At 39.6% G+C, this 231,516-nt stretch overlaps 3 protein-coding genes, 1 long non-coding RNA gene, 1 other non-coding gene and 1 pseudogene across 10 annotated transcripts; 3 read left to right on the forward strand and 3 right to left on the reverse strand.

The window, feature by feature from the left end:
* The first annotated feature begins 324 nt into the window (after positions 1 to 324).
* On the forward strand, positions 325 to 146,483 carry LOC109027303 (uncharacterized). Its single transcript, XR_010134246.1, has 5 exons — positions 325 to 926; positions 105,073 to 105,132; positions 144,759 to 145,298; positions 145,925 to 146,022; positions 146,147 to 146,483. It is a non-coding gene; the product is annotated as an uncharacterized lncRNA (long non-coding RNA).
* On the reverse strand, positions 31,581 to 111,170 carry TSBP1 (testis expressed basic protein 1). 6 transcript variants are annotated; one of them, XR_008680591.2, is made up of 24 exons: positions 110,965 to 111,170; positions 109,190 to 109,276; positions 108,070 to 108,102; positions 107,214 to 107,246; positions 105,569 to 105,598; positions 105,463 to 105,483; positions 94,975 to 94,995; positions 94,449 to 94,469; positions 89,059 to 89,148; positions 82,897 to 82,917; positions 78,348 to 78,386; positions 77,727 to 77,747; positions 74,639 to 74,659; positions 74,164 to 74,184; positions 70,757 to 70,777; positions 69,321 to 69,341; positions 62,297 to 62,320; positions 61,823 to 61,843; positions 61,192 to 61,212; positions 48,057 to 48,077; positions 46,177 to 46,197; positions 38,786 to 39,522; positions 36,068 to 36,218; positions 34,367 to 34,420 (listed from the first exon to the last, which is right to left on the reverse strand). XR_008680591.2 is itself a non-coding variant. In XM_055390108.2 (23 exons), exons 1-23 carry the CDS (start codon positions 110,975 to 110,977, stop codon positions 31,704 to 31,706), a joined length of 1,401 nt encoding a protein of 466 aa, XP_055246083.1. In that variant the 5' UTR covers positions 110,978 to 111,170; the 3' UTR covers positions 31,581 to 31,703. The 6 variants fall into 6 exon arrangements, 5 of the variants coding, with proteins under 5 accessions (XP_055246083.1, XP_055246084.1, XP_055246082.1 ...); XM_055390108.2 differs by lacking the exons at positions 34,367 to 34,420; positions 36,068 to 36,218 and adding an exon at positions 31,581 to 31,745; XM_055390109.2 differs by lacking the exon at positions 36,068 to 36,218 and having other exon boundaries at positions 34,306 to 34,420.
* Positions 92,204 to 92,308, forward strand: LOC115935120 (U6 spliceosomal RNA). The gene has a single exon (XR_004070826.1). It is a non-coding gene; the product is annotated as a U6 spliceosomal RNA (small nuclear RNA).
* Positions 146,484 to 149,265: 2,782 nt separating the features above from the next.
* BTNL2 (butyrophilin like 2) lies at positions 149,266 to 161,678 on the reverse strand. Its single transcript, XM_004043768.3, is given in 6 exon segments — positions 149,266 to 149,552; positions 150,566 to 150,913; positions 156,313 to 156,333; positions 157,462 to 157,743; positions 159,469 to 159,816; positions 161,600 to 161,678. Coding segments are annotated over 6 exon segments (1,365 nt in total).
* Positions 161,679 to 193,616: 31,938 nt separating this feature from the next.
* On the forward strand, positions 193,617 to 198,765 carry LOC101128237 (HLA class II histocompatibility antigen, DR alpha chain). The gene is made up of 5 exons (XM_063707493.1): positions 193,617 to 193,774; positions 196,184 to 196,429; positions 196,920 to 197,201; positions 197,487 to 197,652; positions 198,383 to 198,765. Exons 1-4 carry the CDS (start codon positions 193,693 to 193,695, stop codon positions 197,639 to 197,641), a joined length of 765 nt encoding a protein of 254 aa, XP_063563563.1. The 5' UTR covers positions 193,617 to 193,692; the 3' UTR covers positions 197,642 to 197,652; positions 198,383 to 198,765.
* Positions 198,766 to 210,317: 11,552 nt separating this feature from the next.
* LOC101130017 (HLA class II histocompatibility antigen, DRB1 beta chain-like) lies at positions 210,318 to 227,327 on the reverse strand (annotated as a pseudogene).
* Positions 227,328 to 231,516: the final 4,189 nt, after the last annotated feature.

Consider the following 231,516-nt stretch of genomic DNA (forward strand, 5'->3'; position numbering starts at 1 on the left):
TTCTTTGGATGCACAATAGGTTCCACTTTCATCAGCTCCGCTTTTCACCAGTTTTCCAGAAAAGCATTACAGTCTGTTGCTGTTCCCTGTTCCCCTTGTCTGCCTGATTATTTATTTTCAGAGTCATTTTAGCAGTGTTTGGGGAGGGAGTTATACCTTTTATTCCTCAGGTATAACCACTCTTCTCTTCCTACCGCGAAACAGCACAGTGAAAGAGGGAGGAGATGGAGTGAAGAGACCGAGGGCAGGGAGAGGGAGGGGGGTGTGACGGGGTGGGGAAGTGAGGAGGAAGAGGGGGAAGAGCTACTGGGGAGGAGGAAGATGGGGGAGGAAGAGGATGATGGGGTGGGGTGGTTCAGGGAGTGAATAGGCCGGGTTGGGTGAGATGAGGCTGGGTGTATGTGCTTGAGAAGTCCGGGAGTGCGGAGGGGCAGAAAGGTAGACAGTGAGTGCGGGAAGAGGGGATGGGGGTGGGGAGGCGAGGGCGGTCAGTGGGTTGAGAGGAGTGGGGAGAAGATTTAGGGCGAGAGAGGTGCCATCGTGCTGGGGAAGGCGGGACTAGGAGAGGTAAAAGAATGGGGAGAGAAATGGGAGGGAGAGAAGGAAGCTGAGGGAGATTTGAGGGGAGAAGGCGCTTGAGGGGGAACCAGGAGGGGAGAAGGCTTGTGAGGGGGAAATGTGAGAGGAGAAGGGGCGCGAGGGGGAACCGCGAGGGGAGAAGGGGCGCGAGGGGGAACAGCGAGGGGAGAAGGGGTCCCGCCTCCTGGCCGCGCCGCCCTAGGTGTCGCCGCCTGGCGGTTACGAGGAGGCCGCCTCCTGCTTGCCGGCCTGGCGGTCCTACTCAACACCGCAAGATTTCAAAAGGGAAATTCCTCCAGGGCTGAGTCACAGGGAAGAAAGCGATTTCCTCCGCCTCTTCCAAAGCGGTAGGTTTCCTTCCTCCGCCCGCCTCTTAAATAACGTGGTATCTCGCAGTTTGGCTGAAACCTGAACTAAATGCAATGCTTTTTTGACATTTACTTTCTCCCAGAATAACAGTTGTGATATGATCTGTTTTGGGGCCCTTCCTGTGCTCCGCCCTGGGCCAGAGTATGTAAAGCTCGTGGGTCTCTGTGTGTGTCTGAGCAGCTGCTCTGCCAAGACTCCACACAGCTGTGTGTGTGTCGGACCCAAGGCCTTGGTGGCATGGGCTCATGAGGGAATCTCCTGATCCACCAGTCGCAAAGATCCATGGGAGAAGCATGGTTTCCTGAGGTCGCACAATCACTCACTTCTTCCCTTGGCTGGGAGTGGGGGTTCCTTTGGCTCTGTGTCGCTCCCAGGGGGGCTGTCGCCCCATCCAGCTTTTCTTTGTTCTCTGTGGGTCGAGTTGTTTTCCTGATGAGTCCCAATGCAAGTACCTGGATATTTCAGTTGAAGATGCTGTATTCACTTGCCTCTTTTGTTCCTCTCTGTGAGTGCTGTGGACCATAGCTGTTTCTAATCAGCCATCTTGGCCTGGCAATCTACGGTAGTAAATCTTAACATTGGATAGTGTGATTCTTCCTACTTTACTATTCTTTTTTAATATTGTTTTAGCAATTTTTGTTCTTTTGACTTTCCATACAGATTTTAGGACCAGTTTGTCTATATCTACAAAAGGAAGCTTTTGATAGGACATGTGTTAAACCTATAGACCGATTTGAAGAGAATTGACATCTTTGTTGTCTTCCAGTTAAATGACACTGCATGCCTCTCCGTTTGTTTAGATCTATTTTTATTTTTTCATCAGCATTTTGTAGTTTTCAGCCTGCTGATTCTGTACATATTTTGTTAGATTTATACTTAAATATTTAATTTTCTTTGGAGTGGTTGTAAATAGTACTGTGCTTCAATTTTGGCTTCCTACTTTTTATTGCTAGCATAGAGGAATACAATTGATTACTATTCTGTAACATTGCTAAAAATGTGTTTGAAGTTTCCTCGGAGTATTATCTCTGGATATAAGCTTCTGGGCTGATAGGTCTTATTTTTTAGCAGTTGAAAAATGTTTTGCTACTTTCTTCCTGTTTTGTGTTTTTTGGTGAGAAATCCACTGTAATTCTAATTGTTGTTCTCCTATAAATAATGCTTTTTCTTTCAGAATGTTTTCAAGATTTTTTTAAGTTTTCAGAAATTTGGTTATGATGTATCTGAGCATGGATTTCTTTGCATTTATTATATTAGAAGTTGCTTTAGCTTTTTGAATTACACATTTATGTCTTTCATTAAGTTTGAGAAGTCTTCAATCATTATTTTGTTAAGAAGTTTTTTCAGACCAGCCTGGGCAACATGACAAAACACTGTCTCTACAAAAAAAATAAAAAAAATTAGCTGGTCATTGTGGCATGTGTCAGTGGTCCCAGCTACTCAGGAGGCTAAGGCAGGAGGATCACCTAAGCCTGGGAGTTTGAGGCTGCAGTGAGCTGTGATCATGCCACTGCACTCCAGCCTGTGTAACAGAGTGAGAGCCTATCTCAAATTTTTTTTTTTTTTTTAGCACCCTATGCCGTCTCCTTATGTAATTCCAGTCACAGGAATGTTAGAGACTTTGTTATTGTCCCACAGATATTTGTTGCTCTGTTCGTTTTTTCTTTTCTTTCTTTTTTTTTTTTTTATTATACTTTTAAGTTCTGGGTTACATGTGCAGAATGTGCATTTTTCTTACATAGGTATACATGTGCCCTGGTGGTTTGTTGCACCCATCAACCTGTCACCTATATTAGGTATTTCTGCTAATGTTATCCCTCCCCTAACTCCCCACTCTCCGACAGGCCCCGGTGTGTGATGTTCCCCTTCCTGTGTCCGTCTGTTCTCATTGTTCAACTCCCACTTATAAGCAAGAACATGCGGTGTTTGGTTTTCTGATCTTGTGATAGTTTGCTGAAAATGATGGTTTCCAGCTTTATCCATGTCCCTGCAAAGGACACGAACTCATCCTTTTTTATGGCTGCATAGTATTCCATGATATATATGTGCCACATTTTCTCAATCCAGTCTATCATTGATGGACATTTGGGTTGGTTCCAAGTCTTTGCTACTGTGAATAGTGCCACAATAAACATATGTGTGCATGTGTCTTTACTATAGAATGATTATTCATTTGGGTATATGCCCAGTATTGGGATTCCTGGGTCAAATGGTATTTCCAGTTCTAGATCCTTGAGGAATCGCCACACTGTCTTCCACAATGGTTGAACTAATTTACACTCCCACCAACAGTGTAAAAGCATTCCTATTTTTCCACAATCTCTCCAGCACCTGTTGTTTCCTGACTTTTTAATGATCGCCATTCTAACTGGTGTGAGATGGAATCTCATTGTGGTTTTGATTTGCATTTCTCTAGCGACCAGTGATGATGAGCATTTTTTTCATATGTCTGTTGGCTGCATAAATGTCTTCTTTTAAGAAGTGTCTGTTCATATCCTTTGCCCACTTTTTGATGGGTTTTTTCTTGTAAATTTAAGTTCTTTGTAGATTCTGGATATTAGCCCTTTGTCACATGGATAGACTGCAAAAATTTTCTTCCATTCTGTAGGTTGCCTGTTCACTCTGATGATAGTTTCTTTTGCTGTGCAGAAGCTCTTTAGTTTAATTAGATCCCGTTTGTCAATTTTGGCTTTTGTTGCCATTGCTTTTAGTGTTTTGGACATGAAGTCTTTGCCCATGCTTCTGTCCTGAATGGTATTGCCCAGGTTTTCTTCTAGGAGTTTTATGGTCCTAAGTCTTATGTTGAAGTTTTTGATCCATTTTGAGTTGATTTTTGTAAAAGGTGTAAGGAAGGGGCCCAGTTTCAGTTTTCTGCATATGGCTAGCCAGTTTTCCCAACACCATTTACTAAATCAGGAATCTTTTCTCCATTGCTTGTGTGTGTCAGGTTTGTCAAAGATCAGATGGTTGTAGCTGTGTGGTGTTATTTCTGACGCCTCCGTTCTGTTCCATTGGTCTATATATCTGTTTTGGTACCAGTACCATGCTGTTTTGGGTACTGTAGTCTTGTAGTATAGTTTGAAATCAGGTAGCATGATACCCCTAGCTTTGTTCTTCTTGCCCAGGATTGTCTTGGCTATGCAGGCTCTTTTTTGATTCCATATGAAGTTTAAAGTAGTTTTTTCTAATTCTGTGAAGAAAGCCAGTGGTAGCTTCATGGGAATAGCATTGAATCTATAAATTACTTTGGGCCGTGTGGCCATTTTCATGACATTGATTCTTCCTATCCACGAGCATGGAATGTTTTTCCATTTGTTTGTGTCCTCTCTTATTTCCTTGAGCAGTGGTTTGTAGTTCTACTTGAAGAGGTCCTTCACATCCCTTGTAAGTTGTATTCCTATGTATTTTATTCTCTTAGTAGCAATTGTGAATGGGAGTTCACTCATGATTTGGCTCTCTGTCTATTATTGGTGTACAGGAAAGCTTGTGATTTTTGCACATTGATTTTGTATCCTGAGACTTTGCTGAAGTTGCTTGTCAGCTTAAGGAGGTTTTGGGCTGAGACGATGGGGTTTTCTAAACATACAATCATGTCTTCTGCAAACAGAGACAGTTTGATTTCCTCTCTTCCTATTTGAATACCCTTTATTGCTTTCTCTTGCCTGATTGCCCTGGCCAGAACTTCCAGTACTATGTTGAATAGGAGTGGTGAGAGAGGGCATCTTTGTCTTGTGCCGGTTTTCAAAGGGAATGCTTCCAGTTTTTGCCCATTCAGTATGATATTGGCTGTGGGTTTGTCATAAATAGCTCTTGTTATTTTGAGATATGTTCCATCGATACCTAGTTTATTGAGAGTTTTTGGCATGAAGGGGTGTTGAATTTTATCAAAGGCCTTTTCTGTGTCTATTGAGATAATCATGTGGTTTTTGTTATTGGTTCTGTTTATGTGATGGATTACATTTATTGATGTGCGAATGTTGAACCAGCCTCGCATCCCAGGGATGAAGCCAACTTGATCATGGTACATAAGCTTTTTTATGTGCTGCTGGATTCGGTTTGCCAGTATTTTATTGAGGATTTTCACATTGATGTTCATCAGGGATATTGGCCTGAAATTTTCCTTTTTTGTTGTGTCTCTGCCAGGGTTTGGTATCAGGATGATGCTGGCCTCATAAAATGAGTTAGGGAGGAGTCCCTATTTTTCTATTGTTTGGAATAGTTTCAGAAGGTATGGTACCAGTTCCTCTTTGTACCTCTGGTAGAATTCGCCTGTGAATCCATCTGCTCCTGGGCTTTTTTTTGGGGTAGTAGGCTATTAATTACTGCCTCAATTTCAGAAATTGTTATTGCTTTATTCAGGGATTTGACTTCTTCCTGGCTTAGACTTGGGAGGGTGTATGTGTCCAGGAATTTATCCATTTCTTCTAGATTTTCTAGTTTATTTGCATAGAGGTGTTTATAGTATTCTCTGATGGTAGTTTGTATTTCTATGGGATCAGTGGTGATATCCCCATATCATTTTTTATTGCATCTATTTGATTCTTCTCTCTTTTCTTCTTTATTAGTCTGGCTAGTGGTCTATTTTGTTGATTTTTTCAAAAAATCAGCTCCTGGATTCATTGATTTTTTGAAGGGTTTTTTGTGTCTCTATCTCCTTCAGTTCTGCTCTGATCTTAGTTATTTCATGTCTTCTGCTAGCTTTTGAATTTATTTGCTGTTGCTTCTCTAGTTCTTTTAATTTCGATGTTAGGGCATCAATTTTAGAACTTTCCTGATTTCTCTTGTGGGCATTTAGTGCTATAAATTTCCCTCTAAACACCGCTTTAAATGTGTCCCAGAGATTCTGGTACATTGTGTCTTCATTTTCATTGGTTTCAAAGAACATTTTTAGTTCTGCCTTCATTTCATTATTTACCCAGTAGTCATTCAGGAACAGGTTGTTCAGTTTCCATTTATTTGTGCAGTTTTGAGTGAGTTTGTTAATCCTGAGTTCTAATTTGAGAGACTGTTTGTTATGGTTTCCATTCTTTCGCATTTGCTGAGGAGTGTTTTACTTCTGATTATGTGGTCAATTTTAGAATAAGTGCAATGAGGTGCTGAGAAGAATGTATAGTCTGTTGATTTGAGGTGGAGAGTTCTGTAGATGTCTGTTAGGTCTGCTTGGTCCAGAGCTGAGTTCAAGTGCTGAATATCTTTATTTTCTGTCTCAATGATCTGTCTAATATTGACAGTGGGGTGTTAAAGTCTCCCACTATTATTGTTTGGGAGTCTAGGTCTCTAAGAACTTGCTTTATGAATCTGGGTGCTCCTGTATTGGGTGCATATATATTTAGGATAGTTAGCTCTTCTTGCTGCATTGTTCCCTTTATCATTATGCAATGCCCTTCTTTGTCTCTTTTGATTTTTATTGATTTAAAGTCTGTTTTATCAGAGATTAGGATTGCAACTTCTGCTTTTTTTTTGCTTTCCATTTGCTTGGTAAATATTCCTCCATCCCTTTATTTTGAGCCTATGTTTGTCTTTGCACATGAGATGGGTCTCCTGAATACAGCATACTGATGGGTCTTGACTCTTTATCCAATTTGCCAGTCTGTGTCTTTTAATTGGGGCATTTAGCCCATTTACATTAAGGTTAATATTGTTATGTGTGAATTTGATCCTGTCATTATGATGCTAGCTGGTTGTTTTGCCCATTAGTTAATGCAGTTTCTTCATTGTGTCAATGTTCTTTACAATTTGGTATGTTTTTGCAGTGGCTGGTACCAGTTGTTCCTTTCCATGTTTAGTGCTTCCCTCAGGAGCTCTCGTAAGGCAGGTCTGGTGGTGAAAAAATCCCTCAGCATTTGCTTGTCTGTAAAGGATTTTATTTCTCCTTCCCTTATGAAGCTTAGTTTGGCTGGATATGAAATTCTGGGTTGAAAATTCTTTTCTTTCAGAACGTTGGATATTGGCCTCCACTCTCTTCTGTCTTATAGGGTTTCTGCAGAGAGATCGGCTGATAGTCTGATGAGCTTCTCTTTGTGGGTAACCTGACCTTTCTCTCTGGCTTCCCTTAACATTTTCTCTTTCATTTCAACCTTGGTGAATCCGATGATTATGTGTCTTGGGGTTGCTCGTCTTGAGGATTATCTTTGTGGTGTTCTCTGTATTTCCTGAATTTGAATGTTGGCCTGTGTTGCTAAGTTGGAGAAGTTCTCCTGGATAATATCCTGAAGAGTGTTTTCCAACTTGATTCCATTCTCCCCGTCACTTTGAGGTACACCAATCAAACGTAGATTTGGTCTTTTCACATAGTCCCATATTTCTTTTTTTTTTTTTTTTGAGATGGAGTCTCGCTCTGTCACCGAGGCTGGAGTGCAGTGGTGTGATCTCGGCTCACTGCAAGCTCCACCTTCCGGGTTCACGCCATTCTCCTGCCTCAGCCTCCCAAATAGCTGGGACTACAGGTGCCCACCCCCACGCCCAGCTAATTTTTTGTATTTTTAGTAGAGACAGGGTTTCACCATGTTAGCCAGGATGGTCTTGATCTCCTGACCTCGTGATCCACCCACCTCGGCCTCCCAAAGTGCTGGGATTACAGGTGTGACCCACCGCGCCCTGGCAAGTGCCATATTTCTTGGAGGCTTTGTTCATTCCTTTTTATTCTTTTTTATCTAATCTTGTCTTCTCTCTTTATTTCATTAAGTTGATCATTAAGTTGATCTTCAATCACTGCTTCATCAGTTTGGCTATTGATACTTGTGTATTCTTCATGAAGTTTTTGTGCTTTGTTTTTCAGCTCCATCAGGTCATTTATGTTCTTCTCTACATTGGTTATTCTAGTTAATTCGATTAACCTTTTTTTAAGGGTTCTAGCTTCTTTGCATTGGGTTAGAACATGCTTCTTGAGCTTGTAGTTTTTTGTTATTACCCACCTTCTGAAACCTACTTCTGTCAGTTCATCAAACTCATTCTCTGTCCAGTTTTGTTCCCTTGCTGGCGAAGAGTTGTGATCATTTGGAGGAGGAGAGGCATTCTGGTTTTTGGAATTTTCAACCTTTTCATGCTAGTTTTTCCCCATCTTTGTGGATTTATTTACCTTTGGTCTTTGATGTTGGTGACCTTCAGATGGGGTCTTTGAGTGGACGTGCTGATCCTTTCTGTTTCTTTTCCTTCTAACAGGCCCCTTTGGTGCCAGTCTGCTGGAGTTTGCTGGAGGTCCACTCCTGACCCTGTTTGCCTGGGTATCACCAGCAGAGGCTGCAGAGCAGCAAAGATTGCTGCCTGTTCTTTCCTCTAGAAGCTTCGACCCAGTGGGGCACCTGTCAGATGCTAGCCAGAGCTCTCCTGTATCAGGTGTCTGTCAGTCCAAGCTAGAAGGTGTCTCCCAGTCAGTATACACGGGGATCAGGGACCCACTTGAGGAGACAGACTGACCCTTAGCAGAGCTTGAATACTGTGCTGGGAGGTCCACTGCTCTCTTCAGAGCCATCAGGCAGGGATGTTTAAGTCTGCTACAAGCCCCTGACTGGGGTTGCTGCCTTTTTTACAGAGATGCCCTGTCCAGAGAGGAACAATCTGGCAGTCTGGCCACAGCAGCCTTGCTGAGCTGCAGTGGGCTCTGCCCAGTTTGAACTTCCCAGCAGCTTCGTTTATACTGTGGCCATAAAACCATCTACTCAAGCCTCAGCAATGATGGACGTCTCTTCCACCACCAAGCTCAACCATCCCAGGTGAATCTCAGATTGCTGCTGTGCTGGCAGCAAGAATTTCAAGCCAGTGGATCTTAGTTTCCTGGGCTCCATGGGCGTGGGACCAGCCAAGCCAGACCACTTGGCTCCCTGGCTTCAGCCCCTCTTTCCAGGGGAGTGAACGGTTCTGTCTCGCTGGTGTTCCAGGCGCCACTGGGGTATGGAAAAAGAAAAAAGCTCCTACAGCTAGTTCAGTGTCTGCCCAATTGGCCACGCAGTTTTGTGCTTGAAACCCAGGGTCCTGGTGGGGTAGTCACTGGAGGGAATCTCCTGGTTTGTGGGTTGCGAAGACTGTGGGACAAGTGCAGTATCTGTGCTGGAGTTCCTCAGGCTCAGACCCTCATGGCTTCCCTTGGGTAGAGGGGAAAATTCCCCGACCCCTTGCACTTCCCAGGTGAGGTGATGCCCCACCCTGCTTCGGCTTGCCCTCCGTGGGCTGCACCCACTGTCCAACCAGTCCCAGTGAGATGAACCGTGTGCCTCAGTTGGAAATGCAGAAATCACCCACCTTCTGCCTCAATCTCGCTGGGAGCTGCAGACTGGTGCTGTTCCTATTCGGCCATCTTGAATCTTGCCTGTTCCTTTTTTATTTTTTCTTTCAGTGTATTTTCCTCTCAGTTCAGGCTGAAAAATTTCAATTGCTCTATCTTTGAGCTCACTGATTCTTTCTTTTGTCATCTTCATTCTGTTATTGAATCCATCCAGTGAGTTTTCATTTTGGTTATTTTATTTTCCAGCTATAAAATTTCCATTTGCTTCTTTCTTTCTTTTTTTTTTAGAAATGTTCATCTTTTTATTTTAAGTTCCGGGGTACATGTACAGGATGTGCAAGTTTGTTACATAGGTAAACATGTGCCATGGGTAGTGTTCATCTATAGCTCTATCAGTGCTTCTTGTCTTTAAGTCTACCTTGTTTGAGAGCTATGTCAGCATTCTTTTTTTTTTTAATTATACTTTAAGTTCTAGGATATATATGCACAATGTGCAGGTTAGTTACATGTCTATACATGTGCCATGTTGGTGTGCTGCACCCATTAACTTGTCATTTAACATTAGGTATATCTCCTAATGCTATCCCTCCCCACTCCGCCAACCCCACAACAGGCCCTGGTGTGTGATGTTCCCTTTCCTGTGTCCATGTGTTCTCATTGTTCAATTCCCACCTATGAGTGAGAACATGTGGTGTTTGGTTTTTTGTCCTTGCGATAGTTTGCTGAGAATGATGGTTTCCAGCTTCATCCATGTCCCTACAAAGGACATGAACTCATCATTTTTTATGGCTGCATAGTATTCCATGGTGTATATGTGCCACATTTTCTTAATCCAGTCTATCATTGTTGGACATTTGGGTTGGTTCCAAGTCTTTGCTATTGTGAATAGTGCCACAATAAACATACGTGTGCATGTGTCTTTATAGCAGCATGATTTATAATCCTTTGGGTATATAGCCAGTAATGGGATGGCTGAGTCAAATGGTATTTCTAGTTCTAGATCCCTGAGGAACCGCCACACTGACTTCCACAATGGTTGAGCTAGTTTACGCTCCCACCAACAGTGTGAAAGTGTTCCTATTTCTCCACATCCTCTCCAGCACCTGTTGTTTCCTGACTTTTTAATGATTGCCATTCTAACTGGTGTGAGATGGAATCTCATTGTGGTTTTGATTTGCATTTCTCTGATGGCCAGTGATGATGAGCATTTTTTCATGTGTCTTTTGGCTGTGTAAATGTCTTCTTTTGAGAAGTGTCTGTTCATATCCTTCGCCCACTTGTTGATGGGGTTGTTTGTTTTTTTCTTGTAAATTTGTTTGAGTTCATTGTAGATTCTGGATATTAGCCCTTTGTCAGATGAGTAGATGCAAAAATTTTCTCCCATTCTGTAGGTTGCCTGTTCACTCTGATGGTAGTTTCTTTTGCTGTGCAGAAGCTCTTTAGTTTAATTAGATCCCATTTGTCAATTTTGGCATTTGTTGCCATTGCTTTTGGTGTTTTAGACATGAAGTCCTTGCCCATGCCTATGTCCTGAATGGTATTGCCTATGTTTTCTTCTAGGGTTTTTATGGTTTTAGGTCTAACATTTAAGAGGATACAAACAAATGGAAGAACATTCCATGCTCATGGGTAGGAAGAATCAATATCGTGAAAATGGCCATACTGCCCAAGGTAATTTATAGATTCAATGCCATCCCCATCAAGCTACCAATGACTTTCTTCACAGAATTGGAAAAAACTACTTTAAAGTTCATATGGAACCAAAAAAGAGCCCACGTCGCCAAGTCAATCCTAAGCCAAAAGAACAAAGCTGGAGGCATCACGCTACCTGACTTCAAACTATACTACAAGGCTACAGTAACCAAAACAGCATGGTACTGGTACCAAAACAGAGATATAGACCAATGGAACAGAACAGAGCCCTCAGAAATAATGCCACATATCTACAACTATCTGATCTTTGGCAAACCTGACAAAAACAAGCAATGGGGAAAGGATTCCCTATTTAATAAATGGTGCTGGGAAAACTGGCTAGCCATATGTAGAAAGCTAAAATGGATCCCTTCCTTACACCTTATACAAAGATTAATTCAAGATGGATTAAAGACTTAAATGCTTCTTTCTTATATTTTTTATTTGTTGCTAAGATGTTCCATTAAAAATAATTTCAAAGTTATTCATAATTGCTTGTTGGAACATTTTTTATGATAGCTGCTGCAAAATACTTGTGAGATAATTGCAATACCTGTGTCATCTTGGTGTTGACACTGTTTGAATTTTCTTATTTAGATTTTTGTGGTTCTTGATAATGACAGGTGATTTTTTGTTTATATGTTGGACATTTTGAATGTGGTGCATTGAGGCCTGGTTTCTATTTAACGTTTCTGTTTTAGTAGGCAGTCAACTTGTTTAGGTTCGGAACACATGTCTTGACCCATGTTTATGGGCCATGATGCAAATGTTAATTTAGTGTTCACAGTCTTTATGGTGCTATTCTGGCTTGTCCTACTTGTGTGCTACTTAGAGGTCAATCTGAAGCCTGGTGATATTTCACATCACTGTTAAGTTCTCAGGTTTTGTAGATGTCATTTCTGATCAGTTTTTAAAAAATTTTTTAAATTATTTATTTATTTTTGAGACAGAGTCTTGCTCTGTTGCCCAGGCTGGAGTGCAGTGGCATGATCTTGGCTCACTGCAACCTCTGCCTCCTGGATTCAAGTGATTTTGCTTCCTCAGCCTCCCGAGTAGCTGCGACTACAGGTGCGCACCACCACACCTGGCTAATTTTTGTATTTTTAGTAGAGATGGGGTTTCACCATGTTAGCCAGGATGGTCTTGATCTCCTGACCTCGTGATCCACCTGCCTTGGCCTCCCAAAGTGCTGGGATTACAGGCATGAGCCACCATGCCCGGCCTATTTATTTATTTATTTATTTTGAGACTGAGTGCAAAAGTGTGTCGCCCAGGTTGGAGTGCAATGGCGCTATATTGGCTCACTGCAACCTCCACCTTCTGGATTCAAGTGATTCTCATGCCTCAGCCTCCCAAGTAGCTGGGACTACAGGTGTGTGCCACCACACCCAGCCTCTGATTAGTTTCTTACATGTACTGCTCACAAGAATTTCATACACAGATTCAGAATATTCCTTTCTCTTTTTTCTGTAATCTTACCAGCCCCACATTCTTTAGTTGGGATAGAGAAGAAACTGCCTTGTGATTGCAGGGCAGGGGTTCTGCACCCTGTCTCTACAGCTGCTGCACCAGATACCTTTTGGTTCAGAAATTACTTTTTTGGAAATTTAACTTCAGGAAAAATTTAGATAAATATGTAAAGAGACATACATTTACTGTAGTGTTGGTTTAAATGAAAAGATAAAGTCCACCTACAGGAGAGTGTTTAAATAAATTATGCACTGATTAAATATTATATAGATACATATTATTATGGAAAAATTTTCATGGTATATTGAGTGAAAAGATGCAGGTATGTAAGTTTGAAATCTACTTGGAAAAATGAAGTATCTATCTGTATGTATACTCAGGCATTGAAGAAAGTTAATGATTTAACTTAAATGTTAATAGCAGAGTCATTTCAAGGGATGAGGATGGTTATAGTAATTTTCACTTCCCTCTTTTTTTTTTTTACATTTTTTAGTATTGTCTGTTTTTAAATGACCATGCCTTGCTTTGTATTCAAAATAAATTACAAACTCTAATTTGAACAAATCAGATCTAGTCACTTGTCTGATGACCAGTACAGTTTTAATCTTAAATAAGTCTTCTATTGCCAGTCAGTTGATTCTTGTATCTTATGCTGTCCTGCCTGAGAGTAGTCCTACCAAAACCAGTTTTATCTGAGGTTTTTCTTTTCCTTTTTTTTTTTTTTTTTTTTAGAATTGCTTTCCTGTAGAGGAGAAGGATTGAGACATGACCTTTGGTGAAACTGAAGCTATAACTTGAATAATATTCGTTAATCTGGGGAGAATAAAATTTTGAAAGAAGAAATTTAATTTTGATTCTCTTCTTTAAAACCAAGGGCTCCACATTGTAAGATAAATAATTAAAGCCTTATTTACTATGGCATTCAAGGGACTTCTCAATTGGGCCCCCGTCTACTTTTCTGATATCATTTCTGATACTACTTTTCACTTATAGTCCAGCAAGGCCTGTCCACTCACTCTCGTTAGACCCTTCATGCTGTCCTACCTCTGGGCATTGGCTCATATTCACTCCTTGGAATGGACTTGATTTCACCTTTTAAAATCCACTTTTATTTGCTTCATCTAACTTATGACTTCTTCAAAGCAGATCAAATATCATCTTTTTGTGAAGTATCCCAGCACTCTATTAGGGTGAAATTATCATTCCTCCTGTAATATTTTGTTCCTAAGCTGTTTGTTACTGTATATGATAGTTGTTTACTTTTTTCCTCTTAAGACTGAGATTCTTTCAGTAATTTTTGAATGATTTTCATGAACCAGCTAAGTTTAACTCTGGAGAAACAAAGATGAAAAACATCTGGTTTCTCACCTCCAGGTGCACAGAATCTAGTAAAGGGGGTAAACGTATAAACAGAGAATAATTGAGGTATATAAAAGTGGTTTGGGAACTGTGTGGAGGGCAGTCTCCCTTAGTAGGTGTTTAGGAAGACTTTACAAATGAGATGACATTTGAGCTGAATCGCAAATAAATAGGAGCTTGTCAGATGGACAAAAGGTAGAATGTGAGTCCTTTTAACACCTAGTCAAAAGTGATTGGATGATGGTTAGTTTTAATGTAATTTTTCTTATTTAGTGTATGAAGATGTCCATAAGTTACAAAGCAGTGTGGTTTCATCAGAATTGCCACTGGACCATAGGGTACTTCATATGATAAAGAAGATGTTTCTTTCCACAGTCATTCAGTCCACCATTGAATAGATCTGAAAGGTGTAAAGTTCACTGATATGCATCTGTTTTCTTTTTTTCTTTTTTTTTTTTTTGAGACAGAGTCTTGCTCTGTCACCCAGGCTGGAGTGCAGTGGTATGGTCTCGGCTCACTGCAAGCTCCACCTCCCAGGCTCACGCCATTCTCCTGCCTCAGCCTGTCATGTAGATGGGACTACAGGTGCCTGCCACCATGCCTGGCTAATTTTTTTTTTTTTTTTTGTATTTTTAGTAGAGACGGGGTTTCACTGTGTTAGTCAGGATGGTCTCGATCTCCTGACCTCGTGATCTGCCTGCCTTGGCCTCCCAAAGTGCTGGGATTCCAGGCGTGAGCCACCCCGCCCGGCCCATTTTTTTCTTTTCAACTTTTCTTAGGTTGGACAGACACATTTCAGTGATTGGCAAAGCACCTCATTAAACTTGGCTGCTATAATTTTTCTTCTTTTTTCATCTCATTTTCTATTCTCTCATTTTATTTTTGCCTTTGTTTAATCTACTCTTTGTTGGTTTGGAAGTTCCTTCTGTTTTTAGCTGATAAAAATCTACGACTAATCTTAGATAATTTTATTATTTTTCGTTAGTCATTTTGCTATTCAGGGGTGTTTTCTTTTTTAAAAAAAATAGACTTAATAGACTTAAATAGATAGTTATTATTTGGAATGGACTACATCCAAACAATTATGAGGAACAATTGTGAGGAACTCAGTTCCAGAAACTTTTGTATCCAATAACTGATAAATAGATAAGTAATGTACTAATGGAAAAAACTCGATCAAATAATGAACCAAAGTCAATCTTTTTTTTTTTTCCCCCTAAGATGGAGTCTTGCTCTGTTGCCCAGGCTGGAGTGCAATGGCATGATCTCGGCTCACTGCAACCTCTGCCTCCTGGGTTCAAACAATTCTTCTGCCTCAGCCTCCCAAGTAGCTGGGATTACAGGCGTGCACCACCACCACACCCGGCTAATTTTTGTATTTTAGTAGAGATGGGGTTTCACCATGTTGGCCAGGCTGGTCTCGAACTCCTGATCTTGTGATCTGCCCACCTTGGCCTCCCAAAGTGCTGGGATTACAGGCGTGAGACACTGTGCCCTGCCAAAATTTTTTTTTTTTGAGATGGAGTCTCGCTCTGTCATCCAGGCTGGAGTGCAGTGGTGCGATCTCAGCTCACTGCAAGCTCAACCTCCCAGGTTCACGCCATTCTCCTGCTTCAGCCTCCTGAGTAGCTGGGACCAAAGACCCCTGCCACCATGCCTGGCTAATTTTTTTGTATGTTTGTAGAGACAAGGTTTCACCGTGTTAGCCAGGATGATCTCAATCTCTTGACCTTGTGATCTGCCCATCTCGGCCTCCCAAAGTGCTGGGATTACAGGCATGAGCCACTGCGCCCAGCCCAAAGTCAATGTTTTGACCAAGAGCAAGGCTACCACTTGTTATTATTAATTAATTAATTAATTAATTATTTTTTGAGACAGGGTCTTACTATATTGCCTAGGCTGGCTTCAAACTCCCAGGCTCAAGTGATCCTCCTGCCCTGCCTCCTGAGTAGCTGGAATTACAGGTGCGTGGCACCATGCCTTACTATTTATTTCTAAACACATTGCAGAACATGGAATTTAGGGAGGACAAATTTTGATGAATCAAATAGGTACAGTGATATAGGTAGAAGATTGGTTTACTTTATCATAATTCCTTAAATACATATTGTGTACTTGATTAATGAAATGTTAAAAATAAATGCTTAGATATCATTTGACATTAAATAACTCAATCACTAAGCATGAACTCCATATTTAAAAACTTTATAAAATTTTCAGAGCTCACGCAGACGAAATTCCTTATTGTCATGATCACTACATATAAGTTTGAGTTCTTTCTTACTTTTTTTTTTTGAGACAGAGTTTCGCTCTTGTCGCCCAGGCTGGAGTGCAATGGCATGACTTCGACTCACTGCAACCTCTGCCCCCTGAGTTCAAGCGATTCTCCTGCCTCAGCCTCCCGAAGTAGCTGGGATTACAGGTGCCCACCATCACACCCAGCTAATTTTTTTGTATTTTTAGTTGAGACGGGTTTTTACCATATTGGCCAGACTGGTCTGAACTCCTTATCTCAGGTGATCCACCTTATCTCAGGCGCCCCCCGTGATGCGGGGAGTAAGAGCCAGCCCCTCTTCCCTCGGGCCTCCCAAAGTGCTGGGACTACAGGCATGAGCCACAAAGCCCAGCCCTTTCTTACTCTTCATTACATTGTTGAGTATAATATTAACTATCCTATCAACTGACATTTATATTGCCATTTAATCCAGTTTGATAATTTTTGTTTTTAAAATGTGGCATTTCTTGTCCAACAGGAAAATATCACAATCCTAAATATATATGCACCTAACACTGGAGCTCCCAAATTTATAAAACAATTACTACTAGACCTAAGAAATGATATATACAGCAACACAATACTAGTGGGGGACTTTAATACGCCACTGACAGCACTAGACAGATCATTAAGACAGAAGGCCAACAAAAAAACAACGAATTTAAACTATGCCCTGGAACAAATAGACTTAACAGATATATACAGAACATTTTACCCAACAACTGCAGAATATACGTTCAATTCTTCAGCACATGGAACTTTCTCCAGGATAGACCACATGATAGAGCACAAAACAAGTCTCAATAAATTTAAGAAAACTGAAATTATGTTAAGCACTGTCTCAGACCACAGTGAAATAAAACTGGAAATCAGCTCCAAAAGGAACCTTTAAAACCACGCAAATACATGGAAATTAAATAACCTGCTCCTGAATGATCATTGGGTCAACAATGAAATCAAGATGAAAATTACAAAATTATTCAAGCTGAATAACAATAGTGACATGACCTACAAAAACCTCTGGGATACAGCAAAGGCGGTGCTAAGAGAAAAGTTCTTAGCCCTATATGCCTACAGCAGAAAGTCTGAAAGAGCACAAATAGACAATCTAAGGTCACACCTCAAGGAACTAGAGAAACAAGAACCAAGCCCAAAGCCAGCAGAAGAAAGGAAATAACCCAGATCAGAGCAGAACTAAATGAAATTGAAACAAAAAAATATAGAAGTGAAACAAAAAGCTGGTTCTTTGAAAAGATAAATAAACTTGATAGACCATTGGCAAGATTAACCAAGAAGAGAGAAAATCCAAAGAAGCTCAAGTAGAAATGAAATGGGAGATAGTACAACTGACACCACAGAAATACAAAAGATCATTTGAGGCTACTATGAACACCTTTATGTGCATAAACTAGAAAACCTAGAGGAGATCAATACATTCCTGGGAAGAGAAAACCCTCCTACCTTAAATCAGGAAGAATTAGATACCCTGAACAGACCAATAACAAGCAGCAAGATTGAAATGGTAATAAAAAAATTACAAAAAAAAAAGTCCAGGGCCAGATGGATTCACAACTGAGTTCTACCAGACATTCAAAGAAGAATTGGTACCAATCCTATTGACACTATTCCATAAGATAGAGAAAGAAGGAATCCTCCCTAAATCATTTTATGAAGCCAGTATCATCCTAATACCAAAGCCAGTAAAGAACAAAAGAACATAACAACAACAAAAAAGAAAACTACAGACCAATATCCCTGATGAACATAGATGCAAAAATCCTTAACAAGATACCAGCTAACCAAATCCAACAACATATCAAAAAGATAATCCACCATGATCAAGTGGGTTTCATAGCAGGGATGCAGGGATGGTCTAACATATGCATGTCAATAAATGTAATACACCACATAAACAATTAAAAACAAAAATCACATGATCATCTCAATAGACACAGAAAAAGCATTTGACAAAATGCAGCATCCTTTTATGATTAAAACTCTCAGCAAAATCAGCCTACAAGGGACATACCTCAATGTAATAAAAACCATGTATGATAAACGCACAGCCAACATAATACTGAATGGGGAAAAGTTGAAAGCATTCCCTCTGAGAATTGGAACAAGACAAGGATGCCCACTTTCACCACTTCAACATAGTACTGGAAGTCCTAGCCAGAGCAATCAGACAAGAGAAAGAATAAAGGCATCCAAATCGGTAAAGAGGAAGTCAAACTGTCACTGTTTGCTGATGATATGATATGATTGTATACCTGGAAGACCCAGAAGACTCCTCCAAGAAGCTCCTAGAACTGATAAAATAATTCAGCAAATTTTCTGGATACAAAATTAATGTACACAAATCAGTAGCTCTCCTGTACACCAACAGTGACCAAGCTGAGAATCAAATCAAGAACTCAACCACTTTTTACAATAGCTGCAACAAACAAACAAACAAACAAATCACACAACCAAAAAAACTTAGGAATATACCTAACCAAGGAGGTGAAAGACCTCTGCAAGGAAAACTACAAAACACTGCTGAAAACAATCATAGATGACACAAACAAATGGAAACACACCCCATGCTCGTGGATGGGTAGAATCAATATTGTGAAAATGACCATACTGCCAAAAGCAATCTACAAATTCAATGCAATTCCCATAAAAATACCAGCATCATTCTTCACAGAACTAGAAAAAAAAATCCTAAAATTCATATGGAACCAAAGAAGAGCCCAAATAGCCAAAGCAAGGCTAAGGGAAAAGAACAAATCTGGAGGCATCACATTACCTGATTTCAAACTATACTGTAAGGCCATAGTCACCAAAACAGGATAGTACTGGTATAAAAATAGGGACAAAGACCAATGGAACAGAATAGAGAACCCAGAAATAAACCCAAATACTTACAGCCAGCTGATCTTTGACAAAGCAAACAAAAACATAAAGTGGGTAAAGGACACCCTATTCAACAAATGGTGCTAGGATAATTGGCAAGCCACATGTAGGAGAATGAAACTGGATCCTCATCTCTCACCTTATACAAAAATCAACTCAAGAAGGACTAAGGACTTAAATCTAAGACCTGAAACTATAAAAATTCTAGAAGGTAACATTGGAAAAACCCTTGTAGACATTGGCTTAGGCAAGGATTTCATGACCAAGAACCAAAAGCAAATACAATAAAAACAAAGATAAATAGCTGGGACTTAATTAAAGAGCTTTTGCATGGCAAAGGGAATAGTCAGCAGAGTAAACAGACAACCCACAGAGTGGGAGAAAATCTTCACAATCTATACATCTGACAAAGGACTAATATCCAGAATCTACAACAAACTCAAGCAAATTAGCAAGCAAGAAAGAAACAATCTCATCAAAAATTGAGCTAAGGACATGAACAGACAGTTCTCAAAAGAAGATATACAAATGGCCAACAAACATATGAAGAAATGCTCAGCATCACTAAGGATCAGGGAAATGCAAATCAAAACCACAATGTGATACCACCTTACTCCTGCTTCTCTGAATCAGGGTTTTTCTAAAGAAATCTTTCAGAATCAGCGAAAGTGGGGATGACCCAGCATCTTGATTTGCAAAGTCACAAAACTAAGTTGTCAATTATCACTGTAGATGAGCAACTCATCTTTTTAAAGTATAGTTACTGAACTGATTCTGAGAAATCTTTAGAGAGAAAAAACTCAACAGTACAAATTAACTAATTGGGAAAGTTAGAATGTCCTTTCTGAATTTTTCATTAAAAAATTACATTATCTAAAATAACATACAGCTACTAAACTGCTTTGTATTCTATTAAGAAATAGCTCCTAAAGATGTAGTCTTGTTTCATAGTTGTAAGCCCAATTCTTCTCTGTATAGAAAGGAAACATTGTGTACTTAATGAATTATTTATACAGAGCATTTGTTGCCAACTGTTGTTCCAGCCATCTACACAGGAGTCTGTTCTGAGGTGGCAGTAGCACATGGGAAGATGAACTTTCCCTGTTTGTTTACCCGTTTTTCTTTGACTGTATCTGATGACAGTATAAGATGTTCTTAATAAAGTTTTATGTTCTTTGTGAAAAAAAATCAGAAAATAATAGAGGTTTGGCATAGATGCGGTGAACAGGGAACACTTTTACACTGCTGGTGGGAATGTAAACTAGTACAACCACTATAGAAAACAGTTTGGAGATTCCTTAAAGAACTAGAAGTAGAACTACCATTCAATCGAGCAATGCCACTAGTGGGTATCTACCCAGAGCAAAAGAAGTCATTATACAAAAAAGATACTTGCACATGCACGTTTATAGCAGCACAAGTTACAACTGCAAAAATGTGGAACCAACCCAAATACCCATCAGTCAATGAGTAGACAAGGAAACTGTGGCATATATATATGGTGGAACACTACTCAGCCATAAAAAGGAATGAATTAATGGCATTTGCAGCAATCTGGATGGGATTGGACGCTATTCTAAGTGAAGTAACTCAGGAATGGAAAACCAAACATCATATGTTCTCACTCATAAGTGGGAGCTAAACTATGAGGATGCAAAGCCATAAGAATGACATTGGGGACTCAGTGGGAAAGGGTGGGAAGGGAGTGAGGGATAAAAGACTACAAATTGGGTTCACTGTATACTGCTTGGGTGATGGGTGCATCAAAGTCTCACAAATCACCGCTAAAGAACTTACTAGTGTAACCAAATACCACCTGTCCCCCTAAAACCTATGGAAATAATAAATAAATAAATAAAAACTTAAGTAAAAACAAATAAAATGTGGCCATTTAGTCCATTTATAATTAATGGAATTATTGATTGATATATATGGGTCTAAGATTATTTTATTGCTTGTTTTCTATTTTTTCACCTGTTTTGTATTCTATGTTTTCTTATGTTTTTGGCCTCCTATTTATTTATTGAGATCGCATCTGGCTTTGTTGCCCAGCCTGGTGTGCAGTGGTGTGGTCTCTCTTGCAACCTCCACCTCCCAGGCTCAAGTCATCCTGCCACCTCAGTCTCCCGAGTAGCTGGGGCTACAGGTGCACACCAACATGCTCAGCTAATTTTTGTGTTTTTTGTAGAGATGGGGTTTTGCCATGTTGCTTGGGCTGGCCTTGAGCTCTTGGGCTCAAGGAATCCACTCGTCTCTGCCTCCCAAAGTGCCAGGATTATAGGCATGAGCCACTGCATCTGGCCTCTTGGCCTCCTTTTGGAATGATTTTTATAAATTATTCTATGATCAGCCTTTGTTAGTTTTGTATTATGCATTTTAAATTGTTATTGTTGTTACTTAGAAAATACAAATATATCCCTGATGTGAGTACTTTATTTTAAAATTTATATATTTAAACTGACAAATAAAAATTGTATACAATTATCATGTATAACATGATGTCTTGAAATACATATACATCACAGAATGCTAAATCATGCTAATTAACATATATCAGCTCATATACTTATCTTTTTTTATGATGAGAACACTTAAAATCTACTCAGTGATTTTTCAAGAATACAATAATGTTGTTTTAACTATAGTCTCCATGTTATAAAATAGATATTCTGACTTCCTTATTTATTCTATGAAACTAAATTTTGTATCCTTTGACAAACAACTCCCCAATTCCCCCATTTTCTGTCCCCCATTTCCCTGCTCCCAGTACCTGGTAACCACCATTCTACTCTCTGCTTCTTCGTTCAGCTTTTTAAGATTCCACATATAAGTGAGATCATGTGGTATTTATCTTTCTGTGCCTTACATTTCACTTAATGTCCTCCAGGTTCATCCATGTTGTCACAAATGACAGAATTTCCTTGTTTTTTAAAAGCTGAATAGTATTCCACTACATATATATATATGTATCACATTTTCTTTATCCATTTGATGCAAGACAGACATGCCCCAAAATTAGAGCTTAGCCCAGGAAAGTTCTTGACTTTGCCCAGGAATGAATTCAAGGGCAAGCCAGTGGTTTTAGACAGCAATCTTTTATTGAACTTTATTGCTCCTTGCAGAGCAGGGCTAACTCATAGATAATGTGCCAAGTTGGCAATGAATGGACTGTTGGCAACTCTATACCCACTTATACCCACTTTCAATCATATGCCAATCAGTGGTGGGTTAATGCAAATTGAGGAGTAGTTTATTTAAAGCTTTCTAGGAAAGGGGTGGTAACTTCTCGGTCATTGTCATGGGAAGGGACAATAACTTCTGGGTCCTTACCATGGCATTTGAAAACTGTCATGGTGCTGGTGTCTTATACTAATGAGTAGTGAGGGCAACTAGGGATTGCTTTTGTTACCATCTGCTAGTTTCTGCTGTTTTTTTCACTTATCCTGTCAGTACCAGGAAATAAGTCCTGCCAGTCTTCTACCTCATTCCCCCCTCAGATATTAGATACTCCTCCTTAATCTTAAGGGGGCTGAAGAAGGGTGGAGGTCCATCTTCTGTAACTGCTTCCTGCTGATTTTATGGGCATAGGCCTTGATATGGTTTGGATTTGTGTCCCTGCCCAAATCTTATGTCAAATTTTAATCCCCAATGTTGGAGGAGGGGCCTGGTGGGAGGTGACTGGATCAAGGGGGTGGAGTTCCCCTTTGCCATTCTTATGACAGTGAGTTCTCATGAGATCTGGTTGTTTAAAAGTGTGCAGCACCTCCCCCTTCTCTCTCTTCCTCCTGCTCCAGCCATGTAAGATATTGCCTGATTCCCCTTCACATTCCGTCATGATTGTAAGTTTCCTGAGGCCTCCCCAGAACATGTACAGCCTGCAGAACTGTGAGCCAATTAAACGTCTTTTCTTTATAAATTACCCAGTTTCAGGCATTTCTTTATAGCAATGTGAGAGCGGACTAACACAGAAAATTGGTACTGGGAAGTGGGGCATTGCTATAAAGATACCTGGAAATATAAATCTTAAACTATGAACTTTGGGTGATAATAACACATACACATAGATGAGACTATGAACAAATATTAGGAGAAGCAAATCGTAATTTTAGAAACAGTAAATATTAGTAATTGGCTAAAACTCAATAGGCTAATCAGGACATTAGACAATGAAAAGAAAATCAGTGAATTGGAAGGTAGACCTGAGGAAGTTGTCTATACTGCATTGCAGACAGACTTAAAAATACATAAAAACAAAGTTAACAGAAATAGAGACTAGAATGAGAAGATCCAAAATACATTTGAATTCCAGAAAGAGAATATAGAAAGCATGGAGGAGAAGCAAAGTTCAAAGAAAGAATGCTTAAGAATTTTTCAAAATTGATGAAAGACATTACTGTAAAGTTTTAAGATGCACCCTCCTAAAGCAGGAATAATGAAAATGGACTGGACACATAGTAGTGAAACTGTGTAACACCAAGACAAAGACAAAATTCTAAATATTACCAGACAGAAAAAGACAAAATAACCTGCAAACTAACTAGGTATTAAGCAGACTTCTTAAGAGCAAAAACAAAGGCCAAAAGGCAATGGATAACATCTTCAATTAGCTGAGAAAATACATTGAGTTCCTTATTCAGCAAAACTGTTATTTTATAATGAAGGCGAAGTTAATTTTTCTGGCAAAAGTCCAAGAATTTATTATTCACAGATCCTCATTTAAAAATGAAACCACAGGCGGGGTGCGATGGCTCACACTGGTAATCTCAGCACTTTGGGAGGCCAAGGCAGGTGGATCACTTGAGGTCAGGAGTTCGAGACCAGCCTGGCCAACATGGTGAAACCCTGTTTCTATTAAAAATAGAAAAATTAGCTGGGTGTGGTGGCACATATCTGTAGTCCCAGATACTCGGGAGGCTGAGGTGGGAGAATTGCTTGAACCCGGGAGGTGGAGGTTGCAGTGAGCTGAGATTGCACTACTGCGCTCTATCTTGGGTGACAGAATGAGAGAGCCTGTCTCACACAAAAAAACTAAAAACCAAAAAACAAAAAAAATCAAACCACAAAGCAAGGATTAAGATACAAAGAGAAATAGTGAGCAATATTGGTAAATATATGAATATATCTGAAAAACACAGACTATAAAAATAATTTTATCATGACTAATTTTGGGGTGCATAAATGTAGCAGAATGAAAATATCAGACAACAATAGCAAAGACAGTGGAATAGTACTGTAAAATTATGCAATATGGAAAGCACTAGGTAAGGTGTCATAAAGAAAACTGAATAAATCAGTAATCATCATACATACAAGTGGTTTAAACTTGCCACTTAAAAGACCTATACTCTAAGACAGGGAAAAAGGATCCAGTTATTTTCTATTCACAAGACGTATTGGAATCTGAAAAGTAAAATAATAGAGAAAGACAAAGCAGAGGAAAATATTAACCAAAAAGCTATTATTTAAAATAGAATTTAAATCAGAAATTACTATTTGAAATAAAGAATATTGGAAGTTCCTGGGAAAGATGGCTGAATAGGAACAGCTCTGGTCTGCAGCTCCCAGTGAGACCAATGCAGAAGGCGGGTGATTTCTGCATTTCCAACTGAGGTATCCGGTTCATCTCATTGGGACTGGTTAGAAAGTAGGTGCAGCTCATGGAGGGTGAGCAGAAGTGGGGTGGGTTGTTGCTTCACCTGGGAAGTGCAAGGAGCTGGGGACCTCCCTCCTCTAGCCAAGGGAAGCCATGAGGGACTGTGCTATCCGGACCAGGGACTGTGCTATCTGGACCAGATACTATGCTTTTCCCATGGTTTTTGCAACCCACAGACCAGGAGATTCCCTTGTGTGCCTACACCACTAGGGTGCTGGGTTTCAAGCACAAAACTGGGCAGCTGTTTGGGCAGACACCGAGCTAGCTGCAATTTTTTTTTCGTATGCCAGTGGCACCTGGAACCCCAGCAAGACAGAACCATTCACTCCCCTGGAAAGGGGGCTGAAGCCAGGGAGCCAAGTGGTCTCGCTCAGTGGGTCCCACTCCCCCAGCGCCCAGCAAGCTAATAACCACTGGCTTGAAATTCTCACTGCCAGCATAGCAGTCTGAAGTCAACCTGGGACGATCCAGGTTGGTGTGGGGAGGGGTGCCCGCCATTTCTGAGGCTTGTGTGGGTGGTTTTCCCCTCACAGTGTTAAGGAAGCCACTGGGAAGTTCGGACTTTGCAGAATTCACTGCAGTGCAGCAAAGCAGCTGTGGCCAGACTGCCTCTCTAGATTCCTCCTCACTGGGCAGGGCATCTCTGAAAGAAAGGCAGCCCCAGTCAGGGGCTTATATATAAAACTCCCATCTTCCTGGGACAGAGCACCTGGGGGAAGGGGCGGCTGTGGGAGCAGCTTCAGCAGACTTAAACATTCCTGCCTGCCAGCTCTGAAGAGAACAGCAGATCTCCCAACACAGTGCTTGAGCTCTGCTAACGGATAGACTGCCTCCTCAAGTGGGTCCCTGACCCCCATGCCTCCTAACTGGAAGACACCTCCCAGCAGTGGTTGACAGACACCTCATACAGGAGAGCTCTGGCTGGCATCAGACTGGTGCCTTCTGAGATGAAGCTTCCAGAGGAAGGAACAGGCAGCAATCTTTGCTGTTCTGCAGGCTCCACTGGTGATACCCGGGCAAATAGGGTGTATAGTGGACCTCCAGCAAACTCCAGCAGGCCTGCAGAAGAGGGTCCTGACTGTTAGAAGGAAAACCAAAAAACAGAGAGCAATAACATCAGCTGGGCATGGTGGTTTACTCCCAGAACTTTGGGAAGCTGAGGTGGACAAATCACAAGGTCAGGAGTTTGAGACCAGCCTAGCCAATATGGTGAAACCCTGTTTCTACTAAAAATACAAAAAGTAGCTGGGCATGGTGGCGTGCACTTGTAGTCCCAGCTACTTGGGAGGCTGAGGTGGGAGAATCACTCGAACCTGGAAGGTGGAGGTTGCAGTGAGCCAAGATCACGCCGCTGCACTCCAGGTTGGGCAACAGAACGAGACTTTGCCTCAAAAAAAAAAAAAAAAAAAAAAAGCGATAACATCAACATCAACGAAAAAAAGGATGCCCACACAAAAACCGCATCCAAGGTCATCAACATCAAAGATGAAAAGTAGATAAATCCACAAAGATGAGGAAAAACCAGTGCAAAAATGCCGAAAATTCCAAAAACCAGAATGCCTCTTCTCCTTCAAATGATTGCAATGCCTCTCCAGCAAGGGCACAAAACTGGACAGAGAATGAGTTTGACGAACTGACAGAAGTAGGCTTCAGAAAGTGGGTAATAACAAACTCCTCTGAGCTAAAGGAGCATGTTCAAACCCAATGCAAGGAAACTAAGAACCTTGATAAAAGGTTACAGGAACTGCTAACTAGAATAACTAGTTTAGAGAAGAACATAAATGACCTAATGGAGGTGAAAAAACACAGCACAAGAACTTCGTGAAGTGTACACAAGTATCAATAGCCAAATTGATCAAGTGGAAGAAAGGATATCAGAAATTGAAGATCAATTTAATGAAATAAAGTGTGAAGACAAGATTAGAGAAAAAAAATGAAAAGGAATGAACAAAGCCTCCAAGAAATATGGGACTATGTGGAAAGACCAAACCTACGATTGATCGGTGTACCTGAAAGTGACAGGAAGAATGGAACCAAGTTGGAAAACAAGCTTCAGGATGTTATCCAGGAAAACTTCCCCAGCTTAGCAAGACAGGCCAGCATTCAAATTCAGGAAATATAGAGAACACCACAAAGATATTCCTTGAGAAGAGCAACCCCAAGACACAAAATCTTCAGATTCTCCAAGGTTGAAATGAAGGAGAAAATGTTAAGGGCAGCCAGAGAGAAAGGTCAGGTTACCTATAAAGGGAAGCCCACTAGACTAACAGTGGCTCTCTCTGCAGAAACCCTATAAGCCAGAAAAGAGTGGGGGCCAATACTCAGTATTCTTAAAGAAAATAATTTTCAACTCAGAATTTCATATCCAGCCACACTAAGCTTCATAAGGGAAGGAGAAATAAAATCCTTTACAGACAAACAAGTGTTGAGGGATTTTTGTCACCACCAGGCCTACCTTAAAAGAGCTCCTGAAGGAAGCACTAAATATGGAAAGGAAAAACCAGTACCAGCCACTGCAAAAACACACCAAAATATAAAGACCAATGACACTATGAAGAAACTGCATCAACTAATATGCAAAATAACCAACTAGCACCAGGAGGACAGGATCAAATTCACACATAACAATATTAACCTTAAATGTAAATGGGCTAAATGCCCCAGTTAAAAGACACAGACTGGCAAATTGGATAAATAGTCAAGACCCATCAGTGTGCTGTATTCAGGAGACCCATCTCATGTGCAAAGATACACATAGGTTCAAAATAAAGGGATGGAGGAATATTTACCAAGCAAATGGAAAAAAAAAAAAGCAGGGGTTGCAATCCTAGTCTCTGATAAAACAGACTTTAAACAAACAAAGATCAAAAAGACAAAGAAGGGCATCACATAATGGTAAAGGGATCAATGTAACAAGAACAGCTAACTATCCTAAATATATATGCACCCAATATGGGAGCACCCAGATTCATAAAGCAAGTTCCTAGAGACCTATAAAGAGACTTAGACTCCCACACAATAATAATAATTCCTGGACACATACACTCTCCCAAGACTAAACCTGGAAGAAGTTGAATCCCTAAATAGACCAGTAACAAGTTCTGAAATTGAGGCAATAATTAATAGCCTACTACCCCCCAAAAAAGCCCAGGAGCAGATGGATTCACAGGCGAATTCTACCAGAGGTACAAAGAGGAGCTGGTACCATTCCTTCTGAAACTATTCCAAACAATAAAAAAAAGAGGGACTCCTCCCTAACTCATTTTATGAGGCCAGTGTCATCCTGATACCAAAACCTGGCAGAGACACAACAAAAAAAGAAAGTTTCAGGCCAATATCTCTGAAGAAGATTGATGCAAAAATCCTTAGTAAAATACATGCAAACTGAATCCAGCAGCACATCAAAAAGCTTATCCACCATGATCAAGTCGACTTCATCCCTGGGATGCAAGGCTGGTTCAACATACGCAAATCAATAAACGTAATCCATCACATGAACAGAACCAATGACAAAACCCACATGATTATCTCAATAGATACAGAAAAGGCCTTCGATTAAATTTGATACCCCTTCATGCTAAAAACACTCAATAAACTAGGTATTGATGAAACATATCTCAAACTAATAAGAGCTATTCGTGACAAACCCATAGCTAATATACTGAATGAGCAAAAGCTGGAAGCATTCCATTTGAAAACTAGCACGAGACAAAGATGCCCTCTCTCACCACTCCTGTTCAACATAGTATTGGAAATTCTGGCCAGGGCAATCAAGCAAGAGAAAGCAATAAAGAGTATTCAAATAGGAAGAGAGGAAGTCAAATTGTCTCTGTCTGCAGATGACATGATTGTATATTTAGAAAACTCCATCGTCTCAGCCCCAAAACTTCTTAAGCTGATAAGCAACTTCAGCAAAGTCTCAGGATACAAAATTAATGTGCAAAAATCACAAGCATTCTATATACCAATAATAGACAAAGAGAGCCAAATCATGAGTGAGCTCACAATTGCTACAAAGAGAATAAAACACCTAGAAATACAACTTACAAGGGACGTGAAGGACCTTTTCAAGGAGAACTACACACCACTGCTCAAGGAAATAAGAGAGGACACAAACAAATGGAAAAACATTCCATGCTCGTGGATAGGAAGAATCAATATTGTGAAAATGGCCATATGGCCCAAAGTAATTTATAGATTCAATGCTATTCCCATCAGGCTACCATTGACTTTCTTCACGGAATTAGAAAAAACGACTTCAAATTTCATATGGAACCAACAAAAGGGCCCATATAGCTAAGACAATCCTAAGCAAAAAGAACAAAGCTGGAGGCATCATGCTACCTGACTTCAAACTATACTATAAGGCTACAGTAACTAAAAGAGCATGAGACTGGTACCAAAACTGATATATAGACCAATAGAACAGAAGAGAGTCTTCAGAAATAACACCACATGTCTACAACCATCTGATCTTTGACAAACCTGACAAAAACAAGCAATGGGGAAAGGATTCCCCAATTAATAAATGGTGTTGGGAAAACTGGCTAGCCATATGCAGAAAACTGAAATTGGACACCTTCCTTACACCTTATACAAAATTACCTGAATAAAGACTTAAACAGAAAACCTAAAACCATAAAAACTCTAGAAAAAAACCTAGGCAATACCATTCAGGACATAGGCATGGGCAAAAAAGATTTCATGACTAAAACACCAAAAGCAATGGCAACAAAAGCCAAAATTGACAAATGGGATCTAATTAAACCAAAGAGCTTCTGTGCAGCAAAAGAAACTTGTCATCAGAGTGAACAGGCAACCTACAGAATGGGAGAAAATTTTTGCAATCTATCCATCTGATGAAGGTCTAATATCCAGAACCTACAGGGAACTTAAACAAATTTACAAGCAAACAAAACAACCTCATCAAAAAGTGGGCAAAGGATATGAACAGACACTTCTCAAAAGAAGACATTTATGTGGCCAAGAAACATGAAAAAAGCTCATTATCACTGGTCGTTAGAGAAATGCAAATCAAAACCACGAGATTCCATCTTATGCCAGTTAGAATGGCGATCATTAAAAAGTCAGGAAACAACAGATGCTGGAGAGGCTGTGGAGAAATAGGAACACTTTTACACTGTTGATGGGAGTGTAAATTAGTTCAACCATTGTGGAAGACAGTGTGGTGATTCCTCAAGGATCTAGAACCAGAAATACCATTTGACCCAGCAATCCCATTACTGGGTATATCCCCAAAGGATTATAAATCATTCTACTATAAAGACACATGCACACGTATGTTTACTGCAGCACTATTTACAATAGCAAAGACTTGGAACCAACCCAAATGCCCATCAATGATAGACTGGATAAAGAAAATGTGGCACATATATACTATGCAGTCACAAAAAAGAATGAGTTCATGTTCTTTGCAGGAACATGGATGAAGCTATAAACCATCATTCTCAGCAAACTAACACAGGAACAGAAAACTAAACACTGCATGTTCTTGCTCATAAGTGGTAGTTGAACAATGACAACACATGGACACGGGGACGGGGATATCACACACCAGGGCCTGTCAGGGTGTGGGGGGCAAGAGGAGGGAGAGCATTAGGACAAATACCTAATGCATGTGGGGCTTAAAACCTAGATGACAAATTGATGGGTGCAGCAAACCGCCATGGCACATGAATACTTATGTAACAAACCTGCACGTTCTGTACATGTATCCCAGAACTTAAAGTATAATAATAAAGAAAGAAAGAAAGAATATCATTAAAATTAATAAAAGAAATTATTCTCCTGGAAAAAGCTGGATTCTATACACACAGAACAAATACTAAAAATGCATAAATGTAAATTGTATGAAGCAAAATTGTATCTCTTTACACAGTATACTAAGAAATCCAAGAAATGGCCAGAAAATTATTAGTAATGATATGAGAGTCTGATGTCACATTAATCAAGATAAATACAAAGATTAATTACTTTTCTCTACACTTGTTAAAATTAATTAAAAAATAAATGTAAAAATCACACTTACAATGACAACAAAACATTATAGGTACCTAGGAGTAAATATAACAAGAACTAATATGAAGAAGTCTGTAAACTTTTCAGAAAGCACCAATTGTAAAGTCTTGTGAAAGCACCAATATGAAGACCTAAACCAATGAAGACTCATACAACATTTCTGGGTTAAGTGACTTCAATAATAACAGTAATGTCAAATATCTCCAAATAGTTAACTCATTTTCAGCCAGAATGCTATTTTTTTTCGAGGGGAGTCAGGTAAAATTAAAGTTCATGTGGCAGAACATATTCCAAAAGAGCCAAGAAAACAATGAACAAAGAGCAGAATGAGACATGCTTAATAGATACTCAAACTTTCTATATACCCTGTATAATCAAAGCAGTATGATATGACGTTTTTATCCTAATTGCCTCACTTTACAAAATTGTAATATTACCAATATACTGTATATCTGCTTGTGTATTTTATTGTCTATCTATCTGCTTATGTACTTTACACATAAGCTGATAAGCAACTTCAGCAAAATCTTAGGATACTGAACATCTGTGATTTATACCTGAAAAGAATAAATCGCAATAAATCATTGGATTTCTTGATCCACCCAGAACTTGTTTTTGACCCTTGGAGGGCAATGTGGCCCCTGTTGAGAATGCATGATTTAGGGGAAAAAGAATAATTGATTCTACAAATGCTACTGACATAATTTGATATCTGTCAAGAAGGAAAAAAAGTGAAACCTCTGTTCACACCATAAACAAAATGGATTAAATATTTAATTGAAGAGAAATAGAAAATAAAAACTGTAAAAGAGAAAAAAATTAAGTGACTATAAATATGTGTACCATAGTAGTCAAGAAGACCATTTATTTATTTATTTATTTTTTCAACTTTATTTTAGATTCAGCAAGTACATGTGCAGGTTTGTTACCTGTGAATATTGTATAATGCTGAGGTTTGGAATATGAACGATCCTGTCACTCAGGTAGTGAGCATAGTAGCCAATAGGTAGATTTTTAACCCTCATCCTCCTCTCTTCTTCCCCTCTCTTCTTGTCTCCAGTATCTATTGTTCCCATCTTTATGTTCATGTGTACCCAATGTTTAGCTCCCACTTGTGAGAACAAGCCGTATTTGGTTTTGTTTCTGTGTTAATTAGCATAGGATAATGGCCTCCAGCTGCATCTGTGTGGCTGCAAAGGACATTACATTCTTGTTAATGGCTGGGTAGTATTCCATGGTATATATGTACCACATTTCTTTATCCAGTCCACTACTGATGGGCACCTAAGTTGATTCCATGTCTTTGCTATTGTGAATAGCACTGCGATGAACATATGAACGCACGTGTCTTTTTGGTAGAATAATTTTTCTTTGAGTGTTATATATATATATATATATATATATATATATATATATATACACACATATATACATGTAATGGGATTGCTGGGCCAGATGGTAGTTCTTTTAGTTCTTTGAGAAATATCCAAACTGCTTTCCACAGTGGCTGAACTAACTTACATTCTCACTAATCGTGTATATGCATTCCAAAGAGACCCTTTAGAAAGCCCAGAAGTTTCCGAGGATAAGGCAGACATATTTGACTAGATGAAATATATTTTTGTATAGTAAAATGTACCTTCATTTAGTCTACTTCATGTCAGTTAACAAATCTTTGATGAGCATCTACTATGTGCGAGGCACTTTTCTAAGCATGGAGATTCAGCGGTGAACAAAGTCCCTTAGAGTTTACATTCTTGTGGGGCAGAAAGTCAATAAACAAAAATAAATATATGATGTCAGGTGATAAATGCTAGTAATAAAGATACATCAGGGCAAAGAGATAGAGAATGGGGGGTACTGTTTTAGTTAGGGTAGTCAAATTTAAGCATATTTCTTAAAATAATTGAGTAGTGCATATGTTTGAGGGGGAGTGTTCAGGCTGATTCTGAAGCAAGAACATGCTTGGCAGGCATGAGGAGAAATGAGGAGGCCAGTGTGGCTGCAGCAATGGAAGGGAGATGGAGAGTGGGTGATGAGGCTAGAGGAGAAGCTAGAAGCTAGATACTGTAAGGCCTTGAAGGCCAGGATAAGAACTTTCATGAAGCTGGACCTGGTGGCTCAGCCTAATCCCAGCACTTTGGGAGGCTGAGGCGGGAGGGTTGCTTGAGCCCAGGAGTTTGAGACCAGCCTGGGCAACATAAGACCTCATCTCTAGCAAACCTAAAAAATAAAAAATTAGTCGGGTATGGTGGCGTGCATTTGTAGTCCCAACTACTCAGGAGGCCAAATGGAAGGATTGCTTGAGCCTGGGAGGTTGAGGTTGCAGTGAGCTGTGATCATGCCAGTGCACTCCAGCCTGGGCAACAGCTCGAGACCCTATCTCAAACTAACAAACAAACAAACAAAAAACAACTTTGCAATTTTTACACTGATGGGGGTTGGTCTTTGGAGAGTTTTGAGTAGAGAAGTGACTTCATCTGATTTATATTTTGAAAGCACGGTTCTGTTGGGAGTGGGGAGTGGGATTGGGAAGCTCAGTTTGGAAGCAGGCACAGCAATGCAGGTGAGATATGGCGATGGTTTGGACTTCTTGATGAAGGAGATGAGTAGTAGTCAGATTCAAGATATAATTTTAGGGTACAGGTTGATGAATTGGATGTAGAGAAAGAATGAGTAGATTGGGAAAACATTTTCAACACAAATGGCAGATAAAAACTTAATATGCAAAAACACATAAAACTGAGTAAGACAAAGGGCAAACCACCAGTTTGAAAAGCAATTAAATCACAGGAGAGAAAATTCAAAATACGATTAAACTTATGAAAAAATGTTCAGTCTCACTAGTAGTCAGGAAAATACAATTAAAGAAACAGTTAGATATCACTTTTCTCAATAGACAAAGATTAAAAATAGCTACCGCTTCCAGCACCAGTGCAAGTATGGGGAAGATAGGACTCTCATATATTCCTGTAGGAATATGAATTATTACGAATTTGGGGAAAAGGAATTAGGTAATATCTATTAATATTAAAATACACATTTCTTTTGATCTGGCAGTTCTACTTCTGGAAATCTATCCTAGAGAAATAAAATCCTGATCATATATAGAGATGTGTATTGCAGTATCATTTGGCAATGGCAGAATCATTTAGCCAAAGGCAAAAGGTTGGAAACAAGCTAAATGTCTATCTTTAAGGAAATGGTTGAATAAGCAGTAATTCATTCACACTACTGGATGCTATTCTATTAAAATGTTAGATTGATGTGTTGCCCACGATGTATTGTTAGGCGAAGAAGACAAGTTGCAGAATTATGTATATAGTTTGACCCCATTTTTAGAAAAAAATTCCTACATATACTCATATTTGCATATATTTTTATATAAACATGGATTAAGATGTGGAGAGATTCATAGAAAGTTAACACTGTGAGTTTTTAATTTTTGAAGAGAGAAACTTAATAAAGATTTGAATAGAAAATTTATTGAGACCTAGCTTACAATGTGTATAATCTGTAGTGTGGCATCTCAGGTTTGACTTCCCGGTCTTGGCAAGTGCTCAAGCTTCTGGATGATGATAGATAAGAGTGTCTTTATTCCTGAAACACTAAGATTACAGGCTTACATTTCTTCGAAACCACAATTGGAACTTCTCAAGTAGAGTGTAGGAACACTAGTTGTTTTTTTCCTATTCCTGATCGTTTTTAAGGGGGAGAGTAAAGGAATCTCATCAAATATAAAACTGAATATTTTGATCAATTTTTCAGCTTATTCTTTTATTCCTTTGGATCCTGTTTTTTCCTTCTATATCTTGTCCCCTTTCTCGGTTCCCTGTATTCACTTCCTTGATATGTCAGTTATAACCTAGGGTGAGAGATATTTAGGGGAAAATGGGAAATTGCATTTTTTTATTTTTATTTTTTGAGACAGAGTCTCACTCTGTCGCCCAGGCTGAAGTGCAGTGGCACGATCTCGGCTCACTGTAACCTCTGCCTCCCGGGTTCAAGCAATTCTCCTGCCTCAGCCTCCTGAGTAGCTGGGACTACAGGTGTGCACCACCACGCCTGGCTAATTTTTGTATTTTTAGTAGAGATGGGGTTTCCCCATGTTGGCCAGGCTGGTCTTGAACTTCTGATCTCATGATCTACCCGCCTCGGCCTCCCAAAGTGCTGGAATTACAGACATGAGCCCATACCCAGCCAGGAAATTGCATTTTTAATGCACTACTAACTCAGGGAGTCTTTAATTGGGATAGGAGCGGCATTAACTGATTTTACATAAATTGTTTGTTTCCTAATATTTTGTGTTTCTCATTCAGCTTCATTATCTCTAAACTCACCTTTCTGCTTTTCTTTCCTATGTTCTGCTCCTAAATGAAAAATGACTAATTGAATTGACTTCTATTCCATTCTTGTGAACAGGACATTTGACATTTGTATTAGTTTATTTGCAAAACAAAATTTACTATTGATTTCTTAAGGTAAGTTTCACATTCCTACTGTTATATTGCCACTATCTTAGAAGTACATATTTATGTATTTTCTTAAAATTTTCATCATTTTGTTAAACATGGTGTCATTTTGATAGCTTGTCCTTTCTCCCTTCCTTTGTTTGGGGTCCTTTAAGATTTCCACATGTGTATCTTTACAGGAGGGTTAACAATTGCTTTAAATTTGTCAGTTTTTCAGTGGCCTTTAGAAAATGGTCCACAGAATTTTTATAGTTGGAGTATTCTATTGTATGATTTACTTGCCTTCAAAGACCTAGTGGGAGTGCAAATGTTTTGACCCCAAGTTAGAAGTTATGGAGAAGATACAGGGAGGTTTCTATAGATTATCTCTTCTGAATTCTTGCTTCAGTGAGACATACACACAGATATGGAGTCAGCTGAGCTGGGTTGCTGAAGCCTATCTACTGTTTTTTAGTAATTGCCTTGACAAGGTCCCTGCTTTTTACCAGAAATCTGAGAGAAGTTGAATTAGTCATACCCTTCTAAAACCTAGTAGTGGCTGGGCACAGTGGCTCACGCCTGTAATCCCAGCACTTTGGGAGGCTGAGGCGGTGGATCACCTGAGGTCAGGAGTTTGAGACCAGCCTGGACAACATGGTGAAACCCCATCTCTACTAAAAATACACTAATTAGCTGGGCTTGGTGGTGCACTCCTGTAATCCCAGCTACTTAGGAGGCTGAGGCATGAGAATCGCTTGAACCCAGGAGGAGGAGGTTGCAGTGAGCCAAGATCATGCCACTGCACTCCAGCCTGGGTGAAGAGTGAGGAAAAACAAACAAACAAGCAAACAAACAACCTACTAGTTAGCTGTCACATGGACCAGAGGGGCTATAGGAAAAATGACATGAGAATGATGAAAATCTAATACTTTTAACTATGTGAAAATCTTTCTGGTCAAAAATGTTCCCTGATAACAGCATAATGTATGTAAAAGACATGCCAACAAAGGCTGGTAAAATCTCTAAATGTGTATTTTCCACAGATGACAAAAGCAACTTACAATATTAAAATCCATGTTTAATATCTGTCTTCTTCTCTCTCACTCTCTCTCTCTCTGGCAACTCAGTTTTGCTAAACCTGTGCAGCTCATCAAAGACCTGAGGATTCTGTGACTTCTAAAATCAACATAGGCTTCCATACCTGCGGCAGGGCTGTGAGAACACAGTAGACAGCCATACAGTGGATTAGATTGTGCTAGAAGTTATGGAGATACTCTTTTAAGGTTGTGATTGGGTAGCCTGAAACATTTATGAAACATTTTATACTTTGGGCAGAGACTAATGTCTGGTTTCTCTCCTTTTTTCATCAAACGGCCTCCAAAGAATAGCATATCAGTATGAAAAGCTTCCTTGGAAGACATCTAGTTAGTCCAAAGAATTTGATAACTAGAATTATAGACTCTCAGGAAGTCTATTTGGAAGGGACCATAAAGATAACTTATTCCAATTACTCAGCTGTTTCCTGAGTCTCCTCTATGGCATTCTCACTGAATGAGCCTTAAACTCTTGCTTAAACTCTTTGGACCTCCACTTCTCTTTATTACTAAGATAAAATTTGTTACTTTGTACCTTCCATTCACTGATCTCATTTCTTTGGGGCTATACAAAATATTCTAATCCCTTATGAACTTTCACTATTTGAAAGTAATTCTCATTGTTTCCTCATATTTGTCTTCCCAGGGGAATTCTGCACCTTCCTGCACACTTGAGTCTTTCTCTCCTGAAGGCATTTAGTTTATCCACATCCCATGATTGAACTAAATGTATATTCAGGGTGTGGGCTAACCAGCACAGTATTGAACAGTATAAAAATAAAATTTCTAAAAATGATTATTTTAAAATAGACTAAAATAAGTTAACTCTGTTGGATGTTTGAAAGGCACATCCCACAACTACTTACTTGTATCTCTATATTCTTCCTGCTTACCTTCCTTCTCCTAGCTTCCTTTGTTTGGAAAGTGCTCTTTAGAAGTTCATTAGTCAGCTCCAAATAGCAACTACAGTGTTCTTTCAGTCCTTATTTTCCTTGAAGTCTCAGTCATTTTTTTCTCAAAACTCTCATCTTCCTTAATTATTGGAACATTCCACTATACAGGTTTTCCTTCTATCTTCCTATCCCTTAGTTAAATTTCTTCAATATATTACATATAACAAACTCAGTCCTTGGACTTCTGCTTTCATTAGTCCTGTACTTTCTCCTTTGAAGAACTCACTCTTATTGCTTCAATTGTTACCTGTACTCATCTAATTCCAGATATCTCTTGAATGACAAATGTTATTGCTTATCCCCTTAAAACAATTTGTTGTTCCCTCCCTGTCCCCCAAATTAGTTCCTAGTTTGTTTGTTACCTAGTTTCAAAAGTTTTGAAACCATTGTTTTTTTCACTTTTCCTTACTCCTATGCAGTCAGTCATCATGAAGTAATGATTCTTCTTTGATTTTTTTTCTATTTATTCTCTTTCCATTACTTACTCCAAGTACTTCTTAATTAGATTTACTATCTATAATGTTTCTTTTTCTATCTTATTTTTCACAATCACATGATACAACCTTATTTTTAAAATAATACAACCTTATTCATTTCACTCTGTGTCTCAAACATTGTAGAATGCTTCCAGCTGCCTGAAGAGTAAAATATAAATTCCTGGCTTGTTTTTCAAATCCTTTTATATTCTCCTTTTCAAAATTATACCCCAGGATGCCTCCCATGAATCTGCCGTAACAGCAAAATTGCCTACTGCACCTGGAGCATGGCATGACAGCCTTTAACCCTTTACCTTTCTTCTACTCTTTGCAATTCACTCAGCATATCAACACCTTACCCATCTGCTGTGACATATTGTATACCACTACTCCCTTCCCCATGAAGTTACCACCTCTACTTTCTCATCCCATGATGGATTATGTTGTCCATCTAAACTTTTTGTAACTTAGATTTTACTTAAAAAATTGCCATGTATACATATATCACTATATATGTTATAAGCTACTTGATTGCATGAGCTCTGACTTGTGTTTTTCTGTACACCCCTTATTGCTAGACCAGCGCCTTGCAAACATTAGGCCTGCCATGAGGAGTTACTGGTTGATTGGTTGGAAAGGCTATCATAGACATACTTCTCAAAGGAAATTACTATATATTTCTTTAATTAAAATGTTTTACTTCAGAAAGTATCCAGTCTTTCTTGACGGAATCATGTACGTCTTAACTTATAAAACAAATATTTGGAAACTGAGGTTTGTGGCTGAGAGATTAAAAAGGGTGAAACTTCTGAAGAGCAGAAACTGTGATATGAAGATGAAAGGGATTTTATAATTATAATCTGTTTAGGCAATGGCTGGGATATGGTTTGTATCTGGAGTATGGGAATCATAATAATCACTTGTCTTATGGGCCTTTAAAAAATTTATCCTTACTCTTCCACTTTTTTGTTGTACTTCCTTCCTTTATTTGCCTTTGCCCTTTTTGAGCCTTTTGATTTTTCACCATTGATTTCTGATTCTCTCTTTCCTTTAACTTTGTCCTTTCCTTTGTCACCTTTTGTGTTTTTGTCACCTTTTTCTTTTTTATTTGGATCTTTCTCTGCATCTCTCTCCTTTTCTTTATCATTATTTCCTTTATCCTCAAAACTCTCCTTCTTTTCTTGGGCTTCCTGCCCTTTTAGTACACCTGACTCACTCCTCTTTACTTGGGATTCCAGTGTTTCTGGTACACTCACCTCAGTGTTCTTTACTTGGGATTCTGGTCCTTTCAGTACACCTGCCTCACTCTTCTTTTCTTGGACCTCTTGTTCCTTTGGCACATCTGCCTCACTCTTCTCTACTTGGCCTTCTTGTCCTTTTGGTACCTTCAACTCATTCTTCTCTACCTGGGCTTCCTGTCCTTTCAGTACAACTGACTCCCTCTTCTTTACCTGGGCTTCCTGTCCCTTTGAGACACCAGACTCACTCTTCTTTACTTGGGATTCCTGTCTTCTTGGCACACCCATCTCACTCTTCTCTACCTGGGCTTCCTGTCCTTTCAGTGCAACCAATCCACTCTTCGTTACTTGGGCTTCTTGTCCTTTTGGGACACCTGACTCACTCTTCTTTACTTGGGACTCCTGTCCTCTTGGTACATCTGACACACTTTTCTTTATTTGGGCTCCCTGTCCTTGTGGTACACTCATCTCACTGATTTTTAGTTGGGTTTCCTGTCTTTTTGGTATTCCAGCGTCACTGTCTACCTTGACCTCCATTCCTATTTTGTCTTTCTCTAAATCAGTGCCTTTTCCTTCTCTTTCTGGCTCCTTTATGTGTGCTGATTTCAAGGATTCTACAGAATTCGTAAATATGATGTCATTCTTCAGTGCTTCCTTGTTTTCTTCTCGGCTATTCTGAGACCTTGCAGTGCCTCCACATTTTAGAATCCGGATTTTGGAACAAGATTTTTTTGCAAGTTCTTCATCCATGTAACCTGTTAATATAACTGAGCATACAACAAAAGGGCATGATTTAGATATCAAGTATTTTCTCTTTATTTCTATTTTTTTCCCCTTGATACTGGTTCCTCTTTTGTCTTAAAACTGACAAACTAAAATTTTTCTGAATCTCAAGTTATCTAAAATGATGGTTCTCTGTACATAAAATTATAAAAGTATCGATAAAATTCTGGACTATTTTCAATAATTTGGAAGATTAATGAGAGAAAAGGTAAGATGTACTGTAAATGAACTGACATTTGTTCAGTGGATTATGGCTAATGAATAATGCTTAGTGGCTAACAGAGGATGTATTCTGAAAAGAAATAGAATTTGTTTTAAGGAAAAATTGTGGGAGGAAGCAATAATTATATTTCTCAAGACAGAAAAAGGAAACTCAAAAATGCTTTCCATATTGAATAAAAGCATATCTTATTATGCAAAAGTAATAACAGTACTAGCTGATAATTATTAAGTGCTTACCACATACCAAGTACTCACTGCTCTAAGCACTTTATGTATTAAATCATTTGATACTCACAACAACCAGGTAGGGTATTATTAACCTCATTTTACAGATGAAGAAACTGAGGCACAGAATGCTTAAATGAATATGAATAAGGTTATGTAATCAGTAGGTGGTGGAGCTGGGATTTGAATCTGAGTAGTCAGACTCCAGTGCTCAGTTTTGATAATTACTGTAGACTACTTCTTGCAATATCTGCAAACTCTGCAAAAATTTCAGGTCGTTTGATCATGTTCAGGTAAATCAGCTGTTACGTCTCAGTTCCTGTGTGATTTAACAAACCTGAATTTATTGGCTTCTGCTAGGTATTTTTTATTTGCTTTTTTTTTTTTTTTAAGTAATATGGTTCCCTGAATTAAGTAAAAGAAATATCTGAGCCACCAAGGAATTGTGTGGGTTCTTGCCATGGAGCAGACGGATGTCTTGCTTTGAGAAAATCTAATATTTAATATTTACTATAGTAGAAAGAATACTGAATATAAAAGCTGAATCAGAAGACTTGGGCTGGGGGCAGTGGCTCACACTTGTAATCCCAGCACCTTGGGAGGCCAAAGTGGGCGGATCACTTGAGGTTGGGAGTTGGAGACCAGCCTGGCCAACATGGTGAAACCTGATCTCTACTAAAAATACAAAAATTAGCCAGGCATGGTGGCACACACCTGTAACCCCAGCTACTCGTGAGGCTGAGGCAGGAGAATCGCTTGAACCCGGGAGGCAGGGGTTGCAGTGGGCTGGGATTGCACCACTGCACTCCAGTCTAGGTGACAGAGCGATACTCCATCTCACACACACACACACAAAAAAAAAAAAAAAAAAAGAAGACCTAGGTTTATTATTCCTGCTAGCTGGGTTTAATGGGTTTATTAAGGTAAATCAGTTAATCCTCAACGATTCACTGTTTTTATACTTAGTTTGATCTGCTCACTTTGTAGAGTTACTAAATATTGTAGACAAATGTTAAAGTAACATAGCCTTTGGAGACAGACTGGTTCAAATCCTGCCTCCGCACCTGCCTAGCTGGGTGACCTTTGGCAAACTTTACTTTCTGTCTGTAAAATGGGGGCAATAGTAGTAGCTACCTCAAAGAGGTGTTATGAGATTAAATAATGTTATCTAAATAAAAACACTTGGTACAGTGCATGGGACATAAGTAGTCAATAAATATTGGCCATTACTACTTCCCAATGAGATAGTACAGGAAAAAACTCTCTAATTCAATCAAGACAAGGCATTCTTAGTTTCCAACAAATAATTTACAGGAGTGGTTAATTGTATTACAGGAAAATTTCTTTTTTTTTTTTTTTTTGAGATGGAGTTTCGCTCTTGTTGCCCAGGCTGGAGTGCAATGGCACGATCTCGGCTCACCGCAACCTTCACCTCCTGAGTTCGAGGGATTCTCCTGCCTCAGCCTCCCAAGTAGCTGGGATTACAGGCATGCGCCACCACACCCGGCTAATTTTGTATTTTTAGTAGAGATGGGGTTTCTCCATGTTGGTCAGGCTGGTCTTGAACTCCTGACCTCAGGTGATCCACCTGCCTCGGCCTCCCAAAGTGCTGGGATTACAGGCATGAGCCACCACACCCAGCCAATTACAGGAAAATTTCTTGCTTAAAAATGAATTATTGGACTTTTCGTTTTTTACATTTAGGGTTTGATGTTTGAAAAATTGGCATACACATAACTTCAGAATTTTATCAATTATAAAACGAGGCACACCTGTATTAGATAATAAACTAATTATAAATCAAAAGAGTTATTGTAGTTCAGTGTTTTCTTTTATTATTTTCAGCTGTTGACATCCAAATAAAAATAACGTTAGGAAAATTACAGTAATGTTTTCTGAACCTTTTTGTATATGTCCCCACCTAGAGTTCTTCATTAAAATATAGTTACTGACATTTTATTCTAGACCATCAATTTTCAGTTTCCTAATGAAAATCAGTGGTAATATATTTCAAGCATTGCTAAATTGAGAAAAATAGTTCAGAATATTTTGATCTTCGACAGTGCTACCAGTGGACACTGTTTTGTTTTGTTTTGTTTAGGGGTATGGTGGTGTGGAATGGTAAGATCATGCTCCACTGAAGTTTCTAACCTTAAGAATTTCATGGAATGTACTCCTCACATAAGCTGATTTTCCTTAAGCTATGAATATTTTTAGTTTTACTATCCCTTGGGGGTAATTATTTGCTACTGTGTGTAATACTTCATGACTCATTTTAACCTAAATTTACCTTCTAAATTATATAGGCTTTGTAAACCAAAATTAAGTACTATAGGATTTCCTGAAGCACCCAGTGTTTATTCTAGCTACACCTTTCCTAATTTCACAGAATTAAAAAACTTTTTATTCTTTCTCCCACTACACTGAAAAATACCTCTAGTTACTTCTAATAGAATCTTCATACCCTTATTTTAATATATTTGCTGTCATCTTTTAAATCTTGAATTTAATTAACATAGATTAGATTTACAGGATTTATTTTTGAGGAATCTAGCTATCCCATAAAGTGAGGTTCACTTTTATTTCAACTTTGCATTGCAGAAGTAAGCCACAAATCATGATTCCACCACATTCTAAGTTCTTTTCTTCCTTCTCCCAGATTTCAAGATAGTTCATACATCTTTTCCTTCTCTTGGACCTCATAATCATCCAACACGTACAGTGTAAATCTTCATAATATAAAGACTTGGAAGCCCTGGCTGCAAGTACATTTATTGCAGGCAGTAGCCCATACTACAAAATTTTAATACAATCAAAAGATCTAATCAAGACTTTGGGGATCATCATAATATATTCAAGCTGATTAAAAAGTAATTATTAAAATTTTTAAATTGGATTAATTTTTGTTAAAGCTAAAAGATATCATGAAATAGCTATCACATTAACAATTCTATCTAAATGATACTTAACATAGAAAATAGAATGTGGGCTTTATTAGGAAACTAATCTTAGGTTCTTAATCCAGTGGTTGTCAGGGAGAGCACAATTGGATCTAGACTGTAAAAGATCTATTCAGTATCAGAGGGATAAATCATTATAGTTCTCAGGCTATGAATTACATTTTAAAAGATCATATACTTATTAGGTGAATGAGGAGGTGAGAAATAAGAGACTCAGTTTGCTGGGATGATGATGTTGGTTGGTTTAATCTATCTTAAACCTTTCTTTGAACATTGACTTAAACCTTAACCTCCTTTTTCTAAAAATATCAACTGGGGCCGATGCAGTGGCTCACACCTGTAATCCTAGCACTTTGGGAGGCTAAGATGGGAGGATCGCTTGAGGCCAGGAGTTCGAGGCCAGCCTGGGCAACATAGTGAGACCCCATCTCTATTTTTTAAAAGAAATAGAAAAACAATCAATTGGGAAAAATGTGTTTGAAAGATTATATCAATAAGAATATGTCTTTTACAAAAATTTTTTTAAAAGATTAAACAGATTTTTCTCTGGCAACTTAAAAAATTAGTATTCATTAAAAATTTATTACCTCTGGGAAGAGACTTGGCCTGTGATCCCTTCTCAGAGCCCTTGTATTAGTCAGGGTTCTTCTGAGTCAAGTTGACATACAACATCAATCATCAGAGCCCACCTTTTTTTTTTGTAAGAGAAACTCACAAGATCACAGTCCTATCACTTTTTCTATGTGAGGAGAGCATTTGAGGGATGTTGGCGCATTATAATTATTCTGAATGCATACTGTTTCTTGTACCATGAATCAAAAGAAATTAATTTCCCCGGCTGGGCGCGGTGGCTCACGCCTGTAATCCCAGCACTTTGGGATGCTGAGGTGGGCGGATCACCTGAGGTCAGGAGTTTGAGACCAGCCTGACCAACATAGTGAAACCCTGTCTCTATTAAAAATACAAAATTAGCTGGGCATGGTGGCACATGCCTGTAATCCCAGCTACTTGGGAGGCTGAGGCAGGAGAATCACTTGAACCCGTGAGGCAGAGGTTGCAGTGAGGCAAGATCGCGCCATTGCACTCCAGCTTGGGTGACAAGAACGAAACTTTGTCCAAAAAAAAAAAAAATTTAATTAATTGCCCCTTTCAACTTCATCTCCCTGCCTTCCTTTCCCTCCAAACCCACTCTCTTTCTAGTGTGAACTGAGAAAGAAGAATGAGGCTTAAACACGATTAAATATAAGGACATATTTTGTGTTTGTGTCACTGTTTGGAATGTTTGAAATGCTTGAAACGTGTCTCACTAGGTTTAAGTCTTATTTGCTTCTTTTGATCATATATTTACAGAATTAAACAAAAGTTATTATTCTACTTTGTTTTGTATGGTTTCCTTGCTTGAAGAGCTAAGTCATATATTAAGTAATCCCAGTAGAGATAAATCTGAATCCAGAAAACAGTTAAAAAACTCAAACATTGATTTAAATGCGGTCTTCTATTTTTAAAAGGATCCTTTTGTGTACATTTAGTTATCCAGCTTTTCTGTAGATGTATATTTGTATTTACAAACATTCCATAAAGTTTCCTGACTAATCACAAAAAATGCATTTGTGATTCAGTATAGGAGGCAATGTGTTAGTATGGGAAGAGTGGGAAGATTGTGTATTTTGGAGATAGGACATCCTGGGTTTAAATCCTGACACCGATGTTTACCAACTCTTTAACCTTGGGTAAATACCTGAGTTAGTTTCCTAATCTGTAAAATGGGGAATAATAATATCTACCAGGCAGGCATATGGTAAGAATAAGAGATGCTACTTTTGTAAGTGCCTAGCACAGTGCACAAATACATAGTCAATGCTCAATACCTACTGTCTTTCAAAGGTAGTTATTTAGAAGGCAATAGAAAGGAGATGGTATTTTGTTTTTAACTAGTTTTTTTCCCCCATTAATATGATTCAGAGGGACTTCACCTATAACTAAAAAAGAGTTCTAAATTCCCAGCAAATAACTAATGGAATTCAGAAACCAATCTTCCTTTCATTATGTTTTCCTGAGAATCAGGGAGGAGATTCTTTTTCAGAGCCTAGAAGATGGCCAGAGATTGTGGCACCCTTTCATATGAGCTTCATCTTCTCTACAGCAATCTCTTAAATTGTAGTTATTTAAAAACTTGGGGCCTGGCACTGTTGCTCACACCTGCAATCCCAGAACTTTGGGAGGCTGAGGCAGGAGGATCACTTGAGCCCAGGAATTCAAGACCAACCTGGGCAACGTAGTGAGATCCTGTCTCAAAAAGAAAAGTGGAGGGCGGGGGGGACCTTGGAAGTTTCTGGAAGATAGGAACATTCAAATTGGCCTTAGAAGCACAGGCCTCTATTTTGGGAGTAGAAACAGACAGGTCACAAAAGAATTAAAAGCAATGTAAAATATCAGAGTTGAGAATAGATATGGAACTTACCCACAGGAGTCAGTGCTAAAAACAAAACACAAAAGAAAGATCAGTGAGGATTTTCTAACTCAAGAGAAACCCACCTTCCAATAGTATCCTTCCTAGGTGAATTTAGAAACAGGACTTGGAGGGAGCACAAAACTCTGTTTCATCCTCAGGAGTGTTGCTGGCCAATGCTCCACATCCCACTCCACACAGAGGGTTATCTTTAGGATGCCATTTAATTAATATAGGCATTTGAAATCTTGGGTAGGTAATATCAATTCTACTGAAATTCAAACTATTGCATTTCCTGCCTTTCTTTGTTATTTGATAAGTTTTTCATATGTCTTCTGCAAAACAGTTTTTTGCTCACTGTTCTGGTCAGTTTGAAAAATGTATATTGTTGGTCAATTACCAAAATCACATCTAGTCCTGACACATATTCTTTTTGTCAATCTTAGAGGATTTTCTTTTTTAGTAAAAATTATTAGTTGCCAGATTATAGCACAGAGGAAATAGGCTCTGTTGTGATAGATTAGCTGGGAATATATGCTACCAATAATCTTTGGTAGTAAATAACTAGAATCAAACACAAGACCATTATACTTTGTTACAAAAGGAAAATAGATAAGAAGAATTAAAATTGAAATATGAGGAAGTCACTTATTGAAGAAATATTGACTGCTGTAAGGTAGAGGAACTCGTAACACAAGAACATTTGGGAAAAAGAACTTAAATGTCCTAGGCACAGAAATAGGTAAGGCAAGGAAATGATCCAAACTTACTGATTTTTCCAGAACTGTCCACTGAAAGAGACAAAGGCAAACACATCAGTAGGTACTGGGCATTCCCTTCTTCCCAGTCCCCAAGCCTCTGCATTGAGTGGGATCTGTGTCATTAACAACTAAATTTCATTTATTTAAATGTGAAGAAACTTCATTTCCCTTCCCCCTTCTCTTTGCCCAGTGTAGTTTACAAAGACCTTGTGATAAGCTACTTTAAATCACCTTTACTTATCATTGATCATTAGCAATTTTGTCTAGAATGTCAAGATTACAATTTATAAAATATAGGACATATAATGGTCTTGCTTAGAAGATGTGTGCTAACATTATTTTTTGACATTGTTTGATACGAATTTTTTTTTAATATATTTTTTTGAGACAGGGTCTCAGTCTCCCAGGCTGCAGTGCAGTGGCATGAACATGGCTCACTGCAGCTTCCACTTCCAGGGTTCAAGTGATCCTCCAGTTTCAGCCTCCTGAGTAGCTGGGACTACAGGTGCGTGCTACCACACCCAGCTAATTTTTGTGTTTTTTTGTAGAGACGGAGTTTCATCATGTTGCCCAGGCTGGTCTGGAACCCTGAGCTCCAGCGATCCACCTGCTTTGGCTTCCCAAAGTGCTGGGATTACAGGTGTAAGCCACCATGCCTGGCCTGGTACGAAATATTTAAGATACAGTTGTTACCAAGTACTGAAATATAGGTATATCTCTTGTGTTGATGTTACTTGATAAACCTAACATAGAAAGCACAAAATAGGCTGGCGCGGTGGCTCATGCCTGTAATCCCAGCACTTTGGAAGGCTGTGAGGCAGGCGGATGGCTTGAGCCTAGGAGTTCAAGACCAGCCTGGGCAACATAATGAGATCCCCATCTCTGCAAAAAAAAAAAAAAGAAAAAATTAGCTGGGTATGGTGGCAAGCGCCTGTAGTCCCAGCTGCTCAGAAAGCTGAGGTGGGAGGATTGCTTAGGAAGTCAAGGCTGCAGTGGGCCATGATCACACCAGTGCACTCTAGCCTGGGTGAGTGAAACGCTGTCTTAAAAAAAAAAAAAGCACAGAATAATAAGAAAGCATGAAATTGTAAGAAACATACACCAGGATTGTTTACCAGAGATACATATGTGGAGTTAGGGTATTTAAACCATAGAATGGGAGTTGGCAAAATACAGCCCATGGAATAAATCTAGTATGTTGGCTATTTTTGCATGTCCTGTGAGGTAAGAATGGATTTTACATATTTAAATAGTTGAAATAATAATAATAATAATATTTTGTGGCACATGAAAATTGTATGAAATTCAAATTTCAATGTCTAAAATAGTATTTTATTGGGACATATCCATGCTCATTCTTTTATATATTGTCTATGACTGTTTTTGTGCTACAACAGCAGGGTTGAGTAGTTGTGACAGAGATTTTAAGGCTTATAAAATTTAAAATATTTAGCTGGGCACGGTGGCTTATACCTGTAATCCCAGCACTTTAGGAGGCTAAGGCAAGGGGATCGTTTGAGGCCAGGACTTTGAGACCAGCCTGGGCAACATAGCAAGACTCAGTTTCTACAAAAAGTAAAAAAAAGTAAGCCAAGCATGGTGGCACACATCTGTAGTTCCAGCTACTCAGGAGGCTGAGGCAGGAGAATTGCTTGAGCCCAGGAGTGGAGGTTGTAGTGAACTACGATCACACCACTGCACTCCAGGCTAGGTGACAGAGCAAGACCCTGTCTCAGAACAAAACAAAACCAAAAACACCAAACAAACCAAAAAACACAAAAACCCAACAAACAAGAACAAACATAAAACATTAAAAATATTTGTAGAAAAAATTTGCTCACCCCAGCCCTACAAGAAACTAATGTATTAAAAATATATTAGGAACTTACTAGTGTGAACTCGAGGTATTCCTGAAAATCAAAACAAGAAAATAGGTTAATGGCAGCATTTTTGGAACAGAAGTACAGTTCTTTCCTACTCCCAATTCCCTGGTTGTTTTTTCTAGGGTACCATGAAGACTTCTAGCAGAATACAATGAAATATGATGAGACAACAGATCCCTTAGTGTGTTATAAGAACCTGACAGTTTTTACCACCTTTATGTGGTCCAACTTATTGTTGTCTCTCTAATTGAGCTCTCTGCTTTCACCCTTGCCTCCCAGTCAGTTCCCAGTACAGCAGTTAGCGGGACCCTTTTAAAGTGTCAGCAAGACTCCTGCTTAAGAGCCACCAATGGTTCCCCATCTTGGTTTAACAAAAGTCAAAATCACAACAGTGGCTTTCAAAGATGGCCCTGGAAGATCTGTCCCTCCAAATCTCTCTTATAGCTTCTTTTTATGTCACTTTTCATTCTGTTCCAGCTATATGGTACTTGCTGTTTGCTTTTCCTCAAATAGTCTGGAAATGTTCCTACCCTAGGGTGGTTTACTTGTTGTCTTCTCTGATTGAAATATTCCCCCCTCAGATATTGCCTGGCTAATTCTCTCACCTATTTCATGTTCCATCTAGTAGTTATAGCAATTGCTGAGAATGAGGCATTAAACTTTCCAACTGTAGTTGTGGGTTTTTCTGTTTCTCTTCAGTTCTAGTAGGTGTTTTTTTTTTCCAGTGTGTTTTGAAGCACTGTTGTTTGGTTCATTCATATGTAGGATTTCTATGTCTTCTTGATGCATTGATATTTTTATCATGATATAGTGTCCCTCTTTTGTCCCTAGTAAATTTCTTTGCATTTAGGTCCACTTTACGTGATATTAATGTAGCCACTTCTGCCTTTTTTTTGAAAAAATTAATGTTTCATGGCATATATTTTTCATTCTTTTTACTTTTATTGTTAAATTTGAGGTGACTTTCTTGTAGATAGGATATAGTTAGGTCATGTTTTTAATGTACTCTGGTAATCTTTTAAAAAAATTGGTGTATTTAGACCTACACAAAATAAATTTGTGTGATTTGCCTGATTGTTATGAGAGGCAAGTCCCAATTCTTTCAAGGACGGGAAGTCAGAAAAGGCTTAATCTCTGCAGCACTAGTGGTCCAAGTTTAGATGTAATAAACTTTATGGAGGAAAAGGCAAAGATCAATCTTTCTTTTTTATCTTGAATTCTATTTTAGTGTTTTCTCTGTTTGCATTTTGCAGTCTGTCCCTTCTTCTACTCCCATTTGCTACATCTTCTTGTTTTTATTATTTCTACCTTTTATCTTTTGGAGTTTCATCTTGTGACCCTGTGGCTTCAGACTGTGATACAAACTTCTTAGTGTATTATTTCCATAGTCTTCCCATATTTTCCCAGCATTATTTCCTCTTGCTTCTCTTTTGCAACTTAACTCTCTAACCAGAAGAACAACTTGATTTTGGTCCTTTCTATGTGGTTTCTTGTTTCTGTGGGCCTTTGACTTATTTAAAAGACAAAGACAGGAAGAAGAAAGAAAGAAAGGAAGGAAGAAGAAAGAAAGAGCGAATGAACAAAAGAAAGAAAGAAAGAAAGACCCAAACTAAACCAAAATAGAAACCAAAAACAACAAAAGTGTCAGTGCAAATAAAGGAATCGAGATGCTACAAAAGACCAGAGGAAACTGAGAAAAACAGTAGGAGCTTACTGGTTGCTATTGGACCAATTGCTAAAAATAAAATAAAACAAATCAGTTTTTTTTTTAAATTATGTATTGAGTTCCTATTGAAAATCCACTTGGAACACCAGAAAACAGACCTTTGGGAAACATTAAATCTTCTAGGAATATGCTATCTCTTATTAAGTCAATTTTAACTCCACTTTAATAACTTAAATATCCAGGCCATTTTGAATGGCACGCATGATGGGTTATATGAGTGAAGGCCACTTTTTCTAATGAGAGAAAATATTTTTTTAAACATTCTTAAACTAGGTCACAGTCTTTCAGGAGACTGGCTAATAGTTAAAGGTTACTAATTTACGTTATCTCTTCATCGTCTTTTTTGTCTTTTCATGTTTTCTCTTCCTTTCAAATCTCTACCATTATACCAGCTCTCGTTGTATTTTTTTTTACAGTACAGAAAGTTTATTTGTAATTAAAATGTAGTTGAGTTTAGCACCTTTTCTTTTTCTTTTCAGTTTTTATGAGAATTTAAAACTCTTCAAGAGTTAGTAATACTTATTTTAAGTTTTGCTTATTTTACTTTTTTTCCTGTTTCAGTCTCTAATCTCAAAATATCTGTTCTCTTCTTCACCGTTCATTGTATTCTCCTTCTAGATTTCCATTACTAAGTTTACTTACTCTTTGCCTTACTGTGGCAGGGCAGGTCTCACTAATGCAGGCCTCCATAACAACTGTTTCAGCACTGACTGAGTGGTTAAGTTAAATGTTGAAAGCTGATAGAGCCAGGCTAGAATGTAACAAGCCCATCAAGAGTTTGCCTAGGCCTTTCCTGGGCCTTGAACATGACAAGATTACGAAGGAATTCTTAACAGGACCCGTTTAGGATTAAAACAAGTTTATTGGGGGGTCTGAAGAAACTCCCCAGGCCTTCACAAACAAGTTTATTGGGGGTCTTCTGAAGGAACTCCATATTTAGCAGGAGACAAGATAAGGGTAATCACCCCAGCACCTGGACCCATTTAGATTAAGTAAATTTACTGAAGCTCTAGAGGAAAGCCTTCAGGACTCACATCTTAGTCATAGATTAGAAGAAGTTAATCACTTATGTCTTTAGATGAATGCACACTTACACATAGACATATAGCTTAGAAGGTATATTGGCTCTGGAAAACTTTGTAATTTTCAGTTGGTCTGGCAAAAATTTCCAGGCCTTCTCTCTGTACCTACTTATATAAATAAAAACTGTCTTCTTTCTCAGTTCATCTGCATCTCGTTATTGGGCCATGAAGAAAAGCAGCCCGATTCTCCTACCTCAGCCTCCCAAGTAGCTGGGATTACAGGTGTGTGCCACCACACCCAGCTAATTTTTGTATTTTTACTAGAGACGGGGTTTTGCCATATTGGCCAGGCTGGTCTCGAACTCCTGACCTCAGGCAATCCTCCTGTCTTGGCCTTCCAAAGTGCTGGGATTACAGGCATGAGCCACCACGCCTGGCCAGGTCATATGTTTTTTAAAGGTCTGTATTGTCAATAAAAACTGGAGGCAAATTGGAACTGAGAAACATTTTTCTTTTCTTGCAGTGCTTGCAAGCAAGTCCTGTCTTCAGAAGAACTGGCTCACTTAATAAGAGACATAGCAGGAGTTTAAGGGGCATAATCTATAAAGTTAGTCAGTTTGCCGATTATTCTCATTGGTGGAAAAATAATTCTCCATCATAATTATATATTGGCAAGGGTCATAACACATTTGTATGACAGTGAAACAGCAAAATAACTAACATGAACTCTTTTTTTGTTTAAAGGACCTTCACCCATTCCTGCATGTAAGTTAGGACAATTTCAGAACACTAAGATAAAATGCAAAAACAGCAATCATGGAATTTTTGAAACTAACTGTACGACTAAGGGGGAATTATGTAAACAACTAATTATGTTTTGTTAAAGATTTACGGGAGCATTGTGACCTGACCAAGGACAAAGACGTTCCCAACCTCCTCTGACTCTTGCTGGCATCCAGATCTCTGTGTTCCTCAGTCATCTCTTGATTCTAACTCCTGCACATAATTTCCCCATATCCCCCCTCCCATAGAAACCCTCCAGCCAGCCTGAAAGACATTAGAAGGGTGGTACTTTAGAATGCTGGTTCTCCATCTTCTCGGTTTGCTGACTCTCCAATATAATCTGCTTTTCATCCCACCAACCCTTGTCTCTCATGTCTGGCTTTTCAGCTGCAAGCAGCCAAACCTGGGTTTGGTTACTTACATTTATGTGTATCAATATTGTAAAAATCAGCACTAAAATTGTTTCCATTAGGAAGCCAGCAATGTAAAGCATATGAACTTAAGCCTTTATTTTAGGTTGCAGTGCTAAATGGAACTATTATTCAATTTAAGAACATATAAAGCAAGTTGTCTGTCCCTCCCTCCCTCCTTCTCTCCTTCCCTTCCTTCTGGTTTTCTTTCCTTCTTTTTTCACCTCCTGCCATCCTCAGTTTATCTCATGATACAAGGTTTTTCTGACTGTCATGTTTAATGTCAAGTGCTCAGGCAAAATAGATGATTTGGCTAGGCTAACAAAGTATTCATTTTGCAGTATTTCCATTTTTTTAGTGCATTTTCTTATGATTTTGAGGAAATTTTGCTTTCTCTCTACATTTCTATTTTGTTCCTTGTATTGTTAGTGCTTTTCCTTTTCTTTAATTTTGTTTCAAAATAATCAAAAGTATTCTGTTGATTATTTTTAAATACTTTTCATTTCATTAATTTTTGCCTAATAAAAGTAGGACATTTTTATTATTGTGTCCTACTTTTGAGATTTTTCCTTTTTTAATCATCTTGAGCTCATGTTTAGTTCATCAATTTTTATTAATGAATAATTTATATTAAAACCATTTACCATAATAATTTCTCTTTAAATGATATTTTGGCTGTATCCTAAGTGTTTTGATAAGTAATGATTTTATACTCACTTATTTCTATATATTCTGTAATTTCTCTCACAATTTTGTTTGTAACCTGTGGATTATTTGGATGTATGCTTTTTTATTTCTAAATATGTATATGTTAATATTTTTTGTTATTTATTTCTGTTTTGTTGCCTTGTGCTCAGAAAATGTGATTTATATTATGTTGAAGTGTACTTTGAAATTAGTTGAGGCTTGCTCTAGTTGAAGGAATTGGTGGTCAAGTTAATCTTTTCCATCTGTGCTTGCTTGGTGGAATGTTCAGTGTACATTACTAGATAAAGCTTTCTAAAATTATGTCAAAGCCTCTCTAGCCTTACTAATTTTTGTCTGTTTTATTTATTTATTTTATGAGAGAAATATTATTAAAATATCTTTATTTAGTTACAGATGTCTTTGCTATTTTGTCAGTTTTTGTTTTATGTATTTCAAAGGCTATGCTATAAGCTCACAACTTTCACTTATATTTTATCTGATATTTGCACAATTATATCAAGTTTTGTTTTGTTGTTAAGTGCCTGGTTTTTTTTTTTTTTTTTGAGACAGAATTTCGCTCTTGTCACTTAGGCTGGAGTGCAATGGTGCAATCTCGGCTCACCGCAACCTCTGCCTCCTAGGTTCAAGTGACTCTCCAGCCTCAGCCTCTCAAGTAGCTGGGATGATAAGCATGTGCCACCATGCCTGGCTAATTTTGTATTTTTAGTAGAGACAGGGTTTCACCATGTTGGCCAGGTGGGTCTCGAACTCCTGACCTCAAGTGATCTACCTGCTTTGGCCTCCCAAAGCGCTGGAATTACAGGCATGAGCCACCGCACCTGGCCAATTGCCTGGTATGTTTTAAAATTCCTTCATTTAAATTTTTCTGTGTGTCAACTTATTTTAGGTATATTTCTTAATAGAGTTTAGCTATTTTTCTTATTTTTTTTACAGGAAAATAGAAAAATTAAAAAATTTAATTCTTTTAATTACATCTGAGAGTTTCTAGCTTTTAATCTGTGAGTTTAATCTACTATTGTATAATATTGTGCTAAGCAACATATTTCGACTTTTTTAACCCTCATTTAAAAAAATTTGCTTTTTATTTGCTTTCTCTTTTTCTTTTTTCTTGCTTTCTTGTGGACTAATATAGTTTTCTTTCTTCTTTTTATTTTCCCTATGGGTTCAGAAGATGTATGTCACATTTCTATTATATTAATAGTTGTCTTTTATTTTTGCCATAAATATCCAAATGTATATATTTAATAAGATGAAAAGTTAATCAGTACATCTGACCTTTTGTCAAATTATCTTAGTTCATAATCATTAGCCTTGTCTCTAAGGTTTTTTTCCCTAATGCTTTAGGTCTACTCATTTTAAAGCACACTAATATATTTCTCCTTCACTCTCTCTCTCCTTCTCCTTCTTTTCTTCCTGCTTTTTTTTTTTTTTTTTCTTTTTTTTTTTGACAGGGTCTTGCTCCTAGGCTGGAGTGCAGTGGCATGATCACGGCTTACTGCCGCTTTGACCTCACAGGCTCGAGCAATCCTCCCACCTCAGCCTACTGAGTAGCTGTTGACTACAGGCATGCACCACCACACTCACCTGATGTTTGTATTTTTTGTAGAGACAGGATTTCACCATGGTGCCCAGCCTGGTCTCCAACTCCTGAGCTCAAGCAATCCACCTGCCCTGGCCTCCCAAAGTGCAGGGCTTATAGGTGTGAACCACTGTGCTCAGCCTCTTTCTGCTTTTCCTTCTCCTTCTTCTCTTCCTTCTCTTTTTTTTCTTTATAGTCAACATTTTAGATTTACTATCATGTTTTGTTGATTTGTTTTCTTACATATGTTTCTTGGTTCTAACTTCTTTTTGAGTTTTTACTCAAAAGTAAACTCCCTGAAGTATGTCCCTTTGATAATTCTTTCATTGGGGACCTGTGTTTAATGAGTTTCTATGTTCTTGAATATACAAAATGACTTCATTTCAGTCTCACTCATAAATGATAATTTTGCTGATTGTATCTTATGGGTTTATAGTAATTTTCCTTCAGTCTTTTGATGATATTGTTCTGTTGTATTCTTTTTAAAATTTTTTTATTTTTAATTTTTATGGGTATATAGTAGGTGCAAGTAGGTACATGAAATATTTTGGTACACTCATACAATGTGTAATAATGTGTAGTAATCACATCAGGGTTAACTGAATATCACCTTAAGCATTTATCATTTCTTTGTGTTACAAACATTGCAATTATATTCTTTTAGTTGTTTCAAAATGTACAATAAATTTCCTTTGACTATAGTCACCCTGTTGTGCCATCAAATATTAGATCTTATCCATTCTATCTAACTATATTTTTACCTATTAACCATTCCCAATTTTTCTCTCTCCTGACTACCCTCCCCAGGCTCTGGTAACTATCATTCTACTCTCTATCTCCATGAGTTCAATGTTTTAATTTTTAGTTCCCACAAATGAGTATGGACATGTGAAGTCTGTGGTTCTATGCCTGGCTTATTTCACTGAACATAATGACCTTCATTTCCATCCAGGTTGTTGCAAATGATAGGATCTCATTCTTGTTTGGATTTCATTCTTGTTCTGTTGTATTCTGGCACATATTATTGCTAATGAGATGTCTAGTGTTAACATGATTTTTTGCAGGTGATCTGCTTCTCTGGTTGTCTTTGTGATTTGCTTTTTAATGTCTGTTTGTCAGCTTACTACGATGAGTTTTGGCACATGTAAGTGTGTGTGTGTGTGTGTGTGTATATATCTGTCTGTGTGTTTTAAAGTTATCTAATTTCAGCTTTCAGTGGACCATTTTGATCTGAGGATTTATGTCTCTTTTCTTCTGGAATGTTATTAATTATTATGTTTAAAATTATTACCTGACATTTATTCTTTTAATTCTCTCTTATCAAATTCCATTACACCTGACCTCATTCTATTTACAGCTCTTCTTTTTCATATTTTCAATATCTTCTGTGTATTATTTTGAGCTGAGATTTTCAATATTTTCCATGTACTGTTTTGAACTGAGATTTCCTCAGTTCTATCTTCCAGTTTACTCTTTTAAACTGTGATTAATAATATTTAAATATTATTTACATATAGTTACATTAGAATTTATATATTATCTAATCATTGTTTCAATTTTAATAACTTTCTTATTTTCAAGATTTCAGCTTGGTTCTTTTTTAAATCTGCCTGTTCTTTCTTCAAACTATCTCTCAAATATATATACATATATATATATATATATATATATATATATAATCTTTTTAGAAAGGATAGTCTTTCTTTTATTCCCCAATAGGTAAGCCACAACCTATCAGAACTCCAGCCTTTCATGGCCTTTTCATGCTATACTAGCTGTCATATGCCGTATCAGCTGCCTTACCGTTTAAAATTTTATTATCTCCTTCACCTCCTCCATTTAGGCATTTCTTCCCTCCTATCTTATCAAGGTTACTTATGACATTCATTTTGCAAAATTCCTTGTCAGTTCTTACTCCAAAAATTTATTGCTTAGCTGTTTTTGATGCTGTTGTTTATTTTTTCCATATTGAAATACTATCTTCTCTTGAGTGCTGCGAGACCCCCCCTTTACTGGTTCTCCTTCTTTCTCCCTGCTCACTACTTCTCTATATGCATAGTTAGATTTTTCTCATTCTAAACTTCTAAGACTGGTTAATCCTTACCCCTTCATTTTTACATATACCTTTGATTATCTAATTTAGTCCAATCGTCTTAAATGTTACCTATATGCTGATTACTGTCTAATTTATTTCCCACCCAATCTCTCCCTAAATCTTCAGACTCAAATATTTAATTGCCTTTTGATATAGAGTATATGCTTGGATAGGGGCAGAATGTTTAGTGGGATTTTTCTTGTTACTCCCAAATTGACAAGTAGGATCACAAAGCTGAGGAAAAAGAGGTTATAACTTCCCATTACCCTCCTCAGCAAACTGAGGTGAGACAAGCCCTCAGGAAGGATTGCAGCATTGCCAACTCCATAATTAAAAGGGAAAGGATTCTTGAGGCTGTGCAGTGCAGAGGTGCTGCTCGCCGGCCTTGACAGATGATGGCCAAATTAGCTCTCCTATCCCAAGTGTCACCCTTTTTCCAAGACAACGTAAGCAAACAACTGTAAAGGGCAGGAGATTTAAGAGTATTTAGAGTTGTGAGTAGTTAACAAAGGAATGTTGTAGGGGAGGAAGGAATAGTGCTTTCTTTTTCTGAAGGCAAGTGAGTAGCACTTTGAGATTTGCTTACAGTGACTGGGGGTATCTGTGAGAAAGGATGTGTGGCAACCCATCTCCTGGTTGAATAGTGGATTTGTTGATTTGTTTTGTGCCTATCTGAATGAAGGAAAATAAAATTGGAGAGAGACAGTAGTGCAGAGTGTCCTTGTTCTGTGATAAGGATTCTTGAGCCTCCTGAGGGTTCAGTGGGCAGTGCAAAATACATCCTGGCTTGAGCCTTCTTGCTAGTATGTCACTCAAGTGGGTGGCCTACTTGGTAAGGGCATCTCTGCAGTACGAGCAATGAAGTGTATTGCTGGAGAGGGAGTTGAGGGGCTCTGGAATAGTCAAGACTAGAGTCAGTACTCCCACATCAGGGACTATGCATGGTCGAGTTCTTGTGTGTTCCTCCAAAGAACTGGAATATGTATTCTGCAAGACATTTGGGTGTCTGCTCTAGATGACATCAAAGGACAGTCAGTCTCAGGTTCTCAGAGAAAAGAACCTGCAACTAACAGAGGAAGGAGATTGCATGCCCCAAATCCATCCTCTCAGCCTCAACAGTGGGAATTATAATAACAGTGGGAATTATAGCAACAAGGAGAGTGGACAGGAAGGGGAAGCACATTGTATTTCTCCTCCCCATTCTGAGTCAGTGTGCCTGAGACTGGCCATTAGGAGAGGAGAGGGTTTTAAAGGGGGTGGCTTGAGCATTTTAAATAATTTAGCATAACTGGAAAATTATGGGTTCTAAGACATCATTAAATGATAGGAAGGAGACACATGGCAGAGAACATGCTTGAAGCTTGCTAAGGTCAGATTATTTAATTAATTAGTCCTAAATGTTCCAGGCATCTAGAACCAAGCATACACAAAACTGAACTCACAATAGCATCCTATAAATCTGCTCTTCTCCACTACCAAAATCAATAAATAGTTTCATTCGTCAAGTTTCTTAGACCCCAAATCTAGGAGTAACCCTTGGTGTCTTCTTTTTCCCTTAAAATCACATTCAGTCGAACAGCAGGCCCTGTTGGCTTTGCCCCCAAAATAAATAAAATCTGAAGACCTTCTTCCCACTTCCATTCTGATCACTCTCTCCTTGCCACACTCACCTTTAGTTTCAGGCCTCTTAACTGGTCTTCCTGCTTGCTCTCTTGAGCCCTCACTCTCACCCCAGTTAATCCTCCACAATAATAGAGTGATCTTTTAAAATTATAAAGTAGACCCTATCATTTCCCTATTCAAGCCCTTCAGTTACTTCTCATGATGCCTAGAATGAAATCTGCAATTTTTTATTAAGGACTGCAGGGCCCGACGTAATCTGGCTCTTGTCGCTCTGGCCCTACCTCCTGCTCTGCCTCCTTCTTTCTAGCCTGGCTGGCTGTTTTGCACCTCCATAGCAGGCCTGTGCATGTTGTACTTGTTCCTTTTGCCTGAAGCACACTCCCCCTTCTATACCATCTTTCTTTAGTCTGTTACTCTTCTTACTTTTCTACATGAATTGATCTGCCTGACATTTACTACATGTTTACTTGGCATTATTTGCCTGTTTTATCTCAACATATAAACTCCTTAAGTGCAAGGACTTTGTCTTGCTCATGGCTATATTTCCAGTGCTTAGGATAATGCCTGGCCTACAATAGGCCAATATATATTTGTTGAATACATATATTTTTAAAATGCATTAATATCTTTGAAGACTTTTTCTTTTTTTTCCTTTAGTGTTTGACTTGTTCAGTGCTGTTAGGTTTCTTATTTTAGTCTTCTTCAGATTGCTCTAGTTATATTTCTCTGGGTTGGAATTCTCCAATTTGTTGGGGCTTGTGAGGTATCACTCACCACTCACATGGTGCTGGATTTCCTCATAGATTTCATAACTTTTAGTAGTTTCTTATTCCTTAGGGGCTATCTTTCATGGATATTCTATGATATAAATGCCCTGGGTTGTGGCTCTCTTTTTGGTGGCTATTGTCCTAGCTTCCTGGGTACACTGCCACTTAACCAGATCTCAGCTGTTTTGACTTGGAATATTATGCACATTGCATGGGTAGCACACCTCCAGCAGGGCTCTGCACCCTGGACAGATCTAACTCTGGACCTGTGTGGGTGGCTTTGTTTTCATGCCTGGGGCAGATGGGTGAAGATATTTTGGCTTCTCTGCATGGGGAGGCAGTATATTTTCTGCTACTGGCTCTACTCAGAGGGGCCTAATTTCAGTTTTCCGCAGGTTGTATCTTGAGGCTTTTGCTGTCATTTGGGAGCAGATGTTGAAACCCTACCTTTGTTCCTGAGGCAAAGCTGCCATCTCTATTTTTTCATCCCCTCACCATTCCCACCAAGAGCTTAACTTTAGCTTCTTCTTACAATGTGTTCCTATATTCAGTTTCTGCTCCTTGGAAATCTTACCCACCTTTTTTATGCTTAAGCTTGGCTGTATATTTTTCATTTATAGATATTGCCAGGTAACACTTTTTAAACTTTTATTTTAAATTCAGGGACACATGTGCAAGTTTGTTATATAGGTAAACTTGTGTCATGGGGGTTTGTTGTACAGATTATTTTGCTACCCAGATATTAAATCTAGTTATTTTTCCTGATCCTCTCCCGCTCCCACCCTCCACCCTCTGACAGGCCCCAGTGTCTATTTTTTCCCTCTGTGTGTCCATGAGTTCTCATCATTTAGCTCCCGTTTATAAATAAGAACATGTGGTATCTGGTTTTCTGTTCCTGCATTAGTTTGCTAAGGGTAATGGCCTCTAGCTCCATCCGTGTTCCAGCAAAGGACATGATCTCATTCTTTTTTTGGCTGCATAGTATTCCATGGTGTACATGTATCACATTTTCTTTATTCAGTCTACCATTGATGGGCATTTAGGTTGATTCCATGTATTTGCTATTGTGAATAGTTCTGTGTTTAACATAACTGTGCATGTGTCTTTATGATAGAATGGTTTATATTCCTTTGAGTCTATACCCAGTAATGGGATTGGCCAGCCAACACTTAGCTATCCAAAAAGCAGGTGGTATAATCCCTAGTTACTTTTGCATGCTTTTTTTCATCCCTCTACTAGGATGATATATAGGATCCAAGACCCTATATATCTATTGGGTCTTGGATTTTTACATCTTTTTCCTGCCCATACTCCCTGATGACTTCTGTGAAAAGGACACTATGCCTTCAGTTTGGATTTTGGCTTGTAATTTCTAGCTGTGAGACCAGTAATCCCTTCTCCTGACTTCAGGTGGGCATTGGTCCCTGTGCCCAATTATAGGGCCTATGCCCAAACATGGGCATATGGATTTTGCAGCCTCATCCCTGGGTCGGAACCATTGTCTCTGTATTTTTATCTGTGCCGTGAGAATACTTAGCTGATCAGCCTCTTTGCTCAGGCTTCAGAAAGATGTGTGGATGAGGACTTTGGAGAGACACTGGCTAATTCTGTGTTAATAGCTCCAATTCTCTTCTCTCAAATACCAATGCCTTTGTCCTAACATTATTGAAATGAGTAAAATGTTATTATGAAAACTGTATCCAGAGTGTGTTTAGATGGAACTAGAGGGGAGTATGTAAGTATGTTTGCAATCTGTTAGAGTAACCCAGATGTCTGTCATGTTTAAAACTTGGAAAATTTTACCTACTATCTGGATTAAGTGAGATGCTTTGGCAACTCTGAATCTGAATTCTTGCATGAAGAGGTTGGCTGGAGCAGGCAGCAGCTACCCTCTTCAGACTATATGTGTCCTCTCAGTTTTACACAGTTCCTAGGAGATTCACCTCATCTCAGTCATTTACTGACCTGCCTGGGCTCTTTTGGCATCTGCATTTTTAACCTTGACAGGAACTTTGGGTTTTAATATTAGTGTGATTTAATTTCAGGCTGAGGAATCCCAGCGATGTTAGGTTTGCTTAAATCATTTGTAACTGAGATATGAGAACCAAATTTGCATTTTGGAAAGGTAGGACATAGTGTGAAAGGCGGTTTCACAAATTCTATATTAAATATCATCATTGTCAGTGCTTGACCTGGTTTAAATATTGAGTCACTGTTGGTATGTGTTACCTTGGAAGCTGAGTTTAGAACTAAAATAATGGGAAATACTACAGTTACGAATCAAAAAGGTTGACTTGCAGTCCTAATCTTGAAGACTTTGGGTAATGTAGAAGCAAATGAATATGAGAAATATGAGGCACTTAGAAATAGAAACAACTAAGATAAGAAAAGTCCCCACATATGACCAGCTGAGAAGTAGAGTACTTACTTGCGGTTCTCTGTGAAATTACTGAAAAATAAGCAAACAGAAATCCATTTAATTTTTCTCAAATAGAAAACACATAGTATTATCTAATATATTTTGCTGGAGTCTGTGAGGGGAGGACTTGGGTGGGCAGTGAAGGAGGTATTCCAAACCACCCTATAGATTATTTGGTTTTAGATTAGTTTTATAATGCAAAACTAGATGTAAGATTTAGCAGTGATGATGTAATGACGAAGTCAAAGGTAGAGTTTCCTTAAAGGCCCTCTCCACTTATTGGACCTGAACAGCTTTGGGCATAGTGTTGGGAAAAGACCACTGGATCCTTGCACTATAATGTTTGAAAGAACACTGAAGGTCTCTCTCCATTTAGACATCATTTTGGATTTCATCTCTCTCTCTCTTTCTCTCTCCATCCCCCTGAAAATTCCTCCTACTTGTTATTTCATAGTATTGTTCAGTTTATTGTTGATGAATGCTAGCTTAGTCCCGCTTTTAATTAGTATTTTAAAAAAATTATAGGGCAAGCAGGGTAATAAGGAAGCAAGAGAAGAATGGGAAACTCAAATCACTTTGACAGAAGTGAAATGAAGGGGACCATAGAGAACCAAAGAAGGAAAAGAGATGTTATACTTACTTATGGGTGCCATGGGTGGACCTAAAAACCAAATTAGATATTGGTGAAGATTTCTTTGAAAGAAACAAGGTTCCCTCTAGGGAGGTATATTTGTGTAGGGGAGAAACTTGGACACCTTTCTGGGTCTAAATTATGATTCTATGACTATGTATTCTTGAGTAAGTATTTGGCTCAGTTTCTTATCTCTTACAAAGGGATTGGTGGAATTATTCTAAGGATTAAATGAGATAATGTAATTAAAGCACTTAAATAGTTCTAGAGGAGATACAAAGTAAATATATGTTTGAAATTATGTAAATATAACTTCTTTCTCAGGGAGAAGCTGGATGAGCAGAAGGCAGAGGAAACTGGAAGCTTTGAGTCAGGTAGCTGCACACAGAGTTAGAAATGAGCAGGGTAGAGACAGGTCTCTAAGCCTTGCAGGGAACAACAAGAACAACAATAGAAAACAGTAGAAAAAGAAATTGAACTTACCGCAGGGTGCTGAAGGTGGACCAGCTGAAAAACAGAGAGGTATCTTAGCAACTGTTTTTTCTCCCATGATATTTTCCTTTCTGTGTAGAGAGTTTCTTCTTGGTAGGTCATTATAACAATAGGGAAAACTTTCCCTTTGGTATTCATTTATTTTTAATATGAATCAGCAGAATGTGAAGTTTCAAAAAATCATTAATAACTTCATGGAATTTTGATGATGGGAAAGTAAATAGTTAAAGTAGTATGCACCCCAAGCCTGGAAATCTTAGCTGTACCAGGGAAAGGAGAGATTCCAGAATCCTACAGTGGTGAAAACATGGACATACTGATGGCAAGTGAAATGAATCCAGCTTGCAACTAGACCAGAGACAATTATCTCCTTTTTCTTTCCCCTTTGCTCAAATTGTCTTTCAGTTTGTTAAGTCCCTTGTAATATATCATTTTGACCTGCTGATAAACTTTCTCCCCTGCCCTTTATTTTTTAATAAAATAGTAAGTTTGATTTTTTCCATAGAGTTATTTAAAATGTGAGAGAATGATGTGTCACGTGAAAGCAAAACATGGAGGAAATAACAACTTAAAGTTGTTGTTTAAAGTTTAGGCTTAAATCCTCTAAAGTCTCTAAAAGGTGATACAAATTTTTCTTAGATGTTTTGGAATTTAAATGTGGAAAAAAGAGACCAGATATGGCAGGAGGTTCAAATGAAAAAGGGTTATAGAAACTTCTCATCTACTCCTTTCTCTCCTACCATTTTTTCCCTTTTTAAGATAGTCTCTTGTTGATGGGCTTTGAAATTTTGTAAAATTTTTTTCTCTGCTCTGACTTATCTCTTCCCTTTTTGCAGCGACTGGTAACTGCTTGAAATCCTGCAGGGGATTGTAAATTGATAGTCTTAAAACTTTCCAGTACATCATTAATAATGCAGAGAGGTTTTGATAATGAGACAGCAAGAGGCCAAGATGTATCTGAAGCCGTTTGTATCCCAATATGGGCAGATAAAGACTCTTGGACTCCACTAGAGACCAACTGAGTCCTAAAGGAGAGAATTCAATGAACACATAGACTTACTGATTGTGTGAGGATGCGATCTGACTGAAAAACCAGCAAAGATACTTTTTGTTACCCCTTTCTTGTGTCTTTTCCTACTCATTTTTTTTTCTATTGGTAAATTTACTAGTGATATACTTGCTTGAACATTTTTTTTTTAATCAAAGGCACTAGAAATTTCCAGAAAACTAATTATCAGCTAGTTGAATTCTGGATAATGGAAAAACAAAAGGCTGAGAAAATAGAACTTCAAGTTCCATGTTGCAACTCAAGTTCCAATAGACATCAGTGGACTTTGATAAGTGCACCACAGAGAAACAAATAAATAACTGACTAATTGCCTGTATAGATGACTTATCTAGAAAGCAGAAATGGATCTATATCATTTTTCTCTCATTTTTTTTCCTTCTGCATGGAAAGTTCCTAACATTCTTTAGAGTCATGTAAAAACTTTTTTCTCAGGTCTTTATTTTTTATGCGAGTCAGTGAATGTTCTAGAAACTTATTAATAATTTATTTATGCCTTTCTGCCCATGGATGCCACGGAAGAAGCATCATTAAAGTCTCTCTTCTCCTGGCCGTCTTGTCTAAGTCAGAGTCTCCTAAAGAGCCAGAACAACTGAGGAAGCTCTTCATTGGAGGGTTGAGCTTTGAAACAACTGATGAGAGCCTGAGGAGCCATTTTGAGCAGTGAGGGACACTCCCGGACAGTGTGGTCATGAGAGATCCAAACCCAAGCACTCCAGGGGCTTTGGATTTGTCACATATGCCACTGTGGAGGAGGTGGATGCAGCCGTGGATGCAAGGCCTCACAAGGTGGATGGAAGAGCTGTGGAACCAAAGAGAGCTGTCTCAAGAGAAGATTCTCAAATATGAGGTGCCCACTTAACTGTGAAGAAGATATATGCTGGTGGCATTAAAGAAGACACTGAAGAAATCACCTAAGAAATTATTTTGAGTAGTATGGAAAAATTGAAATGATTGAAAACATGACTGACCGAGGCAGTTGCAAGAAAAGGGGCTTTGCCTTTGTAACCTTTGATGACCATGACTCCGTGGATAAGACTGTCATTCAGAAATACCACAATGTGAATGGCCACAACTGTCAAGTTAGGAAAGCCTGTCAAAGCAAGAGATGGCTAGTGCTCCATCCAGCCAAAGAGGTCGAAGTGGTTCTGGAAACTTTGGTGGTGGTCATGGAGGTGGTTTCGGTGGGAATGACAACTTTGATCATGGAGGAAACTTCAGTGGTTGTGGTGGCTTTGGTGGCAGCTGTGGTGGTGGTGGATATGGTGGCAGTGAGGATGGCTATAATGGATTTGGTAATGATGGAAGCAATTTTGGAGGTGGTGGAAGCTACAATGATTTTGGCAATTACAACAATCAGTCTTCAAATTTTGGACCCATGAAGGGAGGAAACTTTGGAGGCAGAAGCTCTGGCCTCTATGGTGGTGGAGGCCAATACTTTGCCAAACCATGAAACCAAAGTGGCTATTGTGGTTCCAGTAGCAGCAGTAGCTATGGCAGTGGCAGAAGATTTTAATTAGGAAGCAAAGCTTAGCAGGAGAGGAGAGCCAGAGAAGTGACCGGGAAGCTACAGGTTACAACAGATTTGTGAACTCAGCCAAGCACAGTGGTGGCAGGGCCTAGCTGGTACAAAGAAGACATGTTTTAGACACATACTCATGTGTATGGGCAAAAAACTCGAGGACTGTATTTGTGACTAATTGTATAACAGGTTATTTTAGTTTCTGTTCTATGGAAAGTGTAAAGCATTCCAACAAAGGGTTTTAATGTAGATTTTTTTTGCACCCATGCTGTTTATTGCTAAATGTAATAGTCTGATCGTGACACTGAAAAAAATATATATTTGTGTTCTGAGTAATGGAAAAATAAGGGACCAAGGAAATTGGAACATTATCATATCACAATGTGGATGCATACATTTTGGCTTAAGATATGTTAGACACTGCTGGAGATAACTGAGTTTCAGTCATGAAGGGAAATGGTCAAACTTACAAGAGGATCCTGTAGCTGAAAAACAAAGATAAATCAACGTGTACAGCCTGCTGAAGAAGGAGCTAGTTTTCGTACTACTTTCCTGAAAGGAAATATCAGAAATGGCAATGGAAGAAACATCCTTCTTAGGGCAGGGGCATAGAGCGCTGTGCTGGGGAATATACCTGCCATCATGCCTTGTGAGGATTCTGCCTTCTGCTTAGTATAGGAGGCTGCAGGAAAGGGAGATGATTGATCTCTTCCCTTTTTGCAGTGAGTGGTTACTGCTGGAAATGCTGCAGGGGATTGGTAATTTCTTTAAACTGTGCTGCCTTTACCTTTCTTCTCCCTATTTCTGCCATCCTGTGAAAGCTTTCATTTATTCATACAAATATCCTTCCCTTCCCTTGTTGACAAATCACTATAAACTTCGGGTAGTTTCCGAACTTTATCTCTCTATTTTGGGTTTGGTATTCTTTATTTATTCCTTATAGGAGTGGAGCAGCAGCTAAATAGAGGAATAAGCAAAAGAAATGAAGAAATGTGAGTTTCTACACACACAAGACAGAAATGAGCAGAGAGGAAAAGTATGCCAGGCCCTATAGGAAGCCAAAGGCAGCTATCATACAATAGACATGGAACTTAACCAGTCATTTCTGAAGTTTCATCTGGTGGTAAAAAACGGAAGGAACACAAAATGGAGAAATCAACGTGTAGAACAAAGTGAATTCAGTTCTCCCTTGATAGGCTTAAAGAGGGTAACTGCAGAGAGGATATGGGGGGCTCTAAAATCTGACAGCTCAGTGCATGTCCGGCCTTACGTGCCTTACTTTGTGCTTTGTAGCCTCAGACCTGTTTCTGCTGGTCTGAGGCAGGAGATTGGCTATAAAGTGATAAAGTGAGGCTTTGTTCTTCCTTCTCATTTCATTTAGGGACAGTAAATGCTTGAAACACTTCTAGAGGTTCATAATGTCTTAAACTTATATGTACTTTTGTCAGTCTCATATTCTTTTTCTTTTATTTTCTTTCTTTCTTTTCTTTTTGAGACAGAGTCTTGCTCTGTTGCCCAGGCTGGAGTGCAGTGGCATGACCTCAGCTCACTGCAACCTCTGCCTCCCAGGTTCAAGCGATTACAGGTACCTGCCACCAAGTCTGGCTCATTTTTGTAGGTTTTTTTTTTTTTTTTTTTTTTTTTTTTGAGACAGAGTCTTGCTCTGTCACCCAGGCTGGAGTGCGGTGGCGTGATCTCGGCTTACTGCAAGCTCTGGCTCCTGGGTTCATGCCATCTCCTGCCTCAGCCTCCCGAGTAGCTGGAACTACAGGCACCCGCCACCATGCCCGACTTATTTTTATTTATTTATTTTTTTTGTATTTTTAGTAGAGACAGGGTTTCACTGTGTTAGCCAGGATGGTCTCCATCTCCTGACTTCGTGGTCTGCCCGCCTTGGCCTCCCAAAGTGCTGGATTACAGGCGTGAGCCACCAGTGCGCCGGGCCTAATTTTTGTATTTTTAATAGAGGCGCGGTTTCATCATGTTGGCCAGGCTGGTCTTGAACTACTGACCTTAAGTGATCTGGCCCACGGGGCCTCCCAGAGTGCTGGGATTATAGGCGTGAGCCACTGTGCCCGGCCTCATTTTTTTTTTTTTTTTTTGAGACAGAGTCTCGCTCTGTCGCCCAGGCTGAAGGGCAGTGACACGATCTCGGCTCACTGCAACCTCCACCTCCCGGGTTCAAGCGATTCTCCTGCCTCAGCCTCCTGAGTAGCTGAGATTACAGGCATGCACCACCACGTCCGGCTAACTTTTGTATTTTTTTTTTTTTTTTAGACAGTCTCACTCTGTCACCCAGGCTGGAGTGCAGTGGTGAGATCTCAGCTCACTGCAATCTCCACCTCCCAAGTTCAAGTGATTCTCCTGCCTCAGCCTCCCAAGTAGCTGGGACTACAGGCATGCGCTACCATGCCTGGCCAATTTTTTGTATTTTTAGTAGAGACGAAGTTTCACCATGTTGGCCAGGCTGGTCTTGAACTTCTGACCTCAAGTGATCCACCCACCTTGGCCTCCCAAAGTGCTAGGATTACAGGCATGAGCCACCTTGCCTGGCCAAATTTTTGTATTTTTAGTAGAGATGGGGTTTCACCATGTTTGTCAGGCTGGCCTCGAACTCCTGACCTCGTGATCCACCTGCCTCGGGCTCCCAAAGTGCTGGGATTACAGGCATGAGCCACCGTGCCTGGCCCCAGCCTCATTTTCTTTAGTCACTCTTGTTCACTAACCTTTTAATTAATTAATTATATTTAAGAGGTACAAGTACAGATTTCTTATGTCATATATGGCATGGTGGTGAAGTCTGGGCTTTTAGTGTACCCATTACCCAAATAGTGAATATTCTACCCAATAATTTTTATTGACTTGAAAAGCTTTCTTCCTACTCTTCTTTACTAGGGCTGTTGGGAGCCACTAATTTTTGTTAAAGTCATTTAAATTTTAATCAGTTCATTTTGCACTTTCTCCAAATCGCTTATAACTTAGGGGAAAGCTAGAAAGGAATAAAATAGCAATATATTTTTCATTTATACACTATCATATTTTTAAATTGTTTACACATAAGGGAGAGGGAGTCAAGCAGGGGAGAAAAGGGAAAGGGAATTCATGTATCCATGTAGATTCTCTGGCACATGGTGGCTATTAGGGAACTGTGGACCAGATGTGACCCTTCCTTTAGCCCCAGTGAGATCCTCTGAGGTGAGCTGGCTTATGTTTATCCTCCCTGTAATAATTATGAGAACTTCCAAGGCTATAAGTCTTGGCAATCTGTGAGTACTGAGAAAAGCAGTCTTGATTCAGGGGAATAGTCAATAACAAATGGCTCTTATTCATTCACAAAAAGGATAGTTAGAACCAGAATTCAGGGCAGTAAATATCCAGTTTTAATGGTCGTAGTGTGGTTGTGTGGGATGCTGCCTGCCCTCTACACATTTTGGGTTTGTTTTCCCAAGTTATCTTATAGGACTGTAAACTCCATGGCATCAGTGACCAACCATATCTTTCTCTCCCTTATTCGTGACTTTATCCTCAGTGCTCAGCTTAGTATCAGATACATGGTAGGAGCTCAGCTAGATGAAGGAATGTTTGTTTGAATATATGTGACTTGCCCTCTGATAATTCTTCCTGCTTGACTTAAACTTTCTAATGCTATCCCTTAATTTCTAGATTCAGAATTTCCCATGTCCTGGGGTTGGTTCGATGCCCTAGATTTTAACAACAGTTTCTCCCTAGCTCGTCACAATATGAACTTTCACTTTATTCTCTTCCATATGTGATGCTTCTGCCAGTTCCTGTAAATTACAGCCCAATTACTGTTATATCCTGTTCCATGAGGTGCTCTGTCCTATCTTTCTTTTCCTCTCTCTTTGTCGTGCGTGTGTGTGCGCGCGCGCACGTGTGTTGGGGATGTTTGGAGATAGTGAGCTGGATAGGACATGAGGAAAGAGAAAGGCCTTTGGAGAGAAGACTGGAGAACTCAGGTTAGACTAGACCCTGCATAGTATTTCCTGTTAAATTTTATTGTCTTTTCTCCCTTTTGTATTTATTCTTAAAATTTGATTTTCTTTTCTCATTTCCTCCTCATTGTCTCCTCCATTATCTTTGAGTAGGCCCTTTAGAAACTACAAAGCACTTCAGAACTGGAAAGCTGCCCTTACTATTCTCTCTCTGCTACTTTAGAAAATTCTTGTATATTGTTATAGAAGACATTATGACTATTTCTGGGGACATTTTCTTACTCTTTTTCTTTTAAAAAAAATAGCCCTGGAGAATTCTCAGTAGGTTGAAATCAGGAAGCATAAAAACATGTGTAAAATAACTGCTCTTATGGCAGTGAGACACATCTAGGGCATTTGAGACAGGGAACAGGCCCTCTAGACACTGTAGAAGATCAAGGAACCTGGAGGGAGAAGGATAGATAAGGTACTTACCATTGGGTCCAGGATATTGTACTGAAAAATAGAAACAAACAAATTAAACACACACACACACACACACACACACACACACTTCTATTTTTTGAGACAGTCTCTCACTCTGTCGCCCAGGCTGGAGTGTGGTAGGGTGATCTTGGCTCACTGCAACCTCCACCTTCTGGGTTCAAGTGATTCTCGTGCCTCAGCCTCCTGAGTAGCAGGGATTACAGGTGCCTGCCACCATGCCTGGCTATTTTTTGTATTTTTAGTAGAGATGGGGTTTCACCATGTTGGCCAGGCTGGTCTCGAGCTCCTGACCTCAGGTGATCCTTGGCCTCCCAAAGTGCTGGGATTACAGGTGTGAACCACTGCGCCTGGCCCCAAAACACCTCTATTAGTGATATTTTCCAAAGGCAAGCAGTGAAAATGATTTTCTCAGGAATTACTAAATCTCAGTATTCAGGATTAAATATTTTTCACTGCACTGCTGCTGTACTCTAGCCTCTCCATAAGAACCAGATCTTCTTTTAGGAGATTATTAACCCTGTTTTAGCATAACCACTTCATTCTTGCTTTTCATTATAGGTGTTGGAGATGAGATCCTTAATTGTATTCCTTTCCCCATATTCCCCCAGTGTTTTTCCTCAGATCACTCTGTTTCACTCTCAGCTATCTTTATGTTCTTGTTCATTTCTTATATTCTTTTCCGGATTCGATTACACCTTTGCCTTAGGAAGTTATTCTAATGATTACTGACAAGCCACTATAATCATTATTAGAACAATGCCTATCTATTATGAATTTTAAGGTAATGGAATTTCCATTTTCTAAAATATAATTGGTTGCCCAGAGAGATGGTTAGTGTTAATCCAAACTGCACCATTTTGTAAGCCTCCAGCAATTTGAAGACCTTGGTAAAAGTGAAACATTCCACGGGGGTTCGGGCTGTGAGAAACATTCTGCCTAACCACCTGAACACAAGGTGGACAAAGGGCCAACTAAAGAAACATCCCTATCATATTCAGCTGGGAGAAAGTGCAAGGAACACTACATTCTGCAGGAACAAGGGCCAGAACCCCCTCATCATGGGAACATCTTATCAATATCCTGCCGGCCAGCAAGCCATACTACCCAGACCCCTCCCGCCTATACCTATAAGTACCCCCAGCCTGTAAGCAGCAGTGGGCACTGGCATTAGGCTGGTTCCCCACTTCTGTAGGTCTTATGCTGGACGTAAAGCCTACATTTGCTGTACAGCCGCCACTCTCTCTGCGTCTTTCTTTAACCCTCGCCTTCCCTCCAAAACCTAACAGTTACGATATGGGGAAATGAAAGTCTAAGAAATATGATTTTCAGCTTCTTTAACCCAGATACCTAAACAGTTGGAGCCAGTCTCCTTCAGACATAGTAAGAAGCAAGTAGAGATAAGTTGATATATACAGGCAGCTTACCAATAGGTCCTGGAGTTTGCACTAAAAAGAAATTCAAATTGGCATATTAGTACAGTTATTTGACTGGAGAGTGTATTTTTCACTAATTTTATCCTAGAAGTGAGGCTTTGAGAGGTAGAGTAGGGGAGAGGAAGTGATATCAGTTATGAGATCATTAGGGAGACTTAATCCAACTATATTAACTATAGAAAAAAGGAAAAAGGATATTTAGCATTTACTGTAATATTTCAGCCCAAGGTGAAGGTTTTTATAGGATCCTTGCCAACCTAAGAGATACTAGGGAAAGGCAAAACTTTGTTATTAGGTATTAACATTACTGATGGTAGGGAAAGGTGAAACACTTCCTGTCAGTAAGAGTAGAAGATATTTCTTTCTCAAGGGACTGTTCTTTCACTAAAATCTTTATTTCTGATCAACTAATATGTTCCAGAGGTAGACATTAGAATAGGAGGTAAGAATCTAGTTTCTTCTTCTCACAGCTTCCAGCTTATTGGAGAGTGATAGAGCAGTGACTGCTGCTTTGATTAGCTTTAGAGTCTGTGAGCAAAGAGTCAACAAAACCTTCTGTTTTTTTTTGTTTTGTTTTGTTTTGTTTTTTGAGATAAGGTCTCACTCTGTCACCCAGGCTGGAATGCAGTGGTGCAATCCTAGCTCACTACAGTCTCGACCTCCTGGGCTCAAGTGATCTTCCCACTTCAGCCTCTTGAGTAGCTGGGACTACAGCTGCATGCCACTATTCCTGGCTAATTAAAAAAATTTTTGTAGAGATGGGGTCTTGCTCTGTTGTTGCTCAGGCTGATCTTGAACTCCTGGTCTCAAGTGATCCTCCTGCCTTAGCCTCCCAAAGTGCAGAAATTACAGGTGTGAGCCCATGCCTGGCCAAAACCTTCAGTTTTTAATGAGAATTTGGCCTTCAGTTGATTTTCTAGCTCTGATCGCCTGGTGACCTGATAAATATCGAAAGCCTGTTATGTTTTTTTTTTTGTTGTTGTTTTTTTAGACGGAGTCTCACTCTGTCGCCCAGGCTGGAGTGCAGTGGCACGATCTCGGCTCACTGCAACCTCTGCCTCCTAGGTTCAAGCGATTCTCCTGCCTTAGCCTCCTGAGTAGCTGGGACTGCAGGCGCACGACACCACACCCAGCTAATTTTTGTATTTTTTTAAGTAGAAATGGAGTTTCACCATATTGGCCAGGCTGGTCTCAAACTTCTGACCTTGTGATCCGCTGGTTTTAGCCTCCCAAAGTGCTGGGATTACTGCACCCAGCCAAAAGCCTGTTATGTTATTTAGCAACACTGCTTACATAAGAATGATCCTTGATGTTAGACTGCATCTGAACTGGGAGAATTGTAAATATGTATTAAGAAGCCATAACTTTGGGCTTCCCTGAGTGTAGTGACCCATGTATTTGGTCATATTCCTTACGGGATCCCTGCAGGTAATGTGTATGGGGTTCTTATAGGAGATTTTAGTTCCTGGTGGACCTGTGGGGTTTCTAAGCTAGGTCAGCTCCCAACTCAACTGACAGAAGGCCAAACAGAATAGGTCCTAGGTGGCTATGTGGACACCTGCATAGATCATGGCGAGTACTACTCCCACAGCAGAGGGATACCTGTTAATGCCCTTGCTGGCAAACTGTGCTTCCTGCCTTAGGTCCTACTGAGTAGACTGTTCCCAGATGAGAGCTATGGTAATCTTCTAAGTCTGCATGGTTAGTTGAATCTAAAAAGACCATATCCTCACCCAGTGGGCATTGCAGTTAGTAATCCTTCACTTCAGTGTCACTCAGAATGAGAAATATCCACATTTCAATCAATAATCCTCGAACTTTTCACTCTGAATTTTTTTTTTCCTGTGTAAAACACCTGGAAGATGGCTTTCCAGATCTGGATACCCTTGGCTATGAGCAGTAAACCAGTTACACATTTAGATATTATGCTAACTTAATAGTTGCTTTGCCTGTATCTACAAATATGTATCTTTGATTCTGAAGTAGAACTCTTATGATACCTGCCCTCTTGACATAAGTTACTAAATCCTTGGCTAGGTGATCACTTCAAAATTTTGTTTCTTCAGTTTTTCTATATTTTCTTCCTTCCTTTCCGGTTTCAATTTGTGACTTTTTGTACCTTTATTTTTATTCTCTTTCTCAACATACTCATTTCCCTTCTTTATTCTCTTATGTGCCAATTCACTTACTCTTTCTGCTTCCAATTTTCTTCCTACTTTTGTTCTTTTTAAATTTTCTCCTATTTATCTCTCTCTAAACTGCATCTTCATTCTGTATCTGTTACTATTTGTGTTACTCATTCTCTCACTTTTTCTCCTCTAGGCCTTTACTACCCTTTAATCTCAATATTAGAAGTTCATTTTATTCATTGTTAATAACCTGTTATAACACCCAAAAATGATAGTGGAAAGAATGAAGAGTTAGTAAAACTTCCGTCTTAATTTTATTAACTAACCCATCCTCTTATTTTTTTGAGAAATGACTCCTGACCCTCAGTTTCCTCATCTCTAAATATGGGGATAATAACTGCCTTACTCATTGCCATTTGCATGTTGTTTAGATGCAACAAAGTAATGTACGCGAGGGTTAAAAAAACAGTAGTAAGACATTATAGGGATCACTCAAAGAATGTGACTAGGTTGCTAAAAGTTGCTGAAAATAGAGCCTAACCCTTCTGGAGAAAACTTTTCAGGGCAATTAGAAAGAAAAGGAAGGCCAGGCGCGGTGGCTCACGCCTGTAATCCCAACACTTTGGGAGGCTGAGGCGGGCGGATCACGAGGTCAGGAGATCGAGACCATTCTGGCTAACAGAGTGAAACCCCATCTCTACTAAAAGTACAAAAAAATTAGCTGGGCGTGGTGGTGGGTGCCCGTAGTCCCAGCTACTCGGTAGGCTAAGACAGGAGAATGGCGTGAACCCGCGAGGCGGAGCTTGCAGTGAGTGGAGATCATGCCACTGCACTCCAGCCCGGATGACAGAGCGAGACTCCATCTCAAAAAAAATAAAGAAAGGAAACTTAAAATTTGCATTATTTTACAAAGTGAAGATAATCTAATAATGGAAAAATTATTTGCATGGAAAGCAAAGCAGGAAGTTTAGGTGCTGGGTTCTAAGTCTTTATTAAGTATTGGCTCTACAGAGCTAGATTATATGCTGAAGTGGAAACAGCTTAGGACCATCTCTAGCAAGATATTTTTCACTTTGCATTTCAGCTTCATAGTTAATATATTTTTATTGCAGAACCTGGATGAGTCCAATCTGGAGTACTGGGTGAGATTATGAGGTGGCAGAAGGACTTGATCCTTGAGTCCTTGGGCATGAATAATTGAAATAAAAATAGATTGATGTTCTAAGTAAAGTACCAAAAGGCATTATAATTGAGAATCAGATGACTTACCAATGGTTTTTTGAGAGAGCTCTAAAAAAAAAAGAGAAAAGAAATCAGTAGCTATATATATATTTTATATATACTTTTTATTTATATACTTTAGTTTGTATACTTTCCCTAGTAGGAATCTGCATCACTATTGTCAAGTTCAGCTGCAGTTGAGTAGTAGAAATGGTGACTTTCTTGCTATGGCAAACTAGTACATATAAGGGCCTCCTCATCTAAAAATCCCTTGTGTGATGCTGAGAAGCCATTGGAAATCTGCAAGGGTTCATTCTCCACTTTGTAGTTTGTTTTTATTGGTGAAGTGTACATTCACACAGCTAATCATGACTTACTGAAATGCTAGGTTGAAGAAAAATAAGGGTTGAAGAAAATGTGAACTCCAAACCCTTGAAATCCCAACATGGAAACCAGGTAGCGATCCCTAAGATACTGCAGGAAAGTAAAATGCTCACTGTGGAGAATCAGAGAGCAAACTTACTGATAGGTCCTGTAGCTCTGGCTGTGAGAGAGAAAGAGGGAGAAAGAAAAAGATATCAGTATGCTTCACCACTGTGAAGGAAATTCCCATTTCCCAACACTCGCTCTAGGGAGTATCATAAATAGAAACAACGGGAAGATCAAGAGTTGCTTGTATGGCGAGCCTCAGGCAGGCTCCCTGTTGCACAATATAAGGGACCTACAGGAATGGAGGCCTCCTCCTGCTTTCAGTGATGGTTGAAAATCTTCAGAGGGTTGGGAAAGACTCACTCCATATTAATCTGTTATGCCTCTATTTTTCTTCTTACATTTTCTTGCCCCTTGCCCCTAGTTTCCTTAGAGACATGGTTTATTTGAAAGGTGTACCTTCCCTTGCTGATGGATCATTATGACTATTTCTAAGAGGGCTGTTTTGGTTTATATTTTTAAATGTTAGCCTGTGAGATTTCTTAACACTTCATGCATGGCCTCTTTGGAAACTATGTAATAGGAATGCCAGGGGAGTTGAGAAAGACCGTGTTAAAAAAGCAAGTCACCCCTAAACCTCAGCATCACACAATATACCCATTAGCAAACCTGCATATGCACCACCTGAATCTAAAATAAAAGTTGAAATTATTTTAAAAAATGCAGGGCAGATCAGGCCCCAAGACCTTGTAGGTCAGATATCAACGGGACCAGAGTGGAAAAACAAACTTGATACTTATGAATAGGGGCTGTGAATTGCACTGAAATACAAAAAGGAGGAAAGTGTGGTTTGACATTAATAGAATTTTCATTTTACCAGTATTGTTTCTAAAGAATCTATGAAGCAATTCAACCAGAGGAGAACAACTACTGTGGGACTGCAGATAATCTTAGCCTGGAAGCTGCATAACCCTCCTACCAGATCAAATCATTCAGCATCCATCTTAAATGAGAAATTTAAGTAACTAAAAATAATAAATATAAATAATTAAAATAAACTACAGTTTTAAACATGAATTATTTGGCTTTCCCTTGTCCTAAACTCAGTAACAATTCAGGATATTGTGTCTGATTGCTTGGGCATCAGAAGGTGTCAGAAGATTTGAATACAATTAAGAAGTATGAGTGAGAAATCCTGCAGGGGTAGAAATGGTAACAGTTAGGATGTGGAGAGGACCCCATATCCTACAGAAGGCCAAAGAACATTAGAGGAAACAGAAAAGGAACTCACTTATAGGTCTAATAGTTCCAGTTAAAATATGGAAAAAACAAAATAGAACTAATGAGAAAATACTGTTTGCATTAAAATTCTTCCTGGGAAAACATCACAAATGTAGACACCAGGAGCAAAATTTCCACTTCAGTGGAGGAACAAATAAAGTTTATAAATGCTTCTTTCCTCATCTTGGAGGATCCCGGTTACTGGTGGAATCTGCCAGCTGGAACTGTGGAGACGCACATTTGGTCAGGCAGCGTTCCTTCCCCTTTCCCGACGGGTGTCCTGCTTGTATCTCAGGAGATTACACAGGCCATTGCCTGTCTTCCAGCTGGCTAATTTGAACTTGCTTAGCTAGAATCTATAGCCTCTTCTGAAGGAGACAGTGTGAATTGCTGTCTCTGTAGTGATTTTGGCCCTTATTCAACAGAGTAACTTGGCCTGCCATGTAAAAGGGAATAGAAACTGCTAGGTTGACTTAAGACATTTATAGGTATGAGTAGTGGGCAAAGGAATTGAGACACTAGACCCACATACTTGTTAATAATGCAGTAACAGTCTTCTTCTTTATGACCACACACACACATACACACACACACACACACCCCACCACACCTCTCTACACCTCATAGGCTATAAGTGATCCTCTCACCTTGGCCTCCCAAAGTGCTGGGATTACATGTATGAGCCACTGTGCTTGGCCTAATATGTGCTTTTATGATACCTACCCAGTATTTGCTCTCAAAGTTTGACTTGATTATTTTAATAATGTTTCATTTGTGTAAATACTCCAAGAGGAGTAGACACAGGATGTGATATACCATGAGCTTTAATTATCAAATCACTTTTTTTCTCCTTCCTTCAGAGTTAGTCCTGTCTCAGGGGCTCAAGCTCTGAACATCCTCAAAAATGAAGGATAGAGATGTGTTAAGAAGTGAATTAAACCCTGATGAGTTTCATCTTTCTTATCTTTGGCTTTAAGGTCACTCTTGGTGTGGGGAATCTGCAGGGCTGGAAAAGCTGGTTAAATTTGGACCAAGTGCATTCATCTTTTTATTTCCTCTCTCAGGGCAGAGAATTAAAATCCTGTAGAGCAATGGTTCTTAAACTTTGGTATGCACGCAAATCACCTGGGGATCTTATTAAAATGCAAAGTCTGATTTAGTAGGTCGGGGTGGGCAATAGGCTGAGATTCTGCATATCTAAAACTCCAGGGTGACGTTGATGCAGGCCCTTGGACCCACTTTAAGCATCAAGGCCATAAAGGGCTGGCAAAATCTCAGATCAAATAAAAGTCATTGTTTCCATTTACCATTTTTTTTCCTTTTTAAATCAACTTCCTCTCACTTATTCCTTATTCTCTATTCCCAATTCTCTATTCTCTATTCTCTATTCTGCTTCTTCCAGAGATATATGCTACAGTTTCATTTAAAATTCTATCTGGATACTTATTTCAGATTTATTCTTTGTTCATAACAGGGGATATACATCCCACACAAACATCAGTGACAGTCTGGGATCCTCGGTCAGTGAGCTGGGACTCACTGCATGTCACTGAAATTTTCTTGGTGGGTCTTAAGTAGAATGGCCACCATCAAGCCTCTTTCTTTGAGTGTTACTGGGTTTTCTCACAGGGGAATCTTTCTTCCTTTCACTTGACCATTTTTTGTTCTTCACTCTTTTCCCTTTGCTGTTGAATCTCAAGATTTCGGAAAAGTTAAAGGCAATAGTACTTTCTTACAGATGCACCCCAGTTTATTAAGATAAGAATAGGGAATAAAGAAGGGGAAAGGAATGGACAATTTGTGAAAGAAATAAAAAAATATAGGAATATGAGTGTCTTACATATTCTAACAGTTTAGTAAAGCAAAGCACATGAGAATTAAAGGGCAGAAAAAGAACTTACTCATGGCTCCTGCAGTTCTGGCTAAAATACAAACAAAAAAGGTGAGTTTGAAGAGAGCATGACTCAAGGGTGTTTATCTCAGGGAGTTTCAGATCAAGCATTTACTACATATTTGATTTACATGGAAAGGCAGCAAGAAGGTAAGTAGGCATTTTCCTTTTTTCCTTAGGAGACTGTTAAAATCATACTCCCTGCAGTTATTTTTCTTATTCTTAATTTTCATTATCTTCCTGCTGTCAAATCCTTCTAAAGGTTATAGATAATTTTCCCTGGCCCCAGAATCTTTTTCACAATTTCATTAATTAATCTAGTTTTTATTATAAGAATTTCTACTTTGTTAAATGAAAAAATTAATCAGTCACTTAGAGGATCTTGAAATCAGCCTAAATTCCTCACACTGGTAAAAGAGAGAACAGTAAAATTGCAAGTTTTTCTCCTTTCCTCCATCTTTATGTGCTTTCTCACCACCTTCCCCATTCCTCTGGTAGCAGGCACATTATAGAAGATCAAAATCATTACACATGGTATGCATGTATCAAAATATCACATGTATCCCATAAATTTGTACAATTATTAGGTGTCAGTAAAAAAAGGACTGAGTTGTATATATGGGAAACTTACAAGGAGGTTCTTCAGTTGTTTGTAAACATTTTATACTACCTATAATAAAAATTGAAAAGTGTAACATTACTTAGATTTAGACTTTCAGAAGGCATGGAGATAGACAATCCCATTCCCTCCTCCCCCTCCTCAGGTGTGGTACAAACAGTCTTGAGGTTAAAAAGCTGAGTCCGACTTTTGCTATTCTCTAGCTCTGTGATTTTGGGCAAGTCACTAAATGTTTTGAACATTAATTTCCTCATCTCTAAAACAGAAGTTGTGTCCTCTGTCTTACCTATATTGTGAAGTTGCAGTGAAAAATCAGGAATAATAACAGAAGGGAAAGATGAAAAGTTGTATTAGAAATGTTATGGAAAGAAATATTCAGTAACTATAAATGAATGAAACACTTCGGCAAAGTTGTAAGCTACTTTATATTTTACTTTTTTCTGCTTTAATTTTTCCTCTTATTTCTGACTGTCCTTTGGGAAGTTCTGAGTCCTGACAGCAGAGCATTATAATGTGCACTTAATTGTGTTTTTATTTTTGATTTATTAATTTCTGTTATTTTAATCTTTAAAACAACATCTTCTTGTGTACCTTAGTACCTTAATTATGTCATTTTAATCTCTGTTGCTTCCGTTTTGAGAAATAACCAATCATATTTTAAGATGTTGAAAATTTTGCAATTTTTTTCTTAAAATAATTGAATAATTTGTTTCCTTCTTTGTGTATAATTATTTTTCGCTTATTTGTTACTTTGCTGTTTTGGGGAGGGAAATAGTAGCTTCCCCCAGAAATGACAGGATCTACCCTCAGCATTTGGGAAGAGATGTCTGTTTTTCTATGTGGTATTTTAGGCCGTCAATCACTGAACTGTCAGTTTTTTGAGAAGGTGAAGCCACTCCTACCACCAAATAAAGATAATTTTAAAAGGACAGTTTTCATATACTTAATTTTTTAAGATTTAAGATATTAACCTATGTTAGGAGTGACAAGTATACTTGAGTTACGCATATTTAATTTTGATCAATTATTAATGACTATCTGGAGATGAGAAGAATTTTAGGATACATGTGGGCTGAGCAGGAAAGAGAATCATGATCAATTACTGATTTCTGCCACAGGCAAAGGCATGAGCAGAAATGTAACACAGGTCATATATATTCCATTCCTGACCTAAAGTAATATGGAATAATGAGGAGAAAGGAATTTTTCTTTCTTTCTTTTTTTTTGAGACAATCTCTCTCTGTCACCCAGACTGGAGTGCAGTGGCACAGTCTCGGCTCACTGCAACCTTCACCTCCTGGGTTGAAGTCATTCTTGTGCCTCAGCCTCCTGAGTAGCTGGGATTACAGGCATGTGCCACCACGCCCGGCTAATTTTTGTATTTTTAGTAGAGATGGGGTTTCGCCATGTTGGCCAGGCTGGTCTCAAACTCCTGGCCTTGAGTGATCCCCTCACCTCAGCCTCCCAAAGTGCTGGGATTACAGGTGTGAGCCTCCATACTGGGCCAAGAAAGGAAATTCTTGAACTGAGTATTTTGTGGCGTTTCCCAGCTGAAGACAAATAAGCAGGGCAGTGGAAGGTATTTACTTGTTGCCTTACAGAGTAAAGAAGAAGATAAAAAAAACTTACGATGTACATATCCTGCCAAAATACTGAATATTGTGTGTTTTGGATTAAGGACATTGTCTCTGTGGATATTCTTCCTAATGGGAGCATCAGAGTTAGTTCTTTTAGAGAGTACCACATTTTCCATACCAGACAGAATTCCTGATTATCTCTGTGGGGATCGATCACAAACTCAGTTGCATTAAGGGGCCCAGCAGGTCTCATGATTGTGAATCTGCTAGTTATAAGGGATAGAGATGGTGAAAAGTCCATGCCCTACCCAGAGGCATTCAAATTCAGAATTTAAAATAATACCGTCCTGACCAAACAAAACACATTTATAGGTGGCACCGGGCTAGTGGTGGCTAATTTGGGAGCTCTATTTTCAGATGAGAAGAGATGATTTAAGTGAGCACCATCTATACTTCAAGAACAGTGAACTTTGAAATCAGTATCATATGGTTGTGGCCTGAGTTGGGATAGGGCAAGTGAATCCCTTCCTTTTCGTTACTTTAAGGATAGGTATTGGTTGGATCACATTTAATTAAAACCTGTGAGTAATACACTTGTTCAGATTGTGAAGCATCTGGAAGTTTTGATACCTTTTAGAAAAAATAATGAAATATGATATATTTAATTCCATCTTTGAACAAGAAACAACTTTGCTAGTAGGAAATGTGACCCTAATATGCAACCACAAATGTAACAGTCAGTATGAAAACTTTTGTAGGAAAAGCACATAGATCAGAAAGAAAACCCTGTCCAGCCAGGATTATCTGTTTTTGATTTTTTGCCGATTTCCTCACTTCCCTGCTCCTCATTCCTGTCACAGTCTTCCCTTCATTTAGAAAATGTGTTCATTTTTTTTTTTTTTTTTTGACAATCAGTTGAAATCACTTCCAGAAGGTTTATTTAAACTTTACCTCTTTGGTTTTCCTCCCTTCTCCATTCATTTTTTCCAGCTTCCCTCACTTCTCTGTTCTTTTTTTTTTTTTTTTTATACTTTAAGTTTTAGGGCACATGTGCACATTGTGCAGGTTAGTTACATATGTATACATGTGCCATGCTGGTGCGCTGCACCCACTAACTCGTCATCTAGCATTAGGTATATCTCCCAATGCTATCCCTCCCCCCTCCCCCCACCCCACCACAGTCCCCAGAGTGTGATATTCCCCTTCCTGTGTCCATGTGATCTCATTGTTCAATTCCCACCTATGAGTGAGAATATGCGGTGTTTGGTTTTTTGTTCTTGCGATAGTTTACTGAGAATGATGATTTCCAATTTCATCCATGTCCCTACAAAGGACATGAACTCATCATTTTTTATGGCTGCATAGTATTCCATGGTGTATATGTGCCACATTTTCTTAATCCAGTCTATCATTGTTGGACATTTGGGTTGGTTCCAAGTCTTTGCTATTGTGAATAATGCCGCAATAAACATACGTGTGCATGTGTCTTTATAGCAGCATGATTTATAGTCATTTGGGTATATACCCAGTAATGGGATGGCTGGGTCAAATGGTATTTCTAGTTCTAGATCCCTGAGGAATCGCCACACTGACTTCCACAATGGTTGAACTAGTTTACAGTCCCACCAACAGTGTAAAAGTGTTCCTATTTCTCCACATCCTCTCCAGCACCTGTTGTTTCCTGACTTTTTAATGTTTGCCATTCTAACTGGTGTGAGATGGTATCTCATAGTGGTTTTGATTTGCATTTCTCTGATGGCCAGTGATGGTGAGCATTTTTTCATGTGTTTTTTGGCTGCATAAGTGTCTTCTTTTGAGAAGTGTCTGTTCATGTCCTTCGCCCACTTTTTGATGGGGTTGTTTTTTTTTTCTTGTAAATTTGTTTGAGTTGATTGTAGATTCTGGATATTAGCCCTTTTTTTTTTTTTTTTTTGAGATGGAGTCTCACTCTGTCACCCAGGTTGGATGGCAGTGTTGCGATCCCGGCTCACTGCAACCTCCTCTCCCAGGTTCAAGCAATTCTCCTGCCTCAGCCTCCCGAGTAGCTGGAATTACAGGAGCACACCACCACTCCCAGCTAATTTTGTATTTTTGGTAGAGACGGGGTTTCACCAGGCTGGTCTCAAACTCCTGACCTCAGGTGATCCACCTGCCTCAGCCTCCTAAAGTGTCATGATTACGGGCGTGAGCCATGGTGCCCAGCCTCTTCTCTGTTCTTTTATTTCATTAATTTTCAACTGGTTGTTGAAATTAGTTATGTAACTGACTTGAAATTTTAATGAGAGATTAAATAACTTGCCTATGTTAAAACAAATAGTAAGTAGGGAGCTGGGATACAACTCCAGTTAGCCTGGCTCTAGAGTCTGCATGCTTAACTGCTAGGCAATAGTCCTCTGTAAATTGAAAATAATTAACAAGCAAATTTATTTTAAAAGTGATTTTTTAGTAGGTCTTATTATATTATTCTCAATTCATGGAGAAATAGTGTATAGTTCAGATAGGAAGTGAGCAATAACTTTTTCCTAAGCCTACAGTCAGAGTGTACAGCATAATTTCCTCCCTTGAAGGTAGGCTGTGATTAGAGAGGGACATAGTCAAGGATCTGTTTAAGATGGAAGAAAATCAAACCTGTTCTATACCTTAAGGAGAAGCAGTTAAAGGAAGGAAAATATTTAAAGATGTAGAAGAGAGAAGCAATGACTTCTGAAGAAATAAGGGGGTGAGAGGATGTGGTCAAAGGCAAGAATAAAATAATTTGCTTAAGCAAGGTGGGAGGTCTCATTGTCTTAGAGAGGGGGAAAGGTGAGAAAGGTGGGCATGATCCAGTTAAGACGGCTAATGAAGGACAAGGTGAAGAATTATGAGTCTTAAGCCCTTTCACCCTGACATAGCAGGAAACAGGAAATAGTTAAGACAGGGAGAAGTCCTCTGCCTATTATAGGAGCCCAACAACACCAGAGTTTGAAACAAGAAGATAAACTTACTCATGGATCCTTGAGGTAAAGCTAAAGAACAATAACAATTATTCAAGTCAGTCTAAAGTTTCAATAATCCATCAATTTCCCAAAAGTCTTCCCAGAAATAGTGTCCTCCCTCAGGTTATTAGACTTTCCATTCCCCTGTAGGTAGGCTCATAAAGTGGCCACACTTGCAAGTGGTCCCATGTCTTTTCCCCCTTAGACACTATGCAGGAGTGAAAGTTTCAGGGGAATATTCAGCTTTACTATATTTCCAATAATCTGATTTCATTCACCACCTTTCTCCTGTCTTTTCCGTTTCTCCCTCCCTCTTTCTTTCATCTTTTCAGTTTGGAGAGTCTTCTTTCCCTAATGTGATAGCCTCAAGAACCAAAGAAAGGCAATGTTACAAAGGTTCTAGTTTTATAAGAAAAGAAAACCGAGATTGAGAAAGGGAAGGGCTGTGCCTGAGTATGCAAAAAATTAAAGGCAGTTTTAGCTTCCAGTTTGCTTGACTTTAAGTTCAGCACGTTTTCCTTCATATTCTTTACAATTTTCTCTTCTTTCTGAATATTCCTTAAACATTTTTTTTCTTTAACCTACTAACCATCTTCCCTCTCCAACATTTTGTTTCTGTTCTTTTTGTTCAGCTCTAAAATGTTTCTCTTGTAAAATAACCTAAATTCTAGGGCAAGACTTGTAGAAGGTTTAATGATATTAACTTTGATAGTAATTTGTACAAGCTACCATAGAATGAACCCTCACTATATTCAGTGGAGAAAGTCTGGGCATTAGTCTTATTTGTCTTACGTTGACTGTTAAATGACTATGCAAAGTTTGATAATTCTTACCATCTTTTGGAACTGCATTTATTTAATTAATAAATTTATTTATTTTTAATTTTATTATTATTATACTTTAAGTTTTAGGGTACATGTGCACAATGTGCAGGTTAGTTACATATGTATACATGTGCCATGCTGGTGTGCTGCACCCATGAACTCGCCATTTAGCATTAGGTATATTTCCTAATGCTATCCCTCCCCCCACCCCCCACCCCCCACCCCACAACAGTTGATCAATGACAGGGTTTAATAATTTTTCTTCTGCTCAACTTTTATGATTCAATGAGGCTAAATTCACAAACTAAAGCCCTGTGTTCTTGGGCCTTTTAGCCTTAGGGTAAGTTTTGGTAGGAGAAGCAAAAAGGCTGACTTTCTAGAAATAGGGCCTGCCTAGAAAGAGGTAAATAAGAAGGACAAGGTCCCCAGACAAACAAGCGTTTATGGCACTGAAACAACCAAGAACTTGCTCAATTCCCTTGTAAATTGTGCTAGATACCCACATCTCTAAGTGCACGTCAATTGCTTAAAAGCATCATCGTTAATCCCCCTTTGAAAAGAAGATCAGAAAAAAAATCCCTCACACTACCCTCCCCAGGGAGCATCAAATCCTCTATGCCAGCTGTAGTGTGATTTTTTCATGGATTGTTTAGGCATCTTATATTTTGGTGGTGTGGCCGAGGCCCAGAATGACATGTAGGACTGACGATGAGTAGAGAAAGTGATTCCCTTTTCCTTTTCTTCTCAGCCTTTGTAAAGACTGAAACTGTTAAGGGAACTTGGAAGACCTTAGGTTTTTTTTGGGGGGGGGTGGGGGGGACAGGGTTTCACTCTGTTGCCCAGGTTGAAGTTCAGTGGTTGCATAGCTCACTATAACCTCTCACTACTGGGCTCAAGTGATCCTCCCAACTCAGCCTCCCATGTAGCTAGGACTACAGGCATGCCACCATGCCCTACTAATTCTTTCAATTGTTTTATAGAGACAGAGCCTCACTATGTTGTCCAGGCTGGTCTTGAGTTCCTGGCCTCCAGGATCCTCCTACTTCGGCCTCCCAAAGTGCTGGGATTACAGGTGTAAGCCACCATGCTTGGCCCTTAGTCTTTTTTTTTTTTCTTTTTCCTCCACTTGCTTTTAGGAGGTGGAGGACCTTAGTCTTGATTAAACTTTCCTTAGTTTCCCTATGTACTCCCTTCTTATTACCTGTTTGCTCTCATTTCTCTTTCCTAAATTGAGAAATAGAAAATAAACTGAAATATGGTTCCTGGAGTTGGCACTGAGGAATAATAATAAAAATCCACATCAGTCTGAGTTAATTGGTTTATAAAGTATATAATTCTCACCGAAATCATTTTAGAAAGGGGACCCTTGATTAGGTCTAATAAGTACAATGGGCCATCAACTACTAGAATGCTTGGGTTTGAATTCTGGTTCCTCTACTTACTAGCTGTGTTACTCGCCTGTTTTTTTTTTTTAATGCCTAAGTTTATTCATTTTAAAAATAGGATTTATAACATCTACTTTCTAGGATTATTATGAAGAAAAAATGTTTAGGACAGAGCCTGGAGCATAATGCTCAACACATATTATTATATCATCATTTCAGATTGCAGTCGTTATCTGTTTATACATGTATGGGTAATGGACCATAGTCTCCTCTATCTTGGGCACTACGCTAGTTCAAGATTTTCAAGGAAATAATAGGATCAAGTCCTTTGAGGTCCTGGTTTGAGAGGCCCTTTCTCGAGTTATCACAGTCCAGTGAATTGCCTATGAGAATTATCTCTCAAGAGGGCCTCATCCATTCTGTAGGACCACACATCATCTTGAGCTTCAGGGATGAATAGCTTCCTGTGGCCCTACGCATCTTTCAGCTAAATACTCTACATAAGTAATTACTCATCATCCTTTGAGATTAATCCCAAAATGTGTCATATCCTCATTTAATTTACTCACCATCCAAAGACAATCCTCATCTTAAGGATGCTTATTATCATAATGCTTTTTATAATTCCTAATCGGACGTTCCTTCCACCTCTCCTTACTCCCTAAAACACACCATGCTGTCTGAAATTCATATCAGCAAATTTTCCTGTATCTTTAACTTCTCCAAACGTTTTCTTCACCGTCTTGCTTTAATATTCCTGTCTTTTAAAATACTGTATCTCAAGCCTGGGTGCGGTGTCTCATGCCTGTAACCCCAGCAATTTGGGAAGCTGGGGAGGGCAAATCACTTGAGGCCAGCAGTTCAAGACCAGCCTGGGCAAGATGGCAAAACCCTGTCTCTACTAAAAATACAAAAATTAGCTGGGTATTGTGGCGCACGCCTGTAATCCCAACTGCTTGGGTGGCTGAGGCACAAGAATCGCTTGAACCCGGGAGGTGGAGTTGCAGTGAGCCGAGGTTGCACCCTGCACTCCAGCCTGGGTAACGGAGTGAGATTCTATCTCAATTTTTTTAAAAATACTGTATCTCAGATGTTGCTCAGAGCATACAAAATTGCAGTTAGATGGGAGGAATACTTTCAGGAGATCTATTGTATAACATGGTGATCATAGTTAATAATGTGTTATACTTGACATTTGCTAAGAGAGTAGATTTTAAGTGTTCTTACCACAAAAAGTATGTGAGGAAATGGATATGTTAACAGCTTGATTTAGTCATTCTACAATGTATACATATATCAACACATTATGTTGTATACCATAAATATATACAATTTTGTCAATTAAAAATGATAACATTTTTAAAAAACCATGTCTCTTACAGCCCTCTTAGATTTTTTTTTTTTTTGGAGACAGGGTCTCACTCTGTCACCCAGGCTGGAGTGCAGTGGCGTAATCACAATTCACTGTAGCCTTGACCTCTTGGGCTCAAGTGATCCTCCCACCTCAGCCTTCCAAGTAGCTGGGACCACAGGTGCACACCACCATGCCGGCTAATTTTTTATTCATTGTAGAGACAGGGTCTCACTCTGTTGTTGAGGCTGTGATGTCTGGTTTTTTGTTTGTTTGTTTTAGAAAAAATCCATACCCATATACATGCCTGAATGTAGGTAAATGTCATTTTTGCTCCCCGTTGCTGTTTCCAAACAGTCTTCTCCAGTAGAAACTCCTGTTGTCTTTGAAGCACATATGAGACTTTACTCTGTACCTCTCTCCTTCTTGCCATCATAAATAAATATGACGGTCATTCTCTCCCATTTCATTCTCTACCAGAAGCCAGGGTTGCCTTTTTAAAGCATAAATGTGGCTTTATCCCTTCCCTGATGAAAACAATGGCTTATTGTGGTGCTCAGAATTGTTCTCCATATTTTATTCTAAAAGACTTTTTGTGATCTGGCCTCTCCCTACCTTTCAAACTCCTCCACGATCTTTCACAACTGGCCTTCCTGCAATCTCTCATACATGCTACTCTTCTTCCCCCTCTCAGGAGCTTGGTGTTCTTTCTGCCTGAGATACTCTTCCCTAAGATCCTCATGTGGCTGCCACCTTTTCGCCATTCAGAGTCAGTTCAGATATCTCCTCAGGGAAATTTCTTCTAATCTCCTAGCTAAAGGCCCTCACTTCTTGGTCTTGCTCTATCATATTATCTTAATTTGTTTTCTCCGTAGAATTTACTATGATAGTCTAGTAATCATAGTAGGAATTATCTAGAAAGGGAAATCATTGTATTTGTTTGCTTATGTGTTTATTTTCTGTCTTACCTCACTAGAATCTATGCTGTCTATGAAATACTTATGTTGTCTTAGGTATAGCAGCTGCAGTGCTCTAAATGATTTCCCCTTTGGAGGGTTTTTATGGCAAGCCTGTCTCACATGGGTCCTCTGCAGATTTTGCTGAAGAAACTGAAGATTTGAGTTTATTGTTTAGCATGTTTCAACTCCCAAATATTTTACCCTTTCCATAAGTTAGATGCAAACAAAGTAAAACTAGATAAAACATGTTTTAATTATAAAAGTAATAAAATATTGAGCTTGATAGCTTTCTAAGGGCACCTGTTAACAGTTGTATATACAACAAAACAGCCTTATTCATGGGATAAGGTTATGGCACAGTATTGGATTAGCACACTAATTCTGATATTTTATATTAATTTACATTTTAAGATTTTCAAATTACATTTTAAAAATTGAAGTAATATATTTTTAACATATGCATGATTTTCTAAATTCCTTGGAACAAACATTTTATTTCCAAAGAATACTTTGGATTGGAAGAGTAAATACATTTAATGATGTCCTGGGGGTAGTTGGACAACCTCAGGACTTGGAGTCCAAAGGCCAGTGTTTAGAACCTCAGTTTTACTCTTTTGCTAGCTATATACCTTTGGTCAAGTTAAATAATATCTTTAAATTTCATTTTTTCCTCATGTGTAATATCTGTAAATAGTCAAGAAAGATGACTTGCTTTAATTACAAACCTCTCCTTGTCCCCTACTCCCATTCCCTGGTCTCTTCACAAGCCTCTCTCTTCTTCCCTCCTATTCCTAAGTTAATGAATTTATTACTGTTTTTCTGAAACTATGATTGCCAGCTAAAGCCATTTTAATCCTCTCTTTATTCTTTAATCGGTGGACTTCTCATTCTTCGAAGGTCTCATTAATTTTAGACAAAATGCTCAATGATGGGGAAGGAAAAGGAGGTGAGGGACGAAAGCTCAGCAGGGTTAGGGAATGTTCCTTAGTTCTGTGACACACTAAAGAGACTTAGAATTTGGAAATATGAAATTTCCCCCCTTGCGCTCCTAAAAGTAAATATAAACAAAAAATTCATGTGGTTGTCTGGCTCAAAAACTATCCATTTCTTTCTTTTTTTTTTTTTGCAGGGGACAGGGCAGGAATGAGTATCAGAACCAGGAACGCCTGGGAGCACCAAACCCTTAGTGTCAGTTGCAGCTCAGGGAGATAGGGAATTAGCCATCTCTTCCACTGCTGCCAGCCTGACTTGGGGATGCCTCAGGGAAGGCTGCCCTTTCGTGCTAGCCATGTAAAGCTTTAAAATTCTGAGGACACAGCTAGTATCATTTATCCCTCATTCTATATTATCTTCATCCTCATCTTATTTTTCTTACTAACTTTTTGCTCTTATCCTTTATTTACTCTGTTTTTCCAACACTTCAGGTTTGGAAATTGCTCTCTTCATGTCATCATAATAAACCACTAGAAACTTGCATTTACTTTTGACTGATTATTGAAGTGTCTGGTTATGGAGAACAAAGAAATTGGAGAAATGTGAAGCTTAAGCTTCTGCTGTGCTGCAGCGAAGAAGTCTGGGAAGTTTAGGAAGATATCCTCTTGATTAAATGGGGCTAAATGTCAGCAGAATTGAAGAAAAGTAAAGGAACTTACCAATACTTGATCGAGACAGTGCTAAAATAAAACACATCAAAAGAAGAATGAGTTCTGTTTGTCCCAGGGAGAACTTAGATGCCATAGACACTACATTGCAGAAAGTTTGTGGAAAAGAGGATAGAAATGAGTCACAACTCATTTCCTGGTATCAATTGCAATGCAATGTGGTGAGCAGCTGGATATCTACATATGGATTCCAATACTTTTGTGGTAAGGTGGTACTACAAGATCTATGCAACCTGTCTTTCAATTTTGGTATGAGAATAAAAATATTTTTGGAGATTGCTAGTTTCTCAATCTGAGGACATTTTTCTGTCCCTATAAGTCTTCTTTCATTGGTGATTCTGCTGCTCTGTTCTTTCCTTCTCTACCTTTCCTCCACCTTTTCCTCTCTCTCCTTAATTTTCTTTCTGTTTTCCCTTTGTTTGAAAAGATTTTTTGTTACACCAAACAATTACCACCTAACTGCTTCAACAGGGGTTTCCACTTTCCAGAATTCACTTGTGCCCTATGGAGATGAAGAATAGCAAGAGACCAAATCAGGAAGTTCTTGAATAATATTAGAAGCTAAAGAGTCAAAGTAGTGAAAGTATTTAGAACCTCGGGGCTTACTGAAAGGGTGCTTGCTATTGAGGGGAATATTTCATCCTCTACTTTAAGTGATTACTTTGAACATGGTATTTTTTAAAGTTTATAAAGTAGAGCTGAGCTTGAAAACTAAAAAGAGAAGTAATATATTCAAGAAAAATATATCAAGAAGGAACCCATATTCTTGGTAATGAATGAGAAGTTTCACCACCCATGTGATACCTTATTGGGGGATTGAGGCTTAAACACCTGATCACCAGCAGAAATCAAGGCCATAGTCCTCATGCATTGTAAGAACCTGGGATTATCTTCCTGTTTAATATGTTAGGTTACATGGAAAAGGGGAATTAATATTGCAGATGAAGTTAAAGTTGCTAATCAGCTGACCTTAAAATAGGATGATGATTTTGGTATATCTGAGTGGGCCTAATATAATCACAAAGATTTTTAAGAGTGGAAGAGGGAGGTAAAAGAGAGTAAGAGAAAGAGGTACTACAGTGGAAGAAGGGCAGGATGGTGTGATGTGAGGACTTGATTCATTTTTGTTCACTTTGAAGATAGAAGAAGGGAGCCATGAACCAAGGAATGTGGCCAGCCTCTAGAAGCTGAAAAAGCAAGGAAACAGATTTGTTCCTAGAACCTCCAGAAAGAATGCAGTCTAGCTGACAACCTGATTGTTGTCCAGGGAGACATATATGACAGATTTATAACCTATGGAACTGATAGATAATGAATTTGTGTTGTTTTAAGCCATTAAGTTTGTGGTAATTTGTTAGAGCAGCTATAGAAAACTAATACAACATGGTTATTTCCCCAAAATTCCCTTGTAGTTAGGTGTGGCTATATGCTTGAGTTCTAGCCAATCTAATGTTGTTAGAAGTGATATGAAAGTCATCCAGGCTTGTTTGTAAAGTCATCCACTCATGATCCTCAAGCTTTTTTCTTTCTGTTCACTTAAGGTGGACTAACATGATGAACTTAGGAGCCATTATTTGAAGATGGTGTAGTCATTAGTTAAGATGAATTTGAGTGCCTAAGACATTGCTGAGAGAAGGGCCATCCGCCAATCTGGAATTCCTGTTTTGGACTTCTCATAAGTAAGAAATAAAATTCTATTAGGGAAAACCACTGAGATTTTAAGATCCGGGGCTAACTTAATCAGTGTAGATAAGAAATATAAAAGAGAAGTTGCAAGATCTGAAAGATGGAAGGAAAATCTTTACATACATAGTAATTTTAGAAGTAGAGACTACAGTTTGTTGTTAGATAGATATAGATATAAATATGGGCAAAATTCATAGCAATTAAAGTTAAATTTTTCTGTAATTAAAGAAAGATTGAGTCCACAGAATGGAAACTCTTGAATGTTTATGAGTGTGAGATTAACTTCATTTATCCTGCTCAGAATAAATGGAAGCATTCAGGATTTTCCATTGTGGGTATGAGATTCACTTCATTTATCCTGCTCAGGATAATCTCACACTCATAAAAAGTTAATCTCACACATATAAACATTATAATTAAATGCAGAGCACAAAAATAAAGAGAATCTTGAAAATATATTTACTTAGGAACAAACATCAAACTAGTGATAGATTCTTATCAACAATAATAAATAATAAACAACAAGCAAATGGAATAAATCTTCAAAGTACTGAGGGAAAATAGTGTTCAATTCTATACCTAGCTAAATTTTCATTTAAGGCTGAAGGTGAAATAAAGCTATTTTCAGCCATATGAAGGCTTAGAAAATTTTTCACATATATGTAGAGTTTAAAGAACCAGTAAAGGATTGTATTTGGGCAAGAAATAGAAGAGAAAAGACACAGGATGTAGCAAATAATGTTAAGCAAAAACAATGCTGAAATATTGTTGTAAGTCTAAGTAATAATTAATAATTAAAGACAAAATTATTATTTTGTCTTTCAAAAGAATACCACAAACAAGATGGAGAATTTGGAAAGAATAGTTTGGAGGGAAGATGGTCAAATAAAAGTTATTATCTAGTCTTGGAAGAAGATACCAATTATCTTTAATTTTTAAAGAAAAATTAAATAGTACGCATGTTACAAATATCAGGATACATAAAACAAAATCCAGAAAAACACTAAGTAAAACAAAAGAAACAAGGGAATCTAATATACCAGCAGAAGGTAGGAAAGAAGATTTAAAAATGAAAGAACAGAGCATAGTACTGTAAGTTGAAAACACAATATAAATTGGAAACATTTAGATAAACATATAACAATTCACAATACAAAATGAATTAAATTCATCTATTAGGAAACAGAAAATTTTACATTGTTAATATGAACAAAGTCAAGCAATATGCCATTTAAAAAAGACACAAGACAAAAACAAACTTTTAAGGTTCAAAATAAAAGGATGAAAAATAGGCAAATACTAATTAAAACAAAGGTGTTAGAACAATGCTAATAACAGACAGTGTAGAATTGAAGTAAAAAAATAGTCATGAGGATATGAGTGGATATGAGGATATGAGTTTCAGCAGCATTTAGAAGTTACTTAGATACTTATATTAGAAAATAAGAGCACCCACTTCGGCAGCATATATACTAAAATTGGAATGATACAGAGAAGATTAGCGTGGCCCATATGTAAGGATGGCATGAAAATTCATGGTGTCCCATATAAAAATAAAATAAAAAAAGAAGATGAGAAAGTCTGGAAATTGATTAAGAGTTTCATATAGCAAGCTAGAAAAAGGAACAAAAATAAAGCAAAAGTAAAGAGAAGGAATTTTACCCATAGATATACATAGCCCAAGCTATGACAAGAAAATGGTTTTAAGAATTGGAAAAGGAAACTCAAGATTATCAGATTTTGCAGATGACATGATTTTTTACATATAGAATTCAAGAGAATCTGAAAATTATTAGAACTCTAAGAGCACAGCAGGGTGGCTAGATACAAAATCTACTCTCAAATATACAACATATAACTTATATTCCAACAATAATTATTTGTAAAATCCATATAGAGAGATAGTATTCACATCCGAAACAAAAAACAAGTATGTGTATAAGAATTAATGCAACAAAAGACATGCAAGACCTTTCTGAAGAAAATTATATTACATTATTGAAGGGTATATGAGAAAATTTGAATAGTAGGCAACCATGTTAATGCATGGGAATAATTGATTTTACAAATTAATCTACAGGCTCAATGAAATTTCAATGAAATCCTAATATGACTCATGGATTTTGAGAAATTATGAAATTCTTGTGTAAGAGAAAAGGTCAAAGAATAGCCAACACATTTCTGAAAAAGAACAAAGATAATGTGCTATTTTTTATAATAAATGTTATAAAGTTTTAGTAGTGAAAGCAATGGAGTATTGGTTCAGTAAAAGACAAAAGATCACTGGAACAGAAAATAAAATCCACGGAAAAACGAAATATATAAGATGAAGATGGCATTACAAATCAGCAGAGAAAGAATGCACCAGTCAATAAATCTAGTTGGAACAAGATGAGAAGAAATTCCTCTAGTTGGTTTTCCAGATGAAAGGAAAATTAGATCTCACCTGTATTATTACTAAAATCACTCATCAAAACCAAAAAACAGTTAACAAAGCCCCATTTGGATTAAAGTTCTATATGTAGAAAGGGAAATTTCAAAACTATTAAGAGAAAGTATTAGATAAAATCTTTGTGATACTCAGATAAGGCCAAAGAAACTAAAAAGCAGAAACTCTAAAAGAAAACAGGAGATTGACAAATTTTATTACAATAAATTGTGTGGTGTTGGGGGAGAGTGAGTAGAGGCCTTCTAAAAGTCAAGAGACAGCATAAAAATTTAAAGCTAAGGGACAGAATTGGATGAGATAATTGCAAATATTTAACATAACATATAAAAGTTGATCTTTCATAATAATAAAGAATTACTACAGATCAATAACTAATAGATAAATGAGTAAAGTAAATGAACAAGCAATTTATATAGGGTGAAGCCTAACTAGCTAGTAAGCCTATGAGAAGATACTCAATTTCAGGAGTGAGCAGGGAATGCAGATTTTAAAAATTGTATATGTGTTCAAGTGGCAATAATAGAAAAATATGACAAAATCTGGGATTGTTACTAATGCAGAGAAATTGGAAACATTTATTTATTTTTGTATGCCTCTATGTAACTACCAAGGAGCTTAATTAATAGCTAGTAAAATTTAAAATATGCATAAATTACATAAATGCTCATATACAATGTGAACACTAATCCTACTTCAGGGTATGTACCCCGGATAAACTCTTTTCCATCTACTTAAGGACTATCTTTGCAGCATTATTTCTGATAGCAGAAATTGGAAACATTGAGAATGCATCGGTAGTAGAAATAATAGAAAAATATTGTATATTCATAAGGTGGAATATTATTCAACAAAGTGTATAACCTGGATTTCAAAACTACATTTTGAGAGAAAAATGCAAATCGTAATGATACTATCAGACAGATGCCATTTTTGTAAAATTAAACATTAAAAAAGATACTATATTTTGTTCAGTGATAGGTAGAGACTATAAATATATGTAAATAGACTTAAATATTTAAAATATATTAATAAGCCTTTGGGAAGAAGGGAGTGGAATATGTCTATGATAACTTGAGAAATATGACAAGAATATTATCAATTTGTCACATCTAAGGTTTGGATATACAAGTGTTAATTATTTTTATACTTAATTTAAAAAACTTTCTTAAAAGAGAAAAAATACAGAAAAAATAGGGCTTGCAAACCAGATGACAGTAGAATTGAAAGAAAACCACAAAGCACTTACCTAGAGAGTTGGTTGATGGTGCTAAAATACACACACAGAAAACATGAGGTGAATCATGAGAATTTGGATCCCTAATCTTTACTTATCAGCTTCAGCTGCTGTCACCCCCTTCTCAGGAGTTAAAGTCTAGGCCCGGGAGTCATCACTGATCTGGTGATGGGTACTGATGGCCACTCCCACCAGCTACTGCATATGCTTTCCATCTCTAAAAATGGGTTCAATTTTTAGTAGGCAGATGCCATTCCTACTGCCCTAATTCCTCCCTCCCTTTTTTCCCTCTCTATTTTCTTCTCTCTCTCTCCCTTTTATCTTTATTACTTTCCTTTTCTCTTGCTCATCACTTCTATTGTTTTCCTTTTCTCCCAGCCAGATCATTCTAAACCAGCACTAGAAAACTTTATCTATTGCTTAGTATTCATATGACTTGACATATGACGGGATTTCTCTTTCCTCCAAAGCATTTACAATCTAGGGAAATGTTACTAATAGGAAGCAAATTTTTGTTAAGAAGCAAGATAATACTTACTGTAATCTCTTTTGGATCCCTCTGAAAACATAAACAAAAGAAAGAAAAATCAGTTTGGATATTCTATTTCTGTAGTTTTGATATCACTACAGAGGATTACCCAATCAACACCCTCAAATATCCAATTAGGCAAGAAACTGGAGACAAAATCTCCTCATGGCTTAATTTATAAGTTTAATGACATTAAAAAAACAGGCAGAGTTTAATTAAGGTAAATACAAGTAGTGAGAAGAAATAATAAACTATACATGCAAACATTGAAACAGAAGAATGTATAGTTATAAGGTAAGTTGAGGTCAAATAAAAGAAGGAATGGCAAAGTATTTACTCAGCTGACTGGGAATTCAAGTTCAGTGACAATATGGCAAATTATAATGAATGCAAATGTGTATATTGATTGCGATTGAATGTGCATCCTATGATCTAAAACTTGTTTCTTAGTGATGTCATGGAAACAGACTTTCTAAAAGATCTGGAGACAATGCAAATTACATGGAAAACTAGTCATGTTATCACTGTTGTTTTCATAAAAGTGTAAAAGTAAATAGTAATATTGATACTTTGTAGTTGATTTAAATTATGTTGAATCATAATATCATTTGCTATTTCACTAAAGTATAGTTAAAGATCTACTCAGAAATGTAAAGACAATAGTAGTTTTTTTTCAGCTTCTTTTCTGAAAATGAGTGCTCTTCTTCCATACTTGGCAGTCATTGTGATGGGAATTAAGTACAAAACACATTCTCTGTTTTATAATAATGTTTCTTGTTTCTCATGGTTCTACGGGGATTTTAAAAACGGTGTCTCAAGCCTGTAGTCCCAGCACTTTGGGAGGCCGAAGTGGGTGTGTTACCTGAGGTCAGGAGTTCGAGACCAGCCTGGCCAACATGGTGAAACCCTGTCTCTAGTAAAAATACAAAAATTCGCTGGGCGTGGTGGTGCACGCCTGTAATCCCAGCTACTCAGGAGGCTGAGGCAGGAGAATTGCCTGTGCCCGGGAGACGGAGATTGCAGTAAGCCGAGACAGTGCCACTGCACTCCAGCCTGGCCCACAGAGCAAGACTCTGTCTCAATGAAAAAAAAAAGGGAAAATACATCAAGATGTTAATAGAGTTGCCACAAAAATGGAAAATACCACTGAAATGCCGAACATTTTAATATGCTGCACTTGAAATTTGTTATAAAAACTTTCATGTGCTGCACTTACATTTGCTAGAAAAATACTAAGAATAAATTTAATTTCAAAAAAATTTTGGAATAACCATGGCAGCTTTTATATGTGATATATTTAAGTTAAACTAAACTTTGAGTACTAAATTTCATGTACCTAAACTAACATAATGACCTTACCTAATATTAATATCTTCCTGCCAGAAGATTTCTATAGTCTCAAGTTGACCAGTACATTTATATTCCTATGTCTAGAAATAATGGAGGGAAGACTAGTAGGGCGTGGGAACCTAGAAACTTAGGATGACTGAGATTTAAAGGTTATGTTAGGGGGACTGGAAAGTCAGAGAAATAGCCATTTGGGTTTATGAATTTTAAAGTATGACTTATTAAAACAACAATAAAATGTTTACTGATTCAAGTTTTTCCTTAAGAATGCAAGGGAGCCCAGATTAGAAAGATACTAAGATTGTAGGCTTGTACACTAAAGATCTGTAAACAGGAAATTAAAAATTAAGATATTACTAAATTACATAAGAATAAACTCTCTGACTGCCTAAAATTTGGAATTAGACAATTCTAAATTCCTATCCAGGTTGTCACTTCCAAGTCCTGTGGCCTTGGGCAAGTCATTAATGTTTTTAAGCATAAGTTTCTCTTCTGTAAATTAGGGATAACAATAGTAAATTACTTTATTCATTTAAGAGCTACTTATTAAGGATCTCCCTCGCTGTGGTGAGGTGAATAGACTATAAGAAGGCAAGAGGAGTATCAAGGAAACAAGGTAGGAGGCAAGAGATATTGGTGTTTGGGCAAGGATTGTCATGGTGGTGGAAGGTGGTTTGATTTGGAGTATAATTTGAAAGCATCAGAGATGGGATTTGATGGTGGATTGGATGAAGAGAGTAGGAAAGGAGTTAAATATCATTCCAAGGTAGATAGTCTGAGCAATTAGGTGAATACAGGTGCTAGCACCAGTGTGTAGAAGGGATTAGGGCTTGGGTTTTAGACATGCTAAGAGTGAGATGCCTTTCATACATCTTCAGGACACGTGTGTTATGATTATATAGGTTGGTTTACTGCACAAAGGGTTAAGGGAACTGAAATCCCCAGCAGTGTCTCTGGGGTGGGGCTGCATTCACTTGCAGGAAGGAACACCTTTTCCTAATATGCACCAAAGCAACCTGTAGGCTACTGGAGGCCTTGGACAGCCAGGGAGGGATTTTTGGGTAGCTCATCTTTGTGTGGTTGACAGGGTTGTTTGTAGATATTAAATATTAATAAAATGAAAAAATGCTCACCAGAATGACTAACATATAGTAGGTGCTAAGTACATGTTAATTCTCCTCTCTTCTTACAGTGTGTAGTTTTATTTTGCTTATCTGTGTACCCTTAAATTCCTAACATTGAGGTAGCTTCTTGCACTGGTTAAATCTGGTATTCTGGTGGACTGTTACTGGAGAGGTTTTTTCCCAAGAAATATGAGATGTAAATGACAACAGTAGACAACAGCAGTATTTCTTTGCACCCTTGGAATTTTATTGCACAAGTCATATCTTACTGTGATGAACTTTTAAGAATTTATTCCTTGATTTCTTTTTATTATTATTATACTTTAAGTTCTAGGGTATATGTGCACAACGTGCAGGTTTGTTACATATGTATACATGTGCCATATTGGTATGCTGCACCCATTAACTCGTCATTTACATTAGGTATATCTCCTAATGCTATCCCTCCCCACTCCCCTCACCTCACAACAGGCCCCGGTGTGTGATGTTCCCCTTCCTGTGTCCAAGTGTTCTCATTGTTCAATTCCCACCTGTGAGTGAGAACATGAGGTGTTTGGTTTTTTGTCCTTGCGATAGTTTGCCGAGAATGATGGTTTCCAGCTTCATCCATGTCCCTACAAAGGACACGAACTCATCCTTTTTTATTGCTGCATAGTATTCCATGGTGTATATATGCCACATTTTCTTAATCCGGTGTATCATTGATGGACTTTTGGGTTGGATCCAAGTCTTTGCTGTTGTGAATAGTGCCGCAATAAACATACGTGTGCGTGTGTCTTTATAGCAGCATGATTTGTTTTATTATTATTATTATTATTATACTTTAAGTTTTAGGGTACATGTGCACAATGTGCAGGTTAGTTACATATGTATACATGTGCCATGCTGGTGCGCTGCACCCACTAACTCGTCATCTAGCATTAGGTATATCTCCCAATGCTATCCCCCCCCCTCCCCCCACCCCACAACAGTCCCCAGAGTGTGATGTTCCCCTTCCTGTGTCCATGTGTTCTCATTGTTCAATTCTCCTTTGGGTATATACCCAGTAATGGGATGGCTGGGTCAAATAGTATTTCTAGTTCTAGATCCCTGAGGAATAGCCACACTGACTTCCACAATGGTTGAACTAGTTTACAGCCCCACCAACAGTGTAAAAGTGTTCCTGTTTCTCCACATCCTCTCTAGCACCTGTTGTTTCCTGACTTTTTAATGATCGCCATTCTAACTGGTGTGAGATGGTATCTCATAGTGGTTTTGATTTGCATTTCTCTGATGGCCAGTGATGATGAGCATTTTTTCATGTGTCTTTTGGCTGCATAAATGTCTTCTTTTGAGAAGTCTCTGTTCATATCCTTCACCCACTTGTTGATGGGGTTGTTTGTTTTTTTCTTGTAAATTTGTTTGAGTTCTTTGTAGATTCTGGATATTAGCCCTTTGTCAGATGAGTAGATTGCAAAAATTTTCTCCCATTCTGTAGTTTGCCTGTTCACTCTGATGGTAGTTTCTTTTGCTGTGCAGAAGCTCTTTAGTTTAATTAGATCCCATTTGTCCATTTTGGCTTTTGTTGCCATTGCTTTTGGTGTTTTAAACATGAAGTCCTTGCCCATGCCTATGTCCTGAATGGTATTGCCTAGGTTTTCTTCTAGGGTTTTTATGGTTTTAGGTGTAACATTTAAGTCTTTAATCCATCTTGAATTAATTCAATGAGTAGTTAGCATTTGTGAGATCTGGGATGTTGAATTTCTCTTGACCACTCAGATTATTTTTTTCTTTTCTTTAGCTTTATTGAGGTATAATTATAAAAATTATATATATTTAAGGTATTACAGTGTGCGATTCTAATATATGTATACATTGTGAAATGATTGCCACAATCAAGCTAATTAACATATCTACCACTTCAAATACTTACTTCTATTTTTCATTTTGTGATGAGAATATGTAAGACCTACTCTCTTAGTAAATTTCAAGTATATAATACATTATAGTCACCATGCTGTACATTGGGTCTACATAACGTATTTGTCATAAAACTGCAAGTTTGTACCCTTTGGCCAACTTCTGCCCATTTCTTCCACCCCCTAACCTCTGGTAATCACCTTTCTGCTCTCTGAGTTCAACTTTTTAAGGTTCCATATATACATGAGATCATGTAGTATTTGTCTTTCTATGCCTGGCTAATTATACTTAGCCTAAGGTCTTCCAGGTTCATCCATGTTGTCACAAATGGCAAGATTTCTTTCTTTTCCTAAGGCTGTATAATATTTCATTGTGTGTGTGTGTGTATGTGTGTGTGTCTGTGTATCACATTTTCTTTATCCATTCATCCACTGATGGACACCTAGTTTATTCCTCTATCCCGGGTATTGTAAATAATGCTGCAATGAATATGGGAGTGCAAATATCTCTTCAGGATAATGATTTTTATTTCCTTTGAATATATGCCCAGAAGTAGCATTCCTGAATCATATGGTAGTTCTATTTTTAATTTATTGGAGGAACCACAATACTGTTTTCCATAATGGCTGTGTTACTTTACATTCCTAACAACAGTGTACAAGGGTTCCCTTTTCTCCATATCCTTGCCAACACTTGTTATCCCTTGACATTTTGAATGCATCCTATCTGGTGCGAGGTGCATTTCCTTGATGATTAGTGATATTGTGCACCTTTATTTATTAGTTGGCTGTATGTCTTCTCTGAAAAAATGTCTATTTAGGTCCTTAGTCCATTTTATTTTATTTTATTTTTTTTCTCTCTCTCTTTCTTTTTTTTAATTATACTTTAAGTTCTAGGGTACATGTGCACAACGTGCAGGTTTGTTACATATATATACATGTGCCATGTTGGTGTGCTGCACCCATTAACTCGTCATTTACATTAGGTATTTCTCCTAATGCTATCCCTCCCTGCTTCCCCCACCCCGCAACAGGCCCCAGTGTGTGATGTTCCCCACCCTGTGTCCAAGTGTTCTCATTGTTCAATTCCCACCTATGAGTGAGAACATGCAGTGTTTGGTTTTCTGTCCTTGCAATAGTTTGCTGAGAATGATGGTTTCCAGCTTCATCCATGTCCCTACAAAGGACATGAACTCTTCATGTTTTATTGCTGCATAGTATTCCATGGTGTATATGTGCCACATTTTCTTAATCTGGTGTATCATTGATGGACTTTTGGGTTGGTTCCAAGTCTTTGCTATTGTGAATAGTGCCACAATAAACACACGTGTGCATGTGTCTTTATAGTAGCATGATTTATAATCCTTTGGGTATATACCCAATAATGGGATGGCTGGGTCAAATGGTATTTCTAGTTCTGGATCCTTGAGGAATCACCACACTGTCTTCCTCAATGGTTGAACTAGTTTACGCTCCCACCAACATTGTAAAAACATTCCTATTTCTCCATATCCTCTCCAGCACCTGTTTCCTGACTTTTTAATGATTGCCATTCTAACTGGTGTGAGATGGTATCTCACTGTGGTTTTGATTTGCATTTCTCTGATGGCCAGTGATGATGAGCATTTTTTCATATGTCTGTTGGCTGCATAAATGTCTTCTTTTAAGAATTGTCTGTTCATGGACTAAGGTTCATGAACAGATATGAACCTTAGTCCATTTTAAAATCAGCTTATTTGTTTCAGCTGTATTTTGAGCTGTATCTTGCTTTTGAGTTGTATGAGTTCCTTATATATTTTGGATATTGCTGTGGTTTTAATGTCCTCTCCAAAACTCATATGAAACTTAATCCTCAATGTGACAGCATTGAGAAGTGAGGCCTTAAAGAGGTGATTATATCATGAGGGTTCTACCCACATAAATGGATTAATCCACTAATGGATTAATGAGTTGTCAGGCAAGTGGAACTGGTGGCTTCATAAGAAGAGGAACGGGCCGGGCGTGGTGGCTCAAGCCTGTAATCCCAGCACTTTGGGAGGCCGAGGTGGGCGGATCACGAGGTCAGGAGATCAAGACCATCCTGGCTAACACGGTGAAACCCCGTCTCTACTAAAAATACAAAAATTAGCCTGGCGTAGTGGCGGGCGCCTGTAGTCCCAGCAACTCGGGAGGCTGAGGCAGGAGAATGGCGTGAACCCGGGAGGCAGAGATTGCAGTGAGCCGAGATCACGCCACTGCACTCCAGCCTGGGCAACAGAGCCAGACTCCGTCTCAAAAAAAAAGAAGGGGAACGACCTAAGCATAGCATGTTAGCCACCTTGCCATGTTATGCCCTGTACCACTTCAGGAATCTGCAGAGAGTCCCCACTAGCAAGAAGGCTCTCTTGCGCCACATGCGCCCCCTCAGCCTTGGACTTTCCATCCTCCATAACTGTAAGAAATAATAATACATTTCTTTTGTTTATAAATTACCCAGTTTCAGATATTCTGTTATAAGCAACAGAAACAGATTAAGACAAATATTAACCACCTATCAGATACATGGTTTGCAAATATTTTCTCCTATTCTGTGAGTTGGCTTTCATTTTGTTGATTGTTTCCTTTGTTGTCCAGAAACAATTTTGTTTGATGAGATACCACTTATTTTTGCTTTTGTTACTGTGTTTTTGGTGTCATATAAAACAACTTGCAAAGACCAATGTCATGGAACTTTTCACTGTTTTATTATAGGAGTTTTATAGTGGCAAGTCTTACATTAAAGTCTTTAATCCATTTTGAATTGATCTTTGTGTATGGTATATGATAAGGGCCAATTTCTTTTTTTTTTTTTTGCATATGGATATCCAGTTTTCCCAATAACATTTATCCTTTCCCTATTGGGTATTCTTGGTAACTTTATTTTCTCCCTTGTTAATTTTCTGTGTGGATGCTCTATTCATTGTCAATAATGGGTTACTGAAGTCTGCTATGATTATTATATTGCTGTTTCTCCCTGCAGTTATGTAAATATTATATATTTAGGTGCTCTGACATTATGTGCATATGTACTTATAATTTTTATATCCTCTTGATGAATTGGCCCCTTTATAATTATATAATGAGCTTCTTTGTCTCTTGTTATAATTTTTGACTAAAAGTCTATTTTGCCTGATATAAGTATAGCCACCCCTACCGTCTTTTGTTTTCCATTTGCATGGAGCATCTTTTTTTCATCCCTTTACTTTCATTCTATATGTATCCTTAGAGCTGGAGTGTGTCTGCTACAGGCAGCATAGATAGTTGCAACTTGTTTTTAAATACATTTAGCTACTCTGTGTCTTTTCATTAGAAAATTTAATCCATTTACGTTCAAGTAATTATTGATAGTTAAGGACTTAATATAGTTATTTTCTTGGTTGTTTTTTGGCTGTTTTGTATATCCTTTCTTCCTTTCTTCTTGTCTTTCTTTGTGATTTGCTGATTTTCTGTAGTGGTATGCTTTAATATCTTTCTGTTTTGTGTATCTAGTATAGGTTTTTGGTTTGTGGTTACCATAAGCTTACATAAAATATGGTTTCAACAGTCTATTTGAAGCTAATAATAACTTAGATTATTAAAATAGATTACATACAAAAACTCTACATATTATTCTCCCTACTTTTTACATTCTCAGTGTCAAAATTTACATTTAAAAAAATTGTATATCATTAACAAATTATATACTTTTAATATTTTGTCTTTTAACTTTTATATTAGCATTAAAAGTTATTTATACACCATCATTACAGTATTAGAATATTCTGAATTGACTGTATATTTACCTTACCAGTGAATTTTATACTTGGATATGTTTTCATTTTACTAATTATTGGCCTTTCATTTCAGCTTGAAGAACATTCTCTAGCATTTCTTGTAAGGCAGATCTGTTGGTGATAAACTCCCTCAGCTTTTGTTTGTCTGATAAAGACTATCTCTCAGATCTGAAAAACAGCTTTACGGGTAAAGAGTTGTTGGTTGGCAGTTTTTTTCTTTCAGCAAATTGAATATATCATCCCACTATGTACTGGCCTAGAAAATGTCTGCATAGAAGTGCTAATATCCTCCTGATGTACCTTTAAATGTGATATGCTTCTTTCAAGATTCTCTCTTTAACTTTGATTATTGACAATTTGACATAATGTCTTGGAGAAGTCTTCTTTGGGTTAAATACGATTGGAGAGTTTTGAGTTTCATATATCGAGATGTCTATATCTCTTCACAGATTTGGAAAGTTTTTAGCAATTATGCCTTAAATAAGCATTTATTCTATTTTATTTCTCTTTTCCTCTGAGACTCCAATAATGCAAAAAGTTAGCTCCCTTGATGGTGTCCCATAAATCTTGTACATATTTCTTCATTTCTTTTCTTTGTGATTTTTTTTTTTTTGTACTCTGACTAGATAATTTTAAATGATTGGTCTTTGACTTCTCTTATTCTTTCTTGTACTTGATCCATCATCTTGGAAGCTCTCTATTTCCTTTTTGTTTTAGTTTAGTCATTGCACCCTTCAGCTCCAAAATTTGTATGGCTCTGTTTTGTTTTTTTTTCTCTTTGTTGAACTTCTACTTTTGTTCTTGTGTTGTTTTCCTGATGTCATTATATTGTTTGTGTTGTCTTGTAGCTCACTGAGCTTTCTTATAACAATTGTTTTGGATTTTTTTGTCAGGCAACTGGTGGATTGATTTTTAGGCAAACCTTCATTTTTGGGGGTTAGTTACTGAAATATTGTGTTCTTTTAGTGGTGTCATGTTTCCTTGATTTTTATGACCTTGAAGTCTTGTCTTGTGTTTTCACATTTGAAGAAACAGTCACCCTGTTCAGTATTTGTTTGTGCCTCCTTCACAGATGGGATTTTTTCCCTTTTTTTGAGAGAAAATCTCACTCTGCTACCCAGAGTGGAGCAGTGGCATGATCGTGGCTCACTGCAGCATCAAACTCCTGGGCTCAAGCAATCCTCCCACCTCAGCCTCCTGAGTAGCTGGGACTGCAGGTGTGCACCACCACATCCAACTGATTTTTTTTTTTCTTAGAGACGGGGTCTCACTATGTTGCCCAGGCCAGTCTCGAACTCCTAGGCTCAAGAAGTCCTCCTGCCTCGGCCTCCCAAAGTGCTGGGATTTCAGGCATGAACTACCACACCCAGGCTAGATGGGATTTCTAAGATTGTGCTTTCTCTCAATCCTGCAAAGCCAGTCCAGGTTCTGAGAGCCTTCCCTTTGTTTTCCCTAGGGTGGTGCTCTGGAATTCTCAAGTTTGTGTCCTTTTTTCCGATCCCACAAAGTCAAACTGACTGTGAGATGTTTCCTTTTGTTGTCCATGGTGGCTCATTTGGGGACTCAGCCTAGATGGGAGAGTGAAATGTGTGAAAGGCGTGCCTGTGGGTCAGTAGTGCAAAGAGCATAGGTCACGCATCTCAAATGGCAGGCTTTCTGATGAGTGGGTTCTGCAGTCTCTTTTCCCTGCTCCCAGCCTCTCCTAACCATTCAACTATGCTGATCATCTCAGTGTTCTGGGTGGAGTGAGAAATAAGTGGGCTTATCGGACAGCATCCTGAATGGCTGGGGGATGTGGGCACTCATTAAGTTCTGCACATTTTTTCTGTGGGAGAAATTGTGGGCCAAGTGGGTCTGTCTCAGCATTGAGTTGTGCCACCTTGGGGGAGGAGTGATGTGGGTAAAGTGAAACTGTTCTTCTTACCCTCTTTAATACATCTGTTCTAGGATTTTATAACCTGACAGCGTGCTGGAACTTCTCTGCTGGACTCCTGGACTCCCACAACGGTATTGTCTCATCTGTGGATAGTTGTCTAAATTGATGCTTCTGTGTGGGAAGAAAGCTCCTATTCTACTATTTTGCTGATGCCTTTCTCTCATATTACTTTTGTTAAATAATTAGGAGTTGGATAGGAGAGGAATTGCATAGCTTTGGGGAAAATGGTGCCTCATAGCGTGATGGTGAACATTTGTGAACATTTCTCAGAATATTCTGTAACTACTTTGACTTCTTCTTCTTCTTTTTTAAATTTTGGTCAGTTTTTATAGCGTTTTATGTTGTGGCAGGAAGAAGCCTGATTTTCCTTTAATTTTACAAAAATCTCTACATATACTTACCTCGGTTATCATATGAAGTGTCTAGAGAATTGAAGAAAAATTATAAGATTCTTAATTTCTCATAAACAGACTCCTATATTAATTTCTTAGCAATACAATAATTTACCACTTTGTGTTGAATATGCATGTCGGGATCCTAAAAGAGAAGATAAAAACATAATGAGATTTTACTTCAACAAGTAAGTCTATATTATTTTTTGTTAGATAAAAATCTGTTTACCTCTTCCTCTTTTAGATCTCTGAGAAGAAAAATCTTTTAGGAAAGAAAAAAACATATTAACTTTACCAACAGTTCATTAAAAAATAAGTTTATCAGGCCGGGCGTGGTGGCTCACGCCTATGTTCCCAGCACTTTGGGAGGCCGAGGCGGGTGGATCACGAGGTCAGGAGATCGAGACCATCCTGGCTAACACGGTGAAACCCCGTCTCTACTAAAAATACAAAAAAAAAAATTGTCCGGGCGTGGTGGCAGGTGCCTGTGGTCACTGCTCAGAAGGCTGAGAGAGGAGAATGGCATGAACCCGGGAGGCGGAGCTTGCAGTGAGCCGAGATTGCGCCACTGCACTCCAGCCTGGGCGACAGTGCGAGACTCCGTCTCAAAAAAAAAAAAAAAAAAAAAAAAAAAAGTTTATCATTAGTCTCAATCCAACTACTAAAAGATTTGCTAGTTTCCCGGATATTCCCATTTTCTTTAGATTCCATTTCAGAAAATAAAGAGGGAATGCCATGGCACTGTGCTCTTCACTCTTGTTCATGATAGATGAATCATAGAGGTAAGAAGGAGAAGGATGGACCAAGAGTCCAAGTGTGGGGCATGGACAGCAAGCGAAGTGACTGAGTTACTTTCTCTTTTCTTTCCTCAACTCTCAGGGATCTATATGCTTGTAGCATGTGTGTGTGTGTGTGCGTGTAATTATTTCCACATCCACAATCTCATAACCTTATAGTTCTGGTGTAGCTGGTGGGCCTGGTGTGGACAACTTTAGTGGCTTCCAGCAAGAATGAGTCGTAGCTCTAGTGGTTCTTGTTGAGTTCTGGAGATAGGACTAGTCAGAAAGAGAGAAAGAGGGAAGGAAAGAGAGAGAGAGAGAGAGAAAGAGAGAGAGAGACAGCCGAGGGAACGTCTATAGGCAGCCCTGGTGAGTGGATATTGAAAGAGAACATTGAGTGTTGGGGCGTGAGGGTTAGGGATAGCCATGGTACATTGAAATTAGTGGTACTGGTGTGTCCCTTCAAAAAAGTAGACAGCGCATTGCCGTCTTCTCATAACTATCACGTTTCAAAACCTGAATTTGATATCCAGCTCCCTCCTCAGCTAGGTGAACTTGAGTAAGTCTCAATCTTTTGAGCATAAATTTCATCTTCTTAAATGGGGATAAGCTTTGTTTACCTCTTATACTGTATGGCTTTCAAAGTGTATTTTCACATATACTATTCCATTTCATATTCATTTTAGCCACATTTTAAACATCCAGGAAATTGTTTCGGAGCGGTTCCTTAACCTTTCTAATATCTTGGAAGTAGACAGAAGATGGAAATGAATTCTTTTGATGGTCTTAAGAAGGAGAATTATTTACCTTTTCTGAGAAAAATGCACAATTTTTCTTGAGAGAGGAGTGATAAGCATTTGAATATTATAAAAACAAAAGATATGCTGACTCAACAAATCATGCTCAAATGGAGATGAGTTGATTCACACTCTAAAGAGTATATTCCTTCATTAACTGTCTAGTAGTTCCTAATCTATTTACCTCTACCATCCTCATAGTCCAGAAGTCTAGCACCTAGAAAAAAAGGGAGAGCACATGATTTTGCTTCTTGATTATTAATGAGGCTTTATTTAAGACTCTGAGAACTAATGTAAACATGAACTCCTAATGGTGAATAATGATGTAAATTAATTTACTTTGCAGGAACTAGGAATTGTGCATAAGCTACAAGAGCTGATGATGATAAGTGACTGTGTCAATCACCAATTTTATAATATTAGCCAGGCTAAATGATAGTCAGAAGGAGTTTCAGAGTTTCTTTTACCTCTTGGTAATTCAGCAGCTAGTCTCCTAGTTTTTGCCTTATACCAATCCTGTGCTATCTTTCTTAACAACTTTGGCATCTCTCCAGACCTTTCCATGGAAAGTCTTCTTCAATTCTTCACATCCTGAAGTTGGTACTCTTCTCAATCATAATTACCCTAACTGTGTTCACTCTCGTTATTCTAGGATACATTATATTTTTCGGTCCGGCCACTTCACTAAGGCCGTCTTCATGAATGGATTTAGGCTTTTTACTGAACCATCTGTTCCAGTGCCTAAACTGGAACAGTTCTCTGTTGCTGCTCTCAGACCACAGGAAGCATCTGTAGAGAGCCTCAGAATTATGCAGGCCTACCCAGTATTAATTAATTCTCCCCAACTCCAGTTTGGCATTCAGTACTGCTCAGAAATCTCTGGTAGATTTCTCCCACTCACTTAGAAGCAGTTCAGTTCATGCAATGGTGCACTATGCAAGGTTCTGGAAACACAACTGTAAACAAGACAGATTTCATTCCTGACTTGTGAAAATTCTATAAATACTATATTTATTTTTCTCATGAGTATAAGTACTTACTTTGTTCTGAACTGTATCTGGAGATATACATTTCTGTGGAAGAATTAGGCAAAATGTTTTTATTAGTTACTTAGGAGAAGTGTTCTTCCTCTGATCAAACTCTTCTCACTCTAAGCTATGCTTCTTGCTTACCAAGGTGGTCCTCCTGATATAATGCATTGTTGTTCTCACCCATTTTCCACATCTCCCATCAGCCCTGTTTTACCTATCTTTTCACACTACTTATGCTTTGAGGGCTCACAGGCATTGAGGATGGGAAACAGGGAGGGAATATAGCTGATTAGAAAGTTGTGGGAGAGAAACAGAAAAATCCAGGAAAGAGAGATCTTATGGCATAGAAATAGGTCTTAGCTTTTATGAGCTCCATCTCTATTTCATCGACAAGTACTACTCTGTATTTGTCTCTTCTTATCATCTCCCCAAATTAAGTCACTAAAAGTCTCCAATTCTTTTTATATAATACTAGATACTGGTGTTTAGCAACATACTGTCTTCTCACTTCTATTTTTTTTTTAAAACTCAGGTAATTTCCCTTGGAGCTCAGGTAATTTTCTTTTAAAATATTCTTATTACTTTTGCTAAACTCTGTGATTTTTTTTTTTTTTTTTGAGATGGAGTCTTGCACTGTCACCCAGGCTGGAGTGCAATGGCGTGATCTTGGCTCACTGCAACCTCCGTCTCCTGGGTTCAAACAATTCTCCTGCCTCAGTCTCCCGAGCGGCTGGGCTTACAGTTACCTGCCACCATGCCCAGCTAATTTTTGTATTTTTAGAAGAGACAGGGTTTCACCATTTTGGTCAGGCTGGTCTCGAACTCCTGACCTTGTGATCCGCCCGTCTCGGCCTCCCAAACTGCTGGGATTACAGGCGTGAGCCACCGCTCCCGGCCTATCTGTGACTTTTTGTTTGACATTATTGATAATGTAAACCTTGGGAGTTAAAAGTGCAGGGACAATCACTAATAGGTCAGAGATTCTTTGACTTAAGTATTGAAACAGATTCCCAGAATATTGGCAAAGTCTCTAGCTGTTTGATGAGTGAGATGAACTCAGACTGAATCTTGGCATCCCTCCCTCCGTGGTTTTCTTAGGAAATCTTCATTTTGACTCATTATTACTCACCACTTTGCTTACGTCGTGCCCATCTTGTTAACAAAATAGCCAGGATGGCAAGTCCCAGTAGAGTCAGGATGACAGCCAAAGTTATTTCTGAAAACAAAAACTCACCTGTAAACATGCTTATTTAGACCAGGAAATTACCAGAAACAACTTCTGATCACCTCTTACTATCCACCAGATAGACTTTTTTTTCTTTCCCCTTTCTGCTACTTCAACTCCTTTATTCTTTTATTTGCCGCATATTACTGCCCTCACATTCCCGCCCCTGCCCATTTTTAGCTCTTACATTGGTTCTTTGGTTGTATACTAAGAACCTCAGATGCTGTGTACCCTTGGTTTAGAGTTGGAAATCTGACAGATTTCCTCCTCAGTTGAACCCTTTACTCCCCAGGCAGGAAGAATGTTAAAGGGAATCAGTGGTCTACGAAGCTATCCACCGGGGTATGGGGAAAATATTAGAACTTCTATTTTCTGTGTAATTTTAACTCATACCTTTAAAGTTGCAAGATTTTCTGTATATATATATATATATATAGCTATAAATAAGATTTATAAATATACTTTTATAGGCAATGCATACTCAAAACATTTTTATGAGTGAGTGATCAAAAAACTTTCAGCACCATGACTGAAGGGTGCTGACTGAAGGTGGTTTTATTAATGAAAGCCACAGCAAAGGACAGAAATTTCTTGTCACAGAAAAACCTTTCAGTCATCACTCGCCAACCTCCTGATGATAAGATGGATATTTGCGAGGTTTGGTATTGTGGTTAGTAGGATAAAACGTGCTGGGATTGCTTAACTTGTGTTTGTTTATGTGTCATTGATCTGCATTCAATTGATGTAAGATAGAGTCTTGCAGTCATAGGAGAGAAAAATCTTAGACAATATCATATGGTTATAAAGGGCAGTGGCTGTGAAGGATCGGGGGAGAAAAAAAAAGAAAAGAGAGAGAGAGAAAGGAAAGAAGAAAAAAACAACCATAAAACTGCCTGTGAAAGTAAAAACTCTGAAGAATATTGAGCTCTGAAAGACTAGGAAAGTAGATTACACCCACATTAAGACTACTTCAAACGAACAATAGGTGAATCCATCTCAAGATATAATAACACACCTCCAACCAGGGCAGATTAGGCATTTGTCTACTGAGTCTTCTAGGTGTTTGGTCCTGTGAGAAAATTCTCCTGCCAAATCAACTTTTGGAGATTTTCTTCTAACGTACCTCTAAAATGAACAGCAAGTAGTCAATATGCCCTCTATTATGTGAATTTTTTTCTAGTGTTAAATAACTCATCGGGGAGGAAAGGATAACTAGATGGTGTACTCAGTACTACTGTATATTCCTTTTCTTCCTTTAGTGTCTGAAATGCCCTGTCTATAGGGCAGTTAGAAGATGGTCCACCCTATTAATAGGGAAAATGAGAGGAAATAATTATTTCTGAGTTGAGGCAGATTATATAGAGTGACCATGCTACAGGAAGTGAGATAATGGGCTAAGGAATTTTCCTAGTGCTACGGAGGATGGTTATTTTCTTTGTTCAGTTTAAACTCTAGAAACCAAAGGAGAAACCAGCACTATCAGCCTAGAGCTTAGTTAACTGTGTGTTGTTTCCCCCAGGCTTCCAGAGGAATCAATAAGAGTGAAAGAAAAAATATTGAATTTGAAAAGGAAGCAGGCAAGGAAGATAAAGCAGTTGTGTTAAAGTCCCTAAGTCCCTAAGAGGAGACTCCTGAACTATTAGAGTTGAGGAAGCCTCAAAGAGGGAGTTAGTCCATACCCAAGACTGTCATTTTCCATGTATTGTCTTCGTCAGGTCTCGCATCATCTGGATTTCTTTGTCAGAGAGAGATCAAGATAAAACGAAAAACTCAAGTTCACTGTTTCTGAGCAATATGAACTTGGGTGTCAGGGAGGCCCTTGTAGGCAGAGATGCAGAGGATCACTGAGAAATTGTGTGGAGCAGATTGATCAGACCTAAGCAAATGATGGGAGTGTGGCCTGTGAAGGTTCTAGAATCTGTGTCATAACAGAGACTTAGAACATTAGTGAGGCAGGAGAAAAGGCGGAGGAGGATCAAAAGGCTAGGAAGATTTAATAATGCTTTGGAGGACCTTGAACTTGTATAGGATACTGGAAGGGAACTCACTCTATCTGGGCTTTAGAATTATTTCTAGTTTTTCAGAGATTTTTAAGGCCAGAGGTTGTATATCATTAATCTTTGTAACTCTTTTTTTAAAATTTTTTTTGAAGATGGAGTTTCAACTCTTGTTGCCCAGGCTGGAGAGCAGTGGTGCCACTTCGGCTCACTGCAACCTCCACTTCCTGGGTTTAAGCAATTCTCCTGCCTCAGCCTCCCAAGTAGCTGGGATTACAGGCATGCGCCACCACACCCAGCTAATTTTGTATTTTTAGTAGAGATGGGGTTTTTCCATGTCGGTCAGGCTGGTGTCAAACTCCCTACCTCAGGTGATCCACCCACCTTGGCCTCCCAGAGTGCTGGGATTACAGGCATGAGCCACCGTGCCCAGCCTAATGTTTGTAACTCTTGAGGCAGAGAACCTTCCACAGAATAAGCATTTTATAAATGTTTGATAACTAAAAATGAGAAAAATGACTATATTTAAAAAGAGGCAGACTGGATAAAGAAAAAGTGGTAAATATACACCGTGGAATACTACACAACCATAAAAAATAATGAGATGATGTCCTTTGCAGCAACATGGATGGAGCTGGAGACTACTATTCTAAGCAAACTAAACAGGAACAGAAAACCAAATACCATATGTTCTCACTTATAAGTGGGAGCTAAACAACAAGAACACATGGACACTAAGAGGGGAACAACAGACACTGGGGCCTACTTAAGGGTGGAGGCTAGGAGGAGGGAGACAGCATATCTCTTGGGTATTATGCTTATTACCCAGGTGACTAAAGAATCTGTACACCAATCCCCCACAACACACAATTTACCCATATAACAAACAATTACATACATGTACCCTTAAAACTAAAAGTTGAAAAAAGAAGAGGCTTGAAACAAATGAAGGTGAACAAAGGAAGTCAAGTTGTTGGAGTTAGATAGCAAGAACAAATCCAGTCCAGAGGTCTATGGTGCTAGGAAGAGTGAGCCAGTAAATGGGATCTCATAAGCCACTGTGGAGAACAAGGAAGAGTAATAAACACCTTTTACTGAGTGTCTATTGACTACAAAGTTCTATAGTGGGTACCTTATAAGCACAAACTTGTTTAATCCCTAATAAAGTGTATGAAATTCTTTGAGATGGAGAGAGACACTAGAAGTTACCCAGCCAACAAATGGCAGAGTTCCTGACTCCAAAGCCCACACTGTATTCACAAAGCCACATTTTGTTTCAGTCTTCTATGCATCCTGTGGTGGTGATTTCTAAGTTAAGAAGTCAGTCACTTGAAGAGGAAGGTGATGACTTCTAGTTTTAGGATGCTCCACCTGCCAAAAATAATCTCAAAATTGTTGAGATTATTTTTCCATAAGTGTTTTATGCATACTTATGGAACACCATCAAACATACAAATATATGAATTATGGAAGTACCAAAAGAAGAAAAAGAGGAAGGGGCAGTAAGCTTAATCAATGGAATATTATCTGAAAATTTTCCAAATCTTGAGAGGGATATGAACATCCAGATTGAAGACGATCAAAGCATCCCAAGCAAGTTCAATTCAAAAAAGACATACTCCAAGATATATTATCATCAAATTGTCAAAGGTCAAACACAAAGAGAGAATTCTGAAAGAAACATCACATGTAAGAGATCTCCCATAAGTCCATTACCAGACTTCTCAACGGAAACCTTGCAAGTCAGTATTTTTAACCTGCAGAATTGCTATTTATTTCTATAATTTCTCCTTCTGATATTCTCAAATTGCTGAGACATCATTCTTATACTTTATTTTTAAGACATGTCTTATTCTGCTAATTACAATGTCTGGGCTTCTTCAGAAACAGTTTCTTTTTATTATTTTCTGTGCATGGGTCATGATTTCTTTTTTCTTTACATGCTTCATTATTTTTTGCTGAAATCTAGACATTTTGAATATTATAATGTTGCAATTTAGAAACCAGATTTCCTCCCTCTACAGAGTTTGCTGTTGTTGCATTTGTTGTATTACTACTTGTTTGTTTGTTTGTTTAAAGATTTTTCTGATCTAATTTTATAAAGTCTCCATTCTTTCCTGAATGTAACGTTTGATGTTTCTGCCCGGTTAGCTTAGTCATTAGCTAGTGATTGAACAGAGACAATGCCTAGAACCAAAGCAAACACCATGCTAGTCTGTGCCAAGGAACTCTGTGTGTGTGTGTGTGTGTGTGTGTGTGTTGAGGTACACCTTCAACATTCAACCAGTCTCACTTTTGCCCCTCCAACAAATGCCCAGTGAATTTGCGCCCAGTAAGGTCCAGGTCACCTTCTTCCTACAGGACTTAAAGCAAACCAAGGGGGATCTTGGCAAGCTTTCAGATGACCCTTATAGATATATAGAGGTTTTCCAGACTTTCACCCATATATTTAAACTCTCCTGGAGAGATGTTATGCTACTTTTGAATCAGACCCTGATGGACACTGAGAAGCAGGCCGCTCTGCAAGCAGTAAAGAGATTTGGGGATGAGCTTTGTATCACATATGGCATCAGGGAAGGGAGCGAACATTTTCCAACTGGAAGAGAAGCAGTAAAAGTGAATGACCCTAAGTGGGATCCCAATGACAGGTGGAAGACTGGAAGAGGAGACACTTTCAGATGTGCATAATGGAAGGCTTTTGTAGGACTAAGACCAAGCCTCTCAATTATACTAAGTTGCCCATGACCGACGAGGTATTTGATGAAAATCCTGCTGCCTTCCTGGAGAGACTAAGAGAGGCCTTGGTAAAGCATACCTGTCTATCTCCTGATTCAGTCGAGGGACAGCTAACCATAAAGGATAAATTTATTACTCAGGCAGCTCCTGACATCAGGAGGAAGTTGCAGAAACAGGCCCTGGGACCGGATAGTACATTAGAGGACCTTCTGAAAGTGGCCACCTTGGTCTTTTACAATACAGACAGGGAGGCCCAGGAAAGAGAGAGGAAATACAGGAAAGAGACAGAAGCTTTAATGGCCACCAGGCAAGCCCACAAACCCCAGAATTCCCAGGGTACACCTGTTAACTACTAAAGATATGGCCAGAACAGTTATCTCATTCTAAAAGTTTATCCACTCCCATACAAGGTTTAATTTCTTTCACCAGGGTGAAACATCTCAGGGTACAATGTTGTTGTTAGTATATTTCACTTCTTATCTCTGTAATCTTTGGCACTAATTTTTTTTCCTTGTATAATACATGTATTTATTATAGTATGTATAGTATGTATGTACGTAGTTACAGTGTGTATAACTTGGGTATACATACCCAAGTATATATAATCCATGCATACTTAACCTTATAAAACTTGTTTTTTCTCTCACACCTGGAAGCCATCAACCTCCAAATGGTCAGGGAACCGGAGCCTTGGATGATGGCTCCCCTTTGCTAGGAACCCTTATATAGAACTCTGGGAAGAATCTGACTGCCGTTTTCCCCAAAACGATGCCCCTATCAGCAGGAAGCAGCTAAGACCCATCATCATCCATATTCGAACAGCAGTTAGATGTACCTCTTCAGACGGGGGAGGTGATATAGAAGAGGGGCAGGGAAGTGCTGGTAAGGGAAGGGCGTGGTCCCTGGCTAAGGCTCCACCCCTGGGCCTGTGCCCACAGACCTAGGTAAGGACAGACACTCCTGCCTTCATGCCCAAATGTTGCATTTCCCAAGACCACCCTGGCCTGCCATGCTCCCATCCTGTGCCTGTAAAAATCCTGAGACCCTAGCAGGCAGAGACAGAAGTGGCTGGACGTCGAAAGGAACACATCAGTGGAAGAACACACAAGTGGCTGGATGTCAAGAGGGACACATCGGTTAAAGATCACGCCAACACGAACCAGCAGACGCTGGCATGCTGGCAGGCCATTGACCAGCGGAACAACATGGAGTTTGGCCGGGGCAGTTGGAGGGGAACCCAGCTGCTGAGCAGCCTGACTCCAGGGGAAGACCACCTTCCCACTCCATCTCCCTTCTGGCTCCCCCATCTGCTGAGAGCCACTTCCACTCAATAAAACCTTGCTTTCATTCTTCAAGCCCACATGTGATCTGATTTTTCTGGTACACTGAGGTAAGAACCTGAGATACAGAAAGCCCTCTGTCCTTGCAATAAGGCAGAGGGTCTAACTGAGCTAGTTAACACTAGCTGCCTATACATGGCAAAACTAAAAGAGCACACAGTAACACATGCCCACTGGGGCTTCAGGAACTGTAAACATACACCCCTAAATGCTGCCGTGGGGCCAGAGCCCCACATCCTGTCCGTCTGTATGCTCTCCCTAGAGGTTTGAGCAGCAGGGCACTGAAGAAGTGAGCCACTCCCGCTGTTGCAAGCCCTGTGAGGGGGACAAGAAGACCTTTCCCATTTCAGTATCTTAGAAGGTGGTAACTGCTGTGAAAAGTGAAAAAGCAAGTCAGTGAAAGAGAACTACTGGCAGCTGCAGTGGGATTTCGATTTAAATAGATTATCCTGGATATACCTCTATGAGAAGGCAATACTTGGGGGAAGTAGGGTAGATATCTAAGTGGATTTCTGAGTGAAGAGTTTTCCAGGCAGAGAAGACAACTACAGCAAAGACCATAAGATAGGAATGTGTCTGGTGTTTTCAAGGAATATGAAGTGGCCAGTGTCACTGGTATGAACTGATCCAGGAAAACAACAGTAGGAAAATAAATTAGAAAGATAATGGATCAGCCAGGCATGGTGGCTCATGCCTGTGATCCCAGCACTTTGGGAGGCCAAGATGGGAAGACCCCTTGAACCTAGGAATTCAAGACCAGCTGGGGAAAGATGGCAAGACCCCATCTCTACAAAATAATAAAAAAATTAGCCAGGCATGGTGGCATGCACCTGTAGTCCAGTTACTCAGAAGGCTGAGGCAGGGGAAGACCCTTTGATCCCAGGAGGTTGAGGCTGCAGTGAGCTATGATTGTTCCACTGTACTCCAGCCTGGGCAACAGAGCAAGACCCCACCTCAAAAAAAATTGTAACATCTAGTGAGCTACTGACAGGACTTTGATTTTAACTTGAATGAAATAAAGAAATAAGATGGGTCATTATGTAGGCAAATGACATGTTTTTACCTATGTCTGCATAAAGACGTAAAACAATTTTGCTGTTGTGTTAAGAAAAGACAGTAGTGGGAGGAAAAGAAGAAGCAAGGAGACTACTGTTAGAGTTATCCAGGCAATCGTTGACAGTACCTTTGTCTAGTTTGTGAACTACTAAAGTGGTGAAATGCATTTAAATTTGTAGCAGTATTTTCCCCACTGGGGATAAGGGAATGACTGCCAAGGATTGCCAATACCTAGGCATTAAGGAGAGCATAAATATAAGTATGGAATTTCATGCAGACCAGGGTTAAAGGGTCTAAGGATACACCTGAGACAATGTCTGAAAACTAAGGAAGGGAAGAAAAGTGAACAGAAATAGAGTTAAGTGGGAGTAGTTGTCAGAAAAGAAAGTAATGTCTAATTATACAGCTGTTTATTGATTAACAGAGGGCTTCTAAAGGGCAGTTATTTAGATAAGAACTTCTTAGATGAGAGTGCAACTTCGCTGAGTGTAGTAGATTCTAATCTTAGGCCCTTTGCCATAGACATTTTCTTTCCCTGATGATTTTTTTAAATCCATATTTTACATCTGCAAATACGTTTTTCTTTCCCTCAGGTTCCAGAATCTGTGTCTCAAGCCTACATGGCTTAGATGGGATCTAACAAGAAAAGTCTGTCCCCTGTATGGGTTACTGGGTCCAACCAGTTGGCAAGTTTTAGCTCTGATTTTGTTTCTTAACTTCTAGAATAACAGGAATATAGGGTATCTTAGTATTTCAATGAGAAACTCTGACAAAAGGATATATATCAGAGGTGGGGACTTTCAACAAATATTGGACTAGAGCAAATAAAACTGTCATATGCAGTTGGCATTATTGTATATTTAGAAATTGCAAGAAATACTACAGCTAAATTTTTGGAATTAATAAGTTTACCAAGGTTATTAAATACAAGAATAATATCCAAGAACCAACACATTTTTATAAGACAGAAATGAAGAGAACATACAATTTGAAAAGAAAATACAATTCACATTATCATCAAAATTACACACTACCTAGGAATAAATCTTTTTAAAAAGTTCAAAATATGTGGATTAAATGTAAAAAAACTTTGTCTTATAGATATCCAGATATAGCTATAGCTCTCTATAAATAAAGAGGCATGTATAGTTTTTAGAGTAAAAATAAATACGTATTTTATTTTATTTTATTTGCTTGCTGCAAAACTTTTGTGACATATTGGCTCCTTAAGCAATATTTGGAAACAGGGTAATACTGTTGAGAAAACAAACATATTACATTTAGAGATTCGAAATGAGAATACATACTTTACAAATTAAACCACATACTTTGACATTTTCTTTAAAAACTACATTTATAAATTGTATGGTAACACCAATGTTTATCTATTCCCTGGGCCAATCTACTAAATTATCATGATATGGATAATAATCCTCCATGGCAATGTCAAAGATGGTATTTAAATAGACATTTGATAGATAGATAGATAGATAGATAGATAGATGATAGACACACACATATAATTTGTTTGATTTTGTGTTTTTATTATTTCTATACCTAGAGTCAAGGGGTAAACTGAGCTAGGTGCAATCTGATTCTTTTTATTCTAAGTAAAATAGCCAGGCACAGGAAGACAAATACTGTGATCTCTCTTATACATGGAATCTAAAAAGTCAGACTCATAGGAGTGGAGAGCAGAATGGTGGTTACAGGCTGGGGAAGTGGGGCGATGATGGGGAGGATGAGAAGATGTTGGTCAAAGAGTACAAAGTTTCAGTTACACAAGAGCAATATGTTTTTGAAATATATTGCTAATAATAATGTATATTTTACAAATTACGAAGAGGAAATTTCAGTCTGTTCACCAAAAAAAATTGATAAGCATGTGAAGTGATGATTATGTTAATCAGTTTAATTCAATCATTCACTGTATAGCTTAATTTAATAATTCCACTATATATAATATATAGATTTATTTTTATACTTTTATATATTTGTATATAGTTATATGTATCTATGAATATGTAGTTATATATTATTTATATATAGTTACATATTAGTATATATATTTATAGTCTATAAATGTATGTAATATATAATATACATTATGTTGTACATAATATATATGCTGTGTATGAAATATATATATAAATAGTTTTGAGGTACATATATCTGTCAAAACTTGACATTATGCCTCATAAATATATATAATTATTGTCTATTATAAAAGAAAATATTAAATATAAATCAAATTTATTTATATACCAGTAAAGCATATAAAAGTATATAAATATTGGAAACAAACCTATGTAAATATAGATATACCTCTTTATTTAAAAGACTTCCTACAGTCATGGATTGGAAAACTTAATATTACTAAGGTGACAATATTATCCAATGTGATAGGGAGATTCAATGTAATTCCTTACCAAAATCTTAATGGCATTATTTTTTGGATAGAAATAGAAAAATCTCTTTTAAAATTCATGTGGAACATAAAAGGACCTCAAGTAACCAAAACAGTCTTGAAAAACAAGAAACAAATTTGCAGGACTCTCACTCCCCAGTTTCAAAACTTAATACAAAGTTACAGTAATCAAGAGTGCATGCAGCACTGGTATAAAGAAAAATACAGAGACAAATGGAGAAGCATTGAGAGGCCAGAAGTGAACTCTCAATTCATTTACCACGGGTGCCAAGACCATTCAATGGGGAAACGGTGGTCTTTGACAAATGGTGTTGGGAAAATTAGACACCCACATGCAGGAAGAATGAAGTTGGATTCTTACTTTAAGCCATGTGCAAATTCAATCAAATTGAACCAAAGACCTAAATTTAAGTGATAAAACTGTAAAACTCTTAAAAGAGAACAAGGGAAAAATCTTCATGACTTTGGATTAGGCAATGGCTTCTTTAAAATGACACCAAAAGCACAGACCACAAAAGAAAAATTACATAAATTGGGCTTCGTAAAAATTAAAAACTTTTGTGCATCAAAATACACTTATCAAGAGAGTGAAAAGAAAACCTACAGAATTGTTTGCACAGATGCAAAGATTCTAATTAAAACAGTAAGATAAATCTAGTAAAAAATACATATAATTAAGTGTAGTTTAATCTTAAAAATATAAATTTTGTAATACATTAATACCATTATGAAATTATATACATAATATAAAGCAAAAACAAAATTAAAAACAAGAAAATAAAAACTGTATAATCTTAGATGGCACAAACATTTTAAAATAAAAGTTAATATCCACTCATGATTTTAAAAATAAAACAACAGCAGCAACAATATCCTCTAGCAATGTAAGAATAGAAGAAAATTTTCTGAGTCTACTAAATAGTGCCAGGGAAAAATCAAAAGCTAACATCAAAAACAGTAGTGTTGTATTGCTCACTTTACCCCTAAAATCAAGAACAAGAAAAGAATGTCCTCTATTAGTACTTCCAGTAGTGAGGAGGACCTGGCCAGAAGAATAAAGCAAATTAATTAATTAATTAATTAATTAAAAGTAATAAAGATTGGAAAGAAAGAAGACAGTATTGTCATTCACACATAATGTGCTTAAGTACTTAGATAATCGAATGGAATCTATAAAACCACCAAACTTCTAGAATAATTAATCAGGGATTTTAGCAAGGTCTCAGTGTACAAAATTAATAATGAAAATAAATTTTATTTCCATACATTAGTAATTAACATTTGAATGAATATATCACTTACAATAGAATCAAATAATATAAAATTCTTAAGAATATAGTTAACAAAGTATATGCAAGATACCTACACTGAAAACTGCAAAACCCTTCAGATAAAAATTTAAAAATACCTACATAAAGGAAGAGACCTAACAAAAGTGTTGTATCTAGACTATTTGAAGAATTTCTTCAACTTCATAAAAATGTTAAATAATGCAACAAAATAGAACAAAGATTTGAATGAATATTTCATAAATGAAGATAGATGACTAAAGAATTCAACATAATCATCAGGAAAATGCAAACCAAAATGAGTTATTACTTTACACTCACTGACCTGGATATAACTTAAAAGGCTGAAAATATCAATTATTGGTTATGTGGAGTCACTGAAACTCTCATACATTGCTTATTTGAATGTAAAATAGTGCAGCCACTTTGGAAAACTGATTTGTAGTATTTTATAAAATTAAACACATACCTACTCTTTGACCCAGACATTGTATATGGAATGAAAAGTATAAAAGAAATGAAATATGTGTCCACAATAGACTTGAAAGAGAATGTTCATAGCAATTTTATTAATAATAGCCCAATCCAGGTATCCATCAGCAGAAAAATGAGTGGAAAAAACTGAAGCATATTCATAAAGTGAAATTCAACTTAAAATATTAAAAGAACATACACAGCAATATACATGATCTCAACATTATATTGAATGAAAAAAATTAGATACAACAGAGCAAATAGTGTATTATTACCATATGAAGTTAATGAAAAGGCAAAACTAAACTTTGATGATGGGAATCAGACTATTGGTTGCCTGTGAAAAATTAATGTTCTTTGTTTGGATTGAGGTATGAATTACTTGGGTGTATTCAACTGTTAATACTTATAATCTGTGCTTGTAAAAATACATGTCTGTAAATTACACTTCAATCGTTTAAAAAAGAGAGATTACAAAATTTTGAGTTTGAGAGTAGAAATTCAAGCCTAATCTTCTTGAGCCTTTTAAGACTACTGGGTTGAAAGGGAGACAGACCCTAGCTTACTTTATAACACTGATGATATGGATTTGAGGTGAGAGAAAAAAAATATTTTTCATCATCCTAATGAAATTTATGTCTTCTCACATCCACAATTTTTTTCAATCTCATGTCTTTGGAAAATCCTGCTTCGCAAATATGGAAGAGAAAGCTATACCCTCCCCTCTAGGAATCAGAGGTTGTCCTAACGTCCTCTTTCACATCATTCTCTTCTATAAACCCAGCGTCCTTAAAATTAGTTAGGCCTATAGTCAAGTAAGACTGTAATAATAAATATAATAAGTGGAACTGCCAACCGTGTCTTTCCTAATCTTTTGAATTAGCAAAATATCCTTTATCCAAAGGGAAGAGAAGAAATCCTGTGTCAGGAGGACATAATTGCTATCTCTCCAGAAAAGAATGCCAATCCATGTATCTCTCTTTTTGTTTTTTTAGAGAGAGAGACAGGGTCTCTCTCTGTCACCCAGGCTGGAGTGCAGTGGTACAGACATGGCTAACTGCAGCCTCTATCTCCCAGGCTCAAGCAATCCTTGTCCTCCTGCTTCAGCCTCCTGAGTAGCTGGGACTACAGGCATGTGCCACCAAACTCAGCTAATTTTTTGATGTGTGTAGAAATGGGGCCTCACTATGTTGCCCAGGCTGGTCTCAAATTCCTGTCCTTAAGCTACCCTCCCATCTTGGCCTTCGAAAGTGCTCGGATGTTGGGATTACAGGCTTGAGTCACCACACCAGCCTCCCTCTATCTAGAAACAGAATAAAGGTGAGGGGGTAGGTAGGCAGGATTAAACAAACAAAAAACACTGTCCTCTGTGAATGATCGATTCAACCAAATTAAAGACTATGTATCAAAACCCTGCACCATTCTCTCTACTGACAATCACACTCTTGCATAGTCCCTCACACTATAGCAGGAGTGGTCTGTATGACCAGTTGACAACAGCAGAAATTATGGTATGTTACTTCCTATATTAGGTCATGAAAACATTAAAGTCTTCCTTCTTCTCCCCCACTTCCCTCCCCTCTTCTCTCTCTCTCATCATCTGTTCTGGGGGAAGTCAGCTGCCAAATCTTAAAGACACTCAGGTGGCTCAGTGGAGAGGCCTGTTGGTGAGGAACTGAAGCCTTCAGTCAACAGCCATGTAATGAGCCTTCTTGTAAAGAGACCTCCAACCCCAGTCAAGGCTTCAGATGGCTGCAGCCCCAGCCAGTGGCTTCACTGCAACCTATGAGAGACTGAGCCAGAGCTACCCAGCTAAGCTGCTCCAAAATTCCTGACCTGTAAGATAATATGCAATTGTTGTTTTAAGCCACTAAGTTTCCAGGTAATTTGTTACCAGTAATAAATAATTAATTCACTAAGAATCTGTCATAAGTGTGGCTTCTCTCTGGATTATGATTACTCACTTACTACAGTGGTTCCCAAAATGCAAGCCTAAGCTGAATCCTAGTAGTTCTTTGAATGCAGCAGCTTTGCCCTTGATACATGACTTTCTCTCAGTTCAATTGTATTAAATATTTGAAACACAGAAATGCCTCCCTGGACCATCACCATGAATCCCCATCCCTTCTGATACCGGAATCTGGTTGCTATTTCCAGAACATTTCTCATCTAGACATTATCCTAACTTATGGTTTCATTGCTAATTCATAGACACTTGTCCCATTATAGAGATCTAGTGATTTCCATGTGAGATTTTTGCCCTCACACATGCCAATTCCCCTTGTTCTACCTGTCTACCTAACATCAATCAGATGTCAATAATGGAAAAGAAAAAAATCAAGAAGTAGGAGCTTAAGACACTGTGTACTGGCAGGGCTATTGCTTATTTCTGCCGTACCCCTCTTTCTTGTCATCTCTTAGTTCAGATGCCTTGGCCCTGTGCATAGTGTGCTCTATCTCATGAATCTGAAGTAAAGAGAATCAAAAGGATGAAGAGCTTTAAATCTTTTGACAACATTTAAGAGAGAACAGGAAATTTTCCTCCCTTTTCCTGGAAGTCTTTGCTGATGAATGAAAAATTGGGTTTCCTTTATGTAACCTGTCGATGGGGAGGCAAAACTTGTCCAGAAAAAATAAAAATGTTCTCACTGTGCTATGTTACTAGAATTGTGATCTGAAGCCTGGAGCAGAACTTACCTATGCTACTCATCTCAATCCTTTTAGGCAGTGGCACTAGGAGCCTTACTCTGTTCAAATTTGGTGCCTTCCTACCGTTATGGAAGGAAGCTCTGTATTCTCCTTACTTTCTCAACCTTTGATCCTAACAGAGGCAGTTTCTTTTTTTTTTTTTTTTAATTGATCATTCTTGGGTGTTTCTCGCAGAGGGGGATTTGGCAGGGTCACAGGACAATAGTGGAGGGAAGGTCAGCAGATAAACAAGTGAACAAAGTCTCTGGTTTTCCTAGGCAGAGGACCCTGCGGCCTTCCGCAGTGTTTGTGTCACTGGGTACTTGAGATTAAGGAGTGGTGATGACTCTTAATGAGCATGCTGCCTTCAAGCATCTGTTTAACAAAGCACATCTTGCACAGCCCTTAATCCATTTAACCCTGAGTGGACACAGCACATGTTTCAGAGAGCACAGGGTTGAGGGTAAGGTCACAGATCAACAGGATCCCAAGGCAGAATTTTTCTTAGTACAGAACAAAATGAAAAGTCTCCCATGTCTACTTCTTTCTACACAGACACGGCAACCATCTGATTTCTCAATCTTTTCCCCACCTTTCCCCCCGTTCTATTCCACAAAACCGCCATTGTCATCATGGCCCGTTCTCAATGAGCTGTTGGGTACACCTCCCAGACGGGGTGGTGGCCGGGCAGAGGGGCTCCTCACTTCCCAGTAGGGGCGACCGGGCAGAGGTGCCCCTCACCTCCCGGACGGGGCGGCTGGCCGGGCGGGGGGCTGACCCCCCCACCTCCCTCCTGGACGGGGCGACTGGCCGGGCGGGGGGCTGACCCCCCCACCTCCCTCCCGGACGTGGCAGCTGGCTGGGCGGGGGGCTGACCCCCCCACCTCCCTCCCGGACGGGGTGGCTGCTGGGCAGAGACGCTCCTCACTTCCCAGACGGGGTGGCTGCCGGGCGGAGGGGCTCCTCACTTCTCAGACGGGGTGGCTGGGCAGAGGCGCTCCTCATATCCCAGACGGGGCAGCGGGGCAGAGGCACTCCCCACATCTCAGACGATGGGCGGCCGGGCAGAGACGCTCCTCACTTCCTAGATGGGATGGCGGCGGGGAAGAGGCGCTCCTCACTTCCTAGATGGGATGGCGGCCGGGCAGAGACGCTCCTCGCTTTCCAGACTGGGCAGCCAGGCAGAGGGGCTCCTCACGTCCCAGACGATGGGCGGCCAGGCAGAGACGCTCCTCACTTCCCAGACGGGGTGGCGGCCGGGCAGAGGCTGCACTCTCGGCACTTTGGGAGGCCAAGGCAGGCGGCTGGGAGGTGGAGGTTGTAGCCAGCCAAGATCACGCCACTGCACTCCAGCCTGGGCACCATTGAGCACTGAGTTAACGAGACTCCGTCTGCAGTCCCAGCACCTCGGGAGGCCGAGGCTGGCAGATCAGTCGCGGTTAGGAGCTGGAGACCAGCCCGGCCAACACAGTGAAACCCTGTCTCCACCAAAAAAATACGAAAACCAGTCAAGCGTGGCGGCGCGCGCCTGCGATCGCAGGCACTCGGCAGGCTGAGGCAGGAGAATCAGGCAGGGAGGTTGCAGTGAGCCGAGATGGCAGCAGTACAGTCCAGCTTCGGCTTGGCATCAGAGGGAGACCGTGGAAAGAGAGGGAGAGGGAGACCGTGGGGAGAGGGAGAGGGAGGGGGGAGGGGGAGGGGGAGAGGGGGAGAGAGGGAGAGAGGGAGAGAGGGAGAGAGCAACAGAGGCAGTTTCTATTGTGTCCCTATTATTCCTGAATTAGGCCAATTCACAGCATCTGTCATCCACTTTGGGTGGATTGTGAGGTCAGGCAGAGGGAATGGAGTTAGGGAACAAACTGCAGCCTTCTATGTCACAACCATCAAAAAATATAAAACTAGTCCCAAATGCTTATTAGTGAGGATACAAAAATCTTCATATTTTTGGTCAGTCAATCAGCCATACCAATTCTCTTTGTCCTTGCTGAAAAATACAAGTTCTGAGGGATACAGAACAATGAAGTGTGGCATCAAAATCCATTTGGCTACTCAACTAGTTTGAAACATTAACCCTGCTGCTAGATCAGCAGTTCTCAACCTGAAGAACTTTGTAAAAAGTGTCATTGCTCATCTCAGATTAATCAAATAGAAATTTCTCAACGGTTAGGGTAGAGAGAAAAGTAGGACTATAAATCAGTGATTTAAAAACTATTCCCAAGTGATTGTACTGTGCACCCGGGATCAAGTTGCACAGGCCTAGGCTGACAGCTCCATGCCCCCATCCCTCATCTATTCTGCTGACACTGAGACTTCCAAGGCAGGGTGAAGAGGGAGGCAGTGCATCGCTCAAGATCTGTCTTATTGCACCAGGAAATGTTTGAACTCTGTTCTCATTAAGAGTTTCACCAAAAACTAATTGAGTGTTCTTGATCTGTATCATTATTTTCATGGGTGTCATCATACTGTGGTGCCTCACCCATCCAATTTAGCGTATGCCACTAAAAACCACGAGGGTCTTTGAGTAAAGCTATGGCAGTGTCCTTTGATGCCATCTTTAATGCGTTATTTCATTTTCCTTATTTTTTAAACACTCTCATTTCAAAGAATATATTATAAGAGTGGTCATTGAAATGAGATGACAAGAATAAAACCTTTCCTGTGAAGAAGGTAAACATCTTTACTCTGTGATTACACCAAATAAAATTTATAGCCATCTTATAAATGTAGAGAAATCAGTCTAGAGTTCCTTATGTCTATTATACTAATTACTTTTTTATGTGTTAATTTTAGATGAAGCCAGAGGGTGGCAAGCTCCGTATGACACTTTAGCATGTTAGTTTATGAATCATTTCTGGAGGAATCTTTTGTTCAGAGCCTTCTCTCTCAACTGATTTTTAAAAATATTTCCTGCTACCTGTGTTGCTTCTAACTTGAGATATTTTGTAAAGCTCAGTATATTGGGATATCTAGTTTTTCATCTCTATTGTATTCTTTAAGAAAACCTCACGATCTCAGATTTATTGCTAACCATTAAAATTTCATCTCTATGTTAAAACTGTGGGATTTTAAAGGTGGGGCTCCTTATCCTCTGCTGTTGGGCCAGCCATAGCTGAGCAGGTCTGTTGTGGGATGAAGTACAGGCTGCTGAACATTTTAGTGTCCTTTCCTTTTTTTGTATCTGCCTGTGAGCTGGAAGAGACATTTATATCCAAAAAAAAGAAAAAAGAAAAAGGAGAAATTATCTCAACTCCAGTCAGGCTAGTTAAGTCTTAGATAGCCTCAGTTACTAGTCACTTAACAAAAAGTGATTTTTTAGTTTGGTAGTTGTTGTTGGTTTTTTTTTTTTTTAAATAGTCCCCAGTGAATGTCTGAGTATGGGAGGGGAGCAGTGCAGTAGATGGTCATAAGGTAAATGTTCCCAATGGAGAAAACCACAATGAAAGGAGGCTTGCTAAGAAGTGGCCAAGCAATGTTTATCTGCATTGCACCCTCACATTAAAATCACAGGTGTGAGGACAAGTGCATATTTACGACGCGTATTTTCTTAACCCCTCTCTATAGTGGATAGTGAGCACTGGCACTACTGCGTGGTTGGAATGTGAAGTCTAGATCATTTTCTAGTTTAGTTATTTTAAGCCTCCCTTTTCTCATCTATAAAATGGGAATAATACCAAATTTCCAAGGCATTGTAAAGACATAATAGCATATCATACATGACTCTTTCAGCATCCAGTAGTGTCAATTTGACATTGTAAAAACACTCGGCCAGGCACAGTGGCTCACGCCTGTAATCCTAGCAGTTTGGGAAGCCGAGGCGGGCGGATCACAAAGCCAGGAGTTAGAGACCAGCTTGACCAACATGATGAAACTCTGTTTCTACTAAAAATACAAAAATTAGCCGGGCGTGGTGCCATGTGCCTATAATCCCAGCTACTCAGGACGCTGAGGCAGGAGAATCACTTGAACCCAGGAGGCGGAGGTTGCAGTGAGCTGAGATCACACCACTGCACTCCAACCTGGGTGACAGAGCAAGACTCTGTCTCAAAAAACAAACACACAAAAAAACTCAGTAAATCTTAATTTTGAGTATGATTATTATCAAAAGGATACTTGTTAAATAGATACACCATTTACATTGCCTGCAAATAAAGTGAGTTGTCTATTTATGTTTCCTTGAATATTCTTTCTTCTATTATTTCTCCATAGTCTTATCTGGCCCCTTTCCAACTTCCCCTGTGTAGCCAGAGACGTGCCTTCAAAGCTGACAAACCACTGGTGAAGGGGGCAACCCAATTTCAATTTTGGGTCCCATCAGCTCCTACAACCTTCCACGTAAAAATCTTTTAAAAATAATTTCCACAGATATTGATTTAACATTCAAAATGATTTCATGGCCACATCTTTCTCTCCCACCTCATGCTGATTGGTTGCTTGCATAATTAAGGAAGGGGAAGATAAATTAGCAATTGGATAGCACTTGGGCCAATGAGGAAACCTGGGATTGACTGCAAATGGACAACTAATGGAATTTGCCAAATTTTTCTAATACACTTGAAACAGACCTTCTGGATCCCTACATACATTATTCAATGGATTTAACGAATCTTCCCCCAGTCATGCCCCTAAACCATATTTCAAACATATTTCATAATTCTAGTAACATATTTCTCACATTGATGTTCAACCACCACGCACTACTGACACATATTTGCAAGTGGTATTCTGAAAACGTATGTTTGGCCAGGTACAGTGGCTCACGCCTGTAATTGCAGCACTTTGGGAGGCCGAGGCAGATGGATCACTTGAGGTCAGGAGGTTGAGACCAGCCTGGTCAACATGGTGAAACTCTGTCTTTACTAAAAATACAAAAAATTAGCCAGGGGTGGTGGTGCACACCAGTAATCCCAGCTATTTGGGAGGCAGATGCAGAATTGCTTGAATCCAGGAGGTGAAAGTTGCAGGGAGCCAAGATTGCACCACTGCACTTCAGCCTAGGCTACAGAGTGAGTGAGACTCTGTCTCAAAAAACTAGAAAAAAACCCCATTAAACATAGTCTGACACTTTGGCTCACTAAGATTCATAAATTTAAACAATTACATGGATAAATTATATTGTTGTTGTCTTTGGTTTCTTTTTAACCTTTCTTATTAATGCTAAAGTCTTCAATTTTAACTATGAATCCTTACTTCACCTAGGTAGTCCTTTTATAATAATTGAAAAAATAATTAACTCCATAAATCAACCAAGACATCTTCTACCAAAAAATATATACTTAAACCATTTGTTTTTCTCTTAAATTGCCAAATATCCCATTAACACAATCTAGGTTTCAGGGGAAAAATTTATAATTTTCACAAATAAACAAAAATGCAAAGATTATAATCTTGGTATATGAAATGCAAGAGAAAAACAGGATGACTTTGCATGTGAGATATGGAGCATAGACAACTTAAGAGCATCTAGGTCTCTTCATATCACTGGAAGCAGTTGCCATAACCTATGGCATTGGCTGTCAGAAAAATGTAGAAGAACAATAAAATCCTTATAGTTACCAAAGTCAGCTTTCCACATACTAGGTACTCAACAACAGCAGTAATAAAAAACATTGATATACACGTTAGAAATTTTCCTTTTAAAAGTGATAGGCAGCCTAATACATGCAAAAATGAACATGAGTTTAATGTCTTCTGTGATAGAAAAAATGTCAAAGCTGAGTAGCTTCCAGATATGATGCAGTGTCAGCCCCAGGTTGTCTTCTCTTGATTCTGCTCTCCTTCAAATTGGCTTCAGATAGAAGTAGAGTTCATCTTTGGGGTGATCCACAGTGAAACCAGTCTCATATCCGAACAGATTTAAGCCCAGTGAAAGATACTGAGTTTCCCATGCTTGTGTCTCTCTCTCTCAAATCCAGAGATTCCTTTTGAATGGATAAACGTAGGTAACATGCTTACTTCTGAAACAATTATTGTGGTTAAGAAGATTTGTTATATGAACTAGCTAGGCCTTAATCTCCTATTTCACCCATAGTCCAGGGTCTGGAGCTTCACTCAAAATTCATGTACTGTAAACAACAGGGTATGGTTCCTTCAAAAGACTTTTGAGATTCTCTTGTAAGAAAAATTGAAAGAGGTTGCTGGGTATGCATATACAACTCATGTTCATTTTAAGATACAGGAGTAAAAGAACATCAGTTATGGGGTGTTACAAAATTATTGCTCTACTCATCCTTACATTGACCATGGTGCATAAAATAAACCTTATTTCTTTGGTCAAAACAGTGCTCTTCGAGCCCCATTGTTTCCTCTTCTTTCTTATGAGCTCTCATGGAGACTTTGCTCATCAAGGGGATCTGCTGCCTATCTTCTCTTTTCCTATTTCTGGAGCAAATATACATATCCTGCAGTACTATCCTTTCAAATGCCTGGTTTGAAAGTTGCTATTAGTAGCATCAGGCTATTCCAAAATCTTCCATTATTCCAGGAACACATATTCGTTATTATTGTGTAGGTCTTATGCATACATTAAAAAATTGCTACTTATAAAGGACATGCTTTACACCAATTGTTGCTTTAGTAAATAATGAAATAGAATATATCAGAATAGCAACATAAAAGTCCATCAAATAATTTAATATGCTCTAATTGAACCCTAACCCAATATTATTCTAATAAATGCTAATCCCTGTCATAAAACTTACTGTTTCCCAAATCATAAAATAAAATAATACAAATGTGTAAAATAATAAATGAAATATAAAAGTGTATTCACTATGCCTTAGCTTATTGGAAATGTTTATAATAGTATTTTTGGAAGTGGCTTAAATTCCTTTTGTATCATAACTCTCATGAATTTATGTATGTTTATATTATACTTGGTTCTATTTATGAAACTTGGCAGTTTGGGATCAAGTCCCATAACAGTCCTCTTTAGGAAAATATTGTTCTTTTTAAAAGTGTTTTAGTCAGCCTAGACTGATATGTCTGCCTCATGCTGACAGGAGAAATTATTTACCCCTGGAAAATCTGGAAGCAGATTTAGTACCCCTATATGTCAAATATTACGAAGAACTAATATATAGCTACTTTTATAGTATGTTTCAGGTATGTAATTTTATTTATGTAAGAATCACCATAGTGTACCCAACTGCAGACTAGAGGAATAATTGACAGGTATTAATTTTGGTCTTCTTTGAATAGAGCTTTTTGCTACACAGGAGAAAAACAAGAGATCATGTAAAAACGGAAAGAATTAATAAATCAGAATAATCTGGGTTAGGTTTTTTCATTATACATAATTTTTATTAATTTAAAAGAGAAACAGGTGTCCAATGCAGAGGGTGGAAAGAAAAACCAGACTTAATAGAGTCTTATGCAAAATGTAAAACATTCAACAATTAGGAAGACCTTGTACAGCTGCTCAGAAAGTGCCTGCATACCTCTGGGGAGATCAATTCTATAGACCAGGGATCATCAAGCTTTTTTCTGTAAATGGCTAAATAATAAATATTTTAAGCTTGTGGGACACACATAGGTTCTGTCACATATCATTCTTTTCTTCACAGCCCCTTAAAAATGTAAAAATTATGCTTAGGTTGTAAACTTACAAAAATCAGCTGTGGACCAGAATTGACTAGTGGCCATTGTTTGCCAACTCCTACTATCAACTGTGACATATAGTTTGTAAATCTGCAACATCATAAAACTCCAACATTAATATCAATGCTTAGATAAGAAGAACCTCATCCTAGTTATAATGGATAATACCCAAAAGTCAGACAATAACAAATGTTGGCAATGATGTGAAGAAAGAGGAACTCTTGTACACTGTTGTTGGGAATGTAGATTAGTGCAGCCATTATCGAAAACAGTATGGAGGTTCCTCAGAAAACTAAAAATAGAACTACCATATGATCCAGCAATCTCACAACTGGGTATATATTTTTAAAAATCAGTATGTTGAAGAGATGTCTGCACTTCCATTTTTATGGCAGCACTATTCACAATAACCAAGATATGGAAATCAACCTGTTTTCATCAATGGATGAATAGATTTCAAAAAATGTGATATATATACACAATGGAATAATATTCAGCCATTAAAAACAATAAAATCCTGTCATTTCACATAGATGAATCTAGAGGACATTATGTTAAGTAAAATAAGCCAAGCACAGAAGGACAAATGCTGCATAATCCCACTAATATGTTAAATCTAAACAAGTTGAACTCGTAAAAGTGGGACTACAAAAATGATAACCAGAGCCTGGGGAGGAGGGAGGAAGAGAGAAGTTACAAGCAGATTTTTAAAGCCGAAAAGGGGACAAGGAGTGAGCTGGTACAAAGAGGTTGGTCAACTGGTACAAAGTTACAGTTAGAGAGAAGGAATAAGTTCTAGAATTCTATTGCAGAGTAGATGACCTAGTTAACAATGATGTATTGTATGTTACAAAGTAGCTAGAAGAGAGGATTTTGAATGTTCTCATCACAAAGAAATTATACATTTTTAAGGTGATGGATATGCTAATTGCCTTGATTTGATCATTATATAATGTATACATGTATGGAAACATCACACTGCACCCCAGAAAATGTACCATTATTATATGTCAACTGAAAGCAAGACAAAACTTTAAAAAATATATAAAAAATAAAAATACAGGGAAAAATGTATAATAACATCATCCATACTGAGAGAGAAAATAAACACAAACTGTGGGGAAAAAATTCTTTTTCCTCTGCTCTCATCCCCAACAAGCCACACAAAAGACTTCTGTGACCAAATGTGTGGGATTATTTCCACATACAACAAACAAGCAATCAGCTGGGTGTTCTCCAATTTAACTCCAGTGGCGTTTACCTCAATCACATCCCACAGGTTGAGAAGACAGTGTCACAAGAACGCCCCTCCCCCAACTTCCGGTGCCAATCACAAGCCTCAGGTTGTTTTACCTGTGCTTTAGACTGACCAAGTATAAACTGAGGTTCCCAAGACTCCCTCCTCAGATTTGATCATTTTGCTAGAGAGACTCACAGAATCCAGGAAGACACTTATGTTCACTGGTTTATTATAAAGGATACTACAAAGGATCTAGATTAGGAGATACATAGGACAAGGTATAGGGGAAGGGGTGCAGAGTTTATGTGCCGTCCCCCACGTACCACCTTCCAGGAATGTCCGTGTGTTCAGCGGTCCAGAAACTCTCCAAACTCTGTCCTTTTAGGTTTATATGAAAGCTTCATTACACAGGCATGGCTGATCAAATAAATCACTGGCTATTTGTTGTCAACTTAACCTTCCAGGCCTTTGTTAGTCTGTTTATATTGCTATAAAGGAATACTCGAGGCTTGTTAATTTAGAAAGAGGTTTATTTGGCTCACAGTTCTACAGGCTATACAAGATGCATGGTGCCAGTATCTGCTTCTGGCGAGGGCCTCAGGAAGCTTCCATTCATGGTGGAAGGCAAAGGGGAGCAGGCATCCCATGGCAAGAGGAAGGAAGCAAGAAAGAGAGGAGGAGCTGCCAGGTTCTTTTTAACAATCTATTCTTGAGAGAACTAAGAGTGAGAACTCACTCACTCCCATGAGAATGGCACCAAGCCATTCACGAAGGATCCATGCCACAATCCAGATATCTCCCACCAGGCCCCACCTCCAATACTGGGGATCAAATTTTAAAATGAAACTTTGTGGGTCCAAATGAAGCATATCCAAACCCTAACAAGCCCTCTCCCCTCCTTGGAAGTTGAGGGTGAGGCTGAAAGTCCCACTCCTCTAATTCTTCCTTGGACTTTCCAGCAATGAGTGGGCATCCAGAAGCTACGTAGGGGCTGCCAACCATCAGTCAACTCATTAACATAGAAAAAGACACCACTTTGGAGTTTCTAAGGATTTTAGGAGTTTTATGCCAGGAAATGAGGCCAAAGACCAAATAGATATTTCACAATATCATGCATACCTATGTCTGTTTGGGAGATGAAAACCCAAATCTTTAATTAAGTTATTAGATACGTAAGTTTCGAAGGAAGACTTGTGTCAACCTAAAGGAAGAAGCTGAGGCACAAATATAATTTTAAAGAGTTTACTTGAGCCAAAATGAGGACAGCTACCCAGAAGACTCAGACCTAAGTAACCTTGGATATAAACTTCGGTCTTTGTTACAAGCTGGGTTTTAAAGGCAAAAAGGGGACAAGGAGTGGGCTGGGACAAAATTGTCAGGAATTCTCTTTGGTTTACAGAAATGACATTGATTAGTAATTGGCTGCACATTGCTGAACTACCAGGTATGAGTAATGGTGTCCATTGTATGGCATTGTTAGGTTAATTTATAGCTACTTGTGGTGGCAGTCAGTCAAGTGTCCACACAGCAAGCAGCTTCAAGAGATGGTTACTTAGCTCAAGGGGAAAATGGCACATGACTCTCTGGGCCTGATCATTTTTGGATTACTCAGATAAAAAGTTTCTTTTCTTTCTCACTGGAATAAACATATATGTGGGTGTTAAATTCAATATGCAGGCCTAGGAAAGGCTTAGCACTCCAAACATTGTAAAAGTGCTTGTGTATAAGAGGCCTATATAAGATGAATACAGGTCTAGCTCCCTGCATTACTTGAAAATGATTATTACAGACACTCCTTTGCATAAGCAAAATATGTTTCTTATATCATAAATGTGCAATAAGATAGATTGGAAAATATATCCAGCAACCTGGAGCTTCTTTGCCTCTTTTCCAACTAAAAAGACTCAGTCTGCAAACTCAAAACATTCAGGGAACCTTTCCAGATCTCAGCAGCTGCTCTGTAGTCCTACATGGATAAGGCACAGGTGTACCTATCATTGTGAAAGAACATTTCTGAATATATTCAACTTAAGATGGATATTCAACTTCAACTTTAAGTTAAAGAATTCTTATATTGAATACGTAAGTTGGATGACCTAGACTTCCACAGTTTTTATAAGATCTCAATTGGTGACCGTTGATATTTTTCACATTAAAAAAAAATGACAGTGCTTCAACATTTGGTTGTGGAATTAACTTGAATTCTGATCCTCTTACTGAAGTATTTCTTGCCCATCAATGATCCTCTCTTGGTGCTATTCCCTAAGGAGGAATTCTCTGTCTGCTTTCCAATTTCTTCCAAACAAGAGTACCTTATTCTTCATTTTTATACTTCTCTCCCTGTCATGGCCCCAGACAGACCTGTATAGTCCCTTCCTATGAGACATTCCCTTCCCATGCACACCAGCTTTGGGGCTCTCTCCTCCCTGCTGCTGCTTCCTCATGGTAACACCTGTTTTACTGGTAAGTTTTAAACAGTGCATTTATTTTAAATTTATGCATTCATATAAGATATCCTCGCATGACTGTTAATAGTTGGTTCTTTCTTAGCATCTTTCAACAGGTTAAAACACACTGGAAACACATTTTCATGTGCTTAGCTAATACTCTTAGGCTTATGTACTTGCAGTACACTCTGCAAACATCTGAGGGCAATCGCCTATAGAAATCATATCAGCACTGCTGGGACTTACACATTCTATGCGGATATTCGCTTCTGACATTCCTCCATTTTCCTCCTTCACCCATACAAAAATATCTGTCCACTTTTCACTAGTTACACCAGTTACACTTTTACTTCTACATTGTTATGGATACTAATATTGATATTCTTTCCTGAAAGGACAAGAGTCTTACCTTTTGCTCATTGGTCATTTGTAAAATCTGAATACTGACAGAAAACATATATGATTATATCAAAATTTCTTCTGAAAGAGAATTTTCCTAGTATCACACCAAATGATTTATCTGTTCTTATACTTTAGCAATTGCATAAAATCATGCCCCATACTTCTTTAAAACACTTTAATTTATCTCATAGTATTTTCTCTTCCCACTCTGCATGTAGTTTATCCAAGATGGTTTTTTTCTCTGAATCTTCTATGCTCACACCATAGACAGTTGTCATTTGTGGGCTCCCACCCTCTTTGAACACACTGCCTGCTTGTTGTTATTTTTCCATCTTATGAGCTCTCTTCTCCAAGCTGATTGCAGACAGTGGCAGGGCAGGAGTGTCTTCACTGAAGAACTCCCACGATGGTTAGGAGTATTATTACTGCCTGAGTGTATCAGCATCTAGCTTTCTACTTACCAAATAGTTGGTGTGCCATGTGATATCCTTTAATACAAATCTTTTAAGCTAAAACTTACCGTAAATATATCCTTGAGTTTCCACTTTACAATTTTAATGGAGTCACAGCTTCTGCAACCTTGAATACTTTCTGAATCTCCTGCCATTTGTTACTTTGAAATTCTTATCACTATTCAACTGGATTGGATCCAGTCTCTTGGCTGAGGCCTTCATTCCTCTGGGATATTATCTTCAATATTTTTCCAATGGATTATGTAGTAGGTAAGATTTCTGAGACCATGCATAACAAAAAATACTTTCTCCCAAGATACTATTTATATTCTAGCTAAATATTAAACTCTTGATCACCTCAGAAATTAGAAGGCATTACTGTACTGGTTTCTATTATGTAATAATGCTGATGGGAAATGGGATGCCAGTTTGATTCATGCTCTTTTATAGGCAGCTTTTTCATACAGATGAATTTAGTGAGGATTTCTACCCTGACCCTATTACTCTGACCATTCATGAGTCTTTTCAGTCTGTAGATGTCTAACTTTCCTTATCTCTGGAAGATTCTCTTCTATTGATTTTTGAATATTTCTTCATATATATATATTTTTTTCTTTTTATTGTCCCCATTTTCAGTGAATTCTTAATTTTTTAAATAAATATGTAACAAAATAAATATGTTAGTTGATTTTAAGAATTGTGGACTGCACTACATGTATGTCTATTTACATATATTTTGAAATCAGATTTTATTTTAGAATAGTTTTAGATTTATAGAAAAGTTGCAAAGATGGTAGAGGAGTTCCCATGTACCCCACTCCCTGTTTCGCCTATTGTTAACATTTTATATTTGTATGGTTCAATAGTCACAACTAATGGACTAATCCTGCTGCATTGTGACTAACTGAAGCCTGTGCTCTATTCAATTTTTCTTTCTTTTACCTAATGTTCTTTTTTCACTTCAGGATCCCACCCAGAATACCTCGTTATATTTAGTTGTCATATCAGCCTAGGCTGCTCTTCTCTGTGACAGTTTCTCAGGCTTTTCTTGTTTTTGATGACCTTGACAGTTTTGAGGAAGGTACTCTATAGAATGTTCTCATTTTGGGTTTTGTTGATTTTTTAAACGGTTAGGAGCAATTTGTTTGGGGGATAAAACCACTGATGTGTAGGACAATTCTCATCAGAAAATATCAAGGATACCTATAATCAACATGACTTACTATGATGTTAACCCTGATCACCTAGCTGAGGTAATGTTTGTCAGGTTTCTTCACTATAAAATTACTTCTTCCCCTACCCCTTTTCATACTGTACTTTTTGGAAGAAAATCACTATGTGCAATCCACACTTAAGAAGTGGAAAGTTACGTTCCACCTTTTGGGAGGACAGTTTCTACATAAATTATCTGGAATTCTTCCACACAGAAGATGTGTCTAATAGCTCTCAATTTATTAAATTATGTAATCATTTTTATTTCAGTGTAAATATCATGGATATTTATTTTATACTTGGGCTATAATTCAATAATAACTTCTCTTTTGTTTTTGCTTTAAATTTTCCAGTGTGGTCCATTGGGAGGTCTTTCAGTTGACCCCTGTGCCTCTTTGACATATTCCTATCATTGTGTTTACTTTTGTTATTCTTGTTTTCGTTCTTGTTGTTGCGGTTGTTTTGAGCATTTTCTTACTTTCTGGTATTACACGCTCTGGCCTAGAATCAGCCATTTCTCCAAGGAGCCCTGGTTCCTTTTATTGGAGAATGGTGTTAAAAACCAAAATCTTAGGTCTGGGTGTGTGAGTGAGTTGCTACTGGGATGTCATTTGCTCCAGGCACTCTTGGCTGGCAGAGCAAGGAAATAAATGTATGTGTGTATACTAACCGATGAATATATACATATCTATATTTATATCTATATAATATATCTGTATATATAGATATATATATCTCTATATAATAACCGATGAATATGTACATATCTATAAATATTTATGTAACCATAAGGTCAATATGAGTTCATACTGTTTCCAAATCCAGTCTGGTAACACATGGGTCATTCTAGCTTTTCTCTTTGCTTATCTATAGCCTCCCTTATCTGTCTCTTGCTTCTCTATCACTCCCACCATCACCATCCATTTACTTAATTGTTTAATTCCAGTATACATGTATCATCCTTTCAGAGTTGTAGATTCATATCCCTGTAGGAAACAATTTTTTCAACTAAGGTACAATGATCTGTGGTTCATTTTGTCTTTATTCTTATAGACAGTCCTTATTTCCAAAGTTGTGTTATACAAATGAGCCAAAAATGGGTCTTATATATTGGCCCTTAGGCTGTTTATTTTTCTAGAGCAGACTAAGACTTTTAGTTTAAAAGCCTACCAGTGTGGAACTAAAAATGTTACACATCGAATTGTTTTAAACATAACCCAAATGAACAGAATTTTAGCCATTTAAAGTTTGCCTGCTTTGCATACCCCTTGAAGCTGTACCTGACATGTGCTAGCCAGGATAAGATAAACTCTAGGACAAAAACAAAACCAACCAAACAAACAAAAACCCAAGCCACTGCTTTCCTTGAGTGCTCTAAGTCGGAACCTCCCCATTGTGCTATTGAGTGATACCACCTATACATGTGAGCTTCCTTTCATCTCCCCCTCTGCCCCTGAATTCTCATGTCTTCTCCTTCCAGATGGTGTCTCTGTAGCCTCTGGACAGTTTCATGCTATGAGAGACTTCCTACATGTGCAAACTTGTCAAAGTTTTGCCAAAATAAAGCCATGTAGGCTACTGTCACCTCATTGTCATAACTTTTTGCTGGATCAGCCACCAAATCCTTAAATTCGCTTCCTACAAGTTGGCACCATTTTCTCTCAGCAGTGCATTTATTTTATGCATTCCTGATGCAGTTAGACTCTTTGGTGATAGTCTGAATGTACATTTCAAATAATGCATTTCATTTTATGCAAATTATATCCAAATAAATCTGATTCTTAACAGGTGGAATGTACCTCCCTGGATCTAGAGAATATTTATTTAGGACTTTGGTTTCCCTTTGGTCAAATTCTCAGTGGCTCAATACTAATATTTATGTAACTGCTAATTGTGTCTCTGATTACCTGTGAACCTTTGTGACATGAAGAAACAAGACTTAAACTTGGGAAGAATGTGAAATGTCAAAAGACAATTCCTTTTGAGCACATTTTATTCTGGCACTGTACAACTGTATTATAATTTCTATTCTACTATTGAAGCCCTAAGGTTCTTGAAGCACAGAGCCCTGCATTTCTGAGCTGTGATTTCCCCTGCACAGCTTTGCACATGCTCTCCACTGGTGAATATGGTGTGGTCGAGAAGTGTGCTTCTTTTGGTTTTATTTTTAAATCAGTTAACTTTGTGAGTTGAACAATGGGATGATCCACAGACCTGGATATCATACAGGAAGATGATTCCTGCTCCCTGAATAATGTGGTTTCAGCCCTTTGCAAGTGAGAGAAGGGAGTTACACTGAATATTGTCCACAAAAGCACACATTAGAATTCCTATCATTCTGCAGCTCAGTCCAGTCCAAAGTCTCCTGGGGTGATTTTTATTACTTCCACTTTCAAAGTAACTGTAGAGAGCTGGGGGCAGGCTGTGATTTTCTCCTTAGACTTACTGTCGAACAGGCATTCATGACTGGGCAATTGCATTCCAGCCTGGGCAACAGAGCAAGACGCTGTCTCTAAAAAAATAAAATAGACCGGGTGTGGTGGCTCATACCTGTAATCCCAGCAGTTTGGGAGGCTGAGATGGGTGGATCTCTTGAAGTCAGGAGTTCAAGACCAGCCTGGCCAACATGGTGAAACCTCGTCTCTACTAAAAATACAAAAAAAAAAAAAAAAAAATTAGCTGGGTGCAGTGGTGGGTGCCTGTAATCCCAGCTACTAGGGAGGCTGAGGGAGGAGAATCGCTTGAACCCAGTAGAACAGGAGATGTAAAAAAGACAAATACCCTGAACTGTTCTTAAGAAATGGTAAACCCAGAAATATAGCACTGTCATAAACCTTCAAGTTTCATGTGGTCTCAGTAATTTCATACTCTGAAGTGAAAGTTTTGTGAATGAGAGAATGTAATTCATTTGTTTTATTTTAGACTGGAGAAAAGCAAAGCTATATGCTAGTGAGTAACTCTAATGTTGTCATGTGGCTTCCACTGCCCCAGGATTTAATGAGGCATTTCCTGGGCATTTTCCAGAAACATGCCATCTTCTGGAAATTTTATTTTGAAGCTAGGAGTCCAGAAAGATACAGGGAGGAGGGAGGGGAGTATCTCAGTAGTACGTAAGACATGTTCTTGGCATTATTTCCCATGTGATTTGTTGTTGTTGTTGTTGTTGTTGTTGTTGTTTTGAGATGGAGTCTCACACTGTTGCCTGGGCTGGAGTGCAGTGGTGCGATCTCGGCTCACTGCAACCTCTGCCTCCTGGGTTCAAGCAATTCTCCTGCTTCAGCCTTCCGAGTAGCTGGGATTACAGGCGCCCGTCACCATGCCTGGCTAATGTCTTCGTATTTTTAGTAGAGATGAGATTTCACCATGTTGGCCAAGCTGGTTGCAAACTCCTGACCTTGTGATCCGCCCACCTTGGTCTCCCAAAGTGCTGGGATTACAGGCGTGAGCCACAGTGCCCAGCCTGTTGTTTTTGACTGAAGAAAGGTTTGAAGCAGGTGAGTGACTATTATTTTGTCCCACATAATCTCCTCCATACAAATGGGAAACTTTTGCATTTGTTTATTGGTTATTCATTCCATGGTTTTCACTCTGTCTATATTTCATTCTGGAATGTTAGCAGATTTTTTTATGTTCTGAGACCATTCATTCATTCAGCATAAATATATACAACCATTTATTCAATGTCAAATAAGTAAAGCAGATCAGATTTCTGGTTTTATGAGAAAGTACACAAACAAATTGTGATGAATGTTATGAAGGAATAAGAGATTTCCAAGAGACAAAATAATGCATTCAAGGAATTCCTCCAGTGAGGTGATATTTAAGCTGAGACTTGAGCAACCTGGTGGATGTTTTCATGTGAATTGCGTTGAAAGATTATTTGCTCAGAAGGAAGTCTATTGTTTAACCAGCCTGAGATGGAGAAGAGCTTGTTGCATCTCAGTGAAGTGGAAAATGGCCCCTGACCATCTTAGAGTCTTTCTAGAATTGTGGGCTATCAATTTCCAATGCATGTCGCTTTACTCTAAATAGCCCTGCACCTACAAACATTTCCTAATTAATTTAATCCTCCTCAAATTCAAACATATTCTAATTTACAAATACAAATTCTTACGAGAAAAATTTTAATTACTGAGGATGTTTGGTTTGAAAAGAAGATTAGTTACTGCCAGTATTAGTACTATTGCTACTATCACCTCTGCTATTAGTGTTACTATAAATATTGGAAGCTAAAATGAACCAAGTGTTCATCACAGAGAAGTCATAGTATTAAGTTCCCTATACGCTATCTCATTTATTTCTCACAATAGTCCTGTGCTGAATGCCATAATTATTTGCATTATTATGAGAGTTAGGTGTGCCTGAAAGAAGCAAGGCAACGTCACCAAGATCAGAGCTACTAAAGAAAGAGCAATTATCAAGATTCAGATCTTTTTGACTACAAGGCCTGGGATTTCAATCACTAGAAATATAATAAAGGTGTATGAGAAGTGGATGGCCCAGTTATTACATAAACCCACAGAAAATGAAAATGAAGAGGCTTAAATGAAAGTGGACACACCATGACTGGAGATACTATAGGACTTAATTTTAAGAACAAGCAATAACGTAACAGGCGTTTGAAGAATAGGCAGGACCCCATCCTGAAAACCTTACCCTGGAAGACTTTCAGGTGTGACAGCCATCCTGGCTAGACAGTCCTAGCCTGGCTGGAATAGATGGTTACTGAAGATCCTGTCCAACCCTAGCCTTCTAGGACTTACACATCGTGTGTCTCCTAGGACGGAACACAGTTTTACCTAACCTTCCACTTTTCCCCCTCTTGTTTTTCTCCATTCTGCCTTCCCAGTATTTGCAGCTTTCCTCCTTTTTTTTTTTTTTTCCAACTATATATGCAGTGGCTGTTTCTCTGGATCCAGATGCAGCTCATCCCAACCTCATCCGATCTGAGGGTAGAAGATACACTTCTTCAACAGAGAATGTTCCCCGAACTGGGATGCCCCCACACACCAAGGACAAGGGGAATCCGAAACCATCTTCAGTGTTCTGGGTTTACCACAGGGGAGACATTACTTTACCACAGGGGAGACAGACATTACTGGGAGGTAGAAGTAAATAATGGGGACAGAAGTTGGACCAGGAACGAGATGAGCTCTGGGTGTTTGTTCAGCACAATGAAGAGAGAGTGGTGGTTTGTAGAAAGTCCAGAGAAGAATTTCTGCATGGTGACATGTGAAGAAGGAAGGGTCATGGCTCTCACTTCCTGCCCAGAGACTCTGTCAGGAGCCTCCCTGTCCCCCTAGAAGGTTTCCAGGACAGCAAGGCTGGAGACGTGTCTTTTCACAACGAGGTCGATTAGTCCCACATCTATTCTCTTACTGGAATCACCTTCTGTGGGATTTTCCATCCTTATTCTAGCCTTCAGGGTGCTGGCACATCTGTGTCCTTCCGCTTAGATCATCGTGAAAATTGTCCTGATTCTTTTCCAGTTACCTCTGTAACTTCTTTAACGAGTTGTGATAGAGATGTTGCCCAGGAAGCTAATGTTCTATTAGCATAATAAGCAGCGAAGTGTTGGCACCTCTGCTGTCTCCACTGGAGCATCTTCTAGGTACATTCACCAGGAAAGCTGTCCTTGGATGGTGAGTAGGTCAGTTTCACTAGGTGTGGTTTCACCTTCTGTCAAAGAGGAAGAGGCAGAAAGTGAAGTGAGAGAACTGGAAAATGTCCAGGGAGATTTCCTCCAGTGCTGCTATTGGGGAAATACAGTGTCTTTGTGGGCAGCAACTATTTCTCACAAGAAAACTCCAAACAAGTGCATGGGTTTCTCATCTGTTTTCATGCTGAGTGTGTGTTGAAGTATATAATTTTAAAGCTACATTTACGGGGAAATCTCTTCTTACTATTTTTGTTATCAAATATGGAGGAGAGGAGGCGTTTGAAGGGAAGTATTGCAGTAGAGTGAATTCTCACTTCCATTACCACTGTTGGAGATGCACAGGAATCTGTCCAAGTCCTTTAATAGCTCAGCGTGTTTGCTCTTCAGGCTCAACTGCTAATCTTGGGCTTTGACAAGGGATGGAGAAGGCTCATGAATAATTGTAAATAATTGGAGGAGGAGCCCAAGCCTTCTGGAAGGAAAGAGCCGTTTTCTTTAATAAGTTCTCACTGGTCAGCAAGTCCAGAATTGTGTCCTATGTGAGAATGTGAATGAAAGAGGAGTCAATGTTGCAGTTTATACTTTAGGAGAGAAAGCAGTAAAGTAGAAATAAAGAAACATCTGTACCAAGAGTCATTGCTAACATTAACATTCTTTTTCTTCCTGACCAGTTCTGCCCACTGTTGAGGGTTTTCCTTGTCCTTGCTGCATGTAAGACTTCTCCAGCTGTTTATCATCAAGTTGTCTTCAAGGATATAGAATATGAGCTTCTCCTGTTTTTTGTTTGTGTATTTTTGTTTGTTTGTTTGTTTTTTCTTTGACGGAGTCTTGCTCTGTCACCAGGCTGGAGTGCTGTGGCACCATCTCTGCTCACTGTAACCTGCACCTCCCAGGTTCAAGAGATTCTCCTGCCTCAGCCTCCTGAGTAGCTGGGACTATAGGCATGTGCCACCATGCCCAGCTAATTTTTGTATTTTTTTAAATACTTTAAGTTCTAGGGTACATGTGCACAACGTGCAGGTTTGTTACACATGTATACATGTGCCATGTTGGTTTACTGCACCCATCAACTCATCATTTAAATTAGGTATTTCTCCTAATGCTATCCCTCCCCGCTCCTCCCACCCCATGACAGACCCTGGTGTGTGATGTTCCCCGCCCTGTGTCCAGGTATTGTCATTGTTCAATTCCCACGCAGCCATAAAAAAGGATGAGTTCATGTCCTTTGTAGGGACATGGATGAACCTGGAAACCACAATTTTTGTATTTTTAGTATAAGAGAGAGGGTTTCACTGTGTTGGCCTGGATGGTCTCCATCTCTTTACCTTGTGATCCACCCGCCTTGTCCTCAGAAAGTGTTGGGATTACAGGCGTGAGCTACCACACCTGGCCGAGCTTCTTCTGTTAAATGAACCCTTTCTTCCTGATGATGGAAGAGATCCCCTTAGTTTTTCTTCTACAGTATTTGCAGATCTGTAAACCACAAGTGCCTCTAACAATCTCTCCTGTAGATGTATCTTCTTGGTGAAATTTCATGTCACACACTAAGTGGCAAAGACAGTATTCGAAGCCAGGAAGAATCAAGCCAGAGCCTAGTCCTAATTTCACTGACCCTAAAGGGAGGCTTACATATTTCATCAAGAAATAATCAAGGCAGGACAGAGGTAAATAAATGGTGATAAAATATTAATAGTTATAATCAAATGGACATGGTGGATGAGAAGGGATTTCTGGACATGCGAGCCCTAAACATGGGGGTAACAACAAAACAGGAACAAATGGGGTGGAACTGTGGTATAGAACATGAAAGGTAACAGGTTCAGCCTTAGACATTTTACTTTTTTATACACTTAGGACATTCAGCATGAGGTTCAAGAGGAGTTTTTACTATCTCTTTTTCAGAGTCTAAATTCATATTTTTTCTACAACAAGATTCTTAAATTTGTCACTTCTTTACTCATTTTAATGGGTGTTTGTCCTTCTAAGCTTAGAGATTGGGGAGCAGTGGCTGCAGGTGGACGTGGTAGAAAACGTGAAGGTGGATGGTTGATTGGACTCAGAGCTTTAGACCTGTCAGGGATAACAGTGTCCATCTTATTTTCATTTGTAGCTTTGAGTAAATCAATAAGTAGTGCAGGGTCTCCAAGTAGCCTATCCTTTCTGGAAAAGTGAATTCACCACCTGGCTACATCAATTAATTCTTTATTGCTGGACTACTCTGGCACTCCCATTTTTAGTAAAGTTTATGAAGGTTAAATAAGACATTCCAAAAACAGAGTGACTCCACTGCAAAAAAGAAAGACCTGAGGGCAGGAATTATGTCTTATTAAGGATTGTATCTCTAGGCCTTAGCATAGTACATTCAACAGGTAAGATATTCAATAAATATCACTTTATGAGACAATTCATGCATTTTACAAATGTTTATTGATCAATCAATATATGCCATTTTTACAGGTTGTGAGGCTAGACAAAAAAGAAAAAAATCACTGTCGTCATGGAAGTTAAATTGTACTGACAAAGGAGGAAAATGTCAGGGAGTTAACAATTCAGTCTCTGTGGCTTCCTCCTGTCCTCTCCCTGAAACTGAGATCCAGCCAATCTGCACATCTATTCTGAGAGTGGCCCTGCTTTAATGACTACACCCAGCTGTCTACACACCAGGAAGGGAGGGAACTGCATCCTGAGGCACCAACCTGATTACCCACCCAACAGCCACAGGGACTTCCAGTGACTGGGGCATCATCCTCACGCCACCAACCCCTCTCCTTCCTGTGGCTTTTCTAACTGGAACTGGAACTCAGAAAGTACATTAATCACCAATTTGGGAAGCTATAGGAAAGTATGTTTTCTAATATACAGTGAGAGAATGTGACTGATAAAAACCAATTTTCTTGAGACTTTCTCCCTGGAAAGTGAATATATTTATTCATAGGGCCTTCACAAGCACAGACTAACAAGCAAAGAGCTACATTCACTAGGAAGGAAGACTCAAAAGTAAGTGAAAAATAATAGTTAACCTTTAGATGTTGTGCAATAAGTTATTTTTAATTACATTAAATCAAAATAGTGTTAACATATTTTCAGGTAAACCTAGTATATTTACTAATAAATTTAAGTCTTCATAAATATAAAGATAGATCAATGTAAATGTAAAAATCATTTGTTAAACTCCAGAGATTATATAAACAAAAAGTGAACCTAATGTAAAACTGTGGACTTTAGTTGAAAATAATGTGTCACTATTCTTTCATGGGTTGTAACAAATGTGCCACACTAATGTAAGATGTTAATAATAGTGGAAATAGAGGAGAGAGAGGAGGGATCTAGGAGCTCTCTGGATTTTCCATTTTATTTTGTTATAAATCTAAAACTGTTCTTAAAAATAATGTCTGTTAATTTTTTTTTAAAAAAGGAAAGAAGCACTGATACATGCTATGACATGGAAGAACTCTAAAAATATTAGGCTAAGGGAAAGAAGCCACATACACAGATAGTTTATGGTTCCATTTATATAAAATATTCAGAATAGAAAAGTTCATAGGGACAGAAAGTAGATTACCTGGGGAGTAGGGGGTGAAAAATGGGTAGTAACTGCTTAATGGGTATGGCGTTTCGTTTAGGGCGATGAAAATATTCTGGAACTAGAAAGTGATGATGATGGTCACACAGCAATGTCACATACACAATACCACAGAGTACACTTTAAAATGGTTAAAGGGTAAGTTTTATTTTATGTTATGTATTTTACCACAATTGAAAAAAATGTTTATTAAAATTAATGTGTAAACATTTGTGGAAGAATAATGTGTAGTTTCTAACATTTATGTGTTTAAATTTATGAGTTTAAAAATAGAAAAAAAAATGATGGCCCGGAAGAGCAAGTTCAGAGTGCTGTTCATGAGTGATCCGCATGGGACCGCGATGCCTCTGACGTCTGCCATCCTGGAGAGCAGCAGAGCGTCACTAGCAGGTCTTCGTCTTCTCACTTCATAACATTCTTTCCAAAAGTCTTGTTGACATTCTTCTGTCTTCCACATATAGTTTATCTTCTTGAACTCATTATAACTTTAAAATATTTTTACTGTGTTACATGTACTGCTTATATTTGTTTATTTTATAATTATTAATTTTAAATGGTGCACTTTATTTTGCTCTAACAATAAAATTGACATGTTCGTATAGATGATACATAATTTTTCGCTTGGATCGGAAAGTCTAAAATTTTTTTCCTGGCTCAATTTCCTGTATCAACTTTCTCAAAAAGTCTGGAGGAGGGATTTTACAACACTTCATAAGATTTTCAAGATTATATTTTAGTGATCAGATTTTTCTCCCCCTTATGCAGCTGTATTTTCTTTCACTTTTTTTTAACTGTATATATATATTTTTTATTTTCTCAGTTCCACCTATGTGGACAATTAATTGTCACCATCTTAAATAAACTGATCAGGCCAGGTGTGGTGGCTCATGCCTGTAATTCCAGCACTTTGGGAGGCCGAGGCGAGTGGATCACTTGAGGCCAGAAGTTTGAGACCAGCCTGGCCAACAAAGTGAAACCCCATCTCTACTAAAAATACAAAAATAGGCTGGGCATGGTGGCATATGCCTGTAATCCCAGCTACTCATGAGACTGAGGCAAGAGAATTGCTTGAACCCGGGAGGCAGAGGTTGCAGTCAGCTGAGATCATGCCACTGCACTCCAGCCTGGGTGACAGAGTGAGACTCTGTCTCAGAAAAAAAAAAAAAAAATAAATAGAAAAGAAAAAGAAAAAAAGAAACTGACCAAATCCTTGATTATTCCTTTCATTTCTTCCTGTAGGCTAAATTGTATTTCCCATGGGATTTTCTAAGGGTCCTTGATTATCAGATGTCAGATTGTGATTGATAGGCCGGATCTCAGAGAACCTGGAACAGGATAGGTCTCTGAAAAGATCAGTCTCCAGCAGATTTTCCTGAGTAGAATTAAAACACCTTGAGTTAGTACTTCAATGATCATGGCAGCCCCCTTCAAGCAGTTAGAGAAATGAGAAATGATCAGGACTCAGAATATCATTCTGGTTTCCAAAATCCCAGATTGTTATTTTCCTGGTATGTTGGAGATGTTCTTGTGGGTACAGAAAAAATGTCCAGAGAACCTACATTAGGGAACCAAAGAATGAAGCAGTGTGCAGAGTCCCAGAGAAGGAAGTTTTGGGGAAGGTGTAGATAGGGCACTTGCTAATCATGTTATAAGAGGAGAGGTATTCAGAGGCACGGTCAGGAGGATTCTGACTTGTTCAGGGGCCACCTTCAAGGGGATGGGGCTTGGAAGAGAGGGGATGGCCCAGAACTCATTTCTTTTGCAATCCATTGCCTAAAACTTACTGTCAGGTGACACAGAGGTGACTCTTTCCTTGCAACATGTGCTTGGCAACCTCTGGGACCCATTGCGCCCTGTTCCCAGTCTCCACCTCTCAGTACCAGCTCCCTGACAGAGGTTCCCCCTGGCCCATAGAGCAGATATCAGATCTCTGTGGGATATCTGGCTGCCTGAATGTCCATGGATCACACTCTTGTTTTGTTCAGAAGAAATCAGTCTCAGGTGAGCTGTGTTTGAAGCCAATGTCACATTCACTGTAAAGAAAGAGAATCCATTCTGATAATTAATCAATATAATTTCATTCTATTAACAGCCAAACAGGAAGACAAATGTTTCACGGACATAAGAAATTTAAAGTGGAAGCACTTTCTAGAGCACACAAAACAGCCTCCCTAACACATGAGAAGTCACCAGCAACACAGAAATCACCAACAAGTAGGTCACCACATTTTTAAAGATCATAGGAAATTGTTCATGCCAACAAATCTCAGTGAATCTCAGCTCTCAGCCTCGAAAACAAGGATGGCTGTACCACTAACTTTTTTCTTCTTCGTTAACCAGATCACTGGGGAATGGGCAGCAGGAAATCAAATCATTATCTTTTAATCACTTTGCTTCTATTACAAGTGGAAACACTGACCTCATGCATCGCTGAGCCTGGATTGCAAGATAAGCCCTGGGCTTTCCTGTTTCTTACATTTCCTTAGTTACTGGATATTCACTGACTGCCTCCCATAGGTGACTTGTGAAAAGGGAGGCTCAGGGAAGTACGCAGTACGGTTCCCACTGCAGTGTGCTCCGCTGTTTCTGTTTCCCTGACTTACCTCTTTCACCTCCTCTTCCTGAGCAGGCCTACAGCCACAGCAAGAAGCAATCCCCAAACAAGCAGTGTCTTCCACAAAAACGTCATCCTGGACTCTAAAACAGAAACCCAAGAATCCTGTGAAACTGTGAAACTGGGACAATATTAAGATTGTGCTTTTCATCTGAGCAGCTTCTAGGCTGGAGAGAAGGGAGAGAATTTGGTCTCCCAGGAGGCAGTTGGCCTGCTCCTCCCTGCTCTGGAGATGCAGAGGAGAGAATGCAAGTATTTCGTGTTTGCTCATCTCAGAAATGTACACATGCACAGACAAGTTGTTTTCCCTTCTCCCTTCCAACTATATCACACAATCACTGGAATGACTTGAGGAGGAAAGGATAAAATTACTCAAGCCGCAACCATGAAGATGGTATTAATAAAAATCAGTTTCTAATCCAGAAGAAAATCCCCCATGAGGGGGAAAACACAAAGTTCTGTAATTTAATTGTTTTCACATCAGAAGAAGAGAATTTAAAGGGAGACAGTGAAAACAGGGTCAATTACGAGAATTTAGTGTGTATCCAATGATAAAAATAATTGCAGGGCACTAGTTGAGGGTGTCAGAGAGAAACTCAGAGGAGTAGAATCCCTGGGTGTCCTGAAAACCAGCTTTGCAGAGGATAGCAGGAGACCTCGCCAGAGAGCAGCAAATAAAAATCACAAAGGAAGAAGAGCAATACGATGAGTAAGTCTGAGTTGGTCTTCATATTTATTTTCCAAACCTGAAGGAACATAAGGAATCATCAACTTGAGAGAGAAAAAGTTGCGATTTTCTCCTAGCCCAAAAAGGGGATGCTGATGGAACAAGTGACGTCCACAGCGAAGATGTTTGTGACCCTTAGCAATGTCTGCACGCGGAACAGCCCGTGGCTGCCTTGAGTCAGGGCCTGGGAAGATGATGGTATCGTGTTTCCTTCCGTGTCCCTCCATGGCACGTGGGGCTGTGGGAACCACCCATCTGAAGAGCACATCGGCTGCATTTCTCCATCTTCTTGCCCCTCCACAGTGATCAGTGGGGAAGAATCCAGACCTGGGGCAGAGAAAGCAACCAAAGCCTGGGGTCCTTTCAAGTGGATGAGTGGGCAGCAATTTCACTGGGAGGAAAAAAGGGGATGTGGAGGGCTTGGGGAAGGGAGAAAAGCTTAAGGGGGATTGCACTCCACTTAGGGATGAGGCTGGCTGGAGCATTTTCTTATTTTGTTTGTTTGCTTATTTTTATTCTTTGTATTCCTAAATCATTCTGGGATGATTAAGAGGTAAGGTAAATGTTCAAATCCAACATTTATTCTGTCCCTGAGAACAAAATAACTTTGGCCAGGGCATGGGTCACATGGACAGGATTAACATAGGGAGTAGGAGGATATTCTCAAAAATTGAAACCTTATAAATATCTACGTCCAATGGCAGAAAATACGAGGCTCATGAAACTTCTCAACATGCGCTCCCGTGGCTAAACGTGTTTATTAATTTAGAATCAAAATCCATGGGAGAAACACGTAGCATATCCAAGACTTGGGCCTATATGTACTCAATGGCATCTGCTAACCTTGGACGTTTCAATTCTCACACACACAGACAGTGGGAAATGATGCTGCAGGGAGTGATTTCATCTTTTCTCCCCTGTCCCTGCCAAAACTGTCAATATTTATAATTTTGGTTTACACAGTGGATCCAGTTTAGTCTTCAGATGATTACAGTTTCTAGAATTTTATTGCATTTCTCAGAATTCTAATAACACACTGTGAAACAATGAGTCTTTTGTAAAATATGTAGTAAGATACTCAGATTTCCTTAAAGATATGGTCAATTTTTGAAGATACTGGAAAAGATACAAGTTATATGCCCAAATAATTAAATTTCATCCATTTGAGTTTGTGGATTTTAAGTAACTATGACAGTTTCACACACTGGAGGATTTGATATAAATTTGATGATGAATAAGCATTAAGAAAATTTCAAATGTCAGAGAAATTGTCCAGGAACTAGCATATTAAAGTGGCAGGAGCAGGTATTGAATACAAAATATCTATCTAGAATTCTTACCTACCACCTTCAGATCCAAACTGGCCTCCTGGTAGACATCATCTTTTTCAAAAAGGCAGCGGTACTGCCCGTCGTCCGAAGGTCTGGCACTGAGTATCTGCAGGGTCAGTCTGCCCTCGTCAATGGCGTCACTCACCAGCACAGTCCTCCCTCTGTACTCCGCCATCTGCTCTCCAGCCACATGGTCCCCATCCATATACACATGCACAGCAGGGTAACGGTGGGATCGGACCCACCTCGCCTCCATGCTCTGTGCATTCGCCTTGGGGGACAGGTAACAGGTTAGCTGTATATCTTCTCCCACTCTGACAAGGATGGGCTGGGAAGGTCCAATCACTTTTAAAGAAGCTGTTAAATAAAGTGGACAAAACACAATGAAAGAATCAAAATGGAACCAATAATGTCATCTCTAAGAAAAGCTCCATTGGAGTTTAGAAACCATGAGCATCCCAGGGTTGCTGTGAGGCTCGGGGTCATCCTTAGGTGAGGTGGGGGTTTCATGGACTCAGAATAGAGGTTGCTCTTCTTTAAGGAGGAATCATTCCATGATGTGTGTCAGTCTGAGTAAAATAGTAATTGAATCCCTACCTGCTTCTACCTGTATTTTTTTCAGTTTACAGACCAATAATAAAATAACTTTGCAATTAAAACTTCCAGATAGGCTGGGTGTGGTGGCTCAAGTCTATAATCCCAGCACTTTGGGAGGCCGAAGCAGGTGGATCACCAGAGGTCAGGAGTTCAGGACCAGCCTGGCCAACATGGTGAAACCCCGTCTCTACAGAAATACAAAAATTAGTCGGGCATGATGGTGGGTGCCTGTAATCCCAGCTACTCAGGAGACTGAGGTGGAAGAATTGCTCGAACCCGGGAGGCAGAGGTTGCAGTGAGCTGAGATCATGCCACTGCACTCCAGGCTGGGTGACAAAGCGAGACTTTAAAAACAAACAAACAAACAAAAAACACCCAGAATAAAGTGAACAGTTTATAAATTTGGCCCCAGATGCCTCTGTACCTGACTCCTTATGTAACAAACTGCAATTTAACTTAGTACGTCAACTACTGAAAGCCTAACTTAGGTTGCAGTTTGTTACATAGGCACTCAGGTACAGAGGCATCCTGGGGCCAAATTTATAAATTGCTCATTTTATTCTGGGAGTTTTAATTGCAAAATTATTTTATGAATAAGCCTAACTTAGGAGCTAAGCCTAACTTAGGAGTAGACTTTTGTAATAAATAGCTGAGTAGCAGCTGCTGCACTTCTGTTAGTTGCAGGCAGCCAACTGTTGAAACCCTGTTCAAATCGGCAAACGCCAGGCTGCAACCAATAGAGCTGTCTCTGTACCTCACTTCTGTTTTCTGTACCTCATTTCCATTTTCTGTCCATAAATGCTGTCTGACCAAATTGCTGCTTTGAATTCTCTGAAACCGTTCTGATTCTGAGGGATGGCTTGTTTATGAGTCATCCTTTGCTCAGTCAGACTCTGCTAAATTTAGTCTGTCTAAAGTTTTTCTTCTAACACTTCCATTCTGTATGATTTTAAACTACTTCTTAATCTGTCTTAAACTACTTCTTAATGCCTCAGTTTCTTAAACTATAAATTTGCTATACAACTACCAAAATCATAATGTTTCAGAGTTGAACAAAATAGTTTGCATTAAGTGCCTGGAAGACCCTGCAGTGTGAGCAGAGGTGCACAGACCTGTGAGACTTGAAGGCGTTGGAGCCATCCCCACCCTCTGACGTGGTAATAGGGAGGGGTTTAAAAACGTGTCTCATGTGGACTTTTGGTAATGATATTTGAAGAAGCTTTCCTCTAGGTGGACTTTATAGTACCTTGTAAGTCTGGTCCAGCCACTATATTTTATTTCCCCAATGCTCCACATAGGTGGAGTTACAGACACACACCAGTTGAATGTCCTCAAATAATTTTGAAAATTAAAATTAACATTTTAAGATCAATAATTGGGGAAGTCGGCAAAGTACAAATTGTGAAACAATGATGAATGTAAAAAAGGGGTCTAATTCTCCCACTGTGCAAAGTGGGGAAAGATGTTCTCTGAGGGCTTTCCTGGGCCCAAGCTATGTTACATTTTCCATTCTCATCAGGCCCTGCCCATGCCATTTTTTTCTCTATTCTAAATTAAGTGTCGTCCTTTTCTATTAAATGATAAGAATGGTTTTGCATAAGGTGTGATCATTTATAATAGAAACACAAGCATAAAATTGTTGGTTCTCTGCATAGAGTCACTGGCCAAAGGCGTTAACATCCCATTATGTCATTGGCCGAAAACTGCCAGCTACCTTTGTAGAGAGGAAAGTCCCTGTCAACACAATTTGAATTTTCAGATTATTACCTTCCATTCCAGGTAACAGTTGACTCCCAGTTATTTCCAGCATTTTGTTTGCTTTGTCCTGTAATTTTACCTAAAACAATATTATTTTCCTCTCCTATGTATCTATTAAAGTCTGAAGACAAGAATCAGAAAAAATGGACTAGGGATTAGTTTGGGGCTGTTTCTCCATCCACATGGCTTACGGTAAATTACTTAATAAAACAGACTGTTTCCTCATCTCCTTTATCCATATGAGGATTTTATTCCCTGTCCGTGCGTGACCTGTGGCACATATTAGATCTTAAACTGGCTTGCCCTGCCTGACATAGGTAATTAAGAGCTAAAATTGACTTCAATGGAGACTGAAGGAAGCAAAATGTAAGTATGGAATTCAATTAATTTGATGCATTACAGATACAGACAAAACTCCTTTTGTCCAGAATCCAAGTAAAACTAAAGTTTAAAGTGCTAAAAAAATCACGCAGCCCTGTTTGTTAATAATTGATGTTCTACTAGAATACAAGCTCCTTGGGAGCCACTATGCCTAACCCACTTTTTTTTTTCTTTCAATTTTAAGTTCCGGGGTACATGTGCAAGATGTGCAGGTTTGTTACATAGGTAAACGTGTGCCATGGTGGCTTACTGCACAGGTCATCCCATCACCCAGGTGTTAAGCCCAGCATCCATTAGCTGTTCTTCCTGATGCTCTCCCTCCCCCATCCCCCAACAGGTGTCCAGTGTGTGTTGTTCTCTGCCATGCATCCATGTGTTCTCATCAATCAGCTCCCCCTTATAAGTGTGAACATGCAGTAGTTAACCTCCTTTTTCTATACGGTTTTGTACACAGCCTTCCAGACAATTTTGTGCTGAAATATATTGCTTTGTTTTGGTTATTGTTTGTATGTTCTGAAATGCCTTCTGAATATCCACTGAAAAATTAATTCCCTTCTGGAGCGTGAAGTACACTGAATTATATACTGATTCCTTGAAACCTGATAATCTCATCATCACACCACATAATCCTCTTTCAATCAGCATATTCAATTAATGCACTATCTCATTTCTCAAATATGCTAAGTTATATCTAATCTCTTAGAACTGGACACTACCTTAGAGATTAAATTCAACCTGTTCACTTTAAAGATGAGAAAAATAGAGATGAATGAGCTGACAAAGTCACACATAAGTAATTAAGGACTTGCACTGTTAAGTTAGATAGATGTAGATTAGAAGGTAAACATCACCATTTCTTCCTGATTTTTGGCAAACCATGTATGTCTCTAAGATTGTTTCTTAGCTGTAAAATGAAGATAAAGCAATTAAACTTTATAATTATTGTAAGAAAAAATGAAATAATTCCCATAACACATTCAGCATCGTGCCTGGCATACAATTAATATTTTAAAAAACTACTATTTTTATAAATGAAAAACATTATTTGTAAGACTACAAGCAGCGATTTCAGTCTTAGGACTTCCATAGAGAGCTGGGTGTCCCATCATTAGAGCTCACTGCAAAGCTTCCATGCCCAGAGCCCTCCTCTCCCACCTGACAGGAAGCAATGGGAAGCTCCATCTTTCCGTGTTGGTTAATTGTGGCCCCGGAGGTTACCATGACTTAGGAACAACAGGACATGGGGTCGTATTGTGTGTGCTGGGTCTCCAGTGGGTCTCAGAGAACTCAGAGGAATGACTCTTCTCCTAAAACCTTCTTGAGAGACAGACTTGTGTCAACCTGCCCCAAACATTGGCTTTACTTCCTGATCTCAGAAGGGTAAGGTACACAGGTGTGTGTCTCTCCTCAGATTGTGGAGTTACTTTGCGCCTTCCAGGGACCCTTCCCATTATGTTTACGGCCTAATGGGGTTGAAGGTGCCATAGTAGACTCTGGTAGAGATTGGGTTGTGTTTGTTACCCTGATTTTCCTCAAAAACTCTTTTGTGGGCTGAAAGGTGTGCTTAAGCTCACCTAAAGCACACACATGGACACACATTCCTGGAGCAGGTGACTTGATGGAGAGCAAGGAATTGATGGAAAGAGCACATAAGGGATCCATGTTCTATGCACCTAGGCAGGGAGGCAGGCTGGTTGCCTTGGGCTGGTAGAAGAGGCCATAAAAAGGAGGGAGCTAGTAAGGAGGTAAAGGGGAAACTCAAAGGGGCTCAGACATCGGCTGGTTATGTTTTAAACCACTTATCTCAGGTACAGCAAAATAATACCCTCAGTCCAACTCCGAGATTTAAAAAACAAAAATTAGGCTGGGTGCAGTGGCTGATGCCTGTAATCCTGCCCTTTGGGAGGCCAAGGCCAGCGGATCATGAGGTCAGGAGATCAAGACCATCCTGGCCAACATGGTGAAACCCCATCTCTACTAAAAATACAAAAAAAAAAAAAAAAAAAAAAATTAGCTGGGTGTGGTGGTGTGTGCCTGTAGTCCCAGTTACTCAGGAGGCTGAGGCAGGAGAATAGCTTGAATCCAGGAGACGGAGGTTGCAGTGAGCCAAGATGGCGCCATTGCACTCCAGCTTGGGCAACAGAGCGAGACTCCGTCTCAAAAAAAAAAAAAAATGCCCGGCGCGGTGGCTCATGCCTGTAATCCCAGCACTTTGGGAGGCTGAGGTGGGGGGATCACGAGATCAGGAGATCGAGACCATCCTGGCTAACACAGTGAAATCTCGTCTCTACTAAAAATACAAAAAATTAGCCGGGCGTGGTGGCAGGCGCCTGTAGTCCCAGCTACTTGGGAGGCTGAGGCAGGAGAATGGCCTGAACCCGGGAGGCGGAGCTTGCAGTGAGCCGAGATCGCGCCACTGCACTCCAGCCTGGGCGACAGAGCAAGACTCCGTCTCAAAAAAAAAAAAAAAAAAAAAAAAATTGCCACACTCACAGTATCCCAGGTTGCACTCAGAAAGTAACAGCTCCCTCCCAATAGTGATTAGCTTAGGGGTGTACTGGGGTGAGGAGCAGGTGCAGGAGCCCATGGCAAAGTTGAGCAGGGAGGTGCTGGGTGCAACCCTGGTTGTCATAATGATGCTGCCCTTGTTCACACTTGAAATGTTTCCAAAGGGCCTCCAGGCCCCGGCCAGCTGTCTGCTGTCATCCCCCACACATTCTGAGGCAGCTCCCTTTCCCCTCAACACATAGAACAGAGATGATGCCATGCTCCCTATAGGTGTCCATCTGATGCTCACTGGAATCTCCATGAGCCCCCAAAGTGTCAGGTAACACAGCTGCAACCTCCTTGAATGAGGCCATTACTTTGCTGGTCTCCTCTGGTATTTAATGAACATAGGACCTGGTAAAATCGCGCCTCAGTTTCTCTTCTGGGTCACATGGTCTCGTGGTAGCTCCCCTCCCTCTGCTGGGGAGGGCAGAGGCTCCCTCCACAGGTGTGTGCCAGCACCTCGTACTTACCCAGCTCAGTCTGGAGTTTCTCTGGAAAAAGAACAAGAATAACATATTAAGGAATTTGGTGTAAGGGAAAGGAGAGAAACTATTTTTTAAAAAAGCAATTTATACATTATATAGGGAAGCTCAATTCATTAAAAAAATGAAATGCAGAAAAATACTGATTCTTTCCCACAGATTACCCAATGATACAGCTTTTTTTCCTTTTCTCTGCACAACAAAAATGCTGTCACTTCTATCTCCCCATGATTCTGTTGGTTTCTTCTGATATTTACAGCATAAATACTTAGCTATCAGCATGAAAATAACATATGTTCCTTTTATAGATACACAGAAAGTACAAAGTTATATGGACATAAACAGTATCACCTATAATTACAAAGTAGAGAGACGAATTATATGTAATATACAATCAGCTTCATTTAAAATTAAAATGTAACATTAACTTTAAAGTTTTTTTAATCTATCCATTTATATGAATAACTGTATACTTATATCCAAATGTGGAGGGTATCCTGAAAGTTTTAGTGCAGTTATAAGTTATTTAAGGCCAATAACTTTTATGTGATTGGAAATGTCAATTTATAGGTAGATGTCATGTTTATTATTGAATAGTGCATCATGAGGATTTTTTTCAACCATTAAAATTATTTAAAAATATCCTTTTTTATTAATGCTATAATGTATAGTAAGACAAGATTCCACACTGTACTGTTGTATTGGGGGGTTGGTTGTTTTTGCTGCTATTTATAAATAAGGCCATAATTAATATTCTATTATGCAAATAGTTGTCTACATCTCTGATTATCTTCATATGATAGATTTCTAGAAGTAATCAGCACAAGACAGCATAGGAAAACATTTCAGTTGAAGAAATATAGCTTTATTTTCTTTACAATGCAATGAATACTTGTGAGTAAAAACAATCAATGCAGAAGAAGGAAAGGTAGAACTCAAAAATAACGGAGGCGCCATAACAGCTATTCAAGTAAAATGTAGTGCATATATTTCCAGTCATAAATGTTTTATGGCTTTCAATACATATTGCTATATGATAGATAATGTCTCTTGATAAAAATACGAGGTGCTGTGGTGCAGTCCCTGGGACCTCTCCTGCTGATCTGAGCATGTGGGTCCTAGAGGCAGAGCACTGACCTGGGAGGCTGATGACCGACCCCTTCTCCTCAGTGAGGACGGGGTTGTGGACCAAGCAGGACACAGACTCTGCAGAGGCGTTCCTGACCACCAGGGTGGCTTCCACATAGAACAGGCCATCTTCATCTTGGATGTGATGCTCAGACATGGCCAGCAGCTTCTCTCCCTGGATATCTTCCCAATACACCTGGGGCTCTGGGAACCAGCCCCTTGTAGTGCACTCAAGTTGGACTCCACTCTCCCCAGGTCCCTCCATGTGGATGTTAGGGGCAGACCCCAGATCTGCAGAGGGAAGCCACAGCTCTGACACCCAGAGCCCACAGAGGCAGAAATCACAGAGGCTGAGATCCCAGTGATGTTGCTCACAAGGAGGTGGCCGGAGTTCAGGAGTCTGAGAAGCAGAAAGTCGACCTCAGTCTCCCCATTCAAATGTGAGTTCAGATACACTTTATTTGTTCCCCAGTCTGGGTCTTTACATTTTAGCATCTGACCAGTACTTTTCTCCAGATCCAGAAAGGGGAATCAGAGAAGGGGGACATCATGACATTTTGCAACGCCTCTAGCACTGCAAACAGAGATGAGGTGTAATTTATTCATTAATTCCTCTGTGCCATGAACTCTGCCTTTTTCATCTTAAAATTATCTGTATTGGGCACACTGTCTGGTATTTTAGATGATGTCTTGAACTCCAATTTAGATTGAAGATTTAACACAAAGTCAGAAATCACTCCCCAGGGGCCTGTTCTTCCTGCATATTTTGCTGGTGGCTGTGATCTTCGGAAGCAAGTGGATAAACGGGAGCATGTGAAATGCGAATCTCCACGAGTCGTTATTTGTACCTAAATATTCTATTCAATGGGTAAGATGGTTTTGAGAAATCCTAGTTTACAACAGTTTATGAAATCATGAATTTTTTTTCTCTATTTAACGTGAAACTCCCACACCCAAACTAAGGGGACTATATTTTCCATAAATGGGAATTCTGTCTTAATCACTTGCTGGTAAAAGAGAGATCCACTCCCTTCCCTTGGAGCCTTAGAAAATGTGTGACTTATTTGTAAATGTTCCTGATATTGAAATACATCAGTACGTTCCCTGTCCCCCCATGTCAGAAATATATGTATTCCTCCATCCATTTTGAATCGCCTTGAACATAGTAACAGTAATGGATGTTAAGAAAAAGAAAAAGGTATTAGGAAACAGCCTCCCAGGGAAGTAAAGAAGGAAGCAGTATCAGCTGGAGATGTTAACATCTCCAGAGAACTATTTTCCCCATTTGCCTTAGTAATTGGATTTACTTGATTTTCTCTTTAGAGCATGGAGGAGTTAGCCCTGTCAGGGAATCATATGATAGTTTACTTTTCATAAGACAGATCCATTCTTCAGTTGTCCCCTTCTTCCCTACTCCTTCCTGCTTAGCTAATACAACAGCAATATGAAGAACCTTCCCATTCACAGAGGGTGTGTCCAAAAGCATCTGTGAGTCCCCAATTCATTGAACACTAGTATATAACAATCTCCAAAGCACGACATTCTTAGCCTTTTCAGTCTTGTTGATAGCTTTCTAACTGAGGGCATTTCACAACGAAAGAACATTTTCACGTCTCAGTTTCTGCATAGATGGGATTGGGTAGAGAAAAACCAATGCCCTGAGATACAGATGCCGGACGTCAGCTGGGCTCATTCACGCAGCAATTGGTTTGCTCTTGCGCACCAGCCTTAGGTAGCACAAATGTGTATCTCAGCAAAATTGCTAAAGACTGCATGTCATGGATTCCAAATAATCCTCAAGAACAGTCAAAACTGTGCAAATTAAATTTGGGAAAATATTTTAACGCTAAGCTTGAAGACTCCAGAACCACTTATTTTTAAATCAATCAGGGTAGAGGACTAAGCATTAGGAATTACCTTGATGATTCAAAAGGAATTCCTCAACTGTCACAAAGCTTACCACAGATTAATATATCTCTGCCTCTTGAGACCCTGTGTCTTTCTCCAGATATTCACCTGCTACTTTGAGCAGCAAGCTTGTTTCTCCACAGTAGTTCCCATCCTGGAAATGGCACCAGTATTGTCCATTGTCGGAGGGCTGGATGTTGTGTATCTTCAGTGCCACATTTCCCTTTGCAATGCCGTTCTCTATCCACTCTACCCGGCCTCTGTACTCCTCTATCTGCATCTCAGTCACCTCCACTCCATCCCTGTGCACAAACACAGGTGTGCTGGGCTCTGAGCAGTACCACCTCACCTCCATGTGCATTGTGGTCCTCTTGGGGAGTAGCTGGCAGGTTAACAGGGCATCTTCCCCAACCCTGGCCAGGATAGGATGAGCAGGGCCAATGACTCTAAAGTCTTCTATAAAATAAGTGAAAAAGAGGAATGAGGAAATGCCAATCAGAAAATCATATGCATGCTTTGGGGTGTCCAGCCTGTCAAAATGGAGGCAACTAGAAGAGGGAGAGATATATGTTTAATGTTTTAGAGAAATCCAGCATGGTGATTTGCACATCTGTTTGTTACAGAGTCAATTTTGTGTACTGAAAACAAATGCAGTTCAAAAATGTGGGTGAGGTTGCTGTCTGTCACCTACCAGCTATGTGATTTGGTGGCAAATCTATTACTCTTGGTAAGATTTTGAGATTTGAAGTCCTAATTTCTTCATCTTCAAGATATTAATACCAGCATACCTGGGTTGTTTTTATTCTCAAGTAAATTATTTATTCCTTGAGTCATTTATTCTCATGTAAATTGACTTTTTAAATTGGAAACCTTATTCTTGTTATTAACATTTTATTTTCCTGAAGTTTAGATAATAAATCCATTTATTAGCTTTTTTAGCCTTTCAGGATTCCTCTTCTCTTAGATATAAAACTGTTTTTTTTGTTTGTTTTTTTTTTTGTTTTTTTTTCCCCGTCTGGAGTTGGCAGGAGGCCAATTACTGGGACTATGTACAATGCAGTTTTCACAAGGACATTTTGTGCTGGATTAAGGACACTGGTTTGTCTAGAGATTTTTGGGTCTTCCAAACAAATTCTAAGACATGTCTGATCTCTTCCTTGTTATCTGCAAATTGAAGAGATGTTTAACAGTTATGTATGTTATTATGTTTGATCATTTTATTTCACGTATGATATGTTCTTTCTCATTCTAAATGCTCCGGGGCCATTTGCTCTTTCTCTGTGCAGATCCAATCCTGCTAGGAAGAACCTCACCCTACTTAGCTGCTGCTGGGTATCAAATAGAGGCTGCTCAAAAGGTGGCTAAAGAGCCTAAGTGGAGATCTGCTTGTATTCTTCATTGATGAAGTCTAAATATGAAGCTAGAACTGAAGACATTCCATCAGATTGACTGTTTCAGGGTAGGGAGCTGCAGCACAAGCACAGAGAAGCCAGCAGCCTCATCACATCACACCAGCTCTGAGGCGCCGAGGCAGACACACCAGCTCTGCGGCGCCGAGGCAGACACACCAGCTCTGAGGCGCCGAGGCAGACACACCAGCTCTGCGGCGCCGAGGCAGACCCACCAGCTCTGAGGCGCCGAGGCAGAGCCTGCGCCCTCTGATGCTCTGTGTCGTGTTTTTTCCCACTTCGCCATGCTGCATTTTCCTTAGGGCTCTGACATCTCCTTCTGACACTGATTTTTTTTTTTGACACTGAATTTTTAAATAATTATTTTTCAAGGTGCAACATTTTGACGTCAAAATTCAGCTAGTGAGATTTCCAAAGTCCATTTCTTCTAGTTTCTTATTTCCAAGTATTTTTTTAATTGCAGCTTAATTTATGGTAAGAAGCAGCTGCATTTCTTGACCCCAAAGTACTAGAGTGAATTAATAATTTAACGTGGTGCAACCACTGATTCAAGTGCTTTTAATGTCTCATTTAATCCTAAAGCCTGTGCTGGCCTCTGAGATGTAGTTACTGCTGTTATTCTCATTAAAAAGATGAAAGAACTAAGGTATGAGGTGCTCAAGTAACTTTCCAAAGGTGACTCAGCTAGGAGTGGAGGAGCTCCTCAAAAGTGAGGAGTTCCTTTTTGGATACAGGTGGGCTTACACTCTTAGATGTTGTTCTAGACCTTTGGACCCAGACTAGCTCACTGGGACATTAGACTATACAGTAAAGGGAGAAGGGAATCCTACCTGACTGCTTCATTGTCAGCAGGATGAATAGGAAGGAGGCGACTGCACCAGACAGATTGTACCCTGGAAAATCCACCATCCTCCCTGGAACAAAGACAAGGAAACCCTGTGCCTAAGTGAGGCTGTGACACACCCGGCACACACCATGGCTTCCATTGGTTATGCAGTCTTAGCAGAGAATCCACATCAACCCCTGCACAGTCAATGAAATGGGCTTGGCTCCATTTCTCTGCAATTATTGGTCACATCCAACCCTTTACCTAACGTGTTATATTGTGAGACAATGTAGCAAATGTAAGAAGCCTCGCTTGCTCATTGCGGCTTGCTAGCATACTTTCACAAAACCCCTGAGTCTGTGATGACCTGCAGCTCTCCAGAAAGATGCTTCAAAGACAAAACAAGATTGAGCACACGGCCTCCCATCTCTCTTGCCTGAGTCACTCTACTCCTTAAAAGATAAGCAATAATAGTCCTTGCCTTTTCCTACACATAAGATAACGTCTGATTGAAGGATACCTCTGTAACCTATAACCAGATCTGCTCATACACCCAAATGTTGATGTAGTTCGGCTTCAATGTAGCTTCTGAGCTAATTTGATGTAGTGATTAATATGTAACCTCCTGACATCGAAAAGGATATGGATTTGTTTCTGAATCGTGAAGTTTTACTGATTGTTTTGTGCATGAAATATTTTAGTCTATATATTGTCATCTGTGTCCAATGATTGTAACCTCTGTATTGTACCCTCCAATGAAAAAAGACAACTCCAATATGAAGAGCCCCTTTCTTTCTGCCTGAACTTCCTTACAAAAGCCTTCCAACTTGTAACAGACTTTGGACCACCCTCAACTTCGTTGGTGTGTCTTCCTACATCAATCCTGACATTTGCCTTCCAATAGAACTTTATGAAATTATTCCTGCCTCAACAACCCTAATTTCATGAGACAATATTTTAAGCAATTTTTTAGGTGTAAGGAAGTCTTGTGACTGAAATGAAAAAACACTTGGGGTAAAGGAACAATAATATTAAAAAAACCCCAAACCAAACCAAAGCAAACAAAACTCCTTAGGTTCATCTGTTGTGAGCTTGCAAAACTTATAGAGCAAGATTCAAATATTTTTTCCTGTCCTCCTCCCAACTCCTCCTGCAAAGCCTTTCTTTAACACAGTTTTCTACACATGGAGGAAACGGCAGGAAGGCTCTGCGTCTCCACACTGCAGCCAGAAAGCCAACATTCAGTGCTAGCACTCAGAGAACCCGGGACACAGAGATGCCGTGGAAAGTGAAAGAAAGAGTAGTAGAAAGATAGTCGGGAAAATATCTGTAAGTGGCCTTTTAGAACAGACTTAAAAACATGAATGAATTAAAAAAACAAAAAGCCCAACTGGCAGAAACTGGCAAACCCAGCAACCCCATTGCACCAGCTTAACAAAAATACTTCACACAGCTAAAAAGTTTAAAACTTACCAGGACAAGGATAGAAGGCTAGTTTTACCATTGAAAAATACAAACTTCAGAGTGAAAGAAGTCTAACACTTATTATATGTGATGTGTCAAGTATTTTATTGAAAGAAAACTTGCTTCACACAAAGTAGAGAAACCAGCTCAGGAGCAATGTCAAGTCAATTACAGTTTCCCCCTTTCCAAGAAACTACTGCTAGTAAGATTTTATGGGACAGGGGTAAAAATCAACATTCTGAAATGGAGATTTAATAATCAAATGAGTCAGGAGATTGTTGTTACACAAATATTGCCCATTTGCTTTATAAAAAATATGTACTTTCATATAAGATATCTCTAAGGAAACTTATATGAGCCCATTCACAATACCTAGATCGAAAAGGGCAGTATGATATTTATGTGAAAATGCGTTGGGTGTTAGAAGACAGTGCAGACCATGAGCACCTCGCCACCTGAAACTTACCAGTCACCTCCCCTTAGGCTGAAGGGTGTTGCTGATGCCTCCTTGACTCCTTTTGTGAAAAGCAGGAACTTTTTTTTCCACCAAGTAAGAGTAAAGAAAGCCCCACAACATCCATACCAAGCATGATTTCTCAGCCGTGTGAACTAAAATGAACTCACACTTGCTACAGACCACTTCAGAGGCTTGCGTTCCTGTAGGTCTTTTACATCAAAGCGGTGGGAGGGAAAATCTACAAGTGAACTCTCAAAAAAATTGCTCAAATCAATGAAGCTTTCGAAGAATGTTGGGAGAATCCATCTCCAGTGCTCAGATAGATTGTGAGAGAATATATCAGGGAGGATAACCAGCTTGGACCCGGGTTCTTAATGGGGAAAGAGGCTGTTTTGCCCTTAGAGGACATTTGGCAATGTCTGGGAACATTTTCAGTTGTCACAACTGCGGGAGGGGACATATATTGAGTAGAAACCAGGGATGCTGCTAAACATTCTATGAGGCCCGTGGCAGCCCCCACAACAAAGAATCATCCAGCCCAGAAGGCCGGTGGTGCCGAGGAAATGCCCTGCCACAGGGTTTGCTGTCAGGATGCTGAAAAGCTTTGGCACATTTTTTGAAAATAGATAACTAGACTTAAATTGCCATCTTTAAGTAAAAATCTTTAAAAATGATAAGCTTTTGACCCCTCCGTTTTACTATTTGGATGTAATACAAGAATCTTCTGAAACTGCTGTTCCTATTAAATATAGTAAATTTTGGTGTTGTCAAGATATATGATCTAATATGCAAATGTATCATCAAATTCTCAAAAACCCATGTTTAATTTAATTTAAATTTCTGGATAAAGTATAAGTGTTAAATTGTAATACTAAGTGGTAGCTTATGTTTAGGCATTAGATGATGAACAATTCTGAATTTCAAGGCCTATCCTGCACTGCTAAAACTCATATCAAAGAAAATTGCAAATTACTACGTATCATGGGTCATTAGAACTTTTTTCAGTAAAAGCCTCAAATGTTGCTCCTCAAAATGCCAAGCAGCCATAGTAACTAAGTGGTAAGAATAAATTAACTTAGTTCACAAAGTCGGAAGCTTACGTATCTATGTAGACATTAAAAACAGCTATAGTTTATCATATGTAAAAACAATACATTTTTATAGAGAAAGCTAAAATAAGATTTCTAGGAGACAAAGTGAATTGGGTTTTTGTGTGTGTGTGTGTGACCCTGGACATCTTTCTTTACTTTCTTGAGCCTGTATTTTCTCTGCTGTGTGGTGGAGACAATCATCCTAACGTTTTCCAAGCTGTGTCATGACCATGTGACAGAAGAAGATGTCAAGGCTCAGGGACACAGGCCCCGCATCATCCATGACAAATGAAAATGTGATCCTGGTTTTCTTGTTTTTAATCTAGTGCTTCTTCCTCACTCAGCCAGCTTCATGAGAACACTGTGAGGGTCAAATGGGCTACAATCGCACTTTGAAGACTGCGCAGTGGGATATAAATATAAGTGGGAGGCAGTGTAACAGGTGGCAGCATTTCCCTAAAGGACATTGATTCCGTCCGTATGTCCTACTCTCTAATCTGAGACAATGTCCCCAGCTTCCCGTGGCCATCCTTCACCAGGGAATCCAAACCACTCACGTGTCTCCCTCTCTCCTTTGGGGCAAAACCCGGTGCTACTGGGTCTTCTCACTTAGCCCCAGATGTATCTTCATCCACATAGCAGGTGGTCAAAAACAGGTCAGAGCCCTGGGGTGTGCCAATCAAAGACACACCAGAGAGCCAGAGAGTGTGGGAGAGCTAGAGAGTGTGGAGGCCTCCTCCAGGACTTTGGGTGAAGGAAGATTTAAGCCGTCTCACCCCAGTTGAAGGCAGAGCCAAATCCCGGAGGCCCTCTGAAAATGAGATTGCATTCTGAAAATCAGAATAGCACATTCACCTCCTAACAGCTATAATCCTCTCAAAAGTGAAACTCCGGGGACAAGTGGACTTTGGCTGGGTTCAGTTGTGAATTCTGCAGACGTGCACACAAAATCATGACACTGGCAATTCTCACCTTCCCCAGAAAGCCAAGGCCTTCATGGAGGCCTCATCTGCAACCCCCCAGTTAGGTCCTCACACAGACCCCACCGTCCCACACATCAGCGGGTGCCATCCACCCTTCCCTCCACCTTGCCACACATCAAAGATTCCCAACTAGGGCCAAGTCTCCACCAGAGCATGGCACTCATCGGGCTGGAGTTGGAAGCAAAACTGAATATCAAACGTGCTGTCCCTCATTCCACTGATGAGAAAACAGAGACCCAGAGAAAGGAACTGCCCTCTCCAGGATCAGAGCTCTGGGCCAAGGTCCCTTGTGGGCTACTTTATTGCTCTTTTTACTCAGGTACTTTATCTCCCTTTGCTGAGTAATAAAAGGTTTAATTACTCTCAGATATTTACCAAAGAAATGTAATAACCTTCTCAGCATAATATTCGGGCATGAAGAGTATAATGATAGGCACATTTTGTGTGTGTTTTTGTTTCTGCCAGATTTTCCTTTACGTTCCCCTTAAGTCTGTGTTCCTTGAGCTAGAGGGGGTCTCAGATATAGTCTCAGGATTTCAAGAGTTCTCCAGAACAATTTTTAATTGCAGATTTTCATGTCAATGTAATAATAAAAACATATGCAGCATTATGATGTTACAAGGTTTGAGCCGATTTTTTCCTGAAGTTTCTTTCCCTCCCGTTATGAGCAGCCCATAATTGGGTCCCCTGACTTACGGTTATGATTCTTAATGTAAGGGTTTCCCCCTCCATCCTTCTTGTAGACAAAGACCCTCCCCTCACTGTAGAGGATGAGAGGTTTGGAGAGAAGAGAAACATAATTAAACATGGATGAGGATAGGAGGGTCTCTTTACCCTGGTTTTCTCTCAATTGCAGTAGAGGGGAATGAACCCCACTTCACCTCCGGTTCCCAGAATGGTAGCGATGCCCACAGATGTACCTCTCAGAGTGGCAGCAAAGGAAAAGTTCCCCAAGGCAAGAAGTGACAGACTCTGGAAGGCTCCAACAGTGGGATGAAAGTTTGCTGTCTAAAATGCTGGGATGGAATGTTCCAGCAAGAGGAGAGTGGCATCAAGGACATAACAGTGATCGTCACCACTGTGGGAAGGACAGTGACGACCAGGAAACACGACGGGATAGTGACATATTGTGGGAGCTGATGATGCAAATGTGAGGAGAGACTTCTACACCAGCCCTGCACCGCCTCCCACCTCAGAACTTAGAAATCACACGGCGGATGAAGGAGAGGCTGCTATTAAATTAATTGTGTGAAAGCCACTGAATTTATCTGGAAATTACCAGATGAACTCCTCTGTCAGAAGACATAATAATGCTTGGCATACAAATTAAAATCCGTAATAGGAAAATATAGAAATTTACTTTATACACCTGAATGTGTGAAAAGATGCCGCTCATTGCATGCATTCTGTAGTATCATCTCTATGGTACCAAATGCTGGAATTATTTGAATTTTTTATGGTCAGTCACATCAGCACCAACTCACCGCGTAAAGAAGCTCTGTTTACACTCGCGTGTGTGTGTTCTTACAAATCATCTGCATACACTTTCTCAGAGGTCTGCCTGTGCTGAGAACTGTGTCCTAAATTATGCTACATATTATGGGAGGCCATTTTGTGCAGGAAGATGTTGGTGTGTGGGAGAGAAAAAAAAGAGTCACAATCTCTGCCATTCTGACTAGAGTCCACCTCCAGGAGAAGCGGGAAAACAAGGCATAAGCTGCTAGAACTGAGGAGAGGGAAAAACAAGCATCCGGCGAGGGCAGGAGGAACAGGAGAGGGGAGTCATGGATCTGCCTGGCCACCAGAGGGCAGCAGAGACGGGCTCACTGTCGGCTTCAAGGGTGTTCCGCAAGTCGATTTACTTACAGACCCTTCTTCAAATGCGGCGGTCACCTGTGACCCATTCATAACTCCCTCAGCCACTAGACGACAAAAGAAGCCCTGAGTTTAGGCTGACTGAGATTTTCATTCTAGCTTTGCTATACATTTGGGCAAGCTTTACTTTGGGTAAGTCTGTTCTTTCCCGGGGTCTCAATTTTCTTCGTTTTTACACAGGGATAGTATGTGGGTGGCTCACATTAAAGTACGGTTGTAAGGATAAAGTAAGAATATAATCATGATACAAAATCCCTATATAGCTATTAGGTGTCATTACTAGGAGTGGAAGGTCTTGGAAAGAAGGTGGATAGAAAAATAGAGGAGATTAGAAATGAAGATAAGAAATCAAGGTCAATCCAAGAAATGTCAGGAGTGTTGCTATGAATATGGAGAAGTTCAGGCGACGCCATCAGCTGTTTCTTGGGGACCTGGTTGAAAGATGTTTTGAGAGCTCTCAGATCAACTCACCAGAAAGATGATTACTTTGTGGAGTCTCCCAGCAGTGAGACTTATACAGGTATCGTTTCCTCAGGGAAAGGAAAGAAAAATCAGCAGCTCTCATCTCCTGGAGGCACAGTGGCTTGTCCTCCACAGTCCCCTCGGGTTGCTGACTGACTGGAGGAGAGAGAGCACCTGCAGAAGCCCTGCGACTCCTCCCCCAGATGTGAGTGGGGGGCCTGGGATTCCCGAGGCCAGTGAGGGGAGGGTGGTGCTCACGGGACGGAGGCCTTTTCTCACAGCGTGGCCACGGTTCAATCTGCACCTCTGGTCATTTTTCTTGATTGGCAAAAAAAGAAGGAAAGAAGGAAAGAAGAAAGGAAGGAAGGGAGGAAGGGGGGAGGGAGGAGGGAGGGAGAGAAAAGAAAAGAAAAAAGGAAGAAAAAAAAGAAAAGAGAAGAAAGGAGGAAATGCAGGCAGTAGAACTTCTGAATAGGAAAATGCCCAAACATTTAGGGATGGAGGACTGAGATATTCTTAGTTCTGGCTGACCTACAGTCTAAGTTGAGCTCTTTACATACGTGGCTGTCATATACTTTACAAAAAGTGTCTGACAAACCAGTTCCTCTAAAACTTTTAATTTTAAAAAATTTAGGTTGGGTGTGGTGGCTCACACCTGTAATCTCAGCACTTTGGGAGGCCGAGGCATGTGAATCACCTGAGGTCAGGAGTTTGAGACCAGCCTGGGCAACATGGTGAAACCCCGTTTTTACTAAAAAAACAAAAATTAGCTGGGCGTGGTGGTGCACGCCTGTAATCCCAGCTACTCTGGAGGCTAAGGTAGGAGAATCACTTGAACCTGGGCGGCGGAGGTTGCAGTGAGCTGAGATTGCGGCATTGCACTCCAGCCTGGGCAACAGAGTGAGACTCTGTCTCAAAAAATAAATAAAATAAAATAAAATTTTACTTTTAAATTTACTTTTATGAAAGAGTTACAGAAGTTTAAGACAATCATAATAATCATCTATTATTTTTTGAAAAGGATGAAATTACTTAAAATTGATTCTACTGCAGGTGGGAGCCTGTAAGACTAAAGTTCCCAGGAAGAGATGTAAGCTTCGGTGAAGCCCACCTCAGTTGACTCCAAAACTAATGCAGATGCCCCCTTGGGGAATTGCGGGGAGAGGGTGTACAGAATGTGTTAATACCATCACACTCCTCCCAGGACCCCAAAGAAGCTGCACTCACAGAGATATCCGGGCATGTCTCACACTGGAAATAGGGTACCCTTCCAAATATTGGGAGAAAGAAGGCAAAGAAAAGCACACCGATCTACTAAGCCTCCTGCATTTGCACCCATCCAGCCTGCCATTCATCCTGGGTTCTTTTACTTGGTCCTCTTGGGGCCTCTGAGAGGATCTCCATCTCTGCGAAGTGCATTCCCCACCGGGCTGTTGCAGTTCCACACATGGCCAGTAGATGACAGGTTTGTTCAAGAACCGCCTCCAAGATTTTACGACTGCACCGCGATTTCAGAGTGGCGGGAAGGACTGAGAGTCCCATTTAGAAACTTCCCAAATCTTAACCGCCAATATCTTTCTTTCTAAAATTGTGTTTTTGTATTTCGTGGTAAACTCAGTTCAAAGCCGCGGATGGGGGCAGGAATAGGAAAACTGCTGCTGCTGCTGCTGCTACTGCTGCTGCTGCTGAATATGCTTCTCTCTTAAAGGTCCCAGCAGAATTCTGCCACTGAACCACCCTGGGAGAATGCGGGGGAAAGAGAGGAGGAGAGAAGGACAGAGAGAGAGAGAGAGAGAGAGAGCCAGAGAGAATATGAGGGAGATAGGGAGAGACGACTGCTTCATTGTCTTAAATTTGTTGTAATCACGTCGCAATACCAGGCACTCACTCTTAAGGTAGCAAAGCAGAAAATATTATAAATTCAGTTATTAATGTCATTTGCACTTTTGAGAGTAGAGAACATAGGCACTAATATTATAATAATTCAATAACTATAAAGGAATCAAGACAATCTTCAGGGAGGATGTGGTGCATGGAATGGAATGTAAGGAATCGTTCATACTTCATGTAGGTTTAGCATTTCTTGATTACAAGCTAAATAAGGGGTGGATTACTCATGAGTTTTCCGGGAAGGTGGTGGGCAATTCCTGGACTAAGGGTTTCTCTCCTTTTTAGACCACATAGGGTAATTTTGGATGTTGCCATGGCATCTGTAAACTGTCATGGCGCTGGTGGGAGTGCCTTTTAGCATGCTAATACATTATAATTAGCATATAATGAGCAGTGAGGACGACCAGAGGTCACTGTTGTGGCCATGTTGGTTTCGGTGGGTTTTGGCCCGTTTCTTAACTGCAACCCGTTTTATCAGCAAGGTCTTCATGACCTGTATCCTGTGCAGACCTCCTATCTCATCCTGTGACTGAAAGTGCCTTAACCTCCTGGGAATGCAGCCCAGTAGCTCTCAGCCTCATTGTACCCAGCCCCTATTCAAGATGGAGTTGCTCCGGCTCAAACACCTCTGACATTTTTGGACACATAGAAAAGGATAATTAATGGATTAGCAGGATGAAAGGAAAACTATACCCCAAAGGATAGCCTAGGCGTTGAAATTGATATAAACTGGAATATGAAAATAATTGGGGACAATTTAGTTTCATGACCATATATAAACATTTAACTAACTATGTCTGGTTGTATTTTAACATAAAATTGGGCATGGGAAACTATTTTGAAAATATTCTTTATTTTTTAAATTGACCTGGCTTTTTATTTCAAACTTTTATTATTTTAAAAATTAGTTTAAACCAAGCAGATTTCACATAATTTCAGACTCCTTTTGGCAAAGAGTAAACATTGCAGCCTGGAAAGCTTGATTGCTTATATATAAAACCCTAAGAGAGCTATTGAAAATGCCTAGAATGTGTGAATTTAACAATGGTAAAATACAAAAACAAATTGTAATTCTATACACCACAGCAGAATATCACATATAAAATTTTAAAATCACTTCATTATGACAGCAATAAAAACATAAAATACTTAGACATAACTTGAACCAAAAGATGTGTGATGTGAAACTGTAAAACACTGATGAGAGAAACTGATAAAATTCTAAATGTGTAAAGAGATATAATATGTTTTGATTTGGGAAGAATTGATATTTTTGAAATAACAATTCTCAACACAATCTTGATCAATATTCCCACTGGGTTTCTTTGTGGCAATAGACAATTCTAAAATTTATATGAAAATGCAAAAGATCTACAATAGTCAAAATATATTTGAAAAAGAACAGAAGAAATATGCAAAGCTTGGTTTCAAGTCATGCTTCAAAGCTACAGGCAACATGTCAAGGCTAGTAATGTAAGTTAGAGAAACTTCAACAAAGAATTGTGCTTAGTTATGGGAATACATGAGAGCTTCCGGAATGAAGATGCATAGGAAAGAAATGCAAGAGATGAGTCCTGGGCCCTCAGTCATTTAGAGGTTGGGAAGATGGGGGACTTGGCAAGGCAGGCTGAGACATGGCTGTTATTCTCATGTGATGAGAATCCCAGGACAGTGAGGTTTAGTAACAAGTCAAGAAAATACATCAATGATGCAGTAGTGATTAACTACATAAAGTGCTTCTGATATGATGAATAAAATGACGTCCTAGAGATGACCACTGGATTTGGCAACATGGAGCTAACACATGTCAGTGACAAGGAGTTCAGTTAAAGATGTGAACTGTAGCCTGATCTGTGAAGAGTGAAAGAAGAATGGGGAAGAATGAAAATAACAGGTGCAGCCAGTATTTTTAAGGGTTTCCTTCAGATTAGAAGTAAAAATTCATTAGCAGAGTTGGATTTAGGGAAAAGGAAATGCAGTGGCGTATTTATATACTGATTGGAATCACTCACTAGAGAGAGGAAATTTTTTTGGTAAACTGGGTAAAGATACTTACAACATACTAAACCATGGAAAGGATTAGTACCCAGAACATAGGAAGGCCTCCTAGAAATCAATTAGTAAAGGACTATATTTATCTGAGAAAAAAAATGGTAAAGGCAAGAAGAAACATTTTATAGCAACATGTATAAATGACATGTGAATATGTGAAAAAATTTCAAACTCCTCATTATAAGTCAGAGAAATGAAAATAAACGCCACACTGAAAAAATAATGAAAATATCAAAACATAGCAATGATGTGGGTCAATGTTTCTACCAACAGACTTCTGAAGGAAATAGAAATTGTTAGGATCATTTTGGAAAACAAGTCAGCATAACATAGTAGCGCTGAAAATATATATACATTATCATACTACATTACTACTACAATACTTCTCTTGAACATACATCAAGAACTATTGCAAGTTCATGACAACTTCATTCCTAAGAGCAGAACATCAAAACAACTTAAGTATCCATTAACAACTGAATAACTTTATATATTTTCATATCAATTATAGTTATTTACACTATATAGTTATTTATAGTTAAATTCATAAACAGAAATAGCTTTTTTTTTTGAGACGGAGTCTCGCTCTGTTGCCCGGGCTGGAGTGCAGTGGCATGATTTCGGCTTACTGCAAGCTCCGCCTCCTGGGCTCACACCATTCTCCTGCCTCAGCCTTCCGAGTAGCTGGGACTACAGGCGCCCCCCACCACGCCTGGCTAATTTTTGTATTTTTAGTAGAGAAGGAGTTTCACTGTGTTAGCCAGGATGGTCTCGATCTCCTGACCTCATGATCCGCCCGCCTTGGCCTCCCAAAGTGCTGGGATTACAGGCGTGAGCCACCGCGCCCGGTCAGAAATAGCTTTTTTAGGGCTGGTAAAATGGCCTTCATCTAGATTTTCTCATGCTTGTTTGTGAATTGGCTCCCCTCTGCATGAGCTGGTGCACTATCATTATGAGTTTTGTGCAACATTGAGTTCTTGCTTGGCAAGTTTTGTAGAATTTCTTTCCTGGGTTTTGCATGCTGAAAACATGGCTTCATTGGGCATTGGTAAATCAAACGGGGAGGAGGCAGTGCGGCAGGTACAAAGACCATAGTTACAATACTTTAAACCAAAAAGTATCTGAGACAGGTCTCAATCAATTTAGAAGTTTATTTTGCTAGGGTTTAAGACAATGCCCAGAAGACAGGTCTGTGGCTTTCTCCAAAGATGATTTAGAAGGCTTCAATATTTAAAGGTGAAAAGCAGACTGGAGGGAGAATGGAATAGCTCCAATAGTGTACTTTCCTTGGTAATTTTCACTCTTCCTTGGACTATCACATAGGTTGAAACTCTGATATATGTCAAGGTTGTAAACCAAAAAGGATCTGAGACAGGTCTTAAGCAATTTAGAAGTTTATTTTCCCAAGGTTAGGGACATGCTGGAAAGAGAAAATCATCAAATGACACAGGCAATCTGGTCTGTATCTTTCTCCAAAGATGATTTCGATCTTTAAAGGGGAAAAGTGGGCTGACAGGGAAAGAGAGAAGGTATGGCAATCCACATGTTGCAAGGAAAAAGGGGCAGGTAGGGGAAGAGTCAGTTATGTATTCATCTTGCACTCAGTAAATCATCGCTTTGCATATGATTAGGTGAACATAGAGCAGCTACCGGTGCGGATATTTTTAACCTTTTATCTGTAGCTATCTGCTTGGAAACCAAAGGAAAGGCAATTTCTTGCATGACTCAGCTTTCACCTTAATTCTTTCCTTTTGACATGGTGAATTGGGGTGCCAAGTTTTTAGTTTTCTTTCACAATTAATACAAAACACAACTTAACAGACATCCTCATGGCTCAGTGTATGTGGCGGCTCTGGATTCTATTCCTGCTCACCTGGACCTGATTGATCTGATACAGGCATCCTGGAAACTACTTAGGTAGATGGTGGGGAGGGAAATGTTCCAGCTAACCATGAGCAAGTAAAATACAACTTCATATCCGTCATTATCCAGCCCCAAATCATCCAACATCTACATAATTCCTTGGAATAAGGGAACAAGATAATGGCCATGACCATGTAGGAAAGAATCACATATACAGACAGTTTTCATTCCCAGTCAAAGATCAGAAGATGTAAAGGCAAAGAGAAAAGGTGCTTCCTATGATGCCAGCTCCAGCCTGATAAGAATGTATGCTATTTATTATGTGAGGGGGAAACATGTTCAATACAGCTAGCTGCTTCAGCTTCCATGTGGTGTTTGATACCTGTGTTCCTTTTCATTTGGCTCAACTTCCATTAAGCACAAAAACCTCACAAAATGTTCAAAGGGCCAGGGGGACAAATTTGGATTTCATGCCTCACAAATAAAGGAAGGACTCCATACGATAAAAATACACTTTCCATAGAAACCTTGGAAGTCTAATATGTGGGATAAGGTGAAATAGAAACAGATCATCCTTCATAGGAACTGAATCCTGAGTTCTAACTAACCAATCCTAGACTAGATTTGGGTGATTTGGGATATTAATGCCCTTAGCCTCATTGCCTGACACAAGCAAAACTAAATAACCTCTAGAGAAATATAATATTTCCTGGAGCCTCAAATTATCACTCGTATTTTTCTTCTGCATGGCCTCAATTAAAAAAAAATAAGAAAACAAAAAATAATAAAATCCAGGAAAAACATAACAGAACATAAATATAGGACTTTGACTTCTCTGTGGGATACTGCTAGATTAACTCAACACTCCCAGTACAACAGCTAGAAAAGTTAAAGATTTAAAACACAAAATTCATACTTTAAAGGAAAAGGAGAGCTGTGGAAGCAACATGCACTAGATGAAATACAATTGCAGAGAATATGTGACCCTTTTGAGGTGAGCTGACAATCACAGCTCTTCCCCTGCCACCCATGGGGCATTTGCCAATTCATTGTTCATACAGAAGAGGTGTCATGGGCTCAGGAGGGAATCTGCTGGAGAAAGGGAAACCAAGCAAGGGACACAGGGACTGACTAAGAAATTAGATATTTGAGGTTCTCAAATTCTCAAATTCATGGCCAGATTTCCCTACAAGATATTTCTTGAGCTTTGGTGCAGCATTAAGCTATGAGCCAGGCCCCAAACCCCAAAGGCAGAACGAGGCCTCCTCCATGTTGCTTGTGTTCAGGACACAGAGAACTGCCTTCAGCCTGGGTCTGCCGAGCACAAGGTGGGTCTCCCCGTTTTCACATGTGCCCGCTCCTGAAGCCACCTGAGAAGGAGGCCAGGGAGCTGGGCCAGCAAGTACTGAAGTTCAGGGCTGAATCTCTCACTGACATTTGTAGGAACAGAGACCTACCTGGGTCTTAATTAAAAGCTCTGGAAGGAGAGCTATGGCCTCTGGTATTGACGGAGTAGTTTGTATCGAAATAACCCTCTTGCTGGTAACAATGATAAATTCTGGACCACCTTCATTTTCCAATTTATTTCATTGTGTTGTTGTGATAAGAACACCTTACATGAAATATAACCCTCTTAAGAAGTTTTTAACTACAACACAGTATTGTTAACTATAGTCACAATGTTGTATAGTAGATCTCTAGAACTTATTCATCTTGCATAACTAAAATGTTATATTGGTTGAACAGTAACTCCCCCATTTACCTTGCCCCCAGTCTCTGGCAACCACCAACCTATTCTCTGTTTCTATGAGATTGGCTACCTAGATACCTCATATAAGTGGGATTGAAGCAGCCTCGTTTGTCTGGGGTGACCTGAGGTTTGTTGTCTCGTGGCCATGGAGACCAAGGATGCAGACACACAAAAAGTGAGGCTAAGAGTGGAAATTCAAAGAATGTCTTTATTTCTGTCTTCGTTTTGTTATTTACCGAGTAGTCATTTAGAGCAGGTTGTCCAGTTTGCGTGTAGTTGTGTGGTTTTGAGTGAGTTTCATAATCCTGAGTTCTAATTTGATTGCACTGTGGTCTGAGAAACTATTTGTTATGATTTCCATTCTTTTGCATTTGCTGAGGAGTGTTTTACTTCCAATTATGTGGTCAATTTTAGAACAAGTGCGATGAGGTGCTGAGAAGAATGTATTTTCTGTTGATTTGGGGTGGAGAGTTCTGTAGATGTCTATTAGGTCTGCCTGGTGCAGAGGTGAGTTCAAGTCCTGAATATCTTTGTTAATTTTCTGTCTTGTTGATCAGTCTAATATTGACAGCGGAGTGTTGAAGTCTCCCACTATTATTATGTGGGAGTCTAAGTCTCTTTGTAGGTCTCTAAGAACTTGCTTTATGAATCTGGGTGCTCCTGTATTGGGTGCGTATCTATTTAGGATAGTTAGCTCTTTTTGTTGAATTAATCCCTTTACCATTATGCCCTCCTTTGTCTCTTTTGATTTTTGCTGGTTTAAAGTGTTTTATCAGAGGTGTTTATAGTATTCTCTGATGGTAGTTTGTATTTCTGTGGGATCAGTGGTGAATACCCCTTTATCATTTTTTATTGCATCTATTTGATTCTTGTCTCATTTCTTCTTTATTAGTCTGGTTAGCGGTCTATCTATTGATCTTTTTTTTACAAAAAAAAAAAAAAAAACCAGCTCCTGGATTCATTGATTTTTTGAAGGGTTTTTCGTGTCTCTATCTCCTTCAGTTCTGCTCTGATCTTACTTATTTCTTGCCTTCTGCTAGCTTTTGAATTTGTTTGCCCTTCTCTAGTTCTTTTAATTGTGATGTTAGGGTGTTGATTTTAGATCTTTCCTGCTTTCTCTTGTGGGCATTTAGTGCTATAAATTTCCCTCTACACACTGCTTTAAATGTGTCCCAGAAATTCTGGTATGTTGTGTCTTTGTTCTCATTACCTGAAAGGAATTTAACCCATAAGGAGGCCAAGTCAATGCTAGCTTTCAAGGCTTTTAAGTACAGATAACGGTCTTGCTTGAGGGCAATGTTGCAGGCTACAAATTAAAGCCCTTTGTGATCCGGCAAGGTGAAAACCCCAGGACCTTCCTTTAAGAATATAAAAAGAGGCCAGATACGGTGGCTCACACCTGTAATCCCAGCACTTTGGGAGGCCGAGGTGGGCAGATCACGAGGTCAGGAGATCAAGACCATCCTGGCTAACACAGTGAAACCCTGTCTCTACTAAATATACAAAAAGTTAGCCGGGCGTGGTGGCGGGCACCTGTAGTCCCAGCTACTCAGGAGGCTGAGGCAGGAGAATGGCGTGAACCTGGGAGGTGGAGCTTGCAGTGAGCTGAAATCACACCACTGCATTCCAGCCTGGAAGACAGAGCGAGACTCCATCAAAAAAAAAAAAAAAAAGAATATAAAAAGCATACCCTGCCAGTACACTACAGGTGTAATAAAACATCATGGATGACCCATCTCCTCTTCCATGATTACATCCTAGATTGCTATGCCAGAGAAATAGAGAGGCATTGTCTGAAGAATACCATAACTTTCAAGATTTTGTTTATGGTTATTTGTTCTCCCGCACATCCTCGTGTTATTAATGATCTTTATCCCAATATCGAAGTGGTGCTTCTCCCTCTCTAATCCAACCAATGGATCAAGGAATTATAGCAGCTTTTAAGGTTTACTATCTGAAGAGGGCCTTTGCCCAGGTTATTACTGTAACTCAGGAAGACATTGAGAAGACACTGATGCAATTCTGGAAGGATAACAACAGCTATGGCTACATCAAGAACCTTGCTTGGGATGGGGATGATGTCACCAAGGAGTGTGTGAATGGCATCTGGAAGAAGACACTCAGGAGCTTTGTCTGTGAGTTCAAAGGGTTTGCCAAGGATGAGGAGATTGCAAAAATCTACAAGGCTTTGGTTGAGATGGCAAACAACTTTAAACTGAGTATGGATGAGGATGGCATTAGGAGCTCCTAGAGGTAGTTCCTCGGAATTGACTAATGAGGAGTTGTTGGAACTGAGACAGGAATGCATAGTTGAAGTAGTGGTCAGAAAAAAAGGAAACTGAAGGAGAAGAAGAAGAACCCCAGATAAAATTCCCTCTGCAGGGTTTAGCAGGAGCTTTTGCAGACCTCAACAAGCTCCCTAAAAAGTTTGAAAACATGAACCCCAGCACAACAAGGTTTTCATTAATAAAGAGGAATGTTCATGGTGAATCATCTGCTTATAAGCAAATCTATGATGAAAAAAGGAAACAAAGCAAACCATCATGGACCTGTTTCTGAAGAGTGACACCTCCTCAAGAAGAGCCTCAAGCAGGTCCTTCAGGAGGAATTCCAGAAGAAAGTGTAGTTATCATAGGAGATGGCCTCTCCATGTGTGCTATGGCCCCTGAAGACATTTTGGTAGGGAAACAGTGATACTAACGATCCTGACTCTGAGTAGGCCTAGGCTAATGTGTGTGTTTCTTAGATTTTTTTTTTAAGTTTAAAAAGTAAAAAAGAAAAAAAAAATTAAATAGAAAAAAGCTCATAGTATAAGGATATAAAGAAAATATTTTTGTAGTGTGCTTGTGTTTTAAGCTGTGCTATTACAAAACAGTCAAAAAATTAAAAAATTAAGTACATAAAGTTTAAAAAGTTATAGTAAGCTAAGGTTAATTGATTATTGTAGAAAAAACATTTTTCATAAATTTAGTGTTGTCTTAGTTACAGTATTTATAAAGTCTACAGTAATGTATAGTAATGCCTTAGGCCCTCGCATTCACTCACCACTCACTCACCGACTCATCAGGGCAACTTCCAGTCCTGCAAGCTCCGTTCATGGTAAGTGTCCTAGAAAGATCCACCATTTAAAAATCTTTCATATGGTATTTTCACTACATCTTTTCTATGTTTAAATACATAAACAGTTAGCATTGTGTTACAATTACCAGTAGTATTCAATACAGCAACATGCTGTACAGGTTTGTCGCCTAGGGGTAATAGGCTGTACCATATAGCCTAAATGTGTAGTAGGCTATAACATCTAGTTTGCATAAGGACACTCTGTGATATTCACACAAAGATGAAATCACCTAATAACACATTTCTCAGAGCCTGTCCCTTTAGCTAAATGACGCATGACTTAAGTTTTGCCCCATTTCTAGAGCATGGTCCTCCATGACTTTCAATGAAAAACCCGATAGTTTTCATCTTCTCAATCCTGAAGGGCTGAAGGAGATTTAGGCTGAACTTAAAGAAATTTTCAGCTTATCTCATTAGTCTTCTTCTCCATACATCTTCAACATTTAACAAGTGTTTTGAAAAGGAAACCTACAAAGTGCTTGAAGTCATCAACTCTCAAATCTTGTCATTTCAGCACCACATCAAATGACAAAACACTTGCTATTTTCTTAGTCCACTGGAGGAGCCTATTGTCAGAGGCCAAACCTGGATTATTAGCTCCAAACAAGCACTCAGATCAGTAAGTGTCCTCAGGTGATAAGTGGTTGTTGCTACTTGGCATCAATTCACAGTTCTTCTGAAACTTATGTCTGTCTTGTTTTAGGCCCCTTATCAATGGTAGGTCTTTGTTTCCTCAACACCACTGGACAGTCAAACATTTTGCACTGCCTTTCAGAAGTTGACACTCTAGTTTTTTGCTTTACCTTCTACCGTAGCATCAGAAGTTAACCAACGTGTTTTGAAGAAACCAGAGTGTTTGAGATGCCTCAGTTTTCTAGTTATATCACTCTGGCCCCATAATTGCTGCTGATTTCTTTCTTACAGCAGAAAACTGTAGGAAAATTGTAGCAGAAAACTTTCCTACAGCAGAAAACGGTAGCAGAAAAATGGCACTAAAACGCAGCACACACCTGCAAACAGCAAATGCTACCAAGAGAAACAGTGATGTCCAAACATCAGCTTACATTTGCATGGTTCTTCTTTGGAATTTTTGTTCATCTAGTCCTATTTACTTTCTTAGCTAAACAATGCTTTTTTAAAATATATCTTTAAAATTTTATCCTATTTTTGTAGTTGTTGCCAGTGGGACAATTTGTCCTACTGTGACCCTAATGCATCTTATACTGTGGTGGAAAAAAGAATAAGATTTTAAATTGTGCTTACTGAAAAACTAGATATAGAAACAGACAATGGCCAGACCATATATAAAAATAGGCCTGGCTGGGCACTGTGGCTCACGCCTGTAATCCCAGCACTTTGGGAGGCCAAAGCGGATGGATCATGAGGTCAAGAAATCGAGACCATCCTGGCCAACATGGTGAAACCCCTGTCTCTACTAAAAATACAAATTTAGCTGGGCATGGTGGCGCACAGCTGTAGTCCCAGCTACTTGGGAGGCTGAGGCAGGAAAATCACTTGAGCCCAGGAGGTGGAGGTTTCAGTGAGCCGAGATCGTGCCACTGCACTCCAGCCTGGCGACAGAGCAAGACTCCATCAAAAAAAAAAAAAAAAAAAAAAAAAAGACCTTTGACCCACAGCCTACAGCAGCCTGCCCAGGGAACCAATTCCCTTATCTACAATAAACAATCCAGCAAGGTAGTCTGCTGTAAGTCTGACTTGCAGGAAGTCAGATTGCTGTCTCTAGTGACAATCCAGGAAGCTAAATAATAACTTTTAAAACAATTGTTCTAAAATGGCCAGGACTTGATTAATAACTGATAGTTCCCCCAATATTTGTGCCTGCTTCCAACTTAGGACCAACCAGGGAAAGCTAAATATGCATCCTAACCAATTACATAGGATACTCCACTTCTAGTTACCCCGTAAGCATTCCCCATGCCAACAGCCTCCAATCAGGTCCCTTTTAACCACTATAGTTTCCTACTTCTCTGCCTGCCTTTGAGTCTCTGCCAAAATGCAAATGATGGTGGCTGACTCCTTTGTTATAGCAATTTGTGAATAATCTTTGCTCTTTTCATTTGGTTGATCTTCATGTATTTTCACATTATTAAGCTTTATATAAATTAAAACCCAAGAGGCTAACATTTAATTAATGCCATTTAAGATCTTCTATATCGGATAATGCTATACATTATATTAGGTTTAATATTTCTATTGAATATAGATTTAGTAAATTACTAAAAATGCTAAAAATGCATCAAATATATATGTAAGTGCAAATAAGGAAAATGCAGAGAGATATTAGAAAGGGGTAATATATTCAGGAATAAATATTCAAGATATTTTAAGTTGGAGATATTGTCTGTTGGTACTAAATCAATTTTCCCCTGTTTTGTGCTTTTTTCCGTATCACTTGGGGTTGAAGCCTGGACACCACTTCTTCCAGAGTCCCTTTCTTACAAAGGCACTCACTTGCGATTGGAAGGCAGTGGAAAAGTGCTGTCATTCTGCTTCTGACAGCAAGTAGCAGCAGCTGCCAGGAGTGTGGGTTTGTTTAGTGCTGCAGGGCCAATAGTAGCTTCCTGCAGTTCCTGACCTTTGGAAGCACAATTTTGCTTTTTCTGTCCTTAACAAAACTTTTGCAATGCACTTCACTGTATTACATCTCTCTGGGCTTAAAATACCTTGAGTGTGTTTCTTCCCCCTTGTAAATCTGGGCTAGACTGAATAATCTTGTAAGTATGTAAATATAAGCAACTATTTTAAAATAACCTGGGTTTTTAAATGTAATACAGATGCTGTTCAACTTATGATGGGGTTAACTCCCAATAAATCCATTGTAAATTGAAAATACTGCGAGTTGAAAGTGTAGAGTATAAGTTGTTCACCTTCATGATCATGTGGCTGAGGCTGCCTGGCATTGTGAAAGAGTATCTTACTGAGTATCGCTGGTCTGGAATAAGATCAAAATTTAAAGTATGGTTTATACAGAATGGATATTGCTTTTACACCATTGAAAAGTCAAAAAATCCTAAGTCAAACCATCTTAAGTCAGGTGTGTCTGTAGTTTAAAAAAAAATTACAAATAAAGAATATCCAATGTTGTTGGGAGTGCAGAGAAGATTTACAAGGTAAACATTGATTTGTTTAAAGTTTGAGAGAAAAAATTAGATAATATGCTTTATGATTTTTAAATGTTAATTTCAAAATAATTATACATTCACAGGAGATGATGCAAATAGTACAGAGAGGTCCCTTGTACCCTTCACCCAGTTTCCCCCAATGGTTACATCATACATAACTATAGCATAATATTGAAACCAGGAAATCGACACTGATACAATGTGTTTGCAGTTTTCTACTTTATCACGTGTAGATTCATGTAACCACCATGATCAGAATACAGAACTGTACTCCATCACCACAAAGATCTTCCTCATGCCACTCGCCCTCAAGAGTCACACCATTCCCCCACCCCCCACCGTCCCTACACTGTGCCAACCACTAATTTGATTTTCATCTGTATAATTTTATCATTTAGAAAATGTTATATAAATGGAATTATACTATACGTGACCTTCCGAGACTGGCATTTTGTACTCAGAATAATGCCCTTGGGATCTGTATTAGGTGCTCCAGAGCAGTTGTACTAACAGGATATGTATATATAGAAGGATATTTCTTTTAAAGAATTTGCTCACATGATTGTGGAAGCTTACTGAGTCCAAATTCTGATGGAAGAGGCCAGCAGTGGAGGAGACTGGGACAGAGTTGCAGTTTGAGCCCATAGGTAGTCTGCTGTGGAACCAGGAAGAGCCAGGATTGCAGATGGAGTCTGAGGCAATCTGTTGGAGAGTTCCCTCTTATGCTAGTCAGGCATTCAACTGATTAAATGAGGGGAACCCAGTTACGGAGGGCAATGTACTTTACTTAAAATCTACTGACTTAAATACGTAACTCTCACCCCAAAACTGCCAGATGATGTGAAATTCCATGTCCTCTACTTGGCTCCATTGACACTCAGACGGAGTAGATTAAACAACAGACAAAGTCCTCACTTAACATCATCAATAGGTTCTTAGAAGCTGTGACTTTAAGCAAAATGACATATAATAAAACTAATTTGACCATAGGCTAATTCAGCGATCCCCAACATTTTTGGCACCAGGGACTGGTTTTGTGGAAGAAAATTTTTCCATGGGTGGGGGTTGGGGACTAGCGGTGGCAGGGAGTGGGATGGCACAACCTCGATCCCTCGCATGCGCAGTCCACAATACAGTTCACAAAGGTTTGCACTCCTGTGAGAATCCAATGCCTCTGCTGATCTGACAGCAGGCCATTAGTGGTCTGTGGCCCAGGGGTTGGGAACCCCTGGGCTAATTGATGCAAACGAGATTTAAGTTCCTATGGCTTATTTCTGGTCACAAACACATCACCAAACTCCTAAATAAAGACTCAGAACACTTTTAATATTAAACATTAAAATAAATGGGAACTATATATACATTTAAGGTAGGTTTATAATAACAAGTAAGATAATTAATTACCCAGTTTTTGGTGAATTAGTGAGTGATGGCGGTCACAGTGGTGGTGGGTTACATTAAGGAACAAATGTTTGTAAAATGAAAATGGTAAGGAGCACCTCCTGCCACCACACAGCTCAAACGCAAAGAAGAACAAATATGTTGACCTCACTGAGTACTTTTGTACCCCATTGTTTACTATTGTGCAGTTGTATGAATATCATGTACTTTACAAATTTTTATTTTAGAAACATTTCTATTCATTCGCTTATTCGTTTTCCAACCTGCTTATTCCAGTTCAAGGTCGTGGGTGACTGGAGCCTATCCCGGCAGCTCAAGGACAAGACAGGAACCAATCTTGTATAGGATGCCATCCCATCCATTGTGGGATGCAGACACACACACACACACACACACAGAGTCACTCTGCTGGGACAATTTAGACTCACCAATTAACCTAACGCACGTCTTTGGGATGTGGGATAAAACTCAAGTACACAAAGAAAACCCATGCGGACGTGGGGAGAACACACAAACTCCTCATGGACAGTGGCCCTGGCCAGGAACCTATTTATTTTCTCACCAACATTGTAACAAAACGTTGAATAAAACAACGCTATAGGAGGACCCTCTGTGTTTCTCACAGTCCTGGAGGCTGGGAAGTCCAAGATCAAGGTGCTGACAGGTTCAATTCCTGGTGAACTTTGAACTGCAGGCTCTCTGGCAGGGGTGCCTTGTGGCTGCAGGCTGGGTATAGAAACTCAGGCTCCCCAGTAGGCCTCCACTTACAGAATCCTGACTGGGAGGGAGAGGGTCTCATCAGTGCTCCCACATGGCCTCTACTGACACCAGGAAGGGAGGAGTGCCTCCTTACACCCGGACAGTGGTGAAAGTCCCAGCTTTCTACTTGGCCTCCTCTGACAACACCTTGGCAAAGTGGGTGAGGAGTGCTTCCTTGCAACAGGGCAGGTGGAAGTCCAGGCTCTTCACACGGGCTTCACTAACACCACAGTGTGGAGGTGGCTGATTACTGATAGGCAGGGGCGAAAGTCCTAGGTCCCCAGTTGGCTTCCTCTGACATAAGCCTGATGGGTCTAGGCAGTGTCTCATTATCGCCAGGCAATGGGATAAGACAAAGCTCCTCACTCAGTGTTTGCTGACTGAGGCGGGATGGAAGCCCCTGATTTTTCTGTATTTGACTGGAGTAGTGCAGTTACTGTCAGTTATCTGCCTGGTAGGCTGCTCTTTCTTGTTCCCTTGGATAGAGAAACATGCTTTCCTTAGGATATTTTTGTCTGTGACTACTGATGTTTCCTGTTTTCCAGTTTCTCCAGCACTCATTCCTGGATATATTAGGCAGAAAGAAGACCCATGAAACTCACCACTCTGTCATTCACCAATCCCATGGTCTGAGGCCAACCTGCTTCTCCTCTCCGTCATTCAAGGGCTTTTTATGTCTGTCTGTAGCTGTACTTAGCAGGAGGAATAGGAAGAATTGTACCTACTCCATCTTGTCTTAGAACCAGAAATCTCTCACCATATTTTTTAAAATATGTTTTTGGCATATATTAAAATATTATACATCTATCCTTAGATCCTTAAATAAACATATCATCTATCCTTAGAGTTAAGTTAATTTGGTAACAAAAATAAAACAAGACTAAAACTATTAATTATGTTAAAGCCATAAAAAATATGCAAATTTTTTCCCAAAATATGGGAAGTGTGCCTGTGTGTGTGTGTATCTCCTATGTATACACATATACCATGTGACATATACACATAAAAAAAGACATAAAATGAAAATTGCCGATATATCAATACCCGGGGGCAGGGAGTATTCTCAGGTTTAACTAAATACTCATATTAAAGTTTTTACCATAGGCCACACCTGGCTCTCAGATTCACTTAGAAGGATATTAGACAGGAGTCAAAGTACGCCAAAGTGCTGAATCAGGTCATTTTCTTCAGTGGGAGAAGTTCTTGAAACAGTCCATAATTTATTCCAGGTGCTAGTTTCGTCCTCTGCCCCCATCCCCCAAGTGACAACTCAGGTACAAGGAGCTGAATTTACACCTGTGGAAGTTGTGTCCACCCTAGCTTAGAATCCTCATGCCATCTACGAGCTAGTACCTCTTATAACAAACTCATGGGCACAGCTTCCAGAGTCCCTGTAAAGGGCATGCTCAGTTACAAGGGTCACTGCGTTCGGAAATACCCAAACTATGGGTCCCCATCACTTGTTATGGTTCATGAAATATTCTTCCCAGTAAAGATACAAAATGCCAACCAGAAGCCGTTTGTGCCACAAGCAATGTTGTCTAAAAATCCAGCTGACGTTCTTCGTCCATCAGGTTTCCAGAAAACAGCTAGAAAATTAGCCTAAGATTAAATATATCATGGAGAAGTAGAAAGGATGTTATAAAGCATTTATCCACAAGATTCAAAATGAAATACAGTTAATTTTGTCCGTTTTAAGAGATTATTTCAAACTTCAAATTATTTAAAAGAAGTACATCCTATATTTTGTGTGCTTATTCAAAAAAGGCACGGTCATACTTATAAAAAGACTTTAAATATTTTTATAAGTTTTAAATATTTTATAAGTAACTTTATAAATAAAATTACAAACCATTTAAGCGACCTAATTAAATCAAACACACTTTGAATATGCACATAAGAAAAAAATTAGTTGAAGCATCCTGACTTAAGAAATCCTTGATCTTTCATAAGGTGTCTGAATACTCAATGTCAAAAACACTTATGAAGAATTAAACACCGTTGACCACAAGAGGGAAACCTAGTCCCAGTTATACTATAACCCTAGAAAATCAAGGGAAAAAGATGTGTCCTGAGAACCTTTGAAATAGTCACATATAAACATAGTACACAAGAAAAAACCCACCGTCATCCTTACCCAAGGATATGTTTGTGGTATGAGTGGTTTTAGTGTTTTGAGCGGACTGGTTCTTGGACTCCACATATTATTGGCTACACAGCTAGAGACTTGATTTAGAAAATCACAGTTGCCACTTTCTAAGTAAGCCCTTGACCAAAAGACTAGATTTCTTTAAACCCAGTTTTCTCAGGTAAAATGGAAATACAACTATCATCTAATAAATATAAATAAGCTTTAGTGTCATAGTCATATTAGTAGTATTTTCAATTGGTAAAAAGAAACTGGACCCCCAAAAAGAATTTCAGTGAAAGCAGTAACAGTCTTCTGGCATATTTCTCACCTTTCTTTCTACCTTAAAGGTTCAAAGTTCCTAAGTAATCTCAGAAACCTAAAATAGTTTATTCTCTATCCTCACTACTGGTTTTTAAAAAACATTTTGCAGCGTGGACAACTGCTTGTGTACAGATGCTCTTCAACTTAACAATAGGGTTATGTCCCAATAAACCCATTATAACTTGAAAATATCTTAAGCTGAAAATGCATTTAATACACCAATAAACCCATCATAAAGTTGAACAATCATAAGCCAAATTATAAGTCAGAGACCATCTGTATTAGCTTAAGTCTTGGAATGGTTTATTTTTTAGATGCCATTTAGCCACTTATATTCTCTTCTATTTTATTGTGAGAACTAATTCCCCTCTTACATTCTGTGCCTGACCCATGCTATACTTAGTGTGAACAAGAGCCACCTTCTTCTCATGACTTCTGTTTTTTTGTGAAAATTTCCTTCACTCATTCACGACATTTGGATTTGAAATCTTACCCACTTAAGTACTTTAAAAAATCATTTTCTACTACCTTTCTTATCAGGAGGCTCTAGTGATTCCTTCTTCACACTTCTAACTTCTCATCTTCACACTCCTTGTCTTCTTCCTAACTTTGCTACAGTAAGTGTTTTACGTGTTTAGAACCCAGCTCCTTTACTATGATTGCTAACCATGTACCTTAAATAAACCGTCTTCTAGTTTTTTGTTTCTTACTCTCAATTATACCTTTTAGAAAAGAATTAAGAGTAGAAAAAGACTGCTACACAGACATTCTTACAATCTTCAGAAATGAGCAGAGATCATGCTTAATGAGAAAAGATTTCCAAACAATGCTGCATATGTCCAGAGAAAAGGTGGCAGAAATGACTGTCTTCTGGGAGCACTATTGTCTGGACATGGCCAGTTCTCAGAACTCCAGTCCCTAAATCCCTTCTAACTAAAGGAAAAGCCTCTTAAGGGTCTTATAGAAATCCTGCCACTTTCACCTGAAAGAATAATCTTCAGTCATGTGGCACATGGCCAAGAGTAAAAGTCTTTAGTCACTTGGAAGTAGACAGACACTGCGATGCTAAATAATTGGACATAACATGGAACTTACTGAGGCCTCAAATATCAATTTTACTTTGGGAAAAAGAGCAGGATCCTTAAAAGTGGTTGAAAGTAACTCAAATTTATTCCTTAACAGAGTGATGCTTAATCTAACAAAAAACATGTTATATGCACACTCTTCTCCATTATCTTGTAAGAAAACTGGACTAGGAAACACAGCTGAAATGGCCAGTTCTGCCTCCATTTCCTAAACCGTGTTATAATTATGTCTATGTGACCAGTAACAGACAATGACCATGATTTATACTTTTTCATATGTTTGTTGTTTTGTTTTCAATGTTTGTGGTCTTTCCTCAGTATCAACTAAGAGGCCATTAACACAGATATCTATTTATGGACATGTGAGACTGTTGTTCACCTCTTTTAAAGAATTCATAAAGAAATGATGGGGAAAACGCATCAAAGATAGAGTGGATAAAGAAAATGTGCCACATATACACCATGGAATACTATGCAGCCATGAAAAAGAATGAGTTCATGTCCTTTGCAGGGACATGGATGAAGCTGGAAACCATCATTCTCAGCAAAATAACACAGGAACAGAAAACCAAACACTGAATTTTCTCACTCATAAGTGGGAGTTGAACAATGAGAACACATGGACACAGGGGCCTGTTGGGGGGTGGGGGGCAAGGGGAGGAGAGCATTAGGACAAATACCTAGTGCTTGAGGAGCTTAAAACCTAGATGATGGGTTGATGGGAGCAGAAAACCACCACGGCACATGTATACCTATGTAACAAACCTGCATGTTCTGCACATGTATCCCAGAACTTAAAGTAGAATAAAATAAATAAGTAAATATGGAATGATGGGACAAACAAGTTTCTGTTATTGTCTCTCTACTGACCAAAGGGTGGTCAGAGAGTATAGAATGAAGCAGATTTGTGATATCCTTGAATAGATCTGCTCTTTACTATGAATTCTATCACCTACTCCCAGCGTATGTGGGAAAGGGACCAACTTACTTGCCTGGAATTTAGTGAAATTGTTTTCTAGGGGGACCAAGAGTTTCCTCTACTTGATATGAAGTTGGGTGGTTGAAGATGATAGAATTGGCTTCTGCTTCCATCAGAATCCTAAAGGGCAGGGTATATGGACTAGTTGGTATTGGATCTTGGAAACTGTGATGCATTGGGAATGGTCACACTCCCAGAGTTTGTGGACACAAAGAATGTTTTAGTGTTCCCTACACACCAGACATGGGCCATGAGGGAATCTGAAGAGCCTACCAAACCTTGCACAAGAGAAAAGCTTTACTTGGAACATCATCCAGGCTCAGAGAACACAAATATTTCATTTCCAGTAAGATGTTTCTGGTCTTTTTCTCTTCTTCCCCTTCCCTGAACCTGCCCTAGATGATCTATGGCCTCAAAGTGCCAGTAGAACGTAAGAAGGAAGGAGAACCACACTCATTCCTGCCTTCAACAATTTACACAGGGATAGAAAAAGATTTATCTTAAATCAAGTTGGGACTTTCAATTATTATATAGTAATAAACAATCTAATTGCTGAACTAAGATATACTTGTGCAATTTAAGGGAACTGTAGAATAGCATATTAATTAGAATCAAGACAATAATTCATGAAGTATGCTATAATTCCTACCCAAGCGCAGGGGAATAGCATCTCTAATGAAATTCTCTAAAGAGGCAATAGCAGGCACAATGAGTTTTTGTTTGATTAAAGATTCCATTTAGTGCTTATCCAACCTAGCAATTACATTTGTATGCTTCAGATGTTTTTAAAAAATAAACAAAAGAAAGTACCTTAAATAAAGAATATGATCAAATAGTATTTAAATTGAGCAAATTAAAAAATTATATGAATTAGATTGATTGAAATTGATACTTTCCTAATTCTCCTCCTTCAACACACACACACACACACACACACACACATATGCATACAAACACATCTGAATTCTATAAAATAATTCTGACCTTGATGAGATTCCATAGTTTACTCATGCAACAGAACATAATGTCTGGATGAAGTTTCTGGACTCTGTTTTACATGGATGATTGAGTAAAATCATTCCCTATTCCTGGAAGAATAGCTAAGAAAGGATTCACAGGTGAGGACATGCATTTTTTCAGAAGATGAGAACAAAGATGAGAAGATGAGAGGAACAGAATATCCTATATCCTAATTCTCTGTGCTGACTTTGGAGTGGCCAATATGATAGAAATGGAAGGAACTCTGAAAACAAATTGCCAGAATTTCTAAGGAACAGGAGATGTTGAGTGAGTGAATCAAGCCATGGACTGGCTGTATGGGGGCAGCTATTAGAGATAACTACCCTTAGACTTCTTTGGTGATTGGTCAAGCTAATCTTTTCCTTCAGAGTCTCTCAATTAAAAGACTTAGCTTGTGCCATTTAGAACAGACAAGAACACAGAGAATTATAGAACAATCTGACTACAGGTTCTCAAGTTATAGCAATGAAACTTGTAGTTGGCCGGCAGGAAAATATTCTGAGATGTGGACTCAAAGTTTCTAAGTGTGCACACGTACACACACACACACACACACACACACACCCCTACCTGCATGCATTTTCTAATTTACAAAGACTACTCAAGTAAAGAGGGGTTATTTCACACCCCAGGAGGTCTGTATAAAGATAACTCTGGTCTTTAAAGCATCAGATTTCAGGTAGAGGTGAAGAGAGAATGAATCAAAGTCAAACTGCCATCCTCCCAGGTTAAAGATGAGTCCAGTCATCATGGAGCCCTCTATTAACACAGGACATGCTAGGAAGGCCCATTAACCCACTGCCCTAGCACATTTGTTAATGTCCTAGTGCATTTGTTGATATCAACAGTTCACAGTTTTTATTCTGATAGGGATCTATTCCAGCAGACCAGCTTCTGCGACCTCTCAGGATGCGAAAAAGTAACACAAGAAAAGCTTCTTATGTAGTGAATTGAGAAGGAAATACCTAGATCAATATTCCCTCAGCACCTCTGGTAGGAAGTCCTTAGTAGGAGAAAACACCATGAAGACCCTTAGTGCAGAAGGAAAAGGGGGTAGGGGGTGGTGGAAGGGAAGCTAAAAGAAGGGGCTGGAGGTTCTCAGAATTCAGACCACACAAACAAATGAAGTATTGAGGTCCCAGACTTGATCTGGGCCCAGTGTGAAAGCCCTAACTTATTTCTCCAGAAGAATATGTCCTCTGGTTTTAGACTTGGCACTGTGGGGAGAACCAGAGTGATCTATGGTGGATATACACACAAACATAGACACACATATTTGCATTTAGTAATTTTTGTAAAATTTCCATTTTCTTCTCTGATCCTGTCTGTATCTTAGGGAATAGACGTAAGAATATTACATCTCTCAGGCTTGCTCTGCCCTAGGTTTCTGAATGTGGAATACATTTCTCCAGTGAAACTCAGTATTATGAGATTTGGGAGGTGGAAGTTAGGCCACAGCCATCTCAGGGACGGGTTTCACAGACATGAGTTTTGGCAGCAGCCTTGTGTTCTAAAGACATTTACTCCTAGGGGCTCTAGAGGATCTGCAACATCAGCAGAGGCTTCCTGTGGGTTCCTGATCTTTTAAAATTAGGGGTCTGCAGTGAGTTGTGCTCCTCCAGACCCCCTAACAGTTTTAAGGGTGAATTCCCTGTAATATATTCAGTTCTGCTTAGACTGCTTACAGGGATTCCTATTTCTTGACTGAATTCTCATGGCTATAGTGGCTCCTCACCATTTGACATCACCAAGAAGTCCTCATTCAGGTGCCTCTGGAAATTCCCTCAAACACACAGGAAATTAGAGTTTGAAAGAAAACGGAGAACCATGAGCACTGTCCAAATAGGAACTTCTTTCCTATTACAGAGAAAGGGAACTGAAAGTCATTTCTCAAGTCTCCCAAATTTAGTAATCTCACAAGAAGAACCAATCAGTGTTCTAGGACTAAACAGTGTCATAAGTCGCTGAGCAACAACTTGGATTGAAGATGCTATTATAATATATGAAATGTCTTTGAATTTACCATGTTTTTCTCAAGCACCATTTAAGAACAAGGCATTATGGCAGCCAGCAAAGGGCAGACATAGAAAATTATACATGGTTTTGCCTCTAAAAGAGGAGATGACAAGCTTAAATCATAGGATCAGACTCTCAGCACAGACTGATACCATAGGCTCTCATCTGGCCCATTCTCCTGACTCTTTACCTTTCAGGAAAGGTATTCCTGAAAAATTGCAGAAGAGACCATGCTGTAGGTCTCTTTCTAGCGATCTAGGAGTTAATGCCACAGTGTGTTCAAAGCCCTTTGATGTGATCAGATAATCAGTAATGTATGGAATATTTGTGTTCATAACTTGTGAGAACGGCTGCATGGCAGGATAAGACCGCAGCACAACAGTATGGAAAATCCACCCTAAGCAGACGTGTCATGACTGATGTTGAACAATGGACTCACCGGCCAGGCGCGGTGGCTCATGCCTGTAATCCCAGCACTTTGGGAGGCAGAAGCGGGCAGATCACGAGGTCAGGAGATCAAAACCACCCTGGCTAACACAGTGAAACCCCGTGTCTACTAAAAATACAAAAAAAAAAAAAAAAAAAAAATGGCCGGGCATGGTGGCGGGCGCCTGTAGTCCCAGCTACTAGGGAGGCTGAGGCAGGAGAATGGCGTGAACCCAGGAGGCAGGCAGAGCTTTCGGTGAGCCGAGATCGTGCCACTGCACTCCAGCCTGGGCGACAGAGCAAGACTTCCGTCTCGAAAACAAAACAACAACAACAAAAGAACAATGGACCCACCATCCGATGGGCTCCCTCACTGCCAGGTCACTCTTCATGGAAGTATTTGTATTCCAGTCCTTTCTGTGGAAGGAACTTAACATTCTCCTTTTCATAACACTGTATCTTCAGAAACATGAGAGTTGAAGTCTCTTAATTTTCAGGACTGTCTATGTCGAACATCAAAATATATTCTTTAGAGCAGATCTTTAATAATCATATGACAAGAGAAAAGCTTTCATAATCTTATGACATGAGAGAAGGAATATTAAAGCCCTCCTGTGGGTTATTATCTCTAACGTTCCCAATAGAATAGGCTTTGCCAGCTGGGTGCGGTGGCTCATGCCTGTAATCCCAGCACTTTGCGAGGCCAAGGCGGGCAAATCATGAGGTCAGGAGTTTCAGACCAGGCTGACCAACATGGTGAAACCCCGTCTCTACTAAAAATACAAAAATTAGCCGGGCGTGGTGGTGGGCGCCTGTAATCCCAGCTACTCAGGAGGCTGAGGCAGGAGAATCGCTTGAACCCGGGAGGTGCAGATTGCAATGAGCTGAGATCACGCCACCAACTCCAGCCTGGGTGACAGAGCAAGATTCTGTCTAAAAAAAAAAAAAGAATAGGCTTTGCCCACTATACTCTCTCATATTCATTGACCTGAATCCTCAAATGAGGTGCGTCCGTTAGTCAACTCCAATCTCTTGTCATATATAAGATGGTAGAGATGAGAAGAAGGTAGCTCCTTTACAGCCCACTGTTTCCACTAACTACTGCTTGTGTTTCAAGATATAGCCTTCCATCCTTCTCCAGTGTTGAGAGTGTTGAACCTCAGAGTTTCTCCTCTCATTTTCTCTAAATGAGGCACAATGCCAGCCATCCCAAGCTCTTGGCCTGAGTTGATCATCTTGAAGTCTAGGACTCCAAGAAGAATGAAAGAGCTTCTTTAGTGAAGCTATGCCCTCAGTACTGCCAAAATTCAGACATTCTCCATGGCCTGACAATTTACCTTCTATTTGGGTAATTTATTGTCCCTTATGCAAACTCTTCAGCTGTCATGGCACAGATATATGATCTGTATTTAGCTCTCACTTTAGGTGTTTCCATTGATTCTATTCTCACTAATGTGCTTCAGGTATATCCCTGTCTAGAACTCAGATTGGGATTAAAGAGTCTGTCCGTTATTGACTAACAGTCTTAAATACTTGATTTGTTGTTGTTGTTGTCCTGTTTGTTTGATTAAGAACTTTACTTCTTTATCCAATGAACTGAGTATCTTGTGTCCTGGACCCTTTGCAAGAACCCTTCCCCTAGCAACAGATGCGTCATCTCAAAATATTTTTCTGATTGGCCAATAAGTAATTGATTTGCATTTTAATGGTCAGACTCTATTACACCCCACATTCTCTTTTCTTTTATTCTTGTCTGTTCTGCCTCACTCCTGAGCTCTACTGACTCCCAACAGAGCACCCAAGAAGAAAATGGCCGTAAGTGGAGTCCCCGTGCTAGGATTTTTCATCATAGCTGTGCTGATGAGAACTCAGGAATCATGGGCTATCAAAGGTAGGTGCTGAGGGAATGAAATCTGGGACAATAGACTACGAAGCATTGGAGAAATGACCTATGGACATTTGGAAGATAATGTGTGGAGTGAAAGAAAAGTGTGACAGCTATTATGTGGTCTAGACAGAAAGTATAACAAATTGTGGTTTGGTGGAGTTCTTCCCTCGCCACAAACTGAAGTAAGTCAAACTTGGTTTAGAGGATCAAAACTGAGTTGTGTATTGATGAATAGCACGGTCCTGCTACAAGCCAAACTGGGGTTGGGGGAGGAAGAATATTTTCTGGCAAGCATTAACAAGTTATATTTCTGGGCTTTAATTATTCTTTCTGGAAAATTAGTAAAATTAAAAACTAAAAACCACACATGGTTTTGCTAGAATTAAATGAAAAAAAAAAAGAAAAGTTATTAGCCCTGTTCTTATCTGAATACATGATACAGTAGTTATTTTTTGGAGTGTAAATCCTGTCGGTATATATTGAGCACATACATTGTGTTGAAGATTACTAGAAGGAAAAGTCATCAAAAAGCAACAATTTACCCCAGGAAAAGGGGAGGGAAGGCATGCTGATATGAGTTGCCTCATGGGACAGTGATAGCCATTCCCTGCCTTCCCATCTCCATAGTAGAGTAGATCTAATATCATGTTAACTTAGTAATATTTCCAAGAGAGTAGAAAAATAAGTAAGGAAGTGGGGAATCTGATATTATTCTCTCTGATGTCCAGAGCAACACTGGTGCTGTTGTAAAGATGTGCTGTAGAAAAGTATTCTTCACCCAGAGTGACCCCCACAGAAGGTGTCAGGTAGACTTGAAATAGGCCAAGTAATAACCCAGCTCCCATACCCATAGTGGCAATTGTAGATTTCTATTGCCCCAAAAGAGCCATACATAGGGATACTTATCTGGAAAGACAGAGGCTCTTCCCCTGGTTTGTGAAGAGGCAGCTAGTATATTTGTGTGTGTTTGCATAGATGCAAATGGTAAATAAATTCCTAGGTTTATCAATACACAGTCAAACATTAAAATCTCTCATCTTGGCCGGGCACGGTGGCTCACGCCTGTAATCCCAGCACTTTGGGAGGCCGAGGCGGGCGGATCACGAGGTCAAGAGATCGAGACCATCTTGAGCAACATGGTGAAACCCCCCATCTCTACTAAAAATACAAAAAATTAGCTGGGTATGGTGGCGCACACCTGTAGTCCCAGCTACTCGGGAGGCTGAGGCAGGAGGACTGCTTGAACCCAGGAGGCGGAGGTTGCAGTGAGCTGAGATGGCGCCACTACACTCCAGCCTGGCGATAGAGCAAGACTCCGTCTCAAACCACCAAACCAAACCAAAACAAAATATCTCACCTTATCTTTGAAGACTAAAGGAAAAAAAATCTCCCACTCATCGACACACTCCACAGAGTCAGCATACTCTCCAAGTGTAGCTTTCCTTTTTCATGTTCATTATTCCCTTGGTGTTGGTTATTCTCAGTGTCAATCATAATAGAACATCTTCCATAATAACAGTCCCAATTTAAGGAGCATTAAGATAAAAGGTAGAATTGCCAAGGTCAATCCAGACGAGAACCTTCTCATAGAGGTAACCACCGTGTGGGTTTGGATGCTGGGAAGCAGGGGGACTACAACGCTACAAGGTCTCAGTCTTAATTTTTGGAGTACTTCAGTCCCCAGTTATATTTTCCGTAGATTTGGCCCTTAAATAAAAAGAAGCTTCTGACTCTAAAATGTAAACAGTGCTTGTTACAGGCTTGTTGATATATTAAGAAATTACTCACCTTATCTCATTTAATCTTAAAAACAAACCCCTGACAGGATCAAAACCACACCAGGGCTACATAATAGGAAAACTATACATAAATAGGTAGAATAATCTGCTTAGGATCACTAGGTAAGTTGCTGAATAAGAATTCAAGATTTTTTTGATCCTAGAGTTTAAAACCCAACCTTTCAAACAGCGTTTCTCTCTTCTTAGAGTACAATGTTCTGAGAAAGAGATGCTTTGGAATTCTGGCCTAAGTGCATTTAATGCCCGGTTAAAGAAAGTGAGAGAATATTTCTCTTTAGGGGCTGCTGCTGGATTTCTAAAAAGAAAATAATTTCTCAGCTAGTAACATGGAGCCAAACAACAGCTTCACAAGACTGTGGGTTCTTTAGCCCTCATCTCCTTCAATCCACTCTCTTTATAACCAGTCCTTCCTGTTTCTCCCCTCCCAGCTTTGTTCAGCAGCATGCCCTTCACCCAGACCTTGTCTTGTCACTCATCTCTACTTGCCATCATTCTTTCATTCCTCTTGGCCCAATCTCTCTCCACCACTTCCTGCCTACATGTATGTGGGTTATTCATTTCCCTCTCCTGATTCCCCCCACCCAACTCTCTTTCTCCATTTCTTGCCTTTCAGAAGAACATGTGATCATCCAGGCTGAGTTCTATCTGAATCCTGACCAATCAGGCGAGTTTATGTTTGACTTTGATGGTGATGAGATTTTCCACGTGGATATGGCAAAGAAGGAGACGGTCTGGCGGCTTGAAGAATTTGGACGATTTGCCAGCTTTGAGGCTCAAGGTGCATTGGCCAACATAGCTGTGGACAAAGCCAACCTGGAAATCATGACAAAGCGCTCCAACTATACTCCGATCACCAATGGTACCTCCCTGTCTGCTGCACTCCTGGACATGGGAATCCATAGTTTGAAAGTAGTTGCTTCAGCTCTTTGTGTTAGATTATTGTAACTGATTTTCCCCCCAAGGCCTAACTTTGCCATAAACAAGCCCCAAATTCTCATGCCAGAGGTCTGAGAACTTTATGGGTTTGATCCTATCTTGATGTGCTCAAGTCTTGTCTCTGTCATCCATGGTCTCCTATGAAGTCATTGCCCTAAGTTCATGCTGGGGGAGCCAGAAGGGAAGTCCTTGGATATCTTATACCTCAATATTGGCTCAATTTCTTGGGGAGGGGGTGCTGTCAGAGATTGTTATCTGAGGATGTGACATAGATTTCTCAGGGCACAATTTCAACTACTTTTTCAGCTTTAGGGTTTTTAGATAGGTTTGTACCACAATTGAGCATGGGAGGGAGAGGGGTGAGCCTAAGCAGTGATGACTGATTTCTGTCATGTCTGTCATGTGTCCCCCAGTACCTCCAGAGGTAACTGTGCTCACGAACAGCCCTGTGGAACTGAGAGAGCCCAACGTCCTCATCTGTTTCATAGACAAGTTCACCCCACCAGTGGTCAATGTCACGTGGCTTCGAAATGGAAAACCTGTCACCACAGGAGTGTCAGAGACAGTCTTCCTGCCCAGGGAAGACCACCTTTTCCGCAAATTCCACTATCTCCCCTTCCTGCCCTCAACTGAGGACGTTTACGACTGCAGGGTGGAGCACTGGGGCTTGGATGAGCCTCTTCTCAAGCACTGGGGTATGGACCAACACTCAATCTCCTTTATTTCAAGGTTTCCTCCTATGATGCTTGTGTGAAACTCGGTGTTCTAACTGTTTCATAATATCTGCTACAATTAATATAACTGTCTTCTCCTACTAGCCAGCTTCCTCCTTTTTTTAATCTGTAATTCTCTCAATACATCATTCTGTCTTCCTCTTCTTTAATCTATAACTTTTCTCTTTATTAAGAACCCTACATTTGATTCTGAGTGTTACTTCTTCCCACACTCATTACCATGTACTCTGCCTTATTTCCCCCCAGAGTTTGATGCTCCAAGCCCTCTCCCAGAGACTACAGAGAACGTGGTGTGTGCCCTGGGCCTGACTGTGGGTCTGGTGGGCATCATCATTGGGACCATCTTCATCATCAAGGGAGTGCGCAAAAGCAATGCAGCAGAACGCAGGGGGCCTCTGTAAGGCACATGGAGGTGAGTTAGGTGTGGTCAGAGGAAGACATATATGGAGATATCTGAGGGAGGAAAACAGGGTGGGGAAAGGAAATGTAATGCATTTAAGAGACAAGGTAGGAACAGATGTGGCTCTTGATTTCTCTTTGCTAGAACGAATCAGACATTGGTATCATCTGGTATCCCAAAGCTTCAGGGTCTGTCATCCCTTTCTATAGACGGGCACCTTGATCACGGCTCCAGTCTTATAAATCATCTCCAGTACCTAAAACCATTGTTTCACATTAGAATACTGAGTCTGGGGATCTAGAAAATACATTAGAATATGGAGTCTAGGGATCTAGAAAATACTGAGTCTAGGGATCTAGAAAAATAAGCCTCAAGATTTGGGCACATCCTAGCTTGTATTTCCTGGGGCAGGTCATCAGTTCAGAAGCATTTCCAGATCCTGGCTCCTTTCAGGTTAGGGTCAATTCATTGCATGAAATGGGAATCTCTTAGAAGCCAATGCCTGCTTTTGCTTCTTTAGTCTCAAATGTTGTATGAGAAACTCTAAATAAAGGTAAAGCATGGTTGCTTATTATGTTCAGTTGGAGAGTAGGGTATACAGTTAGTTCATGTTGGAAAGGTTAGATGAACATTGAAAGAATTTTGCAAAGTCAAAGGATTAAGAGAGAAGAGGAAGGAATCTGAAGCAAGGAGCTCAAAACTGATCTTAAATCCCTTGGTAACTATGTGTGTCTTGCTATAGGTGATGGTGTTTCTTAGAGAGAAGATCACTGAAGAAACTTCTGCTTTAATGGCTTTACAAAGCTGGCAATATTACAATCCTTGACCTCAGTGAAAGCAGTCATCTTCAGCATTTTCCAGCCCTATAGCCACCCCAAGTGTGGTTATGCCTCCTCGATTGCTCCGTACTTTAACATCTAGCTGGCTTCCCTGTCTATTGCCTTTTCCTGTATCTATTTTCCTCTATTTCCTATCATTTTATTATCACCATGCAATGCCTCTGGAACAAAACATACAGGAGTCTGTCTCTGCTATGGAATGCCCCATGGGGCATCTCTTGTGTACTTATTGTTTAAGGTTTCCTCAAACTGTGATTTTTCTGAACACAATAAACTATTTTGATGATCTTGGGTGGAATTTTTGGTGTTTAAGCCAGTTCTTTGGGTGGCGGTGGGGGGTGGGGAGTCAGTCCTGGGGAATATATGTGATCCTTTCCCGGTAAAATATCTGAATGTTGAATTTATCTTATAAATTCTAGAATTCATCAGACATATCCCGGTTCATTTGGGCTTGGTCTCATTTTGTGCATCTGCAGGCAACCCTCTTGTTGTGGTCTAGTCCTCATCAGGAAAACCTAAAGTGGGGTTGGTTTGTTGGGAGATCTCTACTGAGCAATGATATAACTCTATCTTCAGTAGAGTGAATCTGAAACCCCAAGGTATGGATCTCAGAATGCATGGGATGGAGGGGAGCAGATGGGGTTAGAGTGGGGAGAAGGAAGACAGAAGAATCCATAAACATTGCAGGATTTACATATCAACATCGTTCATTCCAGATTTAATGAGCAAAGAGATTGGACACTGAAGACTGGCCTTACCCATTCTGTTAGACGTAGTCTCAGATGCCTATTTTATTACCGAGAGAGTAGTCTGACTGATTCTTGAAACCACCTTATATTTGAAGATGTGTCTTTGAGTGGAAAAGCTGAGTGAAATTTGGGGTTGGGGAGAAGGATATGACATTAAGATGAGAGGAAGGAATATTTGAAACATAATGAACTGTTGCTCATTTGTCTATAAAACTATGACTTAATATTTATCTCTAAAATAGTTTCTAGAACCTGCCATAAACCACTAAGATAAACTATTCATGATAGTGTGGTAGACTGCAAATAAATGCTGTTGAAATGAGTTAGGCTTGGGTTTCATCTTGGCTGTATCATTTACTAGCTATGTTTTCACTGGTATCTTACTTAACTTAGCCTCACATTACTCATGAAAATACTGGTGTTAATTTTTACTACATTGAATTAATATCAGAATTAAAAGGAAAACGCAAGCAAAGTAATTAGATACATGCTTAGTGATAATAAAATATTGCAAAAAATTATACATTCTGTTGTTTTTCTCAAAATTTCTGTAGACTGATGATAAAAATCTAAGAGAAGCTAAACAAAACAAGGATAAACCAAAGCATCATGACCTTCTAAGCCTTACTAATAAATAAGAAGTTTCTCGGCTGGGCACGGTGGCTCACGCCTGTAATCCAGCACTTTGGGAGGCCGAGGTGGGCGGATCACAAGGTCAGGAAATCAAGACCATCCTGGCCAAAATGGTGAAACTCCATCTCTACTAAAAATACAAAAATTAGCCAGGCGTGGTGATAGGCGCCTGTAATCCCAGCTACTCTGGAGGTTGAGGCAGGAGAATCTCTTGAATCCGGGAGGCAGAGGTTGCAGTGAGCCAAGATCTCACCACTGCGCTCCTGCCTGGCAACAGACTGAGACTCCGTCTCAAAAAAAAAAAAAAAAAAAAAAAAGTTTCTCTACTGTTGGTTCAGAGAATCAAAGCAGAATCTTGAGACTACTGACGGTAGAATAGGTACGAATGTCTTTCTTACATGACTACAAACTTTATTATAAAATAAATAGCTTAACACAGAGAATACACTAAAACTTAGACAAGCATGGATTAAGAAAGCAAAAAGTAAACCCATATACTACCATGTAAGAAAACCATTTTTGGCCAGGCGCGGTGGCTCACGCCTGTAATCCCAGCACTTTGGGAGGCCGAGGCGGGCGGATCACGAGGTCAGGAGATCGAGACCATCCTGGCTAACATGGTGAAACCCCGTCTCTACTAAAAAAAAAAAACAAACAAAAAATTAGCCGGGTGTGGTGGCGGGTGCCTGTAGTCCCAGCTACTCGAGAAGTTGAGGCAGGAAAATGGCGTGAACCCAAGAGGCAGAGCTTGCAGTAAGCCGAGATCGCACCACTGCACTCCAGCCTGGGTGACAGAGCGAGACTCCATCTCGAAAAAAAGAAAAAAAAAAAAAAAAAAAAAAAGGAAAACCATTTTAATAGACTTTTATTTTTAGAGCTGTTTTAAGCTAACAGAAAAATCGCAGAAATTGTATACAGAGCTCCCCCACCCCCAGTTTCTACAATGCTTAACATCCTGTATTAATGTGGTACACTTGTTACAATTGATGAACCAATACTAATAAATATTATTAACTAAAATTCATAGTTATACGAAGGTTCACTCTGTATTACACAGTTATATGGGTTCTGACAAATACGTAATATCATATATCCACCATTACAGGATTAAACAAAATAGCTTCACTGATCTAAAAATGACCCAGGCTCCATCTACTCATCCTTCCTTCCTCCCTCTGAACCATTGGTATTCTCTGAGCTATTTACTACTGTTTTGCCTTTTTCAGAATGTCACATACTTGTAATCATACAGTATAGAGCTTTTTCAGATGAGATTCTTTTGCTTAGCCATATGCATACAGGTTTCCTGCGTATATTGTCATAGCTTGATAGCTTATTTTTCTTTAATGTTAAATAATACTCCATTGTATAAATGTACTATGGTTTATTTACCCATTAATCTATTGAAGGACATCTTGGTTGCTTCTAATTTTTGGCAATTATGAATAAAGCTGCTATAAACATCCATGAACAGATGTTTGTGCAAACACAAGTTTTCCACTTTGGATAAATACATAGAAGTGCAATTGCTGGATCATATGGTAAGAGTATGTTTAGCTTTGTAAGAAACAACTAGAATATTTTCCAAAATGGCTGTATCATTTTGCATTCCTACCAGCAATGAATGAGAGTCCCTGTTGTTCTATATCCTTGCTAGCATTTGGTATTCTGGGGTTTGGGATTTCAGCAAGAAAGCCATTTTAATATTTTTTTATTTTAAAATAATTATAGATTCATGGGAAATTGCAAAGACAGTATAGAGACATTCTGCATACGCCTTCACCCAGTTTCTCCAAATGTTTATATTTTAAGTAATTATAGCACAGTAGCAAAACCAAGAAAATACCTTGATACAATGTGTATGTATAGTTTTATGCATATGTCTTATCACATTTGTAGATTCATGTAACCACCACCACAATCAAGCACAGAGCTATTCCATATCACAGAGATCTTCATCATGCTTCCCTTTATAGCCAAATTCCCCCCACACAATCACCTTAACAACTTAAAACCACTAATTTCTTTGCTATTAATCTCTAGAATAGTGTCATTTGGAAAATACTAGTTAAATGGAATCATGCAGTATGTGACTGGTGTTTTTCACTTAGCATAATACCCATGAGATCCATCCAAGCTGCTGCATATATCGACAATCTTTTTTTTCTTTATTGCTAGGTAGTATTCCATGGTCAAAATGCAGCACAGTTTGCTTAACTATTTGCCTATTGAAGGACATTTTGGCTGTTTCTAGTTTGGGGTCACTATAAATAAAGCTGTTTTGAACATGTGTTTAAGGTTTTTCCATGAGCATGAGTTCATGAGTTTTCATTTCTCTGGTATAAATGTCTGGGATATAATTCATGCGCACATGGAAATATATGTTTAGTTTTTCAAGAAACTGCCAAACTTAGCCAAATATGATGGCTTATACCTGTAATCCCAGCACTTTGGGAGGCCAAGGAGGAAGGATAAGTTGAGGCCAGGAATTTGAGGCCAGCCTGACAGCATAGCAAGACCCCAGCGTCTACATTTTTTTTTTTTTTTGAGACAGAGTCTCACTCTGTTGCCAGACTGGAGTGCAGTGATGCGATCTTGGCTCACTGCAACCTCCGCCTCCCAGGTTCAAGCAATTCTTCTGCCTCAGCCTCCTGAGTAGCTGAGACTACAGGTGCATACCACCATGCCCAGCTAATTTTTGTATTTTTAGTAGAGACAGGGTTTCACCATGTTGGCCAGGATGGTCTTGATCTCATGACCTCTTGATCTGCTTGCCTTGGCCTTCCAAAGTGCTGAGATTACAGGCATGAGCCACCGTGCCTGGCCAAATGTTTTGTTTTGTTTGTGTTTGTGTTTTTTGTCAGGTGGATGAGGTGGCATGCCCCTATAGTAACAGCTACTTGGGAGGCTGAGGTGGGAGGATTGCTTGAGCCCAGGAATTCGAGGCTGCAGTGAGCCACTGCACTTCAGCCTATCTGACAGAGCAAGATCCTGTCTCCAAAAGGAAGGAAGGGAGGGAAGGAGGAAGGAAGGAAGGAAGGAAGGAGAAAAAAGAAGGGAAGGAGGGAGGAAGGAAGGGAGGGAGGGAGGAAAAAAGAAAGGAAAGAAGAAAGGAAGTTAAAAAGAAGGGAGGGAGGGAGGAAGGAAGAAAGGAAAGATGGAAGAAAGGAAGGAAGGGAGGGAGGAGAAAGAGAAAGAAAAAGAAGGAAGGAAGAAGGGAAGGAGGGAGGGAAGGGAGGAAGGGAGGAAGGGTGAAAGGAAGGAAGGAAAGAAGGAAGGAGAAAGAAAAGGAAGAGAGAAAGAAAGAGAAAGAAAAAAGAAAGAAGGAAAGAAAGAAAGAGAGAGAGAAAGAAAGGAAAGAAAGGAAGGAAGGAAAGAAGAAAGAAAGAAAAAAAAAGGAAGGAAGGAAAGAAGGAAGGAAGGAAGGAAGAAAGAAGGAAGGAAGAAAAGAAAGAAAGAAAAGAAAGAAAGAGAAAGAAAGAAACTGATAAACTATTCCCTAATTGCTTTGTGGGAGTATGGCCACTTTCATCGTATTGATTTTTCCTTTCTTTTTTTTGAGATAGAATCTGGCTCTGCCACCCAGGCTGGAGTGCAATGGCGCGATTTCGGCTCACTGAAACCTCCGCCTCCTGGGTTCAGGTGAGTCTCCTGCCTCAGCCTCCCTAGTAGCTGGGATTACAGGCACACACCATCACGCCTGGATAATTTTTTTGTATTTTTACTAGAGATGGGGTTTCACCATGTTGGCCAGGCTGGTCTCAAATTCCTGACCTCAGGTGATTCGCCTGCCTTGACCTCTGGAAGTGCTAGGATTACAGATGTGAGCCACCACGCCCAGACAATATTGATCCTTCCTTTTCCATGAACATGATATTTTTTTCCATTTATTTGTGTCATCTCTGATTTCTTTGAGCAGTGGTTTGCAGTTTTCCTTGTAGAGATCTTTCTCCTCCCTGGTTAGCTGTATTCGTAGGTATTTTGTGCGTGTGTGGCAATCGTGAATGGGATTATGTTCCTGATTTGGCTCTCAGCTTGACTGTTGTGTATAGGAATGTTAGTAATTTTTCCACATTAATTTTGAATGCCAAGACTTTGCTGAAGTTGTTCATTAGCTTAAAGAGCTTTTGGGCTGAGACTATGGGGTTTTCTTGATATAGGATCATGCCATCTGCAAATAGGCATAGTTCAACTTCCTCTCTTCCTGTTTGGATGCCCTTTAATTCTTTTTCTTGCATGATTGCCCTGGTCAAGACTTCCAATACTATGTTGGATAGGAGTAGTGAGAGAGGGTATCCTTGTCTTGCGCTGGTTTTCAAGGGGAATGCTTCCAGCTTTTTCCCATTTAGTATGGTATTAGCTGTGGGGTTGTCACAGAAGCCTCTTATTATTTTAAGTTATGTTCACTTAATACTCAGTTTATTAAGAGTTTTTAACATGAAGCGATATTGAATTTTATCAAAAACCATTCCTGCATCTATTGAGCTAATCATGTGGCTTCTGTCTTTAGTGCTGTTTATGTAATGAATCAAATTTATTGATTTGCATATGTTGAACTAACCTTGCATCACCAAGATAAAGCATACTTGATCATTGTAGATTAGCTTTTTAATGTACTGCTGGATTCGGTTTGCCAGTATTTTGTGGAGGATTTTTGCATCAATCTTCATCAATAATATTTGCCTGAAGTTTTCTTTTGTGTATGTGTCTGCCAGGTTTTGGTGCTGATCATGATGATGCTGGCCTCACAGAATGAGTTAGAGAGGTATCCCTCTTCCTCAATTTTTTGGAATAATTATAACAGGAATGGTACCAGCTCTTCTTTGTACATCAGGCAGAATTCAGCTGTGAATTATTCTAGTCCTAGGTGTTTTTTTTTGTTTGGTAGTCTACTTATTACTGATTTAATTTCTGAGATCATTATCTGTCTATTCAGGGATTCAATTTCTTCTTGGTTCTGTCTTGGGAGGGTGTATGTGTCCAGAAATTTATCAATTTCTTCTAGGTTTCCTAGTTTATGTGCATAGAGGTGTTTTTAAATATTCTCTGATGGTTATTTGTGTTTCTGTTGGGTCAGTGGTAATATCCCCATTGTCATTTCTGAGTGTGATTATTTGGATCTTCTCTCTTTTCTTCTTTATTAGTCTAACTAAAGGTCTATTTTTTTATTAATTTTTTTAAGAAACCAATTCCTGGATTCATTGATCTTTTGAGTGTTTTTTTTTTTCTGTCTCAATCTCCTTTAGTTCAGCTCTGATTTTGGTTATTTCTTGTCTTCTGCTAGCCTTGATATTGGTTTGTACCTGGTTGACCAGTTCTTTTAGTTGTGATGTTAGGTTGTTAAATTGAGGTCTTTCTAATTTTTTCATGTGGGCATTTGATGCATAAATTTCCCGCTTAACACTGCCTTAGCTGTGTCCCAGAGATTCTGGTATGTTGCATTGTTGTTCTCATCAGTTTTAAAGAACTTCTCAATTTCTTCCTTAATTTCATTATTTACACAAAAGTCATTCAGGGGCAGGCGGTTCAACTTCCATGTAATTGTAGGGTTTTGAATGAATTTCTTAGTCTTAATTTCTAATTTGATTGCACTGTTGTCTGAAAGATTGTCTTTTATGATTTCAGTTCTTGTGCATTTGCTGAGGAGTATTTGACTTCCGATTATGTGATCAATTTTAGAGTACATGCCATGTGGTGATGAGAAGAATGTGTATACTGTTGTTTTGGTGTGGATAATTCTATAGATGTCTATCAGGTCCATTTGATTCAGTGCTGAGTTCAAGTCCTGAATATCTTTGTTAATTTTTTGTCTTGATGATCTGTCTAATATTATCAGTGAGTTGTTAACATCTCCAAGTATTATTGCGTTGGAGTCTAAATCTTTTTGAAGGTCCCTAAGAACTTGCTTTATGAATCTGGGTGTTCCTGTGTTGGGTGCTGATATGGTTTGGCCGTGTTCCCATCCAAATCTCACCTTGAATTGTAGCTCCCACAATTCTCACATGCCACGGGAGGCACCTGGTGGGAGGTAATTGAATCATGGGGGCGGGTCTTTCCCATGCTATTCTCATGATAGTGAATAAGTCTCATGAGATCTGATAGTTTTATAAAGAGGAGTTTCCCTGCACAAGTTCTCTTGTCTTGTCTGCCACCACGTGAGATGTGATTTTCACCTTCCATCATGATTGTGAGGCATCCCTAGCCATGTGGAACTGCAGTCCATTAAATTTCTTTCTTTTGTAAATTGCCCAGTCTCAGGTATATCTTTGTCAGCAGCATGATAACAGACTAATAGAGGAGAGTGGAGCACTGCTGAAAAGATACCTGAAAATGTGGAAGTGACTTTGGAACTGGGTAACAGGCAGAGGTTGGAACAGTTTGGAGGGCTCAGAAGAAGATAGGAAAATGTCGGAAATTTTGGAACTTCCTAGAGACTTGTTAGATGCCTTTGCCCAAAATGCTGATGGTGATGTGGACAATAAAGTCCAGGCTAAGGTAGTCTCAGATGGAAATGAGGAACTTGTTGGGAACTGGAGCAAAGGTGACTCGTTATGTTTTAGCAAAGAGACTGGTGGCATTTTGCCCCCGTCCTAGAGATTTGTGGAACTTTGAACTTGAGAGAGATGATTTAGGGTATCTGGCAGAAGATATTTCTAAGCAGCAAAGCATTCGAGAGGTTACTTGCGTGCTGTTAAAGCCATTCAGTTTTATAAGGGAAGCAGAGCATAAATGTTTGGAAAATTTGCAGCCTGACAATGCAATAGAAAAGAAAATCCAATTTTCTGAGGATAAATTCAAGCTGGCTGCAGAAATTTGCATGGGTAACGAGGAGCTGAATGTTCATCATTAAGACAATGGGGAAAATGTCTCCAAGGCATGTCAGAGGTTTTTTTTTTTTTTTTTTTTTTTTTTTTTTTTTTTTTTCCAGAGTCTCGCTCTGTTGCCTAGGCTGGAGTGCAGTGGCATGATCTTGGCTCACTGCAAGCTCTGCCTCCCGCATTCATGCCATTCTCCTGCCTCAGCCTTCCGAGTAGCTGGGACTACAGGCACCCGCCACCATGCCTGGCTAATTTTTTGTATTTTTAGTAGAGACAGGGTTTCACCATGTTAGCCAGGATGGTCTCGATCTCCTGACCTCATGATCCACCCACCTCGGCCTCCCAAAGTGCTGGGATTACAGGCATGAGCCACCATGCCTGGCCATGTCAGAGGTCTTGACGGCAACCCTGCCCATCACAGGCCTGGAGGCCTAGGAGGAAAAAATGGTTTCTTGGGCTGGGCCCAGTGTCCCTGTGCTGTATGTGGTCTTTGGACTTGGTGCCCTGTGTCTCAGCCACTCCAGCTGTGACTAAAAGGGGCCAACATAGAGCTCAGGCCACGGCTTCAGAGGATGCAAGCCCCAAGCTTTGGCAGCTTCCATGTGGTGTTGAGCCTACGGGTACACAGAAGTCAAGAGTTGAGGTTTGGGAACCTCCACCTAGATTTCAGAGGATGTATGGAAATGCCTGTATGTCCAGGCAGAAGTTTGCTGTCTGGGCAGGGCACTCATGGGGAACCTCTGCTAGGGCAGTGCAGAAGGGAAATGTGGAGTGGGCACCCTCACACAGAGTTCCCAATGGGGCAGTGCCTAGTGGAGTTTTGAAAAGAGGAACACCATCCTCCAGACTCCAGAATGATGGATCCACTGACAGCTTGCATCACGCACTGGAAAAGCTGCAGACATTCAATGTCAGCACATGAAAGCAGCTTGGAGGGAGGCTATATCCTGCAAAGCCACAGGAGCGGAGCTGCTCAAGAACAGGGGAACCCACCTCTTGCATCAGTGTGACCTGGATGTGAGATATGGAGTCAAAGGAGGTCATTTTTTGGAGTTTAAGATTTAAGTGCTCAGCTGGATTTCAGAGTTGCATGGAGCCTTTAAGTCCCTTCATTTTGGCCAGTTTCTTCCATTTGGAATGGGTACATTTATCCAATGCCTGTACCCTCATTGTGTCTAAGAAGTAACTAGCTTACTTTTGGTTTTACAGGCTCATAGGCAGAAGGGACTTGCCTTGTCTCAGATGAAAATTTGGACTGTGGATTTTTAGTTAATGTAGAAATAAGACTTTGGGGTACTCTTGAGAAGGCATGATTGGTTTTGAAATGTGAGGACATGAGATTTGGGAGGGGCCAGTGGTGGAATGATACGTTTTGGCTCTGTCCCCACCCAAATCTCACCTTGAATTGTAGGTCCCATAATACCCACGTGTTGTGGGAGGGACCTGGTGGGAGGTAATTTAATCATGGGGTAGGTCTTTCCCGTACTATTCTTGTGATAGTGAATAAGTCTCATGAGATTTGATGGTTTTATGAAGGGGAGTTTCCCTGCACAAGTCCTCTTCTCTTGTCTGCTGCCACGTGAGATGTGCTTTTCACCTTCCACCATGATTGTGAGGCCTCCCCAGCCATGTGGAACTGCGAGTCCATTAAACCTCCTTCTTTTGTAAATTGCCCAATCTCAAGCATGCCTTTATTAGCAACATGATAATGGACTAATATAGATGAATATATATTTAAGAAATGGATAAATTCCTGGACACATACACCCTCTCAAGACTGAACCAGGAAGAAACTGAATTCCTAAACAGACCAATAATGAGTTCTGAAATTGAGTCAGTAATAAAAAGCCTACCAACTAAAAAAAGCCTGGGACCAGATGGATTCACAGCTGAATTCTACCAGATGGATAAAGAAGACCTGGTCCTATTCCTATTAAAATTATTCCAAAAAAATTGAGGAGAAGGGATGACTCCCCAATTCATTCTGAGGCCAGCATCACCCTGATACCAAAACCGGTATATCAACAACAAAAAAAGAAAACTTCAGGCCAATATTCTTGATGAACATAGATGCAAATATCCTTAACAAAATACTAACAAACCAAATCAAGCAGCACATCAAAAGCTAATGTACCACGATCAAGTAGATTTTACCCCTGGGATGCAAGGTTAGTTCAACATATACAAATCAACAAATGTGATCCATCACATAAAGCAGAATGAAAGACAACAACCACCTGATCATCTCAATAGACGTGGAAGAGGCTTTTGATAAAATTCAACAGCACTTCATGTTAAAAATGCTCAGTTCACGCCTGTAATCCCAGCACTTTGGGAGGCTGAGGTGGGCGGATCACAAGGTCAGGAGATTGAGACCATCCTGGCCAACATGGTGAAACCCTGTCTCTACTAAAAATGAAAACTTAGCTGGGCATGGTGGCATGTGCCTGTAGTCGCAGCTACTCAGGAGGCTGAAGCAGGAGAATTGCTTGAACCCAGAAGGTGGAGGTTGCAGTGAGCCAAGATCACGCCACTGCACTCCAGCCTGACAACAGAGAAAGACTCCATCTTAAGAAAAAAAAAAAAGCTCTGTAAACTAGGCATTGGAGGAACATACTTCAAAATAATAAGAGCCATCAATGACAAACCCACAGCCAACAACATAGTGAATGGGCAAAAGCTGGAAGCATCGCTCTTGAAAATCAGCAGGAGACAAGGATGCCCTCTCTCGCCACTGTTTTTTTTTTTTTTTTTTTTTGGAGACAGAGTCTTGCTCTGTCGCCAGGCTGGAGTAGTGCAGTGGCGTGATCTCAGCTCACTGCAACCTCCGCTTCCCAGGTTGAAGCAATTCTCCTGCCTCAGCCTCCCAAGTAGCTGGGACTACAGGCACATGCCACCACACCTGGCCATTTTTTTTTTTTTTTTTTAGTAGAGACCAGGTTTCATCATGTTAGCCAGGATGGTGTTGATATCCTCACCTCGTGATCCACCCACCTCAGCCTCCTACAGCGCTGGGATTACAGGTGTAAGCCACTGTGCCCGGCCCTCCCTCACCATTCTTATTTAAGATAGTATTGGAAGTCCTGACCAGAGCATCAGGCCAGAGAAAGAAATAAAGGGCATTCAAAGAGGAAGAGTGGAAGTCAAACTATCCCTGTTTGCAGATGATATGATCCTGTGTCTAGAAAACCCTAAATCTCCAAATCTTGGCCCAAAAGCTCCTTTAGCTGATAAACAACTTCAGCAAAGTTTCAGGATAAAAAAAAATCAACATATAAAAATCAGCAGCATTCCCATACACAAAGAACACTCAAGCCAAGACCCATATCAAGAATATAATCCCACTCACAATTTCCACACACACACATATTCCCTAAGAATACAGCTAACTATGGAGGTGAAAGATCTCTACAAGAGGAACTACAAAACACTGCTCAGAGAAATCAGAGATGACACAAACAAATGGAAAAAATTATCATGCTCATGGATAGGAAGACTCAATGTCATTAAAATGGCCATACTGCCCAAAGTAATTTATAGATTCAATGCTATTCCCATTAAACTACCATTGACAGTCTTCACAGAACTAGAACAAACTACTTTAAAATTCATATGGAAGCAAAACAGAGCCTAAATAGCTAAGGCAATCCTAAGCAAAAGAATAAAGTATGAGGTACTATGTTACTCAACTTCAAACTTCAAACTATACTATGAGGCCACAATAACCAAAACAGCATGGTACTGGTACAAAAGCAGACACACAGACAAATGGAACAGAATAGAGAGTCCAGAAATAATGCTGTACAACTCCAACCATCTGATCTTTGACAAAGATGACAAAAACAAGCAACGAGGAAAGGACTCCTCATTCAATAAACGGTGCTGTACTAACTGGCTAGCCATATGCAGAAGACTGAAGCCGTACTCCTACCTTACACCACATACAAAAATCAACTTAAAATGAATTAATGACTTAAATGTAAAGCCTAAAATCATAAAAACCCTGGAAAGTAACCTAGAATATACCATTCTGAACATATGCCTTGGCAAAGATTTCATGGCAAAGACATCAAAAGCAATCACAACAAAAACAAAAATTGACAAATGGGACCTAATTTAACTTAAGAGCTTCTGTGCAGTAAAAGAAACTATCGACAGAGTAAACAGAAAACCTAGAGAATGGAGAAAATGTCAAGTCCTAATTCGGGAAAAGGAGTCAGGCTGGTGGGACCAGAAGAAAGCAAAGAGGTAAAACAAATAAGCTGTAAGTCTGTCTTTCCTCACGGTCCAGAACACACAGCCCTCCTGTGCAAATAACTCATAGTCTTCCTGTGCCCAACTATCATCAGACATCTGTAAGCTAGCTCACTGCAACCCTGGCATTATTGCTACTGCACATAGCACTCTGCAGCCTAAGAACCATCCTATAAAATCTCCTGCAAGCCTTTGTTTCCGTGAAGTCAGCTTCTCTTCTGCTGGCCTGCCTGTTGCTTCCTCACAATGTATTTTCCTACTTTCTCTAATAAATCTGCTTTTTTCTACCTACAACTGCCTTGGTAAATTCTTTTACCCTGGCGCCACTGGCCCAGATAGTTATTGCTCACCTGCGACAGAAAATATTTGCAAACTATGCATCTGACATAGGTCTAATATCCAGAATCTATAAGGAACTTAAACACATTTACAAGAAAAAAACCAAACCTCATTAAAATATGGGCATGAACAGACATGAACAGACACTTTTCAAAAGAAGACATACATGCAGCCAGCAAACATAGGAAAAAATTCTCAACAGCACTAATTATTAGAGATATGCAAGTCAAAATCACAATAAGATACCATCTCATGCCAGTGTGAATGGCTACTATTAAAAAGTCAAAAAATAACAGATGCTGGTGAGGTTGCAGAGGAAAGAGAATGCTTATACACTGCTAATAGAAATGTAAATTAGTTCAGCCATTGTGGAAAGCAGTGTGGTGCAAAGAACTAAAAAGAAAATTACCATTTGATTCAGCAATCCCATTACTGTGTATATACCTAAAGGAATATAAACCATTCTACCATAAAGACACATGCACACATATGTTCATCGCAGCACTGTTCACAATAGCAAAGACATTGAATCGACCTAGATGCCCATCAACAGTGGACTGGTTAAAGGAAACGTGGTACATATACACCATGGAATACTATGCAGCCATAAAAAGAATGAGATTGTGTCCAGAATTGGTTCCTTCCGGTGGGTTCTTGGTCTCGCTGAATTCAAGAATGAAGCCATGAACCCTCATGGTGAGTGTTACAGTTCTTAAAGATGGTGTGTCCGGAGTTTGTTCCTTCAGACGTTCAAATGTGTCCCAAGTTTCTTCCTTCTGGTGGGTTCATGGTCTTGCTGATTTCAGGAGTGAAGCCGCAGACCTTTGCTGTGAGTGTTACAGCTCTTAAAGGTGGTGCATCTGGAGTTGTTCGTTCCTCCCACTGGGTTTGTGGTCTCGCTGACATCAGGAGTGAAGCTGCAGACCTTCACAGTGAGTGTTACAGCTCTTAAAGGTGGTGCATCCTGAGTTGTTCGTTCCTCCTGGTGGGTTTGTTGTCTTGCTGGCTTCAGGAGTGAAGCTGCAGACCTTCGCAGTGAGTGTTACAGCTCATAAAGGTAGTGCGGACCCAAAGAGTGAGCAGCAGCAAGATTTATTGCACAGAGGTAAAGGACAAAGCTTCCACAGTGTGGAAGGGGACCTGAGTGGGTTGCAGCTGCTGGCTGGGGTGGCCAGCTTTTATTCCCTTATTTGGCCCTGTCCACATCCTGCTGATTGGTCCATTTTACAGAGTGCTGATTGGCACGTTTACAAACTTTTAGCTAGACACAGAGCACTGATTGGGGCGTTTCTACAGAGTGCTGATTGGTGCGTTTACAAACCTTTAGCTAGATGCAGAGTGCTGATTGGTGTGTTTTCACAGAGTGCTGATTGGTGCTTTTACAATCCTTTAGCTAGACAGAAAAGTTCTCCAAGTCCCCGCCCAACCCAGATGCCCAGCCAGCGTCACCTCTCAAGATCATGTCCTTTGCAGGAACATGGATGGAGCTGGAGGCCATTATCTTATGCAAACTAACATAGGGACAAAAAACCAAATACCACATGTTCTCACTTATAAGTGGGAACTAAACATTGAGTACACATGGATACAAAGAAGAGAACAGTAGATGTGGGGACCTACTTGAGGGTGAAGGATAGGAGGAGGGAAAGGATCAGGAAAAATACCTGTGAGGTACTATGCTTATTACCTTGGTGATGAAATTATCTGTACATCAAACACACCTGACATGCAGTTAACCTATAGAGCAAACCTGCACATGTATCCCTAAAACTAAAATAAAAGTTTAAAATAAAAAAGAAAGAAATTAGTCTAATACTTTTTTCTCAGTGAAATGCTTATGCAAACAAATATCATACACTTTTATTTCAGAGATTTTGGGATCATAAAGGGTGTGACCAAGGACAGTTTGTGACTAGCCTCCTCACATTGTCCCTCACATTATCATTTCTCATCTCTTCTCCCCTAAACTTTCATGCCAACATCAGACTAGGTAAGTTTCCCTTTCCTGCATCTCTAATGACCCAGGGCGATTAAGGTCTCCTTCTCCAGCCCCCTGCACCACCATTCCCACCCCCCTCTCATCTCATCTCTGCCCAGAAGGCTGGAAGGACAAGCTGAAGCTCCCTCCTGTGTTCCCTCCCACAACAGACACACAGACAAATCCCCACTCTACACTCGCCTACCTGAGCCCTCCTAATTCCTTCTGGCTCACAATCCTACACCCTCCCACAGGGTGCTTACGTGTGCATACACACACACTCCCTGTTCTCAGGGACCCTACTCCCCTCCCCCACCCGCCTTGCTCACCTCGCCTCTGCATGGAGAAGCTCTCAAAAACCCCATAGTTGTGTCTGCAGTAGGTGTCCAACAGACCCCGCAAGCAGCCCAAGAGGTTCTTCTGGCTGTTTGCATTCCTGGACTCTTCTCCGCTCCAGCTCCGCCACCTCCCAGAACTTTCCGACGTCCCTACAGAAGCGCGCATACTCCTTCCGGTGTGGATGAGTCTCTGCACAAACCGCATCCGCTCTGTCCCACTGCAGAAATAGCACTCGTGTTTAATCTGCTCCAAGAAATGTGCCGCGGGGACATGAAGAACCGGTTTCTCGGGCGGCATCCTAGGAAAAGAGTGATGGCTATGCCCACAATCAGCAGGGCGAGGGGCAGAACACCTTGACTGGCTCCCACCAGCCACCCCCGACCACCTAGGGGTTCGTCTTCCATCTGCCTGAGGCGGAGGGAGGCTGCGAGGGGCGTGGAACACCATTTGGGATCCGCTACCCATTTCCGACCTGAGCTGGACGCGTCTTTGCAAGGCTCTGGATCAGGATCACCTTCCTCATCACTGTCTCCTGCGCTTCCTCCTCCTGGGAGCCTCCATCCAAAAGACACTTCTGCTCCCTCCTATCATGCCACACTCTACTCATTCCTTAAACAAGACCCACTGCCTCCATTCTGTAAATGCTTCCTTAGTGCTTACCTTGTGTCTCATCTGTGCTGTCTCCTGGGAATCCAAACGGGAAAAATAGACCTCACCCCTCCGCTGGAGGAGCTTAAAGAGAAGTGAAATTGATGGCAAAAAACCAAACACGCAACACCTTATACAGGAACGAAAAATGTTAAGAGAAGTGTGGAGTTCTAGAAGAAAGAATAGGATGATCTAAATTACATTAGGGTGCCAGAGAAGGACTCTGAGAGTGACAGTTCAAATGTGACCTTACAGGTTTAGTGGGTGTGAGCCAGGGGGCAGAGTGGAGCCCGTGTGTGTCTCTGGATAAAAAGGGAGGCACATTTCAGGTAAGCATAATATCATGTACAAAAGCTTGAAAGAATTGATGAACTTCTTCAAGAAACCAGAAAAAAGTTCACTAAAGCACAGCATGAAGGAAAGGAGGGGAAAAGATTAAACTGGAGAAATCACAAGAAGGGAACAATTAAAATCATTGTCATGTTAGGATTTCGATTTATACTAAATGTAATGGGAAAGAGTTGAAGAGTCCATGACCCCAACACAGGTCCACAGACTTTTTTTTTTGGACTTTCTAAATCCAGAAAACTCACGAATTCACTTGCTGTTGTTTTTAATTTGTTGCCGAAACTCATTTGGCAAATCTGATCTGAAGAGGTAAGGACTCAAAAGTGTCACAGAGCTCTTACTGGTGACATGTGCATCTGTAGTTTCAATATATATAAACATACAAGCATACGTATGCATGTGTAAATATACACAGATTTCAAATACTGTGCATGTATATATTTTTGATGTTTTTGTATTTATGTTTAAATGAACTATGAAAAATCAAAAATAAAGAAAAATCCTTGTGTTTAATAAAATGAGATGATAGAAAGCATTTTTAAAATAATAATTTTTTTTTTTTAAGTTCTGGGTACATGTGCAGGATGTACAGGTTTGTTACATAGGTAAACATATGCCATGGTGGTTTGCTGCAGCTATCAACCCATTACCTAGGTATTAAGCCCAGCACGCATTAGCTCTTTTCCCTAGTGTTCTCCCCAACTCTGCCCTCCCCCAGCAGACCCCAGTAAGTGTTGTTCTCCTCCCTGTGTCCATGTGTTCTCATTGTTTAGCTCCCATTTATATGTGAGAACATGCGGTGTTTGGTTTCCTGTTTCTGTGTTAATTTGCTGAGGATAATGGCTTCCAGCTTCATCCATGTCTCTGCAAAGGACTTGATCTCATTCCTCTTTATGGCTGCGTAGTATTCCGTGGTGTATATGTACCACAGTGAATAGAAAGCATCTTACATTATCAGTAGTATAAAATGTAGAATTACTGCAGAAATCTGAGGCATTTTACTGAAAAATATTTGGGATAGTCGTCATCATTTATGACTTATAATTACCAGTTGTTGAAAGTTAATAGAGATAGTAATTATCAAGAACACATCAAAATTTTGAAATAAACTGCATAACGCAAAAAAGTAAAAATGAAGGTCTTGAACCTGCATTGATTGAATGGATTCATCAAGAAAGCAGTGAATTTATGCAACTGTCTAGGTTTTTTTTTTTTTTCGGCAATGAAACAAGCAAAACTAAGCCATGAAGAGCTGAACTAAGAGATAAATGTGTTTTAAAAGTGTGAGTCTAGAATTTTTAGAAGAAACACAATGTAAACCAGTGTTCTCAGCCTTGGCACTATTGACATTTTGGACTAGATAATATTTTCTTGGTGAGAGGAGCTGTCTACTAGGGTCCCTAGCTTCTGCTTGTTACATGTCAGAAGAAACTCCTGGTGTGACAACCAAAAATGGCTCCAGACATTGCCAAATGTTCCCTAGGGAGTTGGGAGAGGGAAGGGAGGGACAGAGGGGTGGTGAACTATCCCTGGGTGAGACCCAGTAGTGTAACCGTCTGAAAAATCTATGGTTAAAAAGCCGCTATTAATTATGGAATATTTGAGATTTACACTGAAAACTCTGCCAATATTCTATCTATTTAAAATCTTGGTCCTACATAAAACTTAGGATTTTTAGGAATCTGGTCCCAGTGCAGAGCTATTTTTCTAGCAAAATTAATTCATTCAGAACCAAGGTTTACTGATTTATTTGCCTTGCCAGTCGCCAAGTCATATTCTTAATTTCTGTGTCACTGGTCCACTACTCACTGCCTCAGCTAATTCATTTTCTAACTTTCAGTTTCCTACTCCCAACAATACAAGGAGGCATCAAATTATCAACCTTGGACAGAGGCAGAACTCTCATTTCTGTAGTTAAGCCTTCTCAGAAGGGGAGTGCTATGGTTTGGCTGCGTAAGCATTTCAATCTTGTCTTGAATTGTAGCTCCCACAATTCCCACGTGTTGTGGGAGGGACCAGGTGGGAGATAGTTGAGTCATGGGGGCAGGTCTTTCCCCATGCTGTTCTCATGACAGTGAATAAGTCTTATGAGATCTGATGGTTTTATAAAGGGAAAAACCCTTTTGCTTGCTGTCATTCTTCTCTTGTCTGCCATCATGTGAGACATGCCTTTCACCTTCCGCTGTGATTGTGAGATCTCCCCAGCCACGTGGAACTGTGAGTCTATTATAGCCCTTTTTCCTTATAAATTATCCAGTCTTGGGTATGTCTTTATCCGCAGCCTGAAAACAGACTAATACAGGGAGAAACTAAGAAGATGGCATTCTCTCATAGACAGTTTCCAAAAAACGAGCAAGTCCCCAGATTTTGAGTAGAGACTTTCACAAGCTCCCTTCACCCTTCAGAAATGATAGCAGAGAGGAGAGCACTTTGGATGAGATAAGGTCTATCTTATTATTCCTAAATTCTCTGAGCACCTTCTTCACAGATAAGAATGTTGAAAAATAAAAATATGTGAAGTTGCCGTCACTGTAGCTTGCATGGTTGGCACTGCAGTCTATGCTCATGTGCCAAGCTTAGATTGCCATATTTAGCAAATAAAAATAGAGGGTGCCTAGTTAAATTTGGATTTCAAATACATTATTGTTGTTTATCTGAAGTTTGGATTTAACTGGGTATCCTGTACTTTATTTGGCAACCTGAGCCCAACTTGCTAATAATGCTCAGAAGGAGTGAATTTAATACTTCTTTGTGTTCTTTAACACATGCCTATGACAGCGTGCACATAGGGAAGTTTTCAAATGATAAATGCAAAATGAATGAAAGTTTCTCCTTTACATTGGGACTAGCAGACCTTGCATCTCTCTCCCACCCTGAGACACACCCTGTACATAAGAAATTCTATCAATAATTCAGACTCAGTCTAGTCACTATTCACTAATGCTGGTTGTAAGCTCAGGCTCTAGAATCAGGAAATCTGAATTTAAACATGACCCCTTCTACTAGGGTTAATTTTAACAACCATTAACCTTTAAAAAATATGTAAAATGGATCCAACAGTAATATATTCCTCACAGGATTATTGTTGAGGGTAAAACTAAGTAGTGGCTCTTCTTAGTGCTGATAATATAATAATCACTCTAATATATTGCCATTTTATTTTTACAATCCCTATACAGGAAAGCTTCATTATTTTTCTATTCCTTAACTTCTAAAGCAAGTAACATCTACATCATGATTTGGCAATTGTCTTTTATTAATTTATCACTAATTACCATTTTAAACACATGAGGGCAGAAACACTGGTTTATGTATAATAATTCATATGCCTAAACCTCACACAAAAGGAGAGTATTGATGTCAAAGAGAGGGAATTTGTATATACTCAGATTAAAATTGCAATCTGATTTCTAGCACTAACTTTGTGACAGTGGGTAAGTTACTTACACCCTTTGAATTTTAGATTCCAAAGATGTATATGCTTTTAAATACCAAAGATATGATAGGATAGGTATTAGATTTCCATACCAAAATTTATAAGCCTGGTAATTAGTCACTGCAAAATATTACAATACTCCACACTAATACAGACCAGATTTGCTTTATTACTCCATTCTCATCACCCAGAGTAATAACTAGTATATTCTAAGTCACTAATAAATATTGGCTGTATGAACCAATAGCCTTTTGCATAACCTGTCACCACTGTACACAGGGGCCTTCTAGTGCTTCATTGCCAATGACTGAGCATCTGTCTCTGGTTCACAGCTCATCCTACTTCTCTTCAGCTTCTTTGTTCATTTTCTTTAGGTCCAGCTGGCTCCCTGATCCCAGAGCATAGTCTTTCCCTGAGGCTCGCTACTCAAAAGAGTCAAACTTCATCCAGCCCTCACTTCTTCCACCTGCTCTTCAAATGGTCCAATCCACTTTCCATCCTGGATACTCCACTGACTGCAAATATCAACTCCTTCAAACCCAGCACTTGCTTCTCTGTCACGTTCTCACTTCACTCACTTGTTGGTGGTTCTCACCACAACTGGCCACTCCCTCGCCTCGAAAAAATCATTTGTCTTTGATTCCCATGCATCACATTCTCTTGGGTTTTTTTTTTCTCCAGCATCTCTGGGGAATCTTCTCAGTCTCTTATGCTGTCCTGTGGCCCTCTGATATTTTTTCTACACAAAAATCTATCCCCTCTGCAACCTCTTCCACTTCCCTGGAATTTAACACAGAACCTGCATCGACCCCAACATAAATACCTCCAGCCCTGGCCTCACCTTGAACTCCTCTCTTATATTCAGTTGACTTCCTGATTGCTTCATGTGAGTTCAAAAATCATCTCAATTTTAATAAACACAATTGTCATTTCTAATCACCCACTTCAAATCATTTCCTCCCACATTCTTCCCTATTTCAATAAGCAGCACCACCATCCACCTATTTATCAAGGCAAAATACTTAGAAATAAGTTACATTTAATCCATTAACAAGTCATGCAAAAAGACATCCCAAGTCTGTTCACTTTATCTGGATCTGTCTTTGTCACTGCTACACTACATGAAGCCAAAAATTTGTCTTCCCTGGAGAATTCTGCTGTTCTCCAGTTGTGAACCCCAACAATCCAATCTCCACATAGTAGCTAGAATTATTTTTAAAATTGAACATTATCGGGGGACCTGCCCCGATAATCATGTAGGTTCTTTTCTATTTTCCTCAGCGTCGGCCGGCTTGAGAAATAAAGGGACAGAGTACAAAAGAGAGAAATTTTAAAGCTGGGGGAGACATCACACGTTGGTAGGATCCACGATGCCCCACAAGCCACAAAAACCAGCAAGTTTTTATTAGGGATTTTCAAAAGGGGAGGGAGTGTGCGAATAGGTGTGGGTGACAGACATCAAGTACTTAACAGGGTAATAGAATATCACAAGGTAAGTGGAGGCAGGGTGAGATCACAGGACCACAGGACCGAGGCGAAATTAAAATTGCTAATGAAGTTTCAGGCACCATTGTCATTGATAACATCTTATCAGGAGACAGGGTTTTGAGATCAACCGATCTGACCAAAATTTATTAGGTGGGAATTTCCTCTTCCTAATAAGCCTGGGAGCACTATGGGAGACTGGAGTCTATCTCACCTCTGCAATCTCGACCATAAGAGATAGGTACGCCCCGGGGGGGCCAGTTCAGAGACCTACCCCTAGGTGCGCATTCTCTTTCTCAGGGACGTTCCATGCTGAGAAAAAGAATTCAGCAATATTTTTCCCATTTGCTTTTGAAAGAAGAGAAATATGGCTCTGTTCTGCCTGGCTCACCGGCAGTCAGAGTTTAAGGTTATCTCTCTTATTCCCTGAACAATTGCTGTTATCCTGTTCTTTTTCAAGGTGCCCACATTTCATATTGCTCAAACACACATGCTGTACAATTTGTGCGGTTAATGCAATTATCACATAGTCCTGAGGTGACATACATCCTCCTCGGCTGACAGGATTAAGAGATCAAAGGAAAGACAGGCATAGGAAATCACAAGGGTATTGATTGGGGAAGTGATAAGTTTCCATGAAATCTTTACAATTTATGTTTAGAGATTGCAGTAAAGACAGGCATAAGAAATTACAAAAGTATTAATTTGGGGAACTAATAAGTGTGCATAAAATCTTCACAATCCACGTTCTTCTGTCATGGCTTCAGCCGGTCCCTCTGTTTGGGGTCCCTGACTTCTTGCAACATAATATTAATGGACTCTCCTTGTAACCTCCCAGGAGCTTCCAATATGTTTAAATAAAACTTAATTCCTTACTATGGCCACCAAGGCCGAATATGATGCAGCTCCTGACTTTCTCTCTCTCTTACCTCATCTTCTGCCACTCCACCCCTTGCTTTCCATCCTTCAGCCCCTCTAACCTTCTTTCTGTCTCTTCAACACAGCACACACCTTCCCATTCCTTGGCCTTTCCCCTTTTCTGTCTGTCTGGAACACTTGTCCCTTAGATCTTCACATGGCTGTCTTATTGTTCTTGTCTCAGCTAAATGTGAGCTCTCCTCAGAGATGGCTCCCAAACTACCTGTGAATCCAATGTGAAGTGAAGTTGGGTGAATCCAATTCTCTCTGTCCTATCACCCTGATGTCTTTTTTTAAAGGCAATATTGCTCTCTGAATTTTTCTTTTTTGTTAAATTTTTATTGGGATACTGTCTGTCTCCTCTGGTATTGAGTTCCATGAGAGTAGGGATCTTTTTTATCTTATTCAAGTAGAATTCTCTGAGCCTAGAACAGAGACCAGAACATAACTTTTGCTCAGAAACATACCTGTGGTCTAAATGAATAAACCGAAGTTCTGGGAACTGATCACTCTGGGTATTCTAGAAAGCAGAAAAGGGCTCAAGCTCCTGCACCCTTTCATTCTAATGACATGCTATATCCCTTCTCCTCTCTGTGAGAAATTAAGGCAAACTTCCTTTCTCTCCTCTTTCTAGTTGGAAGAAGGATTCACAGATAAGGAAAGAGTGATTGTAAGAAAGAAAAAATTTTCATTGAGAATTATCTCTTTTCTGCTGGGCGCAGTGGCTCATGCCTGTAATCCTAGCACTTTGGGAGGCTGAGGCAGGCGGATCATGAGGTAAGGAGTTTGAGAACAGCCTGGCCAACATGGTGAAACCCCGTCTCTACTAAAAATACAAAAATTACCTGGGAGGTGGAGGTTGCAGTGAGCTGAGACTGCACCATTGCACTCCAGCCTGGGCAACAGAGCGAGACTCCATCTCAAAAAAAAAAAAAAAAGAATTATCTGTTTTTTTTTAATAGTTTAAGTTTTAGGGTACATGTGCACAACGTGCAGTTTTGTTACATATGTATACATGTGCCACGTGGTGTGCTGCACCCATTAACTCTTCATTTACATTAGGTATATCTCCTAATGCTATCCCTCCCCTCTTCCTCCACCCCACAACAGGTCCCAGTGTGTAAAGTTCCCCTTCCTGTGTCCGTGTGTTTTCATTGTTCAATTCCCACCTATGAGTGAGAACATGTGGTGTTTGGTTTTTTGTCCTTGCAATAGTTTGCTGAGAATGATGGTTTCCAGCTTCATCCATGTCCCTGCAAAGGACATGAACTCATCCTTTTTTATGGCTGCATAGTATTCCATGGTGTATATGTGCCACATTTTCTTAATCCAGTCTATCATTGTTGGACATTTGGGTTGGTTCCAAGTCTTTGCTATTGTGAATAGTGCCACAATAAACATACATGTGCATGTGTCTTTATAGCAGTATGATTTATAATCCTTTGGGTATATATCCAGTAATGGGATTGCTGGGTCAAATGGTATTTCTAGTTCTAGATCATTGAGGAATCGCCACACTGACTTCCACAATGGTTGAACTAGTTTACAGTCCCACCAACAGTGTAAAAGTGTTCCTATTTCTCCACAACCTCTCCAGCACCTGTTGTTTCCTGACTTTTTAATGAACGCCATTCTAACAGGTGTGAGATGGTATCTCATTGTGGTTTTGATTTGCATTTCTCTGATGGCAAGTGTTGATGAGCATTTTTTCATGTGTCTTTTGGCTGCATAAATGTCTTCTTTTGAGAAGTGTCTGTTCATATCCTTTGCCCACATGTTGATTGGGTTGTTTGTTTTTTTCTTGTAAATTTGTTTGAGTTTTTTGTAGTTTCTGGATATTAGCCCTTTGTCAGATGAGTAGATTGCAAAAATTTTCTCCCATTCTGTAGGTTGCCTGTTCACTCTGATGGTAGTTTCTTTTGCTGTGCAGAAGCTCTTTAGTTTAATTAGATCCCATTTGTCCATTTTGGCTTTTGTTGCCATTGCTTTTTGTGTTTTAGACATGAAGTCCTTGCCCATGCCTATGTCCTGAATGGTATTGCCTATGTTTTCTTCTAGGGTTTTTATGGTTTTAGGTCTAACATTTAAGTCTTTAATCCATCTTGAATTAATTTTTGTATAAGGTGTAAGGAAGGGATCCAGTTTTCAGCTTTCTACATATGACTAGCCAGTTTTCCCAGCACCATTTATTAAATAGGGAATCCTTTCCCCATTTCTTGTTTTTGTAAGGTTTGTCAAAGATCAGATACTTGTAGATATGTGGCATTATTTCTGAGGGCTCTGTTCTGTTCCCTTGATCTATATCTCTGTTTTGGTACCAGTACCATGCTGTTTTGGTTACTGTAGCCTTATAGTATAGTTTGAAGTCAGGTAGCATGATGCCTCCAGCTTTGTTCTTTTGGCTTAGGATTGACTTGGCAATGAGGGCTCTTTTTTGGTTCCATATGAACTTTAAAGTAGTTTTTTCCAATTCTGTGAAGAAAGTCATTGGTAGCTTGATGGGGATGGCATTGAATCTATAAATTACCTTGGGCAGTATGGCCATTTTCATGATATTGATTCTTCCTACCCATGAGCATGGAATATTCTTCCATTTGTTTGTGTCCTCTTTTATTTCATTCAGCAGCGGTTTGTAGTTCTCCTTGAAGAGATCCTTCACATCCCTTGTAAGTTGGATTCCTAGGTATTTTATTCTCTTTGAAGCAATTGTGAATGGGAGTTCACTCATGATTTGGCTCTCTGTTTGTCTGTTATTGGTGTATAAGAATGCTTGTGATTTTTGCACATTGATTTTGTATCCTGAGACTTTGCTGAAGTTGCTTATCAGCTTAAGGAGATTTTGGGCTGAGACGATGGGGTTTTCTAGATATAAAATCATGTCATCTGCAAACAGGGACAATTTGACTTCCTCTTTTCCTAATTGAATACCCTTTATTTCCTTCTCCTGCCTGATTGCCCTGGCTAGAACTTCCAACACTATGTTGAATAGGAGTGGTGAGAGAGGGCATCTTTGTCTTGTGCCCGTTTTCAAAGGGAATGCTTTCAGTTTTTGCCCATTCAGTATGATATTGGCTGTGGGTTTGTCATAAATAGCTCTTATTATTTTGAGATACATCCCATCAATACCTAATTTATTGAGAGTTTTTAGCATGAAGGGTTGTTGAATTTTGTCAAAGGCCTTTTCTGCATCTATTGAGATAATCATGTGGTTTTTGTCGTTGGTTCTGTTTATGTGCTGGATTACCTTTATTGAATTGCATTTGTTGAACCAGCCTTGCATCCCAGGGATGAAGCCCACTTGATCATGGTGGATAAGCTTTTTGATGTGCTGGTGGATTCGGTTTGCCAGTATTTTATTGAGGATCTTTGCATCGATGTTCATCAGGGATATTGGTCTAAAATTCTCTTTTTTGTTGTTGTGTCTCTGCCCAGCTTTGGTATCAGGATGACGCTGGCCTCATAAAATGAGTTAGGGAGGATTCTCTCTTTTTCCATTGATTGGAATAGTTTCAGAAGGAATGGTACCAGCTCCTCCTTGTACCTCTGATAGAATTCGGCTGTGAATCCGTCTGGTCCTGGACTTTTTTGGTTGGTAAGCTATTAATTATTGCCTCAATTTCAGAGCCTGTTATTGGTCTATTCAGAGATTCAACTTCTTCCTGGTTTAGTCTTGGGAGAGTGTATGTGTCGGGGAATTTATCCATTTCTTCTAGATTTTCAAGTTTATTTGCGTAGAGGTGTTTATAGTATTCTCTGATGGTAGTTTGTATTTCTGTGGGATCGGTGGTGATACCCCTTTATCGTTTTTTATTGCGTCTATTTCATTCTTCTGTCTTTTCTTCTTTATTAGTCTTATTAGCAGTCTATCAATTTTGTTGATCTTTTCAAAAAACAAGCTCCTGGATTCATTGATTTTTTGAAGGGTTTTTTGTGTCTCTATTTCCTTCAGTTCTGCTCTGATCTTAGTTATTTCTTGCCTTCTGCTAGCTTTTGAATGTGATTGCTCTTGCTTCTCTAGTTATTTTAATTTTGATGTTAGGTTGTCAGTTTTAGATCTTTCCTGCTTTCTCTTGTGGGCATTTAGTGCTATAAATTTCCCTCTACTTTAAAGCTAGAATTAGTTTCTAAAACTGAACATGAATTGACTCTCCTTGTAACCATCCAGTAGTGTCTCACATCTATTTAAATAAAATTCAGGCTGGGTACGGAGACTAATGACTGTAATCCCAGCAGTTTGGGAAGCCAAGGCAGGCAGATTACCGGAGGTCAGGAGTTCGAGACCAGCCTGGCCAACATGGTAAAACCCTGTCTCTACTAAAAATACTAAAAAATGAGCCTGGCATGGTGGCAGGCGCCTGTAGTCCCAGCTACTTGGGAGGCTGAGGCAGGAAAATCACGTGAGCCCAGGAGGCAGAGGTTGTAGTGAGCCGAGGCCACGCCATTGCATCCAGCCTGGGCAACAAGAACGAAACTCCATCTCAAAAAATAAATAATGAAATAAAAAAATGAAAATAAATAAAATAAAATTCAAATTTCTTACCTTGGACATCAGAGCCTAATATAATGAGGCTCCTGACTTCCTCTCTGCTTCCTACCTCATCCTCTGCCTCTGCATTTCCTTGAATGCTATAGTTCAGTCTCTCTAGCCTTCTTTCTGTCCCTGCACATAATTTCCCACACCAGGGCTTCCCACCCCCCCTGCCCCCACATTCTGTCTCCCTGGAACTTTCGTCCCTTAGATCTTCACATGGCTCTCTACTTATTTTGTTGTCTCAGCTGAATGTCACTTTCTCAGGCAGAGCTTTCTAAACGCATGAGCTAAAGTTGGGTGAATCCATTTCTCTCTTTTCCACAAACCTGATGTCTTTTCTTCAGTGCACTCTCTAACGTTCAGTGCACTCTCTAACGTTATCTTCTTTGTTAATTGCATATTGGTTTAATGTCAGTCTCCTCTATTGTTGTGTAACTTCCATGAGAGTCGGGACCCTCTCTGTCTTAATCAAATACAATGATTTGAACTTGGAATGGAGCCGAGTACACAGTAGCTGCTGAGAAAAATAAGTGTGGTTTACATGAATAAACCAGGGATCTAGGAACTGATCACTGTTTGGATCCTGGAAAGCAAGAAGGGGCTCAAACTCCAGCACTCTTTCATTTTGATGTCACACTAGACCCCTTCTCCTCCCGGTGTGAAATACAGGCAAAGTTCTTCTTTCTCCTCCTTCTAGTTGTAAGAATTCACAGATAAAGATTAACAGTGATTTAAGAAATAACAAATTTTTAAATTAAGAGTCATCTATTTTTTGCCTGGGTGCGGTGGCTCAAACCTATAACCCTAGCATGTTGGGAGGTCAAGGCTGGAGGATTGCTTGAGTCCAGCAGTTTAAGACCAGCCTGGGTAACATAGCAAAGTATCATCTCTAGCAAAATTACAAAAATCAGCTGGGCGTGGTTTCCTGCCTGTAGTCTCCACTACTCTGGAGGCTGAGGAGGGAGGCTGGCTTGAGCCTGGGAGGCAGAGGTTGCAGTAAGCCTAGATCATAACACTGAACTACAGCATGGGTGACAGAGCCAGGCCTTGTCTCAAAAAAAGGAAAAAATCTCTTTCAATGGATCTCATAGTGCTCTGGGTCTGTGCAAGCTTTAGGAATTTCTGGAAATGATGACAACATAGCTGGGGAAAAATAAAAACTGGAGGAAGAGGTAAGCAGACATGGCTAATTAAGGAAAGCTGAGGGCATGATGGGTGAACCTATGAAATTTAGGACAAGACCCCAGTAAGACAATGAGTTCCCAGGACTTGCTCATTGACTTTCAGCCCTATGAGATGTGAACAATGTCCGCATTGTCTCTGTAACCCCACACAGTATATAGTTTGAACATTATTAAATTTCTGATATTTGACTGTTTTTGACTTACAAAAATAGAATTTCATATAATTTATCTTACGTTAGTTGAATATCTTCTTGTTATGTCTAGTTAGAGCATGTAGGACATGTAGGAGAAATTTCTATAGAAAGGTTAGAAGAGATTCATAATAAACACTAAGCCGGGCCAGGTTTTCCGAGGATGCCTTAAGTTCTTTAGGCACCAAAGAACACCCCAGAGATGCTCTTTATCTGTAGGGTGACTCCAAGTACTAAAGATCTTAGCTTCAGTTCCGGGGATTTTTCCCCTTAAGAAAGACAGAGCACTAAGTATAACTTCTGTCAGAGAACCTACATACGCTACAGGGATATAGGCTTTATAAACATTGGAGTCAGAAAGAAAAAGAAAGGAGATAATGGGGAGGCCATTGGTACATCCTCACATTTGAGGAAGAGGGGCCAACACCAAAGTTCCTGTGGAGGACATAACCCAGGATCCTCTAGAAGAGACCCTTTGAATTATCTTGACTCCCACAAAATTTTCAGTAAAAACGTCATTTTGTCTGACGTAAGTCAACATAATAAAGGGAAGTGCTGTATGGGGAAATTATTTTAGCATCCTTATTGCCAAATCCTCTAAACACCCTGAGGACATGTGATGCAAAGGTTTTATTGGTGGAGATTTAAAAAGAAATGATCTGTACGAAGGCCCCTTACACAGTCTCATGGACTGTGTCATGAGCAAGTAGTCAAGCTCCTTTCGTGGAGGAGATAATTTGGGATCCAATAATATAGATGCACAATCTCTGACCAAAACGTCACAAAGTCTTAAGGGACATGGCCTGGGCACAATGTTAACAAAACTCCCTATTTTCCCCACCCCATAGTAGCTCAGCACCCACAATGTGCGCTTATGTCGGGTGTCCCCAGCCAAAGCCAGTGGGAAGCTCAGCACCATCAGTGTCACTGTCAGAGCTGCCATGCAGGAGCCTCCAGGGAGCTTCAGACACACCATGCTGGAGAACAGGACAGGACCAGGGGCCAGAGGAGGAGGCAAGTCTTACTCAGGAAGAACTATGAACCCCTCCACCCACATTCCAAATTATGGGGAGGAAGTTACTGACTTTCTTGCTCCTGGGTTGGGTAATCTCGTGTTGGAGAACCAATCAGCATCTGAGTTCAACAGCATCATCAGTTGCTGGTCAGAGATGCTGTATGAAGGTCCTCTTCTGAAACAGAATTTCCTTCTTTAAAGGATTGTTTTTAAATTAGTGCTTGAAAGATTTGATCCAGTTGCATGTAAAACACTTTAATTGGGTCCGATTGTGAGCCAGCTCTGTGCTGGTCAGTGATGTGTTCATAAGTTTGAGCCTTGTAAGAGCATTCATTTCCCACTTGACAAGACAACTGTTTGCAGAAGTGAGTGTGTGAGTGTGTTTAGGAGTAAAGGAGATGGAAGGAACATGGTTGTAAATCCGGAGACATTTAAACTGGTCCTTATTGCACCATATCTTAATGTTGTAGATTTGGGAAAATTATTTCATGTCTCACAGTTGAAATGAAGGCACTGTGATCTTTCAGGTCTTTCGATACTACAAAATGCTGTGATTCTGTGGACGCCTGAAGGAACAGCAGCCCCGGGTATCTGATAATATGACAGTGACAGCTATTGACTAGAGAGCTTAATCCGTACCTGTTTACAGGTAGGGATGTCTTTAATCAGTTAAAGGAAATTGAAAGTTTGTTAATAATTTAATCTGAGTAAAAATATCTTTTTCAAGTGTGTCTCCTGATGCTGCCCCCAGGTTTAGTGGCACCTCCAGAACACACACAGGCAAGGGGCTAACAGGGGCCACCTATGTGCAATGGAGGGTCTGAAGGTGCCTCTGTATGGCATTTACCCTAACAATGTGATAAGGTCAACTGTGCAATCCAAGTATTCATGGGTCTGAGAGATCGATCGAAGACTGTGAAAGTCAGCTGTTCATAGAACAACTCTTTTTTTTTTTTGAGATGGAGTCTGTCTCTGTTGCCCAGGCTGGAGTGCAGTGGAGCGATCTCAGCTCACTGCAACATCTGCCTCCTCAGTTCAAAGATTCTCCTGCCTCAACCTCCCAAGTAACTCTGAGTACAGGCACTTACCACCATGCTTGGCTAATTTTTTGTATTTTTAGTGGAGATGGGTTTCACTGTGTTAGCCAAGATGGTCTCGATCTCCTGACTTCATGTTCTTCCTGCCTCGGCCTCCCAAACTGCTGGAGTTACAGGCGTGAGCCATCGTGCCTGGCTACATTATGTTTTAAAATAATGAATATTTTATGTGAAGAGTGTTCAATCCCTCATTCTTGGTTCCCATTATGATTTCCTCATTTGATTGAGGCTATAGCACTTTATATTATGTTTCTCTTGTTTTATCATAAGGGAAGATACAAGACGACTTTGCTAACTAATACATTTCAGAATATTCAGGAAAGAGAACACTAGGGAAAACTATGAATTACATCAGTTGATGTAACTATGTAATATTAAACATATTATTATACATTTAGATAATTACTATGCTTTTTATTAATATAAATATAACATCTAAGATTCAGAATGGACTTCAGAATACAACTATGCTTATAAAGTTCTGCATTAATTCACATGCTACCACATAGGCACTCATTTGTCTTTTGTTTGTTTGTTTGTTTGTTTTGAGATGGAGACTCGTTCTGTCCCCCAGGCTGGAGTGCAGTGGCATGATCTCTGTTCACTGCAAGCTCAGCCCCCCAGGTTCATGCCATTCTCCTGCCTCAGCCTCCTGGGTAGCTGGGACTACAGGCGCCCGTCACAACTCCTGGCTAATTTTTTTTGCATTTTTAGTAGAAACAGGGTTTCACCGTGTTCGCCAGGATGGTCTCAATCTCCTGACCTTGTGATCTGCCTGCCTCGGCCTCCGAAAGTGCTGGGATTACAGGCGTGAGCCACCGCGGCCGGCCTAAAGTCTGTAACCTGTCTTTATGGAGAACTACTTTTGAGGCCGTACACTTCTTTCAGTAACAATATTGTCTAAGTAATGGTATGGCAAAGTTGTTTGTACCTTTTCTGGAGCTATTTTGACATTCCATTTAGTTAAAGCCTCCTTTGTTTCTTGGAATAACTGATGTAAGATTTGATCTGTAGGAGCGGCCAAAAGAATGTCATCCATAAAATGAATGATGTAAGCAGTAGGAAACATATTTCGAGGCTCCTTTAATGCCTGTCCTACAAAATGCTGACATAACGTAGGACTGTTAAGCATGCCTTGGGGTAAAACTCCCCATTGATAGCAAGAAACAGGTTCTTTTTGATTAACAGAAGGCACAGAGAAGGCAAATCGAGGCTTATCCTTCTCGTGTAATGGTATAGTGAAGAAACAATCCTTAAGATGTATTACTACAAGAAGCCAATCTCTAGGAATGACCACTGGAGTTGGCAAACCTTGCTGTAATGGACCCATTGGTTCAATTTGTGCATTAACTCCAAACATGCAGCAGTCACCACCTTCCAGACTTTTTCGGAATAACAAACACTGGTGAATTCTGGGGGCTAACTGACTCCTCTATATGTCCTGTGTCCAGTTGTTCTTACACTAGCTGCTGAAGTTGTGTCAGCTTCTCCTGAGATAGGGGCCATTGATCCACCCATACGGGTTTGTCACTGGCCATTCTAATGGTAAGGCAGAGGGTGGAGGAGAAATATCAATGACCCCCATCAGAAATCCTGACGTCCTAGCCCTCTTCTATCTGTTTTTTCCAGTTATTGATATTGGGTTAGCTTTTCCTCGTAGGAATTTCCCTAAACCTTTCCCACTCTGATATCCCATGTCCTTCAACATTTTAAATTCTGGGTTATCAAAGTTTTCATTTGTAAGTCTCATATTCCATGCTGTAAGTAAGTCTCGAGCCCATAAATTGATTGCCATATTTGCAATATAAGGCTGAAAAGTACATGGCTGTCCATCTGGACCAAGACAAGGTAAAATGTCAGCACTCTGTTGAACACTTTTAGCTGCTCCTACTCCCACTAGGGATGTGGAGGTTAGTCTGAGAGACCATACTGGGGTCAGTCCTTACTGGATATTACTGACACTTCAGCTCCTCTATCCATAAGTCCTATGGGCTATGGGATGGGATAGATAGACTTCCCTTGTAGTTGTGCTCCCAAACCCTTTATTTCCTCGTTTCTCCTTTCATGGAGAAGGATTTAATTTGCAGGGAATAAGCAACGACCGAGCAATATATTCTCCCAGTTCAAAAATGCAAAGATTTTCGACATTAAAACTACTTGAATTTCTCCTTCATAAATGGAATCAACTATTCCAGGGACTACAGTCATGCCTTGCAAGTTAAGGGGGCTTTTGCCTAAAATTAGTCCTATGTATCCTGTTGGTAAATATCCCCAAATGCCAGTGGGAACCTTGGTAGGTTTGTCTCCTCCAACTAATGTAGTTCTTTCTCTGGTGGGGATATCTAATCCTGCACTTCCTGGTGTTCCTGAGGTGAGGAACACCAGGAACCAATGTTTTTCCTGAGACCCATCCCTGAAGTGGGACTGTGGTCTGAACTGGAAATGCCCTCATTGTTTGAGGGGCCCGGGTCCAGGCCCCCTTCTAGTTTCCCGACATGGGGATGCTGTTTCGATGAAATTTTGAGCAGCACTGATTAGCCTAGTGATTTCCTTTGTTACAGTGAGGACAAAGTCCTGGTGTTTTTTTCCGCTGGGTGGGGCACTGCATCGTAATGTCCTTTCTGTCCTGAGATCTGGCGGAATTCCTTTTTAAAATGTCCAGTTTTGGCTGGACATGGTGGCTCATGCCTGTAATCCAAGCACTTTGGGAGGCCGAGGTGGGCAGATTACAAGGTCAGGAGATCGAGACCATCCTGGCTAACATGGTGAAACCCCATCTCTTAAACAAATACAAAAAATTAGCTGGGCGTAGTGGCAGGTGCCTGTAGTCCCAGCTACTTGGGAGGCTGAGGCAGGAGAATGGCGTGAACCTGGGAGGAGGAGCTTGCAGTGAGCCGAGGTTGCACCACTGCACTCCAGCCTGGATGACAGAGCGAGACTCCATCTCAAAAAAAAAAAAAAAAAGTACAGTTTTTCCACAGTTATAACATTTTCCTATTTTAGGGTTTGACCCTTGGTTCCTTTTAGATTTGTCAACTGCTAAATTAGCCATTGCCTGCACTAATATTGTAGAG

Source organism: Gorilla gorilla, chromosome 5 (genome assembly GCF_029281585.2).
Source record: "Gorilla gorilla gorilla isolate KB3781 chromosome 5, NHGRI_mGorGor1-v2.1_pri, whole genome shotgun sequence".
Taxonomy (NCBI): domain Eukaryota; kingdom Metazoa; phylum Chordata; class Mammalia; order Primates; family Hominidae; genus Gorilla; species Gorilla gorilla.

Excerpts from the sequence above, each read along its gene's own strand:
- TSBP1 (XM_055390107.2), bottom strand. Across the intron at positions 107,247-108,069 it reads CAGATACAGTTCAGAACAAA|GTGCTAGACTTCTGGACTAT; the intron begins GTAAGTACTTAT and ends CTTTTTTTCTAG. Across the intron at positions 74,185-74,638 it reads CAGAGCTACAGGACCTATCA|AGCTCTCTCAAAAAACCATT; the intron begins GTAAGTTTGCTC and ends TTTTTTTTTTAG.
- LOC101128237 (XM_063707493.1), top strand. The coding sequence starts at position 193,693 with ATGGCCGTAAGTGGAGTCCCCGTGCTAGGATTTTTCATCATAGCTGTG. Across the intron at positions 193,775-196,183 it reads GGAATCATGGGCTATCAAAG|AAGAACATGTGATCATCCAG; the intron begins GTAGGTGCTGAG and ends CTTGCCTTTCAG. Across the intron at positions 196,430-196,919 it reads CTATACTCCGATCACCAATG|TACCTCCAGAGGTAACTGTG; the intron begins GTACCTCCCTGT and ends TGTGTCCCCCAG.